Here is a 288,358-nt window from a genome sequence, read left to right on the forward strand (position 1 = left end):
AAACAGGATAGCAAAAGAGACTCTGGATCTGTGACTGCTTCTTCAAGAACATTTTACAGTGAAGTGTGATATCATATGTGAATCAATGTCATATCAGAAAAGCATATTTGAAAAATCAATACAAAAGGCTGTCAAAACATTGACTTTAACCAACTTGTATATATTATTTTAGTGGCAAACTCCTCTACCGCTGCCAACTAGTTCGGTATGCGTGGATGTCGCCCATGTGATCCCAGCTAAGGAGCAGCCCCCATCTAGAGCTCAATGTATCACAATGGAGTCACCTGGGAGCTATCCTCAAGACTGTCTTGAATTTAAGCCACCGGTGAGCACTCCTCGGAGTATTCTTTAAGTCATTATCATCATAGCTTTATTAGATCATTTAAAAACAATCATAAAAGTGATAAAATATACAGACAGCGCATGTATAAATATAAAAACAAATACAAAATCCGACAGAGTAGTTAACTCAATAATTCATGCATATGTATAAATTACTCATAAAAAGTTAAAGCATCATTTTTTCCCTGTGACAGAAGGGCACATTTTAGAAAGGAACAGAGCAAAGGCGAACGAAGATGCTGAAGAAAATGCAGAGCAGATGTACAAGCGACAAACCCAGATCTTCTTAATATAGGGATTACAAATTGTTTAGTATACCCAGCATATAATTTGTTAGAAGAAGGTAAAGTGCAGTAGAGCTTGAGATAAATACTCATTACACGAGCAGATCATGATAGAAAACCCGTCAAACTGGCCTCGAGCGAAGCAGAAAGAACTCTGATTCATACCAAACATAAACTTAGTAAGATCCGATCCCACGGGCGATAATTTCGAATACCTTATGAACTGCACAACTGTGGGAGTGGAACCATGTTCTTTTAGTCACTGGAGGCATCTGTGAGCAGTCCTCAGCACCCCCTTAAAGCATGTCAGGAGGGTTCATGTTGGATCAGTGTCCAGCACAGTCCTCACAGCAAGTTGGGGTTCATGTTTGTCGGAGTCTTCAGCACGGTCCTTACAGCGAGTCAGGATCACTTCTTGAGCAGGCTTCGGCAGTGGGGTCTGTCTGTGAGCACTCTTCAGCAAAGTGCTTGAAGCAAGTCAGGTTTAATGTTTGAAGCCTTACTACATGTTAATGGGTCATCTCCGAGAAGTCTTCAAGGCAAGAAATTGGAGAAAGCTGTTAGCGGGCTTCAGCAGCATTCAACTGGGTCATCTGTGAGCAGCCTTCATCTGCCATCCATTCTTCAACAGTCTTCAGTACAAGCCAATTGAGTGCTTGCAATCAGTCATCTGCAGTCACTCAATTCAGTGTAAGCACAGTGGCTTATTGGTGTAAGTTTACTATTTATTTTCTTATGTTTTATCGCAAGGAATCCAGGAGTAGTGAGAGTAACACAGCAGCAGTAGCAGGAACCCAGGGGTATCCATTTTAATCTGTGCTATAGTAGGATCTTAGTATTATTTTAGTGGACATATGAAAACTTGCCATAAGTTCTATAGGAGATGCCTTAAGGATAGATTCCAGAAAAGTAGGTAAGGCAAGCCGATAAAGGGCAAAGTGTAAGTCCAAGCGGTAAACTGTAAGGTGCAAGTGGGTCCGAAGAGGCGAAGAAAAAGAGATCAATCAGTCTGTGCCTTAAAATCAGGAAGAATAAGGTCCGCCCCAATTGGGGCTTTACGGAGAGATCAAAAGACATCAAGTCAAAGCAAGCTCTTCAAGGCAGGATCTGCTATGATCAAGCCTCCACGAAAGCAACCCTGAGACAATACGAAGAGCACACACTCTCCTGGCTTCTCTTAAACGTTATTTTACGTTCTATGGCTTTTTTTTTTAAATAAAGAAGAAGCCTTGAAGAAATAACTGATAATAAGGTATGGAAAAGCTTGAAAGTAACAAATGAACAACTAGCTTTTTAGTAACCAAATGTAAGCAATGAAACGTTAATCTCACTTTTTAACCAATAAAATGAGACTTGCATATCTTTCAGCTGATGTTTTTGCTGAAACTGATTATATGCCATTTGTTTAAAATACAGGAAATGTCATGCAGGTCTTACCTGCAGCATTCTTCTGCCAAAGCCTAGCCTCTCCTCTCCCCTGGAAGATACTGTGTATTAATGATTCGGGCGCATGCTCCACTTCAGCGTCGCATCCCAGCATGCATCGGACAAACCCTCCTCCAAGGCTCCTGCTCCACTAAATAGAAAATGTCCCACTGACCCCACCAGGGTCCGCTGTCTTCTTCTGACCCCAGCTCCTGGCGAGTCCCTGGACTGATGGCCACATTTAGCAGAGACTGTGGGAGAAAATGGAAATGACAATACCAGGACCCAACATTCGGCTCATATTGCCACAATGCTACTTGCAGGAGAAACACATCAGGATGTGGTGCAGGTTGGTCTGGCAGCCATATTCCTGTGATATGCTGGGCTGGATATTGTTTTTTTTTACTTTAGGACAAATCAGCTTGCCAAAGGTTATCTAATGGAGGCATTATTATGGTCCTGGGAGGGTGGTGGTAATTCTTTGAAAATTGCGAGCATCCATTGCACAATTGTTCTCAACTCTAGTATATTGTTAACCCTGGCGGAATGGTGGAAGTTCTTGGCAACTTATGGGCAACCATGGCATGATAACCATTGCCTAACCCTGTTAAAATGATAGTTCTCGCATTATGTTAGTAGTTCTTGGCAACTTGTAGGCATCAATGGTGTGATGCCCTTTGTTCAGGCCTGCTGGTGGTATGGCATGATGCCCACCATTGATAAAATGCTTGCCCTCTCACAGTGGTTGCAATTCATGGCATATTGGAGACATCTGAAAGTGTCTATTTCTGTTGTGATGCTGGTGCTAACGAAATGTTGAGCACCACCTTGGCATAACGACAGTCTTCGGCGTATGGTGATTATTCTCTGCATGTAATGCCAATTTAGGGTAAAATGTTTTTTGCTAAGCAAATTTTTATTGTTTTGACAATAAACAAACACCAGCAAGTCAGCAATGGACACAGAGGAAAACAAATCGCAGTCATGTGAATGATCAATCCCGGAACGCTCAACCCCATAAGGTTCAGTTGGATGTAAACAATGTGTGCACAATTTTGACTACTCCATGGTACCCAGCCATTTGCCCCACACTCTACGATACTTCTTTGGACAACCCCGGTTTTTCTTGTACCGCACACTAGTCCACCCCCTTCCGCCACTTCCTAGATCAAGGCGGAGTTGAAAGCTTCCAAGAAGCGGCTATGTCTCGCTTGGCCACTATCATAGCCGTGTTGAAAAAATATTTCTCATTCCTAGACCCATCCAACCCATCCGTAATCCCGAGGAGTACGTGCCGTGGCTCATTGGGAACCTCCCACCCCAGGATTTCTCTGAGCTCTTCCTCAATGTCTCCCCAGAACCGTGCTAACAGGGGACATGCCCACACCATAGGGAAAAAAATCAGCCGGGTCTTGGCCTCAGCGTGTACAGGAAGCAGTCGGACAAAAGCCAGCCCGATGGAGGCGTACTGGGGTTAAGTAGGCGGCGTGCAAATAGTATAATTGGATCAAGCGGAGTTTAGCTGATGCAGTAATCGTCTTGGGTGCCATTAGAGCATCTCGCCAGTCCTCCTCATCTAATGTGCCCACCCACTCCTCCCATTGGCTTCTAAGCCGGTTTAGAGAGGTCGGGATGTTGTTAACCAGTGTCCGGTAAATGCGGAAAATACCACCCTTCCCTAGGTTGCCCGGCAAGATCTGCGCTTCGGGAGGGCTGTATTCAGGGATCCTAGTGTCTTCCGCTATGTGTACATGGAGGGGGTAGCGCATCTGCAAGTATTTGTAGAATTGTGTTGGGTGTAGGGAGTATCTGGTCCGAAGGTCTTGGAAGGAGCGCATGTGGCCGCTCGCCCATATGTCCCCGAGTTGCAAGATCCCTATAAGGTCCCATGCACTAAATCTCTGCAACCCACTGACCTCCCGGAGCCATGTGCTTTGCCAGAGAGGCGTATGCTGAGTTAACTTGCGTGTCCATTGGGTATGAATGATGCAGAGCTGCCCACCAGGCCAAAAGCACGGTGCGTGTTACTTCTGGTAAGGTGGCTGGAATGGGCTCCTCGTACATCAGGGACTGGATTTTGGGCAAACTTAGCTCGCTCAGTTCAAGCCTGTAGGCCAGGTCAGTCCAGCCCCCATTAAACCAATCATGTATAATAAGTAGTCGGGTCGCCAGGTAGTACCAGTATAAATGTGTCATCCCCATGCCCCCATCGAATGAAGGAATCCGGCATTGGGTCAGAGCCAGACGAGGCCTCCCCCCCCCCCAAAGGGATTTGGTGGCCATACTATCCAGTTCCCGAAACCAGGCCCATGGAAAGCAGGTGGGGGTGTTTTGGAGGAGGTAGAGGAATCTGTGAGAATCATAATTTTAAACAGGGCGACTCTCCCCAAGGGATTCAGGGGAAGCGTCTGCCACTTGTGAAGGTCCGCTTTAACTTTTTTCACAAGCGGGGTGATATTGAGGGACCAGCCGAGATCTGGGAGAAGGGCGACCCAGATCCATTAAGTATTTGAAAGACTGACGCCTAAGCGGTATTGTGGATTGCCAGTCATAGCAGTCTCTAGATAAGTGTAGGGGGACCAGGACCGACTTATCGAAATTCAGCCTGAGGCCGGAAGCTAGCCCGAATGATTGCAAGCTCTGGAGGCAATGATGGCCCGTCTGGGCGGGTTCAGTCAGAAAGATTAAAATGTCATCTGCGTAAAGTGCAATCTTGTCCGCCTCCGAGTTGGGCCATTCCTATCCCCGAACGCGGTCCTCGGACCAAACCAGGGTCGTCAGGGGCTCCATCGCCAAGGCGAAGAGAAGGTGCGAGAGGGGGCATCCCTGTCTCATTCCCCTTTGAATGGGGAAGGCCTCCGACAAAACCCCATTGACTAAAACTCGTGCCTGGGCATAAAGGACTCTTACCAGATTACGAAAGTGTGGGCCAAAACTCATCATGTCCAGCACGTCGCCCAGATACCTCCAATCCATCAAATAGAAGGCCTTCTCGAAATCGACAAGAAGAATCACCAAGTAGGGTGTGAGCAAGTGGCAGTGGGCCAAGGCCAGATGAAGCCTCCGGAGACAATGCCTAGTTCCACGCGTGGGCATGACCCGCATTGGTCTGGGTGGACCAATGTGGCGAGGTAGGGCTTCAGCCGTTGGGCGAGAATTGTGGCATATAGTTTAACTTCCGTGTTTATAAGAGAAATGGGACGGTAGTCCGCACACCGATGAGATGGTGGTTGAGGTTTTGGGAGAACCACGATGGTGGCCATGTCCATCTCGGGCGGGAAGGAGCCCTTCTCCAGAGCCTCATTAAACAAATCCGCGAGGCGCGGGACGAGGGTCTCATGATATAAAGCATATTATTCCTGGGGGAGGCCATCCGGGCCAGGGGTCTTGCCCAATGAGGTGTGAGCTATTGTCTCATTAATCCTTTGTGGGTGATAGGGCGGTCCAAGTCAGCCTGTGCGGCAGAGCTTAGCCGAGGGAGGGGAGCACAACCCACATCCAGCATCTCGGGGAGCAACAGCACAGGGTTCCTTTCCGCATAGAGCTGACGGTAGTAGGAGGCAAAGGCGTGGGCCATAGCCAACGGAGATCGATATGTCGACCCGTCCGGATCCACTATTTTGAGGTTAATGTGGCTAGCCCTAGGATACGTGGCTTGTCTGTGGAGAATTGTGCCGTTCTTATCGCCCCAGCCATATACTCTTGCTATGGAGGATCTCCAGAGGAGCTTGGCGGCATCCAGGAAAAGCTTCTTGATTTCAGCCCGAAGGTGAGCGAGTTGCCTTTCTCGGGAAGTATCTCGGTCAGTAGAAGGGGGTTGCTCCAGGCGCAGCGCTTGTGCCACACGCAAGGTGATCTGCTGCAGCTAGGCCTGGCGCTGGCGCTTGAATTGGCCTTTAGCAAAGCCACAGATGGTGGCCTTGCCCACCTCCCATAGGGTACCCGGGGAAGGAACCGATCCATCACTGGTCAGGAAGTACTGCTTAAGCTCTGCCCCCACCATCTTTCTAAATTCCTTATCTTGGAGGAACCAGGCGTTCATCCGCCATGTTGGGCGTGTCGAGAGGGGGAGACCCCATACTAAGGAGCAATGGGGAATGGTCGGAGATACCCCTGGAGAGTATACGGACGTCTTGAATCATGTGGCAGTCAGTGGATAGGACAAAGATTGTATCTATGCGCGCCTGTGTATGGTGTGCTGCAGAGGTATGAGTGAACTGCTTGATGTGAGGGTGCCAGATTTGCCATGCATTGCAGAGGCCCAGGGATTTGGATCAATTCGTTAATTGTCTCGCTTGCACAAGTCTAGAAGTAGACGGGGCCAGTCGTGTCAAGGTGTGGAGTGGAAAGCGTGTTAAAGTCGCCCCCGATGATTGTGGGCCCCAAGGGCAAAGTGGCCAGAAGGGCGGTGGAGGGTTTCAGAGTCATCGTGAACATCGAGGGGGGCGAGTATATGGACACAAGGTTGAGGGGATTACCATACAGTGTACCACAGAGGGCCACGGACATTCCCTGGGGGTCATGAATAGCTTGCGTGAGCACAAAAGGAAGGGTGCGCTTCAAGAGGATAGCCACCCCTCGGGAGCCCAGGGCGAAGCCAGAGTGCGGTATAATGTTAATTGTTAGAAATGGGGGTCGCTAATTGGCAGTGGCTTGCACCCTGTCCAAGTAGGGAACCATATTCTAGTCACAGTAAGGGGATTACACTGCTAAGATAACTCCTGCTCACCCCCTTGGTAGCTTGGCACAAGCAGCCAGGCTCATCTCAGAGGCAATGTGTGAGGCATTTGTACATAAACACACAGTAACACAGTGAAAACAATACAAATGGACACCGCACCAGTTTAGAAACATAACCAATCTTTAGCTGAATATAACAAGATAAAAACAACAAAAATCCAACATACACAAGCTAAGATATCACTTTTAAAAGGTTCAAATAGTTCAGTCCATAGAAAACTATGGATGCATCACTTGTTAGTGCAAAGTACATGGGATGCGTCACAATTAAAAGACGAAAACAGGTGCAGGGGAGATGATGTGCTGAAACACAGCGGAGGTGATGCGTCGATTCCTTACTACCAGAGTAGGTGATGCGTTGATTCCTTGTTGCTGTACAGAGGAGGTAATGCGTAGATTCCTTGCTATCAGGGAAAGTGACGCATCGATTTCCTTCGACGAGGAGAGTTGATGCCTCGGATTTTGGACACATGCCCTTTGTTCCTTACTGCTGGGCAATGTCGATGCAGATTTGGCGCGCAGGTGCAATGAGGGGAAAATCCAGGCATGCTGGGGTCGATGTGGCAGTGGCAAAACAGGCGCTGAATCGATATTCCTAGCTGCTAGCAGGTGATGCGTCAAATTTTTAGCCACACGGCTGGGCCTGCGTCGGAGTCGGAGATGGTGTTTTGGATTTCGAAGTCACGGTGCTTGGGATTCGGGCTGTGGCGATCATGGAGCCGTATGACAGGTGCTGCATTGATTCTTTGGCTGCACCGCAGTGATGCATTGGTTTTTTCAACCGCACGGCAAGCTTGCGGCCAGAAAAACAGGCGCTGAAGAGCGGTGTGTGGTTTTTCTTCTTTTCTTGCAGCAGAAGCCACCTCCAAGGACCCAGGACGGGAATTGGCACCACTTGGCTGGTCATAACTCACAGCATAGGAGTTCATGGGCTGAAGTCTCGGATGACCCAGAGACTTCTTAACAGGAGGCAAGCACACACAAGCCCTTGGAGAACCTTGATAAGCAGGATAAGAAAGCAAAGTCCAGTCCTTTCACTCTCCAAGACAGAAACAACACACAGTAAGCTAGTACAACACAGCAACAAGCAGAGTGATACAGTTCCCATATTACAGCTTCTCCAGCTCTTCTTCCTAGCAGAATTTCCTCTTAGTCCAGAAGTGTTCTGAAGTTATGGTATTACCGCTCCAGTTCTTATACCAGTTTCTGCCTTTCAAGTAGGCCCTGCCTTTCCCTGACCTGGCTACAACCACACTACATGGGGTGGAGATAGCCCCATGTGAGGACAGGCACAGCCCTATTCAGGTGTCAGTGACAGCTCCTCCCACCACTCTAGCTCAGGAAGACCCATCCGCCTGGTGATTAGGCCATGAGGATATGCAGGGCACACCTCAGCTCCCTTTGTGTGACTGTCTAGAGTGAAAGCACAAACAGCCCAACTATTAGTCTAATTCCACATACAGGCAGGGACACAGAATGGTATAAAGCAAGAAAAAGCCCACTTTCTAAAAGTGGCATTTTCAAACACGCAATTTAAAAACCAACTTCACTAAAATATGTATTTTTAAATTGGGACCCTAAACTCCAAATATCTATTCCTTCCCAATTGGAAGTTACATTTGTAAGAAGTTACAAGGCAGCTCCAATGATAACCTATGGGAGAGATATCATCATCATCATCAATAAATCTTTATTCGGCTTGAGCAGCCATAAAAGAATACAAAATGCATTCAGTGCATCAACAACAACTAGATCAAATTCAAACCTAGGTCCGTTTGACCATTTAATAATGTAACATTCTTCACTAAAATTCACTCGCTGGATCACAAATAATGGTTTCAGATGCCACCATACAATAAAACATGCACTTAAAAACATCACAAAAGGGAACCATGAGCCATGTCAATTCATAGGATAAGGTGCTTTTCTAGTGGGCTTTATAGCAGCTGAATAAACGTCCAGAATTTCCAGTTTAATTAAAATCCATAGCCTTCAAATGAGCACAATTCATAAAATTCAGCATCTGGAGACAATTCATAACACCATTCAGATTTACAAAGACATTATCACAGCATTTCAACAATTTGAACAATGTGTTAAAAACAAATCCTAAAATACCAGGGTCATACGACTCTTTGCATATGGCAATTTCACTGAGGCAGCTCAAGGTGTTCTAATTTATATCCTTTTCTAATGGCCAAAGATACTTTTATGTAATTGGCTATTGCACTACAAATATCAGAGATAACCCTTGCAATAGTGAAAAACCAAATTGTCAGTATTTCAATATCAGGACATGTCAAACACACCAGTACGTGTCCTACCTTTCACATACACTGCACCCTGCCCATGGGACTACCTTGGGCCTACCTTAGGGATGTCTTAAATGCGAAAAAGGGAAGGTTAGGGACTAGCAAGTGATGCTGGTTGACATGGCAATTTAAAATTGCCTAAATAGACACTGCAGTGGCAGGTTTCAGACATGTTTGCAGGGCTACTCATGTGGGTGGCACAATCAGTGCTGCAGGCCCTCATGGGAACAGTCCAGCCCGAACTGCCAAGCCAGGTCCTCCCTGGACTGGAAACAAGCATCCTAGGACCGGTTTCGGGGTTTCACCCCTCTTCAGCCAGGATAGCTTGATTCCAGTGGCATGGAGAGCACGGGACCTACGTCTAGGCATACCCGTCCCACTCGGGGTGACAAATCCAAAAACAACAGTTGATGGACAGAATGCAGAACAATGTCATACATTCACCCCAGTACAGAGATCTGGGCCTAAATCCATTGAAATCGGTTCTAGGATGCTTGATTTCGGTCCAGGGAAGCCATGGCTTGGCAGTTCGGGCTGGACTGTTCCCATGAGGCACAGGGTCAAGACTGATTTGCATATGGCCATGTCTGAACTGGGGTGGTGTGGTGAGCAAAATAACGATGGATTAAACCCAGATCTGTGACTGGGGGTGAATGTTTTGCCAATGTGCAACATTCCGTCCATCATCTTGTGTGTTTTGCTGTTCGCCCTATGTGGGAAGGGTATGCCCAGACGTGGGTCCCGTGCTCACTACGCCACTGGAGTCAAGCTATCCTGGCTGAAGAGGTGTGAAACCCTGAAACTGGTCCTAGGATGCTTTGATTCCGGTCCAGGGAAGACATGGCTTGGCAGTTCAGGCTGGACTGTTCCCATGAGGCACAGGGTCAAGACTGATTTGCATATGGCCATGTCTCGACTGGGATGGCGTGGTGAGCAAAATAACGATGGATTCAACCCAGATCTGTGACTGGGGGTGAATGTTTTGCCAATGTGCAACATTCCGTCCATCATCTTGTGTGTTTTGCTGTCGCCCTATGTGGGAAGGGTATGCCCAGACGTGGGTCCCGTGCTCACTACACCACTGGAGTCAAGCTATCCTGGCTGAAGAGGGCTGAAACACCGAAACCAGTCCTAGGATGCTTGATTCCGGTCCAGGGAAGACATGGCTTGGCAGTTCGGGCTGGACTGTTCTCATGAGGCACAGGGTCAAGACTGATTTGCACATGGCCATGTCTGAACTGGGGTGGCGTGGTGAGCACAATAACGATGGATCAAACCCAGATCTGTGACTGGGGGTGAATGTTTTGCCAATGTGCAACATTCCGTCCATCCTCTTGTGTGTTTTGCAGTTCCACTGGTAGCACTTGATTTACAAGCCCTGGCCACATACAGTGCTCTTTACTAGGGACTTACCAGTAAACCAAATATGCCAATAATGGATAAACCAATCGAAATTTCAATTTAGACAGAGAGCATATGAACTTTAGCACTGATCAGCAGTGGTAAAGTGCCTAGAGTCCTAAAGCCAAGAAAACCGGTCAGAAAACATTGGAGATGAAGGTAAAAAGTTTGCGGATAACCCTTCAAAAAGGGCCAGGCGCAACATTAATCCTACACAATTGTGGTAATTCATGCCAAATTGTGGGGCATCCATGGGATGATGCCCATTGTCTACACCTCATAAAATGCTGGTTGTGGCAAAACGATAGTAACTTGTGGCATATTGTGGGCATTTTTTGTTTCATGGTGTCTGTCTCTGGTGTGATTCTGGTCTTTACAGAATGGTGGTAATTCTTGACATACTGTGCACATGCATGGCATTATGTCAGTCCCTGGGAGTGTTGCGGTGATAATTCTTTGCATATTATGGGCATCCATAGAAAAGTGGTGCCCAACTCTCTTATGTTAACCCGGGCAGCATGAAGGTAAATCCAGGCTTATTGGTATGATGGTGCCAAGGCACAAAGCAAATAATTTGGAGTATTTGAAAGTTCAAGCGTTTTCACACATGAGGGACGAACCCGAGCAAGTGATATGTAAACCATATGCTGTTCTACATGCTTAGCAACACTCCCTCCAGTACCCATGACAGACATGGCTTAGCAAACGCCTATGCTTTGGAGAGAGGGTGGTGTTATGCAGCACTTATGCAGCCCAAAAAAGGCCCTTTGAGCACTAATACACCTCATGCATCACGTCCCCATTCTAAGCGTGTCACAAAGAGTGGCTTTTTGCTTCATGTTGCATTCTTAATATCAACATAACGAGCCTGAAACATGAATGCTTAATATCAACATAACGAGCCTGAAACATGAATGCTGACAGCCAAAGTGGCTCTAAGCGTCTTACAGAAATCTCTGCATTCCTTAGAATGACGCTTTCATTGCACAGCAGGTGTGTAAGTGTGTTCATTGCTTCGTGCATTCACATGATGAAGTGTTTGTGATGCCTGCTTGTATGGCACAGGCTTTAGGTTGGGCCGGTGTTTTTATTGTCTTTTCTCATTTGCTGTCCCACTTCTTTTTGAGAACGCTTGCCCTCTCCGTGTATTTATTTTCACGTATAGATGGGCGCACCGACTCAGATGTGAGCATGGCCTGAGCCAGAGAAGTTGCTCAGCTTGTATGTGTCTCAAGGACCTGCCAAGGCGTCTTGTAGTTTAAATATGTAAGAAGCAAGTACAGGTTGAGTGAGGGACTGGAGTAGGCCTAGCAGACCTGTATACCGGAACCGGAAATGTGAGAGCCGCCCCAAGCGACCACTGGCCTCCCCTCAGTGGTTTACTGGTTTAGTGAATGTTTCAAGGTGCTGGAGCTCTTGATGAAGGTGCGTTTTTTGAGTGAACGAAGGTCATTGATATTTTCAAAACTCACTGGAAAACGACTTTCGCCCATCATCGACCTGGAAATGGTCCAGCTTCAACTGGAATCCTGGTCACAGGGGATTTAACATGAATCTGATCTTTGCACCTGAACCCCATGAGCAGAGGCTGTGGCAGGGTCAAAATGTGGAGCACCGCCCACAAGGGACGTGGCAAGCAAAGTGGCCCTGTACAACGGGGGAACAATGGGCAACACAGGCTGAGCGGCTAGGGCCCAGGGCCTGAAGTTGTAGATACGTCCCCTGCACCAACACACTACACCATCAGGTTGCATTCTGTACTCGGCTACACAATTGTGACCTTGCCGCTACTCAATTACATAAAATCCTTCACAAAAGAAGGGTGACAGGAAAGTAATCACTTGCCCCAAGCATTCAACTTACTGTTCCCTTATACACCCCTTCTCTGGCAAATAATTGCCTTGGTACCACAAACAGCGTGAAGTATGAAAAAGATAAAATGGACAGAGAAATCCATTACACGTATAGAACAAGCAGCGGAATCATTAATAGAGGCAGGTGAAAACATAAACCTCGCCCCAGTGCAGCCTGGGAAGGTTGTACAGCCGAAACAATGTTCACTGACAGCCAGGGCCGGACTGGCCGTAGCGGGCACCGGGTAATCCCCCGGTGCGCGGCACGGGTGGGGGCCGTTTTTGTTACAGGGCCGTTTTTGCAGCATAGCTGCAAAATCGGCCCTGTAACAAAAATCGCCCGAAAACCGCCCCTGGCAAAGAGTTCGGCGTCACTCCCCCACCCCCGGGTGGGGGGGAGGAGGGGGGCGGCCGAGCACTTTGCCAGGGGCGGTTGTGGTTCCCAGTCCGGCCCTGCTGACAGCAACAACAAACATCATCGGCCTCAGTGCTCCCCGGGTTTGTTTATCATCTTAAAACGACAACAAAATCTGGAAAAAGAGAGGTCAGGCGAGCGTGGAGATGGGTTCAGAGAGCTCCCTCAGCGTCAACTCGATTGAGAAATATGCAGAACAGAGGGCAGCGTGTAAAAAACACAGCTGGAAAGAAGAGAGGTTAAATTAGAGCATTTGTTGGGCAAAATGATTGCATGCAAGTAAAAAAAAAATCACAATTCAAGAAACTTATGGCATTTAGTTATCAACATGAAAAGGGCCCTCATCCTGTAAATATGTCAGATATCTCTGAAACAACGTGGGCGTCTGTTTTAAAAGACTGCTTCAGTCAAGACTCATAAACGGAGATACTAACTTCATCGGAAAAACAAGCATTTGCAATGCAATAGGTCTCGCAATACTGAATGTTTGTGCTATTGGTGTTGCAAATAATAACATGGTGTAGAGTGAAGTGCTGCAGCTAGATTGCAGTGGTGTGGAGTAGTGTGGCATAGAGTGCTGGTCGTAGAATAGTTTGTTTCAGAGTAGATTGAAGTAGCATAGACTGTAGTGGTGCAGGGTAGAGCGCAGTGGCATGGAGTGCAGTGGCGCAGAGTAGATTGGAGTGGCGGAGAATGGATTGGCATAGAGTGGACTGGTGCTAAATTGAGAGGTACAGATTAGAGTGCAGTGTTGCAGAGTGGAGCGGTGAAGAGTGGAGTGGAGCGAAGTAAAGTGGAGAGGCCTAGAGTGGAGTGCTGTAGAGTGCAGTGGCTTGGAGTGGAATACAGTGGCGCAGAGTGCATTGGCATAGAGTAGAGTGGTGCAGAGTAGAGTGGTGCAGAGTGGAGTGGTACGGAGTGAAGTGAAGGGGCCTAGAGTAGTGTAGAGTGGCGTGCGGAAGAGTGGCGTGTGTATAGTGGAGTATGCATGCTGTGGTAGCACACTGTGTTTACAGACACCACATCTTCAACTGAAATGACCATTACATTTGCACAGACATACAGTTTTCCTATGCACAAATGGTAATCCGTGCAAAGGACATCACCTAGTATATTGATTTGTTTTCATTGTATTAAAATATGTTTCCAACACTCTTGAGAATTACCCCCAAAAATTGTTTAATTTGTGCTTTTCTAATTCTAATATATACTTAAATAACTACACAGTTAATTTACAGGTATTTCAATTTTGTTGTGAGCTAGAAAAAAATAATATCCTACAACCTTCTTTTTGCACATTTTTAGTACTCAGCATGACTGTCACATAAATTCTCTCACTTTTAATACAGAGAAAGAAAAGTAGCACCGAGCTCCTTCGGAAAAAAGAGCCTGACATGTGACCTCTGTCTTTGAATGCACAGCAAATGTGACAAGATAAGAAGATGATTTAAAGGGCTGTTTACAGAAATCGGACACTGGTGGAAGGATAGGGTCACGGGAGGAAAGGAACGAACTCAAGCTGGACAGCCTAAAACAAATAAAGACAGCAAATAGTAACAAGCAAGCAGATGTGAGTTAAAAACAACAAAGCCATTGGTAAACAATGGATGAAATGCGTTCCCAGGAAAGCTTCCTAAATGCCCCCAAGAAGTCATTAGCAAAAAGAGGCAGCTGCGCTATTCGGTAGGTTATGACCTAAAAAGTAGTTGGGTAGCAGTATTGTGTAGGCACAGAAACATAAGTTCCACCTACACCCTTCCCCCTTACCCCATCCGCCCTATTTATCCTTCCTCCATACTATTTAAATCTGTTTCGTATAACCAATGTAACCGGTAACTGTTTTTAACTGTGTAATAATGTGATTCCTAATGTAAAGCGCTCTGATACCCACGGGTCTAGCCAGCACTTCTAGTAACTGATGTAACGTGAAACTGATGTAATTTTGTAATTTCTGTTGCAACCTTATGTAAAGCGCTCTGATACCTCCGGGTCTAGCCAGCGCCATATAAAACTCTCAAAATAAAAATAAAATAAAATAAATAAATTAAAATAAGCTTGCAAAACACTGAAACTAATTGACAGGCCATTGCAAAGGTACAGTAAGAACTAAATAGCACCCAGTGCTCTCAAACACCAAACCATGTAATAAGCAAATCCGAGTAATCAATGTGTGGGTCTACAAGATCTACACTTTGGTCTCACCTCTCGGGCACTCCTTCAGCACGGTATTGAGCTTGGTGTCATTAAATACAAAGTGCAGTGGATCGGTTGTAGAACTTGGTGATGGTGCTGAGGGGCGTGCAGTCATCGGGGTCCACCAATCCTAGGTCCTTGATATAGAGGATGTCCACAATGTTAGAACGCTCTTCCTCATAGACAGGGATGCCAGTGTAACCACTCTGCATGATCTGTGACATGGTGCTAAAGTCAAGCAGAGCACCGGCACTCAGCATGAAGCAGTCCCGCACTGGGGTCAGGATGTTCTCCACAGTCTTATTCCTCAGAGCACCTTTGCTGAACTCCTCCTTCACAAACTCGTTGTAAGAATCACCATTGCGCATCATGTCCACCACTTTCTCTTGCAGCAGGCATGTACTGATATTGTGACGGAAGGCCAGATTCAGCAGCTTGCCAAGTGGGAAAGAAAGAGGGAAAGTAACAATCATTCACAAGTGTGTCAGCCAGAGGGTGCGGACACCTAGCACCAAGCCCCAGCGAAAAACCAGAGCCCCTGGAGCCAGCTCACCTCCCAACAAGAGACAGCCCGCTGCCAAAAAGATGGCAGGCACTGGAAAACCCAGTGCCAGGTACAGTAGGTTAGCAGCCAATGCATTGGCCACCACTGCCACATCATCGCAGTCGCTCCAGGCCGTTTGGATTGCGTTGCTTCTTCTGGGAACCACATTTGCGCAGCATGTGCAGCTCTACTAGGTCCAAACTTAAGGAGCTAAGCTGCAAGCTGCATGCACTGCCAGAGCTGCCAGGATACCTTGGAGCCAGGGTGGAGTACTTGGAGCCAACTTGCTATCAACTACCACCATAGCACCAGCGAAGGTATCCCACAGCTGGTCCAAAGCTGTCCTTGTGCAAATGTGATAAAGCCCTGCAGGAGCCCAATCTGGGATGGGCCAGTGTCACCAGGCCCCACTGCCCTCCCCACTCCTATGGTTCCAGCTGCAATGGCCCCTCATCTTGGGCAAGCTGCTCCAACACCACCTCCTGAGAAACCCAGCCAGGCCGAAGACGCATTGAGTAGTCCCTCTCCATTAAGGCGAAGGAGCACCCAGGGGGCACACGGATGACACCCCCAATAATGGATGCACTTTGGAGATCTTCGATTTGCAAGCCCAGCAGCACGGGAGGCGGGACCTGCCCCGCGGGGCAGCTGGGAGGACAGCAAGCACCAGCAACCTCCAGTCTCCTGACACCATCTTAGACTGGCCGCCCAACCCAACACAAAGCTTGGTGTGCCGCACTGCATTAAAAGAATGTAGTTTAAAAAAAAGGATTTTGTTGAGCCGCGCTACAAGAAAGTTGCACAACCACCATTATTGAAGCTGAGGGAGGAGGCAGCTGCAAGCCGAAGAGAGGGAGCGAATGGGGAGGAGGAAGAGTCAGCTGCAGCCCGGGAAAGGGAGCAAGCGTGGTTGCGTGCAGTTCCTGAGGTTAAAGAAGTGAAAAGGAGTAAAGAGTGCGTCAAAACTAATAAATAACATAACGAGTAACAGGGGCAGTCCTTATGGGATGTCACACTGAAAGAAAAGGCGGTACTGAGGAGGGACTACTAAGCCGATTAACCAATGAAAAGCCACCATTTACAAAGGATAGTAATAGGAGTCAATTAAAAAGATGAGCGGAGAGTGGGTGGGGCTTAATGCCATATCCTGAATACAGCATGTCTTGAAGAGCCAGCGCAAGCGCTGCTTAGGCGAGACCTAAAAAGAGCCAGGAAAAATGAACAATGCGGTTTTGACAACGATCCATGATGTGGACATTACTCTGTATCAATCTGGTTCATGCATTAAAGATATTATATCATAAGCAAAGACCCAAATGATAAAGGTCATAGTGAAAGGACATTGTGATGGAGCACCAATCCCAAATGGGATTCCACAGGCTATCTGTAAGACAAATTCTTCATTATGGGCTGCCAAATTATTTCATGCTTTGATCATGCCCTTCAGTGTGAGGAAATACCAGACTACTGGAGAGATTCTATTATAAACCTGGTTCACAACTGGGAGGAAAACACAGATCGGCACCAGAAAGCTACATATAAGTAGCGCTTCTTGTTAACGAAGCTAAATACTCTGCATCTCTGCTGCTGCAAGATTTAACAACCTGGGCAAATGACAAGGAAATAATCCCTATAAACCAATCAGGATTTTGTAGAGGGAAAAACACCACAACCAATATCCTAGTACTGTCACTGATTATCGATCAACAGCTGAAAAATAAAATGCCTTTCCATCTTTGCTTTGTGGATTTCAAAGCCCCTTTTGACCATGTTCAGCGGAATACTTTACGGGAAAAACTTGTGTAGTGGGAAATTCCCATTCCCTTCTAAGGTCCATCCAGTTTTCGTATTCTAATACCCGGATAAGAATAAAGATCACCTATGGTTCGCATGTCTCTACGAAGATTAAAACTCACTTCAGCTTGAAACAAGGATGTGTTTTGGCACCTCAACTTTTTAACTTGTTTCTAGCCAATCTGATTGCTGACCTCGACCCTGTGAACTCTCGCCAGCCAAATGTAGGTGGTTGCCCTTTATCTAACCTGTTGTAAGCAGACAAAGTAATTCTAACAAGTCACACTAAACTGGATCTGCAGAGGCTTATTAACATCTTACAGAGTACACAATTAAAAACGACAAGGAATTAAACTTAATGAAGACTACAGTGATGATGGTTGACAACAAAATAAACAAAACCCATAAATGTTTCCTTTAAGGAATTCAAATTGGTAATGTGGGTGAGTACAGGTGCCTAGGGGTGATTGTAGGCTCTAAAAGGATTCTTGCGACAATATAAAAGCCAGTTGAGAGTTAAAGTCAACTCTCTGGGAGTCCTGCGACACAGGAGGAGCTGGAGGAAACTGAGGCCACAGTCATCAGTGTGGAGACGCAGCAGGGAGGCAGGAGTCAGGACACAGCCCGAGAGGACCTGACACAACATCAACAGGGTGAGTAACAACCAGGGACTGGGGGGATTGGGGGAGATGGGCACAATGGCCCACATGCACAACGATGTGTAGCACACTGCACACTCACAATGACCCTGGAACATGTCCCTCCTCCCCGTGGCACACAGCAGCGCATACACATAGCAATAACAGCACATCCACATTGATGACAATGTGGCACAAAGTGCAACACCGACACTGCAGAACAGAGGACACAACTCTAACAGAGCAGGAAACTGTGAGAAGGAAATGTACGCGTACAAACCCACATCCGTCATGTAGTCCAAATGTCCACTGGCACGCATCAAAATCCAGCACCTCCCAAACAGTAACAATGTACATAGTCATACAGTCTGCATGTAAACAAGGAGAATGCGCCAACATACTTGTCAACACAATGTCAACATGCATCTCCCCTTCACATTGCAGAGGGACAAACAACACCTCCAGCTGAGCAGACCAGACTACCCATCAGTGATTCTGGAGAGGACCACCCCACCATCGGCACCGACGCCCTACAACAGCCCATGGACATCTTAGGCAACCCACCCCCAGGAGCAGGGCAGCCAAGCCACACAGAGGAGAACCCAGCCCCTGCACAGACCACACAGCAGGAAGCACCCGCCACCACGGCTGGCTCCCAACATGTCACCTAGGCACACGTCGCATTCCAATGCCAGGTGTCAGAATGACAAAAGGAGGTGGCCGAACAAGTGCGGGTGGGGCCTAAACCCATGGAACACCAACTAGACCACATGCATGGTTGTCTAATTCCCCTCAGAGACCACCTACATCACACCAAGGAGACCCACAATGCGACACAGACACATGCATGTGCACATTTACAGTATTGAACCACGCCCAGAGGCATGCAATTATTATTCACACACCCACGCTGGACCTGCGTACGACGGCCCAGTACACTCCTCTAACGTATTGAGTGGGTGACGATGAAGCAATATGTCCAAGGTCTAACACGCTGCCTGCGGTGACATGTTGGCGTCCGCTGCACACAAAACAAGGTAATGTTGTTGGGATCGGGGCCCTCATGCATACATTATGAACAGAAGGACACTTGCAGAATGTTTGTGGAACTGGCTACGGGCACGTGCGCCCGGCCCCTTTATTGGCAGGGCCACATGTACAGTGACGCCTGTGCTGGATGTGTGTAGGGTGAGTGTAAGCCAGCCCGCAAGGAGTTGTTGGTGCTGGCAAAAACTTGAACAGTGAACAGCAGTAAAACAGAAACAGAAATCACCAGCATAACAGAGACAACAGCGGAGCATCATGGAGGTAGCCCGAGCATGTACAGAGGTCACCCAATATGCAAACAGAAGTGTCCGTGAGTTGCAGTGCACTGAGGTTGGGGCACCTGGAGTGTCAAGCAGGGTATCAGGCAGATGATGGCATTCACCACAGGTGAGAGCAACTCAGTTAGTTTGCCAGTACAACTGTTTCGACTCTTGCAGTTGGCGGTTGGAGGTGGACCTGGTGGTGGTGACGTGTGCGTCCTGCGGTGATGTGTCGTGCGGGCCGCTCAGAACTCGATTTGATGTGTGAGCCCTGGTGTAACGCAGTTGAGGCCGGAGGCAGGGGACAACGCAGGACCACAGACACATGGCATCGATGATCCCAAGGCCATCGTCTCAGAGGCCATCCAATATCTCAGATAACAGGGTCCCTTGACTTGAGCTGCACAGAGTTAGTGGCCCCGGATGCACTGCGGCCGGCACAGGCACCCCACCACGGACGGTGACTTGCGGTGCTGTGAGATGGGCCACGCGAGTTGAGCGGGTCCTCATCGATGTACGAGGTGAATGTGGCGGAGGGTTGCGGGGGACAGTGGAAGGTGTCCTCCAGGGCATCATGCAGAGGATGGAAGCTGTCCGGAAACAGCAAATGGAGGAGTGGAATGCCAAGGCATCATTTTTGCCACAAAGTCAGTATCACAGACATGATGGTGATGACAACTCCAAGTCCATGGACTCAGTCGCCACCAAGGTTCAACCAGAAAGTGTCAATGGTTCTCGGGGAACAGACTTAGTGGCATCAGGACTGAAAGGGGATGCAGTCTGCGATGAGGCCTGTACAATGACTACAAGTCAGCCATACATAAATCAAGACTGAGTTTGAAATGTGTGACCTACTCGACCGCAGTGAAGGCCCGAGGCAGCGGTCAGCACGGGCCAGACGCGGCTCAGAGAGTTCCTCCTGGAACTCTAACACACGACGTTGACATGGCATTTGGGGGTGACTTGTGGTTGACGGAGGCAAAAGCACCAGAGCCGAGCGGGTGTTCAGTCAGCGATGATGACGTGTCCTGCCTGGTATGGACTGTATTGGCATGAGTCTAATGTATAAATAAGGGCCCATCGTAAATAATAGGTACTCCTAGAACAGGGAAATGGTTCAAGAACAAAATAACATATCTAGGCAGTAAACATTAATTATGAAATTGTGAATCAACGTCAAAATTCTAGTTAGTTGAAACAGTGTACTCTCACATGCATAAAAATGATTTGAATCTTTTTATTTATTTTCAATAAAAAAATCTGACATTGTGTAAAGGGAAACGATACCCACAAAGACAACATAAGTTAGTCATAATGACAGAGAATATTGTTTCAAGATAAATACATAATGACAAATAAAATACTACATATACTGGCTTATGAAGCAATAAAAGATGGTAGTTTCGGTAGAGAGATGTAATTTTCTACGCGCGTTTCGGCATTAAAATGCCTTCTTCAGGAAAAAGCCAAGATAATTCTGTGTCCCTGATGGACATGAAGTGAAGAGGAATTCTCAGGTTACAATTTACAGTCGGCGTATATGATAGGTACTGCCGGATATCCAGGGTCTTGGTGTTGACAGGTAAATACAATCTGATATATCCTGATGCTGAATTTCTATGTAGTTTTGAGCAAACAGACTCAGGGTTTCTAGGCAATCTCTTATTCCATGGTAGTAAATAAATCAATCATTGATGGCGCTTAATCCTAAATCACCAGAGTTACCAAAGATTACGTCGATTGGCCAGGGCAGTAACTTACTGCTTGAAGCTGTATAAATAACGATGAAAGTCTTTATACAGCTTCAAGCAGGATATATCAGATTGTATTTACCCGTCAACACCAAGACCCTGGATATCCGGCAGTACCTATCATATACGCCGACTGTAAATTGTAACCTGTGAATTCCTCTTCACTTCATGTCCATCAGGGACACAGAATTATCTTGGCTTTTTCCTGAAGAAGGCATTTTAATGCCGACACGCGCGTAGAAAATTACATCTCTCTACCGAAACTACCATCTTTTATTGCTTCATAAGCCAGTATATGTAGTATTTTATTTATGTCATTATGTATTAATCTTGAAACATTATTCTCTGTCATTATGACTAACTTATGTTGTCTTTGTGTGTATCGTTTCCCTTTACACAATGTCAGATTTTTTTATTGAAAATAAATAAAAAGATTCAAATCATTTTTATCCATGTGAGAGTACACTGTTTCAACTAACTAAAATTTTGACGTTGATTCACAATTTCATAATTAATGTTTACTGCCTAGATATGTTATTTTGTCCTGGATTGGCATGAGGCCTGCTGGACCGCAGTGTAGGCCGCCGGCGTAGTCATCAAGGGCCCACAGACACGTGTGGTTGGGACAGGGCCGGCTTTAGTGCTGGTGGCGCCCTGTGCCACAATGTTTGTTGGCGCCCCCCCAATGACCACCTCCACCACGGATTCTCTCACTAGCACCCTTTAACAGTGACCAAGTCTCCATAACCACACTCTCTCAGATGCATTGAATTAGTTATATAGCGCCACTCATACCAGTGTAGGGTGTCCGAGCACTTTGCGTCACACGCACATTACACAGAGACAATCAATCATAGGTGTGTAAATTAGTGTATAGGAAATGTTACATAAGCCAAAGGACTAACAGTGTAGGAGTCACATGTCATCCATACTGGTAGGCAGTATAGTTTTTAGAGTGCTTGGTGTGGAGAAGCACAAACTCAGAGTCGAAAAAGAAACAGCATAGTTGGGAGTTTTCTGTAATAAGAATCGAATTCTAGCCAAATTAACCCTTTTTGCAACATCAATCAATGCTCTAATAATGTATACTTTGCAGTGTGTATGCAGTTCTAGGATGAAAATTAATAGCTCACTATTCTATATTAGGACTTTAAGTTATAAATTGCAAGTAACCAAAGGATGTCTCTTTTGAAAGCAGTAACCTGCTGATCTGTTTACATCATACGCACTCTGTAATCTACTGGGTACACGTTCTTTGCAGCAGGCACATTAACCCTCTGCACTAACTTCACCGAAGTCAAAACCTCAACTATGCAAAATGCTCATCTCTCTCCAGGAAGACAATTAATCACACGACTTATCTTGACACTAATGTGAGGCCTGGTCATTGCCGGGGGAAAGAAACGCTGCAGCAGGTGCTTCAAAAGCACGATAAACTTTCAAACACGGCGCCCCCAGGAAGCCAGCACCCGGTGCGGTGGCACCGGTCGCACCGCCCTAAAGCCGGTCCTGGGTTGGGATGCCAAGCACAGACTTGGTGTCACCATATCGAAGGGAGTACAGTGATGTAAACACTGCATTAATGTGTGTACTCGGACAATGTATGATCAAGACTCAGTCCCAAATGTGTGACCTACTCGCCTGCAGTGTAGGCGGGAGGCAGCGGTCATCAAGGGCCCACAGCCACGTGTCATTGTCTTGTGATGCACAGAGTTAGTAACACCAGCGCAGTTGTCGGTAGTGTTCGATCACCTCCATAACGATGATCCTTTTTTCCTCCTGACTGACACGTGTCTTCCTCTCACACCTCTCCTTGCATGCAATGATATATACTCTGCCATTGACAAATCAAGACTCAGTCCCACATGTGCGACCGACTCGAATGCAGCGTGGCCCGAGGGCAGTAGTCCGCGTGGGCCCACGGACACGTGTGGATGGAATGCTATGCACAGACTTGGTGGCACCACATAGAAGGGAGTCTAGTGAGATAAAATCAGCTATAATTGATGTTCTCTGCCATAGTGTAATCAAGACTCAGTTTCAAATGTGTGACCTACTTGTCCGCTGTGCATGCAGGTGGAGTACGTCAACGAGAAGGGAGTACTGCGGGCCTGTATCGCGGAGGCCGTGATGGTTTGAGGAGGCTGCCAGGTTCGCGGCACTCAGGCTTTGAGATTGCACCGGCACGTGGTGGGCCCTCTTTGACACACTTCCGTGTCGGCAGGTGTGCATTGAGGCCTGGGTGCACAGGGCCTGGCAGGACTGGTACGGTGACCTGCGGCCAGGGGTGCAGCAGGCGCACAGGAACGCAGGCAACACCGCTCACAGCGACGGCGTCGGCCTCGTGGCGGGGAGAGGGGCACTGCCCTGGCAGAGACGTTGAGCATTCCGGAAGAGGCCCACGCCCAGAGCTACGTGCTTTTTATTCACAACCCTATGCTGGCCTGGCGTACACCGGGCCAGCCCACTCCGCTCATGCTTACAGGGGGGGACGTAACAAACTACATTTCCGGGTTCTTCCCCACTGGCTGGGGTGATATGGTTGCGTCCACTGTCCACTGCACTCCATACACCAGCGGTGTATGTCGACATGTATATGAGTGTGGTCTGCATACTGCAGTCTGGCCATCGCTTCAATGTCACACTTGGCATTGTGTACATTCTCATTCATCGGTCACTTGCCTCCTTCGCACATGCCTGGTCCCCACCTCTTCCCAAAATCTGCTATTGTGTGGTGAGGTGCCATGCAGTTGATGGCTTATGTACATGGCTGGCCCAGGTTGCCAGAGTAAGTTGTGCTGTCATTTCTGGTGGCTGGACATGTTGTTTGGCATGTTGTATGTGAGTTTGTGACGTGTGCATTCCCAGTGTTGTGAGTTGCATGATTGTGGAGTTGAGGTGTGTGGTGTGTTCATTTGGTACTTGCCAACGAGCCGCGCATTTCCATAGGTGCCAGCCAGGAAGTGCCAGGTGATGATGGACTGTCGGAAGATATAGGACTCATGCACTCGGAATGGGTGGTTGGCGTCAACGTTGGTGGAGATTCCCAGGTGGTCTACTATTGCCTGCACATTGATGGTATGCGTGTGCTTTCGGTAGCGGTTATTGTGTGCAGTGTCACCAGGGGACACAAGTAGGACATGTGTGCATTCAATTGCCTCATGACACGTGAGGGAAGCCAGCTATGGCATTGACGCCTTGCTTGGTCTCCAGCTGTTCCTGCGCAGTGTGGGGGAAGGATAGGTAGTGTGGTACCAAGCTGATGAGGGCATCCAAGACAGTTGTAGGGGGCTTGGATTGGACTGGCTGTGAGACTCCTCGGACTCGAATATACGATGTTACTTTGCATGAGTTTAGTACGCATGCCATTACTACGCGGTCGTTAGTACGACCGCGTTTTTAGTTCGCATTCCTTTCCTACACAATTCGGAACAACGAATTGCAGTAGGGGGTGCTGGATGTTGGAATAGTATAATTTACTATTCCAACTCCAGTCTATGCGGACACTAGGGAAGGTGTTGGATTTTAAATCCAACACCTTCCCCCCCTAACGCAAGTCGCTGTTCCGACTTGCGTAGTAAAGGTTTTCTAAGTAACAATGCGTGTGTACTAACGTCCGCGTAGTAATGCCATGCGAAGTAACGCATGCTAAGTAAACGCCGTTTACCCCTCGGACTCTGGTGGTTGTTGGTTGGCAAGTCCCAGAGGCCAACAGGTGCAGCACAGCCAGCAGCTTTGTCTGTGGAGGGATGTTGGTTGTCTGCTGTGTTGGTACCATCGGCCTGTGGGCAATGGTGGTCAGGATGCGTAGGATGGTTGTCCTTTTGAGCCTGTGGTGGACAATGACATTCCCTGGTGTTGGGTCTGTGAGGTTGGTGCATTTTCAGCAGGTCGATGTCTTTGTCTGCGCTGTCTCAGTGTTGGTCTGGTCAGGGGGCGGGGGGTGTCCGGGGTGGGAGTCCTGGGTGTTGTTGCACTATTGGGGCTCCGGGCTGCATGTTCAGTTGCCCGGGAGCAACTGTTGTTCTTCATGTTTGGCTATGGGCTGTGCTCCCTTGTCTGATACCGGTTGTCGTCCGACTTTGCACCAGGTCAGAGCATGTGTTAGTTTCCTGCCGCTAACGCGCCTTATCGCATGTTTTGTGATCTTATCGCCGATCTGGCTGGTCATTGAGAATGTTATGGAGAGGTGTTGTTGCGGCTTTCTGCACGGGAACGCCTACTCTGCATCTCATTAGCAATAGTTGCCGGGGTCATCTGTGGCAATGTTTTTTGGGGATGCTATTGCCGGAAAACTGGTGATATGGGCTGTTAGCACCGGATTGTGAATGGGGCGGTAACTTTATTGCGACTTTGGCTGCGCTAAGGTGCCATTGACTCGGCGATAGCTCCTTGAGAATATGGCCATTTTTGTATTCTATCAGTGGGCTTACAGGCAGCCCATCTCCTTCCATTGGTAAACTTAAGCATCACTCTCATTTTCTTTGAGGCCATTCGCCAATGCATGTTGGCGTCATGACCTCTTCTTGTGTTTGTCCCTTCCCAAAGTGCCTAAACCAAGTACATGTCTCCCTACACTGTTACCGGTTTGCGGAACTACATTTTTCTTTGTTTTCAAGAACTCCATAGGACTACTTGTGTTTTCAGGCCATCTACCTTGTACATATACACACATACCACGAAAATGCATGCGAGTGTACATAAAGAAATGCATTTCTTGAAAAGTTTTTGAAACACGAACAGCACTTCTTTATTTATTTCTTTTTTTTTTGCATGATCCGATGGTATTGGGGCGCTTATTCCATTCTCCATCTTGTGCTTTGTTTTTAAGCACTTCATACGACTACTTCTGTTTTCAGGCCATCTCCTTTGAACACATAAACACACGCCACTAAAATGCATGTGCATGTACATGTACAAATGCATATCTGAAAAAGTTTTTTTTCAATATCTGTTGGTATTTGAGCACTTGTTCCTTTCTCCATCATGCCATAGTGCTATCAGCGCTTTAAGTGCTCACCAGTTACATTACACATTGACACATTCATTGTCGTAGGCAGGGAAAAGCGTAAGTGATTTGCCCAGAATCACAAATTGTTCAGCCGATCCAGAGATTCAAACCTGGCTCCCCAGTTCCCCTGTCGACATCTCTGGCTATTATGCCACATCCTCACTTCACTTCAAAGCTCAAATCTTTCTCACTGTCACTTCCACATTTGTTCAGCAAGACCCCGTTAACAATGAACAAGCATTGGCAAAGCCAATAGAGCTCTGCAATACCGAAGCTATTGGCCTTGTCAATGTGAATGTCTTTTAGCCATGTTGTCTAGTAACACATTTGCTGCTCAGCATGGCGGAAAGTCCCTGAAAAAAGTGATATGATGCGACCAGAGCAGGCCACGCCCTAGCGCTTTTTTGTGTTCGGTGGGACAGGACAATAAACTGGACGAAGAAACTCGTTGTCGGCTCAAATCCTGTGATACTGGACTCTCAGTAACTCAGCCATGCTGAACAGCATTGCCGAGACCTATTGGCTTTGCCAAAGCTTGTTTTCCCAATTTTGCAGACTCTCTCTACGTCCGCATTTGTTGATGCTTGCCCTAGTTTATTTCAGTGAAGTTAATAGCATTACTCTTGCTGCTACATTTTACTGGCCTCTGGCTAGCAGGTTAGCTGATGAGTGGGGCTTCCAGCAGTGACTTAAGTGCCACACCGTTCTGCTAATTCCCAAGTTTGTCAAGCTTTTTTGTAGCAGATGAAAATTGCACAAGCTGTTCTAAATTCCCTGAGAAATGTAAATATAATTAGAGGTTTAGGAGCTTGCTGCGGTCCACCACTGAGGAAATTAGATCATCTCTAGACAAGGGAGGTAATGCAGCGTTAATTTTGCTTGATCTCTCTGCGTCCTTTGATACGGTCAATCAGGAGGTACTTATTGACCGTCTGCACAACTTGGGCTTTCACGACTCAGCCTTCATGTTGATTAAATCCTATCTGTTAGGGTGCCAACAAGTTGTGTCAAGTGGGTCTTCAGTTCAGGAAACTTCTGTCTGCCTTGCGGGGAACCTCAGGGTTCCTCTCTTTCCCCAACCCTTTTTAATCTTTATTTCACCCCATTGGCCATTCTGATTAGATCTTTCGGATTCTCCCTAGCGTTCTGTGCCGAGGATACTCAAATCATTGTGTCAGTGGCAAAGGGTAAAAGTGGGGCTGGGGATACATTTAGAGAGTGTATGAGTGCAGTGGATAACAGTACGACCAGTAACTGTTTAAAGCTGAATTCTACGAAAACTGAGGTTATTCAATTTGGTAATAATCCAGCAATATGGTCCCCCTACTGGTGGCAATCGGATCTAGGTCAGGCACCCGTCCCAATCTACAAAGTTAAAAACCTGGGGTTTTCACTGGATAGTGATTTGAATTTAAAAAATCTAATTAATCTAACTACCTCCTCATCTTTTCACTGGCTCAGAATGATTAAGAAAATTGAGAAATTTTTGCCAGCTGATCTTTTGAAATCAGTAATCATAGCCTTAGTGTTCTCAGGAATATAATACTGCAATGGTCTCTACATTAGCCTTGCGAAAGGCTCACTTAAAAAACTTCAGACTATCTAAAATGCTGCTGCTCGGTTTCTTCTCAAAATTCCAAAACTTCAATCTGCCAATGTCACCATTAGACAACTGTACTGGCTGCCAGTCCACCACTGCATCTCCTTCAAGGCACTTTGCCTAGCGTATAATTCAATCTATGGAAATGCATCTGCATACTTGTATGGCTAATTTGACAAGGTATACCCCTGGCAGATATCTTCGGTCAAGCACAGCAAACTTACTGAAGGTGGTTTCCTTTAGGCGGGCCTCCTAGGGAGGCAGAAGCTTTTTTAGAACCACAGCTTTACTGTGGAATTGCCTACCTCCAGAACTCAAAGTTTCACCCACACTGTTGACGTTCAGGAAGAATCTTAAAACCTGGTTTTTCAACCCGTGATCCACAAAGACTTGACCCTCGTCTTCTTTTTCTTAACTTTTCAGCGCCAAGACGCCTCTGGTATTTGTGCGCTTTATAAAATTTTGCATTCATTCATTCATTTTCGTTTTATCGATTCATCACTTCAAATGGCCCCTTCTGCCACTTTGTTTGGGCTCTGCATCTCAAACAGTACTTCATGTTTTAAAAAAAAATACTCTGAGATGGGATGGAGAGGTGGGGACTCCCTCTGTCTCACTTCTGCATATGTTTTTTCCCTGGCTGTACCTTTGTCACTGACACCACAGAGGTAAGCACAGCAGTGTGGGAGAGATGACTGTTTACCTTTTCTAGGTACACTGAACCATAAACTTTGTAAGGCCAAGTGTTTTTTTATTACTATTTTACTTTTTTAGTTAATGGTAAAAAAAGAAAACGGGATGACGCTGTCAATGCTGACCGCACCATAGCACTTAAAAATAAAAAATGTAACCCATGTTGCACAACAGCTCAACTGCTGAACAACATGTAAAAAACATTGACAAAGGCAATAGGTTTCTCATAAGCAAAATCTATTGGCTTTGTCAATGCTTGTTTCCAATACATACCAGTAGTTTCCTCCCTGCTCAGATACACCTGGAGTTCAGCATTTGAAGCAAACAATAGCTGGGCAAAATATCCTTTGCAAAGTGCTGCCCCAAATTGAGAGCAACAACCCAAAGATCACTTTATCAGATCTAATAGACTGGAATAGCAAGTGGGTCTGAACACTCGCTTGGAAGGGGTGGACCTGGAAAATTCTTTACGTACGCGTCATATAAAATCATTATGGGATGTGTTAATCGTACACGCTTCTTTAAAGATAACATTGAATATATAGAATTATAGAAGCGGTATATTTTTCACCAAGAGCTTCTGAGTGACATCAAATAACAGCGAAGCTTGCGTTGTCTATGATGTCACTCAGATCACTCAGGTCCCGAGGTGAAAAAATGAATGTAATTAATTTTTTTCCATCTATAATTTTCTGTTATGTATGGCCCCTTACAAAATCTGCCCCTCATTTCAATTGCTATGCAGTAGCAGAGGATTTATAGGGCAGCGCTACATAACATGGCCTTTGTTATGTATCTCTGTTCAAAAGGTAAACCAAAAAACAATACATTACCTGCCATACTTGACCAACCCACTACCTTCCCTGCCTTCCTTCCCCCTCCTGCAGCTGTGCTTTCTGCTAATGGAGCAGGGGAAATACAAACATTTTTTGTACCCCTCCGAAATGAATGACCTCATAACTTTAAAAATACTAACTGTTTGAATGCATGTATTAATCAACAAATGCACCTTTAATTAGACACTATACACAGGAAACCAACTGGCATTGCAAAAATCTAATTTATTTACAAATGTGAAATTAAATTAACATAGGTTTGTGATTAATGTAGAAAGTAGAAGTAAATTGCATGTATTTCGTTTGTAGTAAAATTATATTGTGGCAAAGAATGCAGATGGTAAGTAAAATGGCTTTAAATGTCGCTTATGCTAGGTAACACCTAACACGGGTCATTAGAATGGTGGGTGGTAAACAGAAGGGCTTATTTTCTATGTCTAATTTCTGCTATGTTGTTTTCATATTAGAATAAAGATGGCCCCCGCGCATGAGCAGAGTGGAAGTTCCAGTCACGAGTGTGTGGCCTATGCCCGGAGTGAGAGATGTCAAGGCCAGGCTGACATAAAACAAGAGTTGTGCCAAGAGTTCAGCATGAATGCATGGAACGGATGGGAGACTCGAACTCCAGAAGATGAACTAATTCATGACTGTCAAATAATGTTACAAATATATTAACATTTGGACCTGATGAATCACGAGAACTATTGTATGCATTGATTGTTTGCAAAACCGGTTCGGGCAAGGAGGACGATGAGGTGACAATCACCACCCCTCCAATGGACCAATCAGAATGAATGTAGCCCCTAAACGGTTTCAATTTTGGGTATAGCAAGTTAGTGTAAATGGTATAAAGGAGCTTGTGCTTACAATGATGTGGCAACGCTTATTCTACATCGATCTATTCATGTCGACACGCTGTCTTTTCTTTCTGATGCTGTAAAAGACTTTGTCAATTTTGGACTTCGAACGTTGATGGGGAAAAAGAACAAGACCGTCGCGGGATTCTATCCTGGGAGGGAATACGTCCGAGGAGGTTAGAGGGACAGTCCGTCAGTATTGGGAACCTATCCTGTGATCTTCGGTTCATGTTCTGGTGAACCATTCTCGTCATCGCCCTAAGGCCAAGGGTAATGAGTATTTTCCGTTTCTATTCAATCTTTACTTAAATGCTTATGAAAATAATGTCTAGAATATTTGTCTAATAAAACTTTACTTATTCAATTTATTCAATTAATCTAGATAAAATTTCATGCTAACTCAAAAATTGAGTCTGTGGTTATGAGAATTAAAGTTATGATCAATAATTGTTAAAATGTTTTAAATTATGATTGAGCTGGACTTAATCGCCATCAACTGATTCCTACTAGTTGGTCCATCAACCGAAATAGCGGAGTACCTTGATGTTTAGAACCGACAATTCCAAAATCAAATGTATATAATGTGTTTAGTTATTAGTTAGGTAAAAGATTTTAACAAGGTATCCCGTATGTCTTGCAGCTTGTCTACTTATCACTGATCCAAAAAACTGAGTGAATGTGTGTTTCGGTGTCATGGGACCCCACTGATGAACAAGTAGTGTAAGGGTTTTTCTGGGTTGGTGTCATAAGGAAAGGTTTTTTATAATAGCCGCACTGTATCACTGCTTTCAGTCAGAGCTGGCAAGCAGCGCTGCGCTGACTGGCTTGAGCCAGCGCCCTGTCCCCTGGCCTGGAAGGTCTTCATGTTGTAGCAACAGTGGGAAACGATTTTTTATAACAACTGTTGCTGCATCATAGCAATAAGTTGTCTGATTTAGAAGCAGAAATAAACGATAGAGGGTCTCTTTGAGAGCCATACATACCAATGTTATTACTCAGGGCCGGACAGGCCGTAATGGGCACCGGGCATTTCCTCGGTGGGCCGGAGGGGTGGGAGCCGGTTTTGTGCCCGTGGGGGCCGGTTTTGACACGGGGGGCAGTTTTGCATATCGGCCCCCTGTAACAAAAGCAGGAGTGGTGCTTCTTGCTAGCGCCTCCCTCCTCACTCCCTGCACTTCCCGCTCCTAGGGCCGGTCGAGCAACAATCTGCCAGGCCTGGTTGCTGTTACCAGTCCGGCCCTGTTATTGCTTCATTGTCAGAGGACAAGGTATCACTGACTGAACAGAAGCATGCATGGGTGCGGATGAAGTCTTACAACGTTTTAAAACCTCAACCATATTTTGGGGAATGTTATTCCTCTTTTATAAAACTGAAATTCAGGAACCTTCAGTGTTGCACCCTTCCTTCACTTGACCAGACTCCACCATGGCTCAAGACAACTGAGAGCATTAACTAGAGAGTATGCGGTGCAGTGAAGGAGGACCGGATCCATCTTGTCTGCATATGCCAAACTCTCATGACGCCTCCGAATCATGACAAATACATCAATCTTTTAATTCCTGGAACATATGCTCCTGAAGGCGAGCAACAATTGCATGCTTAACCCCTCTCACCGTCCTCAATTTTTAATTTACAAAATGTGTGCTCAGGGCAGAGTAACTGATCAAGACTTTCTCATAATCAATTACATTTTGTAAAATTAGGAATATTTCCACCTGTTGCAAGACAAATTGTATTCTCTTCTGCTTTCCATATTATTTGTCTGATAAAAATCAGAGGCCTGCTCAAAGCTTAAGACTTATACTTCCAATACACTTTTGAGATTGTACTAACCAAAAATGGCGCCCTTTGGTATCATTTTTAGTGATGCTTTTAAATCATTTTGCGTAACTTGTATATGAAATGAAATTATTTAATTATGCATTATAAATTTATATTCAGGTCAAAATATTCAATTCATATAACCAAAGTGTTCTTTATCTGTCTTGCATTTAACATTCTATAATGTAAAACAATGCAATTAATTATTAATTTGTGCATTTGCGGGTTAGCGTATGCTCCTGCCCCCGTATGAATACTATCATAGTAGGTTTGCATAACTTTTTGCTAGATTGTGTCAGATTGATTTAGTATGTAATACACATAATTTATAAGTGGACTTCATTGAACACAGTTATATGAAAGTGCCATCTTTTTGCATGGTTGCCCCCACTTTTGCTGAACTGCTGATGTACTTTGACTGAGTGTGACCTGGGCTCCTGCCAAACAGGTACTCAGGGCCTATGTTCTATCCCTAAACTGCATTGAAAACAAAAATCAATTGGCACTCTTTGCCCAAAGGTAAGTGCCTTGTAAATAGTACCACAGGTACCCATGGCACTGTGGCTCTAAGGGCTGCAGCACCTATTGTGCCACCCTTAGAGGCCCTGTACCTTTACACCCATACACTGCCTTTGCAGGCTGCGTATTTTGGTGCAGAACAAAGTGAAGAGTCGACCTGGCACACATCCCTGTGAGCCATACCTACAACCCACTGCCCTGGCATAGGTCAGCCGCCCCTCTAGCTGGGTGCGCTATACCAGTGGTGAGGGTACAGGTGCATTAGCCCTGTACCCCTACAGTGCCTAAGCCAATTCTTGGACATTGTAAGTGCAGTAATGTCACTAAGAGTATATGGTACTTGGAGTTTGCCATTACGAACTCCACAGCACCATAATGGCTTTACTGAAAACTGGGAAGTTTAGTACCAAACCTCTCAGCACATTAAACCCACACTTATGCCAGGGTGTGATTTAATGAAAAATGCACACAGAGGGCATTTTAGAGATGCCCCCTGAAAAAACGACCTAACACTAGTGTCCAGGCTGCTCGCCAGATGCCACCACCAGACATGTTTGTGGACCCCTGGGTTGAGAACCTGTTGCTCTCCGAGGTCTGAAACAATGCACATCCTGGGACGAGGTGCCAAGCCACCTCCCCAAGGATGGGCAGGGTCCATGAAGGGGAAGCTTCAAAGGCTTGCCGCCTTTGTGAGCTTCCCCAGGACTTTTGCTGCTTCCAGCAATTGGCCCCCACACGTTCTGACTCCCACTTTGGGTGGGAGAATTGGCAGGAAAACCAAGTGAGGAAGGAAAGTGTGCCCACCCTTGCCAACCCCACCCCTCAGGTGGGGGAGGCGAGGTGAAGCACAGCATTCAGTCCTCGTCATCTTGTAGATGGGGGACCCAGCCAACCAGAGTGAGGGATATGCCCCCCTCCCACTGGAGGGTGGCAAAATAGGGGTTGTACCCACCCCAAGGAAGAGACCCATTGGTCCCAATCTTTACCTACCTGTAACGCCCAGAAATCTAGCATTTAGGGGCACCCCTGAACCTTGCCTCCTCAGACAGGAACTGACTAAGAAGAAAAGGAGAAGACTGACCGAAGAAGCTGTGTTAAAGCTAAGAAGCGGAGGACGCCCACTGACTTAGCCCCAGCCCTACCGGCCTGTCCCCACCTCGAACCTGCAGAAGCGAAAATCCCGGTGTGTCCCACAGCTAAAAACCTCAAGAACCCCGAGGACCTACTCAGCCTTTCACAGAAAAGACTCTGTTTCCCGTGAGCACCAGAGTTGCTCACCCACAGACTCTGGCACCGGCGAAATCCACGAGTCTGCACCACTCTGCACCCGATGCCCACGGCCCGAGTTCAAGTGGCACAACACCATGAGGAGGTCTCCCCGGCAATCCTGACCTGAGATCTGGTGATCTCTGACATGCCTCGAATCTCCCCGCGAAGCCTGCAGCCTCTTTCTGAAGGATCCCCAGACCGCAACCAGAGCTGGTAAGGAAAACCCGATGCCTAAAGACACCCCTGCACCCAAAGTCCCACGGCTTTGGCTGGCCCAACCGACGGTGTCTCAGCATCCCCAGGCATCCCAACTTACCTCTCTAACCGGTGGTCGCCTCCAGAAGATCTTGATTCCTGAGCCTGCAGTCTTTGATGAAACCGAAGAATCTTCTTTGAAATCAACAAGGCTCCGACACCAAACCAGCACCCTGCACCCAGCAGCCGCTGCACCGCTGCGGGCCTTCTTTGGGTGCTAAAATGGATCCCCTTTGCCCTGAGCTAAACACCAGTAGCTTTACTCCCACCACCTTGTGGCCTGCTCATGAGCAGCCACCAACCAGAGGCCTCCAATCTCCCTTTAGATAACATTGGGCCGCAGCACTCTGCACCCGGCCTCCCTAGTGCCGCTGAGGGTGTTTTGAGAGTGCATCCTTGACGAACCCTGGTTCTAACCCCAGAATACCATCTCCCACAACAAAGTACTTACCTGTTAACCGATAACTTAATTTCTCTCCACAGGAATGCATTGACTGTTTTTCCTTGAAAAAACTTCCAAGTGTGAAGTTGTTTTTGTATTGAACTTTGAAAAACTGCAAAGAAATAAAAATTGTTTACTTACATTTTCTCTATGAAATGTCCCAGTGTGATATTTAGGTGTATCACACTGGACAGAAAAAGTAATCCAGAAAGTAATCTGAAAAGTAATTCAAAGTAATTTAACAGTAATTTCCACTGTATTGAAAGGATTTACAAACCTGTAACAAAGTCATTTTCATTCAGCTTGCTTGTATTGTCCAACCTGCCTTGAAAATTATCAAATACACTTACCTGTACCAGGCTTTCTTGGTTCTAGGAAATGAATACAACTAAATAATATTTTTATACAAATCAAATTGATCTGTGTTTAGTCTTTGAGTGTGTGACATCATTTGCTGATTGAGTTTGTACAACAAATGCTTAACATTACCCTCTGATACTGCCTTACTGCTCGCCCACACTACCACAAATAGAGAGTAAGGTGCTATCTACCTTTACCTCTGCCTACTTTTGGGGTTCTTCTGGACTCTAAGCACACTATACCTTATTTTGGTATAGTATATACAGAGCTAGCTTCCTACAACAGCATTCTATTTTAGTTCTTTTGGGACAACTGTACACAAACCAATACTGTTTTATGGTAAAACTGCGTGGAGGAGGAACTTATTGTACAAAATGTGTCTTTGGCATGGTTTCGAGTTTGGCGGATGGGATACTCCCAGTCACAAAAGTGGCATCTACACCGTCCATGGTATTATGAGTGCCGTATACACTACGGCAGAGAGAATATCTGTTACATTTGTGATAGAGTATCCCATCCGCCAAACTTTAAATCAGGCCTTCTGTCTTGAATATTCAAAGGTTTGTGTTTAGAATTGAATTACTATAAGTTAGTACTTGTCATTCAATGTAGTAATGTTGTCTAATGTATTAGTCAAAACACTTGCAAATATTAAAGATACAGGGATACATTATTTGTGTGACATTTCTTTTGATAGTTTGAGACTAGCATTTTGACTCTTAGGACCAACCCAGATACCTGGCTTTCTGTAGTCTCTCTATGGCTTACGAGCGCAATGAGGTCTGATTTCACGAGAGCGTGGATGTAATTTTAGCAAGGGAAAAGGAGACAATCTTCTGATTTTTAAATGTTTATGCTAACCCTCCAGCATATTTGTCACCCCTGTTCCCTAGATTAGCCGGCTTTGGCCGAGTGCACTTTGTTTGCGGACACAATGTCAGGCCAGAAGCATCAAGTGTGAGCAAGCCCATCCTTCCGGGTGCAGAAACCTAAGCAAGGTATATATCCCCTTACTGCTGCTGTGACTGTAGTTGCGGCCGGCATGGCTGGTGGGTGATTGCAATCAGCGTTGTGATTGGTCTGAGTGCCGTGACACAGAGCTCAACCAGGGGCTGGAGGGGTGGGCCTGTTCTCCATGCAGGCTGTAATGCAGCCTGCATGGAGAATGGGAAAGTTCGGATGACTGGTTTGGACGGCCCAAGAGAGCCGACCAGTCATTGCTCACTTAAGAGGTGGCAAACCACTCCTCCCCTGCCCTGCTCTGTTATTAGAGCAGCCCCACACACTTGCCCGCCTGCAAAGGAAACATAAAATGGTAATAACTGAAAGTTATTACCATTTTATGTTTTCGCTTCTCGAAGTGCGAGAAAGCACTGGGGCTACGCTCCTCCGCCATAGCAGAGGAGCCGCCCCTGTGAATAGTAAGGGTCATACTTCTTCCTAGTCTCAAAGTGAGGTACACAGCCCATTATGTGTGCTGTGTCTGTAAGGTACACACTGTCTTCCATCTGGTGTGTGAATAAGTGTCCCTTATGCCTTGTAAAAACCACGCTCTTTACTTCCTCAGTGATGAGACGAGCTTGGGTCCCTCACGGCCCCCCGTGTCTCCGGAGCATGACGTACACCAGTTCTAATAATCGTTCAAACCCTGGGTCTAGTCTGTTTCACAAGCGGCTCCAACAGCACGGTCTCTTTACACAGCACTAGATGCCCAGCCATTGAAGTGCTTAGACAGTTGTTGATGTGAAATGCGCGCTGTACTGGACACGTTCATTAGATGTAAAAATGTAAAATATATTTATACAAGAAACAAGTAGGTGTGAAATAGTCCTAAAATCATCCAAGTGTTTTTTTCACAGCTTCCTGGTTTTCAATGGTAAATTTAGGCGAGAATTGAAAATGATGAATCAGTGTATAAAGTAGTTTATTTGGTCTTAAAGACAGTTCTACAGGTCCAGAGCCCACCCCTTGTTCAGGGTAGGGGCTGGCACTCAAGATACAGCACTCCGAGGCCTCGTTATTTCAACTGCATCAATGAATCCGCTGCAGTGAAAAGTGCATGAAAAACAGTAGCTCAGGAACCAGTGTGTACCATTGGTATGCATGTGCGAAACAACATATATGTGTTTGCCAGCTACAGTCATGAATTGTGTCAAAACTACACACATTAGAATAATTTGCCAATATCATATATCCTTGTGCACAACGCAGCACTTTTTCAGCTTTCTCACAAGGCACCATGCCTTCAGAGCTCTCCAGCACAATACAACAATGGTTCCTTGGCTCCCCTGCACAGCACCATGCTTATTCAGCCCCTAACCCAAAAAAGAAAATCACAGCACCTTGTTTACTTGGCTCCCCTGCCCTGCACTATGCTTTATCAGCCCCGAGCTCAACACCAGCTTACCCTATATAAACTAAGCAGCACTGTGGGACCCTGTACGGGAAGTGCCGGGCTGCATGCCCGCAGAAGAGATACCTGTAATGAAAATAAAAGAGACAAGCAAATGCATTACTGCCCAACACATTGAAAGTGTACCTAATCATCAATTTACTTTAATTCTATCTCCTGAGATACCTGCAATAAAAATAAACGAACAAAGCAAATAAATTACTGACAAACACATTTACAATGTACCAAATCATCACATTTTCATTACTCCTATCTCCTGCGATACCTGCAATAAAATCAAAAGAACAAAACAAATACATTGCTGATAAACACCATTAAACGTACCCAATCATCAAGTTTGCATTAATGCTATCTCCTGACATACCTGCAAGGATTTTTTTTTTAAATAGAACAAACCAAAATACATTCCTGACCAACACAATTAAATTGCCTGCCTTAGGGGATGGTGGGTGGGAAAAATACATTACGGGCCGCCGGTGGCCCGGGTGCTGTGCCCGTGGGGAGAGCAGAACAAGAGACTGCTCTGCTCCCCATGCCCCCTTTTAAAGGGGGGGGCACGGGCCAGGCCGGTCTAAACCGGTCGGACCCCACGCTGGATGCCCGCATGAACCGGAAGCACTTTAGTTCACGCCCCGCAGAAACGCCACCTATTGGACGCATAATGGGGGAGGTGGGAGTGCTCCCACCTCCTCCTTTTCCCCGGGGATCGGTCCGACCGCCATAATGGCGGCGCGCGCTAATTAGCGCTCGGCCTTGTCCATATGGCCTGGTACTCCCCCAAGTCCCCTCTTTACCTTTGGTCCCCACAGCCCTTGTCCAGATGAGGTCTCCCTCCCTCCTTCAAGGCAAGTATTGAGACTACACCAATTTTTGGATTTTTTGGATTAGGAGGTTTTAGCCCCCCGGCCGTATTTATTGCAAAATTAAAAAACATTATTTATTAACATTATGTACAATTACGCAGAAAGGCCAAATACATTATTAGACCGATGATGTCACATGGCTATCCTTAACTTCTAATACACACAACACTCCTACCGTAAATCTAACAATGCATATATTCACTTTCTGCGTGTCCCCTCTAGAGCCTACGGCACGGTCAATGACTGGCAGCCTCCAGATCCCAGCAAACTACGCCACCCCCTGCAGATAGGATACTCACAAAAAGAGTCTTCACAACCCAGAAAGCCACTTGTGGGTTTGGGGCATTCAAACTGACAACATGCCCTGGCGCTCCCTTCATCCCACTGAAATATCTTAGAGGTGTTGGAACCTACTATTTACACTCCAGAGCTGTTTTGCTGCATTTGGAACCATTGATTCGGAAGTTTCACACAGATCTCGTCAGCAAACATCCACCTAACTTTGCCACTGTGATTGGAGCTATATACAGGCCTACCCCGCCTCCAAATGTAGGTACCAGTGGTCCCAGACTTGCATGCAGCCAGAAAAGGTGTGACCTTAATTCAGGAGGCAAGAAAGCACTTCATTGGCACCTTGGCTCAAACTGGATCTGTTTTAACTTGGCCTGTGCGGAATTTAAATGCTTTCCCACCACCCTCCCTCGCTGATGTCCAATGTGACGTCATTTAAAGAGAGGTCGCATTCTTAAATCCTCACCTTCCAGATAAACTCTAAAAGTAGGCAAGTTTACGCCATTCAAACAGTCCAACCCAGGAACCCCGCTTCTTGATATTCCTAGTACCCCTTCCATTCCAGCCGTTAAACACCAGCTTACATCTCAGTGCAGCAGGCGGTGCGTGAACACCCATGTAAATGTGCAGGAATTTATATAGCGCAAATCACCAAGCGGTCTCTAAGCGCTTGCTTAGGGAACCCGTCCTGGTATTCCCCTGTGAGATAACCCGGCAGGGCATCCGCAAGGTGAAAGCCAGGCCCATGTGGAGATTAAGCAAGCTATTGCCCAGAGTCGCAGAGTGTGAACCCATGAATCGAGTATGCACTGGAGCGAGAATTATCGAGTCCATGGACATTTATGGACTCAAGACCCAGCCGAGCCGGGAATTGAACCCTGGTCCCAGGCTGACCTCTGCTTCCAGGTCTGCCTCCTCTAACCAGTGAGCCACACTTCTCCACATACCCATACCAGGTGCACTTTATAAATGCTGCCTTTCGCTCTTGTGGCATCTGTTTGTCTTGTGTAAGTGAAGTGCTAATGCTGGAGACGTATTGAGTCCTAACCGGTTGTTGAGCCAGGTGGCAGAACCCCTCTCCTTTTAGGTATGTGGGTTCATTCCGTATAGCAAATCTCAAGATAGGGTTAGATCCTCCTAGGCCACCGGTGGTCACAAAGTATCTGGTAGTCCTGTCGCAGGAAGACCCGAAGGTCAGATCTTGGTGCCCTCACACACCCGTTAGGGTGTCATGCTTCATCATTGGGTGCTCCTTGTCAGGCCGGTGCTGCAATGCCTGACAGGCCTAGGGGCTCTTTGTCGGAGATCTTTTGGATCTGAGGACGCCGTATTGATGAGTGCAAGTGAGTGGGCTAACTAACAGTGTAGCTAGTGGAGTGAGTGAATGGTGGCTAAAATAGACGCTGGTACCCAAAGGACAAGTGTATATGGCGAACAGATACCAGGTCTAGCTATGTGGAGTGGTCAACATGTTTCGTGCCTCTGGTGCCCAATGATCAGGCGGCACTTCTTCAGGACCAAAGATAGTGAGGTAAGCCCCTGTCTGGGGCTTCAGTTCTTCCCTCTAATAGGGGATGGCCTGGTGAGGTTAACTGGCTTCACCTTTGAATGTATGCCGGTTTCTTATTCCACCCCAAGAGAGGCGGATTAATGCTCATAGGGACCCGGTCAATAGGAGGGACATTTTGTTGGTGGTCGGGATTCACTGGTCTCACCTACCCTCCTCCATCGTCCTGGAACGTATAGGCCAGGCTACTATGAGTGGAATGTCTCAGAGCGTCCATCAGTAAGATCCATCATGCTATGGCCATGGCCTCCAGTCTCTGATAATATTTCTCTCTTGACTCCAAACTACGGACAGATGTCCAGTTTGGCTAGGCAGTTTCAAAACCTCTTTGTTCATTTTTTGTGCTGCCTGCATTTTTTTCTTCCTATAACATGTCTTCTTAATAGGAATATAATCGAGAGAAGATCAAGTTGTGATGCCTGTCACCGCTTTACATTAATGCAGGCAGTTCGAGATAGGTTTTGAGCCAAGGATTTTTCTGACACTCACGCGTGAAGAGCAGAAGTTGTGGTGCTATTAGCCACCTCGCACTGTGCACATTAGAGTTCATTAAAACCTCTGGTATCACAGTTTGCAGTATTTGACATTAAAACATGTGGCATTAGTTGTTTAAAGATAACCAACCTGTCATGTTAAACACAATGCTTACAAGTGGCATTAGATCCCCAACAGAAATAACTTTATTCATGTACCTGCACTCTTCAAGCATTTTACTGGTTTCTTGACTTGTGTGATTCAATTTCGAGATAAGTTTTTATTACAAGCCTACTAGACAGCGCTAACTGTCTGGTTGCAAAAGATCGATTGACAGTTTGCCAAGAACAGACAGTGGGTGTAAATCCTGCTCATCGGTTACCATTAGTTGGCTTTATTGTTACTCATATGTTGGCTTCTTATTCAATGCCTTGCCTTGGTGCAGTTAGTGAAGACATAATTTGAAGAGCATTGTTTTTATTCATCATTTAGATTCCTTTAGGTTGCAGAATTGTCCTATCTGGGAATAAATTGAATTTCCAGTGTTCATTAAATAGCACAAAAGCCCAACATTGGGTGTGTGGCCATTCCCCAGGGGCATGTGAAGTAACAGTAGATGTTGTAGCACCCAGGATAATGTGTTGCATGATTAAATAATTATACAGTCCCAAAGGCGAGACCTATCGGCTATGCCAATGCTTGTTTACTGTGCAGTTACCTAATATACTACCAAAGACTTATTCAAACTTAGGAGAGGGGTCAGCCGTGCAAGCACTGACTAACGTCAAAGTGTGAGTAGCGTCAGTGAGTATACGTCTTGCATGCGCAGTGGCTTTGAAGGCCGATGAAGTGAGTCTTAGGGCACGCTCACACCTTTTATCTGAGCCCTCATTTTCAGAGCACCGTAACGTCAAAAGAAGCATCGGGTCATATCTTTTTTTCTGTGGGTCTGCCAGTCTGCTGTGTAAGTAGGAACATGTGGAAGAGGGGCAGGGACAGCAGCACAGGAATAAAACATGGAATAACAAACTTCAGAGGAACATTTCAAATCTATCTTTGAAATGGTTAGTGGAGTTGCCGGTGCGACGTGGGAAGGCGAGGTGGTGGTGTGTGCAAACTGCAAGCAACATGTGCCGGTCTTGGTATGTTAGAGCCACACCAGTTTCAAGGGTTGCACTTTTCAAGCTGCCCATGACTTTTTCTAAAACATAGCTGTGAAAAAAACTCATGCTGTCGAATTTGTGTTTTAAATGCATATATCAGAAATGCACACAGTTGGGTTGAGGTAGTCAGACAGTGATCACATGCAGCCCCTGACATCATTCTGGAAACTCACTGATTTATTGTATTTTATACACGTTGCAGGAAAGCTGCATTTTGACTCAATTAAAGATGAGACTGAAAATGCTGAATATGTGAAATGTAAGCAGACACTTTAATGCAGTACATGCAGTGCTCATGTGTAAGGAATGGTTGCTGTCCCCGTGGTCTAACATAATGCAAAGTTCTGTTTGGCCTTGTTTCTTAGTGCAGTCACGTTGCTTTAAAAAATGAAGCACGTCTCAAGCTCGTGCTAACCCTTTCAGATATGAAACATAGCTTCTTGGAGTAGTAATAAGGCATATGTTTGTTGCTTTAAATCCCATCAGGCTTTTCCATTTATATACAATGCTGAAGGGGTGTGTCTGTTGTAATTAAATTAGCAGACTTATACTGTGTTGTCCTTGCTATGTAGTGCATTAAAATAGCTAAACGAAGTATTCCACATGGCAAACGACCTTTACAATGTGGTCGTTACACCGCGGTACGTTTACATCGCGGTCATTTTAGTGCAAGTCGTTACAACGACTTGCGCTAGATGGCGCTATACACTAAGGAATAGTATGATTTACTATTCTAACACCTTCCCTGCTGTTACGTAGGCTGGAGTTGGAATAGTAAATCATACTATTCCTAAGTCCAGCTCCTCTAGCGCAAGTCCTTGTAACGACTTGCGTTGCAATAACTGTGATGTAACGTACCGCGGTGTAACTAGCGCGTTGTAACGTCACATATTCATTACACATAGAGCCACTACTATCCTGTCTGAGCTATAGGTCTTTAGTCAAAGTTCTAAAAAAAGCAGTCGAGACTTGCTTTGGACAATTGGATTTGTTCTCTCTCTGTTTCATGTAATGGTAAATGGCAGTGTTTATCAGAGGAGACGCAAGCCACGTCTGAATTTTGTTTTATGTAATGAGCGGTCAAAAATTATGTGGGTCTTCCCATAATAGTCCAATGAACATTTCTGAGAATCACTGGTAGGGTTTTTATCAAACTTATCATACCACATAAATCATGCAAAATTAAGAAGGGCTGCTTTTTCCTGCAGCATTATATGGGCACACATTGTCAGGCAGACTATATCTGTATACGCAGTTTTCGGAGGATTTGTGTTATTGTTTGTGTTTAAGGTTTTTAATGTATTCCGGCTACAGTGAGATGTTCTGATAGTAAGATGCCTGGGATCTGACAGTGGGAAGCATTGCCTATTTGTAGGTGCCATAGAAGGTGGCTGGACTGTGCTTGTGCCATGCCCAGACCTGATTTCACCTGCGTATATTTCTATCTGGCAGGGGCGAAGCTTGGTCAGTAAGACTGGAGGGGTGTGAGATTCAGATTTTCTGACAATCACACTGGGATATCATGTTAAATATTAAAGCACACATGAGGGGGGCTTAAGGGTCAATGGAAAGGAGTGCAGGTTGTGAGGGGTACTTACAGCACAGTGTTTTGTAAAATACCCGTGTTTTAAGACCTTCAAACCAGAAGAGTGTATGTGTGTTTTTTGTCTGAGTGAGTATTTAAAAATCCCAGGTGAATTCTGACAGACACCTTACCATACCCGACTGGAAGCTCCTGTAGCCAACAATTTATTAGAGTGTAACACCCCAATCACCCCTCTGAAGCTATGTCCCTGCTGTCTGGTGAAATCTGGTCCTCGGTTCCCATACCTGCCAATCCAGGGTAGAGGTATGCAAGCTACTGAAAGCTAGAGCCAGGCTCGACCCTAAATCCTGGCTCATGCTCAGCTGGAGTTCTTTTGAAACCTCGAGCCCATAGTGACCCGAGCTTTCAAGTTGCTTCTTCCTGGTGTCCTCCCTCTATCCCGGATGTGATCAGGGCCGGACTGGCAATAGCGGCACAGGACGTTTCTCTGGTGGGCATCCAGGGTGGGGGCCATTTTTATAGCGGGGCTAGCAATATCGCCCCCCTGTAACAAAACTGGCTGAAACCGGCCCTAATAAACAGCTTGGCCCAATCCCGCTGCCACGGGGGCCGGCAGAGCAGGTTCCCAGTCTGGCCCCGGATGTGGTGTTTTGGCCAGAGATTTGGGCTTTGGAACTGAAGAACCAGGTTAAGGCTCGGAGTCGGCTCAACAACCCGTGATTCTAGTCGAATCACTTAATCACCCTGTGCTTATAAAAAATTTACGTGACCATGTGTATTGTAACTGGTTGTCAAGTCAATCTCCAATACCCTTGGGTCGAGTTCATCCTATATAAAATTTGCAGACAAGTGTACAAAGAGGTAAAAACAAAGTATTAACATAAATGGAGTGATAAATATATGCCCATTTAGTGGCTGGTTTCTACAAAGGGAAACCAAAACAGCTACGGCTTCCCTGCTTAAATTGTGTGATCTTAGGCAAATATTTTCTTTCCCTAAAACGCCTTTTTCATCATTATCGTGCATGAAAGTGCTGGAGCGGGTAGTACAAAATTTTGTATACCCCCCCCATTCTGCATGTTTATATTAATCCGAAGAATAATAATAATAATAATAATAATAATAATAATAATCCGAGAGCAGCGCTTACCTCTGCTCTAAAAGCACCTCAAACATGTGAACTCAGTTGTACAAATAGTTATTGTGTTTGATTTCATAGACTATGATGTTGCTCTATAATAAGTTATGCGACGTTCAGTGTTTGCATGACAACTGTCTTGCCTCTTAGTTCACTAATGGCCAGGTTTAAGAACTGTCACCTTTAATAAATACTTCTCAGTTCAGCGCTATAACGTGACGTATTAATGTCAAAGCTTCCACGCGTTAAATAAGTGCATGTTTTGGAATTTTGAAGAAAATATATAATAGTTTCTGTGGTTTGCTGTAAAATTTCGACAGCAAACATTCCCAGGACTCGGATTCTGCAAGGGCTCGAAGAGCCGAACCTGACCCTTGGCTCGGCTCGCCCACCTCAAATCCAGGGAGATAGAGCGTTTATGATGGACGGGAATAGTGCCCCCAACACCCCGCCCTCCACCCCCAATAACCCGCTCCCTTCCCTCCGCTCCAGGGACACGACTCCGCCGACTTGTCGTCAACCCCCTAGTCTGCTACAGACCGCTTGAACTTTCAACAGAATAGCTTCTAGAGTGCCTAGAAACTAAGATGCCTCGTCACAGGGGAACCCGCCGACCCATGTTAGAAAATTCCAGGTTACCAGACTTAAGGGGAGGTTGAATGGACGACCTATTCCTAATGGAAGTAAATTCGCTATCAGTTATTTTAGGAGTTCTGCGTCCAGGGAGACTAGTCTATACTTGTCGCGACCTCTAGCAGCTCAAAAGAACTGAATGCAAGGCTGGCATGCCAGGAATTTCAGAACATCTCAAGTCCCAATGGAAAAGTAGCCTGGAGCACCATGTCATACAGATTTTTAACCGAAACTGCTAGACCAGCTTTGGGTTGAAGTTCATCATCGAATATTCTTGCTGCACTGCTGCCCTCCAGTGGACACTTTTGATGCAAGATTATTTTTTTGAAGGATCTCATTGTGAGACACTGTATTTTAAGTCTAGCCTAGAAACGATTTTAGTTTGGGTTATCGGTCACCTATTGTCTACAGTAGAACAATGCATAGATAGGGTCTTGGGTCATCCCTTGCTCATGATTGGTTGGCTTTCTCTATCTCCTCATTCGATGGCTTTCCTTCCTATTCTCGTTTTTGTCCCGTCCCTTCATGAGCATAGCTTGTTCACCATCTTTTTGACTGGATGAGTCGTAACCTCCCGCTGCTGACACCAGGGAACTGTTTCTTTGTATAATGTGAGGCTGTATGTACACTTGCTTAGCATAGTCCTGCCACCTAGTGTTCGTCTTGGACGTTTGTAAATTGGTTTTGTTTGAAGAATTCTTTTGAATCACAAGATATGACGCGACTCCTCTTCTCAGTGCATTTTGCGCATGGGCAGTGACTCCATCTTAGATTGTTTTTTTAGGTCTCGCCTTGCTATCGCGTAAGCGATCGCAAAGCGAGACTATTGAAAGCGGGTTTTAAAAGTGCTCCCAAAAAGCGGATTGCATGGCTAGCACGCGCACAATCACGCGCATCGTGCCGCCATGCAATCTGCGTTTTGGGAGCACTTCAAAGGGTCCGCTCGCCCGCCTCGAATGCGCTCCCCCGCCCCCAAGCGCGCGCGCGCCACGCTCCGCCGACCGCCAGGCTTGTCTTGTTCATTTAGTGAACACTTTCACTTTTGATTACAGCGGTGTTATCGGACTACCCAAATGCTTTTCAGAAGATAAACGTCTATCTCCTTTTTCATGGGTATATCATTGTTCTTACTTTACACGCAAATGCTCTCGCAATGTGTTCACTTGTTCACTTGTGTACACTTATGGTAGCAACACCGAACTGTCGCAGAGAACGGATTTTTGTATGCAATGTGCTTTCTTAAATTGGGTTCAATCCGAGAAGACTTTATTGAGGTGTTTAAGGATCTCAGCTTACTATAGGCTAATTCCATCGCTTACTTCGTTCCGTACTGTTTTATAGCGGGGTTCAGCCCCATATCATGAGGGAACCCGTGTGGGGCTGTTTCTTCATTAAGCACCGAAGCACGCAGATACTCGTAGTTTCGTTTTTCACGTTAAAAGTATGGGACTGAAACAAGAGCTGGTAAAAAGCTACTATGATGGCAAGGGCCAGACGCCACACACTGCTGCACGCCACACACTGCTGCACGCCTCACACTGCTGCACGCCTCACACTGCTGCACGCCGCACACTGCTGCACGCCGCACACTGCTGCACGCCTCACACTGCTGCACGCCGCACACTGCTGCACACCGCACACTGCTGCATGCCGCTGCACGCCACACACTGCTGCACACCACACACTGCTGCACGACACACACTGCTGCACGCCACACACTGCTGCATGCCGCTGCATGCCACACACTGCTGCATGCCGCACACTGCTGCACGCCGCACACTGCTGCACGCGGCACACTGCTGCACGCCACACACTGCTGCATGCCACACACTGCTGCATGCCGCTGCACGCCACACACTGCTGCATGCCGCACAATGCTACATGAAACACTGGTGCACGCCGAACACTGCTGCACGCCGCACACTGCTGCATGCCGCTGCACGCCACACAGTGCTGCATGCCTCACACTGCTACACGAAACACTGCTGCACGCCACACACTGCTGCACGCCACACACTGCTGCATGCCTCACACTGCTGCACGACTCACACTGCTGCATGCCTCACACTGCTGCACGCCACACACTGCTGCACGCCACACACTGCTGCACGCCGCACACTGCTGCACGCCGCACACTGCTGCACGCCGCACACTGCTGCACGCCTCACACTGCTGCACGCCGCACACTGCTGCACGCCGCACATTGCTGCATGCCGCACACTGCTGCACGCCGCACACTGCTGCATGCCTCACACTGCTGCACGCCGCACACTGCTGCACGCCGCACACTGCTGCACGCCGCACACTGCTGCACGCCTCACACTGCTGCATGCCGCACACTGCTGCACGCCGCACACTGCTGCATGCTGCACACTGCTACACGCCACACACTGCTGCATGCCACACACTGCTGCATGCCGCTGCACACCACACACTGCTGCACGCCACACACTGCTGCATGCCGCACACTGCTGCATGCCGCACACTGCTGCACGCCGCTGCACGCCACACACTGTTACACGCCACACACTGCTGCACGCCACACACTGCTGCACGCCACACACTGCTGCACGCCGCACAATGGTACGCGAAACACTGCTGTACGGCACACACTGCTGCATGGCACACACTGCTGCATGCCGCACACTGCTGCACGCCGCACACTGCTGCACACTGCTGCATTACTCACTGCTGCATGCTGCACAACACTGCTGCAGGCAGCACACTGCTGCACGCAGCACACTGCTGCATTCCGCTGCACGCCACACAGTGCTGCATGCCTCACATTGCTACACGAAACACTGCTGCATGCCACACACTGCTGCACACCACACACTGCTGCACGCCACACACTGCTGCACGCCTCACACTGCTGCACGCCACACACTGCTGCACGCCACACACTGCTGCACGCCACACACTGCTGCACGCCACACACTGCTGCACGCCTCACACTGCTGCACGCCTCACACTGCTGCACGCCTCACACTGCTGCACGCCGCACACTGCTGCGCACCGCACACTGCTGCACGCTGCACACTGCTGCATGCCACACACTGCTGCACGCCACACACTGCTGCACGCCGCACACTGCTGCACTCCACACACTGCTGCACACCGCACACTGCTGCACGCCTCACACTGCTACACAAAACACTGCTGCATGCCACACACTGCTGCACGCCACACACTGCTGCATGCCGCACACTGATGCACGCCACACACTGCTGCACACTGCTGCATTACTCACTGCTGCATGCTGCACGACACTGCTGCACGCTGCACACTGCTGCACGCTGAACACTGCTGCACGCTGCGCACTGCTGCACGCCGCACACTTCTGCACGCCGCTGCATGCCACACAGTGCTGCATGCCTCACACTGCTACACGAAACACTGCTGCACGCTACACTGCTGCACGCCGCACTCTGCTGCACGCCGCACTCTGCTGCACGCCGCACACTGCTGCACGCCGCACACTGCTGCATGCCGCACACTGCTGCACGCCTCACACTGCTGCACGCCCCACACTGCTGCACGCCGCACACTGCTGCACTCCACACAATGCTTTTATGCAAGTTTATGCTACTGACATTGTAAATGACAATGGCTTTTATTTGTTTTAAAACCAAAACATAAATAAAAGGCATTGTAATTTTACAATGCCAATAGCTCAAACTCTTATAAATGCGAGACCTATTGCATTGCAAATGCTTGTTCTACCATTGGGTTTGGATTTTCACTGAGAGGGCTCCAAGGCCGTCAGGTTTCATCACGTTTTTCATCGGGCCCCGTTTGTGTTTTCTCTACCCTACCATGTAGAGTTCCTTTGAGCTTGGATCCCGTCTCTGCTCCAATGTGCACAATGTTCTCCATAGACCGCCTTCATCGCTGCATGGCATCGAAGTCTAATCCTCATTGGGGGCCCAGCACTGTTCTCGACCCAGCATCGCCTGATAATGCTGCACAGGTAATGTATTGCACACCATTCGGAAAATTGTCATTGTTGCCACACCAAATATCCTTTGGCGGACATCTATAAGGTGTGTAATCTGTGCCTATGCCATGGTAACACCACTTGCCCTTGGTGCTTACCCTTCTTCTCCAAGTAAACACTTTGGTGCTGGAGAGAACACCCCTGGATGCAGAGTAATATGTCACACTGGGACCTTTCTGGCACCCTGGACATCATCAGGGAAGAAGTCTTCTTGGCACCCAAGGACAGGAGGAAGCGAGACCATTGAGCTTCTTACCAGTGCAGCCATCACCCAGCCCAGAGTTTGTGCTGTTGAGAGACTGGTGATTAGCGTGAGGATGTTGACCCAGCACCGAATATGGGCCGCCAATGAACAACATGCCCAAAGTTGTGATTATGCCTATGAGCCCCCACAAAGGACCCCTTACAGTGGCAGAACAACTATCCTGCAGGAGTGAGGCATTGAGCCTAGAGGATAGCAGTTAAGGCAAAACCAGCCTTCAGGCCCTGGTTAGCACCGACAAAAGGGTTCACAACCCACCAGATCTCTAGGTAACTGCATCAATCATCAAGCTCCAGCTGCATCAAGGGCATAAAACATCAGCGCCACCACCAGAAACTGGCACTGACACCTCCATTGGCTCCCGCCCACAAGCCAGCATCAACAATGAAACTTTCCTTGGCTCCTAAGCCCTCCTCGGTTCCAAAGCCACCACTGACTCCAAAATCATCTGGGACTCCTAAGATAAAGGAGAGGCTGAAACGGCCATCAACGTCCAGGGAGAAAAACACAGATGCCCAATATTTTAGGGGCTTCAGCAGGAGTTGGACGCAAAACAGATCTTCTCTTCATCCACCCAGTTAGTGGTAAGATCTTTGCTAAACCACTACCTTAGAAGCCTATGCCAGGCGAGAGGAGACTCACCTTTGAGGAAGAACCTTGTTTCAGCCTCCCTTTCCCGAACCCACAACCAAGAGATGCAGATACACAGACGCTAGTCTTGTGCCTCTGCCCCACAGTCCCCTCCCTCTAACTTCTCCTTCCACTGCAACCATGGCACCCATGCACTCCTCCCCCACTGCCTCCGCCAGAGTCACAAGATGGGCCCCCTTCTCTGGTTCACCACCAGGAAGCCCTATGGTGCTTTCAATAACTTGTCACCAGATGAGGAACCCACAAACGAGCCATGGCATGATCATAATGTGGATTTCCCATGTGAGCCTGACTTAAACCACTACCCAGTCAGGGTCTCACCCCTGAGGAAACTGCAGTATACCACAAGGTCATCTAGAGGGCCACAGCATAATATAAGATTGCATGTATGTCATTAAGAAGGAAGGTGATTTCTTGATTGAGACGCTCTCGAGGTCTTAGGCTCCTCAACCAGTTATTGTTATTTTGATTTTGTAAGGCGCACAGCTACCCTATCGTTTCCCGGCACCGCCTGAAAAGAGCCAAGAGCAATAAGGAAGAAATCTACATATTAAATAGCCACGTTTTTAAACCCTTCCGAAAATTCTCATAAGAAAGTTCATTCTGGGGACCTATAGGAAGGGAGTTCCATAAAGAGGGACCCAGACACGAGAAAGAGCGACCGCCCAAACGCACTAATCTCGTCCTAGGAGCATTAAACTTGGCCTGAGTAGCAGAGTGGAGCACTCGAGATGGTGCATAAGGGTGAACTAAAGTCTTCAGATAGTGTGGCGCCTTACCAGATTTTATTTTAAACATAAGACTCCAAATTTTAAATTTAATACGGTTCTCAATCTTGAGCCAGTGGAGGTCTCGAAGCGACCCAGAGATGGAAGCAGTTTTAGTAATCTTACAAAGCAGTCTTGCTGCAGCATTCTGTGCCAACTGAAGTTTGCGTAACTCATCCTTAGTGGCACCCAAGTACAGAATGTTACTGTAGTCCAGTCTAGAGGTGATAAGAGCTTGGACCACGGTACGTTGGGTAGAAGGGGGCAACATCCATAAGATATTCTTAAGCCATCTAAGGATTGTGAAGCAAGTCGAGGCTACTCTCACTGCTTGCTGCTTCATGGATAGTTTGTTGTCAATTAAGACGCCCAAATTGTGGACCTGATGTTTCGGCTGAGGTAGAGGACCCATTTCAGTGGGCCAATTCTGGTGGCCCCACAGATCTTTATTCTTGCCCACGATCAGCACTTCTGTTTTATCGCCGTTGAGTTTTAACAGGTTCGTATGCATCCAGCCTGCTATATTCCTCAAAACGGCCTAAAGTAGGGAGGGTTTAGACACCTGACCAGCAGAGAGGGAGAAGACAATCTGGGTGTCATTGGCGTACGAAAAGAGGGACAACCCAGCTTCCTCCGCAATCCTCGCCATTGACCTAACATAGATGTTAAATAATAAAGGGCTGAGGATTGAACCCTGGGGAACCAGTGCATTATATTTGCACATTTCCAGATGACTACCCTCCAGGGCATCATCCCCCTCCTTCAACATAGAGGCTTCACGACAGCGCTCGATCTCCAGGGGGGTCCCATGGACACTGTGCCACTGGGCCCAAGCTATACCTGGCTAATGAGCCCTGACTAGGGCAAACCCGACCCTGCGTTGCTTGTGTTGTGGTTCATGGAAGACCTGGCCTGGCAGCATGGGCTGGACTGCTTCCACTGGAGCAGGGTCAGGACTGATTTACATATGGCTGGGTCCAAACAGAGGTGGCATAGTCAATTAATCAGTATTTGTAGAGTGCTGCACTGTCACCCCTGAGAGTATTTGGGTGCTGGGGTGTGAGGTCTCTGTCAAAAAGCCAAGTCTTGAGGAATCCACGGGAAGAGGGAATAAACAAACAGAAAAAGGAAGAACAGAGGGCAGTAAAACGAGCAAGGAGTAAAGGCAAAACAAAGGGCAGAAAAACTAGAAGAAAAGGCAAACCAGAGGGCAGAAAAACAAATAAAAAAGGCAAAACAGAGCAGATGAGGGCAAAATAGAGGACAGAAACCAGAGCAGAAAAGACAAAACAGAGGGCAGATAACCAAGCAGAAAAGTCAACATGGAACATAAGAAGGCAAAACAGAGGGCAGAAAAACAAGCAAAAAAGGCAAAATGGAATGCAGAAAAATTAGCAGAAAAGACAAAACAGAGGGCAGAAAAAGTAGAAGAAGAGGCAGAAAAACAAGCAGAAAAAGCAAAACAGAGGGCACAAAAATGTGCAGAGAAAGACAAAACAGAGGGCACAAAAAGAAGTAGAAAAAGCATAACAGAACATGAAAAAAGCAGAGGAGGCACAAACAGAGGGCAGCAGGTAGATAGGTAGCGGAGGGTGACGGTCTGTGGGCAGGCTGGACAGGAGTACTATCGCAGGGGGTGATGGCACGAGGACCTGCTTAATGGGGTCGCACTGCGGCTTCCATTAAGTAGGTCCTGGGGGAGGGCAGGTCACTGGGTCGCAGGATGAGGGAAACGGCTGAAAGAGGGAAGAGATGAGCAGAAAAAGGCAAAACAAGAGGGCAGAAGAATAAGCAGAAAAGGCAAACCAGAGTAGAAGAGGGCAAAAGGGCAAAACACAAGGCAGAAAAACGAGCAAAAAAGGCAAAACAAAGAGCAGAAAAATGAGCAGAAAGGGCAAAACAAAGAAGAAGAGGGCAAAACATGAGCAGAAAAGGCAACATGGGGGCAGAAAAACAAGTAGCGAAGGCAAAACAGTGCAGAAAAAGGCAAAACAGAGGACAGAAAAAGGAGCAGAAAAGGCAAAACAGAACAAAAACGAGCAGGGGAGGTTCAAACAGAGGTTGGTAGTGGACTGTGGACAAGCTTGACAGGAGAAATGTCACAGGAGGCGCTGCCACAAGGACCTAGTGTACAAAATAATGATGGATTGGGATGTGGCCAGAGTGATTACCAGAGTGATTACCAGTGGCTGAGATTAATTCAAGCATTCCACGACCTGCCTTTCCGCGGACCTTTTCATGGCGGGGACAATTCCATGAAATGGTTGATGGAGAGGCAGGGAAGGGTCCCCAAACAGGGCCCCAAGGCGATTTTGCCCATTGGCCAAAGTGCATGGGGGTACATGTTGTGTCCCCCTATAGTTGCACTATGGTGCGTGCACTGTGCCATGCACAACATGGTACATGGTACACAGTGCACCCGATGAGCAAGTGGCGCTGCCACGGCTGTGGTATATGGTTCAGGCTCTCTTTGAGCCAAAGCATGCCGTCGCCATAGCTCCGCCGAAACAACACCGCCAGCCCGGCGGTAAAATCATAATGTGGCGGTCAGGACGCTGCCAGCTTGGCGGCGTTCTCCCAGGCACAGACTGACCGTAGTGGGCATCGGGAGTTTCCCCTGTGAGGCTGGAAGGATGGGAGCCGATTTTGCAGTGGTGGGGGCCGTTTTTGTGACTTGTGGCTGGTTTTGCTGCGGTGTTGCTATATCGCCCCCAGTAACAAAACCAGCAGGGGGGCTGTTCCATCAAAATTGCCAGGGCTGGACAGCGAAACCAAACCAGCCCTGGCAATTTTGATGGAACAGCCCCCTGCTGATTTTGTTACTGGGGGCGATATAGCAACACCGCAGCAAAACCTGGTTCTCCCGCTTGCCGCAACGGACCGCCAATATCGTAATCAGGCCCATTGTTCCCACAGCTCTCCTGCGATGACGGGCACAACTATGTGCGCTCATACAGCCTCTCCCAAGTATCCTCAAGACCTCCAGAGAACTTGAGCTCTCCTCTGGGCTCTGCGTCAACAGTGCCAGGGAGGGTATATTAGTTAAGATGAGAGGGCAACAGCAGCTTTAGGGTCTTTAGCACACACACACGAGCATGCACACAAAGGAACTTAGCTACTTTTGGTGCAGAAGGTGCAGCTGCACCGGGACATTTGATCTGAGGGGCCCACTCCCCCAATTATTGCTGTTTATTATTATTATTATTTTGCTCTCGTACTAGAGAACAGGGTGTCCGTTTTTTATCGCTTGCATTAGGGTTCATGGAACCATTGCAGTGGCGTAACGATAGTGGAAGGGGCCCCCCTGCAAGGTACACAGAGGGGCCCCCGCTCCGGATTTAATCCGGAGCTCTCCGGTGTGAGTACAGTGCTGAGGGATGTGGGGGCCTGTATTACGCCCCTGAACCATTGCTGCACCACTGTATATACACACATACAATTATACACATAGATAAACGCTTGTGCACAGGCGCTCATGCATGGGTGAAATCATCTGTGCGTGCACACAAACCCTCTTCTCCCACTTTTCAGTGCACTTGGAAACTGAGGGCACTTGCGCTTCTGTAGAGTAGACGCACACCACAGACTCACAAATCATTGATTGATGGAAAGGCAAGGGCCCACAGAGCCAGTGTTGATCTGATTAAAGAAAAACAAAATGATTATGCATAAAAATATTTTAATGTGTTAATCTAAAATGCCATAGTATACTTTCAGAAACTAGGACCAGAGGTCGGTATCTTTGAATGTTTCAACAAGTTTAGCACCTGGGCGCTGTGTAATTTTTAAACACAGCATCTTTGTCTCTAATTTGAGTGCCGACAATCGCCCCCGAGATGAGCTTGTAGAGCCTCGAAGCAGCTAGAAGCGTACACTACCGTGTGGTAAACGCGACTCAAGTGAAGTGAAGCTGCCAGGAGATGGCCTGGAACAAACATTTGCAATGCAATAGGTTTCACATTTGCGAGAGTTTAAGCTATTGATAAATGACAATGCCTCTTATTTATCTGTTTTGATAATTAACCCATGAATAAAAGGCAGTGTCATTTACAATGCCCATTGCTCAAGCTCCTGTAAATGTGAGACCTATTTAATTTCAAAGAAGCAGCCGCCATTGTCACGGGCTGCTTGGAAAGTGAAAGCACCTATGGCACGCTGAATGTTGCAGGAAAGCATGTCGTGGCTGCAGTAGGAAAAACTCATTAAAGAAAATAGTGCTTACAGACTTAATAAGACATACTGTGTAACAACAGAAGGAAAGGGGCCAGTCCTCATGGGGGGTTACAAATGAAGACAAGGCGGTACTAGGTAGGAACTAACAAGCCTATTAACGAATCAGAAGCCAGAATTTACGAGGGACAATGACACAAGCCGATAAAAAATATGGGCGGAGAGCGGGCAGGGCTTCAAGTCCATACTCGAATACAGCATGCCTCACAGAGCAGCGAATGTTTCCCGGGCTCGACTTAAAAATCTGGCGCCCCCACACAGTCAGACACAGAGACTGGGACATGCAACTGACAAGTTTTGGAATACAATACAAAATACATTTGAGCGTTATGTTGTATGCTGTGCAAATTATGCAGTAGATGATGGATGATGTGGCAAATGCAGCAAATCCATAATGATGCAAAGAAAAGCGCTACAACAGCAGAATCGTATAATTCCAGAGGTCCTGCTCTCAGGTCCCTGAGATTTAAGGCATCCGAGCAACCGGGACAGGTGGGACCCTGTCCCAAAAGACCTTGTGTGTTGGTGGAATCTTTTTCATAGTTTTAAGGTACAGATTAAAGATGACTTGTGAGGAGTTCAAATTATGATTACTTGCGAAAAAAGCAAATTGTCAAACCGTATTTTTCTCTGACTTCTCCTTGCACAAGCCATCTCTACAAACCCTAGGGATCACTCCTATCATTTTATCCACAGATTCTGAACTACACATTTGAAACCAAAAATTCAAATTTTAGGCAAGCTATCATTTTGCAGACTGAAGTGGTGGGTGTCTGATCTATGTTTATACTGTATATTATTTGCTTCTTTTATTTTCTCGCATATGACATTTCCTTTTTAGGTCTCGCCTGACCCAGCGCATGCGCTGGTCTGGCGAGGCTTATTGAGAGGGCTCCAAAAAGTGCTACCAGGCCAGCCTAGAGCTACAGTGCATGTGCGCGGGTGCGCGCGCCGTATTTACTGCGATTACTTTCACTTTCGCGGCCGCACGGCCGCTTGGCATAGCCAATAGGTCTCGCTTTTGGTACCTTATAAGTATTTACTTATGCAACTGTTGCATGGCTAAACACTTATAAGGTCCCAAAGGCGAGACCTATTGGCTATGCCAATGCTTGTTTCTCTCTTCTTGCAGGCACAACATGCTGGATCATCCTGTATGCGTCATCGCATACTGTCCGTGCTCTGCTGCACCATGGGTGAGCCCCACCAGGGTTTTCAGCCAGTGGGAGAAGGTACTTGAGCCCTTGGAGAAATGCTTGCACTACCATATAGCTGGTACTTGCTTATATGTACTGTGGGCATTCGTAATATAGTGAGACCTATTGGCTTTGTCAATGCTTATTCTGCTTGATATATATGGGGATTGTGTAGGTTTTCATCATAACTCCTGAACCAGAAGTCATCCTTTCCTTTTTCTTTTTTCTTATAACATTCTATTTACCTTAGTTTGGGCCTAAAGTAATTGTGTTTTGACGTTTAATAAATTGAATTTAAACATAATAAATGTTCTCCTCATTATTAGTGTGATTGGATCTTTTCCATAGCAAGCGAAAAGGCAAGAGACTAGTGGAACAATTCGTTAAGTATATCTAAGAGGTCCTACAGCTTCTCATGATTACAGGGAGTGTAGGAGAGGGAGACATTTTGGAGGAGTGTTGTTGTGAAGTGTCAAAAGGGAGGTCACTTGTGCACTAAGGACAGATTTTCATTGGAGCTCATATTTTCATAAAACTGTCCTTGCACAAAAGATGGAAGGATATATCATCTTGAGAATCCGTATAAGATCCCACACTGGAGAAGTAGGCCTTCTCAGTGGTTTTCCTACAACTGTTGAACAAGTTCTATATCTTTGCTAGACCAACATCCAGCGCAAAGGAATCCTGTTTCCCATGGTGTGTTTGCTGATAGCTACAACCAGCCTCTACGGTGCTTCGATGTATGGGTGACACGTAGCTCCACAGAGCAAAAAATGAGTTTTTGGAAGTCATTGAGTTATGCTTCTTTGTCAGTCTGTGAGAGTTCAAGTACTACAACCCTTCAAAGCTAGTGAACATTTTCTCTCACAACTGTTGCCTCCTACTGAGAAGGAATGAAATCTACAATGTTGAGGTTACACGAGTGTGGGTTTTTACACGTCTCTTCAACGCCTTAGTGTTACCTCAAGATAACGTCTTGCTCGAGATATTTCCAACGAGCAGTCTTGGATCGTGCCTGTCACATAGGGCAAAGTTATGACTGACTTTCTACCTGGCATTGCAAGAAAGTTGTGGCGCCTTATTGTAAGCTTACGTTACGCTGAGCGGAACAGTGCTAGTGAGTCAGTTTGTGACAATGATTGTTTTCTTCATCTGAGACCTGTTTGCGGATTAGCCGTTAAACCGCTGCTTTGCGGTTTGAACCGTGCCTTCTAACGGTTTTACCATTATAGCGCATGCATCTCACCTTATTTCTGATGCCGCTTGCGTCCCTCAAGGATCCTCCATGATGTCGTGGTCTTCCTCTTGTCAGATTCGTACGTGTCACTATTTGGCGCCTGAGCGTGCCGTGAGCTATCCGGCACATCGTACTGTGCGTGCTGCCATATGTTTTTTTTTTGCTGAAGATCCTCTGAGGTCCAAGTAACTCCTCTGAGGTCCAAGTAACTCTGCTAATTGAAAGAGAAGCAGGCAGCGCTATCGGTAGGATGCCAAGGGTGAAGGTGCTGTGAGCCTTCCATATGCGAGGACTCCCACAACTTTGTATGCCCGTTCAGAAGAGACAGTATCCTACCTGAGTCCACTGCCATCTATTCCATGAGGTGAGAGGAGCTGGGAACTTCCTAAAAGTGGGCACACGCACATAATCTCTTTTCAGGCATACTCGCAAATTAGCCACCATCTCCTACCCTCACCCTCACTTGCTTGCTATGCACCGCGTGGTGCATGAAGAAGTCAGGCGGCCAGCTCAAGTAACGTTGTACAGCATGCTTTTCATCTGCTGTATGCACGTGTGCAACTGTAAAGGAGTACTGCCATAGGTTCATCGCTACCACGCAATTGAACGTTCTCCCACCACAGTGGTCCGAAGTATTCAATTACACAGTCGCTATCGCTTTTTCCATTGTGAAGCCTACTTCATTATTGGATCAAATTCTCCAGATGCATTTAAGTTGACGTTTTCGAAACACTACATCAAGGAACTTGTTTGCTCACCAGCTATACTACATGGCATTGTATGGTGGGATTCCATCAAACACTTTTCTACTTCCTGACATGCCATAAACATTCATGGTTTGATTTGTGTATTTCCCATGTGTTCATTACACTATACGCTCCCTTGCATTAGGGATGGGAATGGGTGCCTTCCCCGCTTCCTCACAGTACATCGGTGTTTCTCCCATCTTTACGGGTTCATTTTGTCTACCCTTCTCTCAGGGTACCTGCTCATGGGCCTCAGTCCCATTCACGTTAGCTTATTATTGTATGGGTATTAGTCCCATTTAAATTAGCTAACCATCCCTATGTTTGGTGATAAACTATGGGTTCAGTCTCATTTACAGTATCTAACCTTCCTTACGTCTCGGGGTAGATCATGGGTTTCTGTCCCATCTTCTCGTACATTGTCACCCTCACACAGAGTGTGTCTGTTTGAGGTCAGTCCCATTCACATTATCATACGCCCTTACGTCTCGGAGTAGGTCATGGGTCTGTCCCATCTTCTCGCACATTGTTACCCTCGCACAGGGTGTGTCTGTTTGGGGTCAGTCCCATTCACATTAGCTTACGCCCTTATGTCAGGGGTAGGTTATGGGTTTTATTCCCATCTTCTCTTACACTTTTATCCTCACACAGGGTGTGTTTTATGGGTTATTACTACATTTCACAGTATGTGACCTCTATACGGGGGTTGTCCTTACACGGGCCATCATTTTATGGGTCTCAGTTCTATTTGCGGTTATTTTCCCTCAATGTTATTCTTGTACTATGTTACATTGTCGATTTGAAAACGCAACATTATTCTTATATTATTGTATTGTCAATTTGAAAATGGGGGAGGATGAGTTATACTCATTGTATTTGCTGCTCATCTTCTCTGTTTTCTCTCTTGACCAGTTCTCCTCGCAACGTCACATATTCTTTTCATCCTTGGTATCTGGACTATATTGGTTCTTAGTCTTCCTTGTCACAGCCTTTCCCTCATTGTAGCTTCATTCTATTTCTTCCTGGTTTAGGAGGAGATCCGTCCATCTCTTCTTTGTGTGTCTGTGTGTAAGGCTGGTGTTTAGGTCGTGTCGTGCCTTGTCTTTCCTTCCTTGCTTGCCTGCCTGGCCAGTGGGTGTGTTTGGGGTTAGTCTTTGCTGCATCTATGTCTTTCTGCTAACTTGTTCTTTCTTTCACCTTTGTACTGTTTTCTTCTCTTTTGAAAATTCGTTGTTGGAGAGTATGGGTCATTTCCATTTGTGTATGCTTACCCATTGCATCGACTTAGTTTACCTCCACCGATCTTTTCGCTCTTTCCTAGTTGTTCATTTGTACTACATTTATTCTGTTGAATTTAGTGTTCCTCTTATTTATTCCTTACTTGGATTCCTTTTGCTACATCTTATTCTGGTACAGGACTTATGCTTGTGTTGTATAAGAAAGGGGGATATGTACTATCCTGTCCATGTTTATGTTATGCCATTTTCACCACCTGCTCAGCCAGTGTGTTTGTGCTGTGGGCTGCATGGAATGTTGGAGTGATGATGCGCTTCGGAATGTTGGGGGCCTGTGAGACAGTTGAGAATGGGCTGAGCAGCGGGCAGGCTGCTCCTGGTGGGCCTGCTCTACAGATCTCAACTACCTGCTGTACTGGAACTTAACTACATGTAACTATCTTCAATAAAACTTCATGAACTACATTCTACCTGCGTGGACCTTCTTTACTACACAAAGTCAATGTCTTCTAAGTAGATTCAAAGTCTACAGAATTAAACCAGATTATTTAATGCAAATTCCATCAAATTGAATGCACATACCTTACTTTTGATGCATTGCAAATCTACAGCTCTCTAGAGTCTTTCATTTGAAGGATATGATCTTAATTATACCCAGATTATTGGCCAATAAATGGAAAGCAATACTGATCCTTAAAATGCCTATAAGTTATATTGCGAGAAAGTGTGCTAGTAGTCATCAAGAGCAAAGCAAAAAACATAGAAGCACAGCTAAATTAAAATATTTATTATCTTAACTATCCTTCACACCTGTCATAAACAACTGGGAAATTGCTCCAAAATTTGAAGCAGTGTGGTCGTCTGATTTCCAGTGGTCTGACAGAAACTTGAACTAATGACATTTTTTTTACATAGCCTTCACAGTTGTTAATTTGTAGAGTGCCCTTTTGCCTTCATTCTTACACATAAGTGTCCTTTCTGCTTTCTGTACTGATTTGCCCACATCTGCTGATTCCACGATGCTGCTCACAAAGCAACACATTCTTCTGTGGCTGGCCGTGGTGCCTTCTTCAGTCTGATCTTGACTTCAGTGGCCATAGTTCCTCTCCCTGGTCACTGATTTCTAACACCCTCTCCCAGTCGGGACGCCTGGTCAGTAGTATTCAGAAATCCCCGCAGTTTAGAGGGATAATCCGTCATGATGCCTGTGGCACCCAAAGACCAGGCCTTCTCGAAGTCCGATTCCTGGTTCAGGACCCAGAAGTAAACCTGTAAGGGAGGCAAGAGCAACCTCGGTGAAGGTTATATTCCTGTAACATGCACTTTAATCACTTATAATGTCAAATGTATCCATTACCCAAGGCTGTGATAAATGGTTTACAAAGATGTGGGAAGGGTGGTGGGAATCTTCATGGTACTGGATCCATTTTCAGTAGAAAGTGAATTTAACTCAGATGAAAAAATGTTTCTTCTCAAACCAAATGTCCTTCTCAGATTTGATGCCATTCCAGGCCTAATGTTATACTATCACAGGTAATGTTTTTTACACATGGGTCAGAGGGATGTAATGCTGTTTGAGAGCGGAGTGAGACACCTTTATTTGAAACAGTACATATTATCTAGCGCACTTGTGACAGATCAGCTGTTGTGACTGTGCTGCACCATGGATGGAGTGGGTTCTGATCCTTAAGAAAGTTGAAATCTTTGAGCTGGTTTCTGAGGTATTTGTGAGCTTAATTGAAACTTAGATCCCTGCTTAATTTCTGCTGCTGGTTGCAGATGTTCCAAACACTCATTTTCGGGGACTGCAATGTATTTTTCATCATCAGTCTTATAGCAAGAGAAAGAAAGGTTGGGAAAAGGGGCAAGAGAATGTAAGAGACACATAGGGAAAACAATGACAGCAGGAGAAAGTCGGGGTTAAATACAACCTCCAAGAGAGAGATAAAAAACAGGAACTGTAGTGTGGCCAAATAAAGAGGCATGAGGTGGAATCAAGACTGGGCAGCCTTGGTATTAGGTAACCCTGGCATTGGAGGCAGATTTGTAAGAAAAACATTTAGCACTGTGCATTCTTTTAAACAAAATAAGCAATGCTTTGGTGTGCATCTACACAGGTAACCATCATCCTGTTCCTGATTCAAAGATTTAGGAATAGTGGATTTTTACCCTGTTAAATAGGAGTCTCACAAAGGGAAATTCTGCCAGTCTGGTGGACGTACTGCACTAAAAGTATCTGCTCATAAGCGTGGGTACGTGAATGCTGTATGTTGGGTCTATCTATAAATATTGGTTAACACACACAAACAAGCACGATCATGGGTATTCACAAACATTTTGTAGGTTGTTTTTCAATCCTAAACCGGTTGTAAATTTAGAGCTTATTTAGCATTTAGAGGGATCAGAAAAAAACTCCAATTTCCAGAGGAAACTTTAAGGAGTAGAACCCACTAGCTAAATTTCCTCTACCATAGAAATAGTAAGGTATGTAAAATTCATCCCATGGATTCTACTCGGTCTTCAACCTTTCCTAAGAAAAAATATGAGGATTTTCAGATCCACTGAAACTCTAAATAAGGTCCTTAGTCCTAGGAAAAGATCAGACACAGCAGCACACAGCAAGGCTGGCAGTGACGTATGGCAGGCAGCTTTATTGTTGAATTTTAAGGTTTGCTGAAACAATTTAAAAAAATTGTCAGGAGAGGGTGTGTAGCCCTGTGCTTCATCCAAGCCTTGCATCATCGATTTGGATGTAGCAGCCTGACAGGTTATTCTTTACTTCCCCATCCCTGTTTACCTTTCGTTGATGCCGCTTATTTGCCGGTCTTTCAGTGGGTGCTTAATGGGGTCTTTCAATAACTCCAGTGGCACAGTCCCCCTAGGATTGCCCTAGCCAGGACCAATGGTTTTGGGGCAGGAGGGAATATGGTTTGCAGAGGACATGGCACCCAGGCTGAGGATGCCATGTCAGCTTCCCCCTCCTAGCCGAATGCCGAGGGTTATCCCTTTGCTTTCCCCGTCATACAGTCTTGGAGACTAGGAAGCCCAGAAGACAAGCAGGAAAGGAGCGAAGTGGCCCAAACAATGGAGTAGCCAGGAAATTAAAATACCCCTCTCTCATTCAACCAGTAATGGCACTGATGCATTCTATCAGTGGATTAATTTCACTTTCTGACTCACGCAAGCATATTTTGTCCCTTATTAACCTGCCCTGGCCTGTTCTGAAATTTATGGTAGACTTCTACTTTTGATGTTTCTTGAGTATAATATATTTTAATATAATATTCAAAAATGTATGCTGTTTCTCCCTCTGACCAGAGGGGATTGTCACCGAACCCACAAAGATAGACTTTGAATATGTGGCCAGCCTGTCTACAAGGAGGCAAAAAACATGTCAATATCATCATCTTTGGTTTGAGCAGGTGCATGTGAAGTGATAAGTGCAAATAACTTGGGGTAAGTGCAGACGGTGTGAAGGGGGAAGGTCGTGTGTTAGAGAACATCCACAATCAATTAGAAGACCTTGCCCGTCACTTCAATGGCAAGAAACATAAATGCAACAACATAAATAAAGAGAGCAGTTGTACAATCACTGTCCATCTCATATGTTAGAAGAAAAACAATGAACAGTCGTAAAGAACCAGCAAATTGAAATTCTTGGGAGCGGGGTCTTCATCAGGACCGAAGAGGGGAAGACATGTTTACACCAGCAACAGCAGGAACGATTCAGCTTTTGAGCTGTCAGATGCTTCGACGCTACCCTGGAGCTTTGGTTACGCTTGAACCTCTGCTCGCTTTGAATGCTCAGAAGCCATTACGAAATCTGAATTCTAATTCACAACACCCAGTGGAGCCATGTGGGCCCATCTCCTAATTTTCCAGCATGAATCGTTCCTGCTGTTGCTGGTGTAAACATGTCTCCCCCTCTTCGGTCCTGATGAAGACCCTGCTCCCAAGAATTTCAATTTGCTGGTTCTTTTAGGGGTCGAAACGTCGACTGTTCATTGTTTTTCTTCTAATATATGAGATGGACAGTGATTGTACAACTGCTCTCTTTATTTATGTTGTTGCATTTATGTTTCTTGCCATTGAAGTGGCAGGCAAGGTCTAATTGATTGTGGATGTTCTCTAACACACGACCTTCCCCCTTCACACCGTCTGCACTTACCCCAAGTTATTTGCACTTATCACTTCACATGCACCTGCTCAAACCAAATATGATGATATTGACATGTTTTTTGTTCTTTGAAAGGTTGATATGTTGACCTAATTCTGTGTTCAAATGATTAAATCCTGTCATTTATGCATTTACTAGGTTGTGTCATAATTTTGCATAATTTTTCCCAACGAATGTGTTTTCTAAATTGTTGAAAATTATTCCACTGTGACTGCTTTTTATGTACCAATATATATACCCGAGTCCAGTGGTCTATCGGGTCACCCCATTGTTATATAACTGTCTACAAGGAGGTCAAACCATATGGTTCTGGTGTCTTGGGACAGGAAAGGGGATTGTTAATACATTCACTACATGCCAGTTGCTGCGGGTTTATTTATTTTTGCAGTTTTATATAGCGCAAACTCGATCCAAAGGTATCAGAGCACTTTACATGAGCACCAGTTGCGTTACAGATGGACGCATTCATTTTAAGGCACGGGGAGATTATGTGAATTGCCCAAAATCATAGGATTTTAAGCCTCTGCCAGTCTCGAACCTGGTTCCCTAGCTTCAAAGTCGGTCACTCTAGATGTTAAGTCTCATCATTTCACTCTGATCCACTTTGGTATAGACTTCAGCGATGAGTAATACAGATGAGCGAGCCAACAAATTAACAGGGAGCGAAGGTTCCGCTCTGACTATAGGAGCCCGTGCATGAGCCCTGTAAATCAGAATACAGATATCATGTAAAATATGAAAACGTTTCCTCAAAATATTTTAAAAACTGTACTTTAACATGCGGAAGGGTTTCACTTTAGTACATAACATTATATCACTGCATTGAGAGGCATTTATTAAAAGTGATAGTTTTTAAACATGAACTTAGAAAATTCATGCCCCCACCTCCACCATGATTATAATGCTATTCGTTTTAGGTCAGTTGTCATTAGCACCTTGTACGTTGCCTAAATTCTTACCAAACATGGAATAACATTTTAACATTGAATAACATGGGAGGTTTGTGTACAGTGCATACACCGGACTCACTTATTTCAAGGTGGTCTTATAGGTGATAATGAAGAGAAATAAAATATTTTCCTAGGACCACAGAATCTCTCCAGGTGGGGAAGCTGAGATCGATCCCATGTTATCTGGTCGCACAATGTGCATTTCTGCCAGTACCTGGGTATCACTTTCACTCTCCCTTTTTACATTAAAGGTCACTGTTTTTTCTGTAATTCTTTGTACATGAGCACACAGCGTGGGTGGCACGAGGAAGCCACACAGAAGCTTGGTTCATTTTGGGATTGAGGGTCCAAGAAGACCTCGAGTTGAGATGAACCAACGCATCTGGCTTGAGCTTCCAGTGACTTGCAAACCTCTACTGGATAGAAACGTGCTCCCTTCTAAGTCTTTTTGTTGTGTGGTTACCCAGCGCTGGCTTTAGCGCTGGTGGCTCCCAGTGCGACAATGTTTGTTGGCGCCCCCCCATCCATGGTGATGACCACCTCCACCAAGGATTCCCTCACCACAACCTTATAACAGTGTCCATGTCTCCATAACCACTCTCTTTCAGATGTATTTAATTAGTTATATAGCGCCACTCCTACCAGTGTAAGGTGTCAGAGCACTTTGTATCGTGCAAGCATTACACAGAGACAATCAATCATACGTGTGTAAATCAGCTTATAGGAAATGTTATATAATCCAGAGAACTACAAGGTGTAGGAATGACATGTGATCCATACTGGTTGGCAGTATAGTTTAAGAGTGCTTGATCTAGAAAAGCACTAAATCAGAATTGAAAATGATACACCATGGTTGTGGGTTCTCTTCAATAATAAGAATCGATTTCTACCCAAATGAACCCTTTTTGCAATATTAATATATGCTCTAATCTATACTTTGCAGTGTGCATGCAGTTCTTTGATGGCAGTTAATAATTCACTGTTCTATATTAGGATTTTAACTTACAAACTGCAAGTAACAAAAATATCTCTCTTAGAAAAGCAGTAACCCACTGATATACCTATTTACATTATATGCGCTTTCAGATCTGCATGGTGCATGTTCTTTGCAGCAGGCATTTAAATCTTCTGAGCTATTTTATGATCAGTCAAAACCTCAACTAGCAAAAACTCCGATCTCTCTCCAGGAAGAACATTAATCACCAGAGTTATCTTGACATTTTTATTGTTGCCTGGAAACTGTTGGAGGCAAGGAACGCGATGCCAGGTGCTTTTAAAACCAAAATAAACTTGCAAACACGGCGCCCCTGGAAGTCAGCACCCGGTGCGGTGGCACCAGTCGCTCCGCCCTTGAGCCGGCCCTGCGGTTACCTCATACATTTGATTATAAATTCCCTCTTCTTAAGTTATGTTTTACATTTTATAAAATGCAATGATTACCTCAAAGGTGTCCTAGTGCTAACTATGTAAAAATGCGGATTATCCAGGTATATATGCAAATGTCAATTACAGGCTGAATAGAAAAGTTGATGGTGCTTTACTAAACACCAGATGGCGTTGATGGGCTCTTTATTGAAAGGGCATCAGGTTCCATTGTTTGGCTGTGGCAACAAAGTGTCCAGAATGAAGAGATCAAGTTTGAAGCTAGCGAATACCCTTATCTCTCTCCATTCTTTATTTTGAATGCCCCTCTCCTTCCTTTCTATCTCCTGAATGCCTTGTCTGTGTAAACTACTACAAACTACTGTCTGTCTTAATCTGTCTTTCTTTGAACCCATATCCCTACAAACTAACAATATCTATTACATCCAGCATGTATTTGCTTCTCACCTACCCCCTCTGGTGATCATATTTAAGTTATTAATGTACCACAAAGAAACTAGAGTAAATGCATGGAATGGTTTCTCTGAGAGCACAAGACTAATCACGATAGCTAATTGGCTGACCACTAACTTTGGGCTCTCGGGTAGTGTGTCAATCGCCCTAAATCACTTCAACGCCTCATCAGGGGTAGTAAGTGTTATATAAATGCAATCTTGAAAATATGAAGGCCCTTTTTGGTATAAAGATTGACGAGAGTGTAGAGCAAAAGCCTTCAAACTGTGGGGCCACGCCTTCTATGGTGAGGCACAAAATCACATAGGGTGGGCGTGCAGTGGACACAAGAGAGTCCTTGCCGTGTACATTGAAGCACCAGTTGCAGTGGAAAGAGTCTAGCCACGAAGCCCATTGGCAGCTTGACTACAGAAGTTGTTCTAGTCGTGAAAACATTCAAGCTTATGGTAAATCGCCCACTGGCAGACCTTTGCAGCAGATGCATAACCTACTTCATAAATGTCCAGGATCAGAACTTGCCCTGGAAGTTGAACAAGGCCCTCTGCAACAGCTGCATGAACCTTCTGCACTATCTTATTAAGATTTTAATCTGGAACCTGCAGGGTTGCACATAATGTTCTGCAGAAGACATATCTACATTACTATTAAACAGCAGACTGTGGCAGCATATTGCATGTACAAAAAAGTATGGAGGTGTGTGTATGCATATGTATACACTCGGTGCATATCCATTTGTACTTTCACACACCTTTTTAGCACAGTCTCGCGAGTAATAATAATATCTCTTCTGAACAGCGCTTCAGAGATTTCCATGTGCAAGGCTCAAAATCCTAGTTTTGCTTGCAGCAGAGGCGTCGCAGGAGTGTAATGTAGACTTCACAGCACACTTTATATTTCAGTTTTTGAGGGCATGGTTGGGCATGTACCACTGAATAGCGTGTTCATTCTGTTGTCAGGCTCACAACCCTTGACTTCTAACGCGCTATGCCTTTAAATATTTGACAGATTGTGTAACTTTGGGCGGCGGGCGGCGGAGTTCGGGTGGGTGTGTGTGTGGGTGGGGGGGCGTAGTACAGGCATTTTTTTACTCTGCGGTTGCTTGTCATGAAAATGTTTTTTTTAAGACCATTGATGTAGAGACTTTAAAGGTGGTAGGTTTACTGACTGGCAGCCAGTGTAGATCACTTGAAACTAAAATCATTTGTTTGAACCTATTTAATCTTAGCAGAGAAGCAGCTGTATTTCGTGTACACACACTCCTAAGCAGGTTACTACATTTTGGCTTCCGCTTATCATAGACTGAGACAGTAATGCTCTTCATCCATATGTATGATGGGCCACTGCCTTAAGTGACACCTGTAGGAAAGTGGAGTATTATATGGTATGCGGGTTATGCCTCCTCATGTAATACTATCACGATACCCCAAAGATGGTCCTTGGATTCACACTAATACACCCTTATCTATGTCCTGGTAGATGACAAAGAGCATTTAGGCTTTACTATAGGAATGCGTTAATCATTTCAGGGTACCAACATGGACGATAAGTAATTGAATCGACTTGATAGAAATCCAACACCAATTTATAAATATAAAGTGTATTTTTATCTTAATTTAGGCACCAAAACGAACGGAATAGCGTACATATACCCAGAGTTATAGATTTTGGAAGCAATATAAAATCATTGCAAAATAATACAGTGAAACTTATGATTAAGGTCAATGGCAAACACCAGTAGTGACAATCTGTCACTTGCAGGTCGAGTTGCATTTCAGGGTAAAGGTGGTGCGGGTCCCTGGACCAGGCCACGGTAGTCAGTTCAATTTTACCTGGCCCATGCAGCCCGGGTGCAGAGTTGTCTTTTCTGTCCCTGGTTCTGAACGGGAGCCACGGGGGAACTGCTAGTACTGCTTACAAAGTGCTGCGGATAACTAGATGCAAAAACAAGACAATGGGGTCATTGCTGATGTAGGTTGCAGGTTTTGTGGACTGCACTCTAGGTGTAGCGTTGTGTTAAGGCATCGATTGCTGGACTGGCGGTGAACAAGCCTTGGCAGCGGTAAGCTCAGCAGGGAGATTCTTCAATATCCAGACGTCCAGGGGAACACAGTAGCGACCTGAAACTTTGTGGAAAGCAGGTCTACAGTTCCTGCAATGCATTAGACCATCTGGATTTGGGTGATCTCTCGGAGGGCCAGATGGTCAGCAAATCTTCAGTTCCGGAGTGATGATTTACCTGCAGTTTGCAGGGGACTAGTCTCACTAGTGCGAGTGAGTCTGAGTTTGCTTCTGGCTTTCACGGGGGTCCCTCTGTCCACCTTTAGCCTAGGACGAGCTTCGTTCATGCAGTTCTAGGGACAGCTGCTACATGTGAAGAGTATCCCCCTTTTGCTGTGTGCAAAGTCCTGTTGTCGCAGACACGAATCCTTTCTTTCTCCTCTTTGATACAAGTTGGATCAGAACTGAGGTTGTGAAGTCAGGGTTAGCCCTTAAATCCTACATTTAGGGCAGTAGGGGTGTGGGTGTAAGTGGCCATAGGCTACTAGCCCTAGTGGCTAATCCACCCTTGAAGTAACCACACCCGGTGGTGTAGGTCACCTTTTCTACCCAGAACCCACTATTTCTACCACTTTTAAAAATGGCAGAAGTGTTCCTCTTCTGTACAGACCAGGTAGCCCACCCTTTAGTTGTGGCTAGCCTTTTGGGGTGTACACCTCCTGACAATGTAATTTCCCTTCTGCTCGGGTGGAAATGTGCCTGGGGGAAAGGGTGGCTGTTCGTCCATGGGGAGGCAGCCTGGATGCATATCAGAGGCAGTGTAGCCTTTGAAGATCACCGCCTTGATGTGCCACTTCACTAGCCAGCATGGGACTGTGAGATCTTCTTGTCCAAGCTTTTGTTCCTTACTCCTGGGAGTGTTCAAACTGCCTGGCAGGAGGTCTGAATCCTGTCTTGGCAGCAGCGAGCGTGGGCTGTCAGCCAAAGAAGAGTAAAGCTGGGGCAACCAGATGGGCAACCTTTAAGGTAGCCACTTGGAGGAATGCCACATCGCCCTTGACAGGAGATTTGTGTCGGGTGAGAAGGTCTCATTGTTTGATACCAAGCATGACAAATGTTGGCGGTACCATAATGGAGCTGCCAACATTGGGTTTGCTCAGGTGCCAGCCCCTGTTATCCTAGCACTATCTGTCAGTTATTGTGTCAGTTCATGGTAAATGGCACTATAGGGTCATATAAGCTTGTAATTACATGTCCACAACTTTGATATAATGCACCTTGCATCCTGGGCTTTAAGAGGCCATCCTTAGGGATAACTGGCATAAATCAAAGATTGTCCATTGACTTTGCTACACATGGTGAGGGTAAAGTCGAGTTCGAACAGTTTGCATTGCTCCTGCAGTCTGCAATGGCAGGCCTGCTGTCTGTAGTATATTTGGGTCACTCTGGGTGGCTCAAAAGGTTCTGCAAGCCCTGGCGACCCCTTTAACACTCATGCCGTGGGTACCACTAATACAATATATTAGAGACTTATAAGAGGGGTAAACACCTTGTAAATTGGTATTGCCAATTTACACATAATGGTTTGCACTATCAGAGTTGAAAACCTGCATCTAATATTCCAAATGGGGGCAAAAAGTAGGAGGCATCAGCAAAAAGCCATGTTTTTGTACACCCTCCAAACCAACATGTCCAGGAAACTCCTCCGAGCCATAAGATGGTTTTCCGGGCTTGTCAGAAAGGAAGAATGTAGAGAAAACTGATTGTATTATTGCAGGTCCTACCCTTCCACACATTCTCCTGTCAAGGTCACTCCCACTGTGCATTTGAGCCATCTCAACAGAAACAGGACCTAATTTAAATTGAACTTTAACTACAACTGTGTCTTTTTCTTCCTCTCCACTTTTACCTTGGGTAGTGAGGTGCCCACCTCTTCTAACCCTATCTTTGCTGGGGCAACACCAAACTTACTCACAGAGGTCACCCAACACTTGAGCAACTCCACTAAGACCAGCTGGGCCAGGAGCCTAACTTACTTTTGGCTATGGGGTCTGCCTCCCACGCCAAGTACAGTACTTCCATGAACACTAGCATCCAGCAGAGGCTACTAACAGCTGTCGGTATCCAAAAGCACACCCAAGCTCTCCACTGACATGTGGCTGAGTTGCCTTGGGGGCAACTGTGGGTTCTTGGAACCTCTCTTGCTGTTTAGAGTGGGCAGGGGGCTACCACTCCCTGTGCTAGACACCCTTCTTCTACTGTCTCTTCTGTCAGTTCAAGGGTGACACCCTAATTCCGAACATCTGCCTGACTTTTTAGGACTTCTTTGGGTCAGGAGAGGCCTTACCAGTGGCAACTTAGGGGTTCTCAAAGGTTCCCTCTCAAAGGCTACAAACAATTTGTCAATTTCATCACCATTACTTAAATTGGGGACAATCCCTTCGGGGATCTTAGGGTCAAAGGATTCCTCCTGCTCCCTAATTCTATTGCTGCCACCATCTTTAGGCTCCAAGCCCATCTTAACCCTTCTTTCCTCAAGGGCTAGACTCCTTTCCTCAAGTTCAAGCTTCTTCTCCTCCAGAGAGTGTAAGTCAAGCTCATCCTCAGGGGTTCCTACTAGAGTGACTTCTGTCACTTCCCACTGGTGAATGGAGTCTGGGAAAGGGTGGAGAGTTTGGGGTATTCACCTTCTTCCCCATCACCCTCAATTTGGGCCAGGGCCTCATCCATACCTTCTTCAGGGTCTTCTTCTGAGGTATGGCCCTCCCTCTTTAGTCTTTTCTTTTCATAGGAGCTGAGGACTCTCTGGGAGACTAGGCAACAACTATCGTATGTCATCTTGGGTGGGGATTTCAATACTACGTTTGAGCCTCTGAATAGGGATGACGTCAACTTAGCAGAAGAGGAAGATGAGAGATAGGGTATTCCCCACCTTGACATAGCTCCAGTTAAAAAGTGGACTCAGGTAGCACTCCAACTGAAGGCTCTTTCAGAGGAGCAAGGCCTTAGAGCAACTAACAGCAGAACAAAATTGGACAGCGGGGAGGGGGCTTTCACTTTTAACAAGCCCAACTGTGAGAGTCGTATAGATTACATTTTGATCGATCTCACACTATGGAGCAAAGTTAGGGACAGGATAGTCAAGGAGAGGATCGAGAGCAGTCATAATCATCTCTGCCTCTACATGCTACCAATCTGGGAGACACTCTCCACTGACTCCCACGTTTTTTAGGACAACAAAGGATGTTTAGCTGGCTAACACCAAGCGCTCACATAAATGGAATAATATAGTCGAAAGGCCCACTATATTATCTTCTATTCATTTAGATCTATTAGGCGCCACTTCGAACTTATGTGACATATTGACCAATAATCACAAACTAAAGCAAGCCACGTGCATACACTCTGGTTTTATTTCACCAGATAGGTGTGCATTCTACAGCCAACAGTGCCAAACTGGGAAACTCACTCGAAACAACAACCATTGGTTCAATAAAGAGTGTAAACAGGCCAGAAGACAGTTAGCATTGAGTATTAGGTCAAAAGCCTCGGCAAAGAAAGCTTTGAGGAAGGCGTACAAACAAGCATAACACAAAGTAAGCAGGAAATGGGATGAGAAGAGATGGTGCGATCTACATCGAACAAGTACCTGGAAAGATTCCCAGAAATTCTGGACCATTGTGGTGACCAGGGATAGATCGGTCACACCGAAGCTTGTAAATTATATACAACCGTACATTTGATTTAACCACTTTGCGGCTCAATAGCATGACGAATATCAGGCCCCCCTACCACAATACCAGTGTGATGTTTACAATGATGACTAGAGGGAACTGATATTCAACGTGAGTGACATAAAAGTTGCTCTCAATGCCATCGCATATGGCAAAGCGCCTGGACCCGATAGTATACTGGGTAATATTTTCCTTTATGATAAAAAACAGGTGGTCCAAGTACATCCTGGCATTGACAAATGCAATTGCAAGGGAGCACCAATTCCAAGATCCTGGAAAGGAGCTGAGGTAGTTCCCATCTATAAAAAGGGGGGACAGGGATCTGCCTATAGACTAGAGTCCTATAAGTTTAATTGACACCCTTCAAAATGTGCTATGCCATGTATGCTGGGGAAAATCCAAGAGGGGATAGAAGACAACAAGATAATTTCCACTCTACTACAAGCCAAGTTTAGAAAGAGAAGCAGCACAATAGACCAGTGTTTCTATTCCTGGCCCTATATTGCAAGACAGTACTGATTGGCAAAAGACACTTATATGTGGCCTTTGTCGATTTGAAGTCCACCTTTGACCTGGTACCTCCCAAAAGTTGTCGCTGGTTTTACAGGACATGGGCATTCCATCAAACATTCGTTCTATCATAGTCCGTCTCCAAGCGGACAAATTTGCCAGAGTGAGATGGGGTGAACAGGGACTACTTGCAAATCCTATTCCTGTTAAAAAGGTTGCCCACCAGGGATGTGTCCTCATCCACACCCTGTTCTGCTTATACTTCAATGACATAGTACACAATGTATCACTGTGCACCAATGACACCCCCTCACTGGCTGAAATAAAAATTCCCATCCTACTCTTTTCAGATGATACCTTATTAGCGGCCCAAACACCAAGAGGACTACGGTGTTTATTGAATCACTTTGAGGAATTTTGCTCCATGCGTTTGTAAGTTTTCAACACTTCTAAAACTAAGTATTTGACAATAAACCAACACAAATCATACATGGGGATGATAACAATGAGAGGGAATGTGTTCGAAAAAGTAAATGATTTTGAGTATCTAGGGATTAAGTTACCGACTAAAATTACATGAAAAATACGTGTTAAAAGTTCCTTTAAATTCAAACAAGTTGTGTATGCCATATTGAAAGAATACAGTCCATCTTACAGTGAGCCAGTCATCCCAACTTTACAGCTCGAAGGCCGTGGGCTTTGCTCTCTATGGTGCCAAGCTCTGTGGCTTCCATAATTTATCTGACATGACCACAACTTAAATAACTCTGTAATATCTTTAGCGTCCCTCCCCTCTGGCACTCCACTAAACCCGCTAAAACTTGACATGGGGACGAAATTGATTACAAAGCAAAAATCAGACCAGTCCTGTTCTGAAAGAGGATAAGAGACACACCAGAACGATCTGCCTATGCTGAAGCCCTTCAGGAGACAGTAATGCAAGACAGATTCCACAGAATAGATTGACTTAATAACATCAAGAAATTGCTGAGCTCTTTGGACTTCCAAGATCTTTGGGAAATCTTTTCCAATGAGCGCCTTCCATCTAAAGAGAAAATTAAGGAGTTATACTTGTCCTCGATAGCCCAGAATGATGCCCAGAATGCAAGTGTGAGTTCATGTCAAACGAATTTGTTAAATTTAAGCCCACAAACACTTTTGAACAATATCTAGACTTACTTACAGATCCGTTAGGCACAAAACTATATATTCAATTTAGATTTAGATCTCTGCCTCTCAATGCGTTTATGGGCATAAGGGTCAACTTGAACTATTCTATCCACTTTATGCGCTGTTTGCAATATGCATAGTGAGACTACAGCTCATGTTCTGTTTGCTTGCTTGGCCTACATGGCCTAGGATCATTTGGATTAATCCAGTATGCACTGGGTTGGGGTCATAGAATCAAGCGGGGGCCTCAAGAATATTAAGAACAGACCTAAGACCCCTTTATGCCTGTGCAGTAGCTAAATTCTTAGGAAGAATGTGGGTCATAAGGCGGAAAGGCATGTTAGCCAAACTCAAATACAATGGCTTGACGACTAATGACTTGCTTATAGTGAAGAAATTAACACCACTTAAGCACATTCCTTAGGTTACTTTAATATAGTGGTGCATGAACTTTATTGTTTACATAGCGGACTCGAAATGAGGTTTTTGTTTAATGATCAGTTTCTGTCCCTTTTTTGAAGTCCATCTGCTCCAGGGGCTGTTCCCGGGCCTTAGATGAAGTGGATGTTAATTGCTACTTGACATATAAATGGAATTAATTAGAAATTGAGTCCTTCAGCAGGAATGCTGCAGGGACTTAACTGCTAATATAAAATATAAACTGGATGGAGTTTTGACTACCATCCTTGGCATCAATGCCCGATAGCCATGGTATATAGGATCAGTTTAACCCGTTATGTGCTTCTGTCGGCCAACGGCCGTCGCGCGCACTACCTCCGTAGTGCTGCGCACGTCCGTTGGCCGACGCAACTCTGCCCACTCATCAAAGGTGCCGCACCGCGAAAGCGTTAAATCATTTTCAAACAATGCCAGTTTGATGCCAATGAGTGGAAGTCATTGTAACACTGCACTTTGCACATTAAACATGTATTTGTATGTTGCACTTTATACCGTATATGGGAAACATGGCTGCTAATTACTTTTTTTACGTCATTGGAAATGGGAACATCCCTTGCAGTGCAACATCAAATGCAGCAGAAATCTGCAGGAATTCACTTTTCACCTGCAGCTTTTGCAGTCAGGAAAAGATATGAACTTGAAACATGAACCCAATGTAGCAATGTATTTGACCTTTTTCATAATTGTATTTTATTGACTGTCTTCAGATGAACTGGTTGAAAAATGTATATGCTATTTGGTATAACACTTGTTTGGATAAGTTGTTTTCATATTTTTATTTTACAGAGTTTTATATAGCACGAACTTGACCCTAATCGGGTATCAGAGCGCTTTACATAGCACCAGTTGCATTACACGAGGACACATTTTAAATTTTTATTAGGGAATGGGAGATTAAGTGATTTGCCCAGAATCACAGGATGTTCAGCATCATTGCCGAGACTCGAACCCAGTTCCCCAGATTCGAGGCCGACTGCCTCAGCCGTTAGGCCAACTCCTCTCCCAACTTCAGATCCGTGGGTAAGTAAGTCATTTTATTGTTTCAGTTAATAAAAATTGTTACAAAAGGCCATGCGTGGTGTGTCCTTCCAAAGACCTTCTTCGATCATTAATAAAAAATAATGACATATTTCATTTAGTACATTTCAAATGGTTTAGAAAAACATAAAACGGAGGTCCATAAATACTTAATATATGCTCACAGTTTTGGGCCTGAAGTCTTACTTTAGGCAGAGGCTCTATCTTTGCTTAAAAGTTCTTTAAGTTGTCGTGCAAATTTCACTAATCTAGCCAGTTCCATGGGGATCTCTAATGCGGACTAAATTTTATCTATTACACAAGTACATATGCATGTATAACATCTTGACTGCATATTGCTCTTGAGAGTCCTACTGTACATTTTAACTGTAACTTTTATGGTATTTTGCCAAATTAAGTTTGAGAAAAGTATACAAATTAGCATGCGTACCAGTAATCCGTTATGTATATGCCCTGAGTTTTCAGAGGGTATTTCTTTATTTTCAGGTTTGTAAACTCTGAAATATTACTTTATATAGTGCAGATTGCCCAGTCATTAAACTCACAAATGCAGCTACCAGCTTCCTGCAGAAGGTCTGTAAGTACTACTGTTCATATGAGGGTCCTCACCTGGATTCCTCGGTCTTGCAAATGCTGGACCAGGGTCCTCCTCATCATGAGCCTGCAAGAAGACAGGAGTAAGAGGGTTACTCAAGCCGAGGCCTGCCTGCGTCCCCGGTGCCCTGCCTGGTGTAAGGCCTTAAACACTCACTTCTCCTGCAGACGCACCAGGTATTTGTTACTCAGTAGCTTATTTTCTGGTAAGAAGGTTCTGAAAGAGAGAGAGGCAAATGATCAGCGTTAATTAGGAACATTGCTTACTTCACCCCAATGGGCCCTCTAGCAGCCGTACACAGGTCGGGACTGGCTCCTGGGTCAAAATGTCCCTCATTCAACTACCCCAGAAGAAGTGAAGACTAATAGTCCACCTCAGGAGTCCAAGCCCTAGACCCTTGATCCTCAGGTTATTAACTCAGTCAGATGGGTGAAAATTTGCAGACGGGACCTTTTAGCCAGTAGCATCGCTAGGTGGTCTGAATGCTTGCCTTGAGACTTCCAACTCACAAATTCAACCCCTACAAGTTCTATTAAGCAAGTGCTATTGACATGAGCAATGGTGACATTTAGTTATGCACTGGGAAACAATTTAGGGGCATATTTACAATCCCCTATCACCACAGGACCGTCACTTTTATGATGTTGCTGTGGCGATACGGGCTTCACCTTATTTACAAGGCAGTGTTCAACCACTTAATGAGGCTGGACGCTGCCTTGTAAAAAAGGCATCCTTTCACGCTATACTTACCATGAAAGAGGTGGGCAATGGGTGTCGCGGTGGGCGTTCCGCCACAACACCCATCGATTTTGACGCTGCCTTCTATTTACAAGGGTGGTGTAAATAGGTGGCAGTGCCAAAATTAAGACGGGTTATATGACTGGGGCCAGAGCAGCAATATAAATATTAAAAAGAGTAGGTCTAATGGAAGAGCCCTGTGGCACTCCACATGGGAGCTGAAAAGGATCAGGCTTAAATGGGTACAAGGCAACAAATTGCATCCTTACTTCCAGGAAAGATTTGAGCAGATTGAGTGCCTTTCCCTGCACTCCAATTGGTGCTAGCCTTTCCACCAAGATAGGATGGTGGACAGTGTCAAAGGCCGCTGACAAATCTGATCTTAACATGGCGAAATGAGGAAAAATGCTTTATTTCTCCTCGTGTTTGCTGTTTCTATGAGTGCTGCATTGTGCCGCACACAGAGACAGAAAAACGGCATGCATGATTGTTTATGTGAAGGTAGGTGCCCCTTCTTGCACTTAAATAATCATTTTAAAAATGACGAGTTGCAACTTCTATGTGTGCTGCGCAAAGCAGCACACATAGAAGTTACAGATCGCTATTCAAGATTGTTTATGTCCAGTCATACCCCCCCAACTCAGGCACCCTTGCACTATGGTACAAGGAGGCATGCGTTGGCACAAGGTAACTGAAATTAGCGCCAGCACAGGGGGAAACGCAGGGCTGCACCTTATTGTTGTAAATACGTTGCAGCCCTGCATTTCAGAAGTGGCGGAGCACGGCGTTAAACCAAGAAGGCTAACGCCGCGCTCTGACACTTCTTTGTAAATATGCCCCGTAGTTTATAACATGTGAAATAGAAATAGTTATTATTAATTATTAACCTGTAATATCACACCATTTATTATTCTCAAGCAAAGACTAATCTCGCTGTCTGTTTAATTACCCATTCCTGTGCACTAGTACCACTTTACCAGACTTGAAAATACAGCAGGGAAGTTACCTTTCTGGAGCCAGATGCACCTAGCCCTTTTGTAGTCAGAAATCCTGTGATTTGTAAAATCTCATGGTTTGTGAACACAAAAAAAGCATTTTTAATGCATAAAACCCATTTCATGAGGTGGAATTTTATTTCCAGTTCATAAAATGGGTTCTGCGACCCATACCGAATTGCAATTTGGAATAGTCTTAAAGTGGGCGTTCCTTCCAAACTGCAATTCAGTATAGAATGTATCCGTGGTTTTGCAAATACTATTTGGTTGCAAACCATTCATCAGTTACGAATTCTTCAAAGAGGATGGCTACTGATTCATAAGATGTATTACTGGGTAAAGAGAACTATTTTTTTCTCCACACTGGATGGCCCCTTTAAAGGAACAGTGATTATTTTTTTCCTCGTAAAAATCGGTGTGCAGCGCGCATTAATCTACAACAGTACCTGAGATACCCTGGGACCTGAACAAGCCAAGATGGGGGCCTCAGGGCAGGCCTGGTCAGTAGTCAATGTAAGAGATTTATAAAGCACACTGTTACCGTTCTGTGTCCTGGCGCTAGCTTAACTGTTCGGTGCAGAAGGCGGATATCTTAACACAGATCTGAGTTGCTGAATAGCCATATTTTCAACAACTCTCTAAATTTAATCAGGGAGGTGGCAGATCAAATAGATAACAGAAGCTTGTTCCAAATGGCTGCAGTTCCTAGATAAAAACTTCTACCGCCCCAGTTTGCTCTCTTAAATTTTGGTACCATTATGGTCCTGGAGTTAGAGGATCTAAGTGGTCTGTTTGGCAAGTACCATCTAAATTTCTGGTCAAGCTATTGAGGTCCGTGAATACGCAAGGCTTTATACACAAAGCAAGGAGCCTTAAATTGTATTCTTTCCTTTACTGGCAGCCAATGCAACTGCTTGATGATTTTCCTCACCAAGACATGCTTGGGAGTGCGTGAGAGGATTCTAGCTGCTGTGTTTTGTTGTACCTGAAGTTTTTTTTTAGATGTTGTATCCGAAGATTCAGGTATAAACCATTACAACAGTCTAATCTGGCCAGCACCAAGGCTGATATATAACCAACTTTTGGGAATTTGCTGGAATGAATGCTAAGATCTTTTATATTTTTCTTAGAATGTAAAATGTAGAGGATGTCAGCGTGTTGATCTGATAGGCAAAGGAGAGCTTACTAGCTATGATGATCCCCAGATTTTCTTGCTTTTTCAACCGGCTTTGGCAAGTTACCCAAGTTCGCTGGCCACCAATTCGGGGACCAAAATGAAGGATCGTTGCCAAAAATCACCACCTCTGTCTTATTAGAGTTCAACTTAAAGCAGTTATAGCTCACCCATGAGCTTACTGTTGTCATGCAATCGTTAAATTGCTTACTGATGGAATGGGGTTGTTTCGTGACTGCCATGACAAGCTGAGTGCCGTCAGCATAAGACGTTAGGGCAAAGCCAAAGGGTTTTATGACTGGAGCCAGAGCAGCAATATAGATATTAAACAGAGTAGGGCTAATGGAAGAGCCCTGTGCCACTCCACATGGGAGCTGAAAAGGATCAGAATTAAACTGATACAAGGCAACAAATTGTGTCCTCTCTTCCAGGAAAGATTTGAGCAGATTGAGTGCCATTCCCTGCACTCTAATTGCTGCTAACCTTTCCACCAAGATGGTATAGTGGACAGTGTCAAAGGCTGCCGACAAATCTAATAAGATGAGGGCGGCTCTCCCACCATTATCCAGAGCATCCCTAATTTCTTCGACCGATTTAATCAAGGCCGACTGTGCTATGGCCAGATCTAAAGCCATGTTGTGTCTCGTCTAGCCAGCTGTGTTCGGTAACATAATCCATGAGCTGTTTATTCATTGTCTTTTCTAGCAGTTTTTTTTAGAGTCATCAGGGTCTAAGTTGGGTTTCTTTAAAATAGGCAGAATAGATGCAGTTTTCAACATTTTAGGAAAGCATCCGGTCTTAAAGATTATATTAAAAAATGTCGACAGATTGCCCGCTATAATCTCTTGCACCAATTTTTCCACCACCACTGGGCAGGGGTCCGTCAGCGAACCAGATTTGGCCTTAGCGATAAAATCTTCCACTTGCGCCCTGTCCAGGTCAGCAAACTTATCAAAACTCGGCTCACCTAAAGGCCTACAAGCAGGGGGCCCATTGTCCAGAGTGGGCTCTGCATCCTTGGAATTGTGTCTGCCTACATCATTAAAAGTACTTTCAACTTTATGCACCAAGTGATGTGATGAGGCCCAGCAAATGCAAGGATGATGCCCCAACACCCTGTAGTTTGGGTAGTACAATACTGCAGAAAGCAGAGTTCCTTGGGTCCCTAAGGCATCTGGACCCCAGTGTGACTGCACCTGCTGCACCTCTGGCAACCACACCCCTGGGCATCAGCGTTAGGCCCGGGCAGGTTTTGACCACCTTGCCGAGTGGTAGATCTGCATTTGGACTCCCCCAAATCCCTGGTGCCTCATTCATTCCACAAATCTCTACTCCTCGCCCCCACACCCACAGAATATTTACTTTTTTGCATCTGGGCTCAAAGGTGAGGACCTATGACACTCAGGCCGGGACATTAAGAGTAGAACTTTGATAACAGGGCTGGGCCTGTCAGGTTGCGGGTGCTGACCCTGCAGGAAGAGGAATTTAAAGGGACATTACACAAATCATTTCTGAGACAATGTTTTTGACCTCTTCACGGAGACAATCTATCCAGCTTGTGATTCCCGAGGGCGTCACGCGCACTCACCTGTTGATAATAGACGGCATGACGGTCTCCATAACGGACTCGGGCAGAGGCACAAAGGGCAGCAGGCCAGTGTAGAAGAGCAGCAGGAGCAGCGCCCCCCGCTGCTTGGTGAACATGAAGGGCATCTCGGGGTTCTGAGGAGAGGAGAGAGGGCGGGTGAGACTCTTAGGAGGGGCGCGCGCCAGTCCCGCTGCCCTCGTGCACCACAAACTAAAAGGACTAAATGGGTGGGCCCATTGTCAGGTGTGTCGTGGGGAGCCATCCTCGGCAGTTTAGATACGAGCGCATTGCATTAGGAATGTTGCTTTGTTATCTCGGTGACCTATTTTTCATCATCGGACTTTGACCCAGAGCAAAAGACAGAGGAGCACAAAAGCGTAGAGGGAGAAAGACAGGAGGAGACAGTGGGAGAAAGGAGAAGGGAAAGAACCTGCAAATGTTATATAGAGAAACAGGAGGTGAAGGGTGCCGGAAGAAAGAGGCGTGAGGTGGAATCCAGAAGGAGCCTTGGCAAGCAGCACTACCGGCAGCAGCTCCTATAAAGTGGGGGCCACTCGGCCCCCACGCCAACATGGCGGTGCGGCGCCCCCCCCTCCCCCGGCCTTCGGTGTTGGGGGTGTGTCGCGGGGCGATGTCGCGCGCGGCGCGCCCCCAGCACCGATAGGTGGATGCCTCCCCCGTGACCCGGAAGCGTACATTCGGCTTCCGGGGCAGGGGGGCGGGACGATCGGGGGTGCGGGCTCCCAGTCGCCGGCAGCCCCAGTTATAAGGCGCGGGGAGCGAGGGGGGCGCCCTCTTGCTCCTGGCTCGCTCCCCGCGCCTTCCGTGTGCCCCACGCTCGGGGCTGATTAATTATTTTTTTTTTTGTTCCCTTTACAGCTTTGCAGTGCGCCGCTTTCAGGGTCCTCTCCAGGCGCTAGTATCTCCCGGGAACGGAGGGAGCAGAGAGGTTTCCAGCGGTGATCGAGGCTGCAGGCACGATAATCACGGAGCGCTTCCATTCCGTGTTACAAGCAGCTTTGACGGCGACACGGGGAACACCCTTTAGACCGGAGGGAGCAGAGAGGTTTCAGCGCGGGCACGCTTGAGGTGCCGTTCTAGTCTGGGTCGAGTGTTTTCACCAACCGGTAAGGTGGGGGAGCTGGGGCGGTCGAGCGGCGAGTTAGGCTGCAGGCAAGAGACTTGGTTTGCAGGTTGCAAAGCAGGATACAGCAGGGCAGCCACTGGAGGGGAGACTAAATAGGAAAAGCTTGATTTCTGATTTGTTTGAAGTGGTGTTTTCTCCCGACCAGTGCTCGTATCTTATTGGTGGCTGCTGGGTTTGGGCTGGTGGCAAAGCAGGTTACAGCAGGGCAGCCACCGGAGGGGAGACTAAATAGTGAATGCTTGAATTAGAATTGGTTTAAAGTGTTTTTTAGGTGTTTTATCCCGCCCAGTGCTCTGAGGCTGCTAGTATTTGAACACTAGTGAATGCTTGAATTATAATTGGTTTAAAGTGTTTTTTAGGTGTTTTATCCCGCCCAGTGCTCAGAGGCTGCTAGTATTTGAACAGTTAACCCAGTTTCGAAGGAATTAATGATTATTGCTGTGAATTGTGGATCTGGAGAAGGGGTTCGCTGATCGCTACGAGTTTGTTTCAGCTACAGGGATTGATTGTGCAAAGTGTTTTTTCCAGGCTAGTAATATTTGTTTCTTCATAGGAAGCTTGACTCTGGTGCTGCTTTCCGGTGGCGGGCAACAGAACACGGCAGAGCACAGCAACGGGCGGAGGACGCACGGGTCTTCGGTGGTAAGGGGTGTGAGGCGGGCCTGCATTTCATTGCTTCTGGAGGGCCGCGGGGCTTGAGACCTTCCTACAAGGGGTGTGGCGCTCGCCCACACGCTAAGAATAGCTTGGTGTGTTTTGCGGTCACAGTCGCATGGTGCTTACGGCCATCTTCACATCCTACATCAGAAAACAAAAAGGTACAATCGCCGGTGTTTGGCTAGGACTAGTTTGCATTACGAGTGTGGGAATATGCCGGGGGCACGACTTAATAGGAGTTCCCGCATGGAACAAATGATGCAGGCTATGATGCGCAGGATGACGGCGATTGATAGGCGGCTGGGTAGGGTGGATGAGTTGGGTAGGAATGTGGCAGAGATTAACCAGAGGCTGGACGGGCCGTCGGGTCCACAAGGCAGGCCAAAAAGGGTAGTCAATCCACCACTGCCTAGAGGGGAGTTTGTTACCCCTACTAAGAGGGGCAAGTCTAAGAAAACTGTAACGCCCAAACATACAACTGACGGGGAGGGTTTGCCAGGAGGGGTACCTAAGGATGCCCCTGGGATGCCACTGTTGGCACCGGCCGGGCCAGCCCCGGTTATTCCAGCTTTGCCGGTCGCCCCGGTCATTCCCCCTGCAACCCCCACGAGCAATGTTGTCCCGGAGGAATTGGCATCCCAGATAGCCGCTGTTTTGCCCTGGTTGCAGTTGGGGGGGGTATTGCCATCCTCTCAGGATCATTCAGCCGAAGCATTGAAACTGGTTGAGATGATTAAGTTGGCAAGGGCGGGGGGAGGGGCACCATTGGCACCACTTACTCCCCCAACAGGTCCTACCAGCGGACAAACGGCGAAGAACGATGGGGCGACGTCGCAAGGTATTGAAAATGGTAAGGAGGTGGCTTTGCCAGTACTTAAGGATGGTGCTATACCGTCAAGGAAGGAGAATTTGGGGCAACATGTGTCTCGGGCTGTAAAAGAGATGATCTGGGCGGGCAAATATGTCAACATTTTCTCCTTGCTGCTCGATAATAGGGAACTGGAGTACGCCAAGTCACAAAAGGAATGGATGTTGCCCAGTGAATGGAGAACAGAGTTGTCTAAGTTCAGGGTTGAGGAGACATTTGTTAACTGGATGCGGGCCTTTTCCGTGTTTAGTGCCATTACAGCTGAAAGGTCGCCCAACTTACAAGCTGAGATGGCCTGCTACCAGAGCAGGATTGCCATGTGGAGCGAGACGCAAGTGGGGAATGGGTGGAAAGAGTATGACATTTCATTCAGGAAGGCGAAGGAATTCAATCCTTCCCTAGAGTGGGATGTGGTGGATTCCTTGCCATGGTACAACCAGATAGCTGGGGGGGCAGCAGCGATGGGGGCAACTGCTTCGCAGAAAATATACCCGGCCAAGCCACAACAGCCCTTTCGGCATGCGCAGGGAAGTGAGGTACCAGGAAAGGGTAAGGGTTGGGGGGATAAAAAGGGCGTATGTTGGGATTTCAACAAACGGTCCTGCACTAGGGCAGCGGGCACTTGTAAGTTCAAACACGCCTGTTCCTCGTGCGGGCACCCCTCACACCCAGAGACCTCCTGCAGATTTAAGGGTGGCAACCAGGGCTCCAGGGGGAGAAGGAAACCTGAATAGACTGAAGGAGGGTTTAGTATCACACACTCCCATCGATGTCATGGCAATGATTCCCTGGCTGAACAGATACCCGGATCACGCAGCGGCTAAATTACTACAGGAGGGATTTTCTTGGGGTTTCAAGATACCGGCGGGAGGGTACACAGGTAGGACTGAGTGCAGAAACCAACTGTCGGTAAAGCATAACCCAGGGGTAGTGGCTGCAACAATTGAAAAAGAATTACGCTTAGGTAGGTTAGCAGGACCTTTTGACGAGGTGCCAGTGCCCAACTTTGTTTGCTCCCCACTTGGTGTGGTCCCTAAGAAAGAGAAAGGCAAATATAGACTCATTCATAATCTCTCAGCCCCAAGGGGGGCATCCTTGAATGATGCCATAGATGAGAATGTCTGCAGTGTAAAATATGCCTCTTCTGATCACGCGGTAGGGTTGCTTAGGGGCCTGGGTCCAGGGGCATTGATGGCCAAGTCTGACATAGAGTCTGCATTTCGTCTTCTCCCCGTGCATCAGGGGGATCACCACCTTTTGGGGTTCAAGTTTGATGGGAAGTATTACATGGACAAATGCATGCCCATGGGTTGTTCGATCTCATGTGCCTATTTTGAGACGTTCAGTTCCTTCTTGGAATGGGTAATGAGGCAGGCAACCGGGCATCAGCAGGTCATGCACTACCTGGATGACTTTCTCTTCCTGGGTGAGGCGGGGTATCAGAAGTGTGCACGGGCATTGGATGAATTTTGCATGCTCATGCGGGCTTTTGGGGTCCCGCTGGCACCGGGGAAGACAGTGGGGCCAGCTACTTGCTTAGGATTTCTGGGCATTGAAATAGACTCTGTGGAGGGTTGTTTCAGGCTCCCAAAGGAGAAGGTATGTAAATTCCAGGCGGCATTACGCGCGTGCTTGGCCAAAGAGAAGGTCTCGTTACAACAGCTTCAGGAAACAGTGGGCCAGTTGAATTTCGCGTTGAGGGTGACACCTATGGCTCGCCCCTTTTCTCGCTCAATTGCGCAGGCTATGAGGGGCCTGCGAGAAAAACACCACCGCACTAGACTATCGTTTGAGGTACGCCAGGACATGCGGATATGGTTGGCATTCCTGGAGGACTTCAACGGCAGGGTTGTGTGGTCCGGCCCCCCCATTACTTCAGCAGAGTTAGGTTTATGGACTGACGCTGCTGGGAGTGTGGGGTTTGGTGCCATCCTTGGAAACAGGTGGGTCACCCACAGGTGGCCGGACGAATGGGTGTGCAGTGAGTTGACAACCAACATTGGTTTTCTGGAGCTGTTCCCCATTTGGGTTGCATTAATGGTCTGGCCTGAACTCCTGCGTAACAAATCAGTAATATTCTGGTCAGACAACATGACGGTGGTGGAGTGCATCAATCAGCAAGCGGCACGCTGTAAGTTCATACTCCGCCTCTTGAAGGAGATTGTGTTGAGATGCTTGCTATTGAATGTTGTATTTAGGGCAAAACATGTACCAGGTGTCCTTATTAATGCAGCTGATGCACTCTCTCGCCAAAAAATGCAGGTATTCAGGGAAAATCTTCCAACAGCAGAGCCTACACCGACTCACTTCCCGTCGGCACTCTGGCAGATTGGTGCCCCAAACTACCGGACCTCGTGGCTGCTAGCTTAGCCCCCAAGACACGGACAGCTTATGAAGGGGCGTTTGGTTCATATTGCACTTTCTTGGGGCGCGACTGGGAATCCAAATGGGCTTTGGAAAATAGCTTTACGGATTATCTGGGTAGTTTGCATCACGAGGGTTGCTCAGTGGCCACAGCGAACAGGCATAGGGCAGCTGTCTCCTTTTACGCACAGGCGAAGGGGGTGAAAGATCCGACTAACAACTTTGCAGTGCGGAAGGGTCTGAGGGGTTGGCGCCGTCTACAGGGCAGCACGGCTGACACAAGGAAACCAATAGGTTTGGAGAGGATGACGGCATTACTGCCTGCATTGCATGACGTCTGTAGCTCGGGCTGGGAGATACAATTATTTAAAGCAGCGTTTACATTAGCCTTTTATGGGGCGTTGAGGCTGAGCGAGTTGGTGGCAGCCTCTAAGGCAGATAGGCAGGGGGGTATCCAATTCCTGAACACAACAATTCAGGGGGATACATTGTGGGTGACGATTAGGAGATCGAAAACTGATCAGGAGTCCCGGGGGGTGACTGTGGTACTGCACAGGGCTAGGGCCAATCCATGCTGTCCGGTACACCACATGGAGACTTTCATCAAGCAGCGAGGTGCATTATTGGGTGGGCCACTTCTAGTACACGCGGACGGCACCCCTCTAACCAAATATCAGTTCAGAAGAGTCATGGAGTTGACTATTGCCAGGGTGGGCCTTGACCCCAAGCAATTTGGCACACACTCCTTTAGGATAGGTGCAGCCACTGAGGCAACCGCAAGGGGTTTACATGTGAACAGTGTTAGAAGAATTGGGAGATGGTCACCCAATTCCAATTGCTACAAACGGTATGTGCGGGTACACATGTTGTAAAGTACCTAGGGTATTACTGACATCAGGTTTTCTTTTCTCGTTTTGCAGTTCCTTCGCTCTGTGACGCAGGCGGAGAGCTTGCTTCGGGTCATCATCAGGATTCATCGGCGACTCATCGAGGAGTGAACAGTCAGGAACACAGGACGTGGTCAGGCAGGGTTTGGATTGTTGGTCATTCTTATGTCAATCGTGCTAAAACTGTCTTTTTTGCAGCCAAGGGTAGAAGGGAGCTAGAGCACGAAGGTTGGTCCATCTCTTTCTTTGGGAGGGGGGGTCTTTGCCTCAGTCAGTTTAGGGGATTCTTTGCGGAGTTGGTCGCCCAACATACAGCCCCACCGGCGATGGTGATTCTTCATCTGGGGGGGAATGACCTTGCTAGACTGGGTAGGAGGGTCCTCCTGGAAGAGATCATTTCAGCAGCAGGTTGGGTAAAGAGGGTGTGCATGGTAGTCTGGTCTCAGCTGATACCGCGGCTGCAGTGGCGTGGGGGTGAGTCTGTCAGGGCATTGAATCACTCGGTAAAGAGGATCAATACCAAGTTAGATAAACTTTTCCGAAACTCCCACTTACAGACCATCCCACATGGGGCTATTTGGGGGGAGGATTTGTACTTGCAGGATGGGGTCCATTTGACGGAGGCTGGGAATAGAATATGTTGTGATAATATCCTAGCTTGGTTGAAGGGCGCTCTGAGGTAAGGATGACCTTTAGGCAGGAGTTGTGGGGGGGCCAGATCGTCGGGAAACAATGCTGGCCTGTGGTGGTAAGGTCATGATCGGTGAGCAGCAATTTAAGGTCCTAAGGGGGGCGTCACCATCCACGGAGGGGGCGGCCCAGGGGGAGGAGCCACTGGTCCCTCCTAGAACTTCAGGGGCAGGAATATCCGCTAGCTGCTAAAAATGCGGGGGAGGGAGTCACGCTTTCCTTAGGCTGGTAGCCACCCCGCACATACACCATGACGTCAGCATACGACGCAAAGTGTAAGGGCCCTCCTTGTTGGTTAAATGGAGTTCACGATGCCGACGGGGTAGGCGGTCCCCAGTCGCGCATGCGCACCTCTAGGTAAGGGCGTGGTTAGTAGGACTTGACACCGGTTAGCGACCTTGCCGTCCGGCCAGATATGCTAGAATGCAAAATTCAGGCAGGATGTTAGATTCGGATAGGAAACACGCTGTATTAGACGTTTGTTAAGGTTAGCCTTTGATATTTGTCTACGATACTGTAAATCTAATGTCATGAATTTTGCTTATTCTTGCATAACTGATGGAATGTTGATATTCATCCTTTTATTGTTTTATATAATAAATACGGCCGGGGGGTCCCTGACCCCCCGCCTTCCAAAGATAATTTGCTTATGTCAATTCTTCAGGGTGGTGTGGAAAGCTGGGAGGGGAGGATAGCCAGTCACGGACCATGTATAAAGTGGGGGCCACTCGGCCCCCACGCCAACATGGCGGTGCGGCGCCCCCCCTCCCTCGGCCTTCGGTGTTGGGGGTGTGTCGCGGGGCGATGTCGCGCGCGGCGCGCCCCCAGCACCGATAGGTGGATGCCTCCCCCGTGACCCGGAAGCGTACATTCGGCTTCCGGGGCAGGGGGGCGGGACGATCGGGGGTGCGGGCTCCCAGTCGCCGGCAGCCCCAGTTATAAGGCGCGGGGAGCAAGGGGGGCGCCCTCTTGCTCCTGGCTCGCTCCCCGCGCCTTCCGTGTGCCCCACGCTCGGGGCTGATTAATTATTTTCCCACCCACCAGCCCAAAAAAATAAATAAATACAAGCTGCTAAATAATGCTAGTCAGGGGTGCTAGTTAGTTTGACATAGGCCTTTTTCCCGTTGAAAGGTAGGATTGGTTGTGTTAATTAGGAAGGTTATCTGCACTTAGGCCTTTTTCCCGTTTTACAGGTGTGATTATGTTATTAAACCAGGTTGTGGGTACCTAGGCCTTTTTCCCGTTATATAGCTGTGATTATGTTGTCATTGAAAAGGTAATATTGTGCGTAGGCCGTTTCTCCCATTAGCACAGCATGCTTCGTATTTATATTGTTGGTTTTAGTGTAGTGTAGTTGTCCTTTAGCGAGTTCTTTTTTCTAGGTTCATCGTCGTATTTATTAGGGTTGGTCAGGCGGTAAGGTCATGATCGGTGAGCAGCAATTTAAGGTCCTAAGGGGGGCGTCACCATCCACGGAGGGGGTGGCCCAAGGGGAGGGGCCACTGGTCCCTCCTAGAACTTCAGGGGCAGGAATATCCGCTAGCTGCTAAAAATGCGGGGGAGGGAGTCACGCTTTCCTTAGGCTGGTAGCCACCCCGCACATACACCATGACGTCAGCATACGACGCAAAGTGTAAGGGCCCTCCTTGTTGGTTAAATGGAGTTCACGATGCCGACGGGGTAGGCGGTCCCCAGTCGCGCATGCGCACCTTTAGGTAAGGGCGTGGTTAGTAGGACTTGACAACGGTTAGCGACCTTGCCGTCCGGCCAGATATGCTAGAATGAAAAATTCAGACAGGATGTTAGATTCGGATAGGAAACACGCTGTATTAGACGTTTAAGGTTAGCCTTTGATATTTGTCTACGATACTGTAAATCTAATGTCATGAATTTTGCTTATTCTTGCATAACTGATGGAATGTTGATATTCATCCTTTTATTGTTTTATATAATAAATACGGCCGGGGGGTCCCTGACCCCCCGCCTTCCAAAGATAATTTGCTTATTTCAATTCTTCAGGGTGGTGTGGAAAGCTGGGAGGGGAGGGTAGCCAGTCACGGACCATGTGAAAACAAGCATTTGCAATGCAATAGGTCTCGCAGTAGTGAAAGTAATTGGTTTTGCAAATGAGAATGTTTTTAATTTTTTTTTGTTTGCAGGGAAGTTATTATTTGACCTCTGTAAAAATATAAGAGGGAAAGAGAATGGAGAGAACACAGTGGAAAGTAGGGGTGGTAGTAGTAGAAGCTTATACCCTCTCCAGAAGCGAAACCCTGTAAGCACACAACTTGTGTTGGAAGAGAGAAAATAATAGCGACAGTTTGGACATGAAACCCCACAGCGAACCCGTCCATATATTTACATCCCATGCCTACAAAACATCGAGAAAGCAGTTTTAGCCAGAGGAAACATAACTGCATAGACAGGAGGGACACCGGGTGCAAATGTTGGAAATAAAATGTACTCCTTTCCTATTAGTGTTTTTGCATAAATTATACTGTGCCAGTGAGAGCTAGGAGAACATGCACAAAATGAGGTTTATACCCTGTACAAAAGCTAAATCCTAAATGCAGATCACTCGTGATGGAAGCGATAATCTTGACTTTGAAGGGTAGGAGTCGGGCATAGCCAATAGACCTCGTTTTGGGACCTTATAGGTGTGTGGCCATGCAGCACATTATCCCGGGTGCTGTGCCGCTAGATTGAATAGATATACAATTACTACACACTGGGGCATGCAGTCTGTTTCTAGGTTTCACATTGGAAATAGTGCATAGACACTTTCATTTTGGGTTGGGTGGTTCAGCCATAAAGTTAGTTAGCAACTGTTGCCATGGGCTTGCATGTGTGTGATGGGGGCGGCATCTTTTGAACTAAGGCATGCATATTTGTGAGTGAGAAGTAGGGGCATGGGTGAATGGAGAGACGATGCCAGAGCTCAGCAGCATGTGACTGTGCAGTATAAAAGGTGTCTTTGCTCCAAATGCACAGATTGGTAGTAAAGGATTGCTATTGGAGGAGTGGGACCCCAGGCAGGAGCGTCATGAACCCCACGTAAGCAGTTTGATGGGGTGGAAGGGGTGTACCACTGGGAAGCATGTGTAAAATACAATTTTTGAAAATGACCGTTGTCTCTCTTTTGATCGAGACACTGGTCTCTAAAAAGTAGTTCCTTAATACCACTGCATGGATTTTTTATGATGAAGTAGTGGGTAGAGGGAATAAATTAAACAATCTATGATGAAAGAAAATGAAGATGGAAAGAAGGATGGAGGGAAGGATGAATGTATGAAGATTCGGATGGAAGGATGATGGGTGAATCAATGGGTGTGTGGATCTACAGACGGATGGATTGTTGGTTGGATGGAGAGGGCTGAATAGATAGATGGATGGAGAAAATGAACGATGCATACAAAAAAGTAAGGAACAATAGAGATCTAAAATTGTTGCGGAAGGGCACCCTTTGTTGGATTGAGATCGGGGAGGGATAGAGAGACAGGGACAGCGGGACACAATGAGATGCTGGTTGAGACATGCACGACCAGGGAAGGGATAAATAAGGCAGTCAATGGGACTGTCAAAGGCAAAAAATCAGAGCAAAAAGTTTATGAGCATCTGACCTGCAAGAAGAATTTGTGGTAAAGGAATTATAAATAACAAAGAAATTAGAGGGAACATCAGGCTGAAATGCTGATATACTACTTTCCCAAATCAGAATCTGCTGTGGTGGCTGCTTTTGCACTGTGAACCAGCTCTAACCATCGCCACTAAAGAGTGGCATCAGCATTTTGTGGTGCATTGCATTCCATATGATGTTTGCGTAGATAAAATGGAGGTACGTCCCAAGAAACCGTATACGTTGCACAGCAGGAGGAATAGTTGTTCTTTATATTTGGAAGACAGTTAATGGAGTATTCTCTTCCAGGTCAGCAGGAGTGATGTCAATATTAAAACTGGTGTTTAAATATTTGGAGTCATTGGAACGAATGATTTGTTAATTATCCTAAAACTGTTTGTAAAACTGCTGTGCGTTGCCTCGTTAAATCATACCATTAATTAAGGCCTCTTAGGTGCTTTTGATATTTTTGTTTTCTTGTACGATTTCAAGTAATGAAAAATACTGTATGAAATTTAGATATCGTTATTTTCTTTTTATTATTGCAGCTGTGACACGGTTATCAATAGCCACAGCCTGGCTTCAGCCCCAGGCGGCGAGTTTTGATTTATGGCGTACTAAATTATTTAACTTGTATAATTTGGAAATTAGTTTGTATCTGTTGAAAAAAACACGCAAGAGGCGATTTGGTCTTACTATTTGGCGTCCGTTAAAAGATTATTTTAATGAGTAAATAATTCTGTTTAGCCTTGCTAGATGTGATAAGCAACACGATCTATTATGTTCTTTTCTGTTTCGTTTTGTGTATTGTATCAATTTTTTGGTTGTTATTCTGTAATTGGTTGTTTTTGTGGAACTTTAATAAAAAATATAATAAATAAATAAATAAATAAATAAAATAAAAAAATGAAATTTAGAGAATATATTCCATTTATGAAGTTACATTATACTTATCCAAGAGTTATCCAAGAGAGGAAATAGAAATAGCAATGTTTCCTTTGTGCATTTGTTTTTCATGTGTTCATTCGATACACAGGGACTTAAAATGCAACACTATAAGACCTGGTGCCTAACAAATCATACGATAACACCAACATGAGTATGATTAGGGAGAAAAAAGGCTAACAAAGAAACAAGTGTGGTTATAGAAAGGGGGAGAGAGAGCATGTTTCACTCAAGCTGCTTGGAATGACATTCCTCACAACTGCCAAAGACAATGTAGTTTAAATGTAAATCGACAACAATCATTTTAATGCTCTCTCATACATTAAACATGTATTTCGCATCAATAATAATTGAAGTTTTAGAACGTAACTTTTTTAATATATTGCGAAGCCACATAAACCATGCATAGCACTTTACAACTGCAAAAACCACTTCAAGTTGCCCAGCACATTACCATTCCTTTTGTGCGGACGGGATGCTTTGTGTGCACGAGTGTTTTATGAGCAAGTATCAAGGTATGTAATCCTCTCGCCGCTTTACACAGCCATGCTCATACAATCACAAGAAGCAACTACAAAACCACCGCTGATGTGTTGATAGTGTTTAACAGCAAAAAGAACTGTTGATGGACAGAATGCAGAACAATGTCATACATTCACCCCAGTACAGAGATCTGGGCCTAAATCCATCGTTTTTTTGCTCATCATGCCATTCCAGTTTGGACCCAGCCATATGCAAATCAGTCTTAACCCTGTGACGTTTGTCACACTTCTTCAATCCATTCTCTAGTCCCCCTTCCAGTCTCTAAACTCTAGAAACCGTTGTAAATGTAAATTGCTGTCTCATGTGTGTATTCTGGATAACTTATGTTACTCTCAGAAACATGCCTTGTCCATTCCCCTGATGTTTTAAGAGCTTTTACAATTTTAAATATGGTGTTACATGTCATCTTTGTAGATACACCAATGCCCAGTAACTTATCCAATCCCCAATGGCCACATAAGGACATTCCAAGAGTGGAAAATGAATTGCACTAATTTTCTGCTGGTGTAAATGGAGCACACAAGCGTTGCCCCAGGCCCAATTACAAAAGACTCAGGGACAGATTTATCATTGGATTGCATTGCCCTTGCATCACGCATTATCTCACAAGGGCAACGCAATCAGATTTACCAATCAACGCAAGGCCACCTTGCACGGCCCTGCGTTGCTTGTTAAATCTGGAGTAACAGAAGGCAACACTAGTCACTGCCCTGTGATACTCTGCCCAAGGGAGGCATTCCATGGGTGGAGCATGGGTGTTACATGCTTCCACCCATGGATTTTGGTGCTTTTTCAGATTTCCCAACACTGGAAAACCTGGAAATGCATCACACTTCTACGCCTTCCCGATAGAGGCGCAACAAGGAGAATAATTACAAAAAATTATATATTTCTTAATTGCCATTTTAAAAGCATAGTACTTTAAGACAGATTATATTACTGCAAGATATAGAGCAATGTGTTTCCATGGACCATTGCGCTGCATCAACAGGCACATCTTGAAATGAGTAATCAACATTGCTGTGGTGTCAAGAATTACATGGAGAGTAAAGTCAATCGAAATATAGCACCTTATTCTACTAATGAACAAAGGTACACCATTCATTTTGTTTACTTTTCATTCCACTGTTTTGTCTAACATACCAAACAATCATTAAAACACAATTACCTCCCCTCCCCCCCATACTCAGTGCAATGTTCCTCATTTCTACCACATTGTCCCAGATCTGGGGTCACATGGTTGTATAGTGTCATCTCTTCATCTCCTTTTCTACAATTCCTCCCCCTCCCTCTAGGGGCAGTGTCTCCAATGGGTGTAACTAGGTGTCTTCAGTTTGATGTGAGTCAGTGTCCCATGTGCTCAAGGATCCAGAGGAGGCATCAGGAGCATCAGCAGTCAAGTCCCTAATCATGGCTCCCCAGGCGAGTAAGTCGCCTGGGAGTCTGTCGTCTCGGCGGACCCTCTTCATATGGGCTTCTTCTGCTCCGGCCCATTCCATTATATCCCTTAGCATCTCGCTTACAAGGAGGGGTCTGGGGTTCAGCCATTGGCTGGCAATGCGTTGTTTGCTAGTGTCAGACCGAGTATGACGAACCATCTACTCAGTTTGTTTCTTCTTTTTGATTTGAACTACGCCCAGCAGGCACTACTTGAGTCCTCTGGGAAGGGGGCACTGCTTGAGTCCTCTGAGAAGGGGGCACTGCTTGAGTCCTCTGAGAAGGGTCCGGCCCTTGACTTTGTGTAAATGAGGCAGTACCTCATTCCAGTAGGGAATTATTTGAGGACAAAACAACGCCACATTAACAAAATCTGGCGGGGCACATCTGCAGCGCTCACACCTGGAATTTCGTGTCGGAGAGATAACCTGCAAGAGTTTGGGCGAGAGGTACGTAAGGTGCACAAAGTTATATTGGAGCAATTTAAATCTTGAGTTCACGATACCTCCGTAACGCCCCATGATTCTGGACCCATTTAGCAGCTGTGATTGGAGACTTGCACAATTGGTGCCATGTGTCCTTTACCTTTAGGAGAGGGTGTGGCTTATTTGTGCAGAGAGCACGGTGTAGATGCATAACGAGTCTCGTCTTCCCATCATCAACAACAGCGTAACAAGCATAGAGCAGTTTTGTTAGGGCAATAAACTTGGAGCCCAGGCCTAGTTTCTCAAAGACCATCAACACATAGACCCAACCCACAGATTTGAAGGCCCTTTCTGTGTCTAGAAAGGCTAAGTCATACTGGTCTTCTGTTCATTGGGATGAGTGTGTACATGAGATAAACGATGGAGATTACAAAGGGTATTCCTCTGGGAGATGAAACATGACTGATCAGTGTGGATCGGTTGTGGATGGCAGTGATATAGATATTTTGCAAGCAGTTGGCCAAGTATCTTTTGGTCTATATTCAGCAGGGAGAGCGGGCGATAGGGGGCAGTTCTACCCGATCTTTTTCTGGCTTATGTCTCAATACTACAAGGGACTCTCTCATTGCATGCAGCCTACCAGTGCTTCCTGGAATACCGGTTGCAATTTATCAGCCCTGGTCCCCGGAAGTGCTCTATCGAGCTTGGCCAGAAGGACATCGCTTCCCGGTGCTTTTGCCATCAGGAATCTATGGTCAAAAGTATTTCTCCTTTGGTTAGAGGGCTTCTCTCGCTCAGAGATCTCCAACCTCGGGAGCAGCATCGTGTCAAGTTTGACGATCACCAAATGTTTGGAGTTGGTCCAGGAGATGTGTATACACATCGGGGGTGCAGTCAGTGTCATTTATGACTTGTTGCTTGTGCACCATCTGTCCTGCCTGGTCTCGTAGCACCAATATAGGGTCAGTGCAGTGTTCATGTGTAACCATTCAAGCTAATAAACAACCTGCCCTATCTTCCTCCATGTGTGCTGTCTCAGTTATGGGTAAAGTAGTGTGATAAGTGGTAATTATTGTTATTGCTTAATTTCTTGTGTACTTTTAAATGTTTTAGAATGTGGAAGCATTAATAGTTCTAGTATATAGAATGTTAAGTCTGGGTTGTGTCATTCTTACCAGTAACCTGCTTGTAATATGTCGTGGGTCTTTCACCCAAGAATAAATTTCATCTTTGGATTTATAAAAGCCATTTGGAATCGATATCTCGTCTAGTAATGACGAGATATCGATTCCAAATGGCCTGTTGTTCAAAAATGTAGACCAATCCCGTTGTCTGCTAGAGAGGATTTGAGGAAAACGCTGAATGATTTATGTGCACAAGACATCATAACACCTGTAGAATCATCGGAATGGGTTTCCGCTGCCGTTGTAGCCCGTAAAAGTTCTGGTGAGATCCGTTTATGTGCAGACTTAAGAGTTTTGAATCGCAACATTGTAGTGGACTGACATCCCCTCCCCAGATTTCAAGAGATGCTGGCGAATCTAGGTGGTAGCAAGTTTTTCACTACAATCGATCTAAAATCGGCTTACCATCAGATTTCACTCTCCAAAGAGTCTCAATTTCTAACCATGTTTGTTACTCCTTTTGGTGTTTTTATGCATAGACGAATGCCGTTTGGTTTAGCATCCGCGGCCACTGTATTCCGTCTGATGGACAAAATGTTTGCTAGTATAGATGGAATCCAAGTCTTTCAGGATGATATTTTAATTCACACAGCTACTCTTGAATCACATTATTCGCTACTTGACAAAGTTTTGCAAAAACTTGAGGCAGTCGGTATGACTATTACTAAAAACAAGTGTAAATTTGTCACTCAAGAGGTAGACTACCTAGGGCATAATATTTCTGCTAATGGTATTAGACCCAAGTTATCTTTAGTCAACGCTATCAAAGATGCTCCCAGACCACAAGACAAGTATGCTTTAAGAGCCTTTTTAGGTCTCAGCGAATATGCCGGTCGTTTTGTGCAAAGTTACGCTATCATTGTACAACCTCTTAAAGATTTGTTGAAGAAAAATGCAAAGTTTATCTGGTCTGACGAAACTCAGTTATCATTTGATGCTGCTAAAAAATTAATTTTGGAGGCACCAGCAATAAGAGCCTTTTCTCATGGTCAAACTTGTATTGTCACTGTGGATGCTAGCTCAAAAGGTCTGGGTGCAGTTTTAAGCCAGATGGTTGATGGTAATGAGTACACTATAGCGTTTGCTTCAAGAACATTAAATAGCGCGAAATTATAGAGTCAAATTATAGCACTATAGAGCGAGGGGCTCTGGCATGCTGTTGGCTGGTAGAAAAGTTTAAGATGTACATTTGGTGTTCCAGATTTTAACTCTTCACATATCATAAACCTTTAATCCACATGTTAGGTGACAGTAACTCAAACAAAGCCTCCTCTCGTTTGATCAGACTACTTGCCAGATTGCAAGAATTTAACTTTGATATTAAATACATTCCTGGGGGTAGAAATGTCAGGTCAGACTGTCTGTCTCGTATTCTGTTAGACAGTGATGTTACAGATCTTGACAGTAATAGTGATTCTGATGTTGTTTTTCCATTAATGATGTGACACAAATGAGCAGATTATCGGAAGAGGAGTGGATTGAATGTGGACGTAAGGATTCTTGTCTGGAAAGGGTGAAGAAATTCTTAGTCCAGGGTTGGCCGTGTGATAGAAGCTTGTCTATGCAAGACAAATGTTTCTCGCAAATTGCGTCTGAGCTATCAATAGTTAACAACATTTTGCTGAGAGACGATAAAATTGTACCACCTGAGAGTTTAAGGAGTAAAATTATAGTTCTTGCTCATGAAGGACATTTAGGGATTTCAAGTACTGTACGGAAAATCAAGGATGTGTACAGGTGGCCAGGCATAGACAGTCAAGTTAAGTCCTTTATTGATAAATGTCCTGTTTATGTTCTGATAAACACTGGCGTACTTCTACTGCCCCTTTCTGCCCTGTTGAATGGCCTAGTGGTCCGTGGCAGAAGTTAGGTTTGGACTTTTCTGGCCCTTTTAACTTACTAGGAAGTGATAGTAAATTCTTGATTGTTATAATTGACTACTTCTCCAAGTGGCTGTATTTTTCTTTTGTTAAGAACTCAGATTCTAAATCAGCTATTTTGTTTTTGCAACATCTGTTCTTGATTGAAGGTCTTCCTTCTGAGATTGTAACGGACAATGGGACCCATTTTACATTTGAGCATAGTTCTAGGATTAGAGCTCCACCTTTCCGTCATGAAGACTTTGTTTACTATTGATGGAATGTCATGATTTACTTCTTTGTAATTTTATTTATTTTTATCTGTAGGAAGGGAGGGTGTGTGATAAGTGGTAATTATTGTTATTGCTTAATTTCTTGTGTACCTTTAAATGTTTTAGAATGTGGAAACATTAATAGTTCTAGTATATAGAATGTTAAGTCTGGGTTGTGTCATTCTTACCAGTAACCTGCTTGTGATATGTCGTGGGTCTTTCACCCAAGAATAAATTTCATCTTTGGATTTATAAAACCATTTTGAATCGATATCTCGTCATTACTAGAAGCACCCTCTCAACAAGTAGTCGGTCAGGGGATTCCGCTATCCTTTCTTCGATTACTGGGTCCGTTAGGGCCTCGGATTTCATGCACCATAAACGGGACTCAGGGTAGTCGTCGGAGCAGAGAGTAAGCCAGTAGGAGGGGCGAGTGCTCAGAGATGTATCTAGCTCAGTATGCTGTGTCCGACACCCGTGGGGCCGACTCTGCATGTATGAGAAAGTAGTCCAGTCTGCTGTGTGTTTGTGCGGCAAGCGTGTAGCAAGAGTAAACGCGGTTCTTCGGGGGTTGCGCCCTTCAGATATCTATGAGGCCTACCCCCTGCATCATTTGTCTCAGAGCATCCGTTAGTCTGGGCTTGCTACCCTGTTGCGAGGGGAGTTGGTCTATCTCCCTGTCAAGGACACAATTGCAGCCTTCTGATACAATCAGATCGGCACGGGAATAGTCGTGTCAGTGTCAGGATGTCACCAAAGAAGGACCCATTGTTGTTGGGAGCATAGACGCTAATCAGACAGATCACGTGTCCATCCTGATCGATGCGCACCTGCAGTTTCTGAAAAGGGACCCTCGGGCCACCCATATGAGAGCACAGCGTGCAAAACCAGAATATGCGGTGACATGAATATGGCCTCTCCACTCACGTCGCAGATACAATCACCCCAGAGATGTGTCTCCTGGAGGAATGCGATCAAAGCCTGGTACCATTTAGGGAATGTGCACACTCTATGACATTTCTCAGGTTTGTTTAAACCTCTGAGATTACACGTAAGGAAGTTATATGACTGGCCAAGACCTGGAATAACCTCATCTGTGAAATGGCTAGGCTCTCTCACAAGGGTATAGGCATCTAGAGCCTTTAACCATAAAACAATTAAGAAAAAAGAAAAACCATAATGTCGGAACTCCCCCCACCCCAACACCAGGCAGAATGTGCAGAACACCTTCCAGCATAACCAGCGGCTAGAAGGGTACGGTCACCTCCCCAAATCCCTCCCGCCTCCCTTTCCCCCCAAATCAACTAACTCAAACCGGAAGAGTAAAACAGGCAGTGGAATTGTGTTCTCCTCGAACGGCGAAACCAAATGTAGGTACTCTGCGGGCCTTAAGCAGACCGTCCACGGGCCAGCCCCCGCCACAGAGTATAGTATACCATGTAATTCCACTCACCCAGCACGTGTGTGTAAATATAACCTGGTTAGCTCTTGTCTGTGAGACGGAAAGTCCCAAGGGGTATCAAGTCAACAAGCAAACATTCCCCACATAAACATATATACAGTAATTCAACTGCGCGACATTACAGGTAGGCCACTGCAGTCTCTCTCCGGGATCGTGTGGCTTTTCACAGTTCATTGTTGGCCAGCAAAGGCAGCCACCATAGCACCTGCGCATCAGCGCAGGAACGCCAGGGTCTGGGCCACCACACCCCAAGGAGGACTCAAGTTCACTCCAGCCTGTCCAGACTGCACGAAGGGGTCCTCATGAGCCAAACATAGTCATTCAGCATCTGTACTACTACTTAGCTTGTCTGGCACCAGTCGTATTTGGGAGAAGGCCTCTCCCTCTGTTGACCCCAGGATCTCTGTTCGCAGTGGGACATCTGGACAAACAAGGATGCGTCTCTGGCAGAGGGTCCCAGAAAGATTCCCATGTTCGTTCTGTTGTTCCGGCCAGGCTGTAGCACCGGACCCGAGGGGGATCCTTGGCCCCTAGAGGCGCCAGGCGAGCTTCTCCAGGTGAGTGTCCAGCCAATCCTGCACTGCTTGCGAGGATTCGTAGAAGTGGACCTGGCCCTCATATTGTACAGCTAGTTTAGCGGGGAATAGTAAGCTGTATCTAGTATTTCGTTCTTGTATTTTCTTTTTTATGGACAGGAAGTTGTTGCAGAGGTTTTGTACTCTGCAAATGTAATCAGTCTAGATAAATACCTGTTTGTCCTCATACCAAGAAGGGCTGCGGGTGCAGATATGTTGCAGAATAGCAGCCCGGTCACGGTGGCAAAACAGATGGGCTATCGTAGCCTGAGAGGGCGCCCCCAGGCGTGGCATCGCCGTCAAAGCCCTGTGTGCTCGTTCAATTGTGAATAAATTGGATAGTCTTGGGGGCTTGAGCACTTTAATGATCCTATCTATGAGGAAGAGCTCTGCTGAGGAACCCTCCACGGGAAACAACCTTTACAACGCAGTCATTACATCGCACTACAGTTACAACTCAGTCATTACATTGCAACATCCATTACAACGCATGTCACTACAACGCAGTCATTACATTGCATGTCACTACAACGCATGACACTACAACGCATGTCACTGCAACACAGGCATTTCATCGCATGTCATTGCAACACATACCATTACAACGCATAGTACCCCTACACTATCCAACACTAACCCTACTGTTGCACCCCCTGGAGTTAGAATAGTAATTTTTACCCCTACACTAGCCAACACTTACCGTACTATTGCACTCCCTGGAATTACAATAGTAATTTTTACCCCTACACTATCCAACACTTACCTTAAATGCAATGTATTGGTATGCGTTGTAATGGTATGCGTTGTAAAGGTATAATGCGATGTAATGAAATGCGTTGTAAATATAGTTGAACATTTTTTGTTGTAGTGGCATGTGATGTAAATGTTTACGTTGTAAAGGATGTTGCGATGTAAAAACTGCATTGTAAAGGCATCCGTTTTAAAGGTATGCGTTGTAACGTCATACATTCACCCTCCACGGGTCCCGGGAAGCCCACCAACCTTATCTTCTTGTACCAGGAGCACCCTTCAGCATCCTCCATCTGTTTTTCTGCATGTGTAACACTGCATTTCAGCTCCTCAACTGTGGCTTTCAGCATTTTAACCTTCCGTTTCAAGGTGCCCACATCGTCCTCCACCGCCGTGGTTCGGTCTGTGACTTTTCAGAGGCGCAGGTGATTTATCTCAATGGCCATCGTGTACATCTTCCCCTCTAAAGTCACTTGAGAACCCTGAATTGCTGCCAGAAGTTCTGCCGCATTGGCTTTCTGGCCCGGGCCATCAGCAGGGCTGTCCAGATCGTGACCCAGCAAGAGAGTCTCTGGTCTTGACACCATATATTGTTCAATTTTTGTTGGATTGGGCCTGGGCCATTTTTGGTCCCTTTTCTTTTCCCATAGTCCTCGAGTGATGTCTAGGGCTCACTTCCAGCAATTTGGGTGAGTTATATACGATTAGGTGGTGGTCAGGAGACACTCACTGTTGGGTGAGGAGAAGTATCTTTATTTCTCCTCATTGTGTCCCTTCTGCAGCACACTTAGAAAGAGATCAAAAGCCTCTGAGGATTGATTTTATGCCAGGTTTCCCTTCCTGCACAAAAACAATCCTGCCTGCAATGCAGACACCCTTGAACCATGGGCGCCTTCACTGGTGCTTGGCTGCACTGAGTGCGCCAGTGCAAGGAGAGAGCAGGAATGCGCCGTATCTTGATAGATGATGGTGCCCTCCTGCTTTCTCCATGTGATGCAGCACAGCAAGATGTCTTTCTGCGTTGCACTGTCTCAAAGTTTCATAAATCTGGGCCTTAGGGAAGAAACTGGAGGAAATGTATTGAAAATCGATAGTTAAACACATAATACCTGCATAGTTTGTAAATGGCTGTGCATGAGTAGCAGAGATTTTGATATAAAAAGTTCTTGTGCATTACTCACTTTATTGACAAAATCGAGCAAACACGTTTTACATATTTTTCAAATATAGAAAAAAAAATGAATTAAAGTTAGTTTACCTCAAAATTTAATTCATCTTTCACATTTGAAAAGTATGCGTTTTCTCTAGTTCTTAACAAATACAAATCGCTTGAATTGAGTAAAATAAATTTTCCTCCCTGCTTTACCATGGTGTGAACCTTACATTTGAATCAAATTTCATTTCCTTCATTCCATAGCATGTAAGCAGCAAAAAGTACGCAAACAAGTTTCTGTGTTTTTTTAATACCAAGCCAAAGCTTTTGAGGCTCGCCCAAGTCACCTGACTTTGCCTGAACGTGTTTTTCATCAGTATTTTCCCGAGAGCCTTTGCTTCGGGGACCGTAGTAAGAAATAGTTGGTGAGGTTTTTCTGTTTGTCCAGAATCATTCTGGGTGCATTTATGAGCACACAGTGCACTTCTCCCCTAGGCGAGGTTGCATTCCTGGCCAATAGCAGTCTGGAGTCATGTTACACAAAGTGCTGGGGGGGAGGGGGTTCGCAACAGGCATGTGCGCCTGCTTTTTGCTCGACGGGGCACTTTGCTATTACAGATGGGCCACAGAAGGGGTTGCATGTCTCCTTCTGGAAGATCACTCTATTTTTTTTTTCAAATCCGTTTTTTGCAGTTTTTGGCACAAGGAACATTTCAATAAAAAGAAAAGTAAATCACTCAAAAAAATTATACAAACATAAAGGCTAAAACAATCCTAACAAACTAGGCAAGTGGGCAGCAGCAAGATGACAATAACCCAGGCATTAAGTCCATCATGATGGGCATTGGAGAGCAGGCAGGCCAATGACATGAGTAGAGACACACCAGGTATGGCCTCAGTATTCCAGGTGCAGGGCCACCTTGTGCCATCCCAAGAACCCTCACATACCTACACTGCCCCAGCCAGGCGTGACATCCGGCCACACTTATCTGGCAGAGCATGGGTAGATCAGGCTTGAGACACTCAGAGCTGCTCCGTGGGAGCAGCGAGAATGTTAGCGGCAGTTGAGACGGTATCTGACCAAGGGGACGCAGCGGGCTACCGAGGGGGTGAAGGAGAGTACGCCTCTGTGTCCCTGATTCTATGTCAGGACCGGAGGCCTCTGATTATGCTGTTTCAATTTCTTTACTGAACTCACAGCAGCCAATAAAAAGTGAACTACACAAGTACAAAACATCGTATCCCACGAGGCTTTGAACCACGCCTCCTCACAACAGCCAATGGCAACATGTCAAAGTATACAAAGTAGAGAGACACCTTCTGGGCTTCCTCTTTCTTTGCTGCTCCGCAGTCAAGATAAGTGTCTCTTTATTCTGTATACTTTGATTCTGGGCTAAAACATTATTGAACTATTGGTGATTGTGATTGATTTTATTTAAAACAGAATGTGTTATCACTGCTTGTTGTCACTGCTTGTTATTGCCTCATTGCGCGATGCCTATCTACCTTCTCTAACCGCGCGCTGCATTTTCATGCGTGTTTGGCGGTTACCTATATAGGTTTTTCCTTTCCAGCGCGTGTTGCGCTGTAGGTCGCCCCCGCATTTGTACGTTTCGCTGCTGCCAGCGCCGCTGGCTTTCCCGATCACGTCCCGCGATCGGAGGGGTTTGGCCCCCCCCGCAGGGAGCGAGACTCACGCTGGGGACAGATCAGCTTCCTGCGTGCGCCTCGGGAGCATGTGCGCGCGCGGCTCCCATAATTAACTGCCGAACCGACGCCCTGCCCCGGGCTGAATAGGGGAGAGACGCAGCAGGCAATCAGAGCTGAGTACGGGCCATTTATGCAGCTTTAAGGCAACGCTTGAGTTTTTACATTAACAAGGGCAGTACCCTTGCATTATAGGTCCTGAAGCACATAATTTTGGGAACTTCTGCTCAGCCAGGCAGGTGGGAGTACTTCCTTCCCCATTAGTCCTGGGTTGTACAGGTTCTGCTTGTATCCCTGTGGGGATTTTCAGTACTCTTTGCCTCTTTTTGCCCCGGCATTGCTCCCATCTGACACCCTACCTTGTTGAAGGTGGGGTTGATAATTGTGCTTCCCACTGGGGATTTTTGATTGAATAGCATTTATTCACCTGAAGCATGGCAGACTGCGAGTTCTACCAGGAGGAGGTGGCTGCGTGTGAGGATCAGGGGGATGATGATTACTACTATGACCATTCCATGGAGGACATAATTGATAAGAAATTGGATGCTAAGCTAGATAAGGCACTCTCCTTCGCCACATTACCTATTGGTCAGAAATTAGACCGTCTGGTTGCCCCGAGTCCTTCTCCCTCTGGCAAGGGCCCTGCTCCGACGCCCCTCCCCCCTCCCGAGCTCCTTGGCACTTCTTGGCCACATGCACACTCTTACTCTAAGCTCTATAAATCTAATGAACAGGCCCATGAGGGCGCCCCAGCTCCCCCGCCTATTCCTTACCCTCCTACTCCTATACAGGACACCACTTCTGGCCTCGACACTGACACAGACTCTTCTCTAGAGTCCAAACCTCGTAAACGCGCGAAGAAGCGCAAACACTCTTCTTCTCCCGTCCACCCCTCCCCTTTCTTGTTTGACCCATCTGATACTGTCCACCCTCTCTCTGCAGACTGGGTTACACCCACGGCGGTGGCCGAATATATGCAGACTCATTTACGTAAAAGTTTTGTCAAGGAGGTGAGGGCCCGCCTGAAATCCGAATGCCCACGGCCTGACCTACCCCATAAGGTTGCCATTACCCCTGACATACATTCTTCCATGACCACCTTCCTTAAAAAATACAAAAAGGATCCAAAGAAAGGGATCGACCGCGCCCTTCGGGCGTGTCAAGATAAGGTTCTTGACCTTGTGGGCCCTCTAGCAAAAATTCTGGAGTTGGCCCTACAGCCGTTCACCCCGAGGTTTTGGCTGGCTGGGCTCAAAGAGCAATCTGCATGCTGGGTAACGCTAACTGCGCCTTGGCCTCCGAACGTCGCAAGTCTGGCTTCCTGAGGATTGATCCACAATTGGTGGAATTGGCCATGGCAGAACCGGGTCCGTTAGCAGAAGGCCAGCTCTTTGGTGACAAATTCGTAAAGGACATTGCCAAATTTGTGAACACTTTTGCCTCACTCGACAAGTCCCAATCCTCGTTGAAGAGTGTTTCATCAGGTCTCTGGTAGGGCCGGGCGTGGCAGAGGGCGCTCGACCGGCCGCTACTCCAATCCCAGCATGGCGTACAAAAAAATCCCACTGTGATGGCCAGGGCATTGGGAGGAACGACTCGCTAGCATCTAAAATCTGCAAAAATTCTTGGCTTTTCGGAACAGTGCTGCGGGTGGGGATGAAGCTTGTCTGATCAGGTTGTACTAGTTTAGTCATGTGAGGTAACATTCTATTGGCCAGTATTTTGCTTAGTATTTGATAGTCTGCATTGAGCATGGATAACGTGTGGTAGGAATCCACTGTTAGGGGGTCTTTACCTTTCTTTGGAAGCAACTCTATTATCGCCTCAGGCAAGGATGGTGGGGGCACACCAATGCGCCTCGCCTCATTAACGACTGTCACCAGTCGCAGGATGACTACTGCCAGGTAAGTAGAGTAGAATTCTACAGGTAAGCCATCAGTTCGAGGAACTTTGCCCCTTGCGATCTCCTTAACGGCACCCCTAACCTCTTGAAGTGTAACCTGTGCCCCCCAACTGCTTGGTCAGCCCTGGATTGAGTATAGGCAGGGACACGTCCGCAATGTATTGGAACATGTCCGAGTCATCTATCTCTAAACCAGCAGCATATAGCTCACGGTAGAAACGCAGGAAAACGGTGTTGTTTTCCCCATCTGCAAACACAAGCCGGGCGCTAGACTCATGAATCTGGAGAATGGTATGGCACCCAGCCTCTTCTCTGAGGAGCCAGGTTAGCATGCTCCCTACTTTGTCCGTCACTGTGGCCCCTCGCCATGTATGCTCTGTAGTCGTACTGGCACACGCACTCCATCAAGGCAAACAGATTTTCACGCTCAGCAAGCCGCTGCTACCTGCTGTCCTTGTATTCGCTAGCCCTGCAGGGAGCCCTTCCAAAACCACTTCTTATTGTTGTACATCACAATGCTATTGGGCACGCACCCCGCCTTATTTGCTACACAGTGACCACTCATGACCACCTTAATTGCCTCCCACTCAACCCCCACTGATGTTGGGGAACCCTGGTTATCAGCCCAATATGAGGTGATTTTCTATAGCAGCATAGCCCAGAACACTTGGTTCTCCAACAGCGATGGATTTAGCCTCCAGGATAGAATGCAAGCCCTAAGCGCAGAACACAGGAATGTACACAGCAGAGGACAATGATCAGAATGGGTCCATGCCAGGTATTTAGCATCAAGAACACTCTCACATGCCTCTGGGCAGCCAAGCACCTTGTCCATCCCCACCTCTAAGTCATGCACACTAGAGCGGGGAGAGAAAACCCTAGCTGCAGGGTTCCTCACTCTCCAACAGTCTTACAGTCCCCAATGCTGTACCTAACTATGGAAGGCAGTCGCTAGCGTAGTTGCAGGCACTCCGCGCAGCGGGGGCTGGAACTTTTCCATTCAGGTATCAGTCATGCAGTTAAAATCCACACCTACTATTCGAGTATAGGGAAACATGGAGGGAAGGAGGGCTGCGAGGCTGCTCAAAAAGGGTGCCTGATCAGTGTTGGGGGCACATACGTCAAGCAATGCTACATCCTTACCATGCAGTTGTACCAACACTAGCACAAATCAACCCTCCGGGTCGATGACTGATCTATGTAGCTGGAATGGCGCCCCGGGGTTGATCTCAACAAGGGCCCCCCTTGCAAAGGCAGAGTAAACCGTATACTACAGCTGGCCTTTCCACCTCCTGTGAAGTGCCCTGCCCTCGGCAGCTGTTAAATGGGTCTCCTGCGAAAAACAATCAGCGCCTCTATCCACTAGTACATTATAGTGCTTAGAGGCGGCGCCAGCCAACGCACGTTCTAGGTTATGATTCGTAAGTGATCAGCCATCCCAACTTTAGACTCGTAGATAAGGGGTATAGCAGTCCCTCGACTGCACACATAATAACAACCAACAACAAAATGATCACCCCATAAACAACCCCATGCCCCTCCAATGACCACCCTCCCCAAACTCCCCCGGGAAGGGACAAGTAAGCATCCTATCCCAAGAGCCAGGAGAAGGCAACCGGCCCAACAAATAGAGCCCTAATTCCACGGAAAGCCCAGTCCATTATGGAAACATTGAGAGGAACCAGAGACCAGCCAAGCCAGAGAAGGCAAAGTATGTGGATTTGTGAGACAGGCAGTGTGAAAGCAGGCCCCTGTCCACACCCAGGATACCCAAGCCAGCAGTAAATACAGAGTCAATCAATAGTCCGAAGGCTTCACGAGCTAAGACCCCAGCTCCACGCTACTGTAGACGATTTACCAAGGGTGCTGCCCACCAGAGTGTCAAACAATGCCATCCACTAAGCCAGGGGTGACCCCCTGCAGGACATCACCCAACCCAGAGATCACAGATTCTCCCGAGCTTGATGTGGAGGCCCTCTGGGAACAGACATCGGTGTGCGGGGAGGTCTCACCAGAGTGCATGGAAGCCACCACCTCTACTGGCTTCGTGCGTTCCTCCACCGCCTGCTGCCTATCCTGTATCCTTCCGGGAAGAATACGGCATATAGCAGTCTCAGTTCTCAAAGTCAGCACTTGATGGACAAGAATGAGGCACGCTTCATCTGCACCTGCAGGGTGAAGTCAGGATAAAGCGACACTTTCGCATTCTCAACTACAACTGGACCGTGCAGTCGGGCCTGGCGGAGGAGGAAATCTCTATCCCAGAAGAAGAGGAGACAGGCCCCCACTGGCCTAGGCGGGGCCCCAGGTCTAGGGGGTGAGGCAGGGACTCTATTCACCTGGTCCAATGCACAGAACTTAGAGAGGCCCTCGGGCACCACCATCTCCTGCAGCCAATTCTCTACAAAGTTGAGCATAGAATCGCCCTGCACTCCCTCAGGCAGTCCAACAACCATGTTATTGCGGTGGTCCTCACTTCCTGGTCATCCAACCAGGCAGTTAACTGCTGCGTCTGCTACTTCAGGTCAGTGAGGGGGCACGCTGTGGCATGGGCTTCTGGTTCCAGGGTCTGGACTGCTGTCTCCAGAGTGGACACCCTCCCAGCCACCTTCTTGGAGTCCCTCCTGGGGAAGGCCCAGTTCCACCGCAATGGAGTCTATTGTACCCTCCAGGTGCTCTCCCATAGCGTCAAAGGCTGCCAAGAGCTTGTCTAGCTTGAAGTCCATAGTGGAGGGGTCCCCTTCTCCAGTGTCCTACTTAATCCCTTAGTGGGATGCACCAGGGTGGGGGTCTCCTGTGTCCCAACGATGTGCCTCAGGATCATGACAGGGAAATTAAGGAGAATGGGCCTCCATGGGTCTTATTCTGCCACCTGGAATGCACAAAGGCAGTCACAAGGCCCCCATCAGGGTGGAGCAAGCGGCCCCCTCTCTGCCCAGAGGGGCAGTGTTCGCGGCAGGGCAGTCCTCTCCACTGTAGTCCCAGCTGTGTGATGGCCTCACTATCAATGGGAGGGGCCCGTCATTCTGGGTCAGCTCTTGTTAGAGCGCTGCCTAAATCCCCCGGAGTCACTTGAGATGCAGGCTCTTTCAATTTAGCCCCTGCCGCCTCACCAGGAGGGACCAGAGACCCAACTGAAGCCACGTTGTATGCCCTTAAGAGCCCCGCAGTCAATCCGCTACTATGGGACCGCCATCATGGGCACAAACTCAAGATTGCGAGAACTCACTTCCTCCAGGGCCAGTGCACAAACCAGATAGGGGTTGCCAATGACAGTGTCCTCGAGACTCACGGGCTGCTGATATTGTCAAAGAGGTAGCCGGAGTCGGGCGAGGGTGTCCGGGGCAGCTCGGGGTCCAAGTGGTGGTGAGGAGCTCTGAGATGCCTAATGCATGGTGACTGGTTCCGCCCCTAGATGAATCACACTAGTGCTAAATGTGTGCCAGCGTGATTCAAAGGTGGCATTCCTTAATTTGCATGGGGGCATGGCCCCTAGAAATGAGAGAATCCGTTGTTTTCGCGTCTGCGCCATATTACAACTGAGGCAACAATGATGGACAGAATGCTGAATAAATCAAACACTCACTCCCAGTCAAGAGATATAGGTTAAATTCATTGTTCATTTGCTCACTATGCCACCCCAGCTTGGACCCAGCCATATGCAAATCAGTCTTAACCCTGCTCCTCATGGGAACAGTCTAGCCCAAACTTCCAAGTCGGGTCCTCCCTGAACCTGAAACAAGAATCCTGGTAGCGGTTTTGGGGTCTCACCCCTCATCAGCCAGGCTAGCTTGAATCCAGTGGCACAGCAAGCAAGGGACCCACGTCTGGGCCAACCCATCCCACTTAGGGTGAACAATGCTGTGGTAACAAATGATGGACGGAGCGCTGAATAAATCAAACACTCACCCCCAGTCAAGAGATCCGGGCTAAATCCATTGTTCTTGCCACCCCAGTTTTGACTCAGCCATATGCAAATCAGTCTTGAAACTGCTCCTCACGGGAACAGTCCAGCCGGAACTGTCAGGCTGGGTCCTACCCTTTTATTAATTGTCCCGGGAGTGGGCTCCCCATGGCCTTCAATAGCTCGGGAGGGGGTTGTGCACCCTTCCTCCCAGTTAAATATATCAGTCCCAGAGATGGGGTCCTTGGGGCCGCGTGCCCCCCTCCCCCTTTTTGGAGAATTTTAGTCCCGGAGTTAGGCTCTCCAGGCCTATAACCGCTCAGTGAGGGCGACCGCACGCCTCCTCCCCGGCACCTATAATTGAAGAATGCGGCCCTGGCTGCCATTTGTTTTTGAATCCCACAGGAGTGCCGCTGTACCGTGGCCAAAAATGCAGATTTGTTTACATTATGGTCCCGAGGGGTCCCCATGGGGCCAAGGGTGGCAGGGTATCCCTAACCTACCCCCTTATAATTGTTTTACAAATTTACTTTAGGACTGGTGACCAAGTCCCTGAGTCCTGTAATGACTGCCCGCACCTTATTGCTCATGTTGCTGGCAGCCAATAAGAGCGCTCGCTCTAGTGGGACTCTGACTCCCACGGAAGTGAATGGGCCCAAGGGAAATTAAGCTCCCTGCACCAATCAGAATGCTCTTTTTTTAAATTGTCGCTCCCACAAGAGTCTTTCAAGCCTCTGGCAGACCCAACTGTCTAGAAATACAAATATTATTGACTCTTCATTGCTAAAAAAAAAACTACTGAACAAATTTACATCAAATCACAAAAAGCACAATCTGCAGACTAAGATCTAGCTTTCAGCCAAACTTGGTGTGATTCCATTCAGCAGTTTGTGTTGTAGCCCTGTCTAAATAGGTCTATAGAAAATGCATGGGGGTTTTGCATTTTGGAACCCCCCTCTTTTCTTTGCCCCCGCTGGACGGATCACCCCAAAACCTTCCATGCACCAAGTAGCTAAAAAAAAAAGAGCACATGAAGATTCCTCAAAAGGGGCCAAAGGTATTGGCTAAACAAAATAGGTATTTCATATGTATATATATATATATGTATATTGTGATCAAGGACCCTGTTGGTTTGAAAAGCGGCATGGCAGCTATGCACAGAAAAATAAATTAAGATTGAACTTACAAAGTGGAGTTTGTGCCTTTTTTGGTTCCGAGTAGTGAACCGCTGGAAGAAAGGAGTACGGAGGATGTATATATATATATGCATACCATAGGTTTCAGGGACGTTATAGTTAGAAATTAGCATTTAAAACCCTTAGAAATTCACTGAAAAAACCACAGGTTTCAGGGACGTTATAGTTAGTTGGACATTTCACTTGTACAAAACCAGAGAAATTCGTCTGTTATAGTTAGTAGAGCTAACTATCATTCACGCCCCGGCAATGCACTGCTGATGACATCACATATTACATCACTCATGACATGGTCAGTTATAAATAATTAGTGCCCCGGGGAGGTTGTGGTACCTGGGGCTAGTTGGCCCCCAGGGACCCTCAGGATTTAAGGTGACTTAATCCCCCAACTTGCAATGCACCAGGGGGCGCGTTTGCACAGTGGTGCAGGGAGGGGGCGGGGCCTAACATAACAAGTGTGGAAATGTGCCCCCTGGCGCATTGTAAATTGGGGGATTAAGTCCCCTTCAATCCTGAGGGTCCCTGGGGGCCAACTAGCTCACCAGGTACCGCCAGTAAGCACCACCGAGCTGCGTTGCAGAGAGGTGGTTCGAGGCCACGCCCCTTTTTACATCTCTCTGCAACACAGCTCTGTGGTGCTTACTGGAGGTCCCTGGTGGGCTAGTTGGCCCCCAGGGACCCTCAGGATTCAAGGTGACTTAATCCCCAACTTATAATGCGCCAGGGGGTGCGTTTGCACAGAGGTGCAGGGAGGTGGAGGGGCCTGATATAACAAGTGTGCAAACACACCACCTGGCGCATTGTAAATTGGGGGATTAAGTCCCCTTCAATCCTGAGGGACCCTGGAGGACAACTAGCCCACAAGGTACCTCCAGTAATCGCCACAGAGCTGCGTTGCAGAGAGGTGGTTCGAGGCCACGCACCTTTTTACACCACTCTGCAAACACGGCTTCTGGTGCACTGCTGGTGGGGCGATGAGGTCATCTTGTGTCCTAAGGACCTCAGGACACAAGTGGACTTCATCCTCCGAGCAGTAGTGCACCAGAAGCCGCGTTTGCAGTGTGGTGTAAAAAGGGGTGTGGCCTCGGAACACCTCTCTGCAACGCACCTCTGTGGCGCTTACTGGAGGTACCTGGTGGGCTAGTTAGCCCCCAGGGACCCTCAAGATTCAAGGGGACTTAATCCCCCAACTAACAACGCGCCAGGGGGTGACTTTGCACATTGGTGCAGGGAGGGGGCAGGGCCTAATATAACAAGTTAGCAATCCTGCTGTGTGGGACTTACTGGAGGTAATAAAAGGGGTAGTTGGCCCCCAAGGTTGATGTTGGGGCTAACTATCCCTCCTGTTACCGCCGCTAAATCCCACACAGTGGGATTGCTAAAAGGTGTTTGGAGGCCACGCTCACCTTTCTCCACCACTCTGCAAACGCGATTGCTATGTGATAATTAGAAATTGGCATTTAAAAAACCTTTGAAATTTACTGAAAAAAACATAGATTTCAGGGACATTATAGTTAGAAATTAACATTTAAAAACCTTTGAAATTCACTAAAAAATCCATAGGTTTCAGGCACGTTATAGTTAGAAATTAGCATTTAAAACACCTTAGAAATTCACTGAAAAAGCAATAGGTTTCAGGGATGTTATAGTTAGTTGGGCATTTCACTGGTACAAAACCAGAGAAATTCCTCCGTTATAGTTAGTTCAGCTAACTATAACTCATGCCCCCACAATGCACTGCTGATGACGTCACATATTACATCATCATGACATTGTCAGTGAAATCACTGATGACATCACTGATGACATCTCAAATGACATCACTGATGACATCATCCACGTGAAAATCTGATGCACCTCCTAACACCCTATTATAACCTTTGATACACCCACTCTAAAATACAGATATCATTTTCGAAACCATAGACACATCAATACCAGTTACTACATATGCACTCACTGATTCCTAGGTTTACACACACATCCACTCATTCACCCATACAGTCACTCAAACATGCAGTGACTCACAATACAACACAATCTTATGCACTCATACACCTATACAATCACACACCACCACATATCCAGAGTTACTCACACACCTAGCCAGTCATGTAAAGAATCAATCACACTTCCATTTACCCACCTATACAATACACACATCACCTCACTTATTCATACAGATACTAACGCATACTTACTCTCTTATACAATCACTGATACAAGTACACAGTCATCCATACAGCCACTCTCACAATCATTGTCTCTCACGTATAGTCATCTAAATACTCCAACTCTCACATACACTGCCTTTTAGATATGTAGTTACTTGGACATGTACCACTGAGACATCCATTCACTCACCAATACACCCATGCACACACTCACCCACCCATACAGCTGTTTCCACATGCACTCTTGAACCCATACACCCAGTGAATCAACCACTCACACATCTATGCACAGAGTCACACACCTCCCACAAACACACACTCAGGCACCCATACAAATACTCAGGCAACCAATCAATAACCCATATAGACACTCATGTAGCTACTCACCAACCCATGCAGCAGCTTACATAACAACAGACAGACTGATACAGACATTCACACAGTTTAGTCACTAACCCATGCATTCAGTAAGACACATTTAATCACTCACTTATACAGTCAGTCATGCACCTACTAAATCTTCCATCCAGACACTTATACACCCACTCATTCTTCAATACACCTTGGCATATATATAAAACATATTTAAACTTTATAGAAACACACAGTCACTGGATGATGTCATCAGTGATGTCATCAGTGATGTCGCAGACCATGTCATGAATGATGTAATATGTGACATCATCAGCAGTGCATTGCAGGGGCGCGAGTTATAGTTAGCTGAACTAACTATAATGGCGGAATTTCTCAGGTTTTGTACGAGTGAAATGTCCAGTTAACTATAAAGTCCCTGAAGCCTATGGTTTTTCAGTGAATTTTCCAAGGTTTTTTTATATGCTAATTTCTAACTATAATGTGCCTGAATCCTATGTTTTTTTCAGTAAATATATATATATATATATTCACTGAAAAAACCATAGGTTTCACACACGTTATAGTTAGGAATTAGCATTTAAAAAACCTTGCAAATTCACTTAAAAAACCATAGGTTTCACACAAGTTATAGTTAGCTGTACATTTCACTCGTAAAAAACCAATGAAATTCCACGTTATAGTTAGATCAGGTAACTATAACTTGCGCGCCCAAAATAAACTGGTGATGACGTCACATATTACATCACTTATGACATGGTCAGTGACATCACTCATGACATCAATGATGACATCTGAAATGACACATTGTGCATTGGGGTTGCGCAAGTTATAGTTACCTGATCTAACTATAACGTGGAATTTCATTGGTTTTTTACGAGTGAAATGTACAGCTAACTATAACTTGTGTGAAACCTATGGTTTTTTAAGTGAATTTGCAAGGTTTTTTAAATGCTAATTCCTAACTATAACGTGTGTGAAACCTATGGTTTTTTCAGTGAATTTGTACGGTTTTTTAAATGCTAAGTTATGTATTTATTTTTAATTTTTGCACGCACGTTGCGCATTTCGTACCGTGAACGCCTCGCCATTTTTTACAAAATATCAATTGTTTTTTTCTCCCTTGGGGGTCCTTAGATTTATATATTAAATGTGATTGTTAATTCTTTTTTTATTTTTTATTTTTTTTTACCGTACGCGTACGGTAAGCTTACCGTACGCGCACTCCGCGATTTTTTTTAAAAATTATTAAATTTATTTTTCATACTTTTTGGTCCTCCGTGAACCCCCTGACGAACGCTAGGGGGTCTGCAACTCTCTTCGTTGCCCCCTTTTCATGTTATCAACCTTTGTTTTTCAGTGCGAGAGACAGAAAATGGCGGCCGATACTTTCTGATTTCGACCGATTCGAATGTTTACAGTCATGTAACCACCAATCAGAATTGAGCTCGCGCACAGCACCGTACGCGTACGGTAAGCTTACCGTAAGCGCACGGAGCGCGCTTACAGATATATATATTGATTTAAATGCTATTTTCTCAGGACCTACTGAACAGATTTACACCAGACCTGCAAAAGGCACATCCCTGACCTGAGGACTACCTCTCTGCCCAATTTCAAGTAATTCTGTTCAGCCGTTCGGGCTGTAGCTCGGACTAAAGGTCCTATGGGAAAATGCATGGGGAAAACGCGTTTTGGGACCCCCCTTTTTTCTCAGCCCCCGCTTGACAAATCCCCCCGAGACTTTCAGGGTAGGAGCGGAGCGTAGCGCCCCATTAGTTTTGAAAAATTCGCGAGGATTCGTCAACCGGCCAGCTGTTGTCTGACTCTTCCTCGGTAGATACTATTTCTCCGGTTATTGAACGATCAAAGAGCCGAAGCTAAAGAACATTATATTCAACTGAGGCAAGACAACAGCAAAATGCGAAACTCGCTGGAAGAGCTAGCAGCTAAACTAGGGGGATATCTCAAGATATTGTTGGGCTCCAAGAACGAGTTGTAGCGATCGAAGAATCAAACACAAGTACAACCACTATAGTTGAGAAGCATGATACTCAACTGCAGATATTGTGCTCAAAGATAGAAGACTTGGAGAACCGGCAGAGACGCACTAATTTGAGACTTTTTGGAATACCAGAGGGTCGTGAGGGAGCTGACCCGAGAGCCTACCTTGTTGGATTAATGCAGAGAGCTTTTCCGGACCTTGCAGACTGGGACTGGGACTCTCAAATTCAACGGGCGCATCGTCTCCCTCTGATTATGAGAAAGAGGGATAATCAGTACCCACGTCCATTCATAATTTGTTTTGGAAATTTTCTACTTCGCCAAGCAATATGGAAGAGAGCAAGACCTAACGCCCCAATAACTTTAGACGAGCTTTCTTTTTTTGTTCGGTCTGATCTTAGTAAAGAAACAATGAATAAGCGATGGCAGTTTCGCAAATTGATTGACCCCATCAAATCTAGCGGTGGCCAGGTATACTTGCAGGAGCCTGCCTGCCTTAAGGTTATTAAGAACGGCCGTACTCATTACTTCAATGATATCAAGGAAGCGGAAGCATACATCTCCAGCTTCAGCACGGGCACGGATAAGGCTTAGCTCTGACATTTAACTTATAGATGCCGACTTATTACTCATGGGAGGGTGGAGCTGGGGGGGGCCTCTGGAAAGACCCGCTACATGCGCTGCCCATATCAGCGGCAGCTTCAACTCAAGGGTGGTTCCTCCCCGGCTCGGGGGCGGAATCTGGGTGGATGGGGGAGGGGAGGGTGGGGGGGTTTTGGGTTGGGTTAAAATCACTAAAAAATGTTTACAGGCTGATCGAATAAATTTCATTGTATATACATTAGGTCTAAATTTTCAATCCATATTTAGAAGCAAATGGGAAAGGGTAAGCCAACCGGTAATACGGTTAAGATTTCAACTACTTACAAATGCATGAGATAAAGCTCTTGGCCTGGAATGTAGCCGGGCTTAATAGCAGAAATAAAAGGTTACTGATTACAGCAGAACTAAAACTGCACAATCCTCATATCGTCCTTCTTTCGGAAACACATATTGTTGGGAAGGACAAGAAAGTGCTTAACCAACTTGGCTACGACACTGTGGTGTGCTCCACATTTGATCATCCCATAAGAGGGGTTGCGATTTTAAAGGATAAACGATTTAAAATCGATATACTCCAGACCTTCACCTGCAAAAATGGCAGATGGGCAGCCGCTCAGTTTAGTTATGAGAACTATAAATTTGTACTATGTGTTGTTTATGGTTCCAACACAGATGAACCGATAATTTTTGATCAGCTGAGCATCAAACTTCTGGATTGGGAGGGAGAACTCATCATTATGGGTGATTTTAACTGCATCATGAATTATAAAATAGACACAACCAGCTTCGGTAGCTCTAAAAGGATGCATAAAACTAGATCCTCTATTCTCGAAATATGCCGCATCCACAATATCAAAGATGCTTGGCGGCATTTAAATCCAACCCTACCAGGATACACATACTACTCCGCACCTCACAAATCTTGTTCACGATTGGATATAGCATTGGCCAGTGATAACCTATTAAAACACAGCACTATGGAGATATGCCCCCGAATTTCATCAGACCATAATGCTATAATCCTGACCATTGCTATACCACATAGGAGGCCCCTGCCTAGACCGTTCTCCTTCCCTAGATATTTAGTTACAGACGCACAATATCTGACTCAGCTTAAACTTCACCTGACGGAATTCTTGGAAATCAACACTAATACCGCTATATGTATCACGGTTTGGGACACTTGCAAGGCTAGTATGAGGGGATTTACCCAAGCGTATCTGATTAGACAAAACTCCGAACGCAAAAAAAACAGCGTCCAGATAGTTTCCGAAATAAGGACTCAAGAAGAATTGTTGGTTTCTGCACTACGATCAAAGTCACCAACTGTTACAGAAATAGGTCTTAAACTTACCTCACTCAAAAACAAAGTCAAAGCTAAATTTATTCAAAAGAGCAGCGCTAATATCCATAAATTTAAAATTACGCAATACGAAGGTGGGGATAAAATTGGCAAAATTCTAGCCTATAAAGCCGCGGAGGATAGAGCTCGAACACTGATTACCAACATTCGGGGCAATGGCAATAAAATGTATAGTCAACCGACGGATATAGTGGAACAATTCGCAGACTATTATAGAACTCTATATACTCCAGAAAGTATACCAAACTCAGAAATAATACAGGACTATCTGGACAAATACTTAATAAATTTGCCGAATGATTTAAGAATGGAATCACTCTCGGATGCTATCACCGGGGCAGAATTATGTCAAGCAATAGACCTACTTCCGACAGGGAAATCGGCTGGGGAAGATACAATACCTCTGGAATTGTACAAGGCATGTTTGGGTGAACTGGCCCCCCTTCTGTTGAAGGTAATGCAATATGTCGGGCATAATGGCAAAGCCCCAAAATCATGGAATAAAGCAAAAATAATCTTCTTTTTAAAAAAAGGCAAACCAAAGGAGGAGAGAGGGTCATACCGACCTATCTCTCTGATTAATACAGACGCCAAAATATTCGCAAAAATTTTGGCTGTAAGAATATCACCTATCCTGCCTCAAATAATTAACCCTCAACAACACGGGTTCATAATCGGGAGGGACACAACCACACACGTGAACACGGCTATTACAGCTTTCGATGTAGCAGAAACTGAATCCACCCCACTCGGAATGATTTTATTGGATGCCGAGAAGGCCTTTGACCGTGTGGGATGGAATTATCTTTGGTGTGTCCTCTCCAAAATGGGGTTTGGGGGGCAATTCTTACGAGGTATACAGGCTCTGTATGATAACCCTACGGCCTGTACCTGTTACGGGGGTCTAACCTCAGCAGACTTTTCAATCTCACGTGGAACCCGTCAGGGATGTCCCCTCTCTCCCCTCCTTTTTGCTCTTACGCTTGAACCATTTCTGTCTGCCCTTCAACTTCAAACTCAAATACGTCCCTTTAGATCTGGCACACAAGAACTAAAAATAACAGCATATGCCGACGATATCGCGGTCTATTCACAAGATATAGTGGAGGCACTGCGAGGCATTGTTTCTGAGGCCGGGAAGTTTGGGACAGTCTCTGGATACAAGCTCAATATCCAAAAGACTCAAATCATAACTAACTATACCCCAGCTGTCGCGGTCCCGGAGATATGTAAAAATGTAACTTACTTAGGAGTCAAATTAACGGCCAACCTTCAAGAAATCAATAATATAAACTATAATGAACTAATTAAATCTACTATACTTACACTTAAAAAATGGCATAGGCTTCCTCTGAACTTAATTGGAAGAATTAATCTAATTAAAATGAAGGTTCTGCCTAAATTTGTATACTTATTTCGCTCTATCCCACTAATCTTAAATAACACCTTCTTTAAAAGACTTGATGGGGTACTTAGCAGCTTCATTTGGGGCTATAAAAAACCTAGAAGGTCGCTGAATCTTTTAAAAAATAGCACGAACACCGGTGGACTTAACTTTCCTGATTTCAAGCTATATTTTTGGTCTACATTTGTTTTACGCATACGTTCTCTACTAAACAGAGGAGGCGCTTTTTTTTTTCATTCTTTTATGTTAAAACAAGACTCAAATATGTTTCTACTACGCGCTAATGACCCCAACTACTTTAAAAGAGTCAAATTCAAGACCGCAAGAGACTCAAAAAAAATTTGGGACAATATACTAATCTATTGCAAAACCAGTTTATTTCACTCAAAGTTACCTCTATGGGGTAACCCCGGGCTTCCAGCAATTTTTTACGAACAAACGGACAACGGCTGGGCAAGGTTGGGCATCAGAGTATTAGGGGACCTATACGGCACGCAAGGGTTTTTAGATTTTAATGACCTAAAACGGCTTTATGACCTCCCTGAAACTATGCGATATAAATATCGACAGATACATGACTATCTGATTAATAAAAAACATCTGGTGGAAAACTCTGATAGCGATATATGGAGCCACTTATATTCCACAGAAACTAAATCCGTAATAAGCAACACCTACAGCTTTTTAGTTAGTCTTAAATCAAACGACTGCTTCAAACTAGCTGGCAAATGGAGCAGGCTATTAGGCTCTAATATTACACTAAAGGACATAGAACGATCTTTTTCAAACATTAATGAAAATGTACGATCCTCAAGTTTAAGGTTACAACAACTCAGAACGAGTTGCATGTTATATTACACTCCAAAACTTATCTCCAGGTGGCCCTCTAATAATTCTTTAAATGATCGTACCAAATGCCCTAAATGCTCCGCTCATGCAGTAGACTTGGATCATATGTTGTTTTCTTGTCCCACCCTGGTAGACTACTGGAGCGATATTCAGAAGGTTCTTGAAACTAAACATATTCAGCTGCCTCCATTTTCAGCTGCATCGGTCTTATTAGATATATATCCTATCTCTCTCCCACAGCCTGCTCTGACCTCAATTCTTATGTCCTGTGCTAAATTAACTCTGGCCAGAGCCTGGATTCGCCCTGACCCACCAACTGTGTGGGATTGGTGGGTGCTGGTAACAGAGATTCACTCGATGGAGTTAGGATTAGCTAATCTTAGGGGGACACGCTCTTTGATGAAATACAAAAAGAATTGGGGTATGTTTATGGAATAGTGTGATTTTTTCTTTCTCTGCTTTGGATTGTCTTTTATCTTCTTTTCTCTTTTTTTTTTTTTTTTTTTTTTTTCTTCTCTCTTCCTCTTCTTCTTTATCTCCCGCCCATTTATCAAATAACTTGTTGTGATTGTCAAAATAAATACATGTATTAATGTATGCCATATCCTTCAGCCTGTACTCAAATAAAAAATTATTAAAAAAAAAAAAAAAAAAAAAAAAAAAAAGGATTCGTCAACCGGCACCAAGTTATTCCAAATAGAATGTTGCGGATTTCCTATGGAAACACGGTCCTAACTATAACTATCTACTGGCGACCGCCAGTAGATAATAAACACATATATATATATATATATATATATATATATATATATATATACACAGTTTTCACATTGTCCAAAACAAGGCTCACTCACATTGGATTAAAATGACTTTGCAACCAACCAGATTCTGCGTGTATCTTCAATTTTAATCTTTGCCCAACGCGTTTCAGATACTCCAATCCTTGTTCACGGGAATCCATAATTCAGAAACCCTGATAAGTTGAGAAGGCACTCAGAATGCAAGGTAGGTTAAATTCGCAATCCAATGTCCTGCCGGGCTCCGTATTCAAAGGGCCCCAGGTACGCCACTACAATCACGGCGGAGGTGCGCCTCAACGGCTGGACGGCCGCCAAAATACACAGTTTTCACATTGTCCAAAACAAGGCTCACTCACATTGGATTAAAATGACTTTGCAACCAACCAGATTCTGCGTGTATCTTCAATTTTAATCTTTGCCCAACGCGTTTCAGATACTCCAATCCTTGTTCACGGGAATCCATAATTCAGAAACCCTGATAAGTTGAGAAGGCACTCAGAATGCAAGGTAGGTTAAATTCGCAATCCAATGTCCTGCCGGGCTCCGTATTCAAAGGGCCCCAGGTACGCCACTACAATCACGGCGGAGGTGCGCCTCGACGGCTGGACGGCCGCCAAAATACACAGTTTTCACATTGTCCAAAATAAGGCTCACTCACATTGGATTAAAATGACTTTGCAACCAACCAGATTCTGCGTGTATCTTCAATTTTAATCTTTGCCCAACGCGTTTCAGATACTCCAATCCTTGTTCACGGGAATCCATAATTCAGAAACCCTGATAAGTTGAGAAGGCACTCAGAATGCAAGGTAGGTTAAATTCGCAATCCAATGTCCTGCCGGGCTCCGTATTCAAAGGGCCCCAGGTACGCCACTACAATCACGGCGGAGGTGCGCCTCGACGGCTGGACGGCCGCCAAAATACACAGTTTTCACATTGTCCAAAACAAGGCTCACTCACATTGGATTAAAATGACTTTGCAACCAGCCAGATTCTGCGTGTATCTTCAATTTTAATCTTTGCCCAGCGCGTTTCAGATACTCCAATCCTTGTTCACGGGAATCCATAATTCAGAAACCCTGATAAGTTGAGAAGGCACTCAGAATGCAAGGTAGGTTAAATTCGCAATCCAATGTCCTGCCGGGCTCCGTATTCAAAGGGCCCCAGGTACGCCACTACAATCACGGCGGAGGTGCGCCTCGACGGCTGGACGGCCGCCAAAATACACAGTTTTCACATTGTCCAAAACAAGGCTCACTCACATTGGATTAAAATGACTTTGCAACCAACCAGATTCTGCGTGTATCTTCAATTTTAATCTTTGCCCAACGCGTTTCAGATACTCCAATCCTTGTTCACGGGAATCCATAATTCAGAAACCCTGATAAGTTGAGAAGGCACTCAGAATGCAAGGTAGGTTAAATTCGCAATCCAATGTCCTGCCGGGCTCCGTATTCAAAGGGCCCCAGGTACGCCACTACAATCACGGCGGAGGTGCGCCTCGACGGCTGGACGGCCGCCAAAATACACAGTTTTCACATTGTCCAAAACAAGGCTCACTCATATTGGATTAAAATGACTTTGCAACCAACCAGATTCTGCGTGTATCTTCAATTTTAATCTTTGCCCAACGCGTTTCAGATACTCCAATCCTTGTTCACGGGAATCCATAATTCAGAAACCCTGATAAATTGAGAAGGCACTCAGAATGCAAGGTAGGTTAAATTCGCAATCCAATGTCCTGCCGGGCTCCGTATTCAGAGGGCCCCAGGTACGCCACTACAATCACGGCGGAGGTGCGCCTCGACGGCTGGACGGCCGCAAAAATACACAGTTTTCACATTGTCCAAAACAAGGGTCACTCACATTGGATTAAAATGACTATGCAACCAACCAGATTCTGCGTGTATCTTCAATTTTAATCTTTGCCCAACGCGTTTCAGATACTCCAATCCTTGTTCACGGGAATCCATAATTCAGAAACCCTGATAAGTTGAGAAGGCACTCAGAATGCAAGGTAGGTTAAATTCGCAATCCAATGTCCTGCCGGGCTCCGTATTCAAAGGGCCCCAGGTACGCCACTACAATCACGGCGGAGGTGCGCCTCAACGGCTGGACGGCCGCCAAAATACACAGTTTTCACATTGTCCAAAACAAGGCTCACTCACATTGGATTAAAATGACTTTGCAACCAACCAGATTCTGCGTGTATCTTCAATTTTAATCTTTGCCCAACGCGTTTCAGATACTCCAATCCTTGTTCACGGGAATCCATAATTCAGAAACCCTGATAAGTTGAGAAGGCACTCAGAATGCAAGGTAGGTTAAATTCGCAATCCAATGTCCTGCCGGGCTCCGTATTCAAAGGGCCCCAGGTACGCCACTACAATCACGGCGGAGGTGCGCCTCGACGGCTGGACGGCCGCCAAAATACACAGTTTTCACATTGTCCAAAACAAGGCTCACTCACATTGGATTAAAATGACTTTGCAACCAACCAGATTCTGCGTGTATCTTCAATTTTAATCTTTGCCCAACGCGTTTCAGATACTCCAATCCTTGTTCACGGGAATCCATAATTCAGAAACCCTGATAAATTGAGAAGGCACTCAGAATGCAAGGTAGGTTAAATTCGCAATCCAATGTCCTGCCGGGCTCCGTATTCAAAGGGCCCCAGGTACGCCACTACAATCACGGCGGAGGTGCGCCTCGACGGCTGGACGGCCGCCAAAATACACAGTTTTCACATTGTCCAAAACAAGGCTCACTCACATTGGATTAAAATGACTTTGCAACCAACCAGATTCTGCGTGTATCTTCAATTTTAATCTTTGCCCAACGCGTTTCAGATACTCCAATCCTTGTTCACGGGAATCCATAATTCAGAAACCCTGATAAGTTGAGAAGGCACTCAGAATGCAAGGTAGGTTAAATTCGCAATCCAATGTCCTGCCGGGCTCCGTATTCAAAGGGCCCCAGGTACGCCACTACAATCACGGCGGAGGTGCGCCTCGACGGCTGGACGGCCGCCAAAATACACAGTTTTCACATTGTCCAAAACAAGGCTCACTCACATTGGATTAAAATGACTTTGCAACCAACCAGATTCTGCGTGTATCTTCAATTTTAATCTTTGCCCAACGCGTTTCAGATACTCCAATCCTTGTTCACGGGAATCCATAATTCAGAAACCCTGATAAATTGAGAAGGCACTCAGAATGCAAGGTAGGTTAAATTCGCAATCCAATGTCCTGCCGGACTCCGTATTCAAAGGGCCCCAGGTACGCCACTACAATCACGGCGGAGGTGCGCCTCGACGGCTGGACGGCCGCCAAAATACACAGTTTTCACATTGTCCAAAACAAGGCTCACTCACATTGGATTAAAATGACTTTGCAACCAACCAGATTCTGCGTGTATCTTCAATTTTAATCTTTGCCCAACGCGTTTCAGATACTCCAATCCTTGTTCACGGGAATCCATAATTCAGAAACCCTGATAAGTTGAGAAGGCACTCAGAATGCAAGGTAGGTTAAATTCGCAATCCAATGTCCTGCCGGGCTCCGCATTCAGAGGGCCCCAGGTACGCCACTACAATCACGGCGGAGGTGCGCCTCGACGGCTGGACGGCCGCCAAAATACACAGTTTTCACATTGTCCAAAACAAGGCTCACTCACATTGGATTAAAATGACTTTGCAACCAACCAGATTCTGCGTGTATCTTCAATTTTAATCTTTTCCCAACGCGTTTCAGATACTCCAATCCTTGTTCACGGGACTCCATAATTCAGAAACCCTGATAAGTTGAGAAGGCACTCAGAATGTAAGGTAGGTTAAATTCGCAATCCAATGTCCTGCCGGGCTCCGTATTCAAAGGGCCCCAGGTACGCCACTACAATCACGGCGGAGGTGCGCCTCGACGGCTGGACGGCCGCCAAAATACACAGTTTTCACATTGTCCAAAACAAGGCTCACTCACATTGGATTAAAATGACTTTGCAACCAACCAGATTCTGCGTGTATCTTCAATTTTAATCTTTGCCCAACGCGTTTCAGATACTCCAATCCTTGTTCACGGGAATCCATAATTCAGAAACCCTGATAAGTTGAGAAGGCACTCAGAATGCAAGGTAGGCTAAATTCGCAATCCAATGTCCTGCCGGGCTCCGTATTCAAAGGGCCCCAGGTACGCCACTACAATCACGGCGGAGGTGCGCCTCGACGGCTGGACGGCCGCCAAAATACACAGTTTTCACATTGTCCAAAACAAGGCTCACTCACATTGGATTAAAATGACTTTGCAACCAACCAGATTCTGCGTGTATCTTCAATTTTAATCTTTGCCCAACGCGTTTCAGATACTCCAATCCTTGTTCACGGGAATCCATAATTCAGAAACCCTGATAAGTTGAGAAGGCACTCAGAATGCAAGGTAGGTTAAATTCGCAATCCAATGTCCTGCCGGGCTCCGTATTCAAAGGGCCCCTGGTACGCCACTACAATCACGGCGGAGGTGCGCCTCGACGGCTGGACGGCCGCCAAAATACACAGTTTTCACATTGTCCAAAACAAGGCTCACTAACATTGGATTAAAATGACTTTGCAACCAACCAGATTCTGCATGTATCTTCAATTTTAATCTTTGCCCAACGCGTTTCAGATACTCCAATCCTTGTTCACGGGAATCCATAATTCAGAAACCCTGATAAGTTGAGAAGGCACTCAGAATGCAAGGTAGGTTAAATTCGCAATCCAATGTCCTGCCGGGCTCCGTATTCAAAGGGCCCCAGGTACGCCACTACAATCACGGCGGAGGTGCGCCTCGACGGCTGGACGGTCGCCAAAATACACAGTTTTCACATTGTCCAAAACAAGGCTCACTCACATTGGATTAAAATGACTTTGCAACCAACCAGATTCTGCGTGTATCTTCAATTTTAATCTTTGCCCAACGCGTTTCAGATACTCCAATCCTTGTTCACGGGAATCCATAATTCAGAAACCCTGATAAGTTGAGAAGGCACTCAGAATGCAAGGTAGGTTAAATTCGCAATCCAATGTCCTGCCGGGCTCCGTATTCAAAGGGCCCCAGGTACGCCACTACAATCACGGCGGAGGTGCGCCTCGACGGCTGGACGGCCGCCAAAATACACAGTTTTCACATTGTCCAAAACAAGGCTCACTCACATTGGATTAAAATGACTTTGCAACCAACCAGATTCTGCGTGTATCTTCAATTTTAATCTTTGCCCAACGCGTTTCAGATACTCCAATCCTTGTTCACGGGAATCCATAATTCAGAAACCCTGATAAGTTGAGAAGGCACTCAGAATGCAAGGTAGGTTAAATTCGCAATTCAATGTCCTGCCGGGCTCCGTATTCAAAGGGCCCCAGGTACGCCACTACAATCACGGCGGAGGTGCGCCTCGACGGCTGGACGGCCGCCAAAATACACAGTTTTCACATTGTCCAAAACAAGGCTCACTCACATTGGATTAAAATGACTTTGCAACCAACCAGATTCTGCGTGTATCTTCAATTTTAATCTTTGCCCAACGCGTTTCAGATACTCCAATCCTTGTTCACGGGAATCCATAATTCAGAAACCATGATAAGTTGAGAAGGCACTCAGAATGCAAGGTAGGTTAAATTCGCAATCCAATGTCCTGCCGGGCTCCGTATTCAAGGGGCCCCAGGTACGCCACTACAATCACGGCGGAGGTGCGCCTCGACGGCTGGACGGCCGCCAAAATACACAGTTTTCACATTGTCCAAAACAAGGCTCACTCACATTGGATTAAAATGACTTTGCAACCAACCAGATTCTGCGTGTATCTTCAATTTTAATCTTTGCCCAACGCGTTTCAGATACTCCAATCCTTGTTCACGGGAATCCATAATTCAGAAACCCTGATAAATTGAGAAGGCACTCAGAATGCAAGGTAGGTTAAATTCGCAATCCAATGTCCTGCCGGGCTCCGTATTCAAAGGGCCCCAGGTACGCCACTACAATCACGGCGGAGGTGCGCCTCGACGGCTGGACGGCCGCCAAAATACACAGTTTTCACATTGTCCAAAACAAGGCTCACTCACATTGGATTAAAATGACTTTGCAACCAACCAGATTCTGCGTGTATCTTCAATTTTAATCTTTGCCCAACGCGTTTCAGATACTCCAATCCTTGTTCACGGGAATCCATAATTCAGAAACCCTGATAAATTGAGAAGGCACTCAGAATGCAAGGTAGGTTAAATTCGCAATCCAATGTCCTGCCGGGCTCCGTATTCAAAGGGCCCCAGGTACGCCACTACAATCACGGCGGAGGTGCGCCTCGACGGCTGGACGGCTGCCAAAATACACAGTTTTCACATTGTCCAAAACAAGGCTCACTCACATTGGATTAAAATGACTTTGCAACCAACCAGATTCTGCGTGTATCTTCAATTTTAATCTTTGCCCAACGCGTTTCAGATACTCCAATCCTTGTTCACGGGAATCAATAATTTAGAAACCCTGATAAGTTGAGAAGGCACTCAGAATGCAAGGTAGGTTAAATTCGCAATCCAATGTCCTGCCGGGCTCCGTATTCAAAGGGCCCCAGGTACGCCACTACAATCACGGCGGAGGTGCGCCTCGACGGCTGGACGGCCGCCAAAATACACAGTTTTCACATTGTCCAAAACAAGGCTCACTCACATTGGATTAAAATGACTTTGCAACCAACCAGATTCTGCGTGTATCTTCAATTTTAATCTTTGCCCAACGCGTTTCAGATACTCCAATCCTTGTTCACGGGAATCCATAATTCAGAAACCCTGATAAGTTGAGAAGGCACTCAGAATGCAAGGTAGGTTAAATTCGCAATCCAATGTCCTGCCGGGCTCCGTATTCAAAGGGCCCCAGGTACGCCACTACAATCACGGCGGAGGTGCGCCTCGACGGCTGGATGGCCGCCAAAATACACAGTTTTCACATTGTCCAAAACAAGGCTCACTCACATTGGATTAAAATGACTTTGCAACCAACCAGATTCTGCGTGTATCTTCAATTTTAATCTTTGCCCAACGCGTTTCAGATACTCCAATCTTTGTTCACGGGAATCCATAATTCAGAAACCCTGATAAGTTGAGAAGGCACTCAGAATGCAAGGTAGGTTAAATTCGCAATCCAATGTCCTGCCGGGCTCCGTATTCAAAGGGCCCCAGGTACGCCACTACAATCACGGCGGAGGTGCGCCTCGACTTTATTGACTTTATTGTTCTTGTATCCTCAGCCCGTGAACAAGGATTGGAGTATCGGAAACGCGTTGGGCAAAGATTAAAATTGAAGATACACGCAGAATCTGGTTGGTTGCAAAGTCATTTTAATCCAATGTGAGTGAGCCTTGTTTTAGACAATGTGAAAACTGTGTATTTTGGCGGCCGTCCAGCCGTCGAGGCGCACCTCCGCCATGATTGTAGTGGCGTATTGGGGCCCTTTGAATACGGAGCCCGGCAGGACATTGGATTGCGAATTTAACCTACCTTGCATTCTGAGTGCCTTCTCAATTTATCAGGGTTTCTAAATTATGGATTGTAAGTTTGGCGATACATGATGGACTACTTATCCCATACTGCATTACGAACTATCAGGCGCTCACCTGAGCATAATTGAAAAATCATGTGGGTATTTAAAGAGAGTCCCTGAGATTGACTTTATTGTTCTTGTATCCTCAGCCCGTGAACAAGGATTGGAGTATCTGAAACGCGTTGGGCAAAGATTAAAATTGAAGATACACGCAGAATCTGGTTGGTTGCAAAGTCATTTTAATCCAATGTGAGTGAGCCTTGTTTTGGACAATGTGAAAACTGTGTATTTTGGCGGCCGTCCAGCCGTCGAGGCGCACCTCCGCCGTGATTGTAGTGGCGTACCTGGGGCCCTTTGAATACGGAGCCCGGCAGGACATTGGATTGCGAATTTAACCTACCTTGCATTCTGAGTGCCTTCTCAATTTATCAGGGTTTCTGAATTATGGATTGTAAGTTTGGCGATACATGATGGACTACTTATCCCATACTGCATTACGAACTATCAGGCGCTCACCGGAGCATAATTGAAAAATCATGTGGGTATTTAAAGAGAGTACCTGAGATTGACTTTATTGTTCTTGTATCCTCAGCCCGTGAACAAGGATTGGAGTATCTGAAACGCGTTGGGCAAAGATTAAAATTGAAGATACACGCAGAATCTGGTTGGTTGCAAAGTCATTTTAATCCAATGTGAGTGAGCCTTGTTTTGAACAATGTGAAAACTGTATATATATATATAGATATATATAGATATATATATATATATATATATACACACCCTTTGGTACACAGGTCCTGGAATGATGCAGTAAAAGTGTTTTCAAAGCGAGGGCTCATTGGTGGCTCTTGGATAGGCCATGTAATGCATACAGTGATAACCGCTCTGTTTCCAGAACAAAATGATGAACCACACTCGGGTGCATTGAATTGCCCATGTGTTTACTGTAAGTTATAGGCAGACAGAGAACGCCAACACATTTTGGCTGAAATAAGACCATAGTCATGGCATAATCATGTGACGAGGAAGACTTTAGTGCTCCTGAGAAAAACGGAAAACAAACTGTGTAAAACATAAAAATCAGGTTTCTGTTATGCCATTTGCCATCATCAACCATGGATAGCATGCTTGACCCTGTTTTTTTCAGCATGCGGTTGACCAGCTCTGCTGCACCCTATATATATTCCATGCGAGTGCTTGGATGGAGGATTGCATTTCTGTTCTGTGTTATACCAGTAATAATCCAAGGTGATGCTCTTATGTTTTTTCTGGGTGTTGTGGTGTAACAAATACTTATGTCTCCACTTCAGACCACTCTCTACCGCACTGGGTGCCCATCTCTCCTCAGACACCCCTGTTGCTACACTGTGAAGTATTTCCACCGCTTCACAGTTCTTTAGCTCAAGGCATAAAGGGAAGGGGCCAGCAGGGAGAGAGAGCAAGAGAGCTAGGAGTAAAGGCAAGAGGAGACATGCCAAATGGTGGCAGGCAGAGAGAGGCAGGTACATACAGGCAGACACCCACCTCAGTCCGGCACTTCTTCATGATCCGGTTGTTGACACTGGCCCAAATTGTTCTGTCACAGCGATGATAACGCCGGACCAGATCTGACACCTGTGGGAGGGAGAGAGGGGCAGTAGGTCTGTAAACTTCTTGACTCTTAATATTAACATTACCAAATGACTCAATGCTAATAGGAATAGCAGTTTCTAGTACAGTTTATATATATTATATATATATATATATATCTGTGTATATATATATCCACACACGAAAGGTTACCCTTGTAGATACGCCACACAATTGTAAGTAAATCCATAGCTCTATTCATGGGGCTACCGGACGCCCTAAATATCTCTCCACCAATTCTTCGCTAATGTGCAGAAAATTCTCGGACACCCAAGTATGCTGATAAAGTTTTAATTGCTGAAAAAAGCAATGCGTTTCGGCTTCCGCCTTGGTCACGCTTGCTTTCTTCAGCAATTAAAACTTTATCAGCATACATGGGTGTCCAAGTGTTTTCTGCACATTAGCGGAGAATTGGTGGAGATATATATATTTATAATCGCCAGTAGATGGTTACAGTTAGGACCATGTTTCCATACAAAAAGAGTTTTTTGACTTGCCTATATCTTTGGCACCGTTTGAGGAATCTTTGCAAACATTTCCAATAAAAGTGCTAGGTAATTCTTCCTGTGCGTGGAAAGTTTTGGGGTGATCCCTCAAGTGGGGGCCAAGAAAAAGGTGAGTCAAAAAAAGCATTTTTCCAATTTTAACTTGCATAGAGATTTTACACATGACTACAGCCCGAAAGGATGGATAGGTAGCTATTGGTCCATAAAGTACCCTTTTTGTTATTTGATGTAAATCCATTCAGTATTTTTTGTGATATTAAAAAGAAAGATAAGTTTGTATGTATAGGGAAGTGGATCCTCTGAAGATCCAACAGTCCCCGTGCTGAAATAAATCTGATTGGCTCGCAACACTTCAACCAGGAAATGATAGCAGCCATCTTGGGACTCGGCTTCAGACGAGTCCCTCAAAAAATGTTTAAAATAAAATAAAGGTGGCAGGGTAGGAATACCCTGATCCCCCTAGCTGTGATGCTGGGGTCTCCCTGTGACCCCAACACTGTCAAAAAGCACTTTAAAAAAACATTTTGCTGCGGGAATGCAATGGAGCCACAAATCCGCTGCAAAAAAAACATATTGTTTTTCATGAAGCCCCCAGGTGGACACCCCTCCCAAGGCTCTTAGAGCCCCAGGGACCACACCTCCCCAGGGCTTTTTTTTTTTACATATTTGATCTCACTGACCATGTCATGAGTGATGTAATATGTGAGGCCATAAGCAATGCATTGCTATATATATATATATATATATAAATATATTGAGTGTTGCATGCTTATCAAGGGATGCATTCGTTTTTTGTTAATTTACACTTTGAGCACTTTTTGAAGAAAATAAATGGCTTTGTAGAACAATTAGTGTGTGGGGAAAGCTTGGCTAGTCTAAATGAGGAATCTATGTAAGAAAAAGTACTGCATGTGAATAATAATATTATCTATATGTTTCTAATAACAACTAAGAGATGTGTTGAACTCACCCACTTGAGTTGGATGGATTTTATAGGTTTTGTAGTAACTCTTTAGCATTGTTCCATAAAACAAAAAAACATCTCTTTAAGTTCTAAGAGCGCTGGCAATGGAATTACATTGAAGTGTCTTTTACTATGATTTTTTTTAATAGTGATGAATTGCACATACAGTTGGATTTTTACATCAAGTGTCTTGTCTGACAAAGCTGCTAGAAACTATTAATAAGGCCTAAAACTTGAAAAGACCAGGCATGCCACACTGATTTTTAAATATCCGTAATGACATGATAATTTATATTGCAACTTGAAAACATGAATTGTATGCAAGTTGTAGTAACAACATTTAAGTTGCGTTCATACTGTAATTTTATATTTTGCACTGTGCACTTTAATGACACGCATAGCAACGATGATGAATAAATAGAAAGCAAAATGGTGATGACACCATGTGAGCAAGGTGGTTGTGACCACTTAAACGCATTAGTTTCTTCTGAATAAAAAGATATCTACTGGCTTCGGTCATGCCAGTGCCAGCTTACGGAGGCTCCTGTGGGGATAGGAGCAGGAGTGGAAATGGTTATAATATATATATATTTTATATATATATATATATATATATATATATATGTATGTATGTATGTATGTATGTATGTATGTATATATATACCAACACCTCGCTGTCGCTCCAACTTTTCAGGAAAAACAAGCGCGGACCCAAGTACGTGCAAATTTGATTTATTTGCCAAAGTCTGCCATAATGCGTTTCAGCCGAACGAGCGGCCTTGATCACATGACAATGCTTGGACATTAACACCGCTATTTAAAGTGCAAGTGCACCTAAATTACAATGGACATAAAATACATACTTCCGTGTTAATCGGTTTGAAAGCATAAATGCGTAAAAGGAATATAACATTTAAGATACTATGTATGAAAATATATTAACCGTAAAATACATTGGTATTCGACAAGATATACATGGCATCAATGCCTATTGTTGATATCAAACATAGCTCTTTTCCGACAATCACTGCATGAATGCTTAAATAGGATAAACCCCTGTCTAGTCCAAAAAATAAAGTAATATAATAAAAAGTGCCTCCTCCTAAAGGTGTGGAAATGAAAAGTGAAAACAAATAAAAATAAAAATCGGTACTTATTTATGCCGTCTCTCCAAAATATTGTAATGATAATTTCGCTAATAATCTATAGTGGGGGGATTAAGGAAGTAGAAACTAGTCCTATTAATAGTATCCTACCATTACCTGTTGGTCCCAAATTGTCGACTCTACAGAAATGAAGCCCCTCCTGTATTGCAATGAAAAGTGATGATGTGCTACAGTACCTTATTACAAAGTGCCAGTATATATTAAAGTGCTAAATCCCTGGGAACAGAGGGGATTAGAGCCGAGGTAAACTGATTCTGCTGGCTAGTATTGGGATAGCATGGATGTGCAATTATGCAGAACTAAGGTGCGATTTCAATAGCATTCAGAGGAACAAAATTCGGTTCTTCACTTCATCAATAAATATACCCATGGTTTAAAATATAAATGTAAAATATTATAAGTCACATAAAACATGATGACCATATGTCCTAAACCAACCTCTAAAATATATAAATATATATGAAAATATGAATACAAATACCAATAAAAACCCTAAAAACTATTTAAAAAGCAGTATGAAACTCGTACATGAGTGACCATCATTGACTCATACATCTCAGTGAGCAGATATGTTGTGGCAATATTGGACCAATTTTTTGCAAATTACATATGTTCTTAAAAATATACTTATAAAAGATCAAATTCCTAAAAGTCAAATTCATAAAAATGTGTGTTGGTCCTCCGTAGTATTAAGACCTCCCGGATGCGTAGAGTTGAATTCTAATATATAGCTTGTTTCCAGGCGTCTTCATTTGGCTTCCCTATCACCCCCTCTCTTCGATATAGGGATTGCTTCAATGACATAGTATTTTAGATGTCTGGGATTGCTGTTGTGAGTAGTGTGGAAATGCCTAGCTACCGGGTAATTTGAATCATTATTAGTAATCGCCTGGATATGCTGCAAAATTCTTTTGTGGACGGCTAGTTTGGTACTTCCGATATATTTAAGCTTGCAACTACATTCTAAAACAGAAACACAAAATTCTGTTTTGCAAGTCAGATGTTGTTTAATTTCCCGAGCCTTAATAGAAAAGGCCGTAGTGTAAGATTTCATATTAGTGCCAAATTGACAGGCTTTGCCTGTTAAACATTTAAAAAAACCTTTTCTAGCCGTTAACCGCATATCTTTACAATGTTCTTCCTGACTGTTACTCACTAGCATATTGCCCATGCTCATAGTTTTCCTAAATGTTATGGAAGGATTTGGAGGTTGTAGCCTACCAATTACAGGGTCATCCTGAATTAAATGCCAATGGCGCCTCACTATGGCTCTTATTTGTCTTTCTTGTTTCGAATACGAGAGAATGGGTCTAGTGGGCTGTAAAGTATCAGTTACCACGTCGGCATCTACATTTGGTCTTTTGACCCTGTAAGTTAAAAGGTCATCCCGGGCCCACGCCCTGGACCTTCTTATGGCTGCATCTACAATCTCTTTTCTGTATCCTCTGGCCAAGAATCGAGCACAGCTTTCTGCTTGTTTGATATTGGCCTCCTCATTATTGCTGCAAATGCGTTGAATGCGTAACATAGGGAATGCTTTTAATAAGATGGGGAGGGTGGGCACTCGACGCATGCAACACCGTGTTGCCGGCTGTAGGTTTTTCTCAAAAGGGTGGTAGTTAAAAGATTGTTTACAACTAGGACCTGCCGGCTGTAGGTTTTCTAAAAAGGGTGGTAGTTAAAAGATTGTTTACAACTAGGACCTGTACATCTAAAAATTTCACTGTATGTCTGCTGATGGTCAAAGTGAAGTGTAAGTTAATATCATTGTGATTAATCTGATCAATGAATTTGATAGCGCTTTCCTCACTTCCTCTCAACACAATAAATAGATCATCTATATATCGTAGCCAGGAAATAATATTGGTGTCACAGATGTCTTCATATTGCCGCATGAGAACCAGCTCCTCCCACCAGCCCATAAATAGACAGGCATAGCTGGGGGAGAAGCTGGCTCCCATAGCAACTCCCTGGATTTGTTGAACCATTTGTCTATTGAAAAGGAATAGATTACTTTGATGTTCCTGGTCTTTTTCCCCTTTCGCTTTGCAGGATTGATGACCGATCTTTTCCCTGCCCCCCCCCTGCCCTTCTTAACGCGAGTAACTGTGTAATGGGCTGCACTATTTATTTATTATTTATTATTTATTTATAAAACAGTTAATAAGAAACCTTTCTGTAGTGTTGGGTTCAGTTGTGGGCGGCTGCAGCCGTTACGCGTGCGGTTCGCTCCTGCTCTCATGATTGCTGTATTATTGTTTTCCTCCCTTTTTTCTACGTTAGCGGCCGGCCCAGGCGGTTGTAGGCCCATGACTGTGAATATTTGATGTGTAAATAAAGGTTTTTAAAAAATAAAAAAATAAAAAGAAAAGGAATAGATTCTTTTCTAAACAAAAGAGTTGCATGTCCAATAACATTTTTGTATGCTGTGCATATGTAATAGCCCTGGTGTTTAAGAAATGCTCCACAGCTCGTATTCCATCCTTATTCTTAATACACGTGTAGAAGGAGGATACATCTAAGGCTATAAGCAAATATGCACGTCTCCAATTAATGTCCTTTATCTTTCTTAAAAAGTCACATGTATCCTGTACATAGGACATATATATATATATATATATATATATATATATATATATATATATATATATATATATATATATATATATATAATAACCTACTGCCATTTGCCAGTAGGTAGTTATGAGTTTCTAGAGGAAAAGCATTTTTTGTTTTGCCAATAACTTTGGTGGCATTTGACGAAATTTTCATTAAACTTCTGCTTTTTGGTTCAGCTGCCGTGTTGAGAGTTTCGGGTGATTCGTCAAATGTGGGCCAATAAAAAAGGGGGTTCCAAAATGCGTTTTCCCCATTTTAAGTCTATGGAGATTTTTCATTTTTTGAACACGACTACAGCCCGAACTACTAAACGGAACTACTACATATTTGGAAGAAAGCTAGATATTGGTCCAGTAAGCGTGCTTTCACTAGTTTTTGAGATATCTTACTTAAAAAAATATAGATATCTGGGGACGCGAGTCCATGCAGTGGACTAACGGATCCTACCAAAATCTGATTGGCTACCAACAGTTCAACCAGGAAGTGTTGGCAGCCATCATGGAACTCGGTTTGAAGCAGAGTCCCAGAAAAATTGAAAAAATAAAGAAAAGGGAGCAGGGTAAGAATGCCCTGACCCCTCAGAAATGGTGGGGGGCGGTTACCTCAGAGACCCCGCCAGATATTATAAGCCTTTTTTTTTATTTTGATGATGACTCGCAGGTGGACCCGCGAATCTGTGGAAAAATTAAAAAAGCAAGCACAGTCACCTGTGCTTGCTTTGGAATAACCCCCGGGTGGGTCACGTCCTGGAGGCATAAAGTTAATGAAGCTTATGGGGGCACCTTGCTGGGCTTTTTTTAAGCCCCGGGGATCGCTACCTCCCTGGGGCCCTTAATACTATAAATGCGGGGGGCGCTTGGCCCCCCACAGCCCTGGGAACCGCCACCTCCCCAGGGCAGTAAGAATATGCGGGGAAGCCAATGCGGCTCCCCCGCTGCCCCAGGGATCACTTCCTCCCCGGAGTATTGTTCTGCTGCATGGCGACTGTCACCTTCCCAGAACACATACATTAAATCATTTTAAAAAAAGACTGCGCAGGAGGCCCCACGACCTTCCCTCCAGCCACGGGGACCCCCACCTCCCTAGGGCTAAAATTATTAATAATGCGTGGGAAGGTTCTGGCCCCCTCCAAGCAGCCCCGGGGACCAGCACCTCCCCTGGCCACAAATACAGTAATGGAGGGGGTCTGTTGCGGCCCCCCGACCCCAGGGACAACCACCTACCCGGGGCTTACTTTACAAAAGCCCTAGGGACCGCCACCCTCCAGGGCCGGCTCCAGCAATGTCCCGGGGTGCCCACTCCCGGGACATTGCAGTTTGCTATAGCTTAGCTACAGCATCGCTCCTGCCAAGCCATAGCAAACCTGCTCTGCTTTCAGCAAGCAAGAGCAAAAATGCTATCATTCGCTGAGAGCAAAGCAGTGTCTGTTTCCCTGCTCACTGTGAAGCGAGCAGGGAAACAGACATTGCTTTGGGATGCAGCTCCCTGGATCCCAAAGCAATATCAGCTCCCGCAGGAGGCGGGGAGCTGGAAGGGGCTGAGGGGGCCTTCAAGCTCCCCCCGCAGTCCCCAACGATTGAGGCCTGGCCCCGGTGCATAGGGTCTCTGGGGCCAAAGTTGGCGCAGGGAGGGGGACCGCACAGACCGCCTCCCGTTTTCTTTTTTTAATGTAAAAAAAATAGGGAAGGCCCCGGGGGATGGGGACCCTGGGGCCGAAATCAGGCTGGGGAGGGGTGGCCGCGCAACCCCCCTAATTATATAAAAAGAAAAATAAAGGATGGATCTTGGAGAGCCGAAAGTGCAGCCTCCTCCCATTTTTTTAATTAAATAAATTAAAAAGAGTCGGGTCCCAGAGGATGGAGTCCCTTGGGCCCAAAGTGATCCCCCTTCCTAAAAAAGAAAAAAAAAGCTGGTAACTTGCCCTTCTGGTACCTCCTGTAAGTCCTACAAAGCAAGATTCCTGAGAGCTGGTCAGAGGCCCAGCCCCCTTTCTCCACCACTCTGCAAACCAGGTGCGGCCTTTGCAGTTAAGAGCGGTGAGGCGGGGGTGGGGTGAAGCGGAGTGCAAGGTAAGTGGTTTTCTTTTTTTTTAAATTCAAGTTTCCCTCGTTGTCGTCTGTGGACTCCTCACCCAACCAACCCCACCACTCTTACCTGCACTGGCCAGGCCTGCTGCAAACGCGACTACTAGTTAAACAAGCATTAGCATAGCCAATAGGTCTCGCCTTTGGGACCTTATAAGTGTTTAGCCATGCAACAGTTGCATAACTAAATACTTATAAGGTCCCAAAAGCGAGACCTATTGGCTATGCCAAGCGGCTGTGAAAGTGAAAGTGATCGCAGTCATACATCAAAGCGGCAGTGCGGCCGCGAAAGTGAAAGTAATCGCGGAAAAGCTCGGCGCGCGCGCCCGCGCACATGCACTGTAGCTCTAGGGTGGCCTGGTAGCACTTTTTGGAGCCCTCTCAATAAGTCTCGCCAGACGAGCGCATGCGCTGGGTCAGGCGAGACCTAAAAACATGTAAATCCACAAAAAAACCTAAGGTTACAGGGATGTTATAGTTAGGAATCAGCATTTAAAAAAACCTTAGATATTCAATGAAAAAACAAAGATTACAGGAATGTTATAGTTAGGAAATGGAATAAAAAACACATATAAATTCACTGAAAAAAACAAAGGTTACAGAGACGTTATGGTTAGGCTCAGGTTTCACTTGTACCAAACCAAAGAAATTCAGCAGTTATAGTTAGCTGAACTAACTATTACTTGCTCCCCCGCAATACACTGCTTATGACCTCACATATTACATCACTCATGACATGGTCAGTGACATCACTCTGTGGAATACTGACAGGTATTTATAATGCTATGAGTTAGCTGCTTGTGACAGCCAGCACTGTGTTTGTGTGTAATTAATAGAAAAATGTATTATACAGTGTAAGAAAAAATATGTATTTAGTAATATGCAATCAGACTGTACCTAGTGCAAACCTTTTTTATAGGTTTCCATTTAGAGGACGCATTTCAGAACCGGTAATAGTCTATCAGTACCAGAATAATTGTTTGTAATCATGATGTTTCAAACTATTCTATCAATAAAACCCTATACTAGCTCCCAAACAGCCTTTTGATTTGCTGATTAACCAATTGTACACTGTTAAATTTCTTACAGGTATCAGGCATCATGGAGATAAGTACTGTTTTTTTATTTTTTAGCTGTCGCGTACACGTGACCACCTGACCACCTCCTCTTTCTGCATGAGGTAACTCCAGATTGCTTTAACTGTGCAGGAATAGTTCCTTTAAACAAATAAAAAAGCATGGGTACATAGCTCCCAATAGATTCTGCCTACTTCGACCTGTAAATGTGCGCCCAGGTTCTATAGTGAGGTTTTACATCAGACTAGGACTCTCAAAAGGACAGCCTTTTTCTGAGGGTTCTTTAGGTGCAAACAGGGCACAAGTTGGGGGTTCACGCGGGTGGATGACATCCACCCACTATTTTCTCAGGGTGTACACTGCCCACCCTAAGGAGGAGTTGGGCCTCACTGTAAATTGTGCTGAACTCACCCCATTGTAATTTTCAGACACCGGGACACATCCAGCAGCGCCTGCACGTTGTCTGGGAACACAAAGATCTCTGCGGCAGGTGCCCTAACTTCATAAGATATTTTAAAATTCAGACTTTGCAATTAACTAAGCAGTACAGATGTTTCATTTCTCCTTGATGCCAATTTCTTTGTGGGAGAGTTTTAAAAAATAAAAGTATAAGATGAAGCCCTGATTTTGCATCAGGGTTGTGTCACTTTTCTGGCACAACCGTGATGCAAAATCTTTATTGGAATTTACAGTGCCACACAAATCCTGTTTCCCTGGCTTTATATATAGAAAAAAAATCACTAACACAAGGCAGCACATTGCTCTACCTTGCATTACCTTGTGTCAGGTAGGTGTTACATGTGTGGTGCATGGGCGGTTCTGTGCATCTACCCATGTATTTTGACGCAAACCCACATTTACAAAGACTTGTAAACATAGGTTTGCACTAGACTGGTGAGTCTTCCTGAGGCTGGCGTAACAAGGAGAAATATCTTTATTTCTCCTTGTTATTTCCTTTTTACATAGATGCAGCATTCTGTAGCACACATCCAAGTGGAAATAGCTTTGTTGGATAGTTTTTCTATGGCTTTGTAAAAAAATAAAACAAAATAACTCAAGGCAGCGCATTGCACTGACTTGCATTACACTGCATCAGATAGGCATTACGCGGGTGTTCACGTACATCCATCCCTGTATTTTGTGTGAACATAAATTACACAGTCTTCTTAAGGCAGGGACACTAGCTTTGCCAAAGTCAGCACTCAAGTCCCACTTCCCTGTCCAAGGATCGTGGTCAGGCCCCATTTATGTGAGGCAGCATGCCAGCTAGGCCCTGCTAGTGAGTTCAAGTCTTAGAAGTCCCATGATGGCTTTGAGAAAGTCAAAGTGCCACAGCTCTGTAGTGTGTCAGTCAGAGCAAGTCGCCCAGAGGCCTGGTGACCCAGTATTCAGTCTTACTCACTTGTGCTGGAGTGGAGGTTCGGAGTGCCCAGGCATGTCTGCATCCTGGTGGCGAGCAGAAGTCTGACTGCTACGGTAGAGGCGGCAGGCATCCACATGCTCCTCCACCTATGCGGTAAGCCTCCCTTGAATCTGTCAGCAGATTTTGGCCTCTCCTGGATTGCTGGGTAGTTGAATTGTTGCTCTTCCTCCGCAACGATGGCCCTCTAACTTCACCTTGGCCACCTCTAGGCATACAGGATTTGTAACACCATAGACAGGGAAACGGCCCCTTAAGATCACAGTATTGCGCAGCTTGACGGCGCCTCTTCTCAATAGAGCAATGAACCAGGGCAACAACACTCAATCTTCTCTGCAGCTCCCACTTGGCGTACTGAGGTCATGGGCAGCACACAGGTTTTCTACATTCTCTTTGTGCAATTCAGCCACTAAATCAACATCTCTTTATTTCTCCTATTTCACTGCAAAGGTCAATATTTTTTCTTTAATTCTTGGCGTATCTTTAGAGTGTGGCCGGGAGACAGAAGCTAAGTGAACCTCAAGTGGTAAGTGCCTCCTAGATTCTTATGGTGCAACATTATAGTCTATCAAACACAAAAGAGATTTGCCTAGGATCACACAATTTGCTCAAGCTAGGAAGCCGGGATTTGTCCCAGGTTCTCTGCTGTCACATTGTTCATTTCAGCCATTATATGAACACCTCTTTATTTCTCCTGTTTTACATCAAAGGTTAATGCTTTGTCCTTAATTTGTGGCACATGAGGTTGGATTGTGGGTGGTCAGATGCAACAACCGTACGTTTTTCGCTTTCAAATAAGGACTGCGTTGCAAAATCCTGCTTGCTCCTCCATGTCCCAAATGTTTCAGTTTTGTGCAGAAGTATCTACATTTGTCACACCACAACATAAATGATTTCCAAACATTTGAAAGGATGTGCTCTATTTATCCATTCCAATCACTAAATGTTGAGGAGCTGTTTTCCTCGAAAGGAAGACAAGTTGCTTTTTTGTAGCTCTGGAAATTCGAGTGTGCAGGATATGGCTGTGTTAAATTTTGTCTAGATGTTACACTGCCGGGATATGGGTGGACTTGTTTTTTGCCCTTCTCACAACTACCTACTGCAGTGATGCTGCACATTTTGCAATGTACTGTTCTATAACACATTAACACAGGGCAGTTTGTTGTTATGATACTCTTAGGTCGGGGAGACTGATCTAATTCACAGTTTGCTGTGTGTAAAATGAATGATCATGGGTACTTAGAGCTGGCTCCTCCAGAATGAGGTTGCAGTGAATAGGCAAGCCCACAGGTCAGCGTTACTGTTAACAATAGGTCGTCTCCAGTGCACCACGTTGGCATTTTAACATGTCAGGGAAAGGCCAAGTTCTTATTAGCGAGTGTGGTGTAGTGCAGATTCTGATCACTGGCCATAGTTTCTGGTGTCTCTCGCTGTTCCTACATCTCCCCACTTGGGTAGTTTTTCTGTGCAAACTAGCAATATTTCCTTCCGAAGGCCACTATTTTCTTGAAAGAGCTAGTAAGGACTGGAATTACATGTACCGTTTTCTAGTGAGTTACGTTTATCACCATTTCCTTCTCATCATTGGATACGGGGTGGCTTGCACTTATTTTGATGTGAAGCTTGATACCCTTACTGTGAAATTTATGGTCCATTCTTTCTGTGGGTATTCTGGTCATCCTTATTACAAGGTGAGCCGTCAGGCTGCTCTGGTGAATGTGAGGGTGGTTTAGATACAGATATGCAAACTATAAGAACATGAGCGATGTCTGCTGCTAAATGTAGAGGTGACATTTTGGGAGGCAGTGTGTAATTTGTTAAAACATAAATGCAGAGCCCCAATTTATTTCTTAGTGTCCTATTGCTGAGTGCCAAGGTTGCCATAAACTTTTTCTTTCACTACTCTATACTTTTTTCAGCACCTTTTCCACCTTCTTCATTGTTTTTCTATCTCCCTTTCTGTATTTCTATCCTGTTTTAGGGTTATGGTCTGTTGGCCTCTAAAATAAGTGCAGGTGCCCACTGCAGACACATTAGGTGGTGGGTAGGGCTGAGTAAGTATACTTCGCATAGGAGAGCGGTCTCACATCCGGAAAGCAATCACATTAACAAGGAAATGTGCTGCATATGGAATATTAAGCCTGGTGGAGTAGGCTGGCAGTGGAATTAGTTTGCTCAATCCTTAGGTAAAGGAAGCTTTACACTGGCAAAAGGCAACATTGTTTTAGGTGTAACTTACAAAAGCGCGAGTCTCCTTCCTAAATCAGGAGTGTTTGCATGTATATTTAGAATGAGCTCAAATGTACTCAACAACAACAACAACAACAACAATAGCTTTATTCGGTTAATAATTAAAACCATCAAAGCATACAGAAAATTTCATTTGCAAATAGTTACAAATAAAGATAATTAACAAAGAAAATTCAAACAGTGCAAAATACGCAAATATACATAAAAATAAGTTTAAACAGAAAATTGGCGAGAGTGAACGTTAAAAGATTAAAACAGGCCCAAAAGAAAGAAGATAAAAAGGCCTGGTCTCGGTCTCTCGAACATTATAAAAAGAATAGAGCTAAAATATATTAGGTTACATTCGATTTCTACTTCGAATAGCCCCTGAAAGATAACTGGCAACTCCAAAACAGACAAAAGGAGAGCCCAGCATTTGCAGAAATACCAAGGCGGGCCTTACTTGGTCAAAGTGGCAGTTCCTAAAAATTGGGCAAATAAATTTCTTACGTAACAGAGTGTAAAATTTACAGCAAAAAATCATATGCAGCGTATTTTGTTCAGAGGCGTTGTCACATGGACAAGGGCCCAAAGTGCCCTCTTTAAAAAAGCCCTTCGGGTGTGCTAGGAGCCAGGGTAACATGTCATGTTTAAACCTAATCAGTAAAAACAAATGAAAAGGGTTATTTATATAAGTCAAGTATGGCTGAATCTCATTGCCCATACTTAACATGACAAATCTTCTAACAGACGGTTTGCACACTTCCACGCCTTCTCTCTGCAACTTTGCCCTGCACATGAACTGAGACTCATTAGGTGGTGGGTAGGGCTGAGTAAGTATACTTCGCATAGGAGAGCGGTCTCACATCCGGAAAGCAATCACATTAACAAGGAAATGTGCTGCATATGGAATATTAAGCCTGGTGGAGTAGGCTGGCAGTGGAATTAGTTTGCTCAATCCTTAGGTAAAGGAAGCTTTACACTGGCAAAAGGCAACATTGTTTTAGGTGTAACTTACAAAAGCGCGAGTCTCCTTCCTAAATCAGGAGTGTTTGCATGTATATTTAGAATGAGCTCAAATGTACTCATCATAGACCAGCTAAACATATGTGTGAGGTCTTAAGATCTGATGTAACTGCTAGTGATGTCACTTCCTCTACAGTCATGGGTGATGCCACTTCCTGTGATGTCACTTCCTATGATGTCATGTGCGATGTCACACACTGTGATGTCACGCACTGCGATGTCACTCGCATACTGCCTAACTTAGTTAGTCCCCCCACTTCTTTTGTTAGAACTTGTGCCCTGGGTGCAAAGCATTGAGCCTTAATCCAGATGGTTTTAACAAACCATTATAATCTGGACCTTTGGCGCAATTTATTCAACTGAGATGAACCGGGCAGCAACTCCCAGAATGCACTGGGTTGTTAAAGGAATGATCAGAGCAAGACGCAAGGTCATCTGGTAACGATAAAGACCAACAAAATAGGGAGCCAGCACACATATCTGCGAGCGACAATGCGGTAGCATACACACACCTTTTTAATGAGCTCGGCGTCGTCCTCCTTGATTTCGATATTGATAGGAATATTGGGATATTTCTGGAAAACTTCCTCCAGCTCTGGAATCCGCCTGTCGCATCCCGTAGAGTGATGGCCTGAAGAGAAGACAAGGAGAAAAGGGGCTTTAAGTAGAAGTACAGAGGGTGAACACGAATACAGGAGAAAGATGAGAGTTTAAGATGAAAGCAGAATTATATGAGGAAACAAAGAGTTAAAGATAAGAAAGTGCAGAAGGAGACTAAAAGTACCAGAAGGAACAATGAGTATGGGCATACGGAGTACTGCGTGGGACAATACCTATAGGACGAGCCACTGGGGAAAAAAAGGAGGGAAGGTGTACAGAAGGGAAAATTTGTATCGAAAGAGGCGAGAGGTACACAGGGACAACACAGACAGGAAGTGGAAATAGCCTTATTGGATAGTTTTTGCATGGCTATTAAAAAAAAGTATAAAGCTAACGCAAGGCAGCACATTGCACTGCCTTGCGTTACAGTGCATCAGATAGGCGTTACATGGGTGTACATTAAAACTACACAGTCTTCTTAAGGCAGATACACTAGCTTTTCCTGGATCAGCTCTCAATCCCACTTCCCTGTCAAAGTATTGTGGTCATTCCCCATTTATGTGAGGCAGCAGTCCAGCTAGGCCCCACTAGTGAGTTCAGGTCTTAGAAGTTCCATGATGGCGTTGAGAAAGTCAAAGTGCCTCAGCGTCCTGGTGTGCCAGTCAGAGCAAGTCAGGAAGTAGACGCTGGGACAAAATAATTAAGTGCAGAAGTAGTAAAGAAAGATTCTTGAAGTGCAGCGAGGGCCAAGGAGTACAGGACAAAGGAAACAAGTATGAGAGAAGAGACAAGGAGTGCAGGACAGGACATGGAGTTGGGAATGCGAGGAGAAACTGGGGGCACAATAAGTAGAAGAAAAGAATAAGAAGTTACAGGAAGGAACACGGGTATTCGAGGGATCCAGGTGCACTTCTAAAGACAGTGCATGTGGGAAGAATGGATGGGTATTAAAGGAGAGGACACTCAATAAAGAGAGAATGAGAACGAGAAGACAATGAGTAAAGCTGCACACATGGAATGCGGGAGAAGAGGAAAGGACACGTGAACAATAAGTATAGATGCAGGGGCAGGGTAAAAACGTGTAAAGAAGGAGCTTAGGAAATTAGTACAAATGATGCAAGGAGTACGGGAGGAGACAAGGAAGAAACAGGAAGTACAGAGATGAAAAGGAGTACAATGAGAAACAGGAGCATATAGGAGGGGGAGTTGGTATAGGGGTACAACGAGCACAAGAAGCACTGCAGGAAACAGAGTATGTTGAAGGCGATAAAGCATATTGGGGATGAAAAAAGGAACGTAGGAGTATGGGGGACATGTGTACAAGAAGATTCAAGAGGCCCAGCTGGAAATAAGAGGAGGCAGCAAGCATGGGAGGAGCTGGAGTACAAAAGGAGAAAAGATACATGAGGTATAGCTAGAAAGAAGGCAAGAATTGCAGCTGGAGACAAGGAGTGTGAGAGTTGAACGAGAGAAGGAAATGAGGGACTCGAAGCATACAGAGTGAGAATAGGAGTGGGCAAGGAGTACAGGAGGAAGGAAGTAGTAAATGACAAGAAGGAATTATAGGAGGGGGCGGAGTGCACAGGGACAACAGGAGGAAAACAGCAACGAAAGCCAAGTAAAACGAGAAAGTCACTTCTTTGCAGATCAATCATGGACTTGTCAGTGGGAACAATCCTAAAACGCTCTCATGCACTAGGGCTCCGGTGTGACTGTGCTCCCCTGTGAGTTACCCGAGAGAAAGGTGACCTCCAGGTTGTCCTTGTAGAGGGGCAGCTCCTGCAAAGAAGAAACAGTGTGAGGGGAGTCGGGCAAATAGAGGACTTTTGTTGTTGCAAAATTCAAAGTAGTTATATGCTCCATCCCGAAAACAATGAATTCCTCATCATTTGCCCCATCATTGATTAATCCGCTCTGTGTCTAGGACTCCCCCTCACCTCTCCAACAGCATTCCAGCACGTGACATCTCTTGGCTTCTAGCTGGATGCGCCATAACTCTCCCCCTCATTGCCCTTCTCAATCTTGCGACAGAAAGTCCTTCACTCCCTCAGAATGATATAACAAAGCAGCTAGTCGCCATGGCTCCCCGGGCACGCAGAGCTACACGCGCTGGTTGTTGCACATGTGGAGTTTGGTCATGCATGCTTTGCTGCCGGGCACACCCCAAGCATGTGCTAGTCCTTCGTAACTGTTACACTTTGCTGCAAGGCGAATCTTCATAAGCAAACTGGTCCACACCAGCCCCGTTAGACGTCAGGGGCATGGGTAATTTCATAAGCTCTGCACTCTTGGAGGGTTCCTGCCGCAGCATTTAGAGATTTTATTGCAAAGCTCTTCTATTTATTAATGACACAGCTAACACGGTTAAAACCACTAGATGGCACCGGGTGCTGGACCTACCATGTTCTCTTTCGCAGCCGGACATTTTTTGATCTGGTTTTTGACAACTTAAGGTCCACAGATATACTGCTAGCAACATACATATTGGGTCCACCCCTTTCAACCACTGGCTTTCTTTGACCAGCCTCTTTCAACTATTGCCTTCAAACTTTCTCAATCATGTCTTGGCACAGCCCAACAAAGTACTCCTCTCTCCCTTAATGCTCTTGGCTATTTGGGTGTATCCTTCCACCTCTTCTCAAGTGCTTGCATTGAACTGCAGGAGTCACTACTTCACAGTGATAGCCCTCTCTGTCTGCTCCTGCTGGCTTCCTCTTACAAGCCTCGTTCCGCTGTGCTAACGCTGCATGCATTCGCATAATAAACACAGACCTGATGTCTTTGCCAATGCTTGTTTTTAAACCAGGGTTAGCAAAGTTTGCCCCACGGGTAACAGAGGGCAAGTCAAGGGTAGCAGCTGCTGCTGCTGGCTACTCCTAACTGACATCAAAGAGCACAAGTCTCATGTGTTCCACCTTGCTTCACCTCTGATGTAGAGTGGTTACCCTAGACTGCTCAGTTTTTATGTTCGCTCTTGTAATCTGAAGTTTCAATGTCCTTTCTCTTTTTTGTTTTAATTGTTTTTTTGAAGATTTTTTCACTTTCCATGAACTAAATGCTCTGGCAAGCCAAAAAATTAAGGTAAAGAAATTAATATGTGGCGATTCAGTGTACTATTGAGATGTAAAATAATCCCCATGCACTGCAGTGTAAGCATAGGCGGTGGAAGGATACATCAAAGAGCCAATAGCATGAAGTGAGAGAGTAATGCTTCTCTGGGTGGAGCCAAAGCCTGCCATGTAGACAGCAAGACATGAAAAAGCTCTTGTCACAGCGAGGATTGCTACTCTTATCTTCTGGATGCAAAGAGCAGTCGGTGCGAGCTTCATGCTGGGTAAGGACATGTCTTCTGTCCCTGCGATGGGTTCCAAGTGATTGCCTCTTCCTCCTTAACTCAACCTGATGCTTCCTTTTTGGAGAAAAAGGTGCTGCTTATTTATAGTGACATTCAATAGGACAATAATTATGGAGCGCTTGGTTAGTGAAAGGGCGAGACCTAAGATATGGCGCTGGCCTGTCAATGGCAGTCTAGTATTATGGGAGCAGCGAGGACACATTCCACCAACTGCCCTTGTGGCTCAATCATAATGCAAACACAGCTCTAGGGTCAACAAGGCAGCAATAACAGTAGAGATTCATATTTGTGATGATTGCGGAACACGCCCGAAAGGATGGCATGGACATTCTATTGTGTCACACCTGAACCTCAAATAACCCGATTGTGACTTTGCTACCTGACAGGGGTGCGACCCCGGAGCCACATTTTTTGTTGTATGAATAATCAATAAAAATGTGTTTAAAAAAAACAAGGCAGCAATACTAGCAGAAGGTTAAAAAAACGAATGGCAAGATAAACAAGCGCACTGAACTGAATGCAACACCCACTTGTCAACAGCTTGGCTTTGGAAGAAGTCCACTCTCACCTTTAATCTAGCAGATGAACAGGTCTACATGGGCTTGCACAAAGTCCAAGGTCCAATGCTTCTAACAGTGCCAAAGAAGCCTCTCCATCTTTGTCTGTCCAATGCTGTTGTTCTAAGCCCTAACATCTCCCCTGGTACCCTCAATGTTGTCCCAGGGGATGCCTGGAGACAGCAATTGTCATTGATCCTAAACCGACTTTATCTTGTTAGAAACCTGGTGCTTGCTCACATATCCCCGCCATCCTGCTTAGAGCCACACCACCCAACTTGGAGGGAAGGCTGGCCTTACCGAGTAGTTGAGGTCATTGATGCAGACATCGTGTCCTGTTTGTCGCAGGAGGTTGAGGTCGTGTGACACCACCACTCGGCCATCTTTTGTAAGGTGGCAGTCCAGCTCAAGGAGATCTGTCTGGTGTTTAACTGCACTAGGAGAAACAAAAGTTAAAAAAAATACAAGACAGAGCAGAAGATAGATTGAAATTTGAACCCAGGCACACTTAGTCACAAAATCAGTTTTCAGGGTTTCCTTTTAGACAGTTCTGCAGCACAGCATTGTCTTCACCAGGGGACAGGGCCCCGTATACCGGTGAGGGAGGCTAACTCAAGATGATTGAGCCCCTTGCAAAATCTGGAGACTGCACCTCTAAATCTTCACTTATGTTAGCTCCCTTATAGCTATGAAACGGATCAAGGGCCCAGTGGAGTGGAAATGCATAGCAGAAACTGCAGGGCCCTACACTGCATAGCGATACCTACCATTAACCATGACGACTGGTTGGAGCATGGCTGCAAGTTTTATCCCTTTCACGAGGTGTTATTGGCACTCCGGGTAAGCTAGTCGTTACCATCTACGCTACTATACTCTATGTAGGGACATTTAACCTGTTGCATTAACTTTGTGTGCCACCGCTAAACGTTCGAATTTTACTTGGGACTTGGTCACACGCTGTCTCTCAAAGGTGGAATTAGACATGCATTTTACCTTATCCAAATGCATGGTATTGCATATGGATGCCATCATCACCATGGTCACATCTTTAATTGAGGTCATTAGGCACACTCTGGGTGCACGCCTACTTTAGAACTAAGTAGACCACTCTTAACCTTATCAGTCTTGACACACACGTTCCTCTTTTTCTCGATCCAACCTCTGTGTAACTTTTTAATTTCAATTTCTCACATAAGGATTGTTCCGTGACACTGTGGGATCTTTTAACCCATCGCCGTCTGTGCTTTGGACGGTCGTGCTGAGGTGACTGACTGAGCCTCTATTCACGTTTTGAGTAAGTTTTATCCATTACACGTTGGTCTGCTAGGCGCTGCCATGTTAGACCTAGTCCTTCTATAGCCAAATGCTCATTCTCTGTGTTTTAGGAGCTTTACGGAGCCCATCTACTGCATTTTCCAGCCTGATTTATCTTGCTGTTCCCAGATTAGGTCATTAACACTGTGTTTTAATGTGCATTCACATCCGACCATGAGGCATCATACAAATAATACGGAGTATTCACTTCCTTTTAGGTGCTCCCCTCTCTGTCCTGATGAAGAGCCCATGCTAAGGACTTAACAACCTTGATTACTGGAAGGGGTCAAAAAGTTGACTTTTGCTCCTTTTAAAACCAGCTTTGGACTGCGTCCTCACACTGCCATTTGTTTTTGTTGCAATAATTGGCCTGTTATAGGCTGGACAGGTTTCATCATGTAAATATAATGTATATATGGCACATTACCTTCCCTCTCGTACAACCCTCACAAACGCACATTTACCCTGAGCACTTTATTCTCTATCTTCATCCTGAGCACCGTTCTTTCAAGTGTATAGACAATTGTGATGTCTTTAACAATCAATTGATGTTATGAGAATAAATTGCATCTATTACAGAAACGTGAATGTGATCCTGTGAATGCTTTCATCTTTGAGCTTTAAAATTGTCGCTACTGTGACCATTTTTCTATTGTACTGCAGTTCTCACCCGGGTCTGGTAGCATTGCGGGTTACCCCACTGATACTTAACTCTAGAAGAGAGGTGAGGCTTCTGCAGTGGACACTGGACTAGGCAGGAAAAGAAGCAAGGGACTTAGCGTCAATGAAAAAGTAGGAGGGTTAACCCGTTCGATGCGCCCGTCGGCCAACGGCCAACGGCCATCGCGAGCAGTACCTCCATAGTGCTGCGCACGTCCGTTGGCCGACGCGGCCCCACCTGCGCAAGAATTTACCCGCACCGCGGCGGATTTTACGCCGTGGTTAACGGGTTAAAAAGGGGTTGTTGTCATCCGATGGGAGGCCCATGAGGCCACTCTAGTTAGACCAGAATGGAGAACCACATCTCTATTTGTAATGAGTTACTGTGCTAAGGCCCAAAAGACAGTAACATATGGGACAACAACGAGGCTCTCCAGGGTATCCTGTGGCCGAACAGGAGTGCGTTGGCGGGATTTCCCCTTTACTCTCCTCATCACCCAGCACACACCCTGATGAGGAGATAATGGGAAGGCCACATCGAATAGTGAGCAGAGGACCCAGAGCTACAATGCGTGCCCCATAGGGAGATGGAAAATCTGTCTTTTTAACCGGTTCCAAGAAACTCCCTCAAAAAGTTGGAATGTTCCATAAACCATTATGCTTTTCTTTGGATTTTATCAGACCTACTTTGTGAAGGCCTCCATCGTGTTCTCGATCTTCTCCCCAGCACCTAGAACATAGAGACAGAAAAAGAAGATTGTCATGGATGCAAACTTAGAAGACAATGCCAAAATGTCAACATAGTGTCCCACTGAAACAATGATGTAGAAATTGGTGTGCTGCTGTCTCACAATTTACAAATTCTCTTAAAACCAGTTTAAATCTAGACAAAAGCCCAAAAATGAACCAGAAAGTCATACCTCCTCAGATTGCAGCGTGCAGAACATGGAACCTCAAAAGTATTCTTAACTGGTGTCCAGTTACTTTTCCCTTCAATGTGTACATGAGTCACATCCTCCATTACCTCTGTTTAGGTTGGGCCTACTCTACACTCTCTGTCTCTTGTTGCTTGTAAGAATTGAATCACTGAAGGCATGAGGGTTCTCCCTTCCAACTATAGACTAGAATCTTTTTACCAATAAAGGGACGTACACTCAAAATTTGAGGTTGTGGAAGTATTTAGACTTTTCACAAAAGGAGATTTACTTACAACATTTTTGGCCGAAAATGTTATGACTGTGTACACTGGGAGTAGAGCCCCTGTGTTAAGTAGGCTATATTAACTGAGTTACGCAACACAGTCAAAGAAGAATGTTATGAAAAGGAGTCAGACAATGAAGTATGTGCTATAAGTGGTTAACTTAAAAGGCATACACCACAAATTATTGCATAGAATTAATTGTGTTCAATGACCAGAACTTTTACTGCATATTTAAGATAGCCTACATGTGCATGTCTTTCCTTTGTGAACAAAAAAACAGCAAAGTAAAGCAAATCAATATGCAAGGAAGAGCGATGAATAGCACTGTGTCTTTATGACAGGCTAGGTCATCTAAACATTAGCACTTCCTAAACAAAAAGGCATAACCCCGTAATTAAAATGTGATTCTCTCAACAAAGTGCATGCATTACACAGCTCACAGTGTCTCTAGTCTAACATAAGAATTACATGATGCCTCTTTACCAAAATCTAACAGGCAGACAAATGAGACAATATAATAATGCACGAAGTGCAATACCTTAATGGACAGCCCTTCTAAGGAATTGAAAGTAATGAAAAACCCATGAAAGTCAGTGGCTGAGGTGCTGAGACAAATCCCACAGTCTTTCTCTCTGTACTCTCTTTTTAGGAACCAATGACGTGGTATGCCAGCTTCTGCAGATGTCTATAGCCAGACCTAAAAAAGTTGCTGCAACTAAGATGTGGACGGACAGTGGCAGGGATCTGCTCTGAGCAGGGCTGGATCAGTTCGCCTCTGAGGGTGTAGTACCTTGGTGTTTTAGGTCAGAGAGCACATTGAGTTGTGGGTATTCTGTGGGCTGGAACGTGTGCTCTGGACAGAGTAATACACAACAATGATGTCAAGCAATGCTAAATGTGTGGGGGGGGGCTTGAGATTCCACAATCTCCAGCTGTACATAGTCCTTAGCTTGAACACACCCACCCTCCAGCAGCAGAGGCCATAGGTAACTTTGTTGTTTGTATGATAAGTCTTTATTGTTGTTTTGTATAGCACGACAATCAGTCAGCAAAAGAATGCACACTGACAACAGCACTGAGACTCTCACAGCATGTGGCGACATATTAATGAACTCAATAATCACTGCAGACATCAAGCTATAGGTCGCACAGGACCAACGTCCCAGTGGTGCGGTGACTCCACCATCTGCCAGCATCCTGTTTTGCTAGAGTGTGAGCAGACACATGCCATCATAACTAATACAGTAACACAAGTAACAAAAACAACGAAGATCTGGCTCCTTTAGGGGCGGCAACAGTCTATACGGAGAATCTGTCTATGGTGATCATGGAATAGCAGGGAGGTATCAATGCAGGGGGGTGGTGGCATAGGGTAGCAGGGAGGTATCAATGCAGGGGAATGGTAGCATGGAGTAACAGGGAGGTATCAATGCAGGGGAATGGTAGCATGGAGTAACAGGGGGGCATCAATGCAGGGGGATGGTGGCATGGAGTAGAAGGGAGGTATCAATGCAGGGGAATGGTGGCATGGAGTAGCAGGGAGGTATCAATGCAGGGGGGTGGTGGCATGGGGTAGCAGGGAGGTATCAATGCAGGGGCATGGTGGCATGGAGTAGCAGGGCGGTATCAATGCAGGGGAATGGTGGCATGGAGTAGCAGGGAGGTATCAATGCAGGGGAATGGTGGAATGGAGTAGCAGAGAGGTATCAATGCAGGGGAATGGTGGTGTCGGGTAGCAGGGAGGTATCAATGCAGGGGAATGGTGGCATGGAGTAGCAGGGAGGTATCAATGCAGGGGAATGGTGGCATGGAGTAGCAGGGAGGTATCAATGCAGGGGAATGGTGGCATGGAGTAGCAGGGAGGTATCAATGCAGGGGAATGGTGGCATGGAGTAGCAGAGAGGTATCAATGCAGGGGAATGGTGGTGTCGGGTAGCAGGGAGGTATCAATGCAGGGGAATGGTGGCATGGAGTAGCAGGGAGGTATCAATGCAGGGGAATGGTGGCATGGAGTAGCAGGGAGGTATCAATGCAGGGGAATGGTGGCATGAAGTAGCAGGTAGGTATCAATGCAGGGGAATGGTGGCATGGAGTAGCAGGGAGGTATCAATGCAGGGGAATGGTTGCACGGGGTAGCAGGGAGGTATCAATGCAGGGGAATGGTGGCACGGAGTAGAAGGGAGGTATCAATGCAGGGGAATGATGGCATGGAGTAGCAGGGAGGTATCAATGCAGGGGAATGATGGCATGGAGTAGAAGGGAGGTATCAATGCAGGGGAATGGTGGCATGGAGTCGCAGGGAGGTATCAATGCAGGGGAATGGTGGAATGGAGTAGCAGGGAGGTATCAATGCAGGGGAATGATGGCATGGAGTAGAAGGGAGGTATCAATGCAGGGGAATGGTGGCATGGAGTAGCAGGGAGGTATCAATGCAGGGGAATGGTGGCATGGAGTAGCAGGGAGGTACTAATGCAGGGGAATGGTGGCATCGGGTAGCAGGGAGGTATCAATGCAGGGGAATGGTGGCATTGAGTAGCAGGGAGGTATCAATGCAGGGGAATGGTGGCATGGAGTAGCAGGGAGGTATCAATGCAGGGGTGGTGGCATGGAGTAGCAGGGAGGTATCAATGCAGGGGGATGGTGGCATGGAGTAGCAGGGAGGTATCAATGAAGGGGGATGGTGGTATGGAGTAACAGGGAGGTATCAATGGAGGGGGATGGTGGCATGGGGTAGCAGGGAGGTATCAATGCAGGGGAATTGTGGCAAGGAGTAGCAGGGAGGTATCAATGCAGGGGAATTGTGGCATGGAGTAGCAGGGAGGTATCAATGCAGGGGAATGGTAGCATGGAGTAGCAGGGAGGAATCAATGCAGGGGGATGGTGGCGTGGAGTAGCAGGGAGGTATCAATGCAGGGGAATGGTGGCATGGAGTAGCAGGGAGGTATCAATGCAGGGGAGTGGTGGCATGGGGTAGCAGGGAGGTATCCATGCAGGGGAATGGTGGCATGGGGTAGCATGGAGGTATCAATGCAGGGGAATGGTGGCATGGAGTAGCAGGGAGGTATCAATGCAGGAGAATGGTGGCATGGAGTAGCAGGGAGGTATCAATGCAGGGGAATGGTGGAATGGGGTAGCAGGGAGGTATCAATGCAGGGGAATGGTGGCATGGAGTAGAAGGGAGGTATCAATGCAGGGGAATGGTGGCATGGAGTAGCAGGGAGGTATCAATGCAGGGGAATGGTGGCATGGAGTAACAGGGAGGCATTAATGCAGAGGGAATGGTGGCATGGAGTAGCAGGGAGGTATCAATGCAGGGGAATGGTGGCACGGGGTAGCAGGGAGGTATCAATGCAGGGGATTGGTGGCACGGAGTAGCAGGGAGGTATCAATGCAGGGGAATGATGGCATGGAGTAGCAGGGAGGTATCAATGCAGGGGAATGGTGGCATGGAGTAGAAGGGAGGTATCAATGCAGGGGAATGGTGGCATGGAGTAGCAGGTAGGTATCAATGCAGGGGAATGGTGGCATGGAGTAGCAGGGAGGTATCAATGCAGGGGAATGGTGGCACGGGGTAGAAGGGAGGTATCAATGCAGGGGAATGGTGGCACGGAGTAGCAGGGAGGTATCAATGCAGGGGAATGATGGCATGGAGTAGCAGGGAGGTATCAATGCAGGGGAATGATGGCATGGAGTAGAAGGGAGGTATCAATGCAGGGGAATGGTGGCATGGAGTCGCAGGGAGGTATCAATGCAGGGGAATGGTGGAATGGAGTAGCAGGGGGTATCAATGCAGGGGAATGGTGGCATGGAGTAGCAGGGAGGTATCAATGCAGGGGAATGGTGGCATGGAGTAGCAGGGAGGTACTAATGCAGGGGAATGGTGGCATCGGGTAGCAGGGAGGTATCAATGCAGGGGAATGGTGGCATGGAGTAGCAGGGAGGTATCAATTCAGGGGAATGGTGGCATGGAGTAGCAGAGAGGTATCAATGCAGGGGGGTGGTGGCATGGAGTAGCAGGGAGGTATCAATGCAGGGGGTGGTGGCATGGAGTAGCAGGGAGGTATCAATGAAGGGGGATGGTGGTATGGAGTAACAGGGAGGTATCAATGCAGGGGGGTGGTGGCATGGGGTAGCAGGGAGGTATCATTGCAGGGGAATTGTGGCATGGAGTAGCAGGGAGGTATCAATGCAGGGGAATGGTAGCATGGAGTAGCAGGGAGGAATCAATGCAGGGGGATGGTGGCATGGAGTAGCAGGGAGGTATCAATGCAGGGGAATGGTGGCATGGAGTAGCAGGGAGGTATCAATGCAGGGGAGTGGTGGCATGGGGTAGCTGGGAGGTATCAATGCAGGGGAATGGTGGCATGGAGTAGCAGAGAGGTATCAATGCAGGGGGGTGGTGGCATGGAGTAGCAGGGAGGTATCAATGCAGGGGAATGGTGGCATGGAATAGCAGGGAGGTATCAATGCAGGGGAGTGGTGGCATGGGGTAGCAGGGAGGTATCAATGCAGGGGAAAGGTGGCATGAAGTAGCAGGGAGGTATCAATGCAGGGGAATGGTGGAATGGAGTAGCAGGGAGGTATCAATGCAGGGGAATGGTGGCACAGGGTAGCAGGGAGGTATCAATGCAGGGGACTGGTGGCACGGAGTAGCAGGGAGGTATCAATGCAGGGGAATGGTGGCATGGAGTAACAGGGAGGTATCAATGCAGAGGGATGGTGGCATGGAGTAGCAGGGAGGTATCAATGCAGGGGAATGGCGGGGAGGGGAAGTACATATCAGATATCAGAACGGCCACTGGAATGTATGAGGTGCACGGCTACCATGCGGGCCCCAGGCACGGCTCTCATCTGAGGTGGCATCACTTAGTCCCAAACCTTGGGCAACATTACGCAGGGAATCCCAGTTCGAGCACGTATGTGTCCACACTGTGACGGCCCCAGCTCCTCCCTGCCGTCTTGTTTCACAGGACACGGCATCTGCCTCTGCCACTGCCCACGTATGTACCCCCGGAGTCAACACGCCTCAAAGGAGTGCTGCACTGCCTTCCATGACATTCCTATCTGCCGTTTGAAGAGGATTTGGGCCAGATCGGCGAATTTCAGAATCTGTTCAGTGTGATTCGATCGCTTTGTAATCCTCAGGAGTTCGAGCAAGGGGTCTGGGGCCACTTGCACATCCGTGACCTCCAAGACACGCTCCATCACCCATATCCACATCTGCACTAGTATCGGTCTCGCAGACCCTGTGCATGGACGCTGCGTCTGTGAAGTGTGTCTGACGCAGATGGTTAAACTGTGAATTTCAGGTGGGCGGTACAAGAGACGCGAAGAGCCATCCACCCCTTGCTTCTCTGTTACGACCACACCTGAGCACGCTTCCCACCTGGGCTTACTGCACAGTATGCACAGTGTGCGACCCTTTCAGATGTCTATAAGGCAGCATACAACACAGTGACTGCCCGCCTGTCAGCCCATGAGTCAGGGCGCACTGCCGTCCGAGGTGCAACTTTGGTTCCCCTTGCACCCCTACCCAAGCGCCACGCCCCTCAAGCACACGTGCACTGTGTGTCAAAAAGAGGACCGCTCCCAGGTCGGGTGTAGTTTGTAGATCTTGAAACGATCGCAATGTGCCTTCTATATAAAGGTCGCCCAATGGGTCACTCCCAGGCAGAGGCGCAACTAGAGCCAAATTTCGGGGGGGGGGGGCTAAGAAACAATTTCGGGGGGGGGCTGAATCTTTTCGGCCATAGGCAGAGTGGAGCTGCAGGGACTCTTAGAAGGGGTGAAACAACAGCGAGGCCTCATTAACATGCAAATGGTCTTTTAAAGACCTGTGAAGTCCTCGGGTGCGGCTGTGTTGCGCCGGGAAGCTGTCTCATCCCGGGCTGCTACACGCGACGGGGGGGCTGAAGCCCTGTGAGTCCAATGGGTGTTGCGCGCCTGCTCCCAGGTCATGCCATAGAGGCGGCTTGTGGGTGTTTAGCACGAATATCATCCCTGCCATGCTTCATAGAGGTAACTGCAACACAAACGGCACTCCCAGTCTCAAAGTGTCGCAACAGCTGTTGTCCAGTCTTCACTCTGGCTCGTGGGCCCATGCACAGCAGCCTGACCCGTCCAAGGAACTCAGGGTCCAACCCGAGGGCCTCCAATACTAGTAACAGGTATGACCATACCAGGGTGTCAAATGCCTTGCGGATGCTGAGTGGCACCGCCGCTGGGAGGCTCGGGGCTCTCTCCAATGCCCCCATGATGTGACATGGCCTACCAGAGGTGTAAAAGGTGGTCCCGAGGGGCATGAACCCGTTGTATGGGGTGTACCAGGGGCTGTAGCAATGGGGAAGCAACCTATTCGCGAGCAACTTACTTCAGAGGTTAGTACTAATGTTAAGCATCGACAGTGCGCAGTACGAGCCAAGCTCGAGGGGCCCTGCCTGCCAGGTGGTAAGCAGAAGCCACACGAGGGCCTGGCTCGTGTTGGGCTGGAGCATGAAAGTGAACCTTGAACCGAGCCAGATCCGGGCAGCTGGCTTTAAGTGGCTCGAGCTTTCAGTGCTCGCGCACCCTACTGCGATGTTTTTAAGCGCCTTTGCACTTGGCCTTGTGGAGAGCAGAGTACCCCCCCCCCCCCCCTCCCGTTGCCCTGTTCCTGTGCTGCACAGGCGATAAGGCCAGGCCCGGCCAGATAGAACTCTCTCTCAACCTGACCTGCGTATGAGCAGCCGGCATGGACCGTCGGCATCAGATGGGCACTGCATGCCGTCAGATGCAGGCTTAGCATCAGAATATGCCATAATAGGAGGTGCAAGGTACCACAGGCGGCAAAGACATACCATGCGGTGAGGTATATGCCTCTGACCGCGGCCCCCACAGGGGGCCACTCGGCGGTCGGCGCCTTAGTGGCCCCGGGGCCCCGGTCACCCCTCCCCACTCCCTCCTTGGGGGGGGGGCGGGGGCAGGGATCCTGACTGTTGCCCCCCTCCGTGTCAGGGGCCGGAGGTGACGCGCAATGCGCGTCACTTCCGGGCCCAGGTGTGAGGGGGAGGCTATTTAGCCTTCCCCCACCCTCACTGGCGACCTCTTTGTCGCCCACCTCGCCTTTTGGCTGTCGCCTCGTAGCTGCGATCCCGACCCCCACGCCGGTTTGGTGTTCTTCGTCAGCAACGGTGAGTCTTGCTGCTCCCACTCCGCCCCGGCCCCGTCCCTGGGCAGTACCAGGTCGACGGGGCCCTGTGGCTCGGATGGCCACGGGCGGAGGGGGCGCAAGATGGGGGTTGGGGTAGCGTAGTAAGCGGTTGCTACGGTTTAGTGGCGCCGGTAAATGAGCGGTAGTCATCCCACGCGTCGCTGTAACAGCACGGTAGCTGGGACTCAGCCCGCGAGCTCGGGCTAATCACTCTGCAGAGGGTGGCGGGCGGTCATCGTTCATTCGTGGGGGCTCTCCCCCGCTTACACTCGTGTTTTGGGAGAGAACAATATCCCCCAGTCACAGCCCCCCCCCCCCCCCCCCCCCGAGGCCGCAGCTGCCCATGTCACGCTGCATACGTGGGTCAGTCGGAGCTTTTTAAATTCTATTCCGTGGCACACCGCGTGGCCAGTCGCCCCCCGTTCTGTTTCTCAGGGGCCGCGGGATTACCACAGAAGCGCCCAGGGTTTCACAGCTTTGTGCAGGGCGCCATGGGTCCTGGTGCAAACAAGGGTTTGGTTTTTGCCGCGGCATGCGGGTACCCAGTCCATTGCGGCAGATTTTCAACGTCCTGCACTAACTCACTGGGTCTAGAAAGGCGCACGGTTTCCGTGGCATGTGTTCAACTTAGGGATCTACTCACAGCTTTACAAAGCTCTTTTCGATTCGGGTGGGCGGGGCCACGAGCTTTTCACTGTCGATTGATAACCCCCCCTCCCCCGCGAGCTCCGAAGTATGCGGGGGGCTTTGTTGGTATTGACCCGGCGGCTGCGTCACCATCAAGTGTGAGGGCCGGCAGGGTCGAAGCACAGTGCGAATGGGGTCCGTCGCGTTCTGCAACTAGCTCATTTGGTAGAGGGAGGCCCCCGGGGGAAGTAAGACCAGCGGTCTAGTCTTCCCCCGGGGAGTTCGCGCGAGGGAAGGACAGGGGAGGAAGGGGTGGGATAAGGGGTGGGGTCGCAGGTAGGGATTAAAAGGGGCAGGAAGAGGAAGTCCTTCCTCTTCCATTCCCCAGCGCCTCAGGGTGGGATAGTTAGTGGATCGTTGGGTGCGCGGAGCGGGGCCTGTGGAGCGTCGGAGGATCGGCGGAGGCGTGTTCTCGCGTTTGGAGAGGAGTGTTTGGTGAGGTTACGAGCGGGGACAGGGCGGCCTCGTTTGGCGACGTTTGGCGGCCTGTTGGGTGTCGGGTGGAGTCGGCGGGGGCGGAGCGGCGGTTAGCGCGGAGCGCGTGTACGATGGCATCAGGAGGGGGTCAGGCGCCGGATGAGGCGGCGGTGCAGGCGGCGCTGCAGTTGTTGGGGCGTGCAGGGAGGGCGGACCTTCTGCGGCCGGGGGTTTTAGAGCAGGCATGGGTGGGGATGTCCAGGACCCCGCGTTCGGCGTCCGCGGGGGTTGCAGCGGCCGTTGTGGCCTGTATGGAGGAACCGCCTCCGAAGAAACACGCGGTGGGTGCGCGGGGGGGGGCAGGAAGGCGGGGCCTGGGGGGAAGCCTGGAGATAGGCGTCTGAGCCTCCCGGCAATGGGGTCGTCGGCTGAGGTGCCGGAGGGGATGGGCGGGAGGGCTGGGGAGGACGCGGGTGGGGCAGTGGAGGCGCGGCAGGACCGGGGGGGGGCCCGGGCTGGGGGCAGCGGGGGGGCCTCGTTCTTGGTGGAGTATAGTGAGGACAGCGACGTGGAAGAGGATCCGGAGGAGCAGGTGGGGGATGATTTTGCCCTGTATCTTTCAGGGAGTGAGTCCGCGGGGGGTGAGGGCGGTGGGTGGGGGGACCAGGGACCGGACTTGGTGGGGGGGGCAGGGGGAAGGGTGGGGGGCGGGGAGGTAAGGGCAAGGGCCCGGCGAAGGCAGCGGGGGGACGGGGGTCTGGGCCTGGGACGCCTGGCCCCTCGGGGGGCGCAGGCCGCGGTTGTGGGGCGCGGGCCAGGGGCGGTGGGACGACCGTTGGGCGGAGATGTCTTTGGAGGAGCGTATCCGGGAGCAGCGGCGGCTGATTGAGGACACGGAGCGTCGTTGGGAGGAGATGTGCGCGGCCAGGGAGGGGGAGCGGGCGGCGGACCGGGTGGTGGCGCGCGGGGGAGGGGCGGGGCCGGCGGGGGGGCGCAGGCGCTGGGTATGGCTGGATGAGGCAGGGACGGACTTGACGTCGCAGAGACCTGGTGGCGCTGGGGCCCCCTCGGACTATGCCGGTCGCGAGGGGGGGGGGGGATCCAAGCCAGCGCAGAGTGCTGGCAGAGGCCGGGGTGGGCCGGCGGGGCGCACTACGGCCTCCAGACGCCGGGACGAAGCAGTAGGGGGGTCCGCGGCGGCCTGCCCTCCATCGAGGGAGCGCGCATCATCGGCGCCGGAGTATGAATTTGTCCAAGGAGAGAAAGGAAAAGGAATGAAGCGAGTGGTGCGTGAGGTGCGCGTGGAGCCCAGTGAGCCTGTGGTGGTCGAGGAGCTGGTGACAAAGCCGGCTGCAGCAAGGCGCCAGCGGCGAGGGTGTCAGCCCCGGGTCCCGGCGGACGGGCGCAGGAGGTGCCACGCACTTTGACAGGTGAGAGCACGTGGTGGGGGGCGTGGGGAGAGGGGATCGGGGGGGGGCGTAAGAAGTCTTGTAGGTCTGTGGGGGTGGGGGATGGGTCGGTGAGGGTGGTGGGAGAGTCGGCGCAGCCGAAGGTGCCGGCTAAGGCGGCGGCCCCGGAGGGGGATGAGAAGCGCATGGTGGGAGCTGGAGTTCAGACGGATAAGGTGACAGATGGGAAGGAGGAAGGGGGTGAGAAACATAAGAAGAAGCTGCCTTATATGGGGTTGGCGATGCCCCTGGGGTCCCATCTGTCTGAAAAGACGAGGGGCAGGATTTGGACACACGAGTATGTGGATGTTTTTAAATTGTTGCATCGGGAGATTCAGGCGAAAGAGGGGTCTAAAGAGGAGGAGTGGGAGTTGACGCGGCGGCCGCGGGTACCGATAACGATGGAAAATTGGACGTCGGCCTTCCTGATTTACGCCAGTATATATTGCGAGAAGCATCCGGATAGGGCGATTGCGTTGTTCAAATACATGGATATCATCAGAAAAGCGCAGATGCACTTTGGGGGTTTTGCCTGGCTCAGTTATGATGAGGAATTCCGGGCGAGGGTCAGCATCAACCCTGACAAGCCCTGGGGTGAGGTAGATCAGGAGCTGTGGGTGCAATGGATGGCCTCCGCGCAGTCCTCTGCGGCCACCCACACTGCGAGTGGCCTTCCGGTGGCTTATCGGTCTTTTCAGTCCCGTCCCGCCTCGGGGGGGGCGGGAGGGGGAACAAGTGGAGCTGGGGGTGCGGGAGGGCAGGCTGCCGCTGCTGGCGCAACCGGACAGCCTGCTAAGGGTGGGGGAGCCAACACTGGGGCTTGTTGGAATTTCAACAAGGGATTCTGCTCCCGACACCCCTGCAGATTTAAGCATGAGTGTTCTAAGTGTGGAGGCAAACACCCGGTCACGCAGTGTTTCACATTGGCCACCCCGTCCGAGCAATGGCGGGTCACAAAGGGACGGGGACAGGCTGGGCCGAAGGGCTCCTACACCAGTTAGTGTGGAGGCCATGGGTCCGTGGCTCTCCCGCTACCCTGATCGGGCGGCGGCGCTGCGGCTGTTTTGGGGATTCACAGAAGGGTTTCGAGTGGGGTACCAGGGGCCGCGGGAGTGCAGGTGGGCTGAGAATTTGCGGTCGGCGAAGGAGTTGCCGGGTGTGGTGGAGGCTAAGTTGCGCAAGGAGGTGTTGGAAGGTCGCGTGGCCGGCCCGTTTGACACGTGGCCGCTGTCCGAACTCATCATATCCCCTTTGGGGGTGGTTCCAAAAAAGGAACCTGGCGAGTTTCGTTTGATTCACCACTTGTCATGGCCTGAGGGACGGTCAGTGACTGATTTCATCGCGGAGGAGGATTCCCGGGTTTTGTATGCGTCGGTGGATGATGCGATCGGGCTGGTGCGACTGTGTGGGCGGGGGGCGGAATTGGCCAAGTGTGACATCAAGTCGGCGTTTCGCCTTCTGCCGATTCACCCGGAGGATTTCTCGTTGCTGGGCATGCAGTTCGGGGGGGCCATTTTTGTGGACAAGGTGTTGCCCATGAGGTGTGCGATCTCCTGTGCTCTGTTCGAGACTTTCAGTTCCTTTTTGCAATGGGCTTTCACTGACAGGGCGGGGCACCGGCTGGTGTCCCACTACTTGGATGACTTTTTGTTTGTAGGCTGCGGTCAGTCGGGGGAGTGTGGGGCGGCTTTGGGTCACTTTCAGAGGATGGCGGGAGAGTTTGGGGTGCCGCTGGCACCGGAGAAGACGGCTGGGCCCAGTTGTTGTCTGGCGTTTCTGGGGATTGAATTGGATTCAGTGGAATAGATGGTGCGCCTCCCCCAGCAAAAGGTGTTGGAGATCCAGGACTGTCTGAGCCAAGTGGTGGTGCAACGGAAGATCGATCTCAGGTCCGTCCAGCGTTTGTTGGGCTTGCTGAACTTTGCGTGCCGAGTGGTGCGGGCGGGCAGGACGTTTTGCAGGCGGCTGGGGCTGGCCATGTCGGGGGCGGTGTTGCCCCATCACAGGGTGCGGATTTCGGTGGGTGTCCGGGCGGATCTGCGAGTGTGGCAGGGGTTCTTGAGTGATTTCAATGGGGTCTCCTTGGACTTTGCCGATGACAACATGGTGTGGCAGGTGCAGATTTTTTCGGATGCGGCGGGGGCGCGCGGCTTTGGTGTTTTCTGGGATGGTCGGTGGTGTGCGGAGCAGTGGCCGGCGCACTGGTTGGCGCAGGGCAGGAGCATTGCGTTTCTGGAGTTCTTTCCGCTGCTGGTGGCGCTGCAGGTGTGGGGGCAGGAATTCCGGAACCGATCGGTGCTTTTTCATGTGGACAACAGGACGGTGGTGGATTTGGTGAACCATCAGAGGGCTAGGGACCTGCGGGTGCTGCGCTTGCTGCGAAGTTTTATGCTGCTGTGCTTGCGCTTGAATGTGCTGTTTCGCGCGAAACATGTGTCTCGTTCGCAGTGGCAGCGTTTCCGAAGGTTGGCGCCCGGAGCGGACTTTGCCAAGACCAAGGTGCCGGAGGGTATTTGGAGCTGGGGGGAGTGAGAGTGGTGAATCTGGTGGAGCAGTCTGTTGCCGAGTCCACGCGGCGGACGTATCGTATGGCATGGGTGGAGTTGGGGGTGTTCTTGGGTTGGTCGCGGGATGAGTGGCGGATGTCTCAAGGTGAGTGTGAGGCGGGTGTCGTGCGCTATGTTTTGCACTGCATGGACAGGGGATTGTCGTCAGTGACGATTGCAGGTAAATTGACGGGGATTTCGTTCTATGGGAAGCTCTATCTGGGTTTTGATCCGGCCAAGGGTGAGTTGCTGAGCAGGATGCTGAAGGGCTGGACCAGGGAGCGGGGGGGGCGGGGGGGAGCACCATTGCGCCAGGCGATCACTTTTGACCTGTTGGTGGAGGTGTTGGGGGAGTTGGGTTTTCTGTGTTACGATCAGTATGAGTTGGCGTTGTTCCGCCTATGTATGACATGGATGTTTTTTGGGGCTTTTCGGGTTTCGGAGTTGCTGGGGGGTAGGGGGGGGATGGGGATGAGGTTTGAGGATGTACGTCTGGATGGGGGGCGCCTGGGGATATGGCTGGGGCGTTCCAAGACGGATCAGGTTGGCAGAGGCGCGTGGGTGTGGCTGAATGAGTCTGGGGAGGTGGCAGTGTGCCCGGTGCGGGAGTGGAGCAGTTTTTACGGGCAGTGCGGCCGTGTGGCTGGGGAGATTTTCTGTCATGCTTCGGGGAAAAGGGTCACGGCTTACCAACTGTTGGCGGTACTGCGCTTGGCGTTGCGGCGCTTAGGTAGGGACCCGGCGGGGTATGGGAGTCATTCCTTCCGGATCGGCGCGGCGACGGCGGCGGCACGGCTGGGTTGGTCCTGGGATAAGATCAGGAAGATTGGTAGATGGCGTTCGCGCTGCTGCGAGCGGTACGTCAGGAAGTAGGGCGGAGGGGTGCGCGGCGGCTGTGTGCGCGTTTTGCGCGTCCTTTCTCGTTTCTAATGCTCCTTTTTCTTCGTAGGTTGTGTTGGGGGTCCTGGAGCCAAGACGGTTACCTGGATAGTGGGACATTCATTTGTGCATTGGGCTGCCAAGTTTTCGGACAGGCAGGTGTACGGGCGTAGCCTGGGCCTGAGAAGCTGCAGTCATGAGGTTTTCTGGTGGGGTAGGAGTGGAATGCGCTGGGGGGAGCTTTTGCCTTGGCTCACGAAGAAGGTTTCGCAGCAAGGATGCCCGGATCTGCTTGTCATTCACCTGGGGGAGAACGATCTGGTGCGGCAATCGGCGGTGTCCTTGATTTATTTGATGCAGCGGGACTTGGCAGCGATCAAACGCAATCTGGCTGGCGCTTGTATTGTGTGGACAGAGTTCATTCCCAGAAAGTTTTGGAGGGGGGCGTTGAAGCCCGCTGCAGTGGAACGTGCCCGCAGGAAATTAAATAGGGCGATGAGAGTGTTTTGTGAGGGCTGTGGGATCAAGGTGCTGGCGCATCCTGGTCTGCGGCTCGAAGAGCCCTTGCTTTTCAGGGCTGATGGCGTGCACCTTTCGCACATGGGAAACGCTTACTATATGATGGAGATGAGGGATTTTATCAGTGGGCTGTGGAATGAGTCGATCTGGTGTATGCGGAGGTGAAGGCGAAAGGTGCACTTGTGGGGGTGGGGCAGGTAACCGCCCTCCGGGGGTTCCCTGGTTGGCGGATTGGGGAGGGGGGAGGAGTCCATGACGGGCATACTCACCCTTCCGGGGAGGGGGATACTGGGGGAAACGTGGGGGTGCGTCAGAGCAGTGGACGACGAATGGAGATGATGGTGGAGTTTTGGAAGAGAAGGGAGGAAGCGAATGGAAGTGAGAAGGTTGCGGTGTGAAGTGGGGATGGAGTAGTTGGAGTCTTGGAGAGTATGGGTAGTGAGGATTGTTGTGGTTGGGGATTGTTGGGGATTTGTGTTGTGTTTCTGGTTATGGTTGTCCAACCCTGTCCTAATAAAATGGCCTTTTACGCTATAATACCTTGCGTGGACTGATTATTGCGCGATATGAGACACTAAAACTTAAACAACGAGGGTTCGATCCACACAGTGACGATTTCTTTGCCACGCGGGACAGCCAATTAGGGGGGGGGGGGGTTCGATCCTCGCGGCCTCAAGTTGGGGGTCGGACCTTGGCGCCACACTTATCGAATGGCAGTTTTGTGCGCAGCGGGTGCTCAGGTGCAACGCTACGATACCTGTGCGGCGAGTGCGCGCTCGCTCATTTAAATATGTGTATATATAAATTGTATTCCGAATGACGCGCCGGGTGCCTGCATGGGGTAGGAAAACAGGGCACTCAGGTAAAGCGATCCAATACCTGTGGGCCGATGGCGCGCTACATACATATGGCAACAGGTAATCGTGGCTGCCCATATATGCGTGTCACGATGCCAGTGCAGGCATTGCTCGCGGGTTGTTGCTCCAAGAAACTCGAGCTCACAGGATTTGCCTTGGGAGCGAAGCGCCCAGTGCCTACACGGGAGAGAAAATGCGGCACTCATGTGAAGGGCATCAATACCTTAACCTCAATTTCCGATAACTGCGGCCTTTTTTCCCCGCTGCATAACGGATACAGGCATGCCCAGGTTCGCAATCTCAATCGGCTTGGTGCGTTTGAATCCTGGGCCCGCGTCCGCATTCTGGGTGATTCACTTAAATCTCCCCGCGCCGGAATGTAACCGGTGTTCATTTAAAGCGCCGTCTTTCCGTCGCGCTGCACAAACCTGCATTGAATGAATAAGGTAACCGATGCTCCTGTAAAGCACCGTCAGAAATATTTTGATTTCCTGCCGATGTTGGTGCTGGTAACCAGGGTTCAATCATTCTCGGGTCGCGTCAACATCCTGTGTTTCGGGCCAAATCATTTAAGTTCCCCATGCCTGAATGCGTAATGTAAATACGGTGCTCGTGTAAAGCGCTCCAATACATTTGGGTCGAGTTCGCGCTATAAATAGGCAACAATCTTTACAACCTTTCAAAGAGGTGCAGCTCCCATCTTTTCGATCGGTCGTCGTCGGGTCTCCAGATTGCGGTGAGTCTTGCTGCACCCACTCCGCCCTGGCCCTGTCCCTGGGCAGTACCAGATCGACAGGGCCCTGTGGCGCGGTGGGCCACGGGCAGAGGGGGCGCAAGATTAAGGCGAGGGTGGCGACTTTAAAGGGCAGTGAAGCGGTCCGCCGGCCGAATTTATCGGTGTACCGAGGGACGTAGCCCCGATTGGTAGGGCTCCGGATGGGGCGCTGCCGACATTGGTAATAGGAAACGAGGTTCGAAGCAAAACATCCCGTGATTCTGGGCGATTCACTTAATCTCCCCGTGCCCAACAAGAAACAAGCATTTACGCGCGTTTAAACTATTCACTGCCCAGATGTGTAAATTTAGACGTGATTATGACATTCGAGCACCTGTGTGGCCCGGTGATCAAAGGCATATCATTTGGTTTGAATTACGCGCCTAGTGCCTGGTTGTGTAATGTAATTAGGGCACTCAGGTAAAGCGCTCAAATACCTTCGGGGCGATGGCGCGCTGCATAAATATGCAACAGGTTGCTCCTGACACTCGCTCACGCAAGATGGTACTTGTGAGCGAAGCGCCCAGTGCTTAGATTTAGAAGTTTAAATACGGCACTCATGTGAAGCGCAGCACCACCTTCGGTCGAGCTCGCGCAATTATGTTGATCCATCGAGATTGGTGACGGGGCGGCCGGGGTCCAACAGGAATTGGGGGCTGCCTAGAGTGCATAATCACGGAGTTTTGGACTTGTCATGTAAGCGCTCCAATACAATTTGTGCTATGCAGCCGGCGCTCTTGCAAGCGCTTCAATGCGTTCGTGTGGAGCTCGCGTGATCTGGGGCATTCAAGCATGTTAATATTGTACGGCGAGACTTAAGTAAGGCGCCACAATACCTCGTTCGAACGCGATTGAGGTACTGAGTCACCAGTGCCCTGGGTAGGGTCAATAGGATGCTCATGCGCGTGCAAAGTAAAAGAATGGGGGTTCGACGGCAAGAAGCCGCACACCCTGCGCCGGGGGAGCCGTTACGAGATTAGCGTCGGTTCACGGCCCTAATACACCAGCACTGCAAAGCTGGGAGCTGCCGGGGTCCCCGCTGATCGCGGGCGGTGCAACACATGTGGCGCTCCCTGGTTAAGGTTATCTCCCCCCCCCCTCCCGCTGCAGTTGGGGGTGGGGGGGGCATGCAGTGGGCTGCGGCAGGCGCAATGGACCTGGCGCGGGGGGATCGTTTAGTATGGTACGAATCCTGTAAGCTCCCCGTGCTTGTATGCGTAATGTAATAAGGTTCTCAGATAAAGCGCTCCAACACCTTCAGGTCGCGTTCGCGCCATATAATTATGCAACATGTATTGCTGGCTTCCTATAAGGCAGATAAATGACACAAGTGCATGCATTGTTCACATACGCGATTACGGCCATTAATAAACCCCCCGCACGTCAATGGATAATCTGGTGCGGTACTCGCATGATCTGGTTCGGGGAGCCGGTAATATGGTATGAATGTCTTAAGCACCCCCTGCGTTTAGATGTAATGTAAATACGGTGCTCATATAAAGTGCTCCAATCTGGTGCGGTGCTCGCGTGACCTGCCACGGGGATCGTGTTATGGGTACTAATCTCCTACGCTCCCCGTGCCGGTTTGTGTAATGTAGATACGGTGTTCATATAAAGCGCGCCAACACCTTTGGCGTCGAGTTCGCGCTATACAAAAATGCAACATGTATGTGCTGGCTTCCTATAAGGCAGATACTTGATACAAGTGCAGGCATTGTTCACAAGATTTTGCTCCAATACCTTCCGGTCGAGTTCACGCTAGATAAATATGCAACATGTAGTGGCTGGCTTCCTATAATGCAGACACATGATTCAAGTGCATGTATTACTCACAAGAATTTGCTTGTGCCCACATTCGCGCGCATTAGGTGATTCCGGGCATTACGACGACTCCTGCACATGAATGGTATTTGGTCGGTGCTTGTGTCCAGCGCTCTAATAATTTTGCGCGCATTACGGCTTGAGCTAATCACTAATCGACCGTGCCCTAATAGGTATGTAAATACGGGGCTCATGTACTGCACTCCCAACACCTTCGGGTGGGTCACGCTGTGACTCTGGCCAGATAATTATTATCCACGCGCCTGATGATGTATGTATATCGGTGCTCATGAACGGCGCGCCATTACCTTCGGGTCGAGTTCGCGCGACATATAAGTGCTAATTACAGTAAGGGTCGCGCAGTCCGATCCTGACCGCACGTGACCACGTGTCGCTCGTCTCCAACCTTTTGCTGAAAGGGGGTTTGGGTCGCTTGTCATTGTTGTTGTCTCGTTACCCACCCCCATTGCTTACGGCCTCGCCCTCCCAGGTGCATCAGTCCTTGGGCAGGGCGGACCAGTGTGGGGATAGTCCTAACGTAGAACTGTCATTGCCATGTTAGTAACAGTTAAACACGGGTCGCTGCCGACAGTCTAAAAGAGGTATGCTTAAGCCCGCAACTTGGCCCCGCCAACATGCTTATGTGGGCCGCCTTCAACGGTCACTGATATGGGGAACTCACACATATCTAACTGTAACCTAGACACCCGGGTGGGTGCCTAGTCGGGCAGGGCAACGCAACCGAGATAGAATGGTAGTTATTATCTAATGCTAAAGGAAGTCTGGATTGAGCCACTAGATGGTTTAGATATGGGTGCAGCTCAGCCCCCCAATCGCATTGTATTCGGGGACGCTCTGACATAGCGGCAAAAGAATAAGTGGTCACCACATAGCGCATCACTAGGGCCTAAATCACGGCACAAGGTTACCGGCGTGATTGTCCAAGTGGTTGCGGGTGCGCCGCTCGCGAGCGGATTGCAACCCGTGGTTTACCTCTGTCTCAAATCGACCGATAGTTCATGGTTAAGCCGATTGGCCTGCAGAACACTGAGTTGGGCCCCATAACCAAGAGTTAGGCCTGCAGGAGGAGTAGCTGAGGGAACCATATAGGAATAGGCCAGATGTACTTTGGGGGGCATTCCCCTGCAACCAAAGACAGATTTCGGGTTGCTTCAATGAAGACCTTCCACCCGGCTGGTGGGTGGTATGGTTGTTATATAGCAAGTGTGCGGTCGTTCAAAGTTTGGTAAAGACCACGTAGAGCCCCAGGGCATTATTGACCGTGCAGCATTCGCTACGTTCAGAATAGGGCCGGTATTTGCACCAAAGTTTCCGGTTGGTTCCCACAGACTTGTCTGCTCCCAAGGTTATCCTCTAGGGGTAGAACTTGAGACTAAGGGGGCGTTGCCTGCTTCGGCGGCACAAATAAGCGATAGCTACGCCGGGATGGAGTTACCATGCAGGTCCTGCCACCACTGGGTTCCCCCCTGGTGATGGGATCAAGTTAGGTGGGACCGCGAAGTCTACGGTTCTTGGGAAACTTCCTGCAGTAGGGCATTTAGCAACAGATAAGGTACCAGCGTGTGAGTATCAGATATCTGCTTTCCAGCAGCACCGTGCCCTGGGAGCACACGCGTTGCCCTAACTCTGTGGCCCTCCCACAAGGGAGCCGGGTAGCAAAACAAGTGAATAGGCTCCTTAGGCGGGCCTCTGGCCTTCAGCTGGGTGTAATCACCATCAATTGGAGAGAGGCCCAGGTAAAAATGGGCTTTCCGTAATGCTTGGAGGACCATTGCGGTTGGTGGCACTCCCCACCGGAATCACTGGTCGCGTACGGCAGCTGCAGGAGACTGGGATCCTGGTTTACGGACACTTTTACCGCGCTATGGGTGCTGCTGTCCCAATATCTGGGGTGTCAGCGGGGCAAACACAAGGGGACATTATGACAGCGCGCAACGCTTAAGCCAAACAGATTCCCGAAGCTGGTATGCCTAAGGGATCACCACTGAGGGGTCCGTAGGGGCATAATTCCTATAAGGTATAAGGGATGGTGGGCAGGGGCAAGAGTCGCCCCTTGCCCATGGTCACGCGCTGGCAGTTAGGTGCACTCCCGTGCCCCAGGTTAACTATCTGAGGGGACTGTACAAATGTTAAGTAACCCTTCTCGTCATAATAGTCAAAGCGGGCAGGCCCAGGATTGTGAATAGGTGTAACCTTCCCGCTGGGGGGCGAATAGTTATCGCACATCTTCACAGGCCCCTCTATTTCAACAGACCCTATCCGATTAGGATAGCGTCTAGGGATTGGGGACATAGTTGGGGCCATCTACAACTCCAGGAGCTATAGCTCACTGGTAAGTCTTGGGCCTGTGGTTATAAGGGATCTCACAGGGTTTGAGTCCCGCGAGCACTGTCAAACTGTCATGAGGTGGCAGAATGTCAAACTCTTCTGTCTGCAGGGATGGTTCCCTTCCAGCTAGTTGCAGGAAGCCCTAGATAGGAGAGGTGCAGGTAAGACTATAGCGGGTTGGTGGGGGGCCCTGGCTGCGACGGTTAGCCGCCTCCAGGGCTGTGGCGGAGTTACAGGGCGATCTGGAAGCAGGCCGGTACAAAGGGTACCTCTGCGCGGCACCACGTGGTGCCTGAGCCAAAACGAGGAGCCTCCAGAGAGGTCCCGGAAGCCGGTCGGCGCCCCGCTAGGCCTGCGGGCGGTTGTGGGCCTGAACAACCGGGGGCTTGCTATGCGACGCTCCGCCCCGAGAGGGGGGGGTGTGAGTAGAATTTCAACGGCACGTGATCGAAAAAAGAATCACTTGGGGGGCAGCACTTGCGGGTCGTTCCCGTGCTGCCCGGCTCATCAGGCGGGGCAGGTGAAGTAGATGGCCGCCTGCCCCTGGATCGCCCGTAAGATAACCCACCTATTACATATCCTGGAATTATGTAATAAAAACCTGCAGCATTTGTTACCCACTTACAACTGTTTCTTGTGTCTTCTTTGGGTAACCTAATTTGGGGGAGGGGGGAAAGCGGGGTGCCCCTGGGGGTACTATGCCGCTGACCGCGGCCCCCGCAGGGGGCCACTCGGCGGTCGGCGCCTTAGTGGCCCCGGGGCCCCGGTCACCCCTCCCCACTCCCTCCTTCGGGGGGGGGGGCGGGGGCAGGGATCCTGACTGTTGCCCCCCTCCGTGTCAGGGGCCGGAGGTGACGCGCAATGCGCGTCATTTCCGGGCCCAGGTGTGAGGGGGAGGCTATTTAGCCTTCCCCCACCCTCACTGGCGACCTCTTTGTCGCCCACCTCGCCTTTTTACCCTCCCTACCGCTTACCCGGCGTAGGTGTGGTGGGGTGGGGTTTTTTGCTGAACGTTTTAATGTTTTCCTTTTCGTTGCAGGCGGAGTTACAGGGCGATCTGGAAGCAGGCCGGTACAAAGGGTACCTCTGCGCGGCACCATGTGGTGCCTGAGCCAAAACGAGGAGCCTCCAGAGAGGTCCCGGAAGCCGGTCGGCGCCCCGCTAGGCCTGCGGGCGGTTGTGGGCCTGAACAACCGGGGGCTTGCTAAGCGACGCTCCGCCCCGAGAGGGGGGGTGTGAGTAGAATTTCAACGGCACGTGATCGAAAAAAGAATCACTTGGGGGGCAGCACTTGCGGGTCGTTCCCGTGCTGCCCGGCTCATCAGGCGGGGCAGGTGAAGTAGATGGCCGCCTGCCCCTGGATCGCCCGTAAGATAACCCACCTATTACATATCCTGGAATTATGTAATAAAAACCTGCAGCATTTGTTACCCACTTACAACTGTTTCTTGTGTCTTCTTTGGGTAACCTAATTTGGGGGAGGGGGGAAAGCGGGGTGCCCCTGGGGGTACTATACAGGCGCGCAACACTCATTGGGCTCACCGGGCTTCAGCCCCCCCTCCCCCCCCTCCCGTCATGTGTGTCAGCCCGGCTGAGAGAGCCTCGCGGGCTGGCGTCCCTCTAATTGCAGCCGGACCCGAGTACTTAACAGGTCTTTAAAAGACCATTTACTCGTTAATGAGGCTTTTGTTGTATTTTCACCCCTTTTTACAGCCGCTCTGCCTATGGCTGGAAGACTTAGCCCCCCCGAAATTATCTCAGCCCCCCCCCCCCCCCCCCCGCAATTTGGCTCTAGCTGCCCGCCTGGGTATATATATACAAGGTGTGGGAAATACCTCCTTAAACAAAATCCTCGTGTTCTACCTTTTGCTGCACATGGCCCCGTGAAAAGTGAAATCTGGGCACGTTTTACCTGTTTCAATCTGTCAGGGGAAACCAGCAGATGAAATAGATAGCGCCGGGTCGAATTTCCGATCCCTGCGCGATCAGTCTCGGTACCTGGATCGAAACTGATACCGAATCAGGGACTTAGTGGCCGCGCCCATGTTAAAAATATTTTTGATTTAACAAAAACAAAAAACAAAAAAACACTACAGAACGCCTAATATTCATATAGAGGTAAATAAATACGGGATTTAATGGGCGTTGCTGTAGAGAATGCCATTGATCTGAATAAAGGCAGTTGCTGAGATTATTAATCTATTTTTGATGTGACTGCACCAGAGCACACTCTGTGAATATGGGATAATATATAAAGAGACACTTTTCTTTATTAATCACAAATACATTATTAGCTATAAAAAGATTATCTTCAATAATATAAAAAAAAATCCTGGGACTTTTTTTTAGATGTCTGTACTTATACCAATAATTAACAGTACTCAGCCGAGAAACACATTCTAATTAAGTAAATACCAAAATTATTTAATGTTAGGTGAAAATTTGCTGCTGAAATACGAAGGACATATTTTTAAAAACATTCGAAAACTAAGTACATTTTGGCTCTTAACAATCTGCATCTAGAGTGCGTTGGCTGTATTTATTATTTGTTTTGCTATCAAGTAAATCTGCAACTTGCAGATATTATACCTACCCAACTCAATGATTCTCGTGTTATTAGCCTTAGATGGCACAACAAGACTTGAACCTGTGACCTTCAGGTTGTCTCTGGATGTCCACCTTAGGAACATCATCCCACTCAGCTATGTTAATGCTGTGTCTGCAGGCAATGTGTATCATCTGATCTAGATCAGGGCAGACCTTATAAAGATGTATCTGCATTCTGCTGGCAATGGCGGAAAGTTAAATCAAATGGACAAGAAAGTTGCACACAGTGGAATATTATACATAGTGGAACTCACCCACTCCTACAAATGCCTCCACAACACTGGACCCAATACCTCAACGAGAAAACCTCCTTCAACGTACCCAAAAGAAACCTCCGATCCACCACCCTCGCCGAAACACCGTGCATCCGCAGAGCCAGAAAAGGGGGAAGAGCTTTCTCTTATATCACGGCCAACACCAGGATCAAGCGCCCGATTTATATCAGATGCGCCACCTCCCTGAACGCCTTCAGGAAGGCTCTCAAGACCTGGCTCTTCGACTGAACGGAACTGCTGACTCCCCCTCCCCCAGCCACCCCCACGGGTGAGTAGTGCGCTTACAATTCCTTGATTGATTGAATGTTGCACCGAGTGGACTGTTGCCTGTAGATGAATGTTGCTTGGAGTGGAATGTTACACAAAAAGGAATGTTACTCAGAGTGAAATGATGCACAGAGAAAAGTGTTGGATGGAGAGAAAAGTTAAACGGAGTGGAATGCTGCATTGTGATGAATGTTGCATGATGTACATAATATGTTGCAAGGCATAGAATGTTCCATGGAGTAGAACGTTAAATAGAGCAAAATGTTAGAAGGTAAAAATGTTGCACGGAGTGAAACACAGAAAAGAGTGAAATTTGTCATGGACTGGAATGCAACTTGGAGTGGAATGCTAGGAAGAGACAATGGGTGCATAGTGTGGAATGTTACATGGAGAGCAATGAAACATTGAATTGAGTGGAGTGCTGCTTGGGGCAGAATGTTACCTAGAGAGAAATGTTGTATGAAGAAAATGTTACATGGGGGGAGTAAAGAAAATTATTGCACACTGGTGTGGCTCAAATAGTGGAGTGTTGCATGTAGAGAAATATTACATGGAGTAAAATGCTACGTTCAGTGTAATGTTGCAAGGAGAGATGCTACATGGACAGAAATGTTACATGGAGTGAAATACTGCTTGTAAGGTAATGTTACATGGGAACCTCCCCTGGAGTGAAAATAAGTTTATAACTGCAAGCAGTAGAATGATGCATGGAGTACAATATATTGGATATTGCATGAAAAGGAGTAATGAATAGAGAGGAATCTTAAATGGGATGGAAGGGAACATTGTATGGAGTGTAAAGTTAAAAGTATACATATGTTGCCGTCATCAGAATAAAGTTGAATATTGCATATAGACGGAATGTCCCAAACAGAAGACTTTTACTTAGAGTGGAATGTTACACAGAGTGGTATATGATGTGGAGTGGAAAGTTGCTTATTGTAGAATGCTGTATGGAAAGGAATGTAATATGGGGAGGGATATGAATGGAGCATGTTACTGCCTGGAATGGAATATCTCAAAGACGAAAATGTTACATGGAATTGAATGTTACTTGTAGTGGAATGTAGTGGAAGAGTAATGTTACATAGAGAGATAAGTTGCATATAGGAAAATTAAGTATATAGAGATGAACATTGAAAGAGGTGGGTTGTTTCATTTAGAAGAATGTCACATAGGTAGGAGCAATCCCAGGAGTGGAATTGAATTGAATACTACAAAGAGTGGAATGTTACATGCAGTGGCTATTGCATGACATAGAATATTTTGTGGAGTTAGCGGTCACAGAGAAAGGAATTTTACATAGAGTGAAATGTTGCATAGATGAGAACATTGCATACAGTCGAATATTATACAGAGTAGAGAGAATGATACCTGAAGTAGAATGTTGCAAGAGGTAGCGTGCTGGATGGAGGGCAAGTTTAGATGGAGAGAAATGTTACATGGAGTCAACTGTTACAAGCTGAGAAGTGGATTATTATTCAGAGTACAATGTTGCATGCAGAACAGTGTCACAAGGAAGTCCGGTAAATAGAGTGAAATGTTGCCCATAATTTAATATAATATGGTGCGGAAATGGTGATGCAGGACATTATGCAGTATTGGTGTATGAAATGTTCCACAGGGAGAGAAGTTGCCTGGATTGAAATGGTATATGGAATGTGATGGAATAGAAATTTGCATGGAGAGTAATGTTCCATGCACTGCAATGCTGCTTGGATGGAAATGTTGCATAGAGAGTAATGCTGAACTCGTATATAACATTGAGTGGAACATTAAACGAGAAGGATGTGACACTGAGTAGAAGTAACTGTGTTATTGGATGAGGTGCAGTGTTGCACAGCGTTCAGTGGTGCATGGAAAGGAATGTAGCATGGAATGGAACATTAAATGGAGTGGAATATTGCATGGACTCTGGTTTACATGAAAAGAATTGTAACATGGAGTGAAATGTTTCCTGAAGAGACATGTTACATGGTGTGGAATATCAGGTAGAGTTGAATGTTACACTGAGGACTTTTGTGTTCAGTGGGAGGTTTCATGGACCGAATGTTACATAAAATTGAGAATTGCATGGACAAGGAGTGCTGGATAGAGTTAAACTGAGGATTTGAGTTGAATGTTGCATAACGTGCAGTGTTGCATGGAGTGGAATATTAGATGGAATTCAATGGATCATTGCTTGGACTGGAATGTAGCATGGAGTGGAATGTTGCATGCAGTAGAATGTAGCATGGAGTGGAATGTTGCATGCAGTAGAATGCAGCATGGAGTGGGATGTTGCATGCAGTAGAATGTAGCATGGAGTGGGATGTTGCATGCAGTAAATGTAGCATGGAGTGGAATGTTGCATGCAGTAAATGTAGCATGGAGTGGGATGTTGCATGCAGTAAATGTAGCATGGAGTGGGATGTTGCATGCAGTAAATGTAGCATGGAGTGGGATGTTATATGGAAATTGATGTTTCTTGGATTGACTTTTAGCATGGAGATGAATGGCACATGCAGTTGAAAGGATCATTAAGCTACAATGAGTGGAATCTTACACCGTTAGGAATAACACATGCAGGGTAATATTGGACAGAGTGGAATGGAATTGTGCATAGAGTGGGATGTTGCACAAAGTGGACTGTTGACTAAAAATAAATTATACAAAAAGTGGAATACATCATGCACATGCGTGTTACATGACTGGAAGATTGCATAGAAAGTATTGTTATATTGGAGTGGAATGAGCTTGGAGAGGAAAGTTATATAAAGTGGAAGGTAGCACGGAGTGGATTATTCTATGGATTGGAATGGTGCATGAATCAGATTGTTCCGTGAAGGAAAATGTTCAATAGAGCAGAATGTTGCACTGAGTACAGTGTTGCCTCCTGCTGAGAGTGGCATTTTACGAAGAATGATCAATATGGTGCAAGTGGTGAACTGTTGTGGCTGAAAATCAGGCATATTCAAGCCACCCCTGTTCATGTTTAATTTAAGGGTGGGACCGGCGATCGTGGCTCTCTTCCCCTTCCAGAGGAAATCCAAGGTATGTCTGTCTACAGATTTAAAGAAGGTGGAAGAGAGGTTTGTGGGGAGCATACATGAGAGCAAGTTGACTAACAGTGTGGTCATAATTTTTGTTATGTCTGTCCTACCCAACCATGTTATGTTTTTGGGGGACCCTGAGCTTAGCAGGTCTTTGATTTTGGAAAGCGTTGTATTTCGTTAACCATGATGGAGGACTGTAGGTCTTTCCCAAACCAGATACCCAGGTATTTCAGGGCATCAGGCTGCCATTTCAGCTAAAGTTGCCCAGAATCAAGGGGGTACAGAGAATGTTCATGGGGAAGATCTCTTTTTGGAGCGATTGAGTGTATCGCCAGTGACTCAGGAGTATGTCTAAATTTCAAACATGATATGAAGGATTGCCATGTTTGCGTCTTCCGCATGGTTCCGCATGCAGTACCATGACCATACGAATGAAATCCTTGTGTAGCTGGAATTTCTCTAACGTTTTGTGCACAAAAGTCCAGGAAATGTTGTCAAAGGGGTTTTCAGCGTTGAGTGCCATTGCAGCAGTTGGTGAGAGTGATTGAGTTTTTTCCAGTATGTGGCAGAAGACCCGGATATTTTCCGCTGCAAGTCTGCCCTTCAGGAATCCAGTCTGGGACGGGGCAATACGTTTTAATATCAACATTTCTAATCTTCGTTCCAGGTCTTTGGCGTATAATTTACAGTCGCTATTGAGTAATGAAATTGATTTGTAATTTTTCACATCTACGGTGTCTTTGCCCTCTTTGGGGATAACAACTATAGTGGCTTCAGAGCCTGAGCCCAAGACACGACCTATGGATGCAAATTACTGAAAGAACGCTAGGAGTGGGTGCGATAGTAGGTCAGCGAAAGTTTAGTAGAACTTCACTGAGTACCCATCCAGGCCCGGAGCTTTCTCTGGTGTGAGAGGCTTAATGGCGAAGCAAATTTCCTCAGCGGTGATCGGAGCATTGAGAAGGGATTTGTCTTCTGAAGAAGATAGAGGAAGTGTGCTGGAGTTCAGGTATGACTGGCATTCTTCTGGGTTGATTACTGAACTTGGGGTGTATAGATCGGAGTAGAATCTATGAAAGGTCTCCAAGATCTCTTGTTGGGCTGTGAGGGTTACACGATAATTGTTTTTGATGGCTGAGGTAATGGACCTGTTTGTGGAAAATTTCAGGTAGTTTGCTAATGCCTTACCAGCTTTGTTTCTATTGGTCAATTTCTCCATGTTGGACAGGCCTACCCATTTCTGCATCCTTTTAGCTTTTACTTCGTATTTGGTTATATTCATATTGTAGTTTGCGCAGTTTAGGGACGTCCTGAGAGCCAAATCTGATTGATTCGTTTAAGATTTTGATTTCTGATTCAATTGAGTTAAGCCGTTTATTTAGATATTGGTTTCTGGCTACTGCCAGACTCTTCAACATTCTTCTAAGGCAGGCTTTAAAGGCATCCTACCTGGTCGTGTCTGAGGTATCCCCCGGTAAGATTCTTCTAGAAAGTGGATTATTGCTATAATGATCTCGGTTTTGGAGTTCTCATCCTCCAGGAGGGCGTCATTGGATCACCATATTTTCAGTGGGCGTGTAGGTGACAGTGAGGGTGAGTTCTAGCGATACACAAGCATGGTCACTAATTATTATGGGTTTCGTTTTGGGATTTTGAGATGTGGGAACCAGGGATTTGTCAACTAGGATGTAGTCGAATCTACTGAGGGTATGATGGGAAGAGGAGTAGAACATGTAGTCACTACTGGAGGGGTTGAATAGTCTCCAGATGTCTACCAGGCAGTTGTTTTTGCTGATAAATGTCATTTGTTTATGAGACCTGCTACCAGGAAATGTATGTGACGAAAGTCTATCTAAGACGCAGTCCATTGGCAGATTGAAATGTCCACCTACTATGATGCCTATGTCATATGGAATTCCCGGGATACGTTTGTCTAGTTCCTTCCAGAAGTTGACAAAGTTATCGCTTGGTGCATAAATATTTACGATGGCAAGATCTGTTTTTCCTTGAGATTCTAGTGATTAACCAATGGCCCTGGTGGTCATATATGTGTGACAGGACTTTAATTTCGGATTTTCTGGAGAACAAGGTGATACTCCCGGTCTTTTTATCTACAGTTGGGGAAAGTAGGGTATCAGCGACCCAAGGGCAAGAGAATCATGCATCTCTGGTGGACTTTATATGAGTCTCTTGAAGTAGTAAGATGTCCCCCTTCAGTTTGTTACATTAATCAGTGTTTTTTTATGTTTTATTGGGTGTGACAATCCTTTGTATTTAGTGAGATTATTTTAAGGTCAGCCATCATTTAGGGGTGTCAGGTTGTGGTTATAGATGCTGGTTTGTATGTATGTGTGAGGTAGGCCTGTTGTAGCGAAATAAGTTATGGGTACGTTTTAAGGGTCTTAATTGTTGCAATTGCTTGATTGGTAGGATCCCCAGGCTAATGTATGGGATACTTGATTGGGGCAGCAGACACCTAGTGGCCAGTGCTCTGTAGGTGAATGAGGACTCAAAGGAAGATAAGAGAGACCGTGGCAGATAAATAAGAGAGAAAGGGGGAAAGCGAGAAAGAGAAGAAGAGGAGGGATAAAAAAAGAACAATTCAAAACACCTAAACCTAACCCACCTACCACCCTTTCCCCGAAATGCAGACAGGCCACATTTCCCCACCCTGTTTAGAATAGAAGAAAGGAAGGCCACAAGAAGGCCAAGCCTCAACAGCAGCAGTTATAACTCCATCTTATGGATGGTATCAGCTTCCCAAATTTAAGCCTGAAATTGAGCGAAGTGCAGACAGATGAGCATGAAATGCAGTAAACAGTAAAACCTGTATGAAAAACAGGTGTGGCTAGCATACGGGTGGCGGACAAACAGGTGAATCGGCAAGTAAATAACAAAGGTAAATTTGCAAACATTGGTAACCTCCCCTGATGGGGCAAGGGTACTTAGAGTAAGCTCTTGGGTTGAGTTCTTGAAGTAAGAACATTATTGATGCTGCTATAGGTTCATGTTTTTGAAACAGCAACCGTTAGATATTTATTGCTCCGTTTGACTATTGACCGTTTAGTGTTTATAAATGTAGAGCATTAGGAGCAGAGCTACTTCAGCTTGTGTTGACTATGAGCGAAGGGTCAAGCGTCCATCCCAGTTTGGGTGGAGGTATCCATGAAGGCTTAGAGGTCCGCAGGGGAATTGAAAAACATTGCTTTGCCCGTAAAGAAGACACAAAACTTGGGTGCACCAGCAAAAGCAATGGGGATGTTATGGTCTCTCAGGGCTTACCGGAGTGCCAAGAAGCCCTTTCTCGTGGAGACAGTCTCTTTGGAATAGTCCTGGGCTATAGAGATTCGGGATCCATTCCAGTGGATTTGTTGTACTTGTCTCGCATGAGCAAGAAGTACTTCTGTGTGGCAATAGCGCAAGGGTCCAAAGATCATCGTTCTTTGGCATGTGGAGCTTCCAATTTTCGCGCTTGGGGATTTGCCTGAGGTAATCCTGTGTACCTGTTCAATCTCAAAGCCCTTTTTGAAGGTGAAGTCCAGGGTGCGGAGGATCCAGGATTCCAGGAATTTGACACAGGAATTTGTGTCCTTTTTAACATCCTATGGGAGGCCGAAGATGGAAGATTCCCTCTGCAGCTACGGTCTTCAAGCTGTGAGAGATCCCTTGCCATTTGCTTCATTGAGTGATATGAATGGTCCATGCATTTTAGGGTCGAGGATTTTGAGTCTTTTACGGAGCTGATTCTAGACTCGGCTTCAGTGAGTCTGCCTCAAAGGCCCTTAAGGTCATAGCAGATGGCTTGGATGTCATGGTGAATGGCAACAGTGCTGCTTTTAGTGTCTTGCGCCAAGTCGTGGAGCGCCTTTGTTTCGACCAGGGATTCTGGCACTGGAGGGTTTGGTTTTGGGGGTCTATTAGGTGCCTTCTTGTCATTGGAGTCTTTTGAATCCCTTCCTTTGTGATCAGCCATCATGAGTCGAAGCAGGTTGGCTTTCACAGATTGTAGGTGTGATAACGCAGATTCAGTGACGCATCCAGAAGCAAGATTGCGCTATGCGCCTGTCTTGTCTCTTTGCGGATAGGTAACAGGTCTGTGATGTTGATGATTAGGCAGAAGGGCAGAAACCATCCATTTGAAGGTAGGGGCGTTTGTTGAATGGACCATTGACGGGGATGCGGAGAGGCAGTACGCCTCTAGCCCTCTGAATACTGTTGACTGTGGCAGGTATTAGCAGAGCCCAGTGTATGTGGGTGAGTGAGCAAAAAGACAGCTGTAATGAACAGGAGGATTCTATTAACAGCGAGTCTTCTCTTTAACAGGAGACCGGATTCATGTGAGCAGGTGTCAGCCTGGGATGGTGCCTATTGGCAATGAGCCACAATGCTCCGCAATGCGCCCCTCCTGGTTTTGGACCTTGTTTTTAGATTTCCTTTCAGTCTTTGACTATAGCTTTCGCTTTCCTTTTTAGTTTTAAGACAAATGCCTTCCGTTTAGGCTTTTTTTAGCCTATTATTTTGGCCTTCCCCTTAGATTTTTCTTTTAGATTGCCTATTAGATTTTAAGGTCTCTCAGACCTAGCGCTGGAGCGCGCATGCGCTCCTCGCGCGCATGCGCTCTTCGCTCTGTGAGGCTTATAGCAATCAAGAAGATTTCTGTAGTGGACTTGAAGCCACGTCCATCATTTTCATTGGCTGGTGTCATCCTTTATGGTAAACGCTGGCCTCCGATTGAAAGTGAGGCTTTTTTGTTACCGCTCTGTCTCCTTTTGGCCCCACCAATCCGGACTCGATCGTGTACTGGCAGCGTTAGGTCTCCTTTATAACTTCGTACGCACTGTGTTTTTTCCACTCAGGCCCGTGTTGTCTCCCGACCACCAGTTTCTGTCCCTCGCTGCTCGTCAGGCTTTTTTTTCAACCCCCCGCTCCCCTACACAAACGCCCGCAAGTCGGGCTCCTACATAAACGCAATGTTGGCGGTGCCCACCCTACAGCTGTGCCACAACGACCTCTTCGCCGACCTCTTCAACCACAGACAGCCACACGCCAAGGCTGAGCCCCAGGCACCGGACTTTCAGTACCGGGGGCGGTGGTGGGCCGCAGCTTAAGGACCTGAGTACGCTCTCCACTCTGCTGAACAGCTGCGTCGCGGCACCGGAGTCTCGGGCCATTAATCATGTTTCAACTCTATACCAACAAATAAGCATCAGCTGGTATCTTCATCAGCAAAAGAAGTTTATGGTTGTAAAAGGAGAAAACAAAGCATCTCCGTGTGTACAGTAGACACAGATGGGTCGGAGCGGCATTCCCTGGATCGGTGAAACTTTAGATAAGTGTTATCTGCAGGGACAGTGACTCGCTGCCAATAGCCTTAGTGTGTACAGTAAACTTGCGCTTCGAGTCTGCGCTCCGTGATGGGGAGATGAGAGGGCTAGGTGCAGATGTCCGTCAGCGCATTGCTGCACAGGACTCGGAGCCGTCCGGTTAACAGAGGCCCAAAAGCTTCCTAATAAACATAACCAAGGTGGGCGTGTGCCACTTAACAGTACCACAGCTTGTATGCGGACAGTGGAACCTGTGTGCTCGGTCCTGTCCACTGTTCATAGCACTTCAACCAATGCTCTGCTAAAACTGCCAATTTACTTAAATGGCAAGAACAATAAACACACCCGATGAAGACGCTTTCATTACACTGTATCATAACACGTGTGCTCGCCCCTATCAACCTCTCATCGCGCCTCCATCAACACTGTGCCAACACTACATACATACCTACCTGTGAATTTTATGTGTGTGAGAGAATGAATATGTCTACCAAAAAAACATCGTCCTCACCATTTTCATGGCACCCAAATTAGCAAGCTGCTTATACCCAGAGACGCCCATTTACAGCAGGCCCATAGCTCCGAATAAACACCCATGAGGTGGCCGTGTATTTTGAAACTACTACAACATGTATACAGAGGAACTAGTGTGTCCAGTTGTATCAGCCCCTCGCTTGACTCCGTATTATTGGACCAGCACTTAGGGGGGCGCTAGGTGGTATGCTTGCAAGATGGACGCGAGCGAGTGAAGCTCCCGCCGCCCGGTGCCGTTATCCTGGCCATTATCCTGTTAGCTGGGTTCCTTTATAACGCCAGGCGCGGCCAATCGCGGGGCCTGGGCTCTCCGCCACCCCGCACCAAAAATCAGCTGGCGCGGCCGTTTGCTGCTCCGGCTTTGCGGCGTGGGAGCTGCTGCCGGCGAAGGAGGTGAAGCAGGCGGTGAGCCGCGGCCGGCTACAGCAAGTACTTCAGCCCGCGGCTCGCCACGAGGGGGTCAGGCCGCGCCGGTTGGGACCTCGGCGACGGAAGCGGCGAAACGCCGCCGGGTCTTTCCACTGTGGTGCCCTGGGTCGGCGGTAGCGGCGTGAGGTGGGCCTGCCCTTCTGTGCCCTGCTGGGGGTGCCTCGACCTGCGGGACACACCTGACGGAGCGGTGAGTGCGAAGAAGGTGTGGAGGCAGCCGCTACCTGCCGATGACGCCGCGGAGCACGAACTTTGGTGGCGCTACGATACAGCGGACCTACTGTGGACTCCCCAGGGTGCCGCTGAAATATCAGTGAGGACGCTTGGGGCGCCCCGGCGCGGGACCTGCCTGAACACCTGACGGGGCCACCTGGAAGGGCCCCGCAGGCCTGACGGGTGCAGTGAGGCGGCCTGGGAAGCGAGACGGGCCTCCCTGTATGCTGTGGTGGAGTGGTGGGCCCGGCGGCGGTCAGCGAGGCGGCCTTTGCTGTAGCGGACTGCCCTGAGGTCCGCGGCGGCGACGCAGGAGCCTGGAACTTGGGGGGCCCGTCGCCTGCGGCCTGGTAAGCGGACAGTGGACGGCCTGGAATCAGACAGTGAGGTGAGCGGCGGCGGAGTGGGAGGCCATCACGGCGCTGGGATGAGGAGAGCACCTGGACTCCTTACATATGCCGGAGGTGCTGGCACATAGCAGTGGTGCCTGGGGCCATTCATATCCAGTGCAGAGTTGAGAGGGCAGGAGAGGCACGGACTGAGCTACAGGCGCTGGCGGTGGCGGGCCGGAGGGGGTTCTTCGCGCTGGGAACTTCCCTGATGGTGCAAACTGCATGGAGTGCCTAGGCATAGCTGGAGTTGGAGTGCCGTCTGGGGCGTGTCACTGCCTGCGCAGCGCCTGTAACATCGAGGTGGTGCCCAGCAGTCAGCGAAGGCGCAGGGGCAGAAGCCGTAGGTAGAGGCGGCGGATACTCACCACATCTACTCAACAAGGGATGTCAGCGTCCAGGCGGGAGAGGGGTACCCGACGGGGGACCCTGGCACATCGGGGGGCAACGTGAGACGGTCCTGGAGGCCTACGGAGCCTGAGAGTAACAGAAAGCTGGTGTCTCCTGGACGGTGGCCGTTGCCATTATCGGGAGGGTCCCTGCTCTCCCTCTCCCTCCTCACCACATTAGCGGAGGGACTGTGGTGTCAGCTCTCTCCTGTTGTGGGGGACTAGGAGTCTGAGCCCGGGTCGCCCGTCTGGTGTCGGGGTTGCCAGCGGATGCCTACGGGACAGCAATTGATCATGGGCCGGCTGCGAAACACGTCAAAGGAGGGCTGGTCGCAGGCGGCGGGCCCAGGTCCCATCCCGGGACGCCGTGATGACGGCGTGGAGCCCCAGGCGGCAGCGCTTGCGGCAAAACTGGCACGGTGCTAGCGGCAGTGGAGCGAATTGGCTCTACCTTTGAGCAGACAAAGGCCTCCCTAGAGTCCCGGATTGATAAAGTCACGGTGGACTTCACCCTTCTCCATGCGGACCACCGCAAGCTGGCGGAAACAGTGGCCCAACAACGCCAAATGCTCCAGGAGGTCCAACCGGTGGTGAGCAATCACACTATAGTCCTGCAAGACCTGATAGACCGCGTCCATACCCTGGAAGATCGCGTCGAGGATGCAGAAGGTGGCTCCCGACGCAGCAATGTCAGAGTGGTGGGATTACCAGAGGGTGAGGAGGGACGGCACCCGGAACAGTATGTTGAGAGGTGGCTCCGGGACATACTCTCCCCAGGGGTGCTCTCTCCGCAGTTCGTGGTGGAGCGGGCCCACAGGGTCCCGGCGCAGAAGCCCAGGCCGGGGGCTCGGCCCCGTCCCTTCCTTTTCAAACTCCTCAATTACCGGGACAGGGACGTGGTGCTTCGCGAGACCAGGAAGTTGGACACCATCACAGTGGGAAGTGGGCAGGTGATGTTCTTCCCGGACTACACAGCGGCAGTGCAGAAGCGGAGGAGCAGCTGCGTGACCTGGAGATCCCATACTCCCTGCTTTACCCGTCGCGCCTCAGGGTGGTCATGAAGGAGGGGACTCGCTTCTTCAACGCCCCATCAGATGTTTGGGACTGACTGGAGGAGACGGGGCAGTGTATGGGACAGGGGCCTCCAGACCTGGGACTTGGCAGCCGACAGGAGAGGAGATTGAGGCGGCGGAGGGGGTCCCGCAGGGACGCGGGGTTGGGCTCAGGTGTGGTGCCCAATCCGGAAAGGATGCGGCTTGAGCGTCAGGGAGCCCTGGAAGCGGTGGCAACCTTTATATTATGTTATGTTATGCACTTTTATATTGCGCACAGCTGCCCCAGCTAAGGGGCGTCCTGGCGCATGGCAGGCAATGTGCAACAGATAGCAGAAACACAACACAGATAAAAGATCTATTTAAAAAAGAAACGTTTTCAGAGCTTTGCGAAAAGCCAAGAGGTCAGTCAGTAGCCGCAAGTCCACTGGGAGGGAATTCCAGAGTTCAGCCGCCCTCACCCTAAAAGAGCGACCACCAGCCCGACACAACCTGTATCGGGGGATCACCGCGAGCGCTTGGCTTCCCGATCTCAAAGCGCGGGAAGGAACATACCACGACAGGAGGTCAGCAAGAATTGGCGGACCTACTCCCCTCAAGATCTTAAACGCCAAACACAACACCTTGAACTGGATGCGTGATTTAATGGGGAGCCAATGCAAGGATCTCAAGACACCTGAGACAGAGCTCCTTCGGGGTAAGCCTACAATGGCTCTAGCCGCGGCATTCTGCACTCGTTGAAGGCGGGTAATCTCCGCCATGTTGGTCCCTACCAAAAGCGAGCTGGCATAGTCCAGGCGAGATAATACCGTGGCCTGGACTATCAGCTGCCTGGTACCACGGTCAAAGAACTTAAGAATAGGCCTCAGCGACCGCAGGATGCCAAAACAACCGGCCGCGATTTTCTTCGAGTGGCCCTCGTAACTGAGAGCGGGATCCATCCACACTCCCAGATTCCTAAGTTCAGTGACCGGGAGAGGGGCCGGCCCCAGTTCAATGGGCCACCACTTGTCCCCCCACAGTTCCGCCTTCCTGCCAACGATCATGATCTCGGTTTTCTTCGCGTTGAGCTGGAGACAGTTGTTCTTCATCCAGCTTGCCACCGCCCTAAGTCCACTCTGAAACCTGGGGGCATCCCGATCCGCATCCCCGCTGATAGTCACCGCTAGCTGAGTATCGTCAGCATACGAGACCATAGTCATGTCCCATTGCTTGACGATCTCAGCCAGCGGTCTCACATACAGATTGAAAAGCGTGGGACTCAGCGAGGAGCCTTGCGGGACCCCCTGTCTCAGAGGAAGGAATTGGGACTGGTACGGTGGCAGCGCAACGCTAAAGAAACGATCGTTTAGGAAAGAGCGAAACCACTGGAGGGCAGAGCCACCCAGCCCGACCTCCTCCAGGCGATGCAGCAGGATAGGATGGGACACGGTGTCGAACGTGGCGCTCAGATCTAATAAAACGAGCGCCGCTGTCTGCCCCGCATCCATCACTGTGCGTAGGTGTTCAGCCATGGAGAGAAGGGCAGACTCCGTGCTGTGACCAGCACGGAAGCCATTTTGGGTGGGATCCAAGATGTTAAACTGGATGAGGTGGGCCGAGAGAACTTTGTTGACATGGGCCTCCATTACTTTGGTAGGCCAGGGAAGCAAAGAGATAGGCCGATAGTTTTCAGGCTTGTCTGGGTCCAGTGAGGGCTTCTTAAGGATGGGGGAGACCATCGCCCGCTTCCAGCTACGGGGGACTGTGCCCGACTCCAACGAGATGTTGATCAGGGAGTGTATCACGGTCCGACCCACGAACGACTCATCTCTAAAGAGAGCCGAACTGAGAGGGTCGGCGGGGGACCCTAATTTCACCTGCTTTGCCAAGATGTTAAACCCTTCCAATGTCAACAGGGGAAGCGAGTGCAGGGCTGTGTCTCCACAGATGGAAATCGGAGACTCAACTGGGGGTCCTGTGGATGGAAAGGTCATATAGATGTTTTGGACCTTTTCCTGAAAGAACACCGCGAGAGCCTCACAATGAGCAGTAGAGCCCGTCGTCGGAGCATCGGGGCGCTTAGCTAGAAGATCCTTCATCAATTTGAAAATAGTTTTCGAGGGGTTAGAGCTGTTGCCGACTTCGGCAGTATAATACAATGCCCGAGCACGGCACACAGCCCGATGGTATACTTTGACGGAGGCGAGATAGATAGCTTTTTTTCCCGAGTCGTACGCCTTCCGCCAAGCCCTCTCTGCACGCCTGCAACTGCCCTTGAGCGCACGTAGGGCGCCATCGTACCATGGGCTAGATTCTCTGGCACTGGTCTTACAGGCGGTGAGTGGAATGAGCGCATCTAGCGCTTTGGAGATCCACGCGCAGAACCCATCGTAACCTGAATCAACAGTTACAAATGGATCTAATGGCTCTGCAGCGAGGACACGGTGCAGATCTTCCAACCGTAATTTGCCCCAGTGCCGCCTTACGATCAGCTTTGCAGGAGGGATGACAGTCCTTCCTGACAAAGGGGTACTAATGGCGACCAAAGAGTGATCAGTCCAACCCAGGGGCGAGACGGCAGTGACAGAAGCATTTGTCAAATTAGTGAAGAAGGGATCTAGCGTATGGCCACCGATGTGGGTGGGCTGCTGAACAAGCTGCAGCAACTGTAAGGCCTCCAAATCCGTGAGAATGCCACTGACCGCGGGTAGGTTAGGTCTATCGAAATGGAGATTAAGGTCCCCCAGAATCGAAAAATTGGGACACCCCACCACCAAGGAGCTGACCACATCCGGGAAAGCGGCGCGAAACGCCGCCTCGCTCCCTGGGGGACGATAGACCACCATCCCCGAGAGTGAAAAGTGTGGAGTAACCAGAATCTTAAACAGTGCACTTTCACATCCCGCAATGGTCAGTGCGGTCCAGGAGCAAGTAAGACTAGAACGAATAGCCAGGGCAATTCCCCCTCCCCTAGAAGATCGATTAAGGGTACGGACTGTATAGTCAGGGGGGAATGCCAGATTAATAATGGCTGCGTCCTCGTCTTTCAGCCATGTCTCGGTGATAGCCACGATGTCCGGGCTTGCATCCTGCAACAGGTCAAATACTGCCTGATAATGTGACACCAGAGACCTAGCATTAAAACTAAAAATGCGGAGAACATGCTCCGGGCAGGTGTAGCAAACGGCTGTCACCGGACGTGTGGGGGCAATAGAAGTAGCTTGCTCCAAAAACCACTGACAGCCAGCACAATGATAGGGACCGTCCAATGGATGTAGGAGGGGTAAGCTACAGCCAGCAGTCCGGCGCCCCAGGTCACGCAGGGTGTCACAAGAGTATGTCAACATGGCTGGAAATAACCAACCACTCCTCGTACCAGCAGGGCCTGGCCAGAGTCCCGCGCGTCCTTAGCGCGGACGGGCGCAGACGGGCAGGACTCTGGCACGACTCCGGCCACGCGACGGCGTCCCAGCTGCGCGTTCCCGCTGCGCGGAGAGGACGACTTTAAATAGGCGTCCCCTGGACTGAAGCGAGCGTCAAGACGCTCTAAGATGGCGCCCGCAAAAGCGCCAACAGCCCCAATCCAAAATGGCGGCCAAAGTTGATTAGATATGCCCCCTCGGGACCCGGACCCGCCAAAACGGCGGTGCATCAACACTTTAAATGCAGGTAAGTGGAGACCCTTGCCCCCAGGCCAAGCAGCAAAGCACAAGATAAAATAAGCGCTAGCAAAAGGACATTTAGTTAAAATGCAGCGCTAAAGAGCGACGCGCTAAAAAGCTAGGACAGAGGTAACAGCAGAGCCTGACCGCCGTCAAACCCCACGAGTCCGCCTTAAATAGGCGTCCCCTGGACTGAAGCGAGCGTCAAGACGCTCTAAGATGGCGCCCGCAAAAGCGCCAACAGCCCCAATCCAAAATGGCGGCCAAAGTTGATTAGATATGCCCCCTCGGGACCCGGACCCGCCAAAACGGCGGTGCATCAACACTTTAAATGCAGGTAAGTGGAGACCCTTGCCCCCAGGCCAAGCAGCAAAGCACAAGATAAAATAAGCGCTAGCAAAAGGACATTTAGTTAAAATGCAGCGCTAAAGAGCGACGCGCTAAAAAGCTAGGACAGAGGTAACAGCAGAGCCTGACCGCCGTCAAACCCCACGAGTCCGCCTTAAATAGGCGTCCCCTGGACTGAAGCGAGCATCAAGACGCTCTAAGATGGCGCCCGCAAAAGCGCCAACAGCCCCAATCCAAAATGGCGGCCAAAGTTGATTAGATATGCCCCCTCGGGACCCGGACCCGCCAAAACGGCGGTGCATCAACACTTTAAATGCAGGTAAGTGGAGACCCTTGCCCCCAGGCCAAGCAGCAAAGCACAAGATAAAATAAGCGCTAGCAAAAGGACATTTAGTTAAAATGCAGCGCTAAAGAGCGACGCGCTAAAAAGCTAGGACAGAGGTAACAGCAGAGCCTGACCCTTTGGGTCTACGAGCAGCCAGGTCGAAGCGGAAGTTCACGGACATAGTGAACCAGAGACCAGGAGATCATCTTGTCCGTCCACCATGCTTTCCGAGGATCAGCTAATGCCGCTGGTGACACCCCAGACTGCTGACCAGATTGTGTGAGCCGAAGGCGGCGAGGCGGCAGCGCCCGCTGACACGCATGTCAATATGTGATGGACAATGTGTCATGGTAGCTGATTGCTTACAGACTCCTATGTATGCTATGGTACAGTGCTGTGTGCTGGCGCGGTTAAGTTTATTTGGTCGCTCCGTGCGTGTGGGGTGGCGGGAGGTCCTGCTCAGGAGGGGGGTCGCGTGCCAAGTGGGATTTGCGGCAGGTGGCGTAAATGGATGTAGTTAGGTTATTCGCCCATGCTTAGTCAAGCCCATGCCATAGAAGGCACCTACAATGAACATAGGGGCACAGCGGTAGGGGAGCAGCTCACGGTAGCTATAGCCACACTGCGCACCCATTAGCCACTACCTGGCTTAGTTTCACTCCATAAGCGTTTAGCTTGCAGTTTGGACAAATGCCCGTACGGGGGTTTGCCCTGGTAGTTACACAGTTTTTAATTCCCAGTTCGCGTGCTCGGCAGCACGCATATGTTCATTTGTTCTGTTCTTTGTTGCAGCACACCGACATGACATCTAGAGCCCATGTTCCCTCCACTGGTCGACCGGACCCCGGCCCCGTCACCTATGCAGACTTTAATTGCTTTAGATGGCCACCACTAACGTAATCACATGGAACATACGGGGTATGCACACGCCAGCGCGTCGATATTCCATTTTTGCTTATCTGCAAAGACACAAGGCGGCCATAGACCTCTTCCAGGAGACTCACATGACACAGTCAGAAATAGCCTGGTTACGCGCCCGCTGGAGGGGTCAGCTATTTGGAACTACATATTCTGCGCACGCCCGAGGCACACTGATCTGGGTGAGGGCGGGCACACCGCTTACATGCACGGAGGTAGTAGTCGACCCAGTGGGGCGATACACATTAGTGCGCGGGAGGCTTAATGGACAACACATATTGCTAGGCTCCTTATACGCCCCGAACGTTGAACATTCGTCATTTCTTGCCCATCTGTCCACGGTGTTGGCACCATATGCGGGCCTCCCCTGGCTACTGGGCGGGGACTTTAACTCAGTCCTTGACATACATCTTGATCGGTCCTTTCCGCCCCTCCGTAACACACAGGTGGTTTCGAACGCGCGGACCCTCAATGACTGGATGTCGCATTGGGCATTGATCGATACGTGGTGCAGTTTACACCCCGATGACCGCATCTACTCATACTATTCGGCGGTGCATGACCTCCATGTGCGTCTCGACAGGGTGATGGGATCCCATTCTTTGACTCCTCTGATAGACCAGGCAGAATATCTAGGTCGGACACACTCCGACCATAATCCTCTTAGGCTGCGCCTCCGATGGAACCCCGGACGTCCCCCAGTCCCCACGTGGCACCTCCAACCAGCGGCCCTGGAGGATGTAGAATTTTGTGCATCCGTAGGGACGGCGATCGAGCAGTTCTTTGACCTGAATGAGGGCACAACGAGTAGTAAGCTGACAGAGAAGGATGTCCATAAGTCCACTATCAGGGGGCATAGTTTAGGCGCGACGTGGAATATTCGTAAGCGGCTTGCACTGTCGCTCGCCAGCCTGGAATCTCGCCTACTCTCGTGCGAGCGACACGGGGAGAACGGAGGTCGTGACTCGACCCGGCTGACACGCCTTTGAGCGTGCCATGCTGAGCTGCTGGAGCGCTTGCATTGCCACAACTATGCGGCTCACTCGGCTCGTGTTCATGCCACGTCGGACAGGGCGGGGAGGTTGTTGGCCTGGCAGCTAAGACAGGAGACTGTTCACACTCCAATAGGCGCCATATGCAGGCCCGACGGGTCACTTGTATACACACAGTGGGAGATTCATCAGGTAATGACGGAACACTACGCGTCTCTGTACCATTCGACGGGACGCCGGCAGGCGCAGGACCTGGACCGGTTTCTGGAGGCTGCCTGCTTGCCCATGGTCCCAGATGAACATCAGGCGTCGCTCGAGGGTCCCCTCACCGTGGATGAGATCGGGGAAGTGGTCGCCTCTTTGGCCTCTGGGAAGGCGCCGGGCCCTGATGGGCTCCCAGCGGAATATTACAAGACCTATCGGGAGTCACTGGTACCCAAGCTGCGCACCCTCTATCTGGCCGCTTTTGAGGAATGTACCTTGCCCGATTCCATGCGAGAGGCCTATCTGGTATCTCTGCTCAAGCCCGGGCGGGATCCCACCCAACTGGGGTCTTACCGCCCCCTTGCTCTGCTTAATGCGGACTACAAAATCTTGGCTAAGGTGCTGGCGGAGCGCCTGGCGCCAACGGTGCCGGTGCTGGGGCATGTCGACCAAAATGGTTTCGTACCTAAGCGTAGCACATCCCTTAACTTGCGGCGGTTCTTTCGAGTGGCTTCCGACAGTTTCCAACGCTGGCCTAGGGCGGGCTGCCTGGTCCTGGACCTTGAAAAGGCCTTCGACTGTCTGGAATGGGGATACCTGGTGGCGGCATTATCGCACTACGGGTTGGGCCTCGGGTTTCTCCAGCTGGCAGCCCTTCTTTACAAGGACCCTACGGTGAGAGTGAGAACTGGGCAGTACATCTCTGATGCCATCCCAGTTTGCCGCGGCACCAGACAGGGGTGCCCGCTCTCGCCCCTTCTGTTTGCGCTCGCAATAGAGCCCCTCGCTGCCACTCTCCGCAGGGAGCTGGCTGATGGCATCCCCCTAGGCGATGCGACGCATCAGGTATCGCTTTATGCGGATGACTTGTTGGTCTTTGTCAGGGATGTGGCTCACATACCAGCTGAACTGGAGCGCATTCTACTCGACTTCGCTGCTCTCTCAGGCCTCCGGGTAAATGCCGCTAAGTTCTGTCTATATTCGTTTCGAGCCGACACTCAAGACCCTAGCTATCATCTTGGGGGTGTGCAGGATACCTTTCGTTATCTGGGTATCCAGATATATCGTCAGCCAGTGGATCTTGTGGAGGGCAATCTGGGCAGGGCCGTGTCAGCAGTCAAGACTCAGATGCGGTTCTGGGGTACACTTCCCCTCACGGTCATGGGACGAGTCACCTTAGTCAAAATGGTGATTTTACCCCGACTCCTGTACTACTTCGCCAACCTGCCCATTTATATCCCGGCATCTTTTTTTGCGACCTTTGCGCGTTCACTTCGGGACTTTCTATGGGGTAATGCGCGTCATAGAGTTGCGTTACCCAAGCTGTACCTCCCCACTGACCAGGGGGGACTTGCAATGCCGTGCTTTGAGCATTATTACCTGGCTGCGCAGCTACAGTGGATAGCCCGATGGCTGGCAGATAGAGGACGTGATGATACTGCGACTGCTGCACCTTTAGTTGACATCATTAAGCTTTTCCACCTGGCCGCGAAAGTATCGAGGCCTGTACCTCTTCTTGTGGTGGTGGCCTACAAATGCTACCGCCGTTGCCTCTACCTTACTTGGACCCGGACTCCTTATGCCCCGGCCATACCGCTCGAAGGTTCTCCTAGTGGGCAGGGGGTGCTCAGTGCTTCGGAACTCGCGGACTGGAGCGCGGCAGACATACACAAGCTGGGGGACCTTTACCGGGAGGGGGCCCTTCTCTCGTTCGCCGCCCTGGCGGAGGAGACGGGGTTGGCTCCCGGCCACTTTCTTCGTCATCGGTCTTTGATGGCAACTCTCACGAGCTGTTGGGGAGATCTCAGGGAAGAACAGGAACAACATCTCACGATGCAATATCTCCATGTAATGGGGCGGGGGAGACATCTGGTGCAGTGGTTTGCGGCATCCTTGCGCACACATGCGGCAATCAGTCTGGCACTGCTGCGTCGTAAGTGGGAGGCGGACCTGGCCCGGCCCATGGCCGACAGGGAATGGGACAGGGCGCTGCAGGGCCCGACGAGGATCCCTAGGAACATGCGCTTCCGCCAAATACAATTCTTCATCTTACACAGGGCGTACCTCACGCCCGCATCCATCAATAGATAATTCCACCGCACGGATGCGGGCTGCCCCCGCTGTGCGGAGCTGGACGTCGGCCTAATCCATATGCTGTGGAGCTGTCCCGTACTGCGTTCATACTGGCAGGCAGTGCAAGAGGCGCTCTGCGAGTGCACAGGTCACAATATCCCGTTCGAATGGCCAACCTACCTGTTACACCTCTTTCACAGAACTCCTTCCACAAAAGCTGCCTCTCGGTTCATTGACCTGGGGTTCGTGGTGGCGAAGCGGCTGGTCACCAAACGCTGGAAAGCGGCTGATCCACCATGCGCGCGGGCATTGCGCGATTCATTCTTGGTGTGGGCTAAGGCGAAGGGCACGGCCCTCCTGAGGGAGGAAACGCTAGGCCTCAGGAAGACGCCCATAACAGCTCAGTGGGAGGTGTTCTTACGGACCATGATGCGATCAGGTGGTGATCCTGCGGAGGCCTGTCAGGTGCGTGACGAGGGCGCCATCCTAGGGGGGCCTAGAACTAGTCCGTCCAGATGAATGGCATGGCGTACGATAGCAAGAGCATAGCCGGATAGATGGGGCGCAAGAGCAAACGCGACATTGTCTATGAAGCAGCTTGTGCATGGGGCATCGGGATGGGGGGACGACCTAAGGGACATGGACAGGCAATACTTGAACAAAGGTCGGACTTTGCTGCTGTTGCTGTATTGGTTGGGCATTAGATGTCTGGCCCCTGTTATTTCATGGTTTGCTAACTGTTTATGGAGAAATACTGGGGGAGAATGGGTGGAGTGCTAGTACTCTTCATTTGGGGTCGCCTCCTTCTGTGGTAGGATACCAAAAGCGGCTTTATAGCTGTCACCATAGTTGAGAGGTCTCCCACGCCGACATGAGATCAGGAGGTGTATCCATTCTCCACCAACCAATGTGCACTCGCCCAGGTACATAACAATGGTACAAATGTTGCTGTATGTTATTCTGCCTTCATAATGTACTGTACGCTTCTTTAAAACTTCAATAAACAGATTTATAAATAAATTGGACCAGCACTTAGATCTGTCCACCTGCCACAGCCCAGCTGTCCCAGCAAACATGCCAAACGGAGGTCACAGAAGTAAACCACAATATGTCTCCAAATGAGCATGTGTTTTTGCTCCAAAGCGCATTGCACAAAGCTGTTGATTTTACAATATGGAAAGTGAAAAAATAAAATTCGTTATCAGGGCACCCAAGAGGTCAGAAACAAGTATTTAACGTTGATCCATCCCGCCCAATTACCATTGTGATAGGGAGACAGCGCTCGTTTTTGAAAATTATTTTTTATTATAATGTAATTCTGAGCGCGGCGCACAGTTCAGGGACACCGCACTCGGCAGCAGCACAGTGAGTGAAGACAGGGGGACTCACGAGCGGGGGTGGGTTGCCGATATTACAATCGGGCACTGGTGGCGCGTTTTATACTGTCTCCTTCAATTAGTCCCCCTCCCTCCTTTTGTTCAACTCCGAGTCATCTCTCCACCAGGCTCCAATGCTCCTAGTTGGGCCTCGGACCTTGCGCCCAGCAGTGGCAACACTGCACACATACTGAGCCCAGTCTCCAGGCAGAGGAGGGGAAACAGAAAAGGTAAACAAGCGCTCCAGCTGCCCTTTCGTGCCTCCCTCTCAGTCAGGTGCTATCCTCCAACCATGGTATAAATACACCGATGGCCTTCTGTCTGACCCCAGGGGTCACATTTTCCACGTCCCCCATGGCTCATCCCGTTGTTTGGTGCTGCTTGTTTCATTTTTCTGTACACAGATTAACCCATAACAGTAATCTATCAGCCATAGCTGCCGACTTTGAAACTGTGGAGCAAGGTTCAAGTCGTAGCGTTGACATAACATTGTGTGCTTCAGAGACAGCCAGTCCAGTCAGATACCCGGCCCAGCAGGGAACATCACATCCTACTGCCCGGAGTGGGGAGTTAAGTCTGAGGAAGGTGGCCCTTGGCTGGCTTGTTTGCGGGCGGCTTCGCAGAGTAGCTCACTCAGTTGTTTTTACCACCCGTGACCTTTGAACTCTTACAGCCGACTTGTGGGAGACCAACTAATTCAGTGACCCGGTTCGCAACACCGAGCGGCTGCCAGGAGATTCTCACTGGACGGCCCGCCCGGGAACTGGCCCGGGAACTGGAGTCAGCCAGGACAGCCTGATTACTATGGAGGCCACGGGCCGTACTCCAAACCTGAATGGCAATGGCCCGCGTTGTCTTGCGGCCTTGCCTGTCTGAGGTCAGCCTGCTTGCAGCCAGCCCTAACAGACCAGAGTCGCTGCCTGCAAGCACCACCCGCCTGCACCACAGTCCGGACTGATACAGACTCATCTGCGGCCAGGCCGCGGCCCAAGACAGTAAGTGCCAGCGACTGTAAGCCTGTGTGTAAGACAGTGAGGATACCAATGGCAGCGCGCAATCAGATCAGGCATCTGCAGTCTGCAGTCAGTGCCTGCCGGTGTTAGTTTAAAGTTGTTACTCTAGAGTGACATACTGGTGGATTGATTCGATCAACCGGCATGACTTGTTTGACGGAAACTGTCAGCTGTTCATGTTGTTGGGGCCGCTCTGACTTTGGTCCATCCCCGTGCCCTGTTGGACCGGGTCACTTATGTGATGTCAGAGGCCCGAGTCTTGATGCTCTCCTGAGTTTGCCGGCGGGGAGGGGAGCACCACACGGGCTGGCAATCTGTGTTGTGTTTTTCTGCCCCAAAGACACCCCGTATGCAACAGTAGGCACCACAGAAGTGTGTTGTTGGAACCTCACACAACCAGTAACACAGACGTCCAAGCAGGTCCATTATGTTTTGCTGCCTCAGTTGGGGCCTCACACATCCTGTTTGGGCTGGGTCCCACGTTATTTATATATTTCCCTCAGTCGTCATTGCTTGATTTTGCTTGTGAGAAAGTGTCACTAATAGTTGTTGAAATGTCCCTCATAATTACACTGCAATACCTTTTATTTATGTGCACTTTGTACTTCTAGCCATTGCTTGCAGGTTTACAAAACACATAAATAAAAGGCATTGTCATTTACAATGTCAATTGCTCAAATCTTGCAAATGCGAGACCTATTGCATTGCAAATGCTTGTTTTTTATAGTCAGTGAGCAGCAAAACCAAAGGTGCGTGCTTTAGTTGGATGTACAAAACACTGATTCCATGACGGGAGGCAGAACTGATGGAGCCACCATCTTAAGGTCAGGCATCATGAAGAGGACGGGCTGGTGAGCGAAGGTCAATCTCGAAGCACCGCAGGTACAGATCTGGCTTCCTGATGAGACATTGCGACAATGTCAGCATGCACTGACAGTACCACTATGCAGGCAGGCGGCCCCAATGGTTAAGGGAGAGATGGTGATGGGGCGTCCGGAGAAGGCAAGCCTGCTGAGGATGGCTAGGCCACTCGGTCCAGGTTAGGATGGCTAGGCTGCTCACAGAGGACCAACTTAGCCAATCGGTGCAGGTTTGTGGGCAAGCTTGATATTGTTTGCAACAAGTGATCCCAGTAATAGAAATTTCGAGTAACGGCCCTCACTGATAGTGGACCTAAGTAGCGGGGCATACAGCTCAATTAAAACTTGCAGGGGTAAACGGCTATGATGGGATCAAGCTGTACGCTGCAAGTGGGAGCCTTACAGTGGTTGTGACTCAGTTAGCTGGTGCCGGCTTCATGGCATCATGGTAGTAGGGTCATGCCACGCCACGGGGTCCAACGTCATGGGGTAATCACTTTCTGTGGCTGCAATCAGACTCCCTGTAAGTCAGATCAACGGGCTGCGGTGGAAAAACAGTGGAGTGATATTCGTCGAGGAGACAGTCGCCATCTTGATAAATCTCATTGTCAGGTGTCTGGAGAGGAAGGCTGGGCTCACAGACAGTATTGGTGGCATCTTTTTGTCAATAGCCTTGCTATGGGAATTCTGTGCTATGTAGCCGGTGTCGTAGCCAGGGCCGGCTCTAGGGCAGTGCGATCGGTGCGACCGCACCGGGCGTTGACTTGGGGTGGGGGTGTCATTTTTGAAAATGTGTATTATCATTTTAAAAGCACCTGCTGCCGAAGGAGAATATGGACTGGTGTATGTTTCGGGAGAAGACAGTGTATGTGGCCCGTGGCAAGCCGGGGGCATGGGGTAGAATTTGGGGTCAATGGAACGTGTATCGCGGAGGCATCTGTACGCCCCCCCTGGTAGACACTGATATCGCCATGTCCCCCTGACCCTTGACGGCTCCTGGCGCTTTTTTTGTAACAACTATATAGGGACGTTCATCTCCCTTGACCCCCTTCCCCCCCCCCCTCCGTCCCCGGCCTCCCGGTACTCCTCTCTTTAGCGGATTGCTCAAATGTTCTGACTGGAGTTTCCCGGGGGGAGCCTGAACCGCACTGGTATCCCTCGTAACTCGCCTTTTGTTTTTCTTGTTTTTCTTTTTGTTTCTGTTACTGTTGGACTGACGCTTGCTGTTCTTCGAGAACTATCTTGAGCCACTGCGGGGCAGTGCCCGGGGAATGGACTGCAACCTTGATATGTGTATATTTCCTCATGTACCTAGCGGCCGGCCCGGGTGGTTGTAGGCCCATACTTGTGACCGAATTGTTGTTTAATAAAAACTTTAAAAAAAAAAAAAAAAAAAAAAAAAAAAGCACCTGCTGCCAACTTTCAGACATCAATTAAAATGTCAAGAGAAGTCTGGTCATTAATCGTCTTCCTGGAAAGAGACTGGAGGTTTGTCTAGTGGAAGTTTTGACTCATCCTAAGGTAGCACAGAGGGTTAAAATGCCCACTGCTAAGAACGTGTACCATGCAGATAACGAAGGGCATATAATGTAAATAGGTCAGTAGGTTCCTGCTTCTGTAAGAGAGCTCCTTTTGTTACTTGTCGTTTATAAGGCAAAAGCGTAATATGGAACATTTTGCTATAAACTGTCATCCTAGAGCTGCATACAAACTGCAAGGTATATGTTAGAGCTGTATGTTTTTTTGCCCAGTCTTTCATTATCCTAATCTGGTGAAAAGGGTTCATTTGGGTAGAAAACAATTCTTATTATGAAAGAGAACCCCCATACAATGATGTTACGTTTTAAATTCTGAATTTGTGCCTTTCCTGAATAAGAACTTTAACTATATTGCATACCACTATCGATGACATGTCACTCCTACACTACACCTTGTAGTACTGTCTGATGTAACATTTCCTATACACTGATTTACACACATATGATTGTCTCTGTGCAATGTGTTTGTGGTGTAAAGTGCTCTGATACCTCACACTGGTATGAGTGGTGCTATAAAACCAAATGAATCTGAGAGACAGTGGTTATGGAGACTTGAGAGGCACTGTTAAAGGGTGCTAGTGAGGACATCCGTGGCGGAAGTGGTCATTGTGGGGGCACCAGCAGGCATTGTCGCACAGGGCGCCACCAGCGCTAAAGCCGGCCCTCGTCGTAGCACTCTTTTGTCAGGATGGGCGAGCTGAGCGCGTGAGTGGATGGAGTACGGAGCCGGCGCTTCAGGCTGCCATCACTCAGGCACAAGCCACGCCCCGAGTGGAATGCTGCTTTGAGGGGAATGTTACAAAGAGTGGAATGATGCATGTACAGGAATATTGCGTTGAGCTATTAATGCTCAAAGAAATATTACACAGGATATAATCTTACATGAAGTGCATTATTGCCTCGAGTGGATTATTACACAGAGAGGAGCATTGCTTTTCTGGAGCAGCTCTTTGCCATTGGCGGCGACAACAGTACTAAATTGAGGGGGAGTTGAAACAGAGTTACAGACCCTGCAGGAAGCGATGTGTGCCCTAGAATCCGAGAGGGTGGGCGTCGCTGTGGTGTTGCGGTCTAGTCCGCAACGCGCACTACGTGCGACGTCACCGGACTTCCGGCGGCGGCCATCTTGGCTTCGGCACTAGCGCGCCGATTCGAATGAGATCGGAGCTCCGTGCCGGCGCTCCTGCAAGGAATGTTGTTAAAGAATAAAACCCTTCCACCTTACAACAACGCCTAGTGTCATCTGTGGGGGGCACCACTAGTAAGGAAAGGGACAACATTACAATGGCGACGAGGAGGTGAAACGGCCCAGCGCTGCCTCCAGGGTGAGTGCCTCGTGGTGAGCACGCTGTCTACACCCACGGTCACCACCCCGAACCAGCAGGAGCGCGGCAGTGTCACGGAGAGCGGCGGAGAGCGAGCATCAGGTCAGACGGGCACCAACCGAGCCCAGTTCAGGACGGCAGCAGCCCGGCGGCGAGGAACGGCGCCAGGGAGAATCCACGTGGCTAAGCACCTCCACGCACCGTGGCGGGGGTCACATGAAGACACGCGAGTGGCGGCAAATCAGACCGAGACGACGACCCAGGCGACGGGAGCCTCGACAGCACCAGGGGGTCGAGAAGTCCGAGCCCAAGACCGCGGCGAACGGAGGTAGGGAGCAGGATGAGTGCCACATCGACCGGATTGCCGAACCCAGTACCCTTCCTCACGAAGGCGGGGACTCCGGAGATGCCGTGGGAGGACTGGAAGCCGTATTTCTTGAACTACTTGTTCGCTCTAGAGGAGGAAGGCGGCGCAGAGTTCTCGAGCAAGCGCAGGAAGAGGATACTCTTACACCATTTGGGCCCTGCAGGTCAGAGAGTATACGACGATCTGGTGAAGGTAGTGCGGCCCGCAGCAGACGATGATGTGTTTCAGCACGCGATCGATGATATGGACGCCCACTACCGCCCGACCGTATGTGTAGCTGTCGACAGGTACAACTTCTACCACAGGGCACAACAGAAAGGGGAAACGATCGACCAGTATGTGGCGGCGTTACAGAAGCTGGCCCTAACGTGCAAATTCGGAGCCTTCCAGGAAGAATTGATCAGGGATCAAATAGTAATGCACGCAGCGAACGCATCCATCCAAGATAAGCTGTGGGCCAACGGAGACGAACCCCTTAAGACAGTGGTAGCCATGGTGAAGAAAGCAGAAATGTCCAAGAGATGTGCGGAGACGGCTAAGAAAGACCGGCTCCCAGAACAAGCAGTGTGCAGGATAGAAGATCGGAAGAGCCGCGAGAGACAGATGGCGGCAGAACAGCACAACACGCGGCCGCACAGGAAGCCCATGACCCGGGGCGCGAAACAGCAGGCACAGGGACAAGGGAGCACCAACACGTGCTACAGATGCGGTAGTGATAGACATGCCGCCAACGACAAAGTGTGCCCAGCGTTCCGAGCTAAGTGTACGTACTGTGGTCTGATGGGCCATTATGAAAGAGTATGCCGAAGGAAAACGCCAAGGCAGCAAGTAAAGTACGTGGCACAGGAGACGAGCAAGGAGGAAGAGCAAGAAAGCCAGGAGGACGACGAAGAGATCCTGATGATAGAGGACCAGATTTTGGGGATCGACGGTGCGGTCGACAAGAAACCCAGGTGCGACATGACCATCGGGGGAGTAGGAGTCACAATGGTCGCAGACTCGGGTTCCCCCTACACGATCATAAGGAAGAAGATATGGGAGGAGGACTTCGCACCGGTTACTACACACCAACTGCGTCCCACGGACATCCATCCGGTGACATTCACGGGGGAACCCATACCCATGGTAGGGTATTGCCCCCTAGCATTCGAGTTCAAGGGCAGAACGTGCGATGGGAAATTGTATGTGGCAGAAAAGGGGCCATCAGTGTTAGGATGGAAGGATCAAGGAAAGCTAGGAATAAAATTGAACCCGGGAGGACGCGTACAAGTGCTCATGATGGAAGAGGACCCCGGAGTGGGAGCAAGGCAGTGGAAGGAGGAGTTCCCCGAAGTCTTCAGAGACGACATAGGGAAGTTAACCAAATTCACGCACAAAATAAACCTGAAAGAAGGAGCCTGACCAGTGTCCCACAAAGTGCGAAACATCCCGTTCCGCACCAGGGAGGCAGTACAGGAGGAACTGCAGAGGTTAGAGGACAACGGGATCATCGAAGCCATCGACAATGCGGAACGGTTGGCCCCCTTAGTCGTGGCGCAGAAGCCGAACGGGAAGGTGAGATTGTGTGTGGACCTCAGGGAACTCAATAAGAACATCGTGGTGGACAAGTTCCCCCTTCCCCGCATCAATGAGATGCTAGCCAAGACCAAGGGCGCCAGGTGGTTCTCCACTGTAGACTTGACGTCTGCGTATCACCAGATCGCACTCCACAAGTCGTGCAACCATCTCACATCATTCATAACACCGTTCGGGTGCTACAAATTCTTACGGATGCCGTTCGGGCTGGCCTCGGCAGCGGCGGTCTTCCAAAAATTGATGTACCGCCTGTTCAACAAGATGGAGGGAATCCAGTTCTTCCAGGACGACATCTTGGTGATGGGCGCCTCCAAGGAAGAGCACGACCGGAGGCTAGCAGACGTCCTGGCAGTACTGGAGCAGAATGGGCTCACAGCCCAGTGGGACAAGTGCAAGTTCGGACTGGAAAACGTCACGTACCTGGGACATGAAATCAGCCAGGAAGGCATAAAACCCAAGGCCTCCAACGTGGCAGCCATCAGGGATGCACCCACGCCCGCAAGCAAGGAGGAGGTACGGACATTCTTAGGGATGGCTGAATTCTACAGCAAGTTTGTATCCCACTTTGCGTCAAAGACATACCACCTGAGGTCGATCCTGAAGGACAAAACGGCGTTTGCATGGAAGGAGGAACAACAGCTGGAGTTCGAGGGGATGAAAAGAGAAATATGCGAAGCCGTACCCATTCAAGGGTTCGACCCAGCAGCTCCCACGACCCTGACCACAGACGCGAGCGACCGAGGCCTAGGGGTGGTGCTAACTCAAAGATCTGCACGAGGAATGACAGCCACAATCAGCTTCGCGTCCCGCACGTTGGCTGACAATGAACGAAAATTCAGCGTGATTGAAAAAGAAATGCTGGCCGTCGTGTGGGCGGTGGAGAGGTTCCGACAGTTCCTGTGGGGAGGAAGGTTCCTCTTACGAACAGACCACAAGCCCCTGGTGAAAGTTCTCACGTCCAACGGCCATGAGCATGCAACACCAAGAATCGCCAAGATGACGCTGCGACTCCTCGACTACGTGTACGACGTGGAGTACATCCCAGGCACCAGGAACCGCGTGGCGGACTACCTGAGCAGGGAAGCTGCAAAGGAATCGGCAGAGGCGCAAGACGCAGAAAATTGGGCAGAGTACGCAGTGGCGTTCATGGTCGATCACGAAAAAGCCATCAGCAAGCAGGAATGGGAAGAAGAGTACGGATCAGACGAGAAGGTGAAGGCAGTCAAAACATATGTGACACAGGGATGGCCGGAGAAGAGGTTACTCGGAGAAGAACTCAAACAGTACTGGGAGGTCAGAGAAGAACTGTCGCTGGGGGACGACCCCTGTTTCCTGTTCCGGGGCAACAAGGTAGTACCCCCGATGGCGCTGAGACCTAGAGTAGTGGCCATTGCCCACGAAGGGCATTTGGGAATCGTGAAAACGAAGGGAAGAGTAAAAGAGGACTATTGGTGGCCAGGGTTGGATCTCGCAGTGGAAAGACATGTCAGAACGTGTGAGCAGTGCAGCAATGCAGACAAGACGCAAAGAGTACTACGACCACCGCTGGGACGCTTCGACTGTCCGGAAAATCCGTGGGAAGAAATCTCAATAGACGTCCTAGGCCCCATACAAGACGCCAATGGTAACCCTAAGTACCTCACCGTGGTCGTGGACAGGTACTCGAAGTGGCCAGAAGTCCATGTGGATGAAAACGCGGAGACAGATACCATCTTGGGGTTCCTCACGGATGTGTTCATCAGAGAAGGGATCCCCAAAGGAATCCTCAGCGACAACGGCCCACAGTCCACGTCGACCAAATGGGAGGCCTTCATGGACAGAAATGGGATAACCGTCAGACGCACACCGGTCTACCACCCCGCGGGGAACGGAGCAGTAGAGAGATTCAACAGAGTAATAATGGGGTCAGTGCAAGCGGCCATCGGTCAGGGGGCAAGCTGGGAGAAGGAACTCAAGCGTCTGCTATGGGCGTACCGGATAACGCCCTCTTCCACAGGCTACAGCCCGTTCCGCATACTGAGAGGAAGAGAACCGTTCACCAGAGACAACGTGGCCTGGAAGAAGCTCACCGTGCAGTCACTGGTCGCCGGCAGTGGTGCGCAAGAACTTGGAGAAGGCGCAAGCCGTGTACACAAACTACTACGACTCAAGGCATAACACCAAGGAAGTCGCATTAGAGAAAGGAGAGTGGGTGAGGGTGAAACTGCCAACACCGGGGAGGAAAGGGGACAGTAAGTTCACGCCCCCATTCCAAGTGGTGGAACCCTATTCCACATCAGCCTTACTGAGCGACGGGAAAATATGGGCCCAAGATCGTATGGCAAGATGTACCAGGGCCGACGAGACTGAGCAGAGAACGGAACCGGACAGCAGGGAAGGAGCCGAGTCCACACTGGCGGGAAAAGGCGAAAGTAGGAGACCAGATGGAGAAGCAGGAAGTGTTCCCCAAGGGACCTGGAGTCCGAGAGGAGGGGGAGTCGAGACTCCAGGACTAAGTGACCGAGAGACAGAGTTGGGCGGTCCTGAACCTCGAGAGGCGAGTGGAGCGGCGTTCCCGAGTGGGGGGGGCACCACCCCTACTGCAGGCGCAGGAAGCAGGAGGACACGCTGCGGGAGGAGAATAATCCTGCCACGAAGATTCGAGGAGTTCAGCCTAGACCACAAGTAAGACTGTTCAAGTGTGAAGGAGGGACTGTGATTGTTGTGTTTATAAAGGAGGGAGATGTGGTGTTGCGGTCTAGTCCGCAACGCGCACTACGTGCGACGTCACCGGACTTCCGGCGGCGGCCATCTTGGCTTCGGCACTAGCGCGCCGATTCGAATGAGATCGGAGCTCCGTGCCGGCGCTCCTGCAGGGAATGTTGTTAAAGAATAAAACCCTTCCACCTTACAACAACGCCTAGTGTCATCTGTGGGGGGCACCACTAGTAAGGAAAGGGACAACATTACAGTCGCCAGGGTAACTCGCACTGCCCTGTGATAGCAACATGGTTGCTGCTGCAGCAGTGAGATCAGACAGGCAGAAACAGCAAATCGAACCACTGCATTGCTAACACAGGGATACATCACACACTGCAACAGCAGGCTTAGCATTGGCAGCGCTGCGTCAGCTGCTCGCTTTACACTGCTCCCATAGCAAAATTACAAGACATCTGGGCTTAGGCACCGAGCCTTTCACTGGACCGCACCAGGCTAGAGAGAAGGGGAGACTGCTTGGATGGCTCAAATCCACTTCATAATGTCCATCCTCTCTCCGCCTTTTCTTGAATGCTGCAAACAAGCCTTGCCTCGCAACGTGGTGTCACGAAAAGCCATAAGCCCCTGCAAAATATTCTCATGGCAGCCACCCCTGCTCACCCATAAATGAATGCATAAATGCGTGAATGCATGGAATGGTTTACATGAGCACACAAAACTAACCCCACAAACCATCTGTAGCATTTAACACTGTACTAACCATGAACATTGGGTTCCGGAGCAGCTCTGGCCTGCTGTCACTGAACTGTTCTTATCCTAAAGAGCCTCTGGCCCCGCTATCAGCTTCAACAAACACAGGAGGCAGAGCTTAATTTGAGCCAGTGTTTGCAGGTGGTGGGTATCACCAGTACTCATTTTTGGAGACTAGGACTTATTTTTCATCATCACACTTTGACCCAAAGCAAGGGAAAGAAAGTAAATGGAGGACGTGAAATATAGGAAAACAGTTGTAAAGGGAGCCAGGTGGGAGAAAAATAATATGCAGGGATGAAATACAGGAACTGGAAGTGTAGGATGGAAAAAAGAGAGGCACGAGGTGCAATCAATGCTAGGCAGTCTTGGTATTCAAGAGTACTGGGGGTGGGCTCCTAAGAAAATCTTTTGACTCTAAACTTATTTTACAAATTAAGCACTGGCTGGAGGTCGTTGGTTCTGGGTATGTGAAATGTGCGGTTTCAGTTACTCTGGGGGAGTCCCCCAAAAGTGCTGACTTGAGTGTTACGCTACCCTGCCTCCAGAAGGTTTGTGCTTTTTCCAGTGGCAGCTTCTCCGCTAAGTTGAAGGAGCGTCGCCCCACTCACTGCTTTGCAGCAGTCAAATAGAGGAGAAATAAAATGATAAATACTTGATGTTATCATTTTATTTTCTCCTGCTGCAGCAGCTTTGCTGGGCGGGGCGGGGCTGCTCTGCTCACAGAGCAAGCGGAGGAGGAGTGGTGGCACACTAAGTGCACATGACTGTTTGACCGGCAATCGCAGGCCAGCAAAACAGTGATACACACTTTGCATGTTCTCCACCCAGGTTGCATTACAGCCTGGGTGGAGAACATGCCCAGGCTCCCATTCCCCGTCTGAGCATCGACCTACGGCACTCAGACCAATCACAACGGTGCATTGAAGTGTAATGATTGGCTTTGGGGAGCCTGGATGCTCCTGTTCCTGGCCCGAATCTGACACGGGGGGAGGAGATGTGGCGATAAGTGGGTTTTTTTTAACACTCCCCTAACCCCCTTAACCCCCTCACCCCCAACCCACCACAGGCGATCTGTGACGATCACCACTGGCTTTTTCACTGGAAGATGGTCATTCAGTGATTAATTTGAGCCGGTGATTTCCAGTGCACGGCACCCGCACTTAATTGTCAACACCTGCCCTTGTAACAGTCTGCCACAAGGTGGCACTGTCTGGATAATTTAGAAATTACCACAACAACAGTTAATTATTACTTCAATCTACATTAAAAACTAAAGTTACCTGCCGCCCGAGCCATTCTTTTAGCTTGGGGGGGCCTGAAATAGTTTGAACTGTCACACTTGAAGGAGTGTGACGGTTAGTAGTTGTGTTCCTACTATAATAGGCAGCATAGGTGAGGGAGGCAATGTGTGGTGCAAGCTGCAGTGTCCTCCTGACAAGAGCCCCTGCACTTATTTGTTTTACAAATTAAGCACTGGGGTCAGTCAAGGATCGAACCCTCAATTTTAATGATATTGAGGTTCAGGCCTGCAGCCACTCGCTGGGCTCTCAGTTTTAAGTAAAGTGGGGTGCTAGTGCTGGTCTGCTGTCAGTGCCTTGAGGCCACAATTTTAGTGGTATTAGGGTCTTGGCCTGCTCGCTGTGTCCTATGCCCTCGGATTTAAATCACTGTGCTTGTTGCCCGCTGCCAGTCTCTCTCACCCTCATTTCTAATTTCGTTTGGGCCGCTGTCAGTGTCGGGGTCTCAGTGTTAATAAAAGTAGGGTTCTGGTCTGCTGCCACGGTCTAGAGCACTTGTTTTCATTAAAAGAGGATTTGTATCTGCTTCAAGTGTCAAGAGCCCCACAGCTGAGTTGTGGCCCTTTTGAGACGTAGGTGGGCACATAGTGCAGGAGTGTGTTAAACCACTGACCATCAGGTGTTAATGAGTGAGAGGGCAAAGATGCAGAATTCCCCAACAGGAGCTTTAAGCTACCTGATAATATCAAATCGGTGAATACAGCAGAGCATTGTTTTTGTCAATACATTTTTCAATTTGGAACTATTAGAGTATGTGCTAGTGTTATGGAAGTTGCGCTGTTCAGTCTAACCTTACATCAAACGTTTGTGGTATATTTAGCAACAATTTACGCAGGCGTAAAGACACTCAAAGTGACAGAAAGCAGCGCAAAGTCTTGATAGATTATTTACTTGGTAGAGTAAATAGAACATTGCATTGCTTTGTGCTACTTTAAGTTAAAGGGAAGCTCCTGATCTGCAAAGATTGTCAGATCTGGCTTTTTGTCGAAGCAAAACACCTATTTGAAACAGGCATTAAGGAGGAGAAATGTAAACGTTTCTCCAAACATTATAATCTTTAGATGTGGGCTGCACCGTAGAGCAAACATCCAATGTGTGAAATGTAGTAAATATGATTTAAGCATACAATTTTGGACTAGAGTGTACCCTTCCAGTATAGAACCAGTGTTAAACAGCATCAGGGTCTGCATCATCAGCTTAGATCACAGTGTGGTATGAACTACAGGGTCATAATGAATGTTGGTTATGTTATGTTATGTTAGGCTGACTTGTAGAGCGCACAGCTGCCCCAGCAAAGCGGCGTCCCGGCGCTAAAAGCAAAAAAGGCCGCTAACAGAAAGGAGCCCATCAAGACGAGCGGAGAAAAAAGCCAGAGGGCCATAAAGAGCCACAGAGACAGACAGAAGGGCGTGGACTACAAAACCTAAAAAGAAGGGAAAAAATATGTCTTCATTGCTTTCCGAAATGTCAGATAGTTATCCATGCTCCGGATGTGTACAGGAAGGGCATTCCACAGTTTAGCTGCCAGTGTGCGAAAAGAGCACCCACCTGCGCGAGCCCTCCTGACCCGGGGGACAACTGCCAGGTGTTGACCTGCTGAGCGAAGATGACGAGTAGGAACGTAGGCGGAAAGCAGGCCCGCTAGAAGGCCAGGTGCAGGGGAGTTCAAGATCCTGAACGCAAAGCAGAGGGACTTGAACTCCACCCGTTTTGCCACCGGCAGCCAATGAAGATGACGAATGGCGGTGGAGGTGGGGCAGCGTCTAGGCATGCCAAGAAGAGTTCTGGCGGCCACATTTTGGACTCTCTGCAGTCTCAGAATCTCCATCTTGTTGGCCCCCAAGTAGAGCGAGCTAGCGTAGTCCAGCCTCGACAACACGGATGCCTGGACAATCATCTGTCGGATGGAAGGGTAAAAAAAAACAAAAAACGAGCACATTGTATTCCTGTTTGCAGTTTTGCTACCTCAGACTATTTTTCAGATTATTTAGTTCTTTGTCTCCAGGACCACGCTCAGTAATAGCAGTATACACAGTGCTTAATGTCGAAAAGAATGATTACTGTTGCTCAAAGCTCTGCTCGAAATCCATAGGTCGGCACTATTAAATATCAGTGCACCCAATACCAAGGCTACATAGTCTTGAATTCACCTCAGACCTCTTTGATTCACTACTAGAAAATCCCTGCCCCTTTATCTCACTCTTGTTCCTGCTTTCTCCCTTTATGATGTTTTATCCATATTTATCTCTCCTTTTGTCAGCCTTGTTTTTCCGTCTTTTGCTCTCTGAAAATGTCTGATGCAGAAAAATAAATGCCAGTCCCCAAATATGAGTGCAAGTGCCCCCCCTAGCAACCACCTGCTCAAATTAAGCACTGAGTATACAAGCAGGGTCAGACTGGCCTATCGGGCAATCTAATAGTGCCAAAGGGCTGGTCTTACAGATCAGGGGATGGGCTGTGTTTTTTGGCTGTTTGTGGACCTTTAATATGGTCTGATGGTCCAGTTTTCACTATTGATAATACCAAAAACAGTGCCTGCAGTGAGAACAGATGCATGCAGTCTCCCATGCCTTGCAAAACACCCATAAAGCCCGTCTTTAAAAGATTAAAACTGCCCTGATTTGTAGATGAGCAGTCCTGCCAAGTGCTGCTCATCACGGGTCAGACTAAAACAAATCGTTAGTCATTCCCATATTCCCGTATTGGCCCCACATTGTTGCACAATTCTCAGAGCTCTTTTGAGGTCTCTACCATTTGTTTGCTTTGTTCCATTGTTTTGGGTTACCTGACAAGCATGTGATCGGCTCTTGCTGAGAGATTGGCCATCCTTGTCTTCTGCAGAACTCTTTAACAAACACTACTCTTAGTAGCACTGCCTCAGAAGTAGGATACATGCTTGCACCTATCAGAGCTCACTATAAAGAGATCACTGAGGCTGTCATATTCCTGAGTTAGGCCCATGTAGCCAGGTAGACTATTCCTTACATTGTCCTAGAAAATAACATTTCAGCTGTGACCTTTAACACACATTTGAATGTATGAAAGTGTTGGATTAGTTTCTCTGAAACTACTTTGTTTTCACATCCAGCTTTGCACAACATTATCACCATGCCTTGAACATCATGTACTAGGCCTCTCTACTCACTACGTACAAAAACCTCCAATCTTCATCCACGAGGCGACAGTGCTTTCCACATACCCATAACATCACTAATCTAGCTGCTTTTATTATAAATAATAGGCATTCCAATAGATTGGTAGAAGAGGCACTTCTGCTGACACCGAAGGTCCCTGCATGCTGAGAAATCACCATGCACCGGTTTAATATTTCCAAGAGGGGTGTCCAACTTGTGACCAAGACGGGGTCCTTCACTCTCTCCCATAGGGCTGGATCATCCCTAGGGAGGATTCTTGGCTTTACACCTTCACACACTCTAGGTACACTTAGATTAGGGTCTGCATCGTAGGAGTACGCTAGATTACCATAGTACATATATGTCTGCATATATTCATTGCTTCAGCACCATGGTAGAAATGTATCTACTGTTTACTGTTTTGGTGCTTGTAATCTCCTTTATTTGCTTTTGTCTCCTAATCATTGTAGCACACGTATTTTATGCAAGAATAATATTGATTCAATAAATATTATTTAAAATGTCCTACTGTGTATTCTCTGTATATCTCTCTGAGAACAAGTGAGCATGAGTGACTGAGTGAAAGGTTCTGTACTGTTTCCACGATTCCTGAGGAATCAGGGTTGCCATGTTCAGTGATTACCAGAAACTGTTCGCTCCCTGATAGGTAAGGGGGACTTACAGTGGCACTGTGAGCTAGCTGGTCTATAGGCCAAGATATCCTGCGGAGGTGTCCGGAATCAGTCTAAGCACCAAGCCCTTAGTTTATGTTGTCCAAACAATGCGCAGATCCTACGCATTAGTAGGAACTACACGACAAAGCAAGCCCATGCCAGATGTAATGGCAGTGAGTGCACACAGCACCACCAGGCTTCATGCACTAGCGGAGGAGTAGAGGTGGCTCAGCCAAAACATTAACAAGGAGAGACGAGCTAAGAGGTTGTGCACAAGCCATTTCTGAATTTTTCGGCATGTAAATAATGCAACAAACACCTGATAAATTCTCTTCTGAATTAAAAAATATGTATTTCTTTCAACTTCCAGAAGCACTTCACCGTAGTATAACTGATTCGATCACTGCACTGAGTCATTCACTTAGAAACATTCATGCCCCAGCCTTGACAACAATATTAGAGAACTAAGAAAGAAGTCACATTTGAAGGTGCTATCATATGTCATAATGCACATAAAGGAGGCTCGTGAAATGAAGTTTTTGCCTAAAATCACAAAATTTGAGCAAGCTGGGCAAGGGGTGGGGTGTGAGCTGAGATTGATCTCACGTTTTTAGGTTTTACATTGTTTGGTATCAGGGTACGAGTCCAGCATCCCCTACACCAGGCCACTCATATTTCCTCTGCAGTATATAGCCTGGCTGCTTCTTTTATTAATGTTTTCGGCTGTCGCTGTCTCTACTTGTCCTAGACAGACTCTCCTCCATTTCATAGCCATAGGCATACATTCCAAATTCTCCTTCTCACAGTGCACTCTCTCAGCACTTGTTCTGTTGAGTGCATCGAGACAGTCCTGCATTGAACGTGAAGTAGACCACATCCCTCTGCGTTTAGTAAATCTTGTGTCAGCACCCCAAACCTGATGTTAAACGTTACCCATCTCCAGCCCAGATTTACTAAGGCTTTGCTCTGTGTTTGCATTACTTTTTTAATACAAACGCGACGCAAAGTGTTATGCTGGGATATTCTAGCCATCACAAGCGAGGACTTGCATTTGATATTTTCCCAAGGTAATGCAAAGTTGTGCTATGCGCTGCTTTGCAAGACTTTGCGCTAATGGGGTCGCCCCATGGGTATTACGCCTCCGCAAGGGAGGCTTAACAAGAAGAAATATTTACTTTTTCCTCATGTTTCCTACTTCGCATGCCTGCTGAATTGTACTGGACATATATTGCAGAGGAAAATTGTAAAATGATAATTTTTGTACTGGAAGAGTTCCCTTCCAGGACATTACTCTCCCTTACGCAATGGCACACATCTTTGAGTGTGTGCATTGGCACATGAAAGCCTGATGAGCACCAGTGCAGGGAGAGAGGAAAACAGTATCTTAGTATATATGGCACTGTTCTGCTCTCTCCTTTTCATGCAACACAGTACAGTAACTTTAGTCTCTGCGCTACATTGCATGAATTTTTTGTAAAACTGGGCCCTTGTGTCTGCGTTCCTCATAATTGTAAAATTCCAGCGTCACCTGGATGCCTGCTATGATGGCAAATTTTTGTCTGGTCCAGAGTACTATGATTTTTTAACCCAGCAGCTGTGTTAGTGGCCTTCCAGGAGCACTTTGGAGCTGGCACAGCTGTTTCAATGCAATTTCTCGAATTTCTCTCTGTGCCTTTCCCTACTCCTTTTTGATATTGATCTGATTACATGGATTTCACTACTTGGCTTTGCTGTCCATAAGTGCCCCTCAAAGTGTCATACACAGGCAATGGAATATCAACATAAGCAAGCTGAGAACCTTCAAATGTCACACTTAAGCAATCCGAAAACTTTGCAGCTGTGAATTGGGGACAATTTTTTAACTATTTGATTCACTAATGGTGCCACTTTTAATTTGGTGCCCAGGCCCATTTTCTGTGCCAGTCCAACCATGTATACACAGTGCTTTAAGTTGGAAGAAAAAGGTGGTGGAGACCTAAAACGGTTGCGGCTTGTAAAGCCTTTACACAACGTGCGGCCTATGTAATTAATATACATGTGAAATAACATCATGTGTTTGACAAAGTCATAACTGGGGTCTCACTTGAAAAACCATAATCAAAATCAGCAGGATTTTTTTTCTCAAACTTTCTTTTTTGAGTTTTAAACGCCACAGTCTCAAACAGTGACAATAATGTAAAATAAGATACCATATTGTACAACAAAATAACTAGTTGTGTACACAGTTTACGCCGTTGCGCAGTACCTTTCATGCAAACAATGAATCGGAGGATGACATTGCCATCATGTCAACACTAATATCTGCCAGTATCGCTGCCCAACATACACCCCGTTCCCCAAATATCCTGAATCAAATGAACATGTGTATGAGTGAGGATGTTTTATTTTTAACAGTTTAAAAGACCCACTTAGATACCAGATTGTGAGGCCCTCTTCACCAGATACAACCCTACACCAACTTCCTCCTCTAACTTCATTCTCCTTTACAGACCTCCACCGAGTAATGCAACATTCCCAGACACTTTTCTAAATGCAGTTTCAAACCTGAAACACTACATTCCAACCTATGCATTCTGGGTGACCTCAACCTTTGGTTTGACATACTCAATATGCCCATCCCAAAACCACCATCACTGGCCACCCTTGACACACTGAACCTACATCAGATCATTCACAATCCCACACACACATAGCTGTACACACCCTAGGTGTCATTTCCGCAAATTCAGAACTAGTTACCTTTCAAATGATTACTCCAGTCACATGCTGGTGAGCCTGTGATGCTGTCTGACCTGCCCAGTCCCTTTTTTCAAGGAATCGGACAGTTGTTTTGCATGCAACAAAACAGCAACCCATTTATAAAGATTTATTAAAATGCATAGCACTCAGTGGTTCTATGAGCCATGACCGTTGTCAATGCCGATGGATACCACTTGTCTCGGAGAGGCCTGAGGAAAGGCAGCTGTCCCACCACTTTGCATGTGAGAAAGTCCTATTGACATGTAAACGTAAGCAGGATTTTAGTTGCTGTGCTCAAGGTGACCTGAATCTTGCCCAAAACAGACATGTATTTTGATATTCTGGGAACACCGCCTAAAGTATCAAAGGAAGCAAGAAACCTCGGAATGACAATGGACTCCAAGCTATCAATGTATGCCCAAGTGGACCAACTAGCAAAATCAAGCTTTGTTACTATAAAAACTCTGCGACGAATCTTCCCCCATCTGGGATCTCCACACAAGGTCCAGGCTACCATCTCTCTTGTTCTGTCCAAACTCGATTACGCCGATTGCTTCTACCATGGGTCGCCTTCAAGGACTATGAAAAGAATACAACAGATTCAGAACTCAGCTGCCACACTACTCTTATATATAAAGCCACAAGAACACATCTACCCGACTTGAAAGCCCTGTATTGGTTACTGGTGTCCAGAAGATCCAAGTTCAAGCTGCTTTGTATCTACCACAAAGCGACACATGGAACGGACGGTACCGCTCTTCATCAGGAATAAAATTACCAAACACATTCAACAAAGGAACGTTCGCTCTAGAGTGGCACCTCGCCTCAAAATCCCAACGTACAAGAAAAAAACACGGGTGGCTCATCCTTCTCTGTTCAAGCAGCCAAACTATGGAAATCTGTACCCCCAAACCCCCCACCCCCCAAGATAAGATCCACGGATAACCACCTTATCTTCAGAAAACTACTCCAGAATTGGCTCTTCTCCATAGAAGCACCATTCGCAAACAAAAACATTCAGCATATGCCTCTGTATATAAGCATTTATTTGGACTATAGATATGTACCTATATATGTGTATTGCTTTGTATAAACGTATATAATAATTATGTTTTTAAAAATATAGATATTTGTTAGTTATGCTTAACAAATGTACATATTACTGATAGTTACATTTTCCTACGTGATCTGAATAACAACCGCTTCTTAACAACGCATTGCTTTACCATGAATGTCACGCATGCCTTTATCACGAATTTCCGTGGTAACGGCATGCATGGTAAAGGGGTATTCGTGGCTAAGGTCACCACCCCCCTCCCCACCACCCTAAGGCACAAGCTCCTCCCACCCCCCTCCTGCCCTGAGGTGCAAATACCCCTACCCCCTCCCAGCCCCAATTTGCCCTCCCCCCGCCCTAATGCCTAAAACCCTGTCCCTTAAGCCTGACCCTGCCTAGCCCTGACCCAGACCTAAGAACTGCCCCACCCTCCCCTAAGCCCTAAAAACTACCCCTACTACCCATTCCCCTGCCCTAAGGCCTAATTCCCTAACCCTAATTAAATTGAAATAATATCGCCAACTCAACTGCAAAACTTACAATCACATTGTTTTAAATTCCTCTGGGCCCCCGGAAAACCTTGGCGTGTCAGTAGATTTATGACTCTTCCACTTGCAAGGGGAGGCTTGGCAATACCTGATTTTATTTTTTAATACTATGTGTGTTTTTTGCAAAAAATGCTTGTATTACTGACTGGTGAGGATGTGGGCAATACAGCAGAGGCCCCTTCGATTTTTCAGCTTATTTTAGGATCAGAAGCCAAACGATGTTAATTTAAAGAAATTGATGGTAGCTATTATAAAAGGAACAGGTTCAAAGTTTTGGAAGCTGCTTTTAAAGTCTGGAGGAAAATACGCAAGTTAATTGAGCTAGAAGGACTAACATACTACACACCAACGAATCCGCTAAAGCTCCTCCCAACAATATTTTGGGACAGGGTGGCCCTAGGTTGGAGACACAATGGTATTTGCCAGATTGGAGATTTGTATGTGGATGGGGGCCTTATTAAGCTGTATGAAGATCTTGCAAGGCAATATAGTCTGCCTAAATCTCAATTTTTTTATTTTGTCCAAATGCGGGATTTCCTCAATCGTAGAAACTTGAAATTGTATCCAAACCCACTTATTGAGGCTGTAAGGTCCCAGGAGAACATAGGGGTGTTATATAAAATATTATTGTCATTTAGAACGGATGATTTGGGGAAACATAACGCGCAATGGGCTGCGACTTTGGGAGAATCTGATATAGCTATAGAAGATGCAATTGCTAGATCTAACAACGTTTTTTTATCTGCAAATTTAAAAGTACAATTCTTTAAAATGGTATTTAATGGGGGCGTGGCCAAGCATGGGCTGAAGATGGCTGTGCTGTGAGGGGGCTCCGCCGTCCATCCTAGCCCGCGACTATCCTGTTCACTGATCCGCTTCATCCCTCGACAGATTAAGTGACCGGAATACCAACGGACCCCATCCCGCCGGTTCCGGTGTTTGTAGCTCGCCCAACCGCGGAGAAATCGTCCCCGGAAGCCTCATCCTTCGCCAGGGCCTGAAGCCGGGACGCACAGTGGCGAGCCCAGCCGGGCCCTTTGACATCCGGCGGTGGCGCCGCGACTTGAGGAGCCAGCAGAGGGATCCTTGCCCCGAGCGGCCTGGGCGGCAATTAAGAGGACACACGGCAGCAGCAGCGCTGAAGATTGGGGAGCCGAGGCTGGGCTCCGGAGCGGCACTGAAACGATTTGACCAAGGTGAGGCGGGGCGCGCCGGCCGCGGGGAGGAAGATGGCGGCAGCTCGTCCCTAACAAAGAGTTACTCCTATTGTCCCCGCTTCGCCGGGACCGCTGCTTGCCCTCAGGATTGCCTGGACCTGCATCGGGGCATACGATCTCCACCCCCAACCAACTGTGGCCCCCCCGGCGAGACGCCCTTGGCCGGATTCCTTCTTCGCGGCGGTGGCGCGATAGCCCGGCGCACCGCCGTGCTCTACTGTCGCGGCCGCTTTGACCGCGGGGGCCTGCCTGCGAGCCCGGCTCGAGGGCCATTGACCTGCTGGCGGTGTCCGCTCCCCCCTGCCCCGGCCTTTGTGATCCTGAGCCAACGGAGCGGGGAGACTCAGCATGTTGGTGCGGCTCAGTGCAGCCTGAAACGCTCGGTCCCATATAGTTAGCAGAGACTGTTGTGCTGCCTGCGCTGACTAACTGAATAGGAGGCCCACTCATTTGGAGGGGAGCTCGGCGGGGGGTGTGGAGCTTGTGCTGGACCCCACTCGGCTTGTTGGTGTCTGATTGTGCCCGGGAAGAACCGCACAAGTACCTGAGTTTGCCCCATTCCTACCGTGGCCTATAACAACACTAAAACCTGACGCTGTTTGGGGCATAGCTTCACGACCCCCGTCGCACGAGTCACCAGGGAGTAGGTGTCTAAAGCGTAGCTGAACGCGTGCGTGCCCGAGGTGGCAACTTCAAGACTCTCCGGTGATTGCTTCATCCTTCGCCGGTGAGCTGTCCGGACGCCGCCCGTACCTTGCCCCGATTTTTGCGGGCCGCTCCCGGATTTTCGCGGGCGCTGGTCCGTGGTGGGGGCGACTGTGGCCCGTGACCACACACCGGACACATTGTTTGCCTGCCTTCGGAATCTGCTACCAGTGCCATGGAACCCGAGGCGCTTGTGTCTGAGTCCCGGTCCCGATCTGGGATGGACCTACCCTGCGGCCATTTTGGTACGACAGAGTCTACCATCCTGTACACCGGGTTTCAGCAGGATTGGGAGGGTGCGACTCTGAGGAACGTAGCGGAGCGAGCGCCGGGAGCTGTACTGGGGTACGGTGACCTTCTCGAGGCTCTCGGTGCCCTTCACTCCACCTTGATTCACGGCGCCTATGTGTTGGGGAGCAAGCTCGATGGAGTGACATTAGCATCGGAACAGTTGCCGCCTGCCTATCCCCAGGTACGCTGGGACTTCTTACGCCGCGCACGGGGGCACAGTGTCGTGGCCGCCCCGGTGAATAGTGCACGCCTGGACTCTCCGGACAGTATGTTAACGTGCGATCAGCTGGCGGTGGATCTGGTCGGTTCCGGAGGTCTCGGGCTTGAGTGGGGGGTGGTGGCCTTGACCCGTGCGCGGCCCCCGACGACCCGGGCAACTTCCAGGCTACGGTCGCCCGCTCTGGCTGATTCCGCCTTCCTGGGCCTGGTGTTCAGTGTAAATCCTGGCTCGGCATTGGGAAAGACGATCCTCCATAGAACTGACTGTATCGAACTTCAGAACCCTCTACCCTACCTGTGTGTGTCGCTTCCTGAGTTTTATTGGACACTTCTCCCCCTGGGGACATTGGACATGGCACTGGGACGAGGGGTATGCATGGGTGGGTTTTCAAAGAGTGGCCAAGGATGAGGCTGACCCTTCAGAGGTGGTCACCTACTAGGCGGGCGGGCTCGGGAGTTGTGTGTTCACACGGCATAATTGTTAGTGTACTAAGTACGTAATGCTCCTTTCTCCTTTTTGACGGGGTCGATTTGGTGTTCTTTATTGTTTGCTTTATGGGACAACGTATGGTGCGGGAGGGAGAAGTCGGGGGCGTGTTCTGTAGGCCCTCCTCCAGTTTATTAATACTCTCTCTACCCCCCCGTCTGGAGGGGGCTCTTTTCCCACTCCTTTTCTCTGTTTCTTCTATATTTCGGGTCTGGTTCCGGGGCGACAGGCACACTGCTGGGGGGAGGGGCCGTACTCATCTGCAGAGGTGCAGGGTGGGGGGTTGGGGGGGGGGATTCTTTAGTCTTTCACTTCCTTTTTCTATGGCCTCTTTTTCTTCTCTTATTCTTCCCTGTCCTTTTCTGGGATCAGCATGATAGAACTCCCTTGTTGTTAATCACTGCTGTTTTCGGAGTGCCATAATTTCCGTGGAGTTTCCTGGGTCTTGGGGCAGGGGGTTGCAGGCGCAAATGGCCGTGTCCTTTCTTCACATCCTGAACTTCCTGTTTCAAGCGCCATTGCTAAGATAGACTGCTGGATATTGTTGACGTTCATCGCTCTGCCTGCCATTTTTCGCTGATGGGAAACTGCTTGGCACCTGATCCTTCTATCTTTTTCTATTATAAAATGCAAACCTTTATTACCCTGGTCTCCTACTTGGGCTGTTCAGAGACTGAGAGTATGCTAGCGACGAGATTTTGTTCCCCGAGGTACTGACTGTGATAGCCCTGCTCTGTTATTCTGACTGTTTAGCGGCCGGCCCCGGGGGTTGTAGGCCCATATGTGTAACTGATTAAAATGTCAATAAAGGTTTTAAAAAAATAAAATAAAATGGTATTTAATTTATATTATACTCCTGCGCGTATGTATAAGTGGGGAGATCGCTATGATGGTAAATGTTTTCGATATGGGGGAGACAATGCAGACAGTATCCATATATTTTTTAGATGTGTTAAACTGAGCAAATATCTGAAGGATATTGAAAAATTTTTATCAAATATTCTTGGCACTTCTCTTAATATTACACCGGCCTTAATGCTTTTAGGGACTGGTCAGGTTGTAAAAAAGGGTAATTTTTTCTATAAACATCGCTATTTTTTATTTGTGGCAATGACTGTTGCACGACTATGTATAGCTTCCGAATGGTTACGACCTGGCCCTCCTAGGTTTGAGGGCTGGCGGGTCAAAATGTACAATTTAGCTAGCATGGAATTAAGTCTGTACTCTATAAAGGGGACAAGGAAACGCAAATTAGGATTGTATATATGGGGGGCCTTCTATGATCATATGAATGCATGATTCAATGTGTATTTTCTCTATTCTTTTGTCGTTTATGTATTTCATTTCTGGCTTTGTGGCTTATCTTGCTTGTTTTTCCTTGTGTTGACACTGTGGAATTTAAAACAAATAAAAAAAGAATTAAAAAAACCCTAATTAAAAAAACTACCCCAACACTCCCCCAGCCCTAAAACCTGCTCTGACCACCCCAGCCCTGAAAACTACCCTGACCCCCCAGGCCTGAAAACTTGCTCCACCCCCAGCCCTGAAAACTTGCTCCAACCCCAGCCCTGACAACTAGCCCTACCTGCCCAGCCCTGAAAACTACCCCAATCCCCCCAACCCTGAAAACAACCTCCAACTCCCCAGCCCCGAAGACTAGCCCCAAACCCCCAGCCCAGAAAACTACCCAGAGCCAACCCCCAGCCAAGAAAACTACTCCTTACCCACCCCCAGCCCACAAAACTACCCCGACCCCCTAGCCCACAAAACTACCCCGGCCCCCTAGCCCACAAAACTACCCCGACCAACCCCCCAGCCCACCAGCCAAACCTAACCCAGCCCCACTTAAAACAACCCTGACCTATCCCCAGGCCACAAAAGAACCCCTCAGTCCCACTTACTTCTCCCTGCTTCCTGCTTCGCTATGTCTGAAGCTAGAATGCCCCGACCCACTCCCAGCCCACAAAACTACCCGTGACCCACCCACAGCCCACAAAACATTCCCGAGCCACCCCCAGCCCACAAAATAACCCTGACCCCGCCCAGCCTACAAAAGTACCCCAACCCACCCCCAGCCCCACTTAAAACAACCCCCACCCACCCTCGAGCCCCACTTAAAACAACCCCAGCCCACCCCTAACCCACAAAACAACCCCAACCCCCATCCTACAAAATTACCCTGACTCACTCCCCATCCACACTTACCTCACCGCAGATCTCTCCCTGCTTCCATCCGTCCTCAAGCCCTACCACGCATTGCCTTAACCACGTATATGCGTGGTTAAGGCATGCGTGGTAGGGCTTGCGGTGTTGGAACACGTGATTTAGACCACAGTGTTTCGACTGTTCACCTCATATTTCACTATACTAATTCACCTATAATCCTTTATGGGTTCTGGAGTAGCATGCTACTCGCCGACAAATCGGTTTAACACCTCATCAGGGGTAGCAAGCGCTATATAAATGCAAACCTTTTCCCACTTCTATCCCTCCACTATCCTTCTCAATCCAAATAACTGACCAACATATCCACCACTCAAATTACTTTCATATTTCACTATACTAATTCACCACTAATCCTTTATGGGTTCTGGAGTAGCGTGTTACTCGCCAAAAAAACACACTTCAACACCTCATCAAGGGTAGCAAGCACTATATAAATGCAGACCTTTTTCCCTTTTCTATCCTTCCACTATACATCTCTCCTTCTCATTCCAAATAACTGACTAACATATCCGCTAATCACTTTACTTTCATATTTCACTATCCTAATTCACCATTAATCCTTCACGGGAGTAGGTGCTACTTGCCGAAAAAATGATTTGACGCCTCATCAGGGGTAGTAAGCACTATATAAATGCAATTACAATACTATACAATGTCCAGACCACCATTTGCTAGCTTTTGAACATAAAACACCAAAAAGCAACACACCTAAAACCACCTAAGATGTATTCACCTATTGACCGTGGAGCAAACTCGATTTCTAATACTTAGAAACACAACTAACATCCAACACAGATCTAGCCACAATAAATTCTGTTCAAAAACTATATGAGTGGCTACAGGAAGCTTTTGATATCCTTATACCACTAAGAACAACATAACAAGACAAAAGAAATCAGGCACCTTGGAGAAATACAGAGCTAAAAGAGAAAACGGCAAATTAGAAAGCTGCAACACATTTGGCTCAAAACAAAGAGCGATCAAGACAAACTTCACCTACAGAAACTTAACAGAATATACAAGCCACCTATCAAGAAAGCTTAAAAAGGTACTATTCAGACAGAATTTAGAATGCTAAATGTGCAAATAAATAATTTTACTAAATTCTCACAGAATTTCATAAACCTAAATGCATCTGCTATCATAGTAACTAGATGTTAATTGTTATTTCACTAGTATCTGACTTGATGTTTAATTTACCAAGACATGGATGGCTTAGTAGATACGTGACAGGTTATTTTCCTTTTTGTGTTTGTTCTTGCAGATACTCACAGTATCCGTGATACAGATGAGGACTTGGAAAATCTACTAATACAGGTTACATGGTTGTGATTGTTCCAACTGTGTCATTATTTATTATTATTTGTTTTCACTTATTTGGGCACATTATTCGCAGTAGCAATTTATTTAGTGTTTGGTCCTGAAGAAAGCAGTGGATTCATCTAGTCTGTTAGGCTGAAACATGTAGACCTTCTTTTTGACACAGTCAGTTATTATGTTAAAACTGTCACTGCACTGTTTTTAATCTGGACATTAGGAGATACTCAATAAAACTGTTCTCCTAGTTGTCATTTTAGACATCACTTTCACTTTCTCATTCACATGCACTGCGTCCATCACTCCCTAAATAACACCTCTTCACATCTAGTGGATCCATTAATTTGAAAACATTCGTGAGCTCCCCTACATACTTGAAGGGTTGTAGCCCTTGGCGTCAGCAGCGTGGCGCCAGGAGGAGACCCAAATGATGAAGCATGTCACCTCGGTGAGTGATGGGAATCCGTCCTATTAATAGAAATGCCCAAACACATATTCTGGTCACTCCTCATATGGTCGCGTTCTAGTAAGCCAGGCAAAGTTTTAGACCCGTGGATATTGTTGTTTGTCTCCCTCTAAGCCTTCAATTACGATGAAGGAGTTCCTTCTTGAACTTTGTTTTACTTTCAATTAGTAAGGTATGTGTGAAGCAGATTTGTAGGATTTAGACAGATGCTTTCTAGTGTGATTAGGGGAAGTCTGTCGTCTGTGTTTGCCATCCTCTAGCTTTAAATGATTGTCAATTTATAGGAAATTGTGCCGATCCCTGAGTGTTTCTATTTCTGATGTGTGTTGTCTGGTAATGATAGATGAAGAACATAATGTGAATATTGGGGGAGCTTAGTGCTTTTTAAATCTTTTCTAAACGGGTTCTTTGTTAGCTTCTTTCATATGTTTGGAGCTCTTTTTTAGAACCAGCTGAAAGCTGTATGTGAGGGTCAGTTTTTTTTCTAAAGAGTTTTATATAGCGCACTGGACCTTAGAAATCGGGTATCAGAGTGCTTTACATGAGCACCAGTTTCGCTATAGAAGGACACATTAATTTTTGTTAGGCACGGGGAGATTAAGTGATTTTCACAGAATCACAGGATGTTGAGCGTCATTGCCAAGACTCAAACCCGGTTCCCCAGATTCGAGGTTGACCGAGCTAGACATAAGGCTGCACCCTCTCCCGTTTGCTGCACCATATCCTTTACATAAGCATAGGTCTTGATTTTTTTCCTTAGATAATTGTGTTCGTTTAGAGGATTCAGGTTAGTATCTATACAGCGCTCTATATGAGCCACTATTGGGTGCTCAGTGCTTTTAGGCCAATCAGGCCTCCTGATATATATGGCATAGACTCCTTAGCCTATTGTATACTATTTGTACCTAGCCATAGCACAAGATTATTGAAGCACATCAGAACTAGATATTGTATATTTGACTCCAGTTCACTCATATATATTTGTTCATATTGTTGTGCCTTTGTAAGCAGTGCTGCATACAGTTTTAAAGTCCTGCTTAATCTCAACCCTGCCTCGATAATGGTTAAGGAACTAGGGCCCAGATTGACTAAATTCTCATACAACGCAGCGGAGCAGCCTAAAATGCTGTGCTACGCTGCGTGAGAAGGCGAGAGCAGGGAGTGCCATATTTACATAAATATGACACTCTCCTCCCCGCTCCCTAGCACCAGCACGCAATCAGGCAGCTGTGCGCCACACATACACCTTTGCACCATAGTGCAAGGGTGTCTGCGTGAGTCTAGGATAGGTTTTGTATTAGAAGAATACCATTCCAGTCCAAAATACTATTCTTAGACTAACTTTAAAACTTTTCCCACTTTGTGGGCATGCTGTAGAGTGCAGCACAAATGCAAAGTCGGAAAAGAAAGAAGAAATAAAAGAATTTATTGAACCAAACGCTGTCTACTTTTTTTTAGTAAATCAGGATTTGCGTCAAAAACCTTGGGTGGTTGCATAGGAACGGCCATGCACCACCCATGGAAAACCCCCATTGGCGCTGTTACTTTCAAGTGATTTTCAAGCGCAAAACAAGTTTTGCGCAGGTAAGTAAATAGGGAGAACAAAATGTGCATCGATGTGCGTCACAACACCTCACTAAATCTTAGCAAATAAACCCCTAGTTGTTTCCAACGTTTGAATACCAAAGAAATTTGGCACTAGCACATCATGTGTCCATTTTTCTTTTTGACATATTGAGAGATGGCTTGTCTTGGTCCCTACAGTTATATAGTCTTACGTCTAGAATGAAAGTTTATGGACATCTTCCTATATAAGTGAACAGCTATACCTGACAGAGCTCTTCAAATTAGACTACGACAATAAATTGAACCCAAAAATCGATCTAAACTCCAGGATGTTTTATCACATTGTTGACATTAAACTTCATCCTCAAAATAGCTAATAATTGGATATGGTAGGTATTTCATCTTTTCAGGGGTACGTGTGGAATACTTATGTCTTACTGTGTGATAATAGCCCTTTAAATGTAATCCTTAGTCTTTGAAGTATGTATCATGCTGCAGAATTAGCTAAACATATGGAGTAATGTATGTTTGTTTACTATCTTTCGTGAGAAGGCTAATTAATACGAGCAGGCGGCCCCACATAGGGTTTGCCCATTAATTAACATAATTCAATTGCGTGATGAAATATTGGCTTGTGTCATAGCGGTGATTATGGGCTGTGAGGTGCAATATTTCAGTTTGATAATGGTTTTTGTGGGCTCAGCACTTTATTTGATCTGCACGTTAATGTCGCAATCAGTTGCCTATGAAGCATGAATGAATGGTGCGATGGGCGTTTGCTTTAGTTCCTAACCAAATGCAGTCCTTTTTCTTTTTAGCTGTGCTTTCATATTATTAAAGAGGCGTTTCCGTTTGTAACTCATTAAAATACTGGTTTGCATTTTGTGGCAAAAAGATCCATATTTCGTTGCAGACCCTTACCGGATGGTGAAACCCTTCATGTCATTTTAGGGTTACATCGCGTTGCTGCCCTGTAGAATTTGGTATGACATGTTTCTTCGCCACTAAAATATGCCTCAACATTCCTGTTTGCCCACTGCCCTCGACCACCAGTAATCAAGAATTATGTTTACACCGCACAACATTATTGATGTAGGATCTAGAAATGGTAGGGCTGTTTTATTATGTATGAGTGTTAGTATGTGTGCTGTATGAGAGAGGTTTTAAGGGGTCAGGTTTTAGTTACAAAATATGATTTTGAGTGATTATTGAATGAACTTGGTGTTAATATATTGATTAATTCTCTTATAAATATATTACATCTTTGAGTATAACACAGGGGCGGCTCCTTCGTAAATGACGGGGGAGCGTCGCCCCACTCATCAGTCAGTCCGTTTTTCTTTGACTGAGTCTGACTTGCGTGCAGGGCCGTGACAGGCAGATGGTGGCACTTAGAAGTGCCCATGTATGATTGGCCGGCTGCTCTAGGCCGGCCAAACATACATGGGTACTTCGATTTCTCCAACCCAGCTGTGTTCACAGCCAGGTTGGAGAAATGCCACAGGCAGTGCCTGAGTGGCAGAGCAGGCCACTCAGACCAATCATGGCGCTGCTCTCCCTGAGCGTAAAGGCCATGGATCACTTCAAGACATTTGGCTTTAGTGACGATCAATTTAATAAGATCATTAACACTAAGAATGGCAATAAAATCACAGTTATGTCCGGGAAAGGGGAAAACTGGGGCAAACTGGTCAGCCTAAAAAAGAAATTGATCCGCACAGAAGCACATGCTGATTTCTTAATAGAATATGTGAAGTCTGGAACAATCCCTATTGGCCTACAGGTGAGGAATGAACCTGGTCTCTTTATAGAGAATAAGAGATTCTTCGAAGTATGGACACAGATCTCTAATAGATGCAGTAGGGATTGGATGCTCCTTATTATCAAGACAGCGCAGGAGCTTATTATTATTGAAAAAGAATCCATAGAAAAGTTGGAGTTAGAGTTGAGAGATAGCACAGGAGTGGAAGATGCTAAACGTAAACTAGAAGAGATCAACAGAGACATTGAAGGCTATAAAGATGACCTTATAAATAAAAAAACCAACAAACTCAAAAAAGACATAGAAAGATTTAGTGCAGAAGGAGTCTACCCATTCCTTAATGAGAAATATTACCAACAAAAACAAGAGCAAGGGTGGGATAGACCTTACAATAGACCCATATTTAGGAGAGGGGGGAGAAAACAGGTGACTTTTTCCGATACCTCAGGGTCCAGTAGCGAGGATGAGACCTCCCACAAAGAAGATAATAGCAATAGGAACAACTTTGTGGAATCAGGTCCACCGTCTTTTTTAGATCAAAGACCAAGGCGGGGACAGAGATTCAATCCAAATCAGGGGAGGGGTCAACAATTTCGAGGCCCTCCTCCTCCTCCTCAACAAGAATATTTGAGAACGAGAAACCAACGCTACTGGCGTCAGACGGAACACCAGTGATAAATCTGTCTAACAGAAACCTCACTGAAATAGAGACGAGAGTATTGAGTAAAGGGTTTAGTTTTGTTCCAACTACAGGTATCAATAAATATCAACTGGAAAGAGACTTAAGAGCTTTCTTTAGGAAAATTAGACTTAAAAGATTCTTTGAGGATCGTCCCGCTAGGGTGAGTAATAATATCTCTGGCTTCAAACCTAGGTCTTCTTTTACCCCCACACTAGCTATGGTTAGCAAAAATCATGAGATTTTTGAAAAAGCTGTTGAAAGCGGTATACAATCGATTTTATCTCAGAACCCCAGACAATTGGATTACAATATGACCAGAGAGGAAAAACAGTCTTTGAAATCTTTGAAAGATGATCTGAGGCTAACAATAAAACCTGCAGATAAAGGGGGCGGAGTCGTGGTGTTTAACACCACTGATTATGAACAGAAGATGCTAGAAATGCTGGCTGTGACACAACACTATGAATCCATCTCTAGAAATCAATTAGCAAAGCTGACTAGTGATTGTTGCAACCTTTTGATGGAAGCTAGGGAGAACCAATGGATCTGTGAAGAAGAATTTAAATTCCTAAATAACGAGGAACCTAGGATTCCCGCCCTATATGGTCTCCCCAAGATTCACAAAAATCGGGACAATCCACCTATGAGGCCCATTGTCAGCAGTATCAACTCTATAACGGAGCCTCTCAGTAAATACGTAGATCATTTTCTGCGACCTATAGTGATGAATCTCAAATCATATGTGAGGGACTCTTCACATATGATCTCCCTCCTTGAGGGAAAGTCCTTCTGTGGGGAGACTCAGTGTCTAGTTACCCTGGACATTGAGTCTCTCTACACAAACATTCCTCAACATGAAACCGTTGAGGTGGTGCGCAGAGCGATTGAGGGGATTGACCTGGAAGGAGTAGAGAAGAACTTTGTAGTTGACTGTGCCAGGATGGTACTCATGAATAACATCTTTTTGTTTAAAGACCAGCTTTTTAAACAAAAGAAAGGTACGAGCATGGGGGCCACCTGTGCGCCGAGCCTGGCTTGTCTTTATGTTGGTGAATTCGAGAACAAACATATTTTTAACGAACTTGCTCCGTTCTTTGAAAATGTGCTTGGTTGGTACCGCTATATAGACGACATCTTTTTTATCTGGGACGGTACACTTGATCTTTTGGATGATTTTTTACTCTGGATTAATCTGGGGGATCCTAACCTAAAATTTACATCTCAATTCAGTAGATCTAGGGTTGATTTTCTAGATATTTCTATTAAGGATGTCGATGGTCTCTTGGCGTTTGAACTTTTCACAAAACCAATGGCCAAAAATACTCTTTTGCATTATTCCAGTTTCCACCCTAAATCGCAGCGTGACAATATACCGTTCAGTCAGTTTCTCCGTTTGCGGAGAAACTGTTCTGACCTTAATGACTTCTATAGACATGCGGACACCATGAAAACGAAATTTAAGGAAAGAGGGTACCCGAAAAAACTCATTACCCACTCCTTTAAACGTGCCAGATTTTACAATAGAGAAGCTATGCTCCAAAATACAGTTAAAAAGAACAAGGAGTCTAAGAAAGTGGTTTTTGTCAGTAAATTTTCACACATCAGCAACCATATTAAAAATGTAATTAATAGCAACTGGCATATCATTAATAATGAGGAAGAAAGAAAACTTGAGAGACCTATTTTTTCTTTTAAAAGAAACAAGAATTTGAGAAACGAGCTGGTCCATACTTATAGAGTCAGCATGGGCAAAGTACAACACACGTTGGATAGAACTCCCGCGTTGGGAAATGTGAAGTGTGGCACGTGTAATGTCTGTTCTCTCTGTGTTGAATCAGATATGCTGGAACACAATGGACACAAGATCTCCTCCAGATCTTTGAATAACTGTAGGAGCAAAAACATTGTGTACTTTCTCCGCTGCCCCTGTGGGAAAGGCTATGTTGGGGAAACCGGCAGGGAGCTTAGAATTAGACTCCAAGAACACCGTTCCGCCATCAGAACTAGGAAAGTCAATGCCCCTCTAGTAACCCACTATAGCGAAATGGGCCACAATGAGTCAGACATAGAGTGGTTTATATTAGAAAAGGTTTGGATAGGGCCCCGAGGTGGGAACATGGAACAAAAAAGGAAACTTAGAGAGCAATGGTACATCTCGCTCTTTAACACAGTTAGTAATGGGCTCAACTCCAGGGAGGAATGGGATCGCATGATCAAATAATATGATTTGCAGCACCATTATTTGGTTCCCATGCTCCATTAGCATTTCTATACTCCGGACGGCTGTATTATAGTGAATTCTTTGATTTAGCCGCTAGGTGAGATCTCCTAATCTCATTATTAAACTTAAAACTGCTGATATACTCTCTCTTAAGCTGATACGGTTTGTACATTTATCATGAAGCTTTTCATACTGTAATTGTAATGGGTTGGCTTCAGGCCGGGTTACTCTTCCGATTTTCTGAATTCTTGCGGCCATAGCGCGACGCTGGCTGGCCGTTTTGTAAGGGGACTATTCAGAATATGGGAGTTTTTGAGTCTTGGTTCTCACTAACCTCCATCGTTTTAGTTTGATAAATCTGACATGCCTACGGTGAAGTTTAATATCATACGAAACTCGTTTCCCTACAGCGATGTGTTTCGTGCCGAACGGTCATTTAAATATGGCCGCCGCGACTGCCTAATTTTGACACTCTTCAGAGGGTCTCTTCGAGGGCCCTTATGACAGCGCTACCGATGTTGTTGGTGCCTGCTGGGGTATACATTCTGGGGTTTAATAGTGTACTGGTTCTAAGATACTCCTAATCTTTTGGCCCGGGCATGCATTGAAATTGTATTAGCTTTGTATGCCAATGAGTCTTCAGTCTTTTTAGGGAAGTTTAAGATGGCCGCTTCTTCTGTTCACCCACTTGATTTGTTCTCAGATGCCCCATTCAAATATGGCCGCCGCGTTGCTTTACTTTGCCACTCCTCGGAGGGTCTCTTCGAGGGCATTGACGATAGCGTTACCGAAGTCGTTGATGCCTGCTGGGGTCTACATTTTGGGGTTCAATAGTGTATCAGTTTTAACATACTCCCAATCTCTCGGCTCGGGCATACATTGAAGTTGTACTAGCTTTGTATGCTTACGAGTCCCTAGTTATTTTAGGGAAGTTCAAGATGGCCGCCTCTTGTGTTCACCCACTTAACTTGATCTCAGATGCCCCACAGCTGTGGCTTGTTTGATGCCTATCCCGCGGTTAATAATTGGATGTAAGGCGGGGGCTTTGCACTATTAGTTGACAGACGTTGATCCTGGGATGAGGTAGAGGTATCCACGCGCTTGGAACCGGGTAAGTCTCTGTCAATATCGGTTGGGCGAATCTCGGGCCTTAGCTTCTGGGATTTGGTCTCTAGAACTCTCGAGTTGTCTCCGATCAGCGGGTTGCTGTGGTTGATTATAGTTCCTTCTAACACATAGATTACGTGGCGATATTTTAGTGGTGATGGTGGCACAGATATTAATTAGGAGGGTCAGGGTTTTCCTGGGACTATATGTTGCACCAATGCTCGAGGTTTGCATATGGGGTTTCCTTCTCTCTTTGCCTTTGAGGGGCTGCAATGGAGGTGATTTGTTATTGTATTCTTTTTGTTTTATTCTTTTTGCAATTAGTGGGCAACCGGTAGCCATATAGTTGCTATTTAGTGTTTTAAACAATTACAACCTAGGAATCGGGCTTATCGTAATTGATTCCCTTCTTAATAAACATAGTCTTACACTTGTTTTTCAATTCTTTATAGAAATCCTAGAATCTCAAAAACCAAAGTGACATCGAGATTTTCTAAACATATCGGGGATCAATGTAACGGCTCCTCATGAAGGTTTCCTGTTTAAGAATACAGCATCAGTTTTATCCTATAGAAGAGCTGTATATGTAACAACACTCAGTTCGAAGTAAGTGTGAAGCACATGTTCCTTCTTTTACATTGTGAGTATGTCTGTATGCTACTCACTTATGGACTTTCCTTTTCAATATATAGATCGGCTCATATACCCTCGCAACCCGATTGAAATCAAACAGTAAAAGGCAGGAAGGCAGGTAAACAAAAATATAGAGATCGATACATTATACAATCTATAGCAGGAAGAGTGAGGTTCTAATTCCTATGAATATTTCTACCCCTCTAGATTTAAAGGCCTGCTCCTTTATGTTCCCGCTGAATTCAGCGCATTCCGCTTTACAACTAGAAAGCAAGAAATCTACTAGTACGTACCTCTTGGATGTACTATTTAACCTATAAGGTAACAACAACCATTATCAAATTGAGTTTAGTTTTGTCTAAACAAAACTGATAGAAGAAATATGTGAGTATGGTATGATTCGAATAGGTGCTTTAAAGAATGGCTGCGCATGGATGTTGTGTATGATGAATCGCCAGGAGAACTACACTGTTTGTTCATCTAATGGTTTTTCGGGGAATTCGATATTTTCTTGGGTGGAACCAATTGCCTTAGATAGCAGTGACCCTATACTTACTATTGTTGTGTGCAGTTGCAATTAGCGACACTAAATGTTTGACATGTATATATAATGCTTGTATTTTAAATGGTTTTAATGTTATACATTTTTATTATTTATGTAGATTATTTGTACCGTGGGAGATTAGAATAAACTGTCCTGAAGAAGGTGGTCCTATATCTTTAGTCCTCCACCGAAACGCGTCGACGCAAGTCCAAAAGGCAGACTGTAGACTGGAGTGACATCTGTTCTCGAAAAAACTAATTAGCAGTATCTACACTGTGGAGAACAGTTGATTTGGGTCTTTTGTCTTCCTTTATATTTTGGATTAGAAAACAATTTTTCTTACCTGTGTTCTCCCTATGTTTTGAATTGCTTTTTTATTGTAACTTTTATTGCTTGCCTATTGCACAACAAGTATAATGTCAAACGCTGATTTTATTGTTTTGTAACTGTCTTACAATTTTTATTGTGTTATGTTTTTAATAAAATAGAATATTCTGTATATACAACAATTTGGGACTAGGGTTCAGATTTTGGTGTCTTGTTCTGGTGATTGATTGAGTTTGATACTTGTATGAGTTTGTGTGGTTATCTGTACATGTGCCAAAAAGTGGAATATTTCTTTGGACTACTCCCAGAGCAGCGCCAGGATTGGCTGAGCAGCCTCAGCCATCCCAGAGACTGCTGGAAGAGCTCTGAGGCGGTGGCCATGAGCGTCAGAGGGTGCGGGGAAAGGTATGTTGTTAAAAATTATTATTTTCCTCTCTTCCCCACCTTTGTGTTGTGGAGGCCGCCACTGTTATAACATAATATAAATTTGCTATAAAAATAGAAGTTTTTGTACATATCATGAATAGTGTTATGCATCACAATAGTTTTCTTCTTGCAATAATATTTATGCGTATGCAGGGTTTCTTCTCTTTTTGTGTGAGATTTAACCAAATCCCCTGCCCTATTGAATAATATGGTGGGGTAGCCATCTGCTTTGATTATATTTAAATAGTGCTGCATTCTATTTCAGCAGTACCTTTGGCATGTTTCAGAACAACTCTGGAATATTTGAGCAGCACCACTGGCATAAATGAGTAGAAACGTTCCAATATTTGAGCATTTCATCACCTATGACCGTTATAAATAAAGCAAAGCTACTGCCTTTGTTGAGCAGCAAACTTCAAAGATTTGAGGAGTACCCTGGAGGCATCCCGGCATGTTTAGGTGGCACACCTGAACATTTTGAGGAAAGTCATAGGCATGTTTAGAACCATCATAGACAACTTTGTTTAGCTCCCGGACACTCGAAGCAGCAGTACTTGCATATCTGGACAGCACATCTCTGGCACAGCCGTACAGTACTCCTCACTTCTTGAGCATCCATCCTAGTGTGTATATGAGCAGCAACCACCTGCACAAGTCCGGCGATCCTGCCATATTTCAACTCAAACAATAGCATATTTAAGCAGCTACCTTGAATGGTGGGAGCAGTGGGTCTCTACATTTGAGGAGCAGATACCTTGTGTGACCAGCACACCTGATTTATTCCATCAGTACTACTGGTATTTTTAACAGCGCCCTGTGATACATGGGCTGCTCATTTGTTGTATTTGAGTCACACTCTTTGAATGTCTGAGCATTACCTATAATACTTTGAGCAGTGCCTCTGGACCTCTGGTGCACATCCGTGGCATATTTGAAGATCATCCTTTGCATAGTTGAACAACAACAGCAACATAGCCACATCTGAAGACCAACTCTGAAGGTGTAAATAGGCCCCCAGTGTTTTTGAAAGGCGCGGGTGAAATGTAAATGATGCAAATGTAATTCACGTAATTTCTGGAATTTCACATTACGCTTGTTACTCAAAATTCCCAAAATGACACCATTTTGACACATTGCGTAATTACTATTCATTCACTGTTAAAAATGACTGCAGACATGCCATTCATGGTGAAATTACTGCAAATGCACAGGAACAGCTGAGCATGAGCAGTGCATGGATGCATTTTGTGATCTTGTGATCAAATAAAGCGCTATGCGAAGGATTTGCATTTTGTGTAATTACACCCGTTTGATCAGTTTGAATGCACACGAAGCACGCAACACACAGCGCACTTCTACCATATGGTATGGTCCTGCCCCGCATCGCAAAATACTGGGACAAAATAGAATCCGAACTCACAAATATCTTGGGCTGGCATGTTCCTCATGATCCTATGCGTCTTCTCCTTGGGGTTACAGATGGCCTGGACGGGTCCCGCGCGGATAAACATTTCTTAGGGACAGCCATCATGGTGGCTAAGCAAGACATTGCCGCGGCCTGGACGCAACCTGCCCCCCCCCCCCCCCCCACCGATTGCTAAATGGCTCAGAGGAGTGGACTGGTGCGTCACCCAGGAGAAACTCACCATTGATGATGTATAAAGTCATGCCTGCAAACTTACATACTGTGCTGTTTGTACTGACTTTCTTTATTTTCTTTGTTTCCTCAAAATCAATAAAGTTGATTGTCAAAAAAAAAGTTTTATCAGTTTTTGCATAATTACGTAAAAGCAAATTACGTGAATTTCACACACCTCTAATTTCTACCAGGCACATCATTTTGTGATGGGCAGGTACTTGTACACACGTCTCCAGAATTTGCATAGCCATTTATACAGTACTTGGGTGAGCCTGTTTTTCAGCATTCCAGCTCTTTACACCAGAGGAAGCTATAACTTGCCTAGGATTTTACACTGTTGTCAGTTCAGAAAACGGGATTAAAACTGCGGTTTTTGCACTCAATTAACCTTACTAAGCTAGTGTAACAAGGCTGGTCCTATAACCTGGCACAAACAGGCATTTGCCTGGGGTGGCAAGAAATCAGGGCTGGCAAAATCCCCATTATTCAAGGAAAACAATTTAACGCATTTAGACAGTTTAAAGTACTCACTGAAGGGGAGCGTGCACATATTAAATGTACTGACCTCACTTGAAACAGCAGCGTAATGCAAGATGATTTGCTTTGATTAATAGTTTGATTTGATTTATTTACTATGCGCCAGAATCACCCCTCAAGGGGTCTCTCCGTGTTAGGACCCGGCTTTGGTCGGCCAGAGAAAGGGGCCAATCAAAACAGTGCCGTTTTAAGACGCCTACGGAACTGCAGGTAATCGGAACACTACCGCAGCTGGATTGGTAGTTGGTTCCAGTAGGTATGGGCTAAATGGAAGAACGCTTCTCGCCCTGCCTTGATTTTTTGCAGCATGGAACCACAAGAAGAGATTTGGACCCAGTTTGAAGTGCCCTAGGAGGCAGGTATTTCGTAAATTTGTCTGCCAGATAACTGGGGCCTTTACCGCTTAGGGATTTGTGTACAATACAACATATCTTAAAACGGAACCGCTTGCGCACTGGGAGCCAATGCAAGCTCTGCAAGAGGGGAAGGGAAGCGGTGCGGGAGGGAGCATTGGAGATCAGCCGTGCTGCGGTCTTTTGGACCACTTGTAATCTGTTTAATGACGCTTCATTCGCTGAAATCAGCAGAGTGTTGAAATAATCCAGGCAATTTAATACTATTGTCTGGATAAGGGTTTTCCAAGTGGACAGGGGAAGGAAGGGAAATACCTTCTGCAGAAGGCTTAGGACATGGAAGCAGGCACAGGTGGTGGTAGAGGCCTGTTCTTTCAATAGTAACTTCTGGTCAAGGCAGACCCCTAAGTTTTTTACCACAGTCTTGGGGGTAGGTGTGGATCCTAGCTCCGCTGGCCACCAGCTCGGGGACCATCTCAGAGCTGCATCGCTGAACAGCATAATTTAAATTTTCCCTGCATTAAGCTGGAGAAAATTGTTTCTCATCCAGCAGGCAATGGTCTTCATACCTTCTGAGAAGATGGACTGAGCGTTGGGGTTGTTTTTATCAAAGGAGAGTAGAAGCGGAGTATCATCAGCATACGAGATAGGTGTGACCCCTAAATCCCTCAGTAATCCTGCCAACGGGGCAACATAAATATTAAATAAAGTGGGACTGAGACAGGATCCCTGGGGTACTCCCTACGTCAGTAACGTAGTCACTGATCGGAAAGGGCCCAAGTTGATGGTCTGAGTTTTGTGTGAAAAAAAAACTCAGCTTCCATTGCATGGCTGTCCCTTGAATACCAATTTCACTGAGTCTCCTGAGCAGGATTTGGTGAGAGACAGTGTCCAAAGCCGCCAACAGGTCAAGCAGCATCAATAGAGCTGCCTGTCCGTTGTCTAGTGACTGTCTGATGTTATCAGTGACAGCAATCAGAGCTCCCTCCCCCCCCACATTCCAAATGTGCATAGCAAGGCTGCTCGGGATACACAATATGGAGTCTTGTTTATACGAACTAAAAAGCAAAAAAGTAAGGGAAATGGGCAGGAATATATGGGCACCACTCGCTAGCTGGAGAAGCTCAAGAACATAATCCCCGCAGCTTTTATTTCCTGATCATGAATGACGAAAATCCACTGCTTTTGTTTATATTCAACCTGGTTTTGTATTATATGTATGTGCTATGGCTTATTTCACTTAGTCTTATCATTCCTATAAGATCATGAAGAAAGCACAATGTATTTGTATAAATCTATGTATGACACCAGTAAATTCTCAATAAAAAAAAAAAAAAAAGAGCTGCCTGTCCGTTGTCTAGTGACTGTCTGATGTTATCAGTGACAGCAATCAGAGCTGACTCAGTGCTATGCCTGGGACTAAAGCCTGACTGAGAGGAATCAAGACAAATGGAGGCTTCAACAAAGTCCGAGAGGTGTTTATTAATATGTTTTCTAAAATCTTGCTCAGCAGGGGAAGCAGCGAGATAGTTCGATAGTTGGAGAGGACGTCCATAGGGGCCTTGAGGTTCTTACGTATTGGAATTATTTGTGCTGCTTTCCATTCAGTGGGGAGAAGACCTTTTTCCAGTGATATATTTAGAACGGAGCAGATAGGGGTAGCAAGCTGTTTGGACAGCAGTGAGGTGGTCTTCGCTGGGATGATATCGAGAGGTGATCCAGATTTAACCTTGTTGAGTAGAGACTCTACCACATTGGGCGTCAGCAAGGGCAAGTGTTCCAGCTTCTGTATATTAGGCAGGGCGCGTACGTGGCCGCCAGGGGAATCATGTTAGCAGCTTCCGTCTCGGGTAATGTTGTCATATATTAAATCGATTTTCTTTGTGAAATGTGTAGCAATTTTGTCACAAAGAGCTTGCGTGGAGGCTTGCTCATTGCTGCATCCTTCTGGGTGAGTTGAAGTTTTAAGAAACTGATAAAGGGTTTTGGGAGCATTCCCGGCCTGCTCTAGTTGCAGTGCAATATGGGCTTTGTTTGCATGTTTTATATTTTTGTGGTAATTAGCTAGAGCTGATTTATAGCGTGCTTTGTCAAATGCGTTGTTAGAGAGTCGCCAGCGCCTCTCCAGTTTTTTACATAGGCTCTTTTCTGTCTTAAGTACAGGAGTAAACCAAGCGGACTGGGTACGCCTAGCTGATCGAGTCCCTAGTTTTAGGGGGGCCAGGAGATCAATGGCCGTATTAATGTTGGAGTTGTACCGGGCTAGGCCAGCCTCGATATTCTCGGTATCGAGGTTCCAATGAGTGGGAGTTATATCCTGAAAAAGCCCAGGTGTAATTTTGTGCCACTGCCTGCGTCCACTGAGGGAAGTTGAGGATGGTGTGTTCTGTGCCCTGTGGCTCCTGAGTTGGAACTCAATCAGTGATTGGTCGGTCCATGTGAGTGGGCTGGTGGCTCCACAGAGCAAATTGGGGTAGTTGGTAAAAATCAGATATAAGAGTGTCCTGCAGAGTGAGTGGGGTATTCATTGATTTTATTTAAATCTAATGTTAGTAGATCTGTTAAGAGCCACACTGCATCTTGATTCAATGAGTCTACGCTATGAACATTAAAGTCGCCCAGAAGGACAACATTTTTTGTGGAAATTAAATGCTAAAGTCCCTTTATAAAATCTTGGGAGGGGGCCCTGAGACAAGATAACCTGCAGATATTTTAGGCTTTAAGTTGAATGGGGACAGGTCCACCTGAAGGCAGTGGCGTAGCAAGAGGGGGCCGGCACGAGTTTTGGGGTCGGCAGCCTCCCTCCCCCCGCTTTTACCTGCAGCCATCGCGGGAAACGCAGGGATTGCCAGCACCTCCCCCCCACTCCTACCAGAGGCCATCGCGAGGTCACCAGCACCCCCCGCTCCTACTTGTGGCCGTCGCGAGGTCACCAACATTCCCCCCTTGCTCCTACCTGCGGCTGTCCCGAGGGACCGCCACCACCCCTCCCACCCTCTCTTACCTGTGGCCATCGCAGGCAGAAAACAAAGGCATCCAAAGGTCTACCTATACCACTGCCTGAAGGGTTGGGGGCTCCAACACTGCAAGGGCCTGTGTTATGCCCCTGGCTTGAAAATGTTTTCACTTTCAATGGATTCTAAGCTCAGTTATTCTAGACATGTTAAAGAAATACGACAAACATAAAAGCCCTGACACACTCAAGGCCCTCAATCAATGCCTGTTTTCATGGACTTGATTTTGGTGTGATGGATATCGGGTCACTCATGTGAGGGTAGGGCCAACTACGCCTCTCATTTGAACTGAATACAAAGGTAAAGTGAGAAAAAGTTGTCTAGGCGATGCCACCTAGACAACTTTGAGAAGAACCAAATGACAAATCCTTGGAGGACACACTCACTTTCTCTTTTCATCTTAAAGAAATATACCTGACTTACTATAAGCTAAAATGACCTCGTAGGCCCTGCACCAGAAGGCGGTGATGTATCCACTGCACACAGTACATAATCTGCAGGGGCAGTTGTGTACTGGATGCAATAAATGCCTCATATTGAGACCTTTCCTCTGCAAAATTGAGAATTTGATATTTTTTCCCACTTAATTCTGAGTGACTTGAATTTACTGCGTGTTTTTCACTCATACACTTTGGCATGTTTGACCTGCCGAAATTCACAAGGGGGGGAATTGCAGCGGCACAGTGTGTACCACAAATCTCACAATTCTGATTCTTGTACAAACAGTTTTATGCTTTGGGGTGCTAGGAAAAATATCAAATCATCACAAATCTCAAACAGCACACCAGAGGTGTCTTTATGTATCTCTATGCCAAGTTGATGAATTTGGTTTACAAATAATGCAACAAAAAAAGCGCCTTGCTCCTTGACACAATCTCTTCATTAAGCGGTATTGCATCACTACCTGAAAGGTATATTCATGGGGATGGCTGCAGAGATGAGTGTACCTATTAAGAGCTACAAAGCTTGCATGTACTTTGAGAAATGTTGCATTGCTACAGGTCATAGGTAAGTGTGCAAGGTATGAGCTAAATAGATAATTTGATGATTTATCTGCGTGCATCGCAGTGAGGAAAAAGTTGACGGGACACACATTGGCATTTCAACTACTTCCTAAAAACCCAAAGGGGCTGCGGCCTGCCCTGCCTCATAACACTCTGGCCCATTTGGAAAGTCCATATCCGCGCTTAGCTAGAGAGTAATCTTAGGCTACGGATTGTAGTTGTAAACTAATCTATAAATAACATATGATTTAAAATGCACCATGTGGCACCATTTATGGAGAGTGGTTGGGCTTGTAATGAGCCATCCGGCTCCAATATGAAGACCTTCTGACCACAGGCAAACCTACTGACGGGCGTGACCAAAGGCATAAATAAAATGGATGAGAACCGCTCAGGCTTAGCCTCAGTACTGCAATTATGTGTGTGCTGTCTATTTGTATGAACTCCTGTGCGGTGCCCCCAGCAGGCCTTTTATTAGTATATGCCTGCTTTACAGGACCCAAGTGTTATGTGGTGCTGGGTTTGCCTTGGGTTGCTTAGCTCCTGTTGTAGGTATGTATTTCTGTGCAGAGCAAGCTCTCCCTTGGCCTTAGCATTCTGCTCAGAGAGTTGTCTACGCTCTGCGTTCTATCATGGAGCGCTGTGTTCTTACATGGAGTGTTTTTATTTGAATGTGTTATGCATCTTTTGTTATGGCGTGAACCTCCTTACTCTCTCAATGTCTTATATATACATTTTGCTAATGTTTAAAAGTGGATATCATGGCCCGTGCTGCCTTTGATGTTGGTTAGCATAGTTACTGCTGAGTGGCCGTTGCAGAGGGCAAGCTGACAGTGGGCTCCTTTTAATATTACTACTTGTTGCTGCAATAAACATAAAGTGGAAAACCTATCTGGATTTCGTGTGGAATTCCTCTTGCAGCATTTGGCGAAGAGGATTGGATATGAACACACACGTCCAGAATATGTCACATGTTTAGGTAGAAAAACCTTCACTTAGGTTTACGTAGTAGTCAAAGGTAGGCAGACTGTAGGTTGGCAAGCTCTGGCCAATATAGGCCTTATGCTGATTCCAGGTGCAGATCCACCAATAAGAATTTCCAACATGCCTATTTTTTTTGTTCAATTGAGTGGTAACAACTCGATTATTGAGATTGTCAAAGTTTTCCCTGAAATTATAATGACCAAATTTGGGTGCATCAAAAATGATGTACATTCTATCAAGTTGAAAAATAATTCGGTGCTGTTTGGAGGTGAATTCTGAAGTGCATTCTGTCAGGGGACCGGTTACCATGGTCTCTGTACCCTGCGATCCTGACTAATGGTGGGCAGTAAACTCCACTCTATCAGAAGAGTTAGCAAGGTTTTGCAACTCTGCGCTCTACTTGGAGTGCGGTGTTCAGCAGAAACTCTGGCAACAACCACGAAGCAGAGTTATGCCCAGCACCTCTCAGTAAACTTTTGTCTTAGATTGTTTAGTCCACTTGTGTCATTCCCAGAGCCTTGCATCTTTTGGGTGTCTTTTCACAAGTGGTGGCGCCTGCTTTAGCAGCTGTGCTTGGGCACACAAAGCCCCAGTGCGTGCCGTGATCACTGGGCTCCAATTGTATCCTTTGCTTAATCCAAAGAGGAGGGTTTCAGGGGGCTTTGGTTGATGAATCCTGACCAAAAAGATACCGGCTGGCTAGGCAGTGTGGTAAAAACCACTGCCATTTGGACCCCCTTTGATTGGCTGCAAGTTGTCTGTATAGTTTGGATTGCTTCCTGCACCCCTATTCACAGCAGGAGCCTATCCCGTGCCATGTTTCTGCTGACTGACAGGACATGTCTCTGATCGGTGGGCAGGCTTTGCTCGGCCTCTTCCTCCTCTCCCTGCTCACCACTCTCCGGCCCCAGGACGAGGGGTGCCAGTAAAGGACCCCGAGAGTAACACCACCAGGCAAGGGAACAGCCACTTTCCAGAGGTAAGTGCATAGCCAGTTCCCATTTCCAGATATCATGCCATTCTAGCATTCTATCATTAGTTATAAAACATTTACCCCTAACCTATTGTGTGACTCTAGGCAGGTCGCTTTCCCCACCAGTGAATTTTGGCAGGATCATGAAAGTAAAGAGTGGGTTGCCTAATTTGCAGGGGAACATCTATTAATAATGCAGCTGGCGCAGGGTCACAAGGATCCAATGTCTAAAGGACATGTCGAACCCTGATTTTTTTTGTTGCTTGCAAAAAAAGCCCGTGCCCCACCTTGCTAATTTGAAAATTTTAGTCTTCACAGAACAGACATTTTAAGCATTGTAAGTGAGATGTTTGCTTACATCTGCGTGTGTTTATTTGTTTCACTTCACGCGGTATGAGTTTGCCTCCAGTCCGCAGATCTGAAAATAACGTGAGTAATTTGGCGTTGTTCTACAGAGGCTGTTAGCACAGTCAGATGAGTGTTATTCTTACTGTTATTTGGTACAAATGGAGCGCTACTGGCCATTTGTGTGTCACATTTCGGGATTCCACGTAGCACATGTGCGCTGCTGCGATACTGGTCTTCTTTTTTGCACTGAGCATCCAAAATGCTCCTACTTCATCACAGCTTATGTATTATCATTATGTCTGAGGAGCATGGGGCTGGGCCCAGCCAGAAGGAGGTAGAGGGAGCTGGCCAGGGCTGGCAGGTGGCACCCTCCTGGGCTTTCTGTCATATGTGGAAAGTCTAAAGCGTGAAATTGGATAGCAGAACCAGACATGCTGGTGGCACTGCTGTCAGTGCTAATCACTGTAGGTATGAATAATAGTAATGAACTTTCCTTACTTAAGATGGTTTCCAATTGAGTAATATTGCCTGCATCGCCACAAGTTGACCCAGTTCTCTTCACGCTAAAAGAAGCTGATCGAGATCTCTAGGCTGAAGGGATCTCAGGTCACCACACTGACGGAGTCTGAGCCGCCAGTTCAAAGGAATCTGAGGTATCCGCGCCGATGGACCCTGGGGGCTCCTCAACGCTCTACGGAGCCTGACATCTCAATGTTGAATGAATTTTAGGTCTGAAGGTCTCCCGGGAATTCATATTGAAGAGTTCTGAGTTCATAACGCTGAAGTAGTTTGTTACCACACACAGGAGTGGCCTGGAGTCACTCACAAGGTTTGCATTTAAGAAGTCCAAGGTCTCCTCTCCACTTTAAAAGACTCAGCGCTCTCAACAGTGGAAAAGACTGAGATGCTCTTACACAAGGATTCTGCGGTCTTCACATTGAAGGGGTCTGAGGCCTCGTTTATGCATTTCAAGAGTCCAAGGTCTCCATACGGACGATATCTGAGCTCTCACCCAAAGCACCTCTGCCAGCACAGTTAGGAGGATCGCTCCCTACTTTGGCACTCCGTCGTGAGGTGCCTTGCTCTTCATCTTTTGTATGGCACCCGCCACACTCTGCACTGCTCCAATCTGCCACACATTATATTTTCACTGCTTTTTAGGCCCTGGACATTTTTTTGCCACATTGATATTTTTGGGGGCGGCGTGTTATTTTTATGGCATCTCTAAAGCATGCATTGGTCGTTTAGTGGAAGTATGTGTGTGTGTTTGAGAGATAGTGTGTGTGTGTGTGTGTGAGAGAGAGAGAAAGATATGGTAAAAAGAAGGATGGAGGCAGGAAGAGAGAAAGAGGAAGCTAAAGACAAACAGGAGTCAGAGAGAGAAAGAAACAGAGAGGGGGAAAGGGGGGAGAAGGAGGCAAAAAGTAGAGAAAATATGAAGCGACGAAAGAAACCTGGAAAGAGACTTAGGGGCATACTATCAACGAGTTGCGCTAATTATCGCAAAGCGCGCTTAGCGCTGTTTTTCCTATCGCCGGCTATCGCTGGATTTCATCGCTGTGATAGCGCGGTATTATCAACGCTCATCTCAAAGGCGATAAGGAATCCAGCGATAGCGGCGAAAACACCCATTATCGCGAGAAATCCAGAGTTAACTGAGCAGCGATAATAGAAAAGCTCACTGATACGATAGTGTGTACTTAACCATACAATCCACGTTCCACAGGCAATAAGGCTAGGCCAGGTTTTTTGCAGGCGTAAGAATCATGCGATAATGGGGGCTTAGTGCGCATTTTGTTATCGCTTCGCTGTTCAGGGGCCGCGTTGTTAATACCGCGATGTTGGTTTTGCGATCATTTCTCATGTTGTCTTAGGAGGGAACGGCTACTTTGCATCTCATTAGCGATATCTATGCTGTCATGAGATGCGTTACAAAATCAGCTGCTAACATGCGCTAATGCATGTTAGCGATGCCTTAATAATATTGAGATAGAAAAATCGCTGCTTTTTCGGCGCTATGTGCCGAAAAAGCTGTGATATATCTCTTGATAAAATGCCCCTAAGACCAAGAAAAGGGTCAATGGGACAGGGAGATTGGGGAAGAGATGCATCACGCATGCATAGAGAATACCAGAGATCAAGAATTGATCAGGCAGCTTAGTGGATCAACTGCTCCTTGAAGAGATACGTGTTCGGTTTGAAGGTCACTGGCTTCAATCCCGATAGGAAGATTTGAGAATTTCATTCTGCCACAGCCGATGAAAGGAGTACCATGAAAGTGTGAGACACAATGCTTTTCATTTGTCGTGCTTCCAAGGTGCAAGCCTTTGGCGAGGCTGTTGGGGTGTCAATAGCTGTGGCTCCATAGCTAAGCTTTCAGGCATCGACTTTTCAATTATGGGTGAGTTGGTTAGTATAGTAGATACATGCTAGTTTAATTACTGAACATATATACGTATTTAACTAAATACTATGCATTTACTTTACGAAGTGTAGAGTCTATGTTTTATTGGTTAATAATCGGAAGGTTTCTGGCAGCAGGGGGAGGAAAGTGTCTGGGACTCCTGCTCGAAGCCCTGGAAGGAAAACAGACCTGAATAGAAAACTATGTTATTCTCAGGGGTCACAAAGAAACCATAAAGAAAGATTCCTCCTCTTTTTAATAACTATGCAATTGTGCAGATGGCTGCAGCACTCTCTCTCTCTCTCTCTCTCTCTCTCTCTCTCTCTCACTTCGCCAACATTTATTCCTGTTACTAAGAGACTTCCCGGGATTCGGAATCTGGTAGCGCAACTGCGAGCCAGAGAGGTGTCACCGCCGTCCCAGGTAACTAAAGAGGAAAAGACACTGCTCCCCACCCCACCCCACCAACCCCTCACGAGAACTTAAGGGCACAGGAGGCACTATAACAAGCAAATATAAGCGTTGTCAGTGCAACCCCCATGGACTGCTCGGAGCATCCTAGGTGGCCGAGCAATAATCCGCCTGCGCGCGTGGAACTCCACGGAATACGTTCGAGTTTTACTGGGGAATTCCGCAAAGTGAAACTCTGAAAGCTCCACCCAGGCCTGATCCTGACTTAGTCTCTATGCCTTGTGACCCTGTTAACTCTTCTGATGATGCTGGGAGTCTGGGACTAGTGTAGATTCACAGGTGGGTCAAAGGGTTTGTAACCGCTCTCACAGAGCTTCACGTAATGTGGGCGTGTCTGCAAAAGTCAAGGATTACTATGATGTATGACAATTTGTAATTGTTTTAATTGATGTGATTTTGGTTTAGGAATTTTGTATACTTTTCTATAATATTTATCTTCATTGTTTCAAAAAGGGGAAGGTGCTGTACGTATATATCTGTGCAGAGCAAGCTCTCCCTGGGACTTAGCATTCTGCTCAGGGAGCTCTGTACACGGTGTTCTCTCATGGAGCGCTGTGTTCTTTCATGGAGTGTTATTCCTTGAATGTGTTATGCATCTTTTGTTATGCGTGAACCTCCTCGTGCACTCAGTGTGTTCTATATTTTGCTTATGTTTGAATGTGGATGTCACGGCCCCTGCTGCCCATGGTGTTAGTGAGCGCAGTTACTGCTGGGTGGCCAATGCGGAGGGGGCGCTGACTGTGGGCTCTGTCTAGTTACTACTTGTTGCTGCAATAACGTATAGTGGAAATCCTAAGTGGATTTCGTGTGGAATTCCTCTTGCAACAGCTTCCCAGTCCTGCACTTGGGTGTGTGTAAAATACACAGGCTTGAGTCCGGGTGGGTGTGATCTTGGAAGTGGCAGCATGTACCAGGTGACTGTTTTATCAGAAAGGAGGGTGTGTGAACGCCACGCATTCCTCCAGAGCTCACGCAGCAACTTGGGCGTCAACAGCAGTAGGGTTCATCTGTGCCCTGGCACACACCCAAGCATGAACTCTACCACACCCTCTTACAACCCCTTTCTCACACACTACCAAGGCAAACATGTCGCCCTGGCTTTGGCCTAACAGGACATTCCCTCTCATAAGACCTTCCAGGACACTTTCCAAGCCCAAAATTTCCCATCTCACACAACTAAACGTCTCACCTCGATACTGTCCAAACACATTCCCCATCTCACTGCACTGGGGCAAAGCCTGGCCCTGAGACCATCCTAACGCACCATTCCGGCTTCGCCCCGACAGTGTCCTGACACAAACCTTTACTCGGACATTACCCGCTGTCAGTGCACGAAGGCCTCTCCAGAGCGGCTTTAAACACACAATAACCTTGGCAATGCAGGAATTAATAAGTAAGCCCATTTTATGACAGGTGAAACCTGCTGCAGAGCCCAGAGGAGGCAGGGGCTGTACACGTAGACATACTCGTCTCAACACGTTTAATGCTCTCGCGTCTGACAACCTCTACCCCGCGTACACATCTGCTCAATGTTCACATAGTGATGACACGTCCATACAGATATCGGCAGTACAGTTATCAGTACTGAGACGCAGACTGTACAGGTATCGAAAAGCAGGCAGATAATAGAGACAGTCTCTGTACAGCTATCAGTGCACAGATGTCGTCGCCACAGCTGTTGGCGCCGTGTTTGCATTCAGCAGGTTACGTTTCACCAGAGAGCATCAATCACTGCATCACCTAGGACCACATGCGCGTGGCGACCCTGCGCGTGACGTCCCTGCGCGCGCCGCCCATCCTCCTGCCCGCGAGCCCCCCACTCACCTCCTCGGTGGGAGATGTGCCGGCAGTGGAACGCCAGCTCCTTCTTCTTGTGCAGCAAGAGGGGGTGCTTCAGCAGGTAGCAGGAGGTGGCCGCGTAGCCCCCCAGGGCTGGCAGCACGTAGTACAGAAGCTTGTGCATGGCCTGGTGTGGGGGGGTCCAGGAGCGCCCCTTGAAAGGTATGCGGCTCGCGGTTAGTCTAGGGTAGCCTCACTGGAAAGAGTGGGAAGTCGAGGTGCGCCTCCGGGAAGGAGCGGGGCATTAATACTGGATGGTGTGGGGACGTCGGGTGTTTCCCTGGAGCTGTGGGGGTCGAGGTGTCTCCCTGGGAGATGTGGCGGATCCAGGCAGCTAGGGAGGCCGTGTGAGGCAGGGTTAGAGGACGAGAACGGGCTTCAGTCACGAGCTTCAGTGTGAGCAGGTAAGTGCGTTGATGCCGAACGGCAGGGAGATCTTGAACTTGCAGACCTGCAGCTCCTGCTGCGCCGGGCGAGTGCACAGGAGCCAGGGAGTGCCACGGCCTTCTGGAAAAGCTGGTTCCGGCAGTGCTGTATCCCTGGGTCGGCCCAGCCTGCATGCCATGCCCCGGCCGTGCAAGGCGGACTCCCACATCAGCACATTTCATCGCTTTTTCTTTCATTCTTTAGTCACTCTAAACACCGCTGGCGGCTGGCCCCGGGTCATGCCTGTCGCTGCAGAGCCTCCGTTCGAGCTTATATGGAGCCCTCATTGCTGCTGTGAGCCGTGCAGCGCTGACAGAAGGCGTTATTACAATGGCAGTCTGCAATATTTGCCACACAATATGCTGCATAATCTGACGATTTTTAATAAACAAATTGTTTGTAGCTCGAACGGATCAAAAGTTACAAAAAAATGTGACTTGTGTTGCTGGGAAGTGGAGGGCTCTCTGCAAAGGTTGAGTGATCACCTTTCTCACTGCTGCATTTGTATGTTGCAGTGCTAGTAAGGAGGCAAAATCTTTACAGAGACTGTTAGTATGTATAAAAATATCAAAATAATGTTGTATCACTGTAGGGTGTGCTTCTTTGTAGACCTGCCCGCAAGATGGAAGGTGAACTTCAGTAAGGATTGTGGTGGACAGACCTTCATGGGTAACTCACACTTGCCACTGCTACGGTCCACCTGCTGGTGCTAAAACACCAGGGCTTCTAAGGTCTAGCATGGCAATGTGCTCCCTCAGGAGAGTGGCTGAACCTGCTTCCCCAGATCCAAATTTGGCAGCTCTGGCCATAGTGCCACATCCACCACCCCACTGAATACCATGCTGTCCCACTGAGAAAAACTCGCATTGCCTTCAGCTGCAACCCAATTGTGTCCTGTTATAAACACCTGGATGTGACTCAATTCAAATTATGCACTAGACCAGAGTTATATGCCGCCTGAAAAAAAAATAACATCATCCTGAAAAAAGCAAACACTTGTAAGGAATTCAAGATTAAGTAAAGCATGTGAAATGTAAGCAGGAACAACATGGTTACCTTAACGTTGTTACACTCATTATTCAGAAATCAATGAGTGTTTTTGCCTGAAAAGTTAAGGACACGACTACAGGGCCCAGAAGGGACCCATTTTAATGTCCATTGCTTATATCCTCAAAAAACGTAAGGAGTATGGTTTAAAAAGACCACATCCCTGATCACAGAGCCACAGTGCACATTTGATAAACTAAAATAAGGAAAACAGCTTATTAGAATCACATTAAACGTTTTCCACCTCATGAATGAACCAGGCATTACAGAACCTTCAGGAATGCTGCACTTCCCCCCACCCGAGGAAAACAATGTTTTCCAAAGAAAGACGAAAAAAATGAAAGTAGCGCTTCACTGGTGACCTCTGCACAGTGGTACTAATGTGCTTGAGTGTGAATAAAACCAATCAGGCCACTTTGCGACTACTCTGTCTTGCTTTATTTAGTTATTTTATGTATTTTTAATTTTTTTTCTCTCCGTCCCAAGGTTCACTTTGGAATAGAAAAATGTCAGGAAAAGACGACATTTCCAGCAAAAGTGATTCTTTCTGTGTTTTTATCCATTTCACAGGGGAACGAATGAAGGAAAGAGTGGGTTAGAGCGTTTCTTGAAGTCACCATTTCATTCTTCAAGGCATCAACTCCCTCTATCTATCATACTTCTGATCCTCCCACCCCTACCTTAGTTCCTCTTCAACGCAACAATTCTCTCTACCTCTCATACTCTCTGACCACCTCACCCCACACAAAAAAAAAAAAATTCACAAATGACTCTACCTCTTTCTATTCTCCGACCCCTTAGCTCATTTGCAACAAAGACATGGAGTTAACAGGCCTGCACACTTACTCCATTAAATACCCCCTAACCTTACAAAAAAAGCGGCAAAAAGTTTCAAACATTGTCTATTAAAATATCACCCAGAAAACATAGTCTATTAAAATATCACCCAGAAATTCCAATTTCTGACACCTATTTCTCAAACTATAAAGGGCATATAACAAATGACATAATCTTCTATACCAAGAGAAGGGCCCATTGGCGGAAAGCCTTTCTCGCCTTATTCTCAATTGCATCCACTAAGAAAACACCACATGGGCTTACACTATCCATCATTGCCTCCACGTTCTATAAGGCGGCAGCGACAATCACCATATATCATAATGGAATCATCCTCCTGCAAGCCTCCTACCAGAACCTGATCTTACTGGATAACATCTTTCCGCACATCAAAGAGAGGTTGTTAGACACCTTCCCAACCCCCCAGCAGACCACTCTCCCTGCACTCAGCCAGACCAGCCACATGACCCCCCCACTAGTCCTCCTCCCTCTAGCTCCCATTGTGTTTATACACCTGCCCTCGCCCAATTGACCCCCCACTGTATGACATACATCTCCCCATGGCCTACTCCTCCAACAACTCCACTTCCACTATGCCGATCACTCCGCACACAAGCGTCCCCTCTCCTCTAACTGTCCCATCCCGCATCCATTCCAACTCCCACACATTTTACAACTCTACCCAACCCACCGCTCTCGCTATGCCCAGCCTCCCCACTACAAACTCAGCCCCAACCTCCCCCTACACCTGTACATCCAATCAGCCAGCGTTCCTACAGGCCCCCGCCCCCTCACGTCGAACCTCACCGCCTCTCCCCCTACAGCACACATTACCCCGTCGCACCCCTTTCCTACTTCCCCCTTACATCGGATCACCACACTAAAAAACAGCCATTCATCGAACCAACTCACTTCTTGCCTCACGAACACAGTCTTATAACCCCCCTCACCTACCTACAGACCAGGTGAGGAATAAGCCAACTTCAGCTCCGACCCTAGACTCGAGGAGATTTAACTAGCCCTACTTCAAATTAAAGAAGACATCCAAACTCTTCATGACCTTATCCTGACACAACCAAACCCAAACGTGAAATTCCTTCAACAATCACATGCTAGCTCCACGTCACAGAAACCTCCTAGATTGAAAACAATACCTGACCCCAATGCCTTAACCTGCCCGTTCAGAATAAGAAAAACCACTCTCACCGCAAGATTTTACCTCTCTACTACATTCCTACAAACCCCCAACTCCGCCTTCCCTCTCTGCGCACACAGACAACACACCGATACTGTCCTCTATCCAAGCCATCCCTTCCAACCCAATAGAGCCAGTAGACACATTGCCAGAGGTATAGTTGAAAAAAACCTCAAGAAAGTTCCCATCTTACAAGACCACAACACTATACCTACCAAGGCCCAGCAAAAATGTATCCTATTAAACTGTAGGTCGGCCGCGAGTCATGCCACTGATATAGGTGACCTCATACTAAACAACAAACCTGACCTCACAATCTTAACGGAAACATGGCTAAACGATTCATCCTCACCCATCCTAGACATACTAGTCCCACCCAACTATCACATCACAAGACTAGATAGAATTGACCGGCTTGGAGGTGGTATTGCCTGCATACACCGGAACTACCTCTCCGTGAAACGTCTCATCTCCCCGGTTTTCTCCTGCTGTGAATACTTACATCTTGAAATCTCTAATAATAACACCCCAATATGCTCACTTCACTCACTTTACCACCCACCAGGAAACAACCTTACCTTTATTGAACACATAATAGATGTCCTAGCCACAAATGCCAGACTCCAGAACAAGCAGATATTCCTTGGGGACTTTAACCTCCACTGGAATGACCCGGAAGTCAATAGCCTCAAAACTTTCTCGACTGACCTTAACCTATCCCAAATTTGCAACAGCCCAACACATGAAAAAGGATCAACCCTAGATCTGGTAATCTCCAAAGCGAACTCCACCCAGCTGGAATCTATCCTCCCTTGTGACTGGTCCGACCATCAGATCATCACTTTCTATATCAACGAAGTAGGTAAACCACTCTATGTCCAACCCAAGAGAACAACAATCTGGAGGAGAAACCTAAAAAACGTCAATCCTTCCTCACTTGCAACCGCCTGCCCTATCTTAACGCCCCCATCTGACAGCTTACATGAAGTGCACGAGCTAATCAATCACTACTTCCAATCTATGAACATATTATTAGACAATTTAGCCCCACTACAATTGAAAAGTATCTTAAACAAAGTCTCAAACCCATGGTATGACGGTAGGTTAAATGATGACAGAAGAGCTCTAAGAACAATTGAACGTCAATGGAGAGCAGCACCTTCCTCCCTTCACCTCAAATTACTCAGAAGCACGAGAAACGCCTATTACAAGAAAATCAGACGCTCAAAAATCGACTTCACCGGCAATCAATTGAACCAATCCAAGAAGCACCCCAAAAGACTTTTTGAAATAATCAAAACGCAATCTAAGGGTGTCTTCCACTCACCTCAAGTTAATTCAGAAACACTCTCCAACTGAGAGGCATTCGCGTCCTATTTCACAACAAAAACAGAAAACATAAAGACAGACCTATTGAAGGACCTATCAGCCCTCACCATCCCTCACATGATCGCCTCAGGAACCCCCTGAAGGAACCCGCTTAGTTGTTCCGCAAAGCTTGACCCCAAAAACAATGCAGATTGGTCCTCATTCAAGTGGTCCTCGTTAGTGTCTCAATGGACCAGGATTATAAACACCTCTCTGCTTCAAGGATCCATCCCAGATATCCTCAAAGCTGGTCAGGTCTCCCCCATTTTAAAGAAACCATCAGCGGACCCAGCTGACCTAAATAACTATCGCCCCATATCCAACATCCCCACCCTGGCCAAACTCCTAGAAAAATGTGTTCACACGCAACTTACCCACCACACTGATCACTTCAATCTGCTCGACAAATTCCAATCTGGCTTTCGATCAGGGCACAGTACCGAATCCGCCATGACCTACATAATAGTAGATGCCTTAAAAATATTGGACCAAAACAAAGCATGTTTACTAATCCTACTGGACCTATCCTCCGACTTCGACGCCGTCAAACACGACAGTCTATTAGACCTCCTGAAACATAGAATGGGGCTATTGGGAACGCTTCTCAACTGGTTCCCGTCCTTCCTTCAAAACAGAACACAAAGTTTCAAGACCAATCAATCTTTAGCCAAACCTACTCCTGTCACTTTAGGAGTACCCCAAGGTTCATCTCTCTCCCCGACAGTCTTCAACTTGTTCATGGAACCACTCACAGAGCTTCTCAACTCTGCAAAGGTCCAATTTCACATGTACGCAGACGACACACAACTCTACATTAAGGTACACTCACTTGATGACATCAAGTCCCTCAACTCTACGCTGCAAAAAACGCAGAACTGGCTGGCAAATAACCATTTAAAATTAAACACCCTAAAAACGGAATTCCTCCTAATAGTACCCCCCCCCAACCAAACAGCCACCATCATGGAATGGATGAAGCACCTAACAGCACTAGACGGCCAACCTCTCATGATAGATTCTGCCAAATCGCTAGGTATAACTCTGTACAATAAGCTAAATATGCAGAAGCACATCAGTGCAGCAACAAAAGGAGCAACATTTCAAATGAACACCCTAAGAAGACTGAAACCCTTCATACCTGCAAATGACTTTAAACAGCCAGTCCAAACTCTAGCAATCCCCAGAGTGGAATATGGGAGTGTCGCTCTCTGCGGCCTCCCCAGAACAACGTCAGCCCCACTAAGAGCATCAATCAACGCAGCCGCCAGACTAATCACAGGGTCCAAAAGAAACTGTCACATCTACCCGGACTTGCGTGCCCTTAACTGGCTACCCCTTGAGGCCAGAATCCATTTGAAAATCGCCTGTATGACACACAAGGCATTGCATCACAAAACACCACAATACCGTGCAGAGAAACTAGTACCATCGGGCGGCAACAGAACTAACAGGAGTTCATATAACCTTCTTTTGAAACCACAAAGTTTAAAAAAAAGAAAACTTATAACCGCTCCTTCTCAGGAATGGCCCCTAGGATTTGGAATGCCTTACCCCCAAAAACAAGATATAACCCTCCCGGGGCATCCTTTAAAAAGGAAGTTAAATCGATTCTCCTGACAAAATTCACTTGATCTATTTGATGCAGGATTGTAGATATGTGCTATGTTGGATCAGTTACCATTTGTTTGACCTACTATAAGCAATAATATTTTTGTATGTTTATGCCTATTTTCCTCTGTTTATTCCCTCTATTTCCTTTATTTGTTGTGAAGCGCTCTGATACCCGCAAGGGTCTTGTCTGCGCTATATAAAACCTTAAAAATAAATAAATAAATAAATTCAGCTAGGGAGAAGTAGCGAGACAGAGACAGAAAGAGAGGGAATAATAGCAAGATGAAGAAAAAGAGCGGGGGTAGCAAACAGCGGCAGAGCAGGAGAACTGGTCACTCCGTATTTCTCAGGGCTAGAAGGAAAAGACAGTCCTTTTCCTTGTTTGCCCACCCTGCCTGTCTCCAAATGGCCACGAACAGCCGAGCCTTATCTATAAGCCATGGCTATTTCTGCCATACCGGGATGCATTTTTAAAATAAAAAAGTAGGGGAACGGATTCTATCAAATTAAAAAAGTAGGGGCATGCCGTGCCCTGCCAATCTTGCCCACTTCGACCACTGATATATACCAGCACCGGACTTCGTTGGGGACTCTAAGTCCCAGCCTGCCTTGCAGCCCAGGGAGACCCGCCTCTGTTGCCACGCGCATAAAGGGCGCCAATATCCATCGGGACGCGCCTTACCAGCACCGGACCTCGTTGGGGACTCTAAGTCCCAGCCTGCCTTACAGCCCAGGGAGACCCGCCTCTGTTGCCACGCGCATAAAGGGCGCCAATATCCATCACGGCGTGGGACGTGCGCTGGCCCCGAAGGAGGCCGGGCTGGGCAAGCCCTCTGACACCCGATGTAGGAGCTTACAACTGTAAGTACTGTTGCGGTTGTGGACGAGATAACAGTCTGCTTCAGCTTGCGGTCCATTGCGACTTGTTGACTGTGCATCAATCTCCGGGTTCTGTGGCCCTCTATCAATGGGGAAGAGGAAGTTAACTGAGAGTGGGGGCCCACTGACGAGTAAAAGAGGAAGGAAAGCCAAAAAAGTTGCCCACGCTGCCAGTAACTGTGTCCTAACAAGGATCGAGGGCATAGTGAATGACTGTGAGGAGATTTTGGGTATTAACATTGATACTACTTTAGCTAGTGATGGTAATCAGCCGGCGGCAGTGCCAGCACGGACACCTACACATGAGAGACTTATTCCAGCTATGTTCACTAAGAAGTCATCAAATAAACCTTTTACTCATGAGGGACATAGCACAGCGGAGAGTATTTGTGGACTCTCACCTCCACCTAAAAATGTTGATTCAAGCGCCCCCGTATTTGCTAATAGCGAATGTATGTCTGCCCAATTACCCTGTTCTAATAGGTATGCTGTCTTAGATCTCAGTGCAGAGCTTACTGAAACTTACACCCCTAGCAAAGCAGGGACGGCTAAGCCCCATTTTAGTTCATCGTCCTGTAGCGTTTGTGGCCCCCTGAATGATGCCCTTCAATTAAGAGTGGATGCCCTTGAAAAGGAACTGGCTATGTTGAGGGTTAAGGTGGATTTGCTTGGGAATAGATTTCCTGGCCCAGCCCCCCCCCCCCACCCGACTACTATTATATCATTTCAGGCTTCGGGGGCAAAGAGCACTGAAGGGGTTGGATGAGGACTAGTGAAAGGTCAGGGGTCCCAAGTTTGGCCCTCTATTGCCACCTCTGACCCCTTCACTCAATCTAAACTACACCTTGACCCGGGCTCCAGTAAGGGTAATAGAGATGGCTTACTGGATCGACCCCTCTTGGGAGCCAACCGCGACCACATGGCTTTGACTAGGGAAGAGCAGCTCGTTCGGCCCTATCCAAGACCCAACAAAGGCAACATACATCCAAGGGGCCCTATTCCCACAATCTTTATGACCAAGGTCCGAAAACCTATGAGCCCCCACAGTCATGAAACCCAAGAATACCTTCATAATAAAGTAATTCATTGGATAAGATACGTGAGGGGTTGCAGGTCAGTAATACGGGAGGATTTGGCAAAGGTATTGTTGTAAATTAAGGCAGAATGTGATTAAGCATTTACTGAAAACATTAATGCTTTCCCTTGCGATCATGTTTTCTTCGTTATGTTGACCGAAGTCCGGACTCCATTTTGTATTGACATGCTGCCACGTGTTCGTCACGAGGAGAGTCCGACCTCTGTGTTAGTTGCTCTTGTAATCTGCCTAGCAACAGTTTATAAATAGCTCCCTCTTGTCCATCTGGCGCATGCCCAGACTTGACCACATCTGTTATAATTAGCCTTGCTTGACCATGTGTTTCGCGGGCTCAAGGAGCGTGTTGGCTCCGCCCATGTATTGATTCAGTGTCGAGAATGACCATAAATGGTAATGTTCTTCGGCCTTACGTTGTATCCACCCACTATGAGCCCCTCTGTTGTGTATAAAAGGGGACTGTGTACGAATGTTCTTTGTGCTACTCCAGGCAATACTGAAGAGTATTGTGTGGATTGTAGGACCACCCTTAAGGGTTAATAAACGTTGTCTTTGTACTTTGCAGTTTCCGTGCCAACTTCCTATAGATTCCGTTACAGGAGAGCGAACCCTTGTTCTTGCGGGCCTAGCTGGGGCCTGTACTCATCAATTGGCGCCCAACGTGGGGCTCATCGGCGACTCGGATGCTCGAAGGACTGGTCGCGACGAAGGTGAGGAGTTTGGCCGGGGACGTGATCACTGCCAGCGGCGTCTTAGCCCTGGCATCCCGAGGTTTTTCTTCCTTCCCTTCCGAGCTGACCGTCTGGGTGGCGCCGGTCATCGACTGAGACCTCTTCTGTCGGTCCTGCCGTGAGAGCCGTTTGGGCGATTGTGGAGCTTGGCAGTTGGAACCTGGACTCTTGATTGGTAAGAACCGTTGTACGGTACTTGCTCCGAGTTTTGAAGCCTGGGTTGGCTATCTGAGTTTTGATTGATGATGACTAGTCATATTTTGAATTTGTCTTTGTGAAAATATATGCGTTGCAACACATATAGGCAGGTAATGTGGAGAAATTTCTCCAGGAGCTGTGTTAACTCTGAACGGCGCAACGATTAAGTGCCATTTTCTTTATAATATTGCATATTTTGCATTATTCCTAGCATGCCTGCTTTTAGCGCACTCCGTAAGTGGTGCTGCTGTTTTGGAAACCGGTTGAACCTCGAGGAATCTGCTCCAGCTCCCCCAGAGGGGACTCCTAATAGGGATATGTATGTGAAGCATGGTCTTTCTTCCATAATGTACAGCACGCTATGGAGGAGATACACGAGGAAGGATCCTGAGTTGCGATGGCCTTTGTATGGATCGTTTGATATACGTAAGATTGAATATGTGGAACAGTGTATGTGTAAGCGGCGTGCTCGTCAGGATATGTTTGAATGTGTGCGATTATGGGTGAAGGAAGTGCGTGAGCGAGAGAAGCGTGAGAAAGCGCTGTTTGATAAAGAGCAACGGAAGAATGATCATGTGCGAGCGCAGGAAGCGAAGCGTCGGGAGGACAAAGAGCAAACGGACAGACAAGAGAAAGAGCGTAGGCTACAGGTTTCGGGTCAATATGTTGTTCGCCAGCCACTTTATCCTGTCCTTAATAATCCTGATGATGATTTTTATTTGCTAGATCGCTCTCCGCCCCCTTATGTTGGCGCGTCTGCTCCACGGCCGCAAGATTCTGACCCGGTTTCGGGTAAGGTAGACACACGGTCCATGCTGTCGGCCGAGCAAATGGCTGAGCTTCGGACACTTTCCTTCCGTGCGCTTAAAGGCAAGGTATCTATGGAGGACTTATTTCAGACTTGGGGGCAGTGGCAGGAGAGAGATAAAGTGTATTTTCTGGGTCATTTCGCGGAGGAAGTGATTACTGCTTTCCGAAAATATTCTCATGTTCTTGAGCCTGACGAAGTGTCTTCGGACGCTAGAGCAATACGTAACGGTGCTTTTTCTCCCTCTAAGGCTCCTGAGGCGGCTCGGCGGCTGTTCGCCTTGCGGGACGAGGTGCTGGCCCTTCGAGAGAAAGCACGTCAACAAACGGAGGAGGAGAAGCAGTCGGATTCGTCTGCAGCAGGGGGCCACCCATCCGCCTCCCAGTCGGATAAGAATGACATAGTGCATGCTAAACCAATGCGAGAGGCGGCGCCTTTGTATGTTCCTCCTAAGGGAGCAGGGACTAGCTCGGATATTAACTCCGCCGATGCAAGGGGATATTTCGTATATAATTGGGTTTACACTCCATGGCATAGGGCCGATGTTATGGCACTAAAGAATGCGTTGCCTGACCCCCGCAAGAATCCAGCGGCCTTCTATGAAGAAGTCGAGGGGGCCTTGAATTCTTGCATTATGACCTTAGCGGATATAGACCTGTTCTTTGGCCTTATCCTACCGCCGGATACGTGGCGCTCTATCCGAAAGGTAGATGATGCGGTTGCCTTCAAGGCCCGGTGGTCTGACCTTGAGGATGAGGATAGGGAACGGAAGCCCGCACAGAAACCACCCCAGAATATTTTAGATCTCCCTGCGGCTATTGTGGCTAAGTTGAAGACGATTATCCCCCCTAAAAAGATTGACTGGAATATGTTAACTGCATGTAAGCAGAAAGTTGACGAGTCAGTTGCGGACTTCTTTACGCGTTTTGAGGAGACGTTTCATGATTTTAGTGGCCAGTCGCTTACTGACGACACGGGCCGCCACCTTTTCGCGGACAAATATGTGGCTAATCTGCTACCGGCAGTTGCGGCCCGGTTAAAAGCGAGTGAAAGTTCTTGGTCCTCCGCGACACCGACGGCCCTTCTGACCATCGCTCAGTATTATGAGCGTCAGGAGCACGAGGCGCAGGGCCAGGAGGAGAAGAAATCGAAAGATCTCAAAACCAAGGTGATGTTAGCACAAGTATATGGCCCGCCCCGACGGGGTAATAATAATAGAGGAAGGGGCGGATCTTATGGTCCCCCTTCGGGCCGATCTGATTTGAATAGGAACCAGTGTGCGTACTGCAAGCAGTTGGGCCATTGGGCCAGGGATTGCCCAGCGTTGCGTGCTTCGCGTCAGGGGCATACTCCGGGTGGCCCGAGAGGTAGAGGGGGCTTCTCGAACTTTAGAGGGAATTCTAACGATAATGTCCGTTCCGATACTGCCGGGCGGCACCGAGATGGCTCAAATGTTTTTGATCGCCAGCACCAGTATCATGTATCGGACATCGATCAATCGGGATATCATGATTCTCAGCATGCATAGGAATGCGTTGGATGGGGGTCCGAATCAGTTGAGGTGCCGGTCGATCAGACGGGTCCTTATGTATCGGCTGAGGTTTTAGGTTCTACTGATCAGTTCCTAGTGGATACAGGAGCGACACGTAGTGCATTGTCTAGGTACTTGGTTCCGGGGGCTCCCCCATCCGGCTCAATAGTTACATCGGTAGGGTTTGACGGTACACTCTCCCGAAGCCCTCTTTCACAGCCCCTTACATTTAAGATTGATTCTTTTTCTGCGCCCTGTCCGTTTTTGCTTGCTCCATATACACCGGATAACATTATGGGCCTTGATATGTTAAAGTACTTTAGGGCTACAATCCGCTGCTCCCCTGAGGGTGTGAGGGTGATCTTGAATGACAACTACCCCCGGTCTGGGAGGATGTGTACGATATCAGAGGATGCATTGTTGGCTACCCTCCCCCGAGCTTTATGGGCGACTTCGGACACAGATGTGGGACAAATGGTGATTCCTCCGGTCCACATTAGTGTCCAGGAGGGGGCGGTGCTCCCACGCCTCCCGCAGTATCGTATTTCCCAGGAGGGCGAGGAGGCTCTCATACAGATTGTGCAAGACTTGATAGCAGTAGGGGTGGTGGAAGAAGTTCCCTATATCTGTAACAGTCCGATTCTCCCAATTTTGAAAAAGGACACGGATGCAAAGGTCTATCGGTTCATAATTGATTTGAGGGAGGTAAACAAGATCGTGATACCTCAGTACCCGGTGGTTTCTGATATCACGACGTTGCTTACCTTGGTCCCGCCTACGGCGACCATGTTTTCAGTGATTGATTTGAAGAATGCCTTCTTTTCCATTCCCATTCACCCTGATAGCCGATTTCTTTTTGGGTTCACATTAAATAATAGATCGTATCGTTTTTGTAGAATTCCCCAAGGCTATACAGAAAGCCCTAGTATTTACAGTCAGGCTTTGAAACGACAGTTGGATTCCTTTGTTTTACTCGAGGGGGTCGCCCTCATTCAATATGTCGATGACATCCTGTTGGCGGCTGACACCCTGGAGTTGTGTGAGAAAAGCACGTTATCCTTACTTTCCTTTTTAGCATCCCACAATCACAAGGTCTCTAGGAAGAAATTGCAATTCTGTAGACCAAAGGTGACTTATTTAGGTCACCTTTTGTCTAAGGAGGGGCGTGCACTCACACCAGATCGTATCCAAGTAATTTTGGACACACCGAGACCATCCACGCAGAAGGATGTGCGTGCATTTTTGGGTCTTGTTTCTTTTTGTAGACAGTGGATATTGGGGTTTTCACACATAGCTAAGCCATTACTAGCTCTTTTGACAAAAGACACGCCCATTCCGATCCCCTGGTCAGATGAGTGTGATGCTGCGTTTCAGCAATTGAGACAGGCCCTTTGTTCAGCACCAGTGTTAGGGACCCCTGATTATGCAAAACCCTTTTCGTTGTATGTGCATGAGAAAGATGGATGTGCATTGTCAGTCTTAGTACAGATGCACGGCGACAAGCAGCGCCCTTGTGCATACTTTTCGGCTGTGCTTGATCCTGTCGCCCGAGCATTACCAGGGTGTTTTCGCTCGGTAGCGGCGACAGCTGTGTCAATACGCCAAAGTGAAGGAATTGTGTTGTCCCATAAATTGTTGGTGTTAGTTCCCCATGCTGTGGATGCCCTGCTTAATCAAACAAAGACGCAGCATTTGACCAGTGCCCGTTTAACGGGATATGAGCTGACGCTTTTGGCTCCTCATATTACGTTGAAAAGGTGCGTGACATTAAACCCGGCCACATTGTTGCCATACCCCGAGACCCAGTCTGAGGCGCAGAAAGCGCATGATTGTATTCTTGTGACTGAGGAACAAACAAAGGGTCGTATTGATCTCCAGGATACGCCCTTTTCAGAGGTAGATGGAGAGTTGTGGGTAGACGGATCATGCCTGAAGCTACCAGATGGTACGACTTCAGCAGCGTATGCAATTACCACATTACACACGATAGTGGAGACAGCACGCATACTACAGAAATCAGCTCAAGCAGCGGAACTGATAGCCTTAACACGAGCGTGTGAGCTCAGTACAGGATTGTGTGTGAATATTTACACAGATAGCCGCTATGCCTTCGGAGTAGCGCACGATTTCGGCCTACTCTGGAAGGAGAGAGGGTTCTTAACGTCACATGGGGTACAGATAATGCATGGGGAGTTAGTCCACAATCTCTTAACCGCATTGACATACCCGAAGAAAATTGCCATTGTTAAGTGTAGTGCCCATAGGAAAGTAGTTGATAAAGTTGGAGAAGGGAATGCGTTAGCAGACCGAGTAGCACGGGAGACTGCGATGCAGCCCGGCGCTACTGCCATGTATGTAGTAAAGTCACAGGTGGAAAGATGGCGAGATGCGAAGGAAGAAGTGCGAGAAATACAGAGGACCGCTTCTGACAAAGAGCGGGAACGATGGGCTAGCGAAGGGGAATTGGATGATGAGGGTTGCTGGAGAAATAAGCAGATGGATAGATGGAAATTACCCACGGCCTTTGTACAACCTATGGTTCAGATGGCACATGGGCTAGCACATGTTGGAGCTTCCGCAATTGTGAAATTGCTTACCCAAGTCTGGGAGCATCCAGAGATTGCTAGCACAGCAAAGAGGGTGGTGCAGACCTGTATGATCTGCCTGAAGTATAACCCAGGGAAAGGCACTCGAACTCCAGCAGGAGGATTTGCGACGCCCACTGCACCCTTTGAGGTTCTGCAGATGGATTATATCCAACTGGAGCGCTGTAATAATCTGAAGTATGTTCTAGTAGTGGTCTGCGCTTTCAGCAAATGGGTTGAAGCGTACCCTACGAAAGACAATACTGCAATGACTACAGCGAAGCTATTGCTGAAAGAGTTTTTCCCTCGATACGGCGTCTGTAGACTTCTGTGGAGTGATAATGGGCCTCACTTTGTGGCGGATGTTATAAAATATGTCTTGAAGGGCCTAGGCATCACCCAGAAGTTCCACGCCGTATTCCACCCCCAGTCTGCAGGACTAGTCGAGAAGTATAATGGTACACTGAAGCTTAAGATCGCCAAAATCCAAGCTTCAACATCTTTGACTTGGCCAGACGCCCTGCCACTGGCGTTATTGTCAATTAGGTCGGTGCCACACTCTCGAACCGGCCTTACGCCATATGAAGTTGTATTTGGACGCCCAATGAATATTTGGGGTCCACCAAGGCCTAAGGCTGTGTATGATGTACCTTGTGTAATGATGAGCGATTATCTGGCACAGTTAACGGATAATTTGGTTTCTATTCATCAACAGGTCCGAGAGGCGCTCCCTGATCGGTCTACCGGCGAAGGACATGGTCTCCGACCTGGCGACCATGTGATGGTGAAGGTTTTCGACAGAACGAACAGTTTGGAGCCGAGATGGGTAGGACCTGAACAAGTTCTCCTTGCAACAAGGACGGCAGTGCGAGTCTCGAACAGAAAGAATTGGATCCATTCCTTGCACTGCCGAAAGGTACCGCCCGGATTGGTGGAGTCTGCCGTGTTGACCGATCAACGAGAAATCCTAGCAGCAGAGACAGGCCGTGCTGCGGAGCCAAACGACACTGAGGAGCTCTTTCCGGACCACGCGACTTCTGGAGGAAGGCGATATCATCTGCGACCAAGGAAGTGAGGTTTCCAGTACCGGGACATACTGTCAGAACGGCCCTTGGGTTAGTGAAACGGAGAGCCGATGAGGCAAGGGGGGGGGATCAGCCCTGCATTAGTGTAGCGACACCCGTCTTGGCCCGCTGGTGAAGAAATCAACCGCTGCCCAAGGGGAAGAGTTCTGACAGACTTTTTAGTTTCAGGAAGATATCAGGGTATTGTTTCTTTTGACATGGAGAAGAAGAAAATCCTTTGTGCGTTGGGGTTCATGCTAACAGTAGCTATTGTTGGGATAACAACATGGTTTGTAGAGGAGGCAACTCCTGCTCGAAAGACACTTGTGTTGACGACTCCAGTGCCTGCGGAGCACTACTTTTATACATTGCCATATCAAGAGTTGAAGCATCGACAATCCTATTTGAATAACACTTTCATTCAGATGCTGCATCACACCCACGTTGCTACGAATGCTACGAACTGTTGGATATGTGGGATGATGCCAGCCCATCAGAAGAAAGGAGGTACGCCATTCATACCACTTCCTTTCTCTCATAATGGCTCTTGTAGAGCATGGTACACTTTGCTGTTTGCCACTCGGAAACCGACAGTGGGACGATTACTTTTTAGACTTAACAGAGAATGCCATCAAGATAAGAATGGGTATCCACAAGCGAATGGGACAATTTGGGAATGGGAAGAGTACCGACCGGACAATGAATCCATTCCCTATATCTTCACGAACACAAGAGACACTGTGGGGAAGGACAAATTCGTAATCCAAGTAGCACAAGCTCAAGCGGATTTGTGTGTCCAGAGTGTGGGTTTTATCCCTGTTGGTGTCAGTGATTGTATAACCGTATTAAACATCGACGGGTTAAATAACAGTACCTTCCTAGCGTCCCATAATACCTATTTTGTATGTGGAAATAAAGGTTATTACCGTTTGCCGGCTGGGTGGTCTGGGGTATGCTATGTATCATTCCTATTACCTCCTGTATTCCTAGCACCCGCGTCATATCATAAGGATTTAAAACTGTTGAATAATGTGACTGTAAATAGATACAAACGTACTCTATCAATCGATGATGTGGATCAAACTGATAGCAGCTTGCAACAGTATATTGATTTTAACTTAGGACTGTTTTTCTTTGTTGGAGCTGCTTTGAATAGTAGGAAGATCCGAAGATTGACAAGAGTGGTAGAAGCTGTGACCAATCAGACTGCCGCTGCTCTTGGGAATCTTACGGAAGAATTACAAATAACTAGGATTGTTGCATTGCAGAATCGTATGGTACTAGATGTAATGTTAGCTGATCGAGGTGGAGCTTGTAAAATTATTGGAAGTAGCTGCTGTGTGTTCATCCCTGATCATACGCCATCCGTTTATAATGCCATTAACAAGCTGCATAAAATAGCAGCTGAAATCCATACAGAAAACGGCACTTGGTCCTTTTCTGGATGGTTTTGGGCGTTGGTCACTGCCTGGGGATGGAAGGTTTTAACTGGTCTCTGCATTATTATAGCAGTTCTGTTCCTTTTCTGTATGTGTATTCAATGTGGACCATTGTGCTGTTCTGTATGCATTTCATTCTGCATTCCAGATAAGAAGGCTATTGCCGATGTTGCTCGCCAGAAGGGTCTAGCTAAAGAGGTTAAGGGAATGATGATAATTGACATATATGATGATTATTCTTGGAAGCCGGATGTCTTCAGTAAATGCTGAAAGGGTCGTCTGTTGTAAATTAAGGCAGAATGTGATTAAGCATTTACTGAAAACATTAATGCTTTCCCTTGCGATCATGTTTTCTTCGTTATGTTGACCGAAGTCCGGACTCCATTTTGTATTGACATGCTGCCACGTGTTCGTCACGAGGAGAGTCCGACCTCTGTGTTAGTTGCTCTTGTAATCTGCCTAGCAACAGTTTATAAATAGCTCCCTCTTGTCCATCTGGCGCATGCCCAGACTTGACCACATCTGTTATAATTAGCCTTGCTTGACCATGTGTTTCGCGGGCTCAAGGAGCGTGTTGGCTCCGCCCATGTATTGATTCAGTGTCGAGAATGACCATAAATGGTAATGTTCTTCGGCCTTACGTTGTATCCACCCACTATGAGCCCCTCTGTTGTGTATAAAAGGGGACTGTGTACGAATGTTCTTTGTGCTACTCCAGGCAATACTGAAGAGTATTGTGTGGATTGTAGGACCACCCTTAAGGGTTAATAAACGTTGTCTTTGTACTTTGCAGTTTCCGTGCCAACTTCCTATAGATTCCGTTACAGGAGAGCGAACCCTTGTTCTTGCGGGCCTAGCTGGGGCCTGTACTCATCAGTATCGAGGATTAAAAAAGACGGCTCATGGACAGATTGTATTGAGATTAAGTTATTTAATGCTGAAATAGCTGAAAATTTGGTGGCACTAGAATTTTGTACTTCTCCGCCTGGACTATCGACAATTCAGTTCCGCAACTCTCCTTTATGGGCATTTGCTGGGGAGAAAACTGAGTCAGGCCTAACCACAGTAGATTGACTGGACAAAACCTCCCTATTAGCTCCCGATACTAAAAATAAAAAGGGGAAAAAGGGCGGTATAGCCCCCTATTCAAATCTTAGGGGGGTAGGGCAATTGGAGAGGGGGGTTTCATTGGCTGACCACAACAGCGATGTAAGCGTAGGTGGTATTGGTAATGTGGCCAACATCAAAGGGCCACTACGCTTCCTTTCCTGGAACATCGCTGGGCTACAAAAAAAACTGCTGCTCCCTGATTGGAACACATTCATAGATGGCCAAGACATCTGTTTGTTCCAAGAAACTTGGAGCACGGTGCCCCTCCACAAGCATGGGTTTGTTACCCACTATATTTCAGCTACGAGTATTGGGAAAGGCCACCCAGCGGGGGGACTTCATATTTGGATAAATGTTTGTTTAAACTGGGCAGTATCCTCTCATCCAACCCCCTCGATTGATATTTTACATCTGATGATAAAAGGCCCAAAAAAAGGCCTCAAACTGGAAATCTTTAACGTCTATGCTAGAGGGTCTCCTGGGGCCCAACTCTCTTCAACCATAGTACTATTAGAGAGAGAGTTATCCAAAATTAATCCCAACTCAGCGGTTATTGTGGCTGGAGATTTTAATTGCACCTATGAACCTCTCTGTACCATGGATGTTTTGGGTATTGGTGATCAGGATACTAAATTTGCAATCCCTTCATTTAGCCTGGCTCCAATTAAGAAGTGATCTCAGAGGGCTACACAAATGTGTGCCCTCACCCTGGAGCATAACATCAGAGCCGTAAACGGCAGGTCACGTTCCGATATGTGCGGGGCTAATACATTCAACAGAGCTAGCTGGCCGTCCAGGATAGATTATATTCTGCTGGACATACGACTCTGGCACGATTTAGTGGACATGGAAATTATACCATCCCAGGACAGTGATCATAATCCGCTCTGTATGCTCTTAAACAATTCCTGGTCAGATTCCAAATCTGTTAATGCAACAAAACTGATAACAAAAGAAGTAGTTCCTTCTCACTGTAACCGACGCCTTAAATTGCATAAGGTTGCACATGATGAGGACAAACTGTGCAAAATAAGAACCTTGGTAGAGCAGAAGTCTAGGGAGCTTGGATTTCTTCAAGAGCCCCATATGGGCGCACAGAATTCCCCCCTCACATATCATTACCAAGATTTTATCGACAACATGGTTCTTCTTCTCACCATGCCAGAGTCCCGCACTAATAAACCAATTATTGGGTCCACTAATCTGTGGTATTCCAAGGATTGCAGGGAGATGAGACGTAAGCTAACTGTAGCCCTCCAAAGTAACAACATCTCTCTTGTTAGGCATGCCAGGAAAGAGTACGCTAAATCTATTGAGCTAGCCAAGCGTACATGGGAGGAAGCGCACTGGCAGGATCTTCGATCTGCAGCTCTTATGCGGGATGCTACGCTGTTTTGGGGACTTGTTGATAAGGGTAGCCGCATGGGCGAGGCTTTGATTCCCAACCATATCTCCTCGCAACAGTGGCACACACCCTTCACTGGGCTGTACAGTGAGGCTAATTGTCACCCACAATTGCCCAGCGATGCGCCCTTCTCACCCTCCGAGGTTTCCCCAACAGCTGCGACCCCTGTTTCGGTCAGTGCTCTGGACCTTTTCAAGCTTAGCGAGGTCTTTTCTGCCATCTCAGGGCTGACATACGGGAAAGCGGTAGGACCAGATGGCATTCTGGGCGATCTCCTTCTTCATGACCCAAAAATTTGGGCAGACCTCATTCTTTCCATACTGAATCTAATTGCTAGAGGTCATCCTGTTCCGGACTCCTGGAAGGGCGCCGAAGTGGTAGCCATATTCAAGAAGGGGAATAGGGAGGAGCCTGCCAACTACAGGCCGATAAGCCTAATTGATGTAATCCAGAAGGTGGTTGGCAGGGTCCTCCTTATGAGGGTCAGGATTTGGTTGGACGAAGCCAATGTGCTTTCACATTTCCAGGCGGGCTTTAGACACAGGGTGGGCACGTTGGACCAGGTCTTCCGGTTTTTTACAATCTACTGGAAAGCGGAAGTTATAGGGAAAGGCAGTTTATATCTGGCCTTTATTGACCTAAAGACCGCATTTAACATGGTCCCTCGTTCCAAACTCTGGGCGGTCCTGTCCGATTTGGGCTTTCCACCTTTGATCCTGGATATCATCATGCGCCTCCATGAGGGGAATTATGCAAAGATCAGGTGGGGCAACCAGGGCCAGCTGACAGACAGGGTGGCGGTAGACAGGGGAGTCCGCCAGGGATGTGTGCTGGACCCAACCCTGTTTTCCCTCTACATAAACGGGGTGGTTGATTATTTGAGAGAGGTGCCTTCAGACGCCCCAGCTCTGGCAGGGGAAAAAACCCCCACTCTCCTCTTTGCCAACGACACCCTTTTGATGTCAAAAAGTCCAAGTGGTCTCCAAAAACTGCTTGACAGGTTCTGTCAGTTCTGTGACGCACTGGGTTTAGTAATTAATACATCCAAAACTAAACTAATGACACTCTCCCCTTCCAAACGTTTCAAGAATGACATTTCACTTAATGGCACGCCTCTAGACATCGTAGACTCCTTTGACTATTTAGGAATCAGGATCAACAAGTCGATGAAATGGAATGACCATTTAACCAAAATGTTCCTTAATCACAAGAGGGTGGCGGGTGCTATATTAAGAAAACAGCAGCTCTCTTTTAGCAGACCAATTGTCGCGGCCCTCGAGATTTATGATGGAAAGGCTCTACCCTCAGCACTATACGGAGCGGAGTTATGGGGGTTCGAGAACTCATGTGACCTGGTGAAATCAGAGAACCACTTTTTGAGAGGATTGGTCTCTCTCTCACCTTCCACCCCTTTGATACCACTCCGTATGGATTTGGGTAAACATTCCATTAGGGATATTGTAAGATTACGCCCACTGCTTTTTTGGGCCCACTTGAGACGCACCCCTGAATTTGCCAGCTACGCAGATGCCCTGGATGAGATCATCAAGTTAAACACAAGCAATAAGATCAAATGGATCTGCAATTTAAAGCGATTGGTGACCGATTTTGGCTTTGGGGAGGCATGGCTCAATCAGACCCCTCCGGCAAAGCATGTCATCAAAAAAGCATACTGGGTCTGGGTGAAGGGAGAGGAAGATAGGAACCCCAAAAGGGGTACTCTTACAATCCAGTTCCTTGAGCACAAGTTGGTGGCAAAAGCCAAGCAATACCTGGACTACATTCAATGCCCCCGAGATAGAACGCTCTACATGAAGTTTCGGTTCGGGACTCTCCCACTTAACTCCTTAGTAGCAGGTTGGAACTGTCAGACCCCAACACCTGCTGACTGCCCTGGGTGCCCTGCTCCTAGCGAATCTATTTCCCACTTCCTTTTTGCATGCCCAATTTACAGGGCGGCCAGGAGGAAGTGGCTTAGACCAATTTGCAGGAATCTGGGCTTTGAGAACTACAGGGTGGCACTTCGCTTCCTCTTAACCGATGTCTCCTCCCTGGTGGTGGTTTGCGGGGTAGCCAAATTTCTGGGGTGTGCCTGGTCGAGTCGAAATAAATTGTTAAGATCTCATAAGAATTTGGCCATTGGAGATATTTGAGCATCTACCCCTGCTATTTAGGAAGTGTTTTTATGGCTTATCAATTGTACATATTTACCTTTTATATTTTTTAATGTTTATGCAGTACTGTCATGGATTTTTTAGGATGACCTTACAATGTACATACTTTTATGATATTTTTATATCGAATAAAGTCATTCATTCAGTATATATAAATTATCTACTGGCGGTCGCCAGTAGATAGTTATAGTTAGGACCGTGTTTCCATAGGAAATCTCAAAATTCTATTTTGAATAACTTTGGTGCCGGTTGACGAATCTTCGCGAAATTTTCAAAACTAATAGGGCGCTCCGCTCAGCTCCTACCCTGAAAGTCTCGGGGGGATTCGTCAAGCAGGGGCCGAGAAAAAAGGGGGGTCCCAAAACACATTTTCCCCATGCATTTTCCCATAGGACCTTTAGTCGAAGGTACAGCCCGAACGGCTGAACATAATTACTTGAAATTTGGCAGAGAGGTAGTCCTCAGGTCAGGGAAGTGCCTTTTGCATATATGGAGTCAATCTGTTCAGTATTTCCAGAGAAAATTGCAGTAAAAAGCACATACATATCTATAGCCGCGCACCGTGCGCGCACCCTAACGTGCGCGAGCGTAATTCTGATAGGTTGTTACATGTCAGTCAACGTTCGAATCAGTCGAAATCAGGAAGTGTCGGCTGCCATTTTGTTTGTTTTCAGTGCGAGAGTGGAAAAGGAAGGTGGCGAACGTGAAAAGGGGGCAGGGTAGAGAGTTCCTGACCCCCTAGCCTTTGTCAGGGGGTCCCTGAAGGACCCTGAAGGACCCTGAAGGCAGAAAAAAACATTTAATTATTATTTTTTTTTTAAATCGCGGGGGTGCGCGCACCGTGCGCGCACGGTGCAAAACCATAAAAAAAAAAAAAAATTAATACGTAGTTTATTAAAAAATAAATATATTAAAAAAATAATAATACATACATAACTTAGCATTTCAAAAACCATACAGCTTCACTGAAAAAACCATAGGTTTCACACACGTTATAGTTAGGAATTAGCATTTAAAAAACCTTGCAAATTCACTTAAAAAACCATAGGTTTCACACATGTTATAGTTAGGTGGATATTTCACTCGTAAAAAACCAATGAAATTCCCCCGTGATAGTTACTTCAGATAACTATAACTCGCGCGACCGCCACTCTATCACAAGGATGATGTCATCAGTGATGTCAAGAGTGATGCCACTGATCATGTCATAAGTGATGTAATATGTGACGTCATGAGCAGAGGATTGCGGGCGCGCGAGTTATAGTTATCTGAAGTAACTATAACGGGGGAATTTCATTGGTTTTTTACGAGTGAAATATCCACCTAACTATAACATGTGTGAAACCTATGGTTTTTTAAGTGAATATATAGATAGATAGATAGAAGCTATATTTGCATTTGTTTATAAAAACATGGTTCCCTTTAGTCAATTTAGTTTAAACCTAATCCCACTGAAAATAAATTTTCCACAAACACAACAAACACATTTCGTGTCACTACATGAATGCCTTACAATGGTTGTAAATTTTCAAAAGACAAATGCTACTACATTTGGGTCTCTTTAAAAGAATATTACATTGCATTATTGTCATTAGAAATATTAAAAAAACATCACATTCTTGTTACTTTCAGTATGTTCATTTTATATTCCTCATCTAAATTTCTTTTAAATGTATATATCTTTTAAAGTTAATGTAGCGTTATAATTAGGTGAACTGTTCATTAACAACGTAACATTTAAAACTCTAAAAACGACAGAAATTCACCAGTTATAGTTCTCTCAAGTAGCTTACTGTAGCAATGTTTAAAGTTCCTATGGAGAATGAATGGAGAAAATGCTCTTAGGGACCCACCTTTTTTCCAGCCCTTTCTTGCCGGAACACCTCAAAATGTTCTATGCCCAAACTAGTTAAAAAGTACACTTATTTTTTTTAACGTCTTGTGGCAATTTCTCAAACGAGGTCAAAGTTATTAGCAACACAAAAAATACATTTCCTATGGAAACATGATCCTGACTATAACTACCCAGTGGCAACTACCACTGAATTGTGTGTATATATATAGTTTTATGTCAGCAAAGGAGACAAACTCTCCACCCAAGACCGCAAAGACAAAACGAAGAACAAGCATTAACTTCAGGCGCAGGCAGAGGTGCAAAGCAAACAAATGGCACACAAACTTACACCAAGAAGAGGGGAAGGGGATACTGGCAGAAAAAGTGAACAAGACAGAAACACCCTATTGCACCCTAATAAACCTCTCAAACATCAAACTGTCAGACAAAGAAGAAAATATTTTGAGCTTGGAACTTACATATTCCCCAGGCGCTAACTTTGACTATGCAGCAACACGACTTGACATATATAAAACAGTGAGGAAAGTAAAACTTAAGAAATGTCATGCATTGACCAAAATGCAAGAGGAGGTAAATAATGGAACAGAACAAGTTCTATAAAAATACTCCAATATTTCGCAATCTGATGTACCTCTGTTAACTGAAATAGAGTGTCTTTGGAATAACACAGAACAACAACACACGCAAGGTAACTCATTGAATACAAATACAGACGACTCTACACAAGGGATAAGCAACAAGAAAGGACCAATGCAGCCAACTCCCTTTAAACAACTCTCTACATTCAATCCTATCATGCCTCAGGACTCTATAGATGTCTTCCACGATATGGTGACAAACAATTGAAAAAACTCAATAAGGAAATAGGGATGACAAAAACCAAGTACAGCAACCAACAGCGACAATATCAGAATCTTGTCTCTAAACTGAAAAAAGACAAAAGCATTATAATAAGGAACAGCGACAAAGGAGGCCACGTGGTCATTTGGCCACAAGAGGATTACCTAAAGGAAGCGTTTAAGCAACTCAACAATAGAGAATGTTACATGAGAAATAATGCGGCAAATTAAAAATTGTGCATGCCTCATATTATAAAAAACTTGCGTCATGGAAAGCAAAGGGTCTTATCACCACAAGTGAATACAAATTCCTCAAAATAGACAATCCAGTGACACCAACACTATACTTTATTCCCAAAGTGCATAAAGACCCTACTACACCACCTGGGCATCCAATCATTTTGGCTAGAGGTGGTCTCTTGGAACACGCATCTTTGTATGTAGACTTCTTTTTGCAGGAGTTTGTAAAGAAATTGCCCTCATACGTACATGACATTGCAGATTTTCTGAGACAAATCAACACAGTCGAATAGAAGTATGACTTTTTACTGATGCCAATGGACGTGACGTCCTTATATACAAGTATAAAGCATGAAGATGGCATTCAAGCCATTAAACATTATTTGGGACAAAGAGCTTCTTATCACAATGAACATAACAACATGCTTCTGGAAATGCTAGAGTTTTGTTTAACAAACAATAATTTCATGTTTAACAATCTTTTGTTTCAGCAAACCAGAGGAGTAGCCATGGGGGGAAGCTTTTCTCCCAGTTACCAGTTATGCCTGTCTCCATATGGGCTACTAGGAGGAAGAGGTCCTCATGGGTACATACAGCCATTTTATTGAGAACCATGTACAGACATGGCTTCGATTTATAGATGATTTATTTGTGATATGGCGTGGCACTCAACAGGAGGCCTTATCTTTTGTTGAAACTTTTAACAACAAACAATTAAACCTGCATTTCACAGCCAGCATAAGTGCCAGCGCAGTCAACTTCCTTGATACTCAGATCTATATCAATCAGAACAGAATAGAGAGCAGACTCTACCGTAAAGAAACGGCGGGGAATACCACTCTCCACGCCACTAGTGCTCATTCGAGATCTCTAATTAACAGTATACCTTACGGTGATATGTTGCGGTTACGCCGTATATGTAGTAATGAACAAGATTTGAAAACGGCTCAAGCGGATAGCTCCATGAGACTGAAAGAACCAGGATATAGCAAACAGGTCATCACTAGAGCTATATCAAAATCGATGGTCCCTAACAGAGATCCTTACTCAACGATAAACAAATAACTTGAACGAAGTAAAAAAGAAACGGAAAACACATTTAGGATGTTTACTAGATATAGTAACCAACATGTCAGAATACAAAAGATCATACAAAAAAACTGTCCGCTAGTGCTAAATGATACTGTGATTGGACCCCTGCTACCGCAGAGGGTGTCCATCGCTTATAACAAACCACCCTCTATGAGAGACGCTTTGGTTAACACTAGCTCAGAGGTAATCGAAAAGACAAGCTGGCTACAAACCAATAGTGGTTTTTCTAAGTGTAGATCTTGCAAAGCATGTGTTCATGGAGTAAACAAAAACATGTGCACAACTCCGTTCAGTGACAAGGCATGTAAAATCCACAAATTCCTTACATGTAAGACTGAATATGCTGTCTATGTGCTGGAATGCCCATGTGGCCTCCAGTACATAGGCAGCACAAACTTGCAAGTACATAAGCGCATCCTACAACATTTACGTGCCATCAGTAACCAGGATAATACCTATCCAGTGGCACGTCACTTTAGGGAGGGCCACAACTCAAACAATACAGACCTTAAGTATTATGTTATTGATAGTGTTCCACCCAGTAGACAGGGAATCCAATCTACGAAGGTTAGAAACAAGATACATATTACAACTAGATTCCAAAACACCAGGAGGTCTTAGCGCCATTAAGGACATGCATACTTGCCTGGGCTAATATGATTGTTTTTAAATGGGTTTTAGTGGCAGTGGAGGATAATCAGGAGTATTATAGGTGAATAATAACAACTAAATCAGATATCAAGGCAATTGGCCAAATATTTTAATGTATTTATTACGCATCAAGTGAATGGTACTTTATCTCGTAAATATTACTTAACATGTTAAACGAGAATATAATGTATTTTGGTCACCAAGCACAATTTTTTATTGTTATTAATGCAATTATCTATTTGTGAACCTCCTTTTAATAACATATAATATATATTTATATATTTATATATTTTTAAATATTTTTATGTGGTTATGTATTTATATATATATATATAAAGATGCTTATTTATTGATTATATACACCTTTCTCAATAATACATATATTTATAAAGCCATTTTTTGCACAACTGATATATTTATAGTGATTTTTACACCTGATTGGCCCTCAATGAAGTGAAATCTAGCATTGTAATCCAATCACTACAGTCCAATATATAGATACAGATCCTCTTGCTTGCAAACATTAGACAGAAACAACTATCAATCAGGCTACACATACTCTGTTCCAAACCCATTTGTACTATTTTAAACTTATACACACACTTATTGTCTAATAGGAGTTCATTAATTTTAACACACTCAATCACATATTTTTGTAGTAGTACTGGCACTTTATCATAACATAGACTTATCTTAATCAATTAATAAATCGCCCAAACCCATTACGGTCGATTAACTGTTATTTATTATGCATTTGAACAACATATGATGGATCCATGCATAGACGCAAGATGGCAATATTTTCATTGACAGAGTGGATTTCAACTCGGCAAATTGGGGGTATTAAACCATTTGTAATTTATTTGGGTATTTTACCATCATGGCAAATGAAATGATAAATTATAGTATGTATAATTATTGACTCAACAACGTAAGCAAATGATGTATAGCGATGTTTTACTTCTATGTCTATGAATTTTTACTTTCACGTAACTGAAGTCTATTCACGCACCTGTCCCTTTAAATTTGTCTATGAGCATTCTTACTGTGTCATGTGATCAAGGCTCGCAGGAGCCGAAACGTTATGGCGGCACAGCAATAAACGAATGAAGTAACTGACATCCTGGGTCCGTGTTTGGAGCCGATTTCTGAGGTGTCCGGAGTGAAGTTAGATATATATATATATATATATATATATATATATATATATATATATATATATATATATATATATCACCAAGAAGCCCCTCCTGGAAGAAAAAGCTCAAGGACACAGCGGGGATTGCCTCAGGGAACCTCTTTATTCACTGGTACAGCGTGCAAATGCATTTCGGCATGTTTGCCTTCTTCAGTGCTGCAGGTTCCTCGTGACCAACATCCCCCCTCCTTTTGAAGTCCTTTGGCGCTCCCAATGACGGGAGATCAGCTACACCTGCTGCGCTGGGTCTGATGCGGTCTAATGGGAGACTGCAACTCCCAGAATGCAGCACGAAGTGTGTGCGATGGCAGAAATTAATGTTCTTCCAGTGAACGCTGTTGTGTGCCAGGTAAGCTTGAGGGGGGGCTGTGTAGCAGCTGATGGTCACGCAAATATGGTGCTAAGAGTTCCCTCCGGTCCCCAACGCCCCAATCACACATATATATATATATACACAAATATATATACATATATATCTATCTATCTATATCATCTACTGGCGGTCGCCAGTAGATAGTTATAGTTAGGACCGTGTTTCCATAGGAAATCTCAAAATTCTATTTTGAATAACTTTGGCGCCGGTTGACGAATCCTCGCGAAATTTTCAAAACTAATGGGGCGCTCCGTTCAGCTCCCACCCTGAAAGTCTCGGGGTGATTCGTCAAGCGGGGGACGAGAAAAAAGGGGGGTCCCAAAACACGTTTTCCCCATGCAATTTCCCATAGGATCTGTTGTCGTAGCTACAGCCCGAACCGCTGAACGGAATGACACCAAATTTGGCAAAGAGGTAGTCCTCAGTTCAGACTCGTGCCTTTTGCATAAATGGTGTGAATCTGTTCAGTAGTTCCTGAGAAAATTAAGGTAAAAAAGTTAGTGATATCTATGGCCGCGGAGGAACCGCAGATTCTCCACGCACCCTCCCGAGCACGAGCTGAATGCTATTTGGCTGCCAACACTCTGGATCAGGAAGTGTTGGCAGCCATCTTGTGCCTCGGTAGGAGGCACAAGAAAGCACAAAAACAAAGACGCAAAACGCAACAAGGGGGCAGGGTAGAAACACCCTGACCCCCTAGGCCTGCTCAGGGGGTCCCACAAGTACCCCCAAGGCCCAAAAAAAAATTATTATTTTTTTTTTTTAAATCGTGGGATGCAGGGTCCCACGCTTCGTTTAGATTTAGCCCCCGGGGGTGTGGTAAATAAAATAAATATTACCGGACTGAATTTCATGCGGAATCTTAAATTAAAGTAAATAGCTCAAAATAACAAGAGGCAGAATCCGTGGTATAAGAGGTTCTCTAATGGGCTTTATTCCATTCAAAATGGCCGACTCGAGTGGCGGCCTTCAGGTTCCGTCACCACGAGGGTTCAGGAAGTGAAGTACAATAATTTATTAACAGACATGTATTTTTATAATAAGTACATTACAATGAAACGAATGTAGAAGGCGTAACATTTGATAAGAAAAATGACGTGACAGTGACATAATCGAAACTAGGCGTAATAAAGAATAAAAGAAACATAATTGGTTAGAATTATCAGACATAGGTGGATCTATAAGATAATACTTGGCATAGATGCGCGCGCGGCAGCATGACGTGTAATTGACGTGTAACTAGGGGGTGAAGGGGACTTGACATTTAGCTCTACATGTGGAGACGAGAAGTCTGGGGTCAAGTCATCCTAATCCCAAATCATATCTAACATCCTATGTTTAAAGAACTATGTTATCCACAAGGAAGAGATTCTCGGACAGAATCTATTCTATACTGACTGTGTGCGTGTACAAGCGTCTAAGTGTCTATATGAGATGCGAGGGGCAGAAAACTTTCCATGGCAACAGGGCTATGAATCACTTGCAGGAGGACGGAAAGGCTGAGTCCTTTGCTTGTGAGCTAAAGGAAATGTTTACCTAAATCACTGGACAGGAATGCATCGGCTGAAGAGCAAAATAGATAATTCGAAGGTGAAATACAACTTCTTGGCAGACAAGCGAAAACTGGCCGAGGCAGGCACCGTTAGCTGCACAGGGAGTAGGACAAAGTTCATGGATACAGATGCGAGCTCAAGCTGAAGCTGTCAGAGACAGAGAGCAGGGAAAGGCTTTGAGGACAGAATCGGGCCTACTCGCCTGAACTGTAAAAATGGAGTAACTTAGCCATATAAAGTCGGTGGCCTTTCATACTTAGGAATCGAATATCCAGCCCATTGATGGCGGATCTGACAGAGAACATGTTGACGGTAGACACACATATGTTTGCGTCTTAGAAACTGGAACTGGAGGGAACATACATGTACTTGTAACATGCATATAGAACCGTTGGGGTCCAAGATAGGGGACATAACTGATCAGGAAAATCCACATTTCCACATTCCCTCCTTGTCCCCTTCTTGCCCTTCACGAGACATCAATCTTCATCATTCCATTGATTTGCTCATGGAGCATCATTTCTTCTTCTTTCTTCTTCCGGGATCTTGAGCGAAAACTTTGATGTGGAATACACGATGTGGCACACAGACCACAAATCGCTGGTCCACATTGCAGGCATAGACAACAACTGAAGAGCATAAGAAGGCCAATACCTAGGAAGGATAGAACTCTCCATCCCCAGGCTGATATCACACTCCAAAACCACCCGGACCACGTCCAAGTGCCTGAATTCTCGTGTATCTGGCTTACAATCTTATGAAGGCGTGTTATAGCTTTATATACAGATGGCGAATTTTCTGGTATGAATATGCAGCAGCTGGATCCGATGACCCTGCAAGCTCCGCCCCTATCGGCCAGGATGACGTCAAGGACAAGACGATTCTGGAGAACAACAATTCTCATCACTGATTGTTCCTCTGTCAGATTGCCTAGGGCGGCTATAGTCTCGTTTACTACAGCTTCAAGAGTCTTGGTGAGTCTGCGTATCAGCTTACTATTTGATATAGTACCTATATAGGGAAAGATACCTTTATTGAAATCTACATACTTGTCCCATGCCGTCTCAGTATAATCGACAACTGGGAGATCTCTTCGCTCTCTATTGTGTACTAAATGAACATTTCGATAATAATCAGGGGGAGCTAGGAAAACAGGTGGCAGAAGGAATGCTATGTAACAGGTACCATCCCAATCTAGAGGCAGACGCATATATGCCGTTTGACCACATATAAAGTAAGAATGGCGAGAAGCTCTAAATGAAGATTTGCCTTGATCACTATATTCTACTGTAGTAACGCATTGGCTATGGCCCATATGTATGGAACCAACTTTTCTCACACATAATTCACCCTTAACTGGAAATACTGACATAGTGGGCAGAATTAGTTCAACTTCGGATTTGACATTCAAAATCATAAGATTAGGCGTAAAATTACCTAATTTATACACTTCATTTTCTAAATCAGTTCCTGTTCTACTGGGGTGACCCTCCTTATTAGGGTGACAGACTTTGAATAAAACTAGATTCAGATTTCCCCATATCCAATGTTGTTGATAAACTGCTGTGTCTGGGTCTATGGAATTTAATAAACTAAACCATGCTCCACAGGAGCCATTGTGTGTAAATGGATGTGGAAAGAAAGGCAGAACTCCTTTGTTATTCTGATAGGGAGGGAGTCGGCCACACACCCAACAATTGGTCGCATTACTAGTCTGATGGGAATGATGTAACATACTAATGAATGTGTTATTGCGCAGCGCAAGTCTATAAGATAATTCATGTGGCGGTAGGTCACTAAAAGAATGTTCATCAGTTATATTGAAAACACGTTTAGAAACAGGATAATACATATGCAACAATATACTTGCAATAACTATTAAAAAACTCAAGGAAAACAAAATTAATAAAGTCACAATACAGTGGTTACGCAGTAATTTACAATAAGCATGTCGTTTCATTATGATTCTGGACTCTACATGATTCAGACCTAAGGGATACATGTCGGGACAGATTCAACCGCTTCACCTTGGAGAGGACTTAAACAATCAAATCGTCCGACAGTTTAGATCTGGACCTGAGTTTCTGTTTATAGCACTGAGAGTCATTCAGTTCAACAAAAGGAAGTTTTGAATCAGTCTGTGAGGGAGTGCAGGGCACAGTGTCTATATCTGAAGGTAGTCCATGAAATTTTTTCACGTGACTGGAATGAATCCACCCTTTTCGTCCCTCGATCTTCACGGCTGTTCTTGTGGTCAACAGGACCAACTTGGGTGCTTTCCACCTGGGCTCCAATTGACTCTTCCTGTCGAAATTTCTCACAAAGACAAGATTACCCGGAACAACGTCATGGGGTTTCGCCTCAGTGTTGTCGGGAAAGGCTGCAGCTACCTGTGAACGAGAAGATTGTAGTGCAGACATCAAGGAAGCCAGGTAATCTGTCAGCATATTACAGTCAACATCAGTTATTTTACGTGGTATAGGCGTCCCCCACATATTCGGTGGTCTACCAAAGATCACCTCATACGGGGATAGCCCTGTTCTAGAGTGTGCTACCATTCTCATGTAAAAGAGTGCAACTGGTAATGCTACTATCCAGTCGACACCTTTCTCTCTACATATTTTGGACAGTCTGATTTTCAGTGTCTGGTTATGTCTTTCTACGAGACCTGCTGCCTCGGGGTGTCGGACACAGTGGAATTTCCACTGATATCCCAACAAGAGTGAGACATGTTTCATTAATTCGGATGAGAAAGGCTGACCGTTATCTGAATATACAACACGTGGTAAACCGTACCGTGGGAAGAATTCTCGAACTAGCTGCTTGGCAGTAGTCGGGGCAGTGTAATCTGATACGGGATACGCCTCTGTCCAACGGGAGAGAGCGCAGACAACTACGAGGACATATTTGAATCCTCGACAACGTTCCATCTGAATATAATCCATCTGGAGGACTTCAAAAGGATGGTCAGGAGGCTGAAATCCACCCTGCTCTACGGGAACACTCTTTCCTGGATTAAACTGACAACATATCATACAGGTACGAACTTTTTGTTTAGCTGCTGCTCGTAAATGTTTGTTGAACCAAATGTGCTGAATGCTGTCTAGCATAGCCTTCTCTCCTAAATGTGCTGGACTGTGAACTGTAGCTATAATGGCTTGAACCATGGAATCAGGGAGAAACCATACAGATTTCTCCTTCGTCATCCATCCTTGATCTGTCTGGATCCCTCCTAGTTCAGTCCACTTCTTTATTTCTTCTGCTGTGGCATGTGTCTGTATGTCAATTACGTCAAGTGCGGGATCCTTAATTGTCATACACTGTGTTGGTGTCTGAACTATTGGCTTTGTCATGTCTAATGTGCGATTCTGAGCAGTCTGTTTAGCTGTTCTGTCAGCTAAGTCATTGCCTTGAGAAATGGTATCAGTAACCTTCGTGTGTGCTTTACATTTCATAATTGATATAGCAGTGGGTAGATGTATTGCGTCTAACAAGGCATGAATGAGGGGTCCGTGCTGAATGTGGGCACCATGGGACGTTAAATAACCTCTCTCTCGCCACAGCACGCCGAAGTCGTGTACAACTCCGAATGCATAACGTGAGTCAGTGTATACATTAACTTTCTTATTTGTGGCTTGAATACAGGCTTGTGTTAGAGCAATAAGTTCTGCTGCTTGGGCTGACAAAGTATCTATACAATTTGTCTCAATAACTTCAGTGTCTGTTGTGACTGCATACGCGGCCACTAAATCTCCTGTATTTGTTCTCATGCACGATCCGTCTACATACAACGTCAGGTCTGGATCTAACAATGGAACGTCTGTCAAGTCTTGTCTAGGTTTCGTCTTTATTTCAATGATTTCAACACAATCATGAGCTAGTGGGTCTGTTCCAATTACAGGTAATAGTGTAGCAGGATTCAATGTATTACACCGTCGGATCTCTATGTGTGGTTGAAACAATGTCAGTTCATAACCGGTAAGTCTTGCTATGGTCAAGTGTTGTGTTTGTGTTCGGTTCACAAGAACCTCTACTGCATGTGGTACTTGTACTGTCAATGGGTGTCCTAAAACTATGGCATCGCTTTGTCTGATTGCTAAAGCTGTCGCTGCCACTGATTTCAGGCATGCAGGCAAAGCCTGAGCTACGGGATCTAATGTACTGGAAAAATAAGCACATGGCTTGCGTGATCCTGCTTGATCCTGAGTGAGTACTGATAAGGCAGTACCTTCGCGTTCTGTAACAAAGAGTGTAAAATGTTTGCTATAACATGGTGTTGCTAAAACAGGTGCTTGACATAAAGCTTCCTTTAGGCTTTCAAAAGCTTGTGTATGTTCCTGAGTCCAAGGGAGAACAGTCGATGTGGCTGCCTCCTGTGTGGTTAACTGAATGAGTGGTTTTGCTAGAAATGCGTACTGAGGGATCCACTGTCTACAATATGAAGTGAGGCCTATGAAAGCCCGCACCTCCTTTTGTGTCTGGGGTATTGACATGTTAGCAATTAACTGGATGCGATCTGGTGTAAGCTGCCTTCCCTCCTTGGACAGCGAGTGACCAAGATAAATAACTCGCTGAACACAGAATTGCAGCTTAGAAGGGGACACCTTGTGCCCCTTGTCGGCTAGGAAATGTAAAACTGTCAGAGAAGCTTTTTCACATTCTGGCTCGCTTCTCGCGGTGATCAGCAGATCATCGACATATTGAAGCAGTGCTGTATCGACTGGCATGTGGATACTGTCAAGTTCTCGTTTCAGTGCTTGGCTGTAGATGCTGGGGCTTTCTGTAAATCCTTGAGGAGCGCGTGAGAATTTAAAGCTGCGCCCATTTAAGCTGAATCCGAACAAGTATTGGCTTTCCGGATCTATTGGGACGCTGAAAAAGGCATTCTTGAGATCAATTACAGTAAAGAATGTTGCTTCGGAATCAATTGCTGTCAACAATGATGATATATCAGGGACCACAGGGAATTGTGGCACAATACACTTGTTTAGTTCACGCAAATCAATAACCAATCGGTACACTGGCGGAGCAGTAGGATCAGTTCGTTTAAGAATCGGAATTATCGGTGAATTACATACATTGGAGTCTGTTTCTACAACTACTCCCTGGGCAATTAGTTCATCAATGATTTTCAACAAAGCCACTACAGCATCATGCGGTAACTTGTATTGTCGCATTCGTGGTAGTACCACTCCTGCTTTCAGTGTGACTCGATAGGGTGTAATGTTCATGCAGCCAACATCCGTAGGGCCTTGTGCCCATAGATGTACTGGTAAAATCTGTAGTCGGGGATCCATGTCTCTAGACACATAGTGACCTTTAAAATCACGCAAAAACAACCTTACTCCTTCCGGAGAACAACATATTATGGCTCCTAGTGCTTTCAGAGTTTTAATTCCTAACAAATTTTCTGGGCATGATTTAGTAAGCAATAAATCTGTAGTTCGTGTCAAAGGTCCTATCGTAAGTGGTAGAGGCTGTGATACTTCATTAACAATAGGTTTTCCTGAAAAACCAAGGGAAACATTTTTAGAGCCTGAGAGGGGTGCCCCTGGAACTTCACTACGTTTTATTGTTGTTCGACTTGCCCCTGTATCGAGTAAGAATTTTCTATCTTGACCTAATAATTCACTATGTACATAAGGTCCTTCTTGATCTACAGGAATCTCGATAAGTGGTAAGTCAACTTCCCTCTCTAGGCTGGTTCATGCGTAACGCTGGTATTCAGGGTATTCATACTGTGCAGTCTGATACAGTTGTCGTGTTGCGGTTTGTGTGGCAGTAGCAGGCAACGGTGGTGCAGCTGGCACAAACTGTATGGGTTGCTGTGAGGCTGGCATAGACTGTTGCTGAACTGGCACGGACTGTCCATGCAGCATAGCTCCTTGTTCATTCTGATCTTGTCTAACTAATCGTGGTCTCTCTTTTGCAATACCTGTAGCTATATTACGTTTCAGGACTTGACAATCATGTACATAATGGCCTAGTTGTTTACAGTAATTGCAGGTTCCTTTTACAGGAACTGCAGAATCACCAGAATGTGTCACACCCTTTTTGTGACCATCTGCTGGTACTGTCTGAGAAACTAGCATTTTCATTTTTGTATCCTTCATGCGTCTATGCTCGTGTTCTTGTTCATCCCTAATTCTATTGTGATGATACTGTAACATTTGTAGCATTTGCGACGGAGTGTTACTTTGCCAGGTACTCTCGAATTTCAATATTCTATTCTTCACTGGAGGCAATGCATTTTCCACTAATTTTGTCACAAATAAATGTGGATATGAGTCACTACTTGCTTTTATACCACTATTTATACCAAAACATTTTTCAAATCGAGCATAATAATCGCTTGTGTCTTCATCTTGCTTTTGTTTGCAGGCTGTGATTGCACCCCAATCTTCCTTTTTTGTAGTTAATAAACGTGGCAGTACCTGTACTAGTAAACCTGGTAACAGTTTAACTTTATCCCCGAGCCCCGAACCTGCAGTTCGGCCCCTTTCTTCCTCTGCTAATGCTGTCCAGTCTATCTTTTGGTCTCCCACTTCCCACTCTTTTTCTTTCAGTTTTTCATAAATGCCAGCAGGCAAAAGCACCTTTAATATCGTCATAATATCAGGAAAGGTGTACTCTCCCATCAGTAACATGTCTTTAATTTCTCGGTGGAAACCCGCTGGGTCTTTATCATGGCTAGGTACTACTTTCTTCATTTCTAATAATTCCATTTTTGATATAGGTGTGTAAACAAATACACGGTGCAACTCATTGCCTTCGCCTTTTATTGGGTGCACTTCTCGTAGAGGATTTTGTCTATCCATGTAGTACGGTGCTCTTTCTCTGGGGGGCAGGGAGAGAGAATCTGGATTTACAAAAAGGACGTACTGCTTACGTGACACTAATATCTCTTTAATTAGCTTGTTACTAGAACCTCTCCATCTGTTCGTGAGTAGTTCCGTTAATATATCAGGTAAAGGACCAGGGTCAGCATGTTGGCTCTTATATAATATGAGGAGTTGCTGAATCATATAGATTCCAGCTAAACGTTGTTCATCTGTACTGAGGTTGAGAAACGTGTGTGCTACGGTCTCATCACCATATTTTTCAGGACTAACGATCCAGTGAACGGCTGATCTGGCTAATTCTTGCTCATCCATGGAATCGAGGAGGTGATAACCCCTTCGTTCTCGTAGTATTTTATCTGCGGCTTGAAACGAATGTTCAGGAGACTTCAGATTTATTACAGGCGTTGGATACGTTCTGCTATTATTTGGACATACAGAGTGTATTGGATCAGAAAAACATCTAGTATTTTCACAAGATCTTCCTCTGCCTACATAGGCTATGGTCTCTGACTGTCTTGCAGAGTCCCCTGATTCGGACACTTCATCTTGCTCAAACTCGTCTGTTCCCAATCTCTCTTCATGAATACGCTCTATTTCTTTACGTATTTTTCGGCACATGGCTATTATACAATTTTGCTTATCGTGTCTCCCTTCTGATATATTCTGACTCCATCTTGTAAGAATAAGCATTGCATTCCGGTCTACCCCCGGACGATCTTGATTTCTGATCACACAGTTTATGAGGAAACGTAACAGTTCCCCTTGTATCTCTACTTTCTGGAATTCCATAGCTCTGTTAATACATCCTGGATCTCGTCCTGTTTGAACAAAATGATATATGTTATCTAGATGCGTAGCCATCCCTGGTAACCTTGCTAAATACTCTGCGGCTCGTCTGATACGTAATGATGCCAGGACCATTTCGTCCTCTTTACCAACCACCGGGTCATATCTACAATTTACAAGAAGTTCCTTAAGCGTACGTTCATTTACGAACTTAGGTGTACGTGAATGTGCTGACTCTTGAAAAACAAGTTTATTTATTCTAGGTGGTGTAAAAATACTGCTAGCACCTCCCGTGGCCCCATCTGGGGCGTCGGGTGTGAAAGGGTTCGTCGAACGTGATACAGCAACTATGGGTGTCGATACCCCTGTAGAGTCGACTGCGGAAACAGATGCGGAAACAGATGTGCTTGCCGATGCTTGTATCGGGACTTGCTGTTGCACGGGGACAGATACCTGATCCTGACGTTGAACCCCTCCGCCAGACGGTCTATGTGGGGTGGCGTTAGCATACTCGGGGGCTGCATCATCTAGATATGAGGAAAGGAAAACATCTTCTGCGGTTCTGGGATGCCCCTTTGGATGTACCTTAATTGGAAATAACGGGGGTGGCAAGTCTTTTGGCACCTCCGTAACAGCCTTAGGTAGTCCTTCGGCTAGAAGGGGATACATACCATTCATAAGAGCATTTCTTTGTCTATTTACTTGTTCTGATTTCACTCGGATACCTTCCTCAATTAATAGATTTTCTTGAACTTTATTTGAACTTTCTTTACTCCTCTCTTCTTGTCTACGTGCTTTTTCTGTTCGTCTGTGAGATTCTTTACGCCATAACTCAACGGCGTCTTTCTGTGACTGTCTGACCTTTCTTTTCCATAACTCTTCCTCCACTTTCATGATGCATTCTGCATCCCAGGTTCCCGTTGCGGGCCACCTTTGACTTTCCGGTAATCCCTTGGTATAATCTACCCATAGATCAAGAAACAATATGGCATCTAAGCCATGTTTATGGTACATGAAATGTCCTGGAGTGTCTCTAGGAGGAATAGGAACTGCTTCTTCAAGCACCCCTTTTCTGGTAGTAATCTGTCTTAACTTAGAGAAGAGCGGCATATTGACAACTGACCTGATACTTACTCTTGAACTTACTTAATACGAGAAACACAATAATGAACAGTGAACTATGAACAGTCATTCATACCACAATATGCAAGACATTTTCTGAATACTTTAAACATTAAACATTAAACATTATAACAATGATCGACAATGATGACAGTCTGCTTAACTAATCACCACGCTGAATTCTTGACGATAACTGAATACTTCGGAATACTTGATATACTGCTAAACAGTACATATACACTGCTAAACAGTGCAGACCGGATTTGTGTACCCAAATCCGTCTTGACCGGCACAACCTATGTGCGCGTCAACACGCCTCCCCGGCGATGGTACTCACCGAGTAGCTCCTTGAAACGGAAGGCCTCAGAGAATGGACAGGACTCGATAACTGCGGACATCGGACCCTCTGGACGTCGGAATTTCGGAAAACCTGGTGGGCCTCTGTATACCTCGGATCTTGCTCTCTCAGCTAGGCTCTGGTCGGGATACTTCGCACTTCTCACCGCCTCGTCTGGGTTGATCGCAGCCTCAGTCGCCCCCGCTTGACCGGAGGGAGCTTACAGGAAATCCTGCTGGTACGCGTTTATGGTCCGTCCAGCTGTGGCAGGAGACCGGGCCTGCAACGCACCGCCGGCGCGTGAGATGAGAAAGTGTCCCTGTTCGGGCGCCATTATGTGGTAAATAAAATAAATATTACCGGACTGAATTTCATGCGGAATCTTAAATTAAAGTAAATAGCTCAAAATAACAAGAGGCAGAATCCGTGGTATAAGAGGTTCTCTAATGGGCTTTATTCCATTCAAAATGGCCGACTCGAGTGGCGGCCTTCAGGTTCCGTCACCACGAGGGTTCAGGAAGTGAAGTACAATAATTTATTAACAGACATGTATTTTTATAATAAGTACATTACAATGAAACGAATGTAGAAGGCGTAACATTTGATAAGAAAAATGACGTGACAGTGACATAATCGAAACTAGGCGTAATAAAGAATAAAAGAAACATAATTGGTTAGAATTATCAGACATAGGTGGATCTATAAGATAATACTTGGCATAGATGCGCGCGCGGCAGCATGACGTGTAATTGACGTGTAACTAGGGGGTGAAGGGGACTTGACATTTAGCTCTACATGTGGAGACGAGAAGTCTGGGGTCAAGTCATCCTAATCCCAAATCATATCTAACATCCTATGTTTAAAGAACTATGTTATCCACAAGGAAGAGATTCTCGGACAGAATCTATTCTATACTGACTGTGTGCGTGTACAAGCGTCTAAGTGTCTATATGAGATGCGAGGGGCAGAAAACTTTCCATGGCAACAGGGCTATGAATCACTTGCAGGAGGACGGAAAGGCTGAGTCCTTTGCTTGTGAGCTAAAGGAAATGTTTACCTAAATCACTGGACAGGAATGCATCGGCTGAAGAGCAAAATAGATAATTCGAAGGTGAAATACAACTTCTTGGCAGACAAGCGAAAACTGGCCGAGGCAGGCACCGTTAGCTGCACAGGGAGTAGGACAAAGTTCATGGATACAGATGCGAGCTCAAGCTGAAGCTGTCAGAGACAGAGAGCAGGGAAAGGCTTTGAGGACAGAATCGGGCCTACTCGCCTGAACTGTAAAAATGGAGTAACTTAGCCATATAAAGTCGGTGGCCTTTCATACTTAGGAATCGAATATCCAGCCCATTGATGGCGGATCTGACAGAGAACATGTTGACGGTAGACACACATATGTTTGCGTCTTAGAAACTGGAACTGGAGGGAACATACATGTACTTGTAACATGCATATAGAACCGTTGGGGTCCAAGATAGGGGACATAACTGATCAGGAAAATCCACATTTCCACAGGGGGGCCAAGTCCCGGGGACAATATGGTTTTATAACGGGGGCCCAGAGGGGCCCCCAAGCCCCGGGAACCACCACCCCCCGGGGCTTATGTTAATGTATGCGGGGGGGGGCTCATGGCCCCCCACAGCCCCGGGGACCGCCACCCCCGGGGCTTTTTAAAAAAAAAACCCTGTGTGGGGGGGCTCGAAACCCCCCACACGCCCCGGGGACCGCCACCTCCCCGGGGCACTGAATATGTAAAATAGGGGGTCCGTTAAGGACCCCCAAGCCCCGGGGACCACCCCCCCCGGGGCTTTAACTTAAGTGGAGCCAATGATGGCCCTGGGGACCGCCACCCCCAGGGACGGCTCCTGCAGTGTCCCGGGGTGCCCACCCCCGGGACACTGCTGTTTGCTATGGCAGGGTGGGAGCCTCGCGGCTCCCATCCTGCCATAGCAAACTGCTTTGGTATTTGGAAGAGAGAGCAGGAAATCTGCTCTCTCTTCCAAATAGCAAAGACGATTGCTTTTCCACACGGAGAGCAGCATGTTAGCTGCTCCCCATGTGGAAAAGCAATGCCGGCTCCCGCAGGACACGGGGAGCCGGCGGGACTGTGGGGGGATTGGGGACCCCCCCACGGCCCCCAACGTAGGCCAGGCCCCGGGGGATGGGGTCCCCGGGGCCAAAAGTGGCCCGGGAGGGGGGCCACGAGGCCCCCCTCCTAAAAAAAAGCATAATCAAATTTTTAAAAAACGGCCCCGGGGGATGGGGTCCATGGGGCCACAGGTGGCCTCAGGAGGGGGGCTACGCAGCCCCCCTCCATAAAAAATAATAATTTTTTTAAAAAGGGCCATTCCCTGGGGGATGGGGTCCCCGGGGAAAATTATGGCCTGGGGAGGGGGGCCACACGGCCCCCTTCCCGTTTAAAAAGAAAAAAAAAATCAAAATTGGGGGCAGGCCCTGGGAGATGGGGTCCCCAGGGCCAAAAAAAAAGAAAAAAGGATCGGGCCGGAGGCCACGCCCCCTCCTTACAAAACTCTGCAAACGCGCCCCCTGGCGCACTTGCAGAGGGGGAACGAATTCCCCTTCAATACTGGGGATCCCTGGGGGCCAACTAGCCCACCAGGAACCTCCAGTATGCGCCAGGGGGTTGCGTTGCAGAGAGGTGTAATGAGGCCACGCCCCTTTTTACACATCTCTGCAACGCAGCTCCCTGGCGCTTACTGGAGGTACCTGGTGGGCTAGTTGGCCACCAGGGGACCTCAGGATTCAAGGGGACTTAATCTCCCAACTTAAAACGCGCCACGGGCGCGTTTGCACAGTGGTGAAGGTAGGGGGCGGGGCATGAGGTGATACTGTGCAAACACGCCCTTTGGCGCGTTTTAAGTTGGGGAATTCATTCCTCTTCAATCCTGAGGGTCCCTGGGGACCAACTAGCCCACCAGGTACCTCCAGTAAGCGCCACGGAATGTGTTGCAGAGTGTTGTAAAAAGGGGCGTGGCCTCTGAATAGCTCTCTGCAATGCAGCTCCCTGGCGCATACTGGAGGTACCTGGTGGGCTAGTTAGCCCCCAGGGGACCTCAGGATTGAAGAGGAATTAATTCCCCAACTTAAAACGCGCCACAGGGCGTGTTTGCACACTTCACCTCAGGCCCCTCCCCCTTCCTTCACCATTGTACAAATATTCCTCTAAAATCAGCCGAACTACGAATTACGATTTACTCACCTGTAATCAGGAGAGAACCCAGTGCTGCATCTTTTAGCCCAGCACTGACCCTGAAAAGTAATTCTAAGCGTACTTACCAGTAACTTGTATTTCCTTCCATAGGAATCCATTGTGTGGTTTTCACCAGAAAATTTTCAAAGTGTCAATTTTTGAAACGTACAAATATTCCTCTAAAATCAGCCGAACTACGAATTCCGATTTACTCACCTGTTATCAGGAGAGAACCCAGGGCTGCATCTTTTAGCGCAGCACTGACCCTGAAAAGTAATTCTAAGCGTACTTACCAGTAACTTGTATTTCCTTCCATAGGAATCCATTGTGTGGTTTTCACCAGAAAAGTTTCAGTGTCTATTTTCACAAACTAAAAATATTCCTAAAAAATCGTCTGTATGACTTAAACACATTCTTTCAACTGTTTACAGGAGGTTGGTCAGTGCTGGATCCAGGATCCACCACTGAGTAAGAAAAAGTAACGATAACACTACTTACCTGCTAAGTGAATTTTCTGCCGTATGATAACATTGGTGATTCGATGGGAAAAAGTTTTTAAGTGTCAACTTTTAAAATACAATAATATTCCTTAAAAATCACTACTGTAACCAAAGCGCTTTTACTCAACTGTTTACAGGAGATGTCCAAGGATTGAATCTAGGATCCAGTCTTGTGGTTAGAAAAGTAATCCATAAAGTAACTAATTGCATTTAACTAGAAATTCACATTGAGCTCAATGTTGCTTTGTGTTTGAAATTGTGTTGCCCATTGCAACAACTGTAACTACTGTACTTAAAAGTCTGTTGCCTATTTGCCAAGTATTTAAACTAAAGTAATTCATTCTGAGAAAGTATATTTTGTATTGTAATGTATAATGTAATTATAATGTAATAAAAAAATATATCTAAAAATAAATAGTTTAAAAAATGTAGTAAATCAGTATAAAAAAAATCAGTATAACAATTAATACATTCAAAATTGTCATTTAGAAAACCTTTGAAATTCACTGAAAAAACCAGAGGTTTCAGGGGCGTTATAGTAAGCTGGACATTTCCCTCATACAAAACCCTAGAAATTCCCCTGTTATAGTTAGTTCAGCTAACTATAACTCGCGCCCCTGCAATGCACTGCTGATGACGTCACATATTACATCACTCATGACATGGTCAGTGACATCACTGATGACATCACTGATGACATCTGAAATGACATCACTGATGACATCACTGAGGACGTCATCCATGTGATAAATTAGTGCATCCTATGATATACTCAATCAAAATTTCAGACGTCCATTCTCAAAACCATAGATACTCCAATACCAATAACTACATACCCACTCATTGACTCTTAGAGCTACACACACACATCCACTCACTCATCTGTACAGTCACTCATACTTACAGTCACTCAGTACAGGACTATCATATGCATTTATACACCTACATAGACACACACACCACCAATCATCCATAGAGGTACTCTCACACCTAGTCAGTCATGCAAATAATTAATCACACTCCCATTTACTCACCTATGCAGTTATACACACACAAGTTCACTTACTCATAAAAATAGTACCACATTCTTACGCTCTTATACAACCACTGATACAAGCACACACTCATCCATACAGCCACTCTCACAATCACACACTCTCACATATACCCACTTATATACTCTTATACACATATATACTGCCTTTCACATATGTAGTTACTCACACATGTACCACTGAGATATACATTCAATCACTAACACACCCATACATACACTCACCCAACCATACAGTCCATCACAGATGCACTCTTAAAACCATGCACCCATAGAATCACCCACTCACACATGTATGCACAGAGTCACACACACCCCACCCACACAAACACTCAGGCACCCAAACAGATACTCAGACAACCAATCAATAACCCATAGAGACACTCCTATAGCTATTCACAAAACCATGCAGCCGCTTACACACCAACAGACAGACAGATACAAACATTCACACAGTTTAGTCGCTAGTCTGCAGTAAGATACGTTTAATGACTCACTTATACAGTCAGTCACGCACCTACTAAATCATCCATTCACACACTTATACACCCACTCATTCTTCCATAGGTTTTTCCCTATATATATATTAAACATATTTAAAATTTACAGAAACACACACTCACTGGATGACGTCATCAGTGATGTCATCAGTGATGTCACTGACCATGTCATGAGTGATGTAATATGTGACGTCATCAGCAGTGCATTGCGGGGGCGCGAGTTATAGTTAGCTGAACTAACTATAACAGGGGAATTTCTAGGGTTTTGTATGAGGGAAATGTCCAGCTAACTATACCGCCCCTGAAACCTATGGTTTTTTCAGTGAATATATATATATATATATATATATATACACATATATATATATATATATATATATATATATTTATATTAATTTATTTCACCACCAAATTGCCACACTGCTGCCGAACAGACTTGCTGGCGGTTGCTTCTGTCACGACTGTGGCAGTCAAAAAATTACATATCCACCAAAGTTCCCACAAGGACGAAGCGGAGCACTCCACGGTAACATGCCTTTCATTTATTTCTTTAAAGTTGTCAACTTTAAAGAAATAAATGAAAGGCATGATATAGTGCAGTGATGACTGATGACATCTCAAATGACTTTACTGATGACATCAAGTTAAGAATACTTTAGTCGGTCTACATGAGACCATAAAAGTGCACAATACATAAATACATACATCAGACAATTTAAAAGAACCACAATGCATCTACAGCCGGAGACTAAATTACTTTGACTAAAATCGAGCTACAACATAACAGCCTAAAGTATATGAATACAAGTGTATTACCAGTAAAAAAAAATCAATGTGATCTAGGACAATCTCTCCACTATCAGCCCCACAGACTAGTTATACAGACAATAATTTTTATTAGAAAAAAACACAATTTGTTAACCCACATATATAGTCTCAGATACGCATAATGCACGTCATTTCTTCACTAATAAATAAACGTATAAAAACATGCCAAAAAATCTAAAACAGTAATAAATAATAGTAATGTAATAAAGTGCATTGTGCAAGTGATCAACTTTCCCCTAAGAAAGCAAAAAGAAAAACACTCAAGTGGGATCGCCCACCATGTCAAGCAATTTTCTCAGCCTCAATGATGAGGCGAGAAAACAAGCAACAGCATAAGTTGAATGTATGTCCGGAAGTTACTGTAAAACATAAGGCAAGCTTGACCTGGACAAAATGCAAGAACTTCAACAATGGCAATAAAAACAATCTTCGAAGAGTCTCATAAAAACTACAGAAGAAAACACATTGCAAAAGATCCTGTGGGGAAAAATTATCACAGGTGCAGGGACATAGCTTAATGCTTCGTGTGCCAGGTTTAGGGAATGCTAGCTACATATGAAACTGATTTACCTAAATATGATGAGAATGGTGAACATTAATAGTGCTAAACAGCTACGGTTCGATGGCGGGACCAGTTACAATCAATGCATGTCCTCAGAGCAGGGGTCTCTCCAACTCACTTGCCTCCCTCTCAGTTTTCCTCCATAATAAGAAGTTATCCCGAGTCCATGCATTGTCAGCTTTTGTTATAGAAGAGGACAACTCAAGCATAGCAGGTCTACCTTGTTTTACAAAGGTGTCCCTGATATACATCAGCCATCTAACAGACCTCCACCCATCGAGCTCCAAACAATTCTTAACTGTCCTTCTACCTGGGTGGTTTTCCAGTCGCTCCCAAACAGTAAGCCACCTAATCAAGAGGCAGGGAGTGAGAAGAGATGACAAATATGGCAACCCTAGCTCCTCAGGAACCATAAAAACAGAGTTGGAAGCAGAGACCGCTAGCAAGCGCCTACAGAATCCATTTTCAACCACTTGGAGCTCCCTTTAGTTAACTTAAGACCAAGCATCACTACCATAGGTGGCTACTGAGATAAATTTGGCGTGGTAAATATTAATCTGGGCATCAAGCTGCTTGCTATCAAATCTAGTAGAAATAGAAAAGAGTGCTCCTATGGTTCTTGACAGAGCTAATCTCTTGGATTTTATCAGGGGGCCTCATGTAGTCTGATGATCAAAAAACAACCCCCAAATAGGTATACGTCTGGACCCTAGACATCCTGTTGCCCTGAACATGTAAAGATCTCAGCTTGTCTTTTTGGGTCACAGTACCATCACCTGTAATTTTTTGTAATTGGTAGATAGATCTAAACTATTCATATATTGCACAAAGCCATCAAGTAATGTCTGGAGACCCAGGGCTGTTCTTGCCAATAATACAGTACTATCTACAAATAACAATGCAGGGATCTGGCGTTAGCCTATTTGTGGGCAGTCAGCCGGCTTATCCAGTAACTTAGCCCCAAGTAG

At 46.8% G+C, this 288,358-nt stretch overlaps 1 protein-coding gene and 1 pseudogene across 2 annotated transcripts; both read right to left on the reverse strand.

The window, feature by feature from the left end:
* Positions 1-14,957: 14,957 nt before the first annotated feature.
* On the reverse strand, positions 14,958-50,939 carry LOC146811838 (metal transporter CNNM3-like; annotated as a pseudogene).
* Positions 50,940-59,844: 8,905 nt separating this feature from the next.
* Positions 59,845-243,065, reverse strand: LOC146811839 (lysophospholipase D GDPD1-like). 2 transcript variants are annotated; one of them, XM_085618830.1, is made up of 10 exons: positions 242,329-243,065; positions 148,609-148,651; positions 146,248-146,383; positions 143,769-143,814; positions 141,948-142,066; positions 128,241-128,330; positions 80,035-80,168; positions 75,696-75,755; positions 75,554-75,605; positions 59,845-60,341 (listed from the first exon to the last, which is right to left on the reverse strand). In XM_085618830.1, exons 1-10 carry the CDS (start codon positions 242,465-242,467, stop codon positions 60,186-60,188), a joined length of 975 nt encoding a protein of 324 aa, XP_085474956.1. In that variant the 5' UTR covers positions 242,468-243,065; the 3' UTR covers positions 59,845-60,185. The 2 variants fall into 2 exon arrangements, with proteins under 2 accessions (XP_085474956.1, XP_085474957.1); XM_085618831.1 differs by lacking the exon at positions 128,241-128,330 and having other exon boundaries at positions 242,329-242,823.
* Positions 243,066-288,358: the final 45,293 nt, after the last annotated feature.

Source organism: Triturus cristatus, chromosome 7 (assembly GCF_964204655.1).
Source record: "Triturus cristatus chromosome 7, aTriCri1.1, whole genome shotgun sequence".
Lineage (NCBI taxonomy): Eukaryota > Metazoa > Chordata > Amphibia > Caudata > Salamandridae > Triturus > Triturus cristatus.

Coding starts and splice junctions, on each gene's coding strand:
- LOC146811839 (XM_085618830.1), bottom strand. CDS start 242,467: ATGCACAAGCTTCTGTACTACGTGCTGCCAGCCCTGGGGGGCTACGCG. Junction 146,384..148,608: donor ACGATGGAGGCCTTCACAAA/GTAGGTCTGATA, acceptor TGTTTCTCCTAG/TGCAGTTAAACACCAGACAG. Junction 80,169..128,240: donor TGAAGAAGTGCCGGACTGAG/GTGGGTGTCTGC, acceptor TCCTCTCCTCAG/AACCCCGAGATGCCCTTCAT.